The sequence below is a fragment of the Phyllostomus hastatus genome, unplaced genomic scaffold, assembly GCF_019186645.2.
Source record: "Phyllostomus hastatus isolate PE091 unplaced genomic scaffold, TTU_PhHast_1.1 phas_contig_86, whole genome shotgun sequence".
Lineage (NCBI taxonomy): Eukaryota > Metazoa > Chordata > Mammalia > Chiroptera > Phyllostomidae > Phyllostomus > Phyllostomus hastatus.
This window is the reverse complement of record NW_025333977.1, coordinates 74265977-74536531: the sequence shown is the minus strand read 5'-3', so window position 1 is coordinate 74536531 and position 270555 is coordinate 74265977. Positions and strand designations below refer to the sequence as shown.

Genomic DNA, 270555 nt, shown 5'->3' with positions numbered 1-270555 from the left:
TATATTTTAGTTTTAATTTTGATGTGGTTGTGTGAAGAGGCAAGCCATCTCTGCCTATGTCACCATCTTGAAGAGAAGTCGCTTCTTAAATTTTCATCCTCAAATTATCTTTCCAGGAAACTGCTTGGTCATTATTGAATTAATTCCTATATTTATTTGTTGTTCATCAACTCCAAAAATCATCTATATATAAAGTTTCAAATTGTGTCCTTATTTTATAGATTGATGTCCTAATTTTAGTTCAAGGAGATTTTGAGTCAATATCCAAGATGACAGACAGTTAGTGGGAGAGTCAAGATAAGAATTCAGGATTCCTGATCTTGACCCAGTGGCTTTTCTTCTCTATTACATTTTCTCTGAGAATGACATGAAAGTGAATTTCTTAGTTTTGTTCCAAACAAGGTATCTCTAATAATCCATTCAACAAAGATAAATTGGGATACTGCTTTGTCTTATATGTTCTCCTTAGAGCTCAAAGACAAGAAAACTTAGTTTTAATCACAAGGACAAATAAAATATAGTTATGACAATAAGGAATTCACAATCATCTAGAATATATATGATAAGTATCACATATACCATCTATAACATATGATATATATAACAATAGCTGAAGAAATATAATGATAGTGGCATAGATTGTTTATAAAACTGACTCAGGAAATAAAAATACCCACTCTGTTTATACCAGTTAAGGAAAGTTTTAAAAGAAGAAGACTCTCAAACCAAGTCTTGAACCAGGATTTTACCAGGAGTTTGCACAAGATGCAGACTTTTCATTTCAGAAACTAGTTACTAGAGTTTATTATTCCTGCAGTTGGAAAATAGCTGTGGAGTAGATAGCTAAGGTATATAGAAAAGATCAATTTTCAGAGGCTTATATATAGTAAGAAATTAAGAACAATCTAACAATAGCCAGAGGGGAGGGGTAGGGGACAATGGAGGGAAGGGCTTTCAGGAACTACTATGAAGGACACATGTACAAAACCAAGGGGGAGGGACGAAGCAAGGGAGGGAGGTGGGTTTGGCTGGGGTGGGGGGGAGAGGTGGGGGAAAATGCAGACAACTGTAATTGAATGACAATAAAATAATTTTAAAAAGAAGTCAAGAATTTATCTTATAGAGGTTGAAGAACCATTTTCTTTGTTAAACCACTGAATCTGTAAAATTGCTTCCTCTCTTTTTGTATTTTCTACCTTTGTAATTGTAAAAAATTGTCTTTTACATCATTTAGCAAACTTGGAGACTAAAGATACATATAAGCAAGTTTCTGTGTCTATTTATAAAAATAATATCAAAGATTAGTATGCACAGATTCTGCTTCAAATGCGAGAATTTGTGTATGTAGAATAATTTTCAAGCAGTGCTTTATAAATTCAACACATGCTATTAATCAGGGTTCCTCTGCAAATCTGAGCCCTCTAAAAGATTGTGGTTTAGGGAGAAAAAAAACAACACATGTGGTATTATTTTTTATACATTAAATGAAGCCAATACATATAAATCAATTTGTTCCCTGGCTCATGATGAAAACAATTTCTCAAAACTTTTAATCAAATTAATCATCATGAACAATGGTCATTTTATTTTTCTATCTTAAAGACTAAATTATCCTTTTAACTTAAAAGCATGTTGTGATTAGTGCCCAAGGCTAGTACTATTTAGAACAGCAAATTTCTGTACATATTTCATTTTGTTCAAAGTTAGGTTTTTAAATAAAAATTCTCAGTAGATGGTCTTATGAAAATTAACTTCTGTTAAATGGCAATTGCAAATGATGAAATCCTAGATGTAAATATAATTATATTAAGTATACAGAATCACCAACTATTAATTACTTTCAAGATTTTGAGTTGACCTATTAAAACTTAATTCTAGTCCTTGTGAAAGAATGATTCATGCATTGTTTAAAAATCTAGATAATGGACTCTTTATATTTGTAAGAGGTAGTATACAGAGTTGGTTGGATTTCACTACAATACTTACTATATACGTGACTTATTTTATACTGCTTCATTTTTTAAATTCATAAAATAATGAGAAAAATAGGGCCTATCTCTCCAGTTGTTGTGAGTATGAAAGACTTTATATTATAAAGTCTTAGAATACTGCCATAAAATAAATGTGAGTTAGTATTATTAGTCACATCTAAAAATCAAATTAGCTTTTGAAAGGGTACAGTACACTTCTTACAAGTGTACTGTATTCCAAAAGTATTTATTACATGTATTTACAATTATGTTCATCATAATCTACTAACAAGTATTAATCACTTATATAATTTAAATTTATAACTAGCAACTCTACAGTGGAAAAGTATTATCTTCACAATTAAAATTAAACCTGTTGTATTATGAAAGCTATAATCTACTATGTCATCAAATGAAGCAAAAGGTCTCTCTCTGATAGGTGATACTCCCCCCCCCACCAGAAATATGTACATATTTCATATATGCTAGTGATGGTCAACATTATGAAGGAAAGTTATTTCAAGAAATATTTTTATAATATGTATTATAGAAAATTTAATAATGACTATTTATCAGGGGCTAGGTTCAAGTAGTAATGAAAATTATCTCCTTTTTCTCCTCCTCCTCCCATCCTTCTCCTTTTTCTTCTATATTATGTTCACCAGCAGCAGCAACAGCATCTTGCCCTAACTCACTGTGAAGTTTGAATTTTCTAATCCCCTGAAAACAATACAATAAGCTGAATTTTTTAATTTGTCCCTACTCTACTATTTTAGAATCTTTGCAGTAGTGTTGACTGATTTATTTGACTTTCATGTAGGATGACAATTAATGAACCCAAACTGTTAATTTAGAATAGGTCCCACATAGGTGTAGGAGGACAGGCTATGTAACCTTTTGAGATAAATCTATGTCATGAAATTTCATGAGTATTTCACTTATGCAACACTGACCAGAGAGTCTCCTAGTCTTGATTTGATCAAGATAGGCTCTCAAAAAACTGTTTTAATATGTTAATTTAAGAAAATGTTATGATTGAGGGTTTGGGTTTTTTGTTTGTTTTTGTTTTGTTTAATATCTAGCCATTGTAATGGTTTGGGAGTTGATCATCATACATGTGCACTGTGACTTATTTAAGAAGATACTACTTTTATAAAAAACAAGCAAAATGCAAACAACTTAAATGTCCAACAAATTTAGATCCAATTAAAAAAACTTTAAAAGAAAATTTAGAAGACTATTTACAACCTAGAGAATTGAAAAGAAATTCCCAAATCAAGAAAAATATATAGATATTATAAAAATGTTTTATGCAAAAAATAATATTGACATACAAATACCAGTTTAAATTACAAGGTAGATGGCAGTAAAAAAATAATAACTGTAATGCATAAAGAAATTTCACAAAACAGTTATAAAAAGCTTAAGAACATGAAAGACACAGATGAAAATGATACAAGCATACAAGAAACAGAAGAACAAATCCAAGTGGCTGATGAACATATGAAAATGTGCTGCATCTTCATCAATGTTAGGAAAATATGAACTAACTGAAAAGGATAACACTAATGCTAAAGGGAATCAGAATGAAAAATGGTAATCTGATACATTGCTGCAGCAGTTTTGGAAAATAGTCCTGCAACATCTGCTAAAATTCAAATGTACGTGCCTTCATCCCAATAATCCAATTCCTGGTGTTTTTCTCATAGAAATAAAAGTACCTGTAGGTAAAGGTAGACACAAAGGGGAGTTTGTCACCATGCAGTTTAATGAGATATAAATTATACACATACATACTAGCACTGGCATGAACCATGGTGTGTTGGTAAACTGGTTCTCTGAAAAAAAAAAAAAACAGATTTGCGGCATTTGCTATATTTCATATTCCCACTATAGCTAATTTCAACCCATCACCATGATTCACTGCGTGCAGAATTGGAAAGAGATTGGCTCTTATGAGCCAACACAAGTTGGCTCCAATCCACCACTGGGCATCCTAAGCAATGAACTTTACTTCATACATGTTATGGAATATTATATAGCTGTTAAGCAGTATGTATTAAAGCTATCCCAACTGCATTAAAGAGATTTCTACAATATGCTTTTAACTGAGATAAGAAGGACATAGAGAAGTATATGTAGTGGACAGCCTTATTTGTATAAAAGACATATAGGCTGCATTGTTCCCTCTTTGGCCCCTTCCCCACAGGCAGCACAGCAGCACAGCAAGGAGGTTTGCCCTGCCTAGGTGACTACCAAAGACCCCGCCCCCTTACAACTTATCAGGGGCCCTAAGCAAAGAAATAGGGCCAAAATGAAAGAACAGAGCAAAACCTCAGAAGGAAAGCTAAGCCAGAAGGATATAGTCAACCTATCTGATCGAGAATTTAAAGCCCTGGTAATCAAAATGCTCACAGAACAGACTGAGATTGCTTGGGAAATGAGAGAACAAATGAAAGATACCCAAAATGAAATAAAGCAAAATATTCAGGGAACCAACAGTAATAGGAAGGAAACCAGGACTCAAAGCAATGATTTGGAACAAAAGGAAGAAATAAACATCCGACCAGATCAAAACAAAAAAACCAGAATCCAAAAAAAATGAAGAGAGGCTGAAGAATCTCTGGAACAACCTGGAATGTTCCAATATCCAAATTATAGGGGTTCCAGAAGGAGAAGAACAACAGCAAGAAATTGAAAACTTATTTGAACAAATAATGAAGGAAAACTTCCCCAATCTGGTGAAGGAAATAGACTTCCAGAAAGTCCAGGAAGCCCAGAGAGTCCCAAAGAAGTTGGACCCAAGGAGGAACTCACCAAGGCACATCATCATTAAATTACCCAAGATTAAAGATAAAGAGAGAATCCTAAAAACAGCAAAAGAAAAGGAGACAGTTACCTACAAAGGAGTTCCTATAATACTATCAGCTGATTTCTCAAAAGAAACCTTCCAGGAAAGAAGGGGCTGGAAAGAAGTATTTGAAGTCAGGAAAGGCAAGGACCTACATTCCAGATTACTCTATCAAACAAAGCTATCATTGAGAATGGAAGGGCAGATAAAGTGCTTCCCAGATAAGGTCAAGTTAAAGGAGTTCATCATCGCCAAGCCATTATTATATGTTAAAGGGACTTATCTAAGAAAAGGAAGATCAAATATAAACAGTAAAATGACAACAAACTCACAACTATTAAAAAAAAAAAGACATACAAAGGCCAAACTCTGTGTATGTACATGCACATGGATTTAAACTTGACTATATGAGTGCAGATAAAGGCACATACAGGCACACACAGCACCAACAACAGATACCTGAAAAAGTCAGGGGTGGAGGTCAGGGGAGGTGATACTAGTGTGGAGGAAAGAATGCTGCCACCTTGCATAAAGCAAACTTTACGCAAACATATTAATGAAAAACAGGGAACTCAGTGTGAAAGAATTTTGATCTAAAATAGAACTGGAAGATATAAAATGGAAAATCTCACATGTGTGCCCTCAGGAAAACAAAACTTAAAGCCTAAGAGATTGGTTTCCCACAAATGTCTGAAATATTCCATAAATGACTGATAATATTGGAATTTCTTAAATGATATGGAATTGGTGAGGGTGCCTCCTGTCAGCCTTGGGAAGGCTAGCTTCTGTTTTCCAGAGGCATGAACAAACACTAATCCAGGTTAGCTGGTCTCACAGAAGAAGCTGGATTGAGCTTTATTTGTCTGTCTGACTAGTTTTATCTGCTCAGGGATTTTTCAAAGCTGGTCACCATTTGTCATTTACTTTAACAGATTCTAACTAAACTTGCTCTTCTCTACATTCCTTGTCCATGAATGCAGCCTATTCTAACCCCCCAACAGACTTGCCTGTAACTTGCTACAGCTTTCGTGTCCAGAATAAACTTAGCTTTTTGAGTTTGCCTCAGTTTATCTCTTTATTTAGTTTGACAGCAGCAATAAAGTTCCTAAAGAACTTTGTAATACAAACTGAAGAGAATCAGTCTGGAGGAAGACTTGGAGCTGTATCAGCACTATTCTCTGAGCACTGATTGGCAAAGGATTTTACCAGGTCCTTTGAAAGAAGGAACAAGAGACAAATATAAAAACTTATTCTATATCTTTTATACTTGAATCTTAGGAAATTATCCTTTTATTTTTGTAGACCTAAAACAATTTGAATGTTGGTAATTGCACATGGTTCAACATAAAATTTAATAATATATATGTTTAGCAAATGGTAATCTCATTAAACTTTCTTAAATGGAAGAAGCTTTGCTGTGTTTGATGAGCATATGATACAGTGTGCAGATGATGTTTTGTTGAGTTGTGCACTTGAAACTTGTATGGTTTTGTGAAGCAATGTCACCCCAATAAATTCAATTAAAAAATTCTAGTTCTGGTTGGTGTGGTTCAGTTGATTGGAGCATCACCCCACACACTGAGAAGCCATGGGTTCAATTCCAGGTCAAGACACATGTAGGTTGTGGGTTCGATTCCCAGTCGGAGCACCTATAAGATGCAACCAATTGATGTTTCTCTCTCACATCAATATCCTCCCCTCTCAATAAATATATATTTTTGAAAATTTCTAAATATTCTAAATTTCAAAGCACAGAAATGTTGAGAGGAATTAAAAATCAATAAGCAGGATGGATAGATAGATAGGAAAGGCGTAGAGAGGTAAACATAAAAACCTAAAGAAGAGATTTCTGTTAAGTTGTGCTAAGCATTAATCTCTTTCAAACATTCCTACCCAAACCAGAAAATAAGTAAAACCGTTTCCACAGAATCATTACCTGGTTCTAAATTACAGTTATCTTGCTCAAAGAAATTCAAGATGTCAGTCCACAGGTAGTATTTTTGTGACTTTGCTTATGGGAAAGGTAGAAGAGGAGATGGCTCTCTAGATCCATGCTTTGATCTGTGCGCATATGTACAAAAGATGTTTATCCTTTGCTATGGCAACACACTCAACAAACTTCTAAAGAAAATGAGTGTATGATGCCACTGAAGGGGTAACAGCTACTTTACCCTAAGTGCTGATACTTTGATAACGCTTCATGGTGTGACAGAAGTCTCCTCCACTTTGTTCAGGCCAGTGCTTGTCTGCCTTCTCAGAGCTTTTCTTGAACAACCTTGAATGCCGTGTGCTTTCCCTCTTCTGTCCCTGCATCAGTAAATTCCAATTTTTTTTTGTTTTCCTCTCACAATTAAATGACCTATATCAGCTTTTGTGCAAGTATATGCAGCAGTTTCCAAAGTCTTCCCATTTGTCTTTTCCGTACACTAATATTGTGTCTTCTCACCTGTGTTCCAACTTCCTCTCCATTCCTGCCTGTCTCTAGAGAGGCAATCACCAAAGAAATAATGAGGCCTCAAACTGCCATGGCTCATAATTTCTCTTTATGTGATGAGTGTGGGCAGCTACACACAACCCTGTGTGGCTGTGTGCACATCCTTTATTACGCCTGTGTATCACACACAGTGGTGTTCCAGAGAAGTCTTCTCCAGTGGTCTGTTTCACCATGAAGCCTTCACAAAACAGGGATTAAGAGATGGAAAGAATGGGATCAGGCAGTACAAGAAGTTCAGAAAGGAAAGACATTTCTACCCCATGGAATGAAATGAGGATGGTGTTTAAGGAACTGGGACCAGAAAAACTGGTCAAGGAATTTTCCTCCAGGCTGTCCCAAACCAGGACCGAGGAATAGATAGGGTCTTTGGTTCTGCTTCTTCTTGAGCAACTTGTTCCAGAGGAAATAGGTGAAAGCTCCCCTGAGAGTAATCTAACTGATAGATTTCTACGAACTTCTCTTACCTGTGCTATTATTTAAGTCCTTTATGATGTATCTTGGTGTGCCTTTTACATTTGGTATGTACTTTCAAACATTGCTGCTCCCTGATTCTCTTCTTCTGAAACTCATATTAGACATATGATAGAGTTTTTCATTCTATCCTCCCTACCCCTTCTTATATTTCCCATCTCCTTGTATCTTTGCAGTTTGGTCTGAATCATCCTCAATGTTATATTGGCAGTTCAGTAATTCTCTTCAGCTATTCTAACCTGTGCTTAAATCTGTTAAGTGATAATAATAACAATAATTTCAATAGTTTGGTTTAATTCTTGTTTTCTAGGTAACCGTTTTTCAAGTATTCCCATTCTCATTTTGTGAGTTTCAGTCCTTCCTCTGTCTCTTGGAAAAATTTAAACAGTTATTTTAAACTTCCTTGCAGGTTTCTCTCTGTCTCATTTGTGGACTCGTGGGATCATACTTCTTCATATGTTTTCTAATTATTACTTTGTGTTCATCTTCAGAATTATGTTCTCTCAGATACTTTTGCATGGCTTTTAAAGGGCCCCTGATGGGAGGACCTCAGAGCTACATCTGCCAGGGGATTACAGAGATCACAGTAACAAACAAGATTTTAAATTAGGTTAGGCCTAACACTGGTGTGCAACATAGGTTCTCAGTTATAATTGCCCTTGAATGACTCCACACTTTGGGACAGAGAGAGACCTTTGGTCCAGGCGACAACTCTCCTGTCCTCATTCATAGTTAGAAAAAGCTATTACCAGTTCTCACCTTCCTCTATACAGAAAGCTTCATTCTCTTGTCCTGCCATACCCCAGCCCAGGGACTAGAAGCCAAGTCCCCAGGCTGCTGGAGAAACCACTTGCAATATGATTTCTGAGAAGATGGAAATGCAACATGTCTTCTTTTCTGTGCCCCTCTCCACTTCTGCCGAGAGTCAAAGATCTAGCAGGAAGTCATGTGGAGGTTGCCCTGGCTCAAGGACCAGTGGAAATAAGGCAAGATCTGTGTCTTAGAGAAACTGGGACAGGTTATCTGGAACTCAGACTTGGGAAAATACAACACAGGGCCTCGGAGCCTCTGTAATTCAGAGTGGGATGCAGAATGGCAGCCTGTTGAACTTCTCATCTGAAATTACTCTTCTTCCCCCTCCCCCACCTCGACTTTGCCCCAGAGCTGGAGCACGCTCACCACTGAGTGTAGGCTGATAGCTTGTGATTGTGGGTAAAAATGGACGAAGAGGTAAGGAGCCAAGCAAGTCTTCCAATGCTGACTGTCTTTGGGTTAGTACATGAGTTATTTTTTTCTATGCCAGGAATAGGAGGAAGTACCATGAGTGCTTGTGTAATATTTTTCATATATTTCTGCCATAATATTCTATAAACTGCAACTTTACCATTTATTGTATTTTGAAAAATGAGAACTATAGTGTCAGACTTTAGGAATGAGAGAAAGAGACCAGAACCAATATAAAAGAGACCTCAGTGAAAGAGGAATATTTCTTTTTCATATCCTATGAATCTTATAAACTTTTAAAAATAAAAATAAAGCCTTATTATTGAATTATTTTTGAGAGGAAGGGCTCAGTTCTCAATACTATGAGGATTATAGTATTAAAATTATATCCAGAGTAACTGCTTAAGGAATATGTTCTCTTTGGAATAATAAAATATTTGGAACTAGATAGATATAGTAGTTATGCAACACTGTGAATGTACCAAATAAATTTTTACCTAAATAAAAAAGTGTATCAGAAAATGTTTTCCATGTGTACATTTTTCACTTGATGTCCTCAATTATTTCCTGTAGCTCAACTGTATTCAATGTCAATGGTTACATGCTCAACAACAAAAAATATGAAATGGAATATACTGCCCTCATATTGAACTCCACATCTGCCAATATGCTTTTCCCAAGAGATTTTCACTGGGATTTTTGTCAGTGTTAATAGATGCATTTAATCTTCTCCAGTCCTAGTTTTCATATTGACTAACCATGACTCTGTTCATTGTTGAGTCATAGAACTTAAGCACCTGTTTTCCCAAGACTTAGACCACAGAACACATAGGTATAAGGAAAGGGATAGGCAACAATAAGCATTAGGTAAAGGAAAAGAAGCAGAAGAATTTTGTTAAGCATTCCCAATCTAAAATAGGCAGATCATTAGGCAAATAGAGCAATGATTTTTAACCAGTGTGTCACAAGATTTTTTTCAAACATGCAATACCTGACTCTTTAGTCAGGGGTACTGTCCTTTTCCCTTAGATTGTCAAATAAAAAAATGACAACAGCCAATACAACAATAGCAGGCTGGTGTGAATGAAGCAATATTATACCTAGTTTTTTGTGTATCAGATCAGCAAAAAATATATTTTTTGGTGTGTCTCAGAATTTTAATAATTAGTTTATGTGTGTCATGAAATAAGCAGGGTTGAAAATTGCTAGAATAGGTTATGCCTTCCAGATTGAGAGGAGAGAGAGAGAGAGAGCCATACGAATAAGGCCACTGGGATGGAAATACTGGAAATCCAGTGCAATAGTGCTCAGGAAATGCAGGAAAGCACAGGGAAAGCTGCTGTGAAGTAAAATCAGAACCAGCTTCAATTACCCTTAAGACTATCTCTCGATACTTCTGCTTCCATGTTGAAATCGATTTTGTGTACCTGTGAAGAAACAATGCTTCCCTACAAACTTGAACTGGTAAATGCTTTTCTTGATCTTTCCAGAATAATCATTAAGGCAGGGAAGTGAAATAGTGTGATTGGCCTAGTCCTGACCATGTCTCCACCCTACCATGAGTGCAGGATCTGTGCTTCCACAAGGTTGTAATGAGAGACAAGCAATTCCCCAAGGGAAGATTCCTCACTGGTACTGCTCAGAATACACACCCAGAGTCCCCTGTAGAAATAAACGAGTAAGGTGCTCCTCTGGTGCATTAAGCACTTTACAACTGCATCAGACACTGTCTCATACGTTGCACACCTTATGTCAGTTAGTCCTCACAACCACCCTAAGTTGTGGTCACTGAAACTCAAGTTCAGAGAGGTTGGGACTCGTCCAAATCTAGCATATTTAGCAAGGCCTGAAGGAGAATTTGAATTCATCTGTGATTCCAAAGTTTATACTTTTGGGGTGGGAGAATGACAGCTTCTTTGCTAATTCAGGTCCTAGAATTTCTCATTTTTGTGCCTCCAAACATTTACTATTTTTCAAAGGGACATGCTGGATGCAACACCAACTACACATCCTTCTAAAGTTCGAGCAGCAGAACTACCAGATGGTATAGGTCCTAGAACTCTGTGACATTCTTCTTCCTTCCACCCCCTCTGGAAATTAAAAATATAGAGCAAACTTCCCTCAATGAAACAGATCTGAAAAGAGGAAACACAAGTCTCCTCTTGTGCAAGTGCCTGGCTCAGCCCAGAGTTGCCTAGGCTCTGGGACTCCTGTCTCTGCGATGTCCCCCTCTCCTTTTCCTGTATTTGATAACCTGGTAACCAAGAACAGTAATCACCTGAGCCATTTTCTTGGTGTCTGGGATGTTTTATTTCACTTTCAGGGGAGAAAAGAGGTAACTCTGAAATGAAAGAGAATAGAAGTGGAGGCTGGAAACATCAAAGACCAATCTCATCCACTTCATGATTCTGCCTAAGGCTAACTGTTTAAATTATGACCTTTGAATGGTTATAATTTATTTCTACATCCTCATACATTTATTTTGGTATGCCCATGCCTGGCCTGAATGCTGAGCCTACTCAAACAGAGTATATAAATAGACAAATAAAAGTTTTAAGTAAAGGTTTTTGCTCATTTATTTATTTACTTATTTACATATCATAAAAATATTTACATATTTTTATGTAAAATATTTACATATTTTTATGATTCAAACCTGCCTGAGGTATAAGGGAGCAAGTCACTCCTAGGGATCAATTAATACTGCCTTCAAGAAATTTATATAGTAAATTTTAGAAGTAAAGGAAAAAAAACAAAGAAGATTAGTGAATAATATAAGACAATATATGATAAGTAATAAATGGCCTGGTATAGCAATGGACTAATTCAGAAAAATAGAGATTCTTATTTATTATTTGTTATAGATCATAAAAGAGCTTGGTCAGGTCAATAAAACTTAGTGCCTTTTTATAGCTTTAAGTTACAGATTCAAATTTTAAGAATAATATTTACTACTTAAAAATATACTACCAACAGCTGACAGTGGGAATATACTAGTAATCTAATCTGTAATGTAAATGATGGGCTAAATATAATATTTACCATAAGACCATACATTTTCACTCTTTTTAAAAATGAAAACTATCAAACTAAACACAATATTCACTAAATCAAATATTCTTTCTTTAAATATTCCTTATAAAAGACTTACAGTATAATAAATGATTGAAGTTTCTGTTAATATCTTTCTCAATAATGTTTTTATTTTTCCGTAAAGGTTTCTAAGTTCTAAACTGTAAAAAAAATTAAGCCATCTATTAATTGAAATCATTGTTCTATTCACTTCACCCTGAAATTCCACTGTATAACTAAATCTTACTTGGGACCAGTAAGCAGCCAACTTATTTCCAGAAAACCTGTCATCAAAAACCCTTGAAGTTTTACTGAGCTGTTAGCTTGGAGAACTTCAATGGAGGGAAAAAGTCAAATAACTATCTATTTCACAGACTAATTCTAAAGTAAAAAGACACACGTTTGAATTTTCTTCTCTCTGATCTTTTTCTTCATGTCTCTGTATTAGTAGTCAAAGTAATAATGGTTAACATTTCATGAGGGCTTACTGTATACTATCAACATTATCTCCTTTAATCCTGTAATAGCTCCTGTGAGTTGGATGCTATTATCTTCAGCCTCCTGTTATGGATAAAGAAATGCAGGTACAGAGAGGCTAAATATGTTGCTTAGAGGCTCTCATCTGATAGGTGGAAGAGCCAGGGTTTAAACCCATGAAGCCTGACTCCAGACCCCGATCTTTAAATATTAGATGATATCACAGATATGAAAGATGAAGAGAGATACATGGAATTGCTTTAAAAAATAGTTGAACAGTATTTCTTTTCGTCTGCTACTTTATTTTTTAGATAACTCTGTAAACATAGAATAACAACATTTGTATATCTTAGCACTATTTCTAGTAATATCTTTGTAATTGTTTAGCCAACAGGAAAAATACATATTAATTTAGAATTCGGTTTTCAGCTTGCCTACATTGTCTCTCACTTCTCTGCAGTTCAATAACATGAATTTTAGTGAAGGGGAAGGCTGAGTGCTCCCTGTAGAGAAGAGCATGAAAGGTGAGTGGGGGAGGAAGGGAAAGGCAAAAAAGCCATTGTAGTCTGAGTTTCGGGGACAATTTAGCTTTTGTTTTGATTTTAAGTTTAGAGAGAGGGAGAAGAGAGACAAAGGAGGATTTTTAAGACATTAGGATAGAGGCAGAGAATTCTAGGTTGTTTTGGTCTGTGATATAAAAAAAATCCCAAAAAATACCTCAACTCTATTTTATTATATTTTGATGGACTTTATTAGACATTTGACTTGCCTTTCTTTCTCTCTCCCTCTCTATCTCTCTGTCGCTATCTCTTTCTTGCTAACACTGGACTAATGCTGGTATTTCTTCTGAATACATTACCAAGCAGAAGACCAACATCTTTATCTGTGCTACTCTTACAAACTTCCTTAGTTAAGTATAGAATTCTACATCACTCTTTTGTGGGGGTTGCGGGTAGGGGGTGGGTGGAATTTATCTCTCTTAAACAAAGAAGAAAAAACTGTATTACTTTATTTAACTGTTTGAGTGGTGCCTTTAACCTACATTCCCAGCAAACACCCTAACTTCAATTTTTCCTTCTTTGCTAACTCCCTATTATCTTTGATAAGTCTCTTAACAGCACACAGTACCTCAGTCTTCTTATTTGTAAAGTAATGCTTTTTTCCTTTAGTTCGAAAGAAATTACTAATGTGAACAAAGCCGTCTATTGAAATAAAGATTATTACAAATCTACGCAGTATTAAGTTCTTGGGCAAATCACATGTAAGTCATAGTCTGTTTAATAATGTCCCTTTTAATTTCTGCCACAACAACCCATTTTTTAGGTGCAGCTCCTTTATCTCCACCTGTCCTTAACAATTTTGATTCCCCTACCAAGGGTGTCAAACTCATTTTCACTGGGGGCCACATCAGCCTCTTGGTTACCTTCAGAGGGCCGAATGTAACTTTAGGACTGTGTAAATGTAACTATTCCTTAACAGTTAAGTGAGAGCTCAGTGCTGCCACTGGTTAGAAACAAGGTTCTAGGTGGGATAAAACAAGGTGGAGGGCCTAATTCGGCCTGGGCCTTGTGTTCACCACCTGTGCCCCGAGCCTCTATTTTCCTCCATTTTCCCTTAAGATATCAGGCCTCTCCTGCAATCTCTGAGTTCTTTACCTATCAACAACTCCATATCTGATTATCTAAATGACTCTCAGTTCACCCTCAATTTTCTTACATTCTCTTTCTTCCACTGCCTTCACTCAAAAAAAAACCTCGCATTATTGCTAAAACCTGCCTTCTGTGCTACTATACTCTAGGCACAGAGCACCTGCGTAGAAAACTTCCCAACCAAGCAGGTTGTGACCATTTCTAGTACACAGTGTTAAATCTCACCTGGCTCCTCTACACCAGCAGTTACCGTGTTTGTCTTTGGTTAGTTCCTTCCTCCACTTCCATTAATGATTATTCCAGATCTCAATCTCTTAAATTCCCTGGTCCACTCCCTCCACAATCTTTCTCAGCAGGAGACCTTGTCCCCAGTTGCACCTCAGATATGATCTATCTCTACTTCAAGGCTCTAAATCTACAAATCTGTCTATAAACAAATCCAAGCTCACTTTTCCCCCAGTATCTAAGAATTCCATGGCTTCTTACCTGTTTTAAACAAGTCTGTGCCCTCATGGTTCCTCTGGAAACTTGTGCAGTTAAAGATTATTTTACCTCTTACCTCTATTTTCAACCTCTCTAAACTTGCTCTTATCTGTGAGATTGTAAATATGCTCAGGTATTCCCCATTATAAACAAACTTCCCTTTAATGAAATATTTCCTTCTTGGAACCATCTAATCTTTCTCAGTCCTTTCTCATCCAAACTTCTCAAAAGATTAATTCATATTTCTATCGCCACTTTGTCATCCATGCACTCATTCCAAATCTATAGAAACAAGAATTTTTTTTTATCACAACCCTGGATGATCCTTCACCTCAAAGGGCCCATTAACTTGTTTACTGCTTTGGATTTTACAGCCCTTAGTAATCATGGGCCATGTGGTAACAAGCCACCTGTGTTAGCCCTTGGCTACAAGCCACCTGTGTGAGTGCATGACACTTGCCTGTCTGTAACAAGGTGCCCTTTCGAGTGCGGAGTTCCACTGTCACACTGCTGTCCAAGACACTGTTTCTGTCCATGCAGTCCCTTAATAAACTCTTCACATAATTCTGGAGTTGCCGGCCTCTTTTATACGTCTCCCAGTCACAGGAAATTCTCACAATAACCTACTTCTCTAGGATCTTTTATACAACTTTGAGGCTTCACCATCTATCTAGTAACCCACACTATAGATATTTACCCAATTATTTCTTCACCTTATATTCTCCCACTTAATAAATATCCTGCTGATTTTACCACCCAGACCAAATATTTCTTAAATATATCTAATTCTCTTCTTTCCTACCATTACCACGTTATCTTTAAAATGCATTATTTTAGCATCATCCCAACTGGCTCCAAGCTATCCCCCTAAAATTAATTCTCCATATGTCTACACAAGTTTGTAATCTTTCTATATCTCTACAGTTCTTTTTTAAAATTTTTATTTATTTGTTTTTAGAGAGGGAAGGGAGGGAGAAAGAGAGAGAGAGAGAAACATCAGTGTGTGGTTGCTGGGGGTCATGGCCTACAACCCAGGCATGTGTCCTGACTGGGAATCAAACCTGCGACACTTTGGTTCACAGCCCGTGCTCAATCCACTGAGCTATGCCAGCCAGGGCTCTACATTTCTTATAAGAGAAAGGGCCACGATCCCAAACATGACATAGAAGGTTCTCTACAATCTGGTTTCTACCCATCCCTCTAGCCCTCCATTGACAGACACTTTTGTTCTTCTACTTCCTGTTTCAGCAGCATTAGTGGAGTTCCCCAGATACCATCTGTTTGAAGCCTATCTGTCTTTGCTGACTCTATTCCTGGTCTCAAATGCCTACCCTATCTTTACTGACCAATTTTTGCTCATCAGTTAAGACAAAACCTCTAGGAAGATCCCCTTCTCCTCCCCATCATCCAGAATCCAGGTCAGTCTCCTCACAAGTACTCAGTCACTGCACTTCCTTTGTTGTGCCTATCTTCTCACTGGAATAGCCTCTACTTGAGTGAAAGAGTCATACATTTCCACTGCCTAGAATGATGCATAATAATCCCTGAATAAATATTTGAAAAAAAAGAACAAATGAGTAAATATAACTACCAAGAATAATGTCAATATGCCAAATTTAATTGAAAACTCCTCCATGAACATCTGACACTAAACCCAGCTACTTCTCTGTATTTTTGAGAGAGCTGTCACTATTTCCCTTAGTCCTACTAATCAGCATAAAGGTTAATTTTATGTGCAACATTATAAGTTAATGTTGAGCCTTTATGCTTTTCTTCCATGAAAATGTTTAGTCACAATAACTGAAAACATATAATGTGTAAAATTATAAAAATTATTAAATTTCATGATAAAAATTTGTCATAGTGATAAAATTATGTTGTAAGTGAAATAATGAATGATAAAATACACAGACAAGATAAAAGTATTATTTTTAGCTTATTGTAGATTCTTTCTGCACCCAGCTTCTTAAACAGGGTAAAATTTTTATTTTTAATTTTCTTAGTTTCCCTGTTTTATGGTTTAATGGTATATAGACTATTATAATGAAAATAAAGAGAGTTAGAAAAATTGAAAGCAATTTATGAATAATCTCTCCAACATTATATATACAAGGGAAACCCAAGAAAACCAGAATCATCTTCCCGAGGACAGGCCCCTTGTGTACTGGCTTCCCCCTCTAGGTGAGTATTCTAGGAACCTATCTGTATCGGTATACTAGCTGGTATTGTTGTGAAAGGCTGTGTTTGGCCTCAGTGAAATTTTTTTGAAGACTCTTTCAATGTGTTTGCGTATTTCATGATGAGGGATTTACAAGCACACCTGCCCACACCATGCTGAGCGTTCAGCAGTTTTTGACCAAAAGCAGCATGACACCCATACCTGACCCTCCCTATTCACCAGATCTCGTCCCAAGTGACTTTTTTCATTTCCCTGGATGAAGAAAGTCCTCAAAGGGAATATTTTGCCCATGTGGAAGAAGTGAAAGAAAAACAGCAGAAGCACTAAAAAGGCATCAAAATCGACAAGTTTAAAAACTGCTTTGAATGTCCTGATAGGTGTATTGCATCAAATGGAGAGAACTTTGAAGGTGATTGAAGTTTAAACATGTAGGAATCCACAATTTTTATAAATAAATTCCAGATTTTGGGGGTCCCCCCTCATATACATATATACATACATATATATGATATGCAACAGGAAAAATTCTGCTACTAAGATAATATGGGTAGAAACTAGGCAGTTTATTTCAAAGATGAAAAACTTAGTTATCTTTTATCTTATCAAAGACCTCCTTAGCCAAGAAAGCCCCTTTATGAAGCAAATAATGATTGATAGGGGCAGGATCTGAATTTAAAGACAAATTACACAATTTGAGTGGTGTCAAATTATGAGATGTCAAATCAACAAAAGTCTACTTCTTGAATTTAGCAGCTGAAGCAAGATCATCCAAACTTACAATTCCAAGTCCACACACCATAAGAAGGTCTCTAGCAGCACCAGAAAAAGGACACCATTCAATAACCATAGAATCATATTATTTTAAAGAATTAAAATGCTGCATTGTCTATAAAAAATAGAAATTACCTTTTACATTAACATATCTCAAAAAACCTGAAATTTTTAAAAATGTTTTGCTTTAAATGGAAAACAACCTGTAAATTAACATATGTCAAATACAATAAAATGTTTTGAAGTAATGAGGATGAATTAAATTTTATCAAAGCTTCAATCATTAAGCTCAAACTGTTACTATTTGTCAAGAAGTAATCAGTTTCCATGTGGTTTTATAACAACACTTCTGTAACTTGAAAGATTTTAAGAAAAATATTTAAGCACTGGCCACATGGCTCAGTTGGTTGAAATGTTGTCCTGTACACCAAAAATATGGGAGTTCAATCCCTGGTCACAGCACATACCTAGGCTGCAGGTTCGATCCCCAGCCAGGACTTGTACTTGAGGCAACCAATTGATGTTTCTCTCTCATGTTGATGTCTTTCTCTCACATTGATGTTTTTCTCTCTCTCTTTCTCTCTCCCTTCTCCACCCCATCTCTAAAATCAGTAAACCTCAGGCGAGGATTAAAACAAAAGAAATACGTTTAAGTCAAGAGCATTCTAAGACCCAAGGATTACTTTTGTCAATCTAACCAAGTAACATTTTAAACATACTGGATCCTTATTTCAGGAGTGCATATCTTTAAGAAGTCGAGGTATTTTAGTACCTTGAACTTTCAGTGGCATTTGGAAAATCTCCCTCAGAAGGAAGTGGAGTGGTGAATTTTCTATTTTAATGTTCCAAATCCTTTCATGATGTCATGTTAGACAAATCTTCCTGGCAACTGGCTTGCTGGCATCTTGTCACTCACTGCTTTGTTAACATTAAGACTTTAGTGATTAAAGATTTCTCAATACTTACCAAACATTAATTTACCTATATTTGTCTTTCCAATTAAATTCCAATACCTTAGGATGCACATTTTCCTTTTCTGTTCCACAGTGACTTTCTTCTGCTATCAAGGGTTATTAGTGAGGATTTGGTTTTTATTATGAAACAAGTAAGTAGGCAGAGTTACTAGAAGCGATCCCAAAGGTACAATCAAGTCAGATTAATGAACAAGGTTTCCCGGTGGATTTCTGAAACCATGTAAGCAAATTACTGTTTAGTTATGAGATGAATTTTACATTTACTCTAAAAGTTTATCCTGAATATTGATTTCTTTTGAAATTTGTACTTTCTTTCTGCATTTATACCAATTAAGCTAAAAAACAATTGCATCGTTGAGTAATTTAATTAGGATATAATGATATTAAAATGATTAAAAGATGATTTTTAAATAAAAGAGAACCATACTTTTATGATAATTATTTTATAAATTGGAGCAAATTATAATGAACTAATTTTAATTTAAAAACACACACAAATACCAGAGCCATGCCCTTGTGATAATTATTTTAAACTGGAACAAATTGCAATGAATTGATTTTCGTAGTTTTTAATATAACAAATTTTAAAACCAGTATCTTCACTTAGTAATTTTGTAGAATTGAAACTTCTCTGGAAAAGACTGCGATACCTTTAAACTGGGCAAAGGAAAATAAATGTCTCTCAGCAAACACGACTGACCTTATAAGGCTTTGGGAAGTGCGTAGAGGTAAGCTACTTCCTGAAGTGTCATGGCCTCTGAGGATAGGAAAGAGATCTGGTTGCCAAGGGACGCTCTCATTCTCATGGCTGGTCCTGCTGTCTGGAAAAAGAGTCATGCTTCATTTAGTAATTCCAATGTTTCTTCCGCTTCCTGTAAATGACAGGAGCAGGACTGGGGAACACATTCATTCACAAAAAAGGAATAGAAATATGCATCCCGTGGGAAGGTGACATTTATAGAACTGTCTAAAAATATGTATTTGGCTAGGTCAGCTGATCTTTTGTAATATCATTGCAATGACCACTAGGTTTATACATTGGCTTTGGGCATGTGTTCATTTCTGAAGCAGGAGTCATTTTGAAGAACTAATAAAATGAACTTGCCAAAGAGATACATTGTTAATACAGCTAAATCTCTTCATATCTAGTTCAAATCAGCCCCTCCAAGCAGAATTTATAAACACCTGTGAAATTAAAAAAGGTAATAGTCTACTTAGGATTTCTTATCAATGACACTATCCTCATAATATCGTCTTACAAACTATAGTCTTTTTAATTTCATGAGTAATTTTATGATATTAAATAGGTCATAAAAATAACCGAGCAATGGAGAATAGAGACATTGCAGGACAAATCAGGTCACACAGCTCATCAAGCACAGTTGACTAGAAAACTGGTCATTCTTGGCCTCTGCTGATTTGAGGCAGGAATTGGTTTTCATTACAGCTAATAGGGACCACTTGAGAAGAGGCAGAGGACAGCGTGTATGGGACAAGATTACAGACACAGTCTCAGTTTCCAGGCTTTACCAAATTCCCACTACCTCTCACACACCGCGCGATCACAGCCCAAGATTTTCACCTCTTTAAACCTCGGGTTCAAAACCAAGAGTGAGAACTGAATAATTTCTAAGGCTTTTATTCCGGCTCTAAATTCTGTGATTCTGTGATTTGTATTATCTTTAGCTTTCTTTCAATCATAAACAGAGACCATGTTTGGCTTGTGTTTCTATGTTCATTCAAGTCAATATTTCAAATTAAAATTAACCACAGTTTTACTCTCTAAAGTTAATTAGACTTTTTGACTTGCATTTCTTTTTACCCATGACACAAATAGGATGCATCATGCCTTATCCTTCAGAAAAAAAGCAGCCTCTCACTAAAGACAGTAATGGAAAGGACCGAAGTCACACTCTTTCTGAGATGGTGGCCACTGTCTGCACAGGAGGCTGCTTTCTCTCAGGAGGGTAAATCAGGCCATCCTTTAGCCTTCCCCAAGACACCATGCTAAATACATATGTCTATACGGCTTTTTCTTACTAAATAAAGAATTGGTGCAATTTAAGATAATAACTAAACAAAATGAAGAAACTAAAGATTTGTGGTAAGTAGTATATTTTCAGTTTCTAAAGTGAAAACGTGAAAGGTGAGTTCTTCCCAAGGGAGTCCGCTTGTAGGTATCTCCCTCCTGCTTCCCAGTGTACCCTGCTGACCCCTCCACACACACACACACACATATGTATACCCGCCTCATAAAACGAACAGCAATCTTTTGGTGCTTCTTTTCCAAAACTATTCTTTGCTATTATTTCATTCACCTTTTTTTTTTATTCAGGAAACTTCATCACTACTTAGTCCCATGATATATTTTCCCACAGTGCATTTTTTTCTGGTCTAAGTTACACAGTCTAGATTCTTGAAGGAGAAGAATTTTCACCATACAATGAAGAGGCAGGGGCCAACTAACTGTCTAGATGACCCTTTCTCAGGCTGGAGGAGAAAAACAAATCAGCCTACCTCTAAGCCCCATCTTTATCCTAAGTCAGAAAAGTGAGGTCGAGATCAGCTTCGGATCAACACATATTATCCTACCTTTTTGCACTACCCTTGTCATTTGGAGGTGTCTGGTCTACACAGAGGAAGGAGATGCAACATGAAAGTAGGTCAGTGAAGGAAGAGCTCAGTAAAATCCTGCTTTAGAAGTAAAGTGCAGGAGTCAGCTGTGCCGTAGTATAATCAAGAGCCCAGCCCTGACTGCAATGTCAACCACAGAGGGTTGACACAATAGCTAAGGGGTTGCCAGTGGTCACATAGTAAGGGAGAAGAGCTGTACTTAAATTTCATGAGTTCTAGTTTCTGTTTTTTGAATAAGTTTTTTAGGAGTAGAATCTAATTATCTAATTTCCATGGTATTTCTTCCGCCAGTCTATCAATGCAACCCCTAGTTACACTCTGCTTCCAACATTTAGTGGTTCTGCCATTTGGGGATCTAAAAGATTGCTTTACCACATGTAAATATGTGCATTTATGATGCTTACTGAATGGTGTTTGGTTTTGAGAGTGGTATTTTCACACCACACAAACAAATTCTGTACTGATCAAGAAATAAACAGAAGAGCCTGATAGGAATGAAAATGTATTCCTGACTTATATCTGATAAAGACAGATTAAAACCTCTCTTGACCTTGAAACCAAATGAGTTTCTTCACGGGTCTAGGCATTGGAACTTACCTTTGGAGTGAGCTGGGTATGCAAGGCAGTGCATGCTCTGTATCTGCCCCACACTGAGCTACACACAGAGAATTCAAGAGGAAAACTCACACGTGTTTGGCGACCTTTCGCATAGTGACATTGAGCATTAGCAAAGAGAGACATAGATCAATGGAAGTCAGACTCCTACCATCATACACATCATACCAATAAATCCTCTTTCTAAGAAAAGAACAACTGAAGCCAGAGAAACATAAATAGTCTCATTGTAATATTGTCGAAAGAGTTAAAGCTCCTTATTTATAAAAAAAATTAGAACATGGGATGAGAAAGTGGATGGTTTCCCTGACAATGATAATGAGAGTGATAACTTTTAGCAGATTATCCTGAATTTATAATGAACTGAATATTAGTTTTTTAAGTTAGTGATTACTAACCCTGGGCTCTGTCTAATAATTTTAATAGTGCTCATATTTCTTTATTTCTCCAGGGCTTATTCCTTTATTTACTCAGCATGCATAGAATTCTTACTTTGTGACAGATACTAGGGACACAATGGTGCCCCTGAAGAAAGAATGTACTTGAGGAGATGAACAAGTGAGGAAACATCTTCAGTATATGGTGGAAAGTGTTACAGAAGAGGAGAATGATGGGGCAAGTTTCACACAGGTGATTATAGAAATTGAAATTTGAAAGATGAAAAAGAGTTAAACTGGCAGGCAAAGAGAGGAGCAAACATCCTAGGCAGAGACAGAGAGCAACATGTCCAAAGGCACGAGAAAGCCATACCACTTCAGGGAGCTTTGGGTAATCAGTGCAGTTTGCCTGGAATTAAAGCAACCAACTGAAGGGGGATTTCTTTATCTTACTCAGTTAAGATCATGCCCTTCTTTTCTATGACATCACTTCATACTTTTAAATGCAAAAGACTTATTCGACCCTGTTTCCTTCAAAGTCAAGACAATAACAGAAATGAAGCCGTGTTCTTCTTTAATGACTTCTCCATACTTTCACAAAACAAAAAGCACATTCTAGCAACATTGTGATTTATTTCTTTGTAGTCATTTCCTTAATATCTATCTTTCAGGGGAGCTCTTATATTTATACTTTGTTTTGTTTAGAGAGTAAGCCAAATTTTCCTTGTGTTTAAAAAAATTATTTACTGTTGTGTCTATTCCTGGGCATATTTGCAGAAGTTCTTTCTTAAGACCTTTGTTTTTCCACCTACACTTTAAACTCCATCATAAGAGAAATGGTCTCATTTAGGAAAATAGAGGTCATAAATTTACTATGCCTGAGAATTCAGAATACATACAAAAAAGAGGACAGAATTTAATCATGGAGAATTAGACAAGGATTAGCTGATTATGAGCTTTGAACAATAAGGAAGTCATTTGAAGGAAGCAACATGATCATATCTGTGTCTTAAAATTTTTTGTGGGGAATGGACTTGAAAAATATGACATGAGGAAGAATAATCCTTCAATGGCTGTTATATTCATGGGAATAAGCTATTACTAGAAGTTTAACTAGGATGAGGTTAAAAAGAGAGAAGGGGTGGATCTAAGAGATGTTTAAAAGGACAGTTTGACAGGACGAGGTGGAGAAGGTAGGGATAATTAAGGGTAAAGAAGGGCAGAGACCTTTGCTGAGGTTAGAAACGAAGGAGAAAAGGAAATCAATGGGACAGTGAGTGGGGTAAAATACTGAATTTAATTTTGGACTTTTTTAGCGTGAGGCTTCTGTGGGGCAATCAGCTCTTGGAATGTTTTCAAAGCTAGGAAAAGATCCATTGGAGTAGAGCCCATTTTTCAAAAGCTGACAAAATTGCCTCAGAAGTAGGACTGCTATGTAAAGTGCATTTGGTGTGAATGCTCTTTTGTTTTTGTTTTAAAGGACTGTGATTACAAGCCAGTCATGTATATGGTTTCTACAACCTTACAATAATGTAACTTAATTTTTAACCCAAGTTGAAGCAACTGGCATAGATTAAAGACCTATAAAAGATTGGTATGCTTAGGTAGTCAAAAATAACATTTAAAAAGTCTGAAGTCAGAAAATAAAGGAAAATTCTTAACTGAAAGATAGACTATTTTCGTCAAATCTCCTTCATTTCCCTCTCATCTATGAACTCAGCGCCAAGACATTCTTATTCTATCGAAGTCTCATGTAATGTTTTCAATGAAACGCTGTTTCTAGAAGCTTCAGCATATTGTCTACAATGAGATAAAATGTCTTTTAAGATCTATCTTCCTTCTGTAGACTCTTAAATAAGAAAAGTTTAATAATAAAAGAGAAATGCATGCTTAAATATATAAATCCAGAAAATGGCTATCTCTCAAGATTTTATCCGTAGCCAACTTTTGTGGGCTATTGTCAAGAGTTATCTGAGAATTACTCAGAATATTAAATCAAAATTATCTGTATGACTAACAATGGAGTCTTAAAATTCTGCCTTTTTCTTCAACAGGTTAAAAATGAGCTAAGGAATGTGTTCTCCGTCTCTCCCAATTCACACAGGGCAGGTCATCAAGTGCTGTGGGGAAGCTATTCACATCCAGTAAATATTGGATTTCCAAAAGGAATAAAATTCTATATTTCAGTTTTGTTTTGTTTGTTTGCTTGCTTGCTTGTTTGTTTGATTATTTTCAGATCGGGCAATGGATGATATTCCCAGAAGACCTCTGTTTTGGCAGCACAAGTGAGGGATAAATTGAAGGTTATCTAAATGCCCAGCACTCTAAGAAGTGGAAAATAAACACAGGATGGCTATATACAGAATAAAATTCTAGCACAGTTTTATACTTCTAAATAATAATTTTAAGGCTTTAGAAACATTTGCCCTGAAAGACTAGATAGAATTTACTATTATTCCCTAAGTCTGCATTATTGTCTCCTACAGATTTAATTTTTATAGATATGTAATGTATCAGAAATGGGCAGGTAATGAAGTTCTAATTTATAGGTTCAAAGTTAAATAATTATTGGGATATCTCATAATAATCATATGCTAAAGGAGTAAGTTTTAGATTAAAATCTATACCATTCCATAAGGCAAATGGAGTGATATGTTTATTTAATAGGTTTTAATAAAAACATTTATTTTACTAAAAATAACAGTACATTTATGTAGTGGAAATATACAGAAAAAAAGGCAATTAAATAAGAATTGTCTTCTCCCACCCCAAGCATGCACTACCAACCTTCTGCAGCCTCCCCAACCTTTTTCTCTCCCCACTTACCTGTAAGGAACTACTGCTATCAGCTATCAGAGTCTGTTTGCTTTTATTTGTTTATTCGTTTGGTTTTTGTATATTCTACTGGAAAAACTTGTATATTTAGATATATAAGTACATATGTATCAACAAACCTATATACTTCCTTTTAGCACAAGTATGAACACATTGTAGCTTATTATGCAGTTTAATTTTGTTTTCACACACATCTTGATTATTTTATATTAATGAAGAAAGAAGTACTTTTTCTCTTTTATAGTGCAAGCATGGTGTTCCATTGTATGAATGGCTATAGTTTTAGAAATAGCCTTTTCCTAAACCTTCACTAAGTTTGGTTAGAGAACATAGTGGCTTTTGAAGTCTCAAAAGTAGAAAGTCCAGTTACTGTTCAGGTAGGTCTCAATTCCATTTCACTTCTCTGAGTAATGTTATAGGTAAAGGAAGAGTCCTTAACAACCACTCCCACCCCTGTGGATATAGAGGTCTCAGATACTCTGCTCTGACTTAAAGGGTTTTAATGTTAAGAATACATACTCTCAAAACAGATCCTTGACATGTTTAATAGATAGTGGGTGCAATTGTAGATGGGTATTTCCTCCCTTCCTCTTTATACTTTTCATCTGAACCTCCAAAATGTTTTATATCAAACCTACATTAATTGGACAATTAGATGTTATAAACTTTATAATAAAATAAAGAACTTTAAGAGAATTGCAAGGTCAGCAAAAATTCTCGGTCGGAGGAAGATCAGGCATCTGCTTGCTCACAGGAGTCATAGATACCATCAGCAGGCTTCTGCCTGCTGCTTCATAGTTTGGGATTCGTGAGTCAGGAAGTGAATTCTTGAGATAATAATCTGTAGGAATTTCTTGTGTCCTTCTCAGATCCTTTTCTGAAGACCATCAACAGAAATTATTTGTCATAATGAAATTTAGGAAGAGAATTAATCTCAAAAGTTTACTCAGCCCCTAAGCTTGTATGTCATGAATTCATGAAGTCAGCACCTACTGTCAGAGCTCACCAAGCAGTGTGAATACAGTGCAGAGTCCTGCTCTCCTCAGACCCTTCTCAGAAGCCCCATAAGCTGCTCTCCAAAGATTCAGCCTCCGACAGAGCAGTTTGGAATAGAGTCAGTCTATTCCTCTGGTTTAATAAAACCAGGGATCTTTGTAGGGCTGTGTGTTTCTCTGACAATACTTTTTTACTTGTTTTCCTGTTCACTCTCAGAAAGTTAATCAGTTAACAGCATGTTACTGAAATATTAGTAAAACTTAATCATTTTCTCTTTATTCTTATTTTATTAATAAATTCTATTTTGAAGGAGCAAAAGAACTTAATGTGTCTGCAAGCATACTTTGGGAGGAAAGCATATCCCTAACCATCATGGATTCAGTATAGCTTGTGTCTCAAATGTGTTCCCTTCCTAATAACACAGCCTTTCGTATGCTCCATGTTGATCTTGGCTATGAAACAAAATTCAGCCAAGTTTTTATTTCTAAGATTTCTATTGTATGTGAATTCTAGACTCCAATGCTTTCTAACTGGCAGTAAAGTCAAATGAATTCAAAGTCGAAGGCTGTGGCCCTTTCCCAAATATGAATCCTGGATCCATACTTCCTATCCACAGCTCTCCTATGAAGTTCTTCCAATGCCCAGCACTTCATCCAGAATTCTCTGCTGTGCACTACCCCACTCACTTGTCTAAGACTTAGACTGATGTCAATGAACAGATTATGTGCATGGGAGCTCGCTCTGCTCATCAGTCATTATGCATTGGGTAATCTGTGCATGGGGTAGTTTTCTGAGACAGTATCTGTAGTAAAACTAGTTTGTCCAGCTTCCTCTCTGCCTTAACTTTGATTGAAGCTTGATTACTCTGTTCTTAATACCCTGAATTATTTCTGTTTGGAACATCTCATTCCTGAATCCACCTGATTACTTAATTTAGATTTAAGGAAATTCTTCATAACAACTAAATCTTCTTTTTTGGCTATTCTAGCTGAGTATGCCATTCTTGATCCCCTAAGACAGGGTTAGTTGCCTCTACTATTTCTGCCATAATGCCTTCTATTCATGCCAATTGGTGCTTATTACATGATATTGTAATTAACTGTCAAAAATTTTGTCCTATTCACTGTTATATCTCAGTGTCTAGCACACTGCCTGGCATGTAAAAATGTTCCATAAATATTCACCAAATGAGTAAATGAATGAAAGTTGAAGCCAAAGGAGAAAGAAAATCATAGTGAGAGATGTGTGAACAGAGAGGAATAGAGATGTCACATAACCATCACAAATGATTTCTTCAAAAGCATGTCTGCTTTAGAAGTTAGTCTGACCCATAACCATGAGCAAACCTTGTGTAAACCTGCCCATATATGGCCATATGATAAATGGTGATGGAGTGAGATGCATTCTGAAGCAAGAATAGGATAATTTTTTAGGAAAAATGTATTATAAAGAATAGGAGATGGAATATAAATGCACTTTATCATAGATTATTTTAGAAGCATTAACATACCAAATGGCAAAATCACATTTAAAGAATATATATAATCCAATGTGCCTTGATGTGTTTCTTTTTGAAGTATAGCTTTAATGAAAAATTGTCATATAATGTCAACTGGAAAATAATTATGCAAAATATGTTAATGTTTCAAATACCACTACTGCAGCAATACACACACACACACACACACACACACACACACACACACATATATATGTTCAGTGAAGGAAAAGGGAAACATCTCAAAATATTAACAGACTATGTTTGGTGAAAGAATATGGGTAACATTTTTAATACTACTTATTTTCCAAAATTTAATTTAATAAGCATATATTGCCTTAATCATTTCCAAATTTTTTTTTCTTGCAAAAATCAATCTTGTGAACAGAGAATGTAGTTCCCATAGCAACTAGACAGGTTGCACATCTCTTCCCCTGAGTAAACATAACCATTGATTCTTTTCAACAGAATAAGACAGTGAAACTGTACATTAAAAGAATTGTTTATACCAAAACCAAACATATCATTATACCCTTACAATGAGCACTAATTATTATTACAAAAAATTCTAATGTTTTAAGATATTTTCAGGCAAAGACATGTATTTTTCATTTCTCCACAAGTGTCTCCAAGAAGGTGGGGCACCTAACCATGTTCAATGAGTCTTCATCTATTCTTTTCCATCTAAATATGCACAATCATGCACATAAGCCATAAATGCATAACATAAAGAGACATTCTGCTAATGTCACATATGAGTCCAGAGCTTATTTAAAAAAAAAGAGAGTATACAGGTAAGATTTAGCCTAACAAATAAACTATAGAAGTTTTATACCCAATACTCTGAGTAGGTAGGGGTCTGATGGAAAACTGAACACTATCTGTGAGCATTAAAAAATGAAAGTATTTATAAAAACTCTGTATTTATTCTTACATGTTTAAAGTTCAGCCACCTTCAAAGTACTCTCCATTCGATCCAATACTCTTGTCAAAACATTTTTCTGTTGCTCAAAACAGTTTTTGCACTTGCCGATTTTGATGCAAAAACTTTTAGTGCTTCTGTCATTTTTGTTTCACCTCTTCCACACCAGCAAAACTTTTCCCTTTGAGGACTTTTTCAGCTGGAGAAACAAACAAAAAAGTTGCTCAGGATGAGATCCAGTAAATAGGGAGGGTGAGGCATGGGGGTCTTGCTGTTTTTGTCAAAAACTGCTTTACACAGTGTGGTATGGGCAGGTGCACTCATACACATCATGAAATGGTCAAATGCATTGATGAGTCTTCAAAAAAAATTCACTGAAGCTGAATGCCTCTTCTCACAATGATGCCAGCTGGTAAATGAATACAGATGGGTTCCTAGAACACTGAATTAGTGGGGAAGCCTGTACTCCACGGGCCTCACCTTCCAGGAAATAATTCTGTTTTTTTTTTTTTTCACATGCATCCTCTGTATATGGATAGACAGACAGGTAGGTAAGTAAGTAGATGGGTAGATAGATGATACATGGATAGCTAGGCAGGTAGGTAGATAGATATGGATCCTTGCTTTCATGGATTTAAATATATCTTAAAATATATGAAAATAAATATTTCTCTACTTTTATTAAAAATAGAAAGGTCACTGAGATTTTTGGTAGTACCACAACTTTTGCATTGTGCCCATTTTACTTGCATTATAGAAGCTTTAAAATAAAATTGTAACTATTTATATAAAAATAGCTATTGACTCTGATTATAATATCATAACTAAAATCACAGTATCATTTCAGGAAAATGTCAACTGAAAGATAGTCTGACTTACATTAAAATTTTACTCACCATCAAAATTACTAGAACATTCTTCCTTTTAAATAGTTTTTAAATTGTAAATTTCCATTATGACCATTCATTTGCAAAAAAAGTCTGAAATTATAATGGTTTCTCTAATGCTTTCTCTGGCTTCAATAATTAAATTGCAAACCCACAAAAAATGATAGGGTTTTATAAGGGAACATTGTAGAAATTAATGTTTTTAAAATGTACAAAAGCCATAATGTAAGTAGTGCTTCATTTCTGTTTTATACTTTGAGTTTTATTTCTTTCATAAAAATATGCAAATTGGTATTAACTAGCTCCAGGTAAAACACCAGGAAAAATCATAGTCATTACTTTTGATTCATGTTTTATTATTTTATTTAAGTAGGAAAAATGTGTTTTCAATGATTAGCAACCTGTCTTCAGGTTCAATTCTTTATATTCTCAAAGTTTTATCTTTACAACTAATTACTTAAATATTCTTTGCTAGTTTAGTAAGTAATTAGAACAATGAGAAAATTTCAAAATTGTTTATTTTAGCCAGCTTAGATTTTCTGTTTTTTACTGAATATCCATTACTCTGCATTGCTCTACATATGAATAGAAATGAGTGTTTATTAGTTGTCATTAGTTTTCCTACATATGTTTACATAGACATCAATACATAGATGATAAAACTATTATGTGTGTTCAATATGTCAAGTCCTGTGTTCAATACTTCACATAAATTATCTCATTCAATAGCAGGTCTGTGGAGTAAGTATCAATATTATACTGATTTTGCAGATCAAAAAAAAATAACCAAGGATTAAAGAACTAAAACATCTTGACCATAACCATGGCTTACAAGAGTCAAAGTCAAGATTTTGACACAAGCAGAAAACCAATAAAATGTATATCAAATCAATCTAATTTAATAATAAAATTCACATGAGGTCAGATGACATAAGTAAGGAAAAATGTGGCTAATGATTTCAAATCATCTCCATCCTGTTGATATACGAACTACTATATCTTTCCATGTATAGTGCACACTCACATTTTGGTGTGCATAATACATGGGATTGTTATGCCCATGGTATGTAATCATTATATTCCATGTATAATGCTCATCCTTATTTTTCCCTGAAAAATTTGGGAAAAAAGGTATGCATTATAAATGGTAAAGTACAGGGTATATTTTGTAAATTTTGCTTAATCTTAATTTGGAGTCAGTTTTGTTTGTTTTTCTTAATGACCTAATGACAATGATCATGACAGTGAGAATCATGAAGACAAGCCAGACAACAATGCTGTCTCCAGTGATTTCAGATTTCATACTGAGCTACCTGGATTCTAAGAAAAACCAGGTAAATGTGCATATTAAAAACTGCTCAGCAGGTATAGATGTTTATTTATATAGAGATCCATCCATTCTTTTTCCTAATCAGGTGACTTTGGGAGTACTCTCTGAATTTTGGAGGACAAGAAAAAAACAAGAGGGGGACAAGAGAGGGACAAGAGGGGGAGGAAGTAGCAGCATAGGAATGATCCATAGCAATTTCACAAGCTAAAAAAAAAGTTGTTTCACTTGCTGATTCTCAGAAGTCCAGATATTATGTTACCAGATTCTAAGACTAGTTCTAGGACACAGGTAACAACATGATGTAGCCTCAGGTCTTATAATGTTTTCAAGAGTAAGAAGCGGGCAAGAGGCTACTTAAGAGTCCTCAATCTTAGGTAGGCAGCTTGTCTACCAGTAACTTTTGTCACAGACCGTAGCCAGGGGAAACATTTAATTTCCTAAGCCTTTGGGTTGTTTTCCCATGTTACTGAAAGAGTGAAAAGCTGAAAATGTCATGCTTTGGGTTGTTTGTCCAGACTAGGAACTGTGGCATTAAACCCAATCACCTTTTGACTTACCTGCATCATCTCTGACTCCTAGTCCTCTAAATCAGGACTTACTGATCTGTGAATGTCACAACATGACCAGTGAAATACAAAACAGATTGATTGCAGAAAGACTGGAGACTGAGTTCATATTTTCTAGAGGTAGAATATAAAGGAGGAGACCATGAAAGATGCATGATAAAATATTTTTTCTAACATGATTTAAAATGCATATATATTTTACTTTTAACCAACTAGAAAGGAAGTGAAAAGTAGATATAAAGCAACTAGTAAAAAAAGTCACCTCAGAGCAAAAATTAGGAAATAAAATCTTTTTCCACGTTCCATATTTTTTAAATTTTAATTGTTGTTCAAGTAAAATTTTCTGCCTTTCCCCCCCACCCTTCCCTACCACCCCAGCCCTCCCCACCTCCTTCCCCTATTTCCACACTCCCTTGTTATTGTCCATGGGTCCTTTATAATTGTTCTTGTAAACTCTTCACCTTTTCCCCCCATTATCCCCTCCTCCTCCCTACTGGTCACTGTCAGCCTGTTCTCAATTTCAATGTCTTTAGTTATATTTTGCTTCCTTGCTCATTTTGTTGGTTAGGTTCCACTTAAAGGTGAGATCATATGGTATTTGTCTTTCACCGCCTGGCTTATTTCACTTAGCATAATTCTTTCTAGTTCCATCCATGCTGTTGCAAAGGGTAGGAGCTCCTTTTATCTTTCTGCTGCATAGAATTCCATTGTGTAAATGCACCATAGTTTTTTATCCATTCATTTACTGATGGCCACCTAGGTTGTTTCCAGCACTTGGCTATTGTAAATTGTGCTGCAATGAACATTGGGGTGCATAGGTTCTTTTGGACTGGTGTTTCAGGGTTCTTAGGATATAGTCCCAGCAGTAGAATTGCTGGGTCAAAAGGCAGATCCATTTTTAGTTTTCTGAGGAAATTCCATGCTGTTTTCCATAGTGGTTGTACCAGTCTGCAATCCCCCTAACAGTACACTAGGGTTCCCTTTCTCCACAACCTTCTCCAAAACTTGTTTTTTGTTGCTTTGTTTATGATGGCCATTCTGACTGGTGTGAAGTGGTATCCCACTGTGGTTTTAATTTGCATCTCTCTGATAGCTAGCGATACTGAGCATCTTTTCATGTGTCTCTAGACACTCTGTATGTCTTCCTCGGAGAAGTGTCTATTCAAGTCCTTTGCCCATTTTTTAATTGGGTTGCTTGTCTTCTTAGAGTGGAGTCCTGTGAGTTCTTTATGTATTTTGGAGATTAAACCCTTGTCTGTGGTATCATTGGCAAATATGTTTTTCCTCTACAGTTGGTTGGTTCTCTTTTTATTATAATACTGTTTTCTAAGAAAGAAAATATTTTGAGTTCTACATTAGATATGGTTGGTTTACTTTACTTGGAAACTCCAGTTCATATTAAGTTAAAGGATTAACTAATGAAAAATAATTGAATTTACTTAAAATTGAGTTCACTTAATAATTAAGTTCATTTAATTATTTTTCATAAAGTTCTCTTTATGTATTGCTTAGGAAGCTAAGATAATAGAATTTATTCATAATTGTGCTATGCAGTATAGTAGCCATTAGCCACATGTGACATTTAAATTTAAATTTAAATTAATTATAATTATTTTTTTTAATTGTTGAAAAAATGAAAATTAATGAAAAGATGCTTAACATAATTAACCATCAGAAAAATTCAAATCAAAAACATAATGAGATATCGCCCCTCATCTATTAAAATAGCTATTATCAGAAAGACAAGACATATTATAGCAAGTGTCGGCAAGGATATGGAGAAAAGAGAACTATCATGCACTGTTGGTGGTAATTTAAATTGATGAAGCCACTGTGGAAAACATTTTGGAGGTTCCTCAAAAAACTAAAAATAGATGTACCATATTATCCAGCAGTTCCACTTCTGGATATTCATCAAAATAAAAAACAAAACACTGATTGAAAACATATATGTACCCCCATTTTCATCACAGTATTATTACAATAGCCAAAATATAGAAACAGTCTAAATGTACAACAACGAAGGAATAGATTAAAAAATTGTGGTATAGCTCTGGCTGCATGGCTCAGTTGGTTGAAGCGTCATGTGTACCAAAATGTTGTGGGTTCAATTCCCAGTCAGGGTATTCGCTTAGGATGTGGGTTTGTACCAGTTAGTACTTGTATTTTTGTGCCAGCTTGCATATGGAAGGCAACTGATTAATGTTTCTCTCTCTCCCCATCCATACTTCCTCTCTCTCTAAAATCTATAAACATATCTTCAAGTGAAGATTTAAAAAAGAATGTGGTATGTATATATATATATGTATGTATGTATATATATATATATTATATTTATATAATATTATATATTATATATTATAATATATATAACTTTATATATATTATAATATATAAATATTATATATTTATATTATATATATATATATAACACAATAATTGAATATTATTCAACCATAAAGAAGAACAAAATCTTGCCAATTCAACAACATGGATGGACAACACAGGCTTTGTGCTTGGTGAAATAAGTCAGAGGAAAACAAATACCATATGTTCTCTCTTATATGTGGATTCTTTAAAAAATCTATATCTTATATAATAGATTAGTGATTGCCAGACATAGGAGATGGGAGAAATGAGTGAAAGGGATAAAAAAAATAAATTAAGTAAAATTTAAAACGTAGTTCCTCAGTATCATTGACTACATTGCAAGTGTTTAATAGCTACATGTGGTTAGTAACTACCTTATTGGGCTGCCAAGAGAGATCATGTCTATCTTTGCTGAAAGTCCAGTTGGATTGGTATAGTGCATAAAGCAAGGGTTCTAAATTTAGGCACACCTTAGTTAATATCTTCAGGTATAGCACTTACTTGCAAGCTAATTTACATGTATTCAGCCACTATTTTTATTTTTTAAAGAGAGATAATGTTCTCCACTTCTTTTCATTATAGTTCATATACTGGTAAATGTTGTGATTAGGTCCAAAAAGCCCCATTTAGGGGAAGCGGTATTGTTAGTTTGAAGTACTGGGCTCTAGACTCAGAAAAGCCTTGGTTTGAATCCAAGTTCTGGTGCTTACTAGCTGTGTGATTTAGGCAAACTACTTAATTTTCTAAACATCAGCACCTACCTCACCAGGGTGTTGAAAAAATTAAAGAATTAAAGAGAAAATACAAGTACTAAATACTTTGCATAGTGCGCGGTTCCCATTACATATTCAAAACATGTAAGCTAATAACTGTGCTGTAAATGTTATTTACCTATCATACTCAAGACAAATTTGAATGCTACAGAATAATTTTTTAATAAAAAAAAAGTTTTCCATGCATTGGTTGGTTTGTGGCTTTACCACCATGATGTTCACATGTGAAGTTTTATTAAAGATGATATTTAAGCTGTATACAATAAGTCAAAATATAAAAACCATAAAATTCTGCCAAATTCATAAGTAACAATAATAGTAAAAATTGTCACTGCTGTTATTAAGGAGTGAGATATTCTGTTAATTCAATTCAGCTGTTAACTAATATATGCTCTTCTTTGTCGAATATAATTTTATTTATATTTTAGAGAGAGAGAGATAGAGAAAGAGAGAAGACATCAATTTGCTGTTCCACCCATTCATGCATACATTGGTTGATTCTTGCATGTGCCCTGACCTGGGATGGAACCTGCAACTCTTGCCTATCGGGATGATGCTCCAACCAACTGAGCTACCTGGTCAGGGCCTGAATAAGGCCTTTTTCTCAACATTTTACTGATAATCAATGTTTTAAATAATGCTTTTATTTCTTAAATTACCTTTACCTAAGTGAGAAGAAATTAATAAATGTTAATGTTAATGTTAAAATAAACTCAGTAGAGTAAGATTTCTCTACCATGCCTTCACTTTTAAGTGAATAGACTTTTCTCTTGCTATATTGATGCAGACAATGGTCTGTTTCCAAACCACTCATCATCCACATCACATGACATTCACTGCAGGTTTCATGACCACAGGGTTGAATTTTGAAATGGTGCAAGGATGGATTTATTTTACTTTTTGGCACTTCCACACGTGCACATTAAGTTCACTCCACAGAAAGGCCTTCAGTGGCTTTAAATTATGTTTGGAAAAGCCTTTGAAAATGAAAAAAAAAGTTTTCCATGCATTGGTTGGTTTGTGGTTTTACCACCATGATGTTCACATGTGAAGTTTTATTAAAGGTGATATTTAAGCTGTATACAATAGACTCTCATATTGTCATTTTAATCTATAAATCTTTTATACTATACACTTTATGAGCCATAAGGTATATGTATGTACATATATGGCTTGGAGCAATGAACCACAGACAGTCCTTGACTTAGGATAGTTCAATATATTTTGACTTTACGATGGTGCTAAAGCAATACCATTCAGAGGAAACCAGCTAGGCTTAGCTATGATTTTCTGTAGCATAGACTTATGAAATGCATTTTCAACTTAATGATATTTTCAACTTACAATGGTTTTTGGGATATAACCCCATTGTAAGTCAAAAAGCATCTATATATAAATGAAATTAAAGGCTAAAACAGTGACTATATGCTTAGTAGAAAATCTTAATACTTGCATGGTTTATTTTGAAGAAATACTAAAAATGGAGGATAAAAATATGCTTTAAAATACAGAAGGTTCTTGCTAGAAAAATATGTAGAAAGCACTTGCTAGAGTATATATAGACTTATTAAAATTACTATTTAATAAACTTAAGATTTGGTTTTTGCAGAAAACAAAAAATAATAATTGAGGCAAGAAGAGATTAAATGTGGAATCCAACTGGATGATTTTGCCATAGCCCACAGACAGGATGGGGTGGATTTGCCCCAGGAAAGAGCAGTAATGGCATTAAGGATGTTATGGAAAGTGTACTCTGGAGGTAAAGTCCATGACACCTGGCAAACAATTAGATGTAGACAGCAAGAAAAAAGGGAAGCCAAGGAAGTCTGAAAATTTGGGCCTGTGGTATAGGAGATGACAGTAAAACATCAACAGAATTAGAGAACTCAGAAGTGTAAGCATTTGGGGCTGAGTTGATGTGTCAAAATGAAGAGTTTAATTTTTATCATATTTTTAACAAATGCTTATTGATCTTCTATTATGTACCAGAAACCAAGCGAAGTGCTGGAGTCAAAAATGCTGAGCACAGACTGAGTCTACTGAAGAAAACAGCTGAGCTGTTTGACAATACAAACAAATAGAAACTTAAAAATGTAAGAAATGTAACAAGCACTGTGAAGGAGAGATACTGAGTTACACTTGAGTTTACTATAAAAGGAGTGGTTTCTGGGTTTCTAGAGCAAGTTTTCTCCCTCTAAAATGACTCTTCTTCTGATATCTGAAGGACAGGGGGTGGAGGTAAAACAAAAGAGGCCAGCAAAGGGCCTTTTTCTAAAGCTCTGTGTGTGAGTGTTGTAAAAACAACCACCACCACTGCTACAGCTCCTTGTAGAGAGAAGGAAGATGGCATTTGTGAGAAATGGAAAGGTGGCCATGACACTGAAGTAGACAGTGAGAGCGGGGGAGACATGATTTGGATAAGAGCAGTAAGAAAGAGCTAAACCATGCAGATTTTTTTTTCTTAAGAGCAATAGAATAACAGGGAAAATGTTTAAGCACAAAACTACCATAATCAGAGCATGAGGTAGAACTGCAGACTAGTGTGATGGGAGCTAGAAGACAGGGGAGAGGTGAACACGTTTAAGAAATAATCTGGTAGTAAAAGGAGTAGAATTTTATGATGGATTGGAAATTGTGAATTAGGGAAAAGGAAAGGTCAGGGTGACTTCCATATTTTTGTATCATCCAACAAGATGGATAAGATGGGGATTGTGGACAAGGTCCACTCATATAAGAGGAGGAAACTATGAACTGAATTTTGGACATAAGTAATTTAGAGAACCAAGAGAGTTTCCGAATAGATATATCTGTAGCAATTAAAATTGAATAGGTATTCTTGAGGTAGGTGAAAAATGGAGGTAAAGACCTGAAAGTCACTGGCTGGGCAGCAATAGTTGAAGCCATGAGAGTAGATAAAAATCCAAAAATAAAATGAAAAATGAGATGAGGGGGACTGAGGATAGAACTTTAAATATCAACATAACATAAATGAGAAAACACAAGAAAGACATCCCTGGGAAGGTGGCAGGGAAGGAATAATCACAGAGACAGAGTGGAATATGAATAATGAAACACTGCAGAGTTTCATAAAAACATAATTACCTACATTGTTCATGTATAATCTCTGTTACTTGTTTAATGATATAAACAGCATCAAAATGTACCAATAGTGCCTTTGGTTGTCTTCCGGATACTTTTCCCCCACCACTCCAACACACACACACACACACACACACACACACACACACACACACAAGCTATGTTAGGTAAGTGTGTGAGTAAATGGTTATGAAAGTTATTCTTTATATTCCTCAGTAACAGGTCTCAATTTAGACCAACAGATTCTTGGTGTATTCTCTTGTTTGTCTGAACTTAACTTGTTAAGATATTGTGGCGTAAGGCCAGTTTAACTAAACAATGGACGGTATCAGCGTGTAACAACAAAGTCGCAGGCTTACAAGAAAACTATAAAAGGATACTTGCGGTATTGTTCTTGCCCTTGGAATGCTCCTTCCTTCCTTTCCTGTTTTCTTGCTGCCATAGGATGTCAGCTCAGATTTACTGTCATTGTTGTCATTTGGCCAATGAATATCATGAAAATGGTAGGCACTTAACCTTGTGTGACTTCTCTAGCAGGCAGTCTGAAGTCTGACTCCTCTAGGCAGGTTATCAGATTGGCTGAATGTTCTTGGAATACAAATGTGACTATGAGGTTTGTCTTTTATCCCCCCTGAAATTTTACCCTTCAGAATTGTTTTGCATCTCATATAAAAGTTACAGCTTGTAAGAAATACAATCTGCTTTTTCATAGGTTTCAAAAGTAGTCTATAGATTTAGGTAGCATTCTGAAATTTTGTAAGAATTTCCTTAAAAGCAAAGACCTTTTTTTATGGGAAATAAGCCTAAGGCAGGATTTCTGAACTTCACCCTATCACGTTTTGGACCACAGCATTCTTTGTTTGTCCTGCGCATTGTAGAATATTTAGCAGTATCCCTGGTTTCTGTTTTCCAGATGTCAGTGGTACTCTTCCTCCAAGCTGTGATAATCAAAAATATCTCCAGACATTGCCAAAGTTCCCCTGGGGGGCAAAAATCACCCCAAGTTGCAAGCCTATGCACCTCATTGGAACATAAAAATGAATAGCATTTGTATAACATACAGGGGTGGGCAAAAGTAGGTTTACAGTCATGAGTATGTGACACAGAGTTTGTTCTTATTATTTATTAATTATTGTATTATTTTCCACATAAATAACTGTGAACCTGCTTTTGCCCACCCCTGTGTACTGTGAAACATAATTAAATTTTCCTATGTCTTTTTGTCATTATGTGGTATAATCACACCTAAAACTAAGTAGAAACTTTTAAATAGTAAACCATCTATTTCTAGTAATAATTGTCTTAGCTTTTTTGTTTTACTGAAAAATTAGGTAAACACTTTGAGGGTGGGTTATTTTTGGGGGGTAATGTTTTGAATTTTACATACCATTTTCATTCATTCATTCATTCTTTCATTCATTGAATTAGTATTTACCAAACTACCTTCATGCTCCCATTATTGAGTGTTAGGAAAAAAAGAGTAGGATAAGTAAGGTCACTGCTGTTCTCACGGACTTTCATTCAATGAGTAAAAACACAGTACACAAATAAGAGGCTGCTAAGCAGAGAATCAAAACAGTTTAATGTAATTGAGCAGATGTTGGCAAACAACGTTAGCCTGTTTTTGCAAATAAAGTGTTATTGAAACACAGTCACACTCTTTGATTTACATACTTTCTGTGACTATTTTCCTGCTGCAACACCAGTCAATTAGTTGTAACAGAGAAGCTGTGACCAGCAAATCCTAAAATGCTGCAATCTGGACCTTATAGGAAAAAAAATTGTAGACTACTATAATAGAGTAAGATTGGGTGGCCATTTTTGATTGAATAATTAGAGAACAGTTGTGATACTGAGATTTATGATGAATACATATCTGGTCTTTGCCCTATCCTAACACACTTCTCCTAAAACTCTTGGAATTTTCTAGTGATAAGAGCAATAAAATTGTCTTTTGTTATTCATAACAACTCTTTCAATCACTTTTGGAAAGCACCTAAGGATGGGGGCTTATTCCCAAGGGACACAACCAAGTGTTTAGAGGGTTGGAACTTTCACCCACATCTCACACCCCCTCCTTTCTCCTAGACTGGGGGGGGTGGAAATAGTGAGTGACTTAATCTCCAATGGCCAAAGATTTAACCACTCATGTTTATAAGTATTGAAGCCTCTATTAAAAAATCCCAAAGTTATGGAATTCAGAGTGTTACGGGTTTGTGAACAAACTCTGCAGGGGTGGAAGCTCCTGTGCTCAGGACACTTCCAGACCTTTTTCTATGTGTCTCTTCATCTGACTGTTCTTTTGCATTCTTTAATATATTTTGTAGCAATAAAAAGGTAATCTAGTAAGTAAACTGTTTTCCTGAGTTCTGTGAGCTGCAGTACCAAGTTAACCAAACCAGAGGAGGGGGTCGTGGGGACCTCCATTTTCTAGCCACTTAGTCAGAAGCACAGGTAACAACCTAGACTTGTGATTGGTGTCCAAAGCGGGGGAGGGGCAGGGCAGCCTATGGGACTGAGCCTCTAACCCGTGGGGTCTGGTGCTAACTTCAGGTACATAGTGTTAGAACTGAATTGAATTGTAGGACACCCACTTGGTGTCCATCACAGTTGGAGAATTACTTGGTGTGGGGAAAAATGCTTATACACTTGGAATGCAGAAGTATTAAGTGAACAATAGAGGAAAAACAGGAGAGTTTTTACTAAACAACATTCTTCACATATGATATTTAAACTGATAACCGACTAGAATAAATTGGTTTTGAGAAGATGAGGGGGTAAAGTAGCCAAAAGGGGAGGCTGGAGTGATACCCTTAAGGCAAGAGTGGATCTAGTGTGGGTGGGGAATGAGAATAGTCTCAGATGAGATCTGAAACATAATGGGGGCCAGGTGAATGGGGGCCTTGGAGGGAATACCAGGGATGATGGCTTTAACTCCAAATGGGATAGGAAGCTGAGTGAAATGTGAGAGTTTTGTGTCATGCAAGCCAGGTTGCATTTTAACAGGCTACTCTGGTTGTTCTGCTGAGAAAAGCATACAGAAAGACAAGAGAGGTCAATTAGGTGGCTCCTAGCTGAGCCAACTGACACTGGTCTCTTTGGCAGGGTTGTTAATAGTAGAGATGGGGGGAGGGATGAATTCAGGGTAAGTTTTGAAATCTGAATTTACATGATTTGCCAATAATGTGGCTTTTAAGTTGGAGACAAAAACAGCATTAAGACTAATATTTAGAATTTTGTCTTAAATATTTGCGTGAGTTGCAATGCTGTTTACTAATATGGGGACTCAAGGGAGGAAGTGGGTTTGAGAGTCTATAATATCAAAATTTCTGATTTTGGCCTATTAAATATTCCTGTGGAAATTATACACATACACACACATATGTATGTGTGTATACACATACATGAGCCTAGGGTTTCAGGGAGAGGTCGGAGTTGCAGACAGGTGATTAGAACGGATTATGTAGATGGTCTTTAAGGCCAGGAGGGTGGATGAAGTCTTTTAAAGAGATGTCGTAGAGAGAGAAGGACGAGAGGTGAACATATATGGTAGAGCTCTAGTCAGCCCCACACTTAGATCACTACAAGAGGAGTAGCTGGTGAAGTACATGGAAATAAAACTAGCAAAGTTGCTGTCTTGCAATTGTCATATGGTGAACAGAATATTCCATTATTTTGTGATACCAGCTCTTTATGTTTTCACTTTACAAGAAATGGGAAGTTAATGAAATTAGGTAACTAGTTAGGAGAGAGTAATCAGTACAATGAAGACTAAACATAGTTAAATACACAATGCTCACAACTGAGGTGACACCTGTTTTTTGTCTTGTTAGCACCTACACCTCTCCACTCCACTCTCACTCCATGTGACTGGAATAAGGGTCCCTAATCAGCCTTCAATTTTCTGACTCCAGTAACCATTTGGGAGATAGACTAATGATACAAACAAAGATAATCAGAGCCTTCCCTGGGAGTTTCCTCAAAGCTTTGGGAAAGAGAGATTCTTTTCACTTAGAGAAGCAAGAAGTGTTAGAACTGTCAGTGGCGGACTTACTGCCACATGGAGACAGCTTGCTTACAAATGGGACCAACACAGGGGCAACACACAGATGTCTGCATCCCGGGAAACCCAGCTGGGCCTAAGCCAGAGGCACGACCTCTACCTCCTCCTTTCCTCACTATTTGACTTAAACTGGTTTGAGTTGGGTGTTTTACCACTTGACACAAACAATTTCTAGCACAATGCTTCTTCTTGTTTATTTTGTATACCAGTATACCTTCATTTGTACATTAAATAAAATTGAAAATTTATTTATTTATTTATTTATTAAAATTTATTTATTGTTTAATGGTAATATATTGATTTTAAGTTAAGCAATCAGTTCAGCTGTTTAGTAAAGAAAAATTAAAGGATCTTAAAAGCTTTTCTTCCTATTACTACTCAAAAACATTCAGTTATAGAAAAAGAAGTTTCGTCCAAATCAATCTATTCAAAATGTCAGCACTTTGAGAAATGAATAATTAAAGTTTTTCTTTGTTATTTTTTCATTTTAAATTTAAAACCACTTTTCTTCCCCCCTGCCTTTGTTTTCATAGTTTTATGAATAGACAAATAAATCAGGGCAATGTTTTTCTGGTGGTTTCATTTGAACTTTGTCTAGTGTTTAAAGTGTACTACCACATTTACCGTATTTCTTACCCTTGCAGCTCCTTGAGATCCAACTTGATAAATTTGTTGTTATTATAAGTGTTTAGTATAATGCCTTGTATTCTTATATTGCAAATAAACTTTTAAACTATGAAAAATATAAGTTAATGTATTATGTTTATTGATATCATCAGTGTAACCTAATTATTGTTAAACCCAGCTATTCTCTTGAAAATTCTGTTTCTGTAAACTAGTATTGGTATATTTTGTGGGTGGAGATAAATAGAATTATGGCTCCTTCATTGTGTAGAGAATGAGATAGGATTTTCAACTATTCCCCATTTCTCTAGGATCAGAATGAAAAATCTGACTTCTGCATCTGACTGTGAATATTATGGTAATTATTTTGGTGCTTTTTTTTCCCTTCTGAAATTACAGACACTGTTTCCATTTTTTTCTTTTTTTACCAGAGAGAAAGTAATCCACTATTTTCTTTCTTTTTTAAAAAAGATTTTATTTATTTATTTTAGAGAGATGGGGAAGCAAGACAGAAAGAAAGGGAGTGAAATATCAATGTATGGTTGCCTCTAGCATATCCCATACGGGGGATATGGCCTGCAACCCAGGCATGAGCCCTGACTGGGAATCAAACCCACGATGCTTTGGTTTGCAGGCCTGTGCTCAATCCACTGAGCTACGCTAGCCAGGGCAGTAATCCACTATTTTCTAGGACTATCTCATGAACAGAGATAGTGAAATTTTAGAACTCAATGGAGTCTTTATTTGTAAATGCCCTCATCTAGAGCTTATTAATGTTCTGATTCTATCAACTATAGTCTCTGTACTTCTAATGTCTTTACATTAGAAACTATAAATGAATTTGGTTTCTGGTTATGAACAAGGTGGGATCTAATCAAGTCCAAGAACCACCAACCTCTATAGTTAACTTTAGTCACTGTATAGCTTGTTCCCTTCACTGTTATGTCTTTTTTTATGTCATCAGTTATTAGGTCCTATTTTCACTTTTCTGGCCTAATCTAATCCAGCTTTGTTTATTTTCTTTACATGTAAGGTTATTACTTAAATTGACACAGATCTTAAGCAGAGTCCATCACTCTCGATACCCCTCCCTATTTTTGCACTGTTTGGACAAGCTGGCATTTATTAAATATTTATTTTCATACATTGTGCTTTAATGACTGTGATTAACTCCTTTTTGTTTTTAGTATGGGTTTTAGGATACACACATTATTAAGGAATCTTTGGCATAAATCCCACCCATTCCATTTAAGACTTCAAATAGATGTTTTTGTTTCCACGGTGATAAGCTTCCTTGACTAGTTAAGTATTACATGTTAGAAGCTGCCGTGTATGAAAAATACAACCTAAACGATATAGAATAAGAATATTCTCATGAAATCCTGATTCAACACACCTCTTTAACTATGTTGTATAGCAAGTTATTGTAAGTTTTTTTTCTCTTGTACTTATATTTATTATTAAAGCCTACCCTTTTATGATGCCTCATATCAGGTGTCTTGTGTTATGTACATGTTGAATTTAATCAGTAAGAGAAATGATCTGAAGCAGGTTTGAAACCTCTTCCTTTGCTCTTGGTAGGAGGTCCTGTAAGGTATATTTGGAAAACTTTCCTGCATTTGGGCCTGCTGTGTTGTAAATGATCCTGTCTATCTACAGGGTTTGGGTGTGTGTGCATGTGTGTGCATGTTTTAACTGATGGATGGTGAGAAAGCTAATTTACGCAATCAACAAGAGAGGTAAAAAAATAGCTGAGTAGCATTTTGAATGAAACATGCTTGATCTGAAACAAACCAATGAAAAAATAGAACACAACTGATGGTATAGAAGGCTGCTTACCAAACTAACAGTCTGTAAAATAACCAAGACCAGCTACACTCTGTAATGGTAATGATACCATATCTGCAACAGTATTCATAACTGAGCATCAGACTTTTTTACTTTATGTTTTAGAGCAGTTTTAGGTTCACAGCAAAGTTAAGAAAAAGACACAGAGGTTTCCCATATCTCTTGTGTCCCCACATATTCATAGCTTCCCACATTATCAATATCCCTCACCACAGTGGTGCAATTTTTGCATTTGATGAAGCTGCATAGACACAGCATAGTCACCTAAGGTGCATAGTTTATCTTAAGTGAGCATCATATTTTTAGAGATACAAATTGGAGTATGGCCAGAGAAGAAACGCCAAAAGGTGAAGGGGTAGAAACCAAATAACACAAGGACCAGTTTAAGAAACTAAAGTAAGTTATAGTAAAGAACTGAAGGTTCAGGGGATGTATGTTGTCTTATTAATATACTATGAAGACCTTTCAACCAGACTTTGGCTCTGTGTAAGGAGGAGCTTTCTTTTCACAATCAGAAGGGCCTAAGTGGAATCTAATCAACAAAACAAACAGGCTAGCAAAATAGAACCAGAGACACGGAAATAAAGAATAAACTGATAGTGACCAGAGCGGATGGGGAGGGGTATAACAGGGGAAAGAAGGGGAAGAGGCAAGTCAAGGAACAGGTAGGTACAAAGGACCCAGGGACAAAGACAGAGGATGGGGTGAGGGAGGATTGAATGTGGGAGGTGGGGTGGGTAGGGCATGGAGAGTACTTGGGAAAAATGGGGACAACTGTAATTGAACAACAATAAAGAAAAATTGTTTAAAAAGAAGTGCCTAAGTGGGAATGGAATCTCCTCTTTGTAAGTTAATAAAAGGCTATTTCCTCACTTAGTAGGGTTGTATATTTTAGAAGCATTGCATCTTGTTAATCCAGAGATTTCCTTTACCTTAATATATTTTCTCATCTATCAAACTGATTATTATTTAGCCAAATATTTTTAGACATTATGATACAGAAGAAGACAATGAATCTACATGAAAACTAAAAGACCTCTTTATCACATAATATGGCCTCAAGCCCGTCTGTATAAAAATACTTATTCTAACCTCGTTGAATTTATTACCCCTTCTCTATTTTTGTCAAACATATATCAGTACATAAATGTTACTATTTTACTTCTTTTAAAAATCATATTCAACCAGAGTCAAAGTCATTATCCTTCTTTAATGTGTCTAATATTCATCCTTTTAATTTCTTCCCACTGCTAGAGCTACCACATCACCCCAGACCAAACTCTTCAAACCAAACCAGGTCAGCAGCTTTTTAACAAGAGCTTTTGCTACTAGTCTCCTCATTTTTATATTTTGTTAGATATTTCACCATACTAATAATAATGTCTCTCAAATATTGATTTTATTTTACCTTTACCCTGTTTAGTAACTCTTAAATTTCCCTTTCGACTACTGAATTAGCACAAACTCCCAATTATATCATGTACAACTTCTCATAATTTAGTTTTCATTATCTTTAGTATTTTGTCATTTTCAATGTGAACTTTCTGGCATAGGAGCTGATACTTTTCCTTCCTTTGGATATAAACTTCAATATTTATTATGCTTCCTGTGTGCACTCCATTCCTCACCCTTTAACCCTCATCTCTGAATTTATATTCTCTTCATTCATTGAAGGTCTAGCTTACTTCCTCCCTCACTTCTCTTGCCCTAATTAAACACCCATTTCTTTCATATGTTCACCGTAGGCACTGTAATTATGTGTTTATATCAAATACTTGTTAAATAAACCAGCAGCAGCCAATTTACGGTGTGTGAGAAACTCCAGATACATAATGTGGTCTCATTCACTTTCTACCAATAATATGGCTTAATTGAGCATATGCAATCTCAGTTCCACATTGACATTCATTTCTTAACAGCATTAATTAGCCTCTGAAAAAACATGGACAATTCTCTGTCAATATCCACCAATAGGAGGAAAAGTTTCCATCTAGTGCATTGCAGTTAAGAGGCATTAGACAGAGGATATGCCATCCACTAGGAATTGAGAGAAGAATGTTGCTTGCAAGTTGCAATGAGCTATGATAGCATATCAAAATTTGTTATTTTTAGCTCTGCCAAGAAATGTCTAATTTCATGCAAGAATTACCCTGCACTTGACTCAGAGCTAAGACTCTCTGGTTATTTTTTTAAAAATATACAGGGATGCAACAGTAGAATTGTTTGATGTTTTAAAAACCAAGTAAGGACAAATGAGAAAAAGAAGAGATTTATAGGGTTTGAAGAGTTTTTCTTTCTTTCTCTTTCTCAAATTTATTTGTAACTGGGGGAAAAAGACTGTCAAGAGATTTAGCAATTGACAAGTATTGAGGTGGTTATTTTCCCCCAAAATTTTTAAAACATTTTTTGTTTCTTTAGAAAATTGAATAACTTCAGCAGGTGATAGCTAAACAATTCCCTCATTTATTCTTTTATGTACATTAAAAAATCAATGTTCGTAATTTTGATTGCCTTTTCAGAAATCTTCTGGTGACTTGTGAGAGTAAGACGGAAAATGGAAAAGAGGTCATTGAGAGAGTAGGCTTAGGGGGAAGAAGAGAGGAAATCAATTGTATTCATCACCCCAGTCCCTTCCCAGAGGGTGCCTTCCAAAATACCACCTTGTATTTTCAAGTTCATTTTTCTTCATATTTAGATGCAACTGTAACTGGTAAGAAAGCCTTTGATCTATATTTCCTAGGTAAGTATTATTTGCATGAATATTTCTTTTCATTATGATAGAAAATATAAGTAGCACATATCTCCTAACTGAGGTTTCTGACTCTCATCCTCCTGTACTGGTCATGAAATTATATTTAAAAAGTACATCTGCTTTTTAATTAATACAAAAGACAAAATAGCAATATGAACCCTTCTTGATCTTTCCTTTTAATATTGGGAACAGACCCTTTCTTCTAGTGAACAGGCAGAACAAAAAGAAGACATGCAGGGCAGGGGCGGACAGGGGAAGAGTGTGCAGTATAAGTGAACCAAGTGACTTCCAGCCAGGGAGTTGTGTGACGTGGTATATAGTGGGGTGCATGTAGCCAGAAGAATCAACCCAACCCAAGCCTGACCCTTCATAAAACACTACCCAGTGAAGATGCCTATCACCCTGGAATAAATGTAACTATTTGGAAAAAGATGACATATACCTATCATGTGACAAAATTTGTCATAATTTTACAACCAGGCAATTGGGGGTGGCAGGAGGGAAAGAGTGAAAAAGAGAGGGAAGGAGGGAGGAGAGAGAGAGAGAGAAGAGGAGCTTGCCTGCAAAACTTGAATATAGTCTGAATACAATGTGTACAATGTGGATAAACTTAACATTGAAAACCACAGGCAGCAGCTGAGTCCAAGAAACTTGAGATTAAGTAAAGCAGGCTTGGTCACACTGGCCACATAAAGGTGTGTGCATTTGCGTGCATGTGTGCATTTGTGAAAATGATCAGATGGTATCTATCATACCCACGTCTAGCCAGCTGTAATTGAAAACATTGGAAATCTAGTCCATAAATGGCGTAATCTGATAAAATGTCTATTGAGATATGCTGACAATTGGCAGAGACAAGAATTTTGGTGATGGACTTAATACTGTTGATTCTTCTGGGTGACGTATGAGAGAGTTGGGGTTTGATTCCTCCACTTTCTGATTCTTCAGTATGTAACACCCAGTGTTGGGAAAGAATTCGACTAATGAATATATATCCCTTACTCATAAACAAAGATTAAAATGCCATGTAGTAGGGCATGTAGTAGTCCAGAAAGTTGTCCTTGTGTCTCATGTTTCTGTATGCCATTTTATAAGGCCATTTTCTTTTCTGGGTGATTACTCATTCACTTAATGTGAAAGGACACATACAAAATTAATTAGTGGTTATGTACAAGTGGATTAAAAACAAATAACCCTCCTACAATCTGAAGCAACCCATACATTTACAAATAGTAAAATGAATTTAATGTTTTTAATGTTTTATTATTTTATGAAAAATACATTACCACAAACATTTTAAATTTATTTATTGTAAATATGAGAAAATATTTTATTTCCTATTTCACCTTGGTGACTAGAAAAGAAAACTTCCTGTAAAAAATGTAGTATTTAAATATATTTAATGATACATAGACTGTACCTAGAGTATATCTAATGATATAAAATGCCGTACACAACCATGTAAAGTTTTACACAAGCACATGACCATATATAATCTTTTCTTTTGGGCTTTGATTATCAAAACATGGCTTTCCTGGTGGGCTGAAGCATGTTAGCATTCCACGTTAATAAGATAACCCCCATTTCTAGATGTACTATTTCTTCCTACTTGACTCATCTTGAGTCCTGTAGTTGATCATCTGAACTACTTTCTCACCAAAAGCCTTGATTTTTTTAATTCTTGTATTTCTGCAACACCTGCTCAGTAAAACATAAACCTGTGTTGGAACTATAATCTTACTTCCCCAGCACCCTGCTAGAGAAATTTACAAATCATCCCAGCTTGGCATCAACTATCCGATTCATGGTTTCCAAGTTCCACTGTACCCTCAGAATAGATTCTCAGTCTTTCTCTTTCTTATCCTTTTGGCTTCCTTCCACTCAAAACCTTCACTATTCTCAAGTGTCCTTCAATTTGAGGTAACAGTTTGGTCTACTATATCCAGTAGAGGTGGAAGCCATCAGGCATGACCACTCTCGACTTCTTACCTCCTCTAGAAAGCTATTTATAATGAAAGTGTATATAGTTTTATAGATATTATTTATATGTTTCCATGTCTCCCCTTTTTATTCTCAGAGGTCTTTTTCATTCTCATAGGATAAGATGCCCTTTAATCTCTCTTAAAATATATATCTGCATTCATCTACAGATATGTCTGATTTTTTGTCTTCATCCTTATACAGATTTCTTAAAAAAACAATCTCTACTTTTCAATTTATCATCTCTTCTTTGTTTCAACCCATTTTTCAGTTGACATAGTTTCCACTAAGGTCACAAATGACCTCTCAGTTGTTAACTCCAATAAATATTTTTTCTTTTCTTTTCTTTTCCTTTCTTTTCTTTTTTCTTTTCTTTTCTTTTCTTTTCTTTTCTTTTCTTTTCTTTTCATTTGTCTTTGCTCTCTCCCTTCCTTCCTTCCTTCCTTCCTTCCTTCCTTCCTTCCTTCCTTCCTTCCCTCCCTCCCTCCCTCCTTCGCTTCTTTCCTTTCCTTCTCTTTCTTTCTTTCTTTTTTTCTTTCTTTCTTTCTTTCTTTCTTTCTTTCTTTCTTTCTTTCTTTCTTTCTCCTTCCTCCGTCCCTCCCTCCCTCCTTCCCCCCTCTCTCTCTTCCTTTTTCGTTCTTTCTTTCTTTCTTTCCTCTCTCCTTCCCTCCCTCCCAACCCCTTTGTCCCTCCCTCCCTCCCTCCCTCCCTCCCTTCTTCCCTCCCTTCCTTCTGTTCTTCTTTCTTTCTTTTTTCAGTTGGACCCCTCTGCTCTGTTGAGCACTGTTATTTGCTCCATGGAAATGGTGTACCTCCCTGGTTTCCAGTATACCACACTGAACTGATTTCTTTTGTGTTCTACTTTTTTTCTCTGCTTTTCTCTGAAGTTTGATCCTCAGGATTCAGTTCACAATTTTATGCTTTTCTTACCCCATATAATTGTCCTGTATTACTTTATAACTCTGAGGAATTACTCACTTGTCAATGTTGCCAAACTTATGATTGTATATATTCAATCATCTAACTAAAATTTTCTTCTGCTTATTTGATATATTCCTTTTTTATTTTTAAAAACAAAATTAATTCTCCTTTTTCTCATACTGTTGTTTGATATTCTCTATGCTAGTTGTTGAGTCTATCTTTTACCAACTCATTAAAGCTAGGATATTATCATTCTTGACTCCTTCATTTTTTGTACTTTTCATATTCCTGTAATTATCAGTGACTAAATTAAATAATCTAGTTCTCAGCCTCGCTTGCTAACGAGGATTACCTGGGGAACTTTAACACTACCAGCAAGAGCAGAATCTTTGGCAGGGGTGCCTGGAAATTTGTTATTCTATGGGGCAGAGAACTGGAAATCACTTATCCTAATATTTGTCACATATGTCACTTGTGTTTTAATTCCAGTACCACTGTCCCCCTTTTAGGTCCTCATCATCAATGTATTGCATGTACCCTAACTGGCTACCAGCTTTCAGTTTTATGTCTCTTCAATCTATTAACAATCTGGCCATCAGGGTAAACATTTTGAAATATATATGTTACAATATAATCTCCCCTGCTCTCCTAATCTAATCCTATGTACTCTACCCTTGCTTAAAATCCTTCAGTGGTTTCCAAAAAAAAAAAAAAAAAGGAAAAAATAAAAGATTAAATTCAAATACAATTCTTTAATTGGACAGCCGAGGCTTTGTTTTAATTTACTCATCACTTGCCACTTTTGTCCCTTATTTGCTTCTCTGCTTCCTACAAAATGGACCCATTTATTTCTGTGCATACATAGCTGTTTTCATTCTTTTGTGCTTTTACTCATGGGTTGTCCCTCTGACTAGAGTGACTGTTGTGATTAACTATTAATCTGACTTACCTTGTGTCTTGACTTTGTGATCACTTTTTCTAAGCTGGGTTAAGCATCTTGCTCAGTTTGTCATTGTGAACTCTGCTTAAAGAAATTGCTGTTTTTACCACTTGAGTTTATTATGATGTCTTATTATGTCTGCTTTCTCTCTGGAAACAAGATAATCACCTTTGTATTTCCTGGTGTCTAGTGAGAGGTGATCAAATAAAGTTAGATGGCTAATAGATGTTGGGTCCTGAAACAATCAGGAAGTTTCAAATAAAAAGAGATAGTTTTTGTACTTGAGAATGGGAACCTGGAATCCAGTAAAGAAGACTTTCTGTAGATTTAGAGTATATTAGATGTTTACTAACATTATTCATGTTATTTGCTTCAGATTCGTACATTCATTTTGGAAATTCCTGGTCTTAATTTGGCTTCTTCTTTTGGGAAAAAAGAATATACAACTGGTCTATATTAATACTGGTCTAATTAGTAGTTATGTTTCTCACAAAATTACATAATTTTATTCTACTCATTAATCTCCTGTGAATTTGAGTTTATTTTCTATATTTTTAAGGGCCCAATTATCCTGGGCAAATTTGCCAAATTCCATATCTGCTAAACTGAGTGAGTTAGTATCAAGATTCTTGTCAGCTTTAAGAAATTTGGAATTTATATTTTGTTTAATTGTAAAATAAAAATTCAATATCTTATGAATATGCATACATCAAAATGCATAAGGACTATAGATAAATTACCTTGTGACAAATGTTACCAAATTTTACATCTTCACACAAATGTTTGAGAGGACAGAAAATTATTCATAGTTTCCTGAATCAAGCATATTAAGTGAACATGAAAAATGTACTATGAAACATGAAGAATGCAATGGAGGTACAAAGGTATATAAAACAGACAAAGCAGTAGGTTTATTTCAAATTTTGAAGTGTCTATTTTTAACACTTTTTTGTAAATTCTTTCTCTTATTACAAAGAACAACTACCAAATAAATAATTATCTGGGAAAAAATCTCAAGGAAGTGATTTTGAAGATGTTATTTTTTTCAGATATGTAATTGTTTGATATGACCTTTAGGATGAACTGTAATAAGTTACTTACTTAATTTTGCCCATTTTGCACCTTGTGATATTGAATTTTTTAGGATTATTGAGCCCACATGCTGTAATGAAAATTGTATATAATTTACATATGCTTATATATGACAAACTTCAACATATATATGTGTCTGGCAATAGCATATGCCAGTGTTAAGGAACTGATAACGTATATTAACTGGATTATTAACCATAAACTTAATTCTTAGAACAAGATCTTTGTGGTAAAATTTGCTAATTTTTTGCTAAACATCAGTGTACTCCTTTCTCATTAGAAACAAAACCTAAATTTTTAGCTGGTTATATTACTTCCCATAATAGAAAGCACATTGTCGTCCAGACATTTTTACAGCTAAATTTCGCCATGAAACTGAGTCTGGCTTTGAGATATTAAAGAAAAATATTTGTGAGAGTTTTCTGAAAAATGGCTTAAAGAGAATTGACTCAGCTGAAAGTTTAATATAATGTTCCACCTTTCCTCTTCTCATTTAGCCCGAAAAATCAGGGGTGATAGCTGGAGCGCCAATAGCCACATTGGAACATAAGGTAATTCTGAGAGTAGAAATCAAGGTGCTGGTATTATACAGGAATAAGAGAGAAACTTGTGTCCTTGAGAAAATATGCAACCACCATTCCTGCCAACAGTTTCTACTTTCAGACTTTTGCTATGTGTGAGAAAGATAAGGTTCTATCTTGTTTAAGTCATTGTTGTTTTTGTGTTGTTGTTATTGTTAAGCAAGAATTCCACCTGAGCCCAAACTAATACTCAGTGTGTGGTTATATTTGATGGATCTGTAGGTCAATACCATTCACTGCCAGCTATTAGTATGTTGTTAAGGAGAGTTTGAAATTTATTTCTCTTAGCATGGAATGACTTGTTAAATACATATGTGAGTAGGTAATAATGCTCTTATTTCTCTTTAGTCTGAAAATTTGGACAGGAACAGGGACAGCCTTATACTTCCTAGGCAATACCTTTAAACAGTAAATTTATTCATTCAATAAAATATTTTTTGACTAGCTATTATGGATCAAATAAATTATTGGAATGCTTTGCTATTTAATCAACTCATGTTCATTATTACATGAGTCACCTGTAAGTTTGGAGAAAGTAGAAAAAAGAGAAGAAAAATATTTGCCCCAAATAATTATGTTCTTAAAATTTTTTTCCTGTGTTTAAATATAGGATTATGTGAAATATTAATGCTGAAATTACAAGGGTTTGTAGGTACCAATACAAAATTGCCCTGCCACAAAGTCTGCTAGTCTTTTCTGGGAGTCCTGGGGGAAGGATCTCATATGTGCTTAAGATCAGTTTATATATATTAATCACCCACTGGCTGCTATGGTGTTTGCAAAGCTCAGGTAGCTGTCTCACCATTCTGCCTCATGTAAGGATCTTCCAGGGAAACACTCCTCTTCTATAAAAATGCCATATCCAAGTTCACTCTAGGTTACAAATCACCATGCTGCCTGCCAAAGGAGGCTACTTTCACGCTAAACCACACAGTGTTGGAAACTGACTTGTTTAGAAATGAGGAATTTCTCTAGACAACTCTGTCACCTTAATGTAATACTGCTTATGTTCTGAATATCACAAAGTCTCCCATGAAAACATTTGTTCACTCTTTATAGTCCCTTAGTATACATTCATTTATTATGCTCCGCCCCTTGTGTCTCCATTGGAAGTGCATGAGGTATAAAGTTTTATCTCAATAGTTTTTTATTCTCCCATGTGCGTCAACTTACGCTAATAGTTTGCAGGGAGGACTACTGTATTATTAATTCATCAGACATAACCAAATCCTTCTTTGGGTTCAAATGAACACCCTGCTACACCAGAACTTAACTTGGACTCTAGATGGCTTTGATAAAACAGTTAGTTGAGAATGAAGCTGTAATTTCTTGATATTATATTTTATGTGTGTGTAATATCTATGTATTAATCACATCCCAGAGAACTTATAACTTGTATCAATGTGATATGCTTGATACCATAGGCAATGCCATTTTCTCATTGTCATTTCTTTCAGTTGCAAAAATAATGTAAAAGGAATGCTAATGCTATTATATGTATTTTATTTATTTAGATATAAATATGAGTAATGTACTTATTCCCTTAAGCCACTGTTTTCATACATGCTAAAAACTTTCTACATATAGTTTATATACTTTTTGGATTTATTTAAAAGGTGACCCAGTAAGTTTTTTTCTTTTGCAATCTTCCCTTAGTGAATGTAGTTTCTGTTACTATAAGTAAAGGAGAAATGCATGGGTAGAGGAGATATGGAGAGTCCAGTACTTTTATAGATAAACACAATGTGAAAACAAGGGAATGCTCTGTAATTATTGGCACAGAAATAATGGTGAAGAAACAAAATTACTTCCTGAATCATATTTCATCACCTTACTCATTGCAAAGAAATGTTTTGACTATTTTAACCATCTGAATTTAAGGCTTTAAAGTGTTTTGTGAGAACTCAAGATCCTTGACAGTAATAATTACAGTACTAAAATGTTTATTTAGGTAAAAAGTGGTTATAACCATTAAGAAACATTTTATCAGTTTACTCAGAGAATGAATATATATTCATTCATATATTCATATATATGTATCACAAAATATTACAACATCTGAGAAGCCCACCTGTGAAGTTTATTTAAGACTACCAACTGTAGGAATGAAAATTGCAAAGCATGACAATCAGAGCAATTTTTAGTAGTACATGTGGTAGGATTGAAGTTAAATAGAAAAAAAATCGAAGGCATGTTTTTAATCCATAGCGTTGTTGAAAGAAGAGTCCCAGACTAGCTGGATGTGGACCTTTCCAATGGTAGATAGAGCCACAGAAAGAGAGATTATAAATGCTGGGATAAATGGCAGATACAATAAAGTTTGTTAAAATCAAAAGAAAATGGAGACCAGCTTTGAGTCTTCCTTGAGCAGACAAAATCAGCTTAGTCATTAATTTAGTTTAATTACCAATCACTATGAAGACACTGCTTTCTCACCATATAAACTGTTCTGTAATGATATACTGCAATCTCATTCCATGTTTTGGTTTGAGGGCTCCCGATTTGCAAACTGTCTTTTTGTGGTGTGCACAATAAATTTTTACCAATTACTAATTCAATGATTCATTGTTTTTACTGTGGCTATTTCTGAATTTTTGAAAGGTTGCTTTTATGCTGAAGAGCAATCTACGTAAAGGTGACTTGGACAAAATATAAAAGCCGTTTTCTCTTCAGTCGTTTATGCAGAAGCTTCTACTTAATAAAAGGAGTGATGTATATATTAGCGATTCCCATCATCCGTTTCACTGTCCTGGCATTTATGGAGACTGTGTGGCCATTGTAGTCAACTATTTGCTTTCTCATCAGCCTGGTATTCAATCTGCAGTCCCTCCACAACTAACCGTTAAGAGGGAAACACTCAGAAATTTAGGAAGTTTTGTTTGCCAATCAGGTGGGTGACTGTTGCTCTTTCTTTGACAGCCAACAAGAAGCAGTATCTCAGACCTGCTAGGCTGCGGTCCTGGGTAGAATAGTTTGGCAGCCCTAGGGATATGAAATTCTTCAGCCTGGGACACGCCCAGATTAGAGAAGCAACACCCTCTCAGCCACTACTCTGTTGCTATGAAACAAAAGACTAGGAAGGTGAGCAAAAGCAGGAAGTCCCGCCTTTTAGTCCCGGTTGTCTTGGGCTAGCGCTCCGAACTCACGCCCACCCGTCCAGTCCTTATTGGTCAGCTCCCTAGGGCGTTTGAATCTTTCCTTCCATTTCTTTTCCCTTTTCCACTTTCGTTCTCGGGTGATTCCAGTACCCCCATTTCCCTCAGAGTCCCCTTTCATTTGGGCGCTATGACCAGTGGGCCTTCCTTCGGGGCCATTGTGTACTATGGAAGACGTGGACCGGGTGGTAGCGCGCCGAGGACCGACACCTCCCGCCTATTGGCGCCGCCCTCTGTCTGGCAGTGTGAGACTTTACGGGATTGGTCCATTCCCGTACGGCCCCGCCCCTGGCCCTGCCCCGCGCCTGGGTGTCTGTGTGTGTGTAGCTTACGGGGGTGGAGTGTCCAGCGAGTGGTCTCCTCCTCCAGCTAAGTGCTGCTGCGGCGTCCCGCGGCCTCTCCGAGAGTCTGGCGGGAGGGGAGAGCGGGTGTGGATTGGTCTTAACGGTAATTGTTGCGTCTCCCCGTCTCGGTGGTGCGTTGCTCCTTCCTCGGGAGCGTGCGTTTAGGGCGATTGCTCCCTGCCCGGGTTTACCCACGTACTGTGGGCTCGTGCGTGTAGAGTCGGACTCGTGCACACGCGTGTCTCTGGACAGATACGGTGTCGAGAGGCCAAGAGGGAAGTGGGCACCGGGGAGGCTCGACGTTTCTTTCCGGCCAGGGGGCCCAGGGGCAGCCAAGCGCGGGCCACTCAGGAAGAGGGGACAGCCCCAGCTTCCAGCTGTCGTCGCGGCTGCAGTCACAGTTTGAAGAGGGGTATTTAAAGAGAGGAACCGGGCCGGGCCCTGGGAGGAGGAAGAGGGAATAAAGCAAGACGGGCTGCTAGAATCGCAGACAGCCCGGGGAGTGCTTCCACTCGGGAGCCAAACCCAGAGCGCCCCAGACGGATGGGGCTGCGGTTGCTGGAGGCGCGAGGGATAATTTGTCCTTTCTGCGTTCACCTTCCTCCAGCTAAAGTCCGAAAAGTGGCAGGGGAGGGGCTTGAACGTGGAGGGGGGCACAGGCGTCCCGAAACAAAGCTTTGGACCGACCCCCCACAGCCTTGGGTGAGATAAGAGGCTAGGAGTGAAAGAAGTGAACTCGTTTTTCTGTGCCCGCTCATGTCAGTTTCTCACCCTTGCTTTTGAAATGGATTTTTTGTTTGTTTCTTAGTTCATTTAGCTCTTAACTTTGGGATAACTCCTCACTGCTTTGGCTTAAAGAATAGTATGTTCATGTGCCCATACTTGGTGGTTTTAGCGGGGAATATCCCAAGTCCCGAGTCTTTGTTGACAACAGAGGTGCTTCTTACGCTTCTGTAGAAAAATCTTTACGTTTATATAACTTCGTGAAACCCAGCAGAGTGAAAGGGCGGTTTTCCAGTAAGTCTCCCAAAAATGTTTCCAGGGACTTCACTTCTAGTTTTTTGAAATGGAATTAAGGCAGGGAGGGGGAGAACATTATGTTCTTATCTAGTTGGAAGAAACCTATGTAAGTTTCTTCTTGTTGTTTTGACTTGGGTATTAATCAAGCCTTCCCTGCGTCTTTAACTCTTAGTTTTCCAAAAGCAAATCTAAGTCTATTGCAACTTAACCTTTTGTGTGTAGAGATTGAAAGCGCAAATTCACACTCTATTTAAAAGTTGGATCTGGGACCCTGGATTTTGTTCTTACTGAAGAAGGGAGGATGTAGCATGTGCTAGTTAACCAGATCAACTTTCTGTTAGCTAAGTATTTTCATGACCAGCTAACTTTTCTTTTTCAAAAATTTTCCTCTCAAAGAACTAAGATTCCAGATGGCAAATTCTATGAATGGCAGAAATCCTGGTGGCCGAGGAGGAAACCCTCGAAAACCACGCATTTTGGGTATTATTGATGCTATTCAAGATGCCGTTGGACCCCCTAAGCAAGCAGCGGCAGATCGCAGAACTGTGGAGAAAACTTGGAAACTCATGGACAAAGTGGTGAGTTTCTGTCTGGGCCTATACTTGGCCCTGTTCAGCCTGAATGTGGTTTCTCCAGCTTTATTTATACCGCTAATTAATAATTGTTATGGTGACAGTCTTTTGATTTGGATTGACCATGTTTCTTACATCCACTCTGTGTTTTAAAAAGTTGGATTCAGAGCAAAGACTTTTTTCCCTTTTGTCTTCCTCTTTAAGGATCCAAGTTCCTCTACATGACTCAGATATGCAAAGTTTTTACTGTTGGCTGCTCTTTGTTGGTGCATGGCCATAGAATACTTTGGAAGTGTTTGTTCTATCTGACATGAAGTTATGTTGCTATTAGATAACAAAAGAGTGCAAACAAATAATATAAGAAGTCTTTGATGGGCTGCTTATGACAACCACAATGTGTGATGCTGAGAAATTTGCAGGGGAAAAAGCAGATCAGTCCTTACATGAGGAAGCAGTATTTGATAGAGTTTCCATTTTCATCTTTGAGAATTTGTCTTCATTAAGAAACTTTTTTTGTTGTTGTTAATGGGAGAGTTAAAGTTTCTTTCATCTCTTCCATTTTGAAACAGGAAACCTTTTTGATTGCACATTGTTTATCGTGAAAGGAAAATATATGATGGAGGTGTGGGGCTGAGAGTATCAGAAACCTCTGTGGTTTCTGCATGTTGCTTTCAGATGAACTACAATTTCACAAGAAGAAATTAGGCTAGATGTCAGAACTAGAATTAATATTACTTGCTTTTGAAGCAGTAGTGCTGTCCCCTAACATGTTGGTAAATGTTTTAGCACCTTATGGCTTTATTTCATAGATATATAGGGCTAATTATACATTTACTTGAGTCAGGGTTCTTTATATCTTTACGATTGAGGAAATGGAGGTTTAAAAAAAGCATTCTTTTGTAGGGATATACTAAAACCTCCATAAAATCAAGTGGTATCAGTCATCTTTATTTTTGTTTGTAACGGTGTGCAAATACTTGCTTCAAAAAGCCAGTGTTGGCGGTATTAAAAATACAGGAAGATGATAAGATTTACCTTATTTTCATTTATCCTTAGGGAAAGTACAAATGGATAGGTGAATGATGGGCTTGTTATTATTCTGTGTCTGGTGGTGCTAAATGCAGAGCCAGGGTATTTTTGCCAGAAAAGTACCCTTAGTTTTGGGCTTAATTGTGACCTATTTAAGCTTCTGCCAATTTATTCAAATTGTGATATTAAAGTGCTCCAGACAGAATGATGTCATAGTGTCAGCAATGCAACTTGCTGCTTGAGGTCAGATTTTGACTTTAGCATTGGATACTTAAGAATGAGGAGTATGTAGTTGAGAAAATTGCATTTATTTGGCAGACACAATACTAGCTGTCTTTGCTTTTCTCAAGAGTATGCAATTGAAGTCACTCTCAATGCATAAACCATTATTTGGGTGTAAGAGAAGGAATATAAGGTTTTGCTCTAACCTATCTGTTTTTTGAGTGGGGAAGAAATGGGTCAGATTTTCCCAGGAAGCTGCTCCTCCCACTCTACCCCTTTCTTTGAATGGTCAGATTTTGTACAGAACATCAAATGAAAACGATTTATGTAAGGAAGTGGTGAGCTGTACTTAATATAAAGTTGTTATTTGTACACTAAAAATGTGTGCATAATTTTGGTCTGTAACTGGTTATTAACATAAGTTTTATCCACTTTTATTTATTTCACTATGGGTTCTGGTAAAATAGATGGGTCTTTGATAGTTAAGCTTCTGCCATTTTTTATTTTATTAACCCTTTTGTGGATTTGGGTTTAGCCTCTCCATTTGAGAAACTTGACTTACAATGAAATCTATTACCTCAAGTCCACTTAGTGGAATGTGGGTTGGGGTATTGACAAAGGTGTATTGTATGGTTTTACCCTATTTGTCTTCATTATTTGTCAATGATGAAATTGTTGTGTTCACTTATGAATGCATTCGTGGGCTTTGTGGAGGGAAATTCCATAAACCATTATAAAGGAGCTCAGTTTATTTGTTACTTTTTCATCACATAGTAATAAAAGGCATTGATAATTACTAATTAAAATATATTTTATTTAATTGTGTAATATAGAAGCCTTTCCCACATGTATTTATCTTTTCTTCTTTATCAGTGATGAAGGAAGTGGTTCATAATCTCAACATTGTCCTAGTGATTACATCAGGACCTTTATTGTTAGTCCAAAAGTTAATCTCTTGACACATTAACTGTTTTGTAAAACAACTGCAATAGTATGAGTTTAGCTCATGAATAACAGAAAATTGTAATTTCAGGTCTAACTGTTAGTGATGTAAAAGGCAGGGTTAGGTGTTTAGTTAGCGGTTTTTTGTGTTTTTTTTTTATGAAGTCTCTTCAAGGGCAGATCTTAGAAGTGTAAATAAAAAATACGCTTTAAGTTCAGTCTGTCTCACCTACATATGCAGTTAGATAACTTATTTTACAGGGGATATGAAGCAGTCCAGTGAAGCAGTCCAGGGTATAGTTTTACCATACCCTGGCCTATAGAGTTTAAAATGGTCAACTGAGGTTCCAGTTCCAAGTAATTGTTACGTTTTTAGAAGGAAGGCTTTCTATACAAGGTCACTGAGAGTTGGAGGGATTAATTGCTTGGTGTGTTCTTTACAAGATGTAAAATGTAACAAAACTTCAGTTGCATTGAACATAGTAAATTTACTGAGAAAAAGAATACTAGCGTATCCCAAAGCCTCTCGTATTTTCTGGCCTTAGCTGTATGTGTCACTGTAAGTCAGTAGCTGACCCCAAATTCTTTCAAGTCAGTTTATGACTATTTGATACAGTGATAGAACTGTGATCTGGGTTCAAATATCCTGAAATGTGGGTCTCTTCCAAAGTATTATGGAGATGGGGTTTCTTAAACATTTATTGAGGGCCTACTGTGTTTGTATTAAGTACTGAGGATGCAAAGCTAGGTAAGATACAATAACTCTGCCCTTGACCTGTCAAGGAATTCAGAAACTAGCTTCAGAACCAGGCATAAAAATGGATAATTGCCATGTAGTACGGAAAGGGCTGTAATGCAGACTTATACAAAGTACAGTGGGAACAATGTAGAAAACAACCACCTTGTTTTCTGGCCACTGTTGAGACAGTTGTCTGTCTGGATTCTGCTGGACACTGCCTTTAGGAACAGCATTATTGTACTCTTGGATACGCATATGCTGAGGTGAGGGTAAGGAAATGATTGCTAATCAATGTGGTAGGAATGATAATTTATTAATGTGAGGTTCCTGAGCAGGATTTTCACAAGCATGATAGAAAATGGAGGAAACAATTTTCTATCTAATAGATACTAAATGTACTGAGCATATGCGGCTGTCCAGGAAATTAAAAAATAATTAATTGAAGCCTAAGAGCAAAGCACGTTGAGTACCTGCCTACATTTTTGTCTTGCTGTCCTTGTCATTTATTTGAAATTACATTACTGAGTTTTAAAAGCCTTTAAAAAGTTATGCCAAACAGCCTTTTGTGCCTTTTACCCTCAGTACATTTAGTATATTTGTCAAGTTTTGAATATAATTCATGCTCTATCTTTATAACTTCATTGTGACCATAATGTATTTTAAAGTTTGTCAACCAGAGAAGCTTGGATTATATGTAAGTATTTGTTGGGTTTGAGAATATCATCTTTGTTGGTCCCTTGGGACAGGGAATACCATTCATTTAAATAATTCTTCACATGTTTTCTTTTCCTTAGTGAATCTGTTCTGTGTCAGCAGAATTGTGGGCCCTCGTAGGTTCAGACAGATGATAACACATTAAATACCTGGGCAACTTTGTTTAGTACTGAGTTAGTTTTTGAATTTGTGCTTAAATAATTGAAGTGATCCTATAGTTTGCTACTGTCACTTTTATTTTCTTTATTTAGTTTTATTTTTAGAAAATTTTATTGAATTTATTGGGGTAACATTAGTTAATAAAATTACATCGCTTTCATGTGTACAATTTATACTACATCATCTGTATATTATATTGTATATTCACCACCCAAAGTCAAATCTTTGATTAACATTTATGCTGCTTTACCCTCTTCTACATCCCCCAACCCCTTCCCCTCTGGTGATCACCATATTGTTCTCTGTGCCTCCTATGAGTTTTCCCCCTTAATCTTGTCACCTTTTTTAACCCAGCCCCCCCCAAGCCCCCTCTCCTCCAACAGCTGTCAATCTGTTCTGTATTACTATGAGTCTATTTCTATTTTTTGTTTGTTTATTTACTTTCTTTGTTAGATTCCACATAGAAGTAAAATCATATGATATTTATCTTTCTCTGACTGGCTTATTTCATTTAACACAATGCTTTCCAGGTACATCCATGCTGTGTTACTTACTACTTTCAGAAAAAGCTTTTGATAAAATAAAAATAAAAAATTTAAAGCAGTTCTCCCAAGAGTTACTTTGGATTATCCTTGTTATATAGGGCATTTGCATAGCAGACACCTTACACAGTTAGTAGTATTTTAACTGGTATAAAATTGTAATCATCCAGATTTTGAAACAACTTACTTTACATCAGAGTCCCTTTATATACTGCCTATTGATTTTCTCTTTCATTTACCATATCTGAACTGTAGAGAGAGATTCATAATCATACGATCCTGTAAAATGTAGTAAGTGCTGTAGTATTGAGGCAGTGTGCAGTGGAGGCCAAAAGTTGATGTAGAATGCAGCATGGTAGAGGTGCTAACCAACTATTAATTCGTATGTTTTGGGTTCCAATGAGGTAGAGAATATATAGGTTGAAGGGATGATAGGTAAAGGGATATTGTGGAGTGAGAGAAGGTGCGTTAGAGAAAGATGAAGAGGCTTTACCACTCTGTCCAGGAATTTGAGCTTTATTTGCCAGACAAAGAACCATTGCAGTCTTTGAACAGAGAAAAAGTCAAGCTATGGTGTGATAGATTACTCTCTTGAATCTACAGAGAAGGATTAAGATAAAAGAAACTTAAAAGTAGGAATAATAATCAAGAGAAATTAAAACAGACTGGACAAGAAATAATGAAGGGCTAAGCTAGAAAATTGACATTAGAAAAGGCAAGTGCTGGTTCCAAGGGAGGAGGCTTTTTAGAGGTAAAATTCACAGGTCCTGCTGACCCTTTAGACATACAGAATGAAAAAGAAGGTGAAGTGAAAGTGACTCTTGAGGTTTTCAGCCTAGTTGACTCTGAAGGCAGTGATGCCCTTAATGATATAAGGAACATAGGAAGAAAAAGAGGAAGCTTGGGAGTTGGTGCATGATAAGTTTGTTTTTGACCATGTTCAGTTTGACATGCCAGAGTGAAATACAGTTTTTTCTTTATTTTTTATTGTTGATACTATTACAGATATCCCCAATTCCCTCCCCCCTCCTTTGCCCACCTTCCTTCACCAAGTCCCTGGCCCACCTTACTTCTGGCCATCAGAATGAAATGCATTTTTTTAAAGATTTTATTTATTTATTTTTAGAGAGGGAAGGGAGGGAGATAGAGAGAGAGAAACATCAATGTGTGGTTGCTGGGGCTCATGGCCTGCAACCCAGGCATGTACCCTGACTGGGAATCGAACTTGGTGACACTTCGGTTCGCAGCCCGCGCTCAATCCACTGAGCTACACCAGCCAGGGCTCTGAAATGCATTTTGAAGTCAGAAAATTGTGCAGTTTAAGAGAGAAGTTGAAACTAGAGACATGTTTGGTGGATATGCCCATTGAGGTAGCATGTCAGGCTACAGAACTGCAAGAGATTTGCAAGGCAGAGTAGAAGATGAGAGAGCAAAAGTCAGGGATTGGAAGTTTTGGCTGTGTGTAATGTTGTATTTGTAATTAGATGACAGTGAAGGAAAAAGAATCTCTCAAAGAACAGTGATGAAAGAGGGAGGAAAAGAATTAGAGCATTGGATTTCTTGGGTAGAGACAGCTTCAATAAAGAGGTAGTTTCAAATTCGTAGAAAATCAAATTCAAGTGGAGAAAACTAGGTAGGATGAAAATTGAAGAAGTCATTGAATTTCATGAGTAGAGACCACTGTTGGTCTTTCAGAGTAGTTTTACTTTAGGGGATGGGGCCAGATTAAGAAGAATGTGTGGAATGTTTAAAAATTGTTTTAAAATTTTGACAACTAGTGAAGGAAGTAAGTTATGGTATCTTAAAGGTTTGAGCAGAGTATAACTGTGTGTGGGGGGTGCTATTGGAGATGTTAGTGGATTATGGAGAAGGGGTACAGGGAGGGAATGACTTCAGATGTAATAGAAGTAGAAACAATGGATAAATTGGCATCATCGATTATAAGGGCGGGAGGGAAAGGCTAAGAACATGTAAAAGACTACTAAACTTTTGGTAGATCACTAACTTCTGGTTAGACAAAAGGAAAAAAGAAAATAAACAGACCTTTTGAGGGAATTTGTAAATTTTATGTTGGGTTTGCAGGAAGTGGTTTAAGATATAACATTTTTAATGCTTACACCATGTTTTAAAATTGTATGTTATAGAATAAACACTATATATTTTAACCAGTCTTCTAGCAATAACTTGGTAAATAAATAAAACATTAAAATGGAAACCATTTCTCACCTTGTACATTAAGATCATCTTCGAAACATACTGTGACTTAAATGATGCCAGGATGCTATTTTTATCTACTCTGCTTGGTCATATATTTAAGTATTTACATTTTTTTAGATATATTTGTAAGTTGCTGTTTTTTTCCTAGCAATGAGAAAAGCATTTTGAAAATATCTGAATATCTGATTAAATTTTTAGCTCTTCATCAAGTTAATAATAAAATAATTGTTAAGCTCACTCATATTATCTACCAATAGCAATAACAAAAATAATTATTAAATTAAATGTATTACCCATTAAAAATTTTTATGTCAGCATTGTTGGGGAAAAAGCACCAACAGTATAAATTGAGGATGGGTTCGGAAGAACTGACAGGTAGGCTTATTCAAATTCATAAGGGCTTTAATAGGAGAAACTTAGGTACACTGGGGCAGAGCAGCTGCTCCCAATGGTGACCTGAGGAAAGAATCCACACCCTTCCCGGGACAGTCCCTTTTTATAGGGGGTTAGTAGTGAAACCATATAGTGGGTCCTCAAGTGGACCACCAGAAAGAACAATGCATTCCTAAGCTAACAGATAACATCAGGCAGTTATCCTGCTGTATACACTCGCTAGCCTCCTTCCTGGGGGCATGACGTTTATCTTTGGGCACATTCTGATTTTCTGAGTAGTCAGCCAAGCCCGAGGCTGCAGAGAGTTAAGAGTCCAGCATTTCCCAAATGCCTTTCTGTGGGAGCCATATTGTATCTAATGTTAGTTCTCCTACAAGGATGTACTCTGGAGAACTGCCTTGGGCTTATTAGCTTTATTTGCTGCTTTCCTGCACCAGCATTTCCTACTTTTAAAGAGTTTCAGGTAGTATGAAGAACTTCAGGAAGTAAAAGAGCTCTTAATGATCAATAGAATGGTCAATATCTTTGGTCTAATTCTCATACATTTGCAAAACCTGCAGGGATTTTGCCATGTTGTGGTATAATATAAACTGTGTAAGGAGAAGAAATACTAAAGAGTAGTGAGTGTCAACTATGTGTCAGGTTCTGTGCAGAGCACTTTACTTTTCCTCTTCTAAAAATTAGAACATCCTAAGAGGTTTCTAGAAGAAGAAACTGACTCAAGGTTATAAAGCTAGTAAATGGCAGGGCTACCTCTTAGGTTCCATTGATTCTAATGCCTGTGTTCATAGTATGCAGATTCAAGCACACTGTTCCATGGAGTAATGTGATTTGGCCTCTTTCCATGAGTAGTAAGTCAAAAGCATCTTTACCCCCTATATTTGATATGAGAAATTCTTCTCCAAATTTTGCACTCAATTTTTAGACAGGTTTATTCAATCTATTATAGACTTCCTATTCATATTATTAGCCTACTTCTGATAAGTTCTTCCTTTGTTCCTTTCCTTTTACTCCTCCTTCCCTTCATCAAATATTTATTGCACATTTATATACAAGATTGTACATTAGGCGATGGAGATAGACCAGTGAGATAGATATGTTCTCCACCCTTAAGGAAGTTCCATTCTTATTTGGAAGAAAGATTGTGAACAAATGAATACACAGTTGGCATTTTAATTACAACTAGTCAGTTATTCTGTGGTGCTTCCTATATACATCTTCTAAAGACACCTTCCTTGAAAACCACAAAGGAACTGGTAGTTTTCTCCAAATCCTACTATAATTAATAAGTTAGATTCATAACCAATTTTACATGCTATCTTTCTTGTTTTGCCCAACTGATATTCTATGTAGAAAGAGTTTTGTATTATTTTTATACTTTTTACATTTTTATATTTTATATATTTTTGTACTTTTGTACTTAGTGATGATTTGCCAACTTCAAATGGAAGGAACACAAACTACTCATAGATGCATTTTATCATGATGATGTACTTTTATGTGACTGCAGTAAGGAACCTCTTACAACATTGGCATGAGAAGCAGAGACAAGGCATTCCTTTAGGGTTTGGGTATTGTCTTTTAAAATGGGGTATTTTGCTTCGTGGGTACATTTCTTGATTTAATATAAGTAAATGTTCCATGAAGTGAGGTGTGTTTCATAATGAAAGTCTGCTATAGTGTAGATGCAATTCCCCCTTGATGATGAAGTTTCCATTTGCTTCAGTAGACTTTCTTCATATGTTTTAGGGGCTGGTTTGAACCATGTTTGCAAGAAATATGTTAGGTGATCTAATACCTTTTTGTTATGTTTTTGCAGGAAATTTTAATTAAGGCAGAGTCAGGAAATTCTTTAAATGTAAGAGTGTTCCAAGAATAATTGATGGCTTTGAAAATTCTAGTATATTTGTTTATATTTGTGCTTTTGCTTTAGTATGGTTTACTATATGTATATAATGTGTGTGCATATAAATTCATACATTTATTGAAATATATAGTATGTATAGATTAGACATATTTTTATGTGTGTCAAACAGTGCATACATTATAATATAGAGAGCTCTCCTTAAATATCTTTAAATACATTTAAATAAATACACCAGGCAACTATATAATGTAATGGAGAGAGTGCTTGACTCTTAAGTCTAGGCATCTGAGTTCTGAGCAGTAAATTCAGCTGGGTTCTATTTCTGTGTTTTAGTGTTGTCATGTCAAAAGGAGGGAGTGGGTTTTGGTGATCTCCAAGGTCATCTTTAGGTAGCTCTAAAATCCTTTTGAGTCAGTGACTATTATGGAATGTTTAGCCCAATTCCAGTACTATTTTGCTTTTTATTTCAGAATCAAAGAGTAACATTGCTAATGAACCAATCTTTTTTTTAAAGATTTTATTTATTTATTTTTAGAGAGGGAAGGGAGGGAGAAAGAGAGAGAGAGAGAAACATCAATGTGGGGTTGCTGGGGGTCATGGCCTGCAACCCAGGCATGTGCCCTGACTGGGAATCGAACCTGCGACACTTCAGTTCGCAGCCTGGGCTCAATCCACTGAGCTACGCCAGCCAGGGCTGAACCAATCTTTTCATGCACCCGTTGGTGCCCTAAGAAGTTTATTATTATGTTATGTGACTGAAGATTTGTTCTTTGTGTAAGCTTTTCTGGGTTGGGACCAACTTTTTATTCTAGGGAGTGACTTACATATTTCTAGAAGAGGTCTAAGTTGCTGGAATCAGAACTTGAACCTTGTGGTGAGCTTGATTTTTTTCCTTAATATACTGCTTTTTGAAAAGCAATTTTTCTTTCCCTGGCTTTCACAGTTCCTTGAACATTGCAGGCACTTAATAAATATTTATTGAATTGAATCTGACCTGCTTAGAAGTCATAGTCCTGGTGTAGGGTTATTCATTTTCAGCAGGAGCTGTCATAAATCACAGAGTTTAATACTAATGCTCCTGATGAACTGCACACTCAGCGGCATATGGTAGTTCAAATTTGCACTTTCCCAAGTGCAAATTTAGAAAACTGTGATCTAAAAGGGCTTTGGTGAACTGACTAGCCTATTTCAAATCTATTTGTACCTCTCAGCCATGGGTTTCTTGCATCCCCACCTTTTTGAATGATTGCTTTGACTCTGCTCTTCACACACCCTGTACTCTGGTGCCTCTCAAGCCTTTGCACACCCCTTTGTCTGGAATATTCCCTTTACAAATTTAGGTATGCCTTTCTTAACACTTCCGTGTATAAACAGGTAAGCTGCATCATTTCTCCTCTAGTACTTTGTATGTTCCTTTTTTGCAGAACTCATATTCTGCTGTAATCAGAATTCTTTTCTAAACCACTAGTCTTTTTCAGAAAATTGGAGAACAGGCCTGTGATTTATTCCTTTCTGTATTCCCTAGGGTCTGAAACAATGCCTGTCACAAACATTTGTAGAGTTAAAAAGTCAGTCTTGAAGCTCATGTAAATTTGCAAATGGAATAAAATAAAAATGTAAATGAGTTTTACTAGAAATCATCAATTACATGTCTGATTCTAATTAAATTGTGATATAGTTAGAAAGAAGATCAGCCTGAGATTCAGAAGATGTAGGCTCTTGTGTTGGATTAATGACTTTTTAATAGTCCCTTAATCTTTGTAGTTCTTAGTTTCTTTATCTGAAAATGAATGGATTGGACAGGATCTTTACTAAGATCCCTGCAAGCAAGAATTACATTGCTCCTAAGTTAATTATAGAGAACTAGGTCTCTTCTGCCAGACTCTTTGAGGCAGGAAGTATGTTCTAATCATCTATAATTTCCTGGCACAAAGCTTAGTACCTGGTATATAGTATTTATTCAAACAATGTTACTGAATAAAGCGATAAATTCTTACAGAGTGTTATGATTTAAATAAAGCAAATGAGAAAAAGGTCAGGTAGATAATAGTAAATTAACAATATGTAACATTTAAAAGGATGTGTTAAAGAACAGTTATTTGGAATGTTTGAAAAAAGTACCTGAGAGAATTTTATTTTTGAATTATGGTTTTTGTTGGCCATGGGAGAAATTTTTTATTTATCAGTTAAAATATTCAACAGTAGAGGAAATTAATTTGCAACCACCTAGTTCCCCAACTACAAGTTAATAATTTATCAATTATTAATATGTTGTAATATCTGCAATATCTGTAATATCTGTAACATGTTGTACGAAGTTTGATGTTGCTGAAATTAAACTGCTCCTGCTATAGGATGTTGGTAGTAATGTTTTTGAAAATTGTACATAGTCGTTATACTAACGTTCAGTTTTAAGAACTGAAAAACTATATCCTGTTTCAGCCAGGATTTGTTAAATCATTGACAGATTTGTGACACCATTAGGCTTCAGTGGAGAATGAGCATCTCTGATTATATCAAAAAGTCATAAAAATAAGCGTGTATAAAAGTTTCATTGGCCCTTTTAAGTGTACCTTTGTAAAAATTTGGCAGTTTTTGATAAATTATTTGCTGTCTCAACTTTTCTGTTTGTTTAGGAGATCAAAATAATGTTTTTACATTTAAACTATGCCTGTACCTTTTACTGATTTGAATAATTGTGTAGTTTAAACATGAAAATACGGAAGTAATATAATCATACTATTTATGTATAATTTATATATATGTACACCCATATAGTATTCCAGAATCAATCAAGCAAGCCATCTATATTTCTGTTTTACTTCTGTGCAATATACTAGACAGTTGTGTTTTAGGCACTGTATGCAAAAAGGACAAAGACATGAAAATGCCTTCAGTGAACGTGAGAAATGTTTCCCTTAAATTAGGGGCTGATGCTTGATAGTTTGAACAAGATCTTTCATCCCACACAAAAAAAATTGTATGGCTATTTATTAAAGAAAGCAAGTGAGGCTACTTTTTTTTCATTTGTTGTTTCCTTGACTTTTAATTTGTGGTTCTTGAAAGTGTTATTTTTCAACTGCCTTCTATTTGGCCCAGACACTTTTATGAATACCCAGCAGTGGATCCATGCTTTGCAGAACTTGAAATTTGGAGAGATCCTTTTAATAAAAAGGAATACAAATACAAAAGTATAAATACAAAACTGGGTATGAGAGTGAATTTTCATAGAACAATAAAGTTATAATAATTTATATTTTGATTCTCTTCCATTGTCCACATATACTTCTAGTTCTGGGTACCACTGGCCACATTCAAATGACCAGATTTTACCTGGACCTTCCTCTTCCCATGCAGGGCTAGTCAGCACCATGGCTACTTGAAATATTCTAGAAGCCATTCTTTCGCCAAACTGACGACAATAATTTAACTAGTTCCAGAAAGGACTATGTACTTCACATATACCTTTCACTAAAGCTAAAGTAAATGTATCTCAACTCAATTTCTAGTTAGCCAGATTCCAAAAAACCCCAGTGCCACCCAACAGAAAGTGAAATGTGATAGAAGTAAAGTCACTCTAGAAGAAGACAGCCAAGTTAACCACTGTTAACCAATTGTATTTAAGGTATCTTGCTCTTGAAACTTGTACAATAAAAAAAAATAAGGCCTTTAAGAGTCAAGTATCTGAGGGGCCTTCAAGTTTACACTTCACTAGCTTCTCAGTAAATCTGCCTGTGTGTGTACATTTTGCCTCTTGTAAAAGTGTGCACTCCATACTATGTATGGTCTTGTGCCTTTCCAATGATTTTATTAAATAATTACTGGTTTCTTACCCACCCCCACCCCCCTACCCCCATTCAAGGGGTAAGAATGAGATATGTTAATTTTGACCAAATCACATGGACAAGTGGAAGTGAATACAGTAGTTGAATTACTCTGTGTCCTTGCTAGCAGAAGGTATTTTCAGTTCTGCAGGCAGCCCTCAACACCCCAGTGGTTGTGTGGCACCTGAGTGACTGAACCGTTAGGCTGCACCGCAGGTTTGTCAGCATGGGACATAATCTGGGGAGGTGGAAAAGACTCATTCTAACCTGACACCTATTACTACTTAATGACTCATTTATTAAAAATGCACCTCTTTGTTTTATTCTCCTCAGGGTTAGGAACAATATACCAAAACATTAATTAAAATCAATGAAAGTATTTTAGCTGGGAGTTCAATGTAGTAAAATAATGCATAAATATGAAACAATGGTTACCAGTAGAAGAGGCTCATTTCCTCATTTTTATTTAAAAAAGTGATTTAGTGGTATACAATAATTAACACCCTGAAGTTCTAGTAAACTGTGAACAGTAAGACATTGTAAAAGAGAATGAAATCTTAGGGGTTGAAAGTAAAGGTATGATGTCAGAAAAATTGAGCAAAAACAAACTCATGGGCACGGACAATAGAACGGTGGTTACCAGGGGGAAAGACAGGTTGAGGGAGGTAGAAGAGGGTAAAAGGACAATAAATGGTGATGGAAAGAGATGATCTGGGCTGATGAACACATGATATAGCCTATAGATGATGTATTATATAATCATACACCTGAAACGTATATGAATTTTATTAACCAATGTCACCCCAATGAGTTCAATTTAAAAAACTGAATGGGAGGAGAAGAAAATGGGATTTAATTGTATTAAGATAGATGCAGGTGTTTGTCAACTCTTTCTGGATTGTTGTTAATAATTTTAAGATCAAAATTTATATTATGGAAAGTGAGGAAATAAGACATAGATTACCAAGTTTCTCAGTTTTTCCCTGAAAGAATGTATTGTAGTTCATATGAAATGTTTTATTTTTGTCTTTGTTTTTAGGTCAGACTGTGTCAGAATCCCAAACTTCAATTGAAAAACAGCCCACCATATATACTTGATATTTTACCTGATACATATCAGCATTTGCGACTTATATTGAGTAAATATGATGACAACCAGAAACTTGCCCAGCTCAGTGAGAATGAATATTTTAAAATCTACATTGATAGTCTAATGAAAAAGTCAAAACGAGCCATAAGACTCTTTAAAGAAGGCAAGGAAAGGATGTATGAGGAGCAGTCACAGGACAGGTAAGAAAACTTCAGATTTTATGTCTTGGTGTTAATTAAGGTCATCTGTGTTGCTTTTTATTTCATAGGTAGCATGAACATCACCATGCTTGTTTTGGGGGAAATATCATTTCATTTGTGCATGTACTTTTTACATTATTTAAATAAACCTTCTAGTTTTACATAAATTTATGATGATAGTTTGTGAGATAGTGTTCTTATTTTTTAATAGATTTTATATTTTAGAGCATATTTAGATTTACAGAAAAATTATGTGGAAAGTACAGAGTCCCCATATACCCTTTCCTCTCAACATGCAGTCATTCCTATTGTTAGTATCTTGCGTAGTGTGCTACATTTGTGACAGTTGATGAACTTTATTGATGCAGAATTATTAACTAAAGTTCATAGTTTGTATTAGGTTCACTGCTTTAAAAATATCATGGCTCTCTGTGGTTTAGCCTTATTACAAAGTCTATAGTTTAAATCATGTTATGCAACACTTTCAGACCGGCTTCATTCACTTAACAATAGCTTGATAGCTCATTTATTTTTATTCCTGAATAATACTAATTACAAAGGCATACCAGTTGATTCATTTATTTGTTTATGGACATCTTGGTTCCAAGTTTTGGCAATTATTGATAAAACTGCTATAAATATTTATATGCCAGGTTTTAGTGTAGGCATAAACTTTTAGCTCATTTGAGTAAATACCTAGGAGCATGATTGCTTGATCTATGGTAATCCTGTTTAGCTGTGTAAGAAACTCCCTAACTGTCTTCCAAAGTGACTATAACATTTTACATTCCTGCAGGCAATGAATGAAGGTTCCACATTGCTTCATATCCACCAGTATTTGATATTGGCGACACTGTCTTCAAGACAGAGTCTTGACTGAACATATGGGTGTGGTGGATGTGGGTGGGAGATGTATGATAGCATCAGCTCTCATACCTGTCTGTGGAGGGAGAAACTGGGCTGAAGTGGCAGAGACTGGAGTGACATCAAGACTCCTTATTTTTGTAGCTATAATTCTTGACTTAGAAACTCCTCATCAAAGTTTATTGTTTGGCTAATTCAATTTTAAATTTTGTGATCTACCTTAAACCAAATAAAATAATAGTTTTTTATTTCTGGGATATTTTAACTGTATCTAGAATATTCACTGATAGTGATAATTTACTTAACTTTCTAAACTGAAAAACAAATGTGGTATTAATTTAAATATATAATATCTTAACATAAGCTGAATGTCAGTTTAAGATACTTTACCTCTCTGGATTTTAGTTTACTTTTATATATAGAAAAATCTCTAAGGAACCTGTAATGTTCCTTTCAGATTGAAAAAACTAGCCTAATGAAACATAGGTTTTTATAAGAGAAAATTAAGTTATCTAGGTATTCGGACTCGGAAGTTATCCATAAAACAACCTAGAGTGAGTAAACCTATCTAATTTAAATATAGAAAAACTCTCTGCCAAATGTAAAATGTCATGAAGTGTTACTTATTTATAATTTGCTCTGTAGATTAGTGATGAATGCCAACATAATCATAGGAGTTTAACCTGTTATCTAGCTGTGGGTTCATCACTTAATATTCTTGGACCACAATTTACACATCTTGAGGGTGGTGAATCTTCCAATAGCCTTTTAGCTTTAGAGCTCTAAGATTCTTTCTAGGACCACCCAGGTGAATTTGGATTGTCACAAGGAGCTGGAAGAAAGGTGGAGACATAACATAGCGATTGTTTCTTCTTAGAGACCTTTCAGGAATGGCCAAGATTATGGGAAGCCAGATACTTATTTAAAACTGTATTTTCACTTTGTAGTTCTAACACTGATCTAGTAAGACTAAATTGTTTTAGAAACATCATTATAGTCCTTATTCAGATTTAGTAGCCCTGAAATTCTTTCTGGTCCAGCAAGATAATCCATTAACTTTTACATTTTAGGGTACTAAGACAGTGAGAAGGTATCTAATTTCTAGGAATTTGTGTTGATACAATGTTTTAATTGGATGTAGTAATATATGATATGGTAAATTTGTGTCCCACTTTTACGTCTTCGATAGTAACAAGAAACATTTTCTAACTCATTAGATGTCTTGTAACAACCATTTCATGTATACATTTTGATATTTTGGGGGTTTGTGTAGGAGCGTATCATGGGGGACTGTGTAAACTTTGGTTGTGTGTAGATATCTGTAGATGATGAGAGATTGCAAAATGCTAACAGATAACATTGAGACCCCTCTTTAAATTCTGTGTTGTAACTATCACTTTGCTAAATTTGACCCTAAGACAAAGGTTATTAGTTTCTTTGCTGGTATAGCATTCCTGATTGGATTTTACTGTTATATATGTCCCATATTTTGATAGTGCTCTGTGGCCAGCTGTATTTATGCAACACTTACATCTGGTAAATATCCGATCGTAGTTTATAATGTACCATTCTTGGTACACCATAACAAGAACATAGGTTTTTGATTTATCTTTCTTTTGGTAGTAATATGTTTTTACACATTCACTTCCAGGTTCTGCTAGGGTTCCAAATGCAAACTGAGGCTAAAGTGTGTCATTGTATATGGAGCTCTTGGGTATTTTGCTCTATAGAATATAAAAGAAACTTCTTAAAATGTTATCATAGTTGACAGGCAACAGAGTATTCTATTTAGTAGAATGACTTATCTAACATGTATGCCACACTAATTATTGGGAATATTATAAATTCTCCAATCTTTTTTTTAATTCTGCAAATAATATCACTGAGGACATTAGTATTATTGCTAAAAATGAAGGACAGTAATAGTAGAAATAGTAATTTGGAGTTCAGTGACCGCACCAGTATTTTCTCTAGTGATTTGGTACTTTATTAAAGAAAATTGTGCTGGATGAATACATGAATAAAAATGATTATTTTAATGTCCCTGTTGTATCAAAAATAAGCTCTGGATTTGTTTTAAATGTAAGGGGAATCTAGGTATCAGGTATCTAGTATCAATCAGGTATCTAGATTGAACTAGCTCTGTTTAAATTGATGGTCAAAATATGAGTAGCCTGAATTTTTAAAGCAATTTAACATACATGTGATAAAAATAAGAACAAAAAAATAAATATGGCAAATGGCATGAAATGTATTTCCTGTATAGAAGGCAAGAGGTAGAAATTATAGTTAGAAAAATTTATTCACTACTGAAACAAATATTAAGGGCACATAGTACAAGTCTCTTGCTTTGAGAATAGGTGGAATAATGACTTCTGGAAGAGGCAGGCCTTGATTGATTTTTACAGTAAACCTTTTTTTCCTTGTGTAGTTTCATTTTTCTCCATTTTTTGTTTTTGTTTTTCTGTTTTTCTACCAACAGTTGAACCTCACGCTGAGTCACTGTTTCTCCAGCTTGAGTGTCTAAACCATTCTGAGCTGGTATTTCTGGGAAGAGTACAGTGATTTTTGGCACACAAAGTTTTTGTGCATATGTGTGGAGTGGGGGCTGGGGAGCTTGTAGAGAAGGGAGAATTTGTACTCTCAAGTACAGAGAAAAGAAGGAACTTTATATTATATTGCTTAAAGTTTAAATGGAAAAAGCAAAACTGGTGTGAAGGCAGTTAGAGCTGAAAAAAGTTGATACTGGAGGTGCCATTCTTCAGTGAGTTGACTTGCAGTTTCATCAGATGACGATTTTAATAGTAAAATTCACTCTTTTATATAAAAAGTTATCTATTAATCACAGACTGTGCAAGGCCTGGTGTTGGAGATTGTTTTTAAAAACACTCAGAGGGGATGGCCTAATAATATTCAGATTTTCCATATTTTAGAACTGCTTCAGTGAACCAGAGTGCTACAACCCATTTTTTCCCTCCCACACTCTGGTTTGCAACCACTGAAACAAAACCAGAAATCGACTGAGGTGGAAAATAACTCTGTGTTTGATAACCTATCTGTGAAGAAAATAAAGGCTTTTTAAAATATGTGTGTCAGAGAGTAATATATAGATGTTGTGTTATTATTAATGTCATTTCCAAGACCTGGACCATTCCTTATGCACATGTGTTGTAGAAAACAAATCATAGTATGTATAGTTTGTATAATATTCATTCCAGTTAAGATGTTTTTAAAAAAGTATTTTGACATAAAAAAAATTAGTTCTAAAAGATGCTAGCCTTTATTTAAAGTCCTTCAGGAAAAAATATTTTCTTCATTGAAAAAAGAAAAATGTATATAACCTGTTAAAGTTAGAAAAGTGCCTTTCCTCCTAAAGGACCATAGATCACTGTGCTTGCTGTTTATATCTGTCTGGTCCTTTATGACATAGTATACCAAGAACATTTTGGAAGTGATCAATTAAAGATACATGAAAAAGTTGGAAGTTGAATCAAAAACAGCATTAGTTACAACAACAACAATAAAAGCAACAACAAAACACAACGCTGCAAACAAACCTACCTTCTTTTCTCATACCCCTGTATGACAACATTGCTTTGGCCTAAAATAATGTTGCATTAATTTAAATATTTATATTTGCACAAACACAAAACATGTTGATTACATGGTCATTGAAGTAGTTCTGAAATTCCTCATGGATTTTCAGTTTAAGCACATAAAGAGGTTGACCTGTTTGCACAATGTGGGCTTTATGTAACAGTTTTGTTACTAGACCTCACATGTTAATAGCCTTGTTTATAATGTCACTTAGTTCCACATTTTCTCATAAGCAGCTCTGTACATTATGAGAAGGAAATGAAGAAGGAGTGCTGTTGAACCGAGTGCAGGAATCTCACGGTCTGATGCCTTTTCTGCCCCAAGTGGTCTTTGTAACCTTTCTTGGTTTCCTGACTCCAGTCTGTTTTCTCAGCCTTTAAATTATTTTCTGGATGGCCGCAATATTTTTTTGGCTTAGATATTTCAACATCATAAAAGGAAGATGTAGTTTGTTTCAGACTAATGATGCTGTTGCTACATTAGTTTATTAGTTTTTCACATTCAGTAGTGGTTTATGCTAAAACGGTTGTTTATGTTATCATAATAATCATTTGCAGAAGAATTCATCTTAGGGTTATATCTTTCTTTTATAAATAACTTATACACTCTCAAATGCATTCCATTTATTCCATGAACTATTTAATGATATATGAGAAGGAATGGCTTATACTCTTTAAAAAATAATTTTACATTAAAAAATTAACCTAGTCTGATTCTCTTTTTTATTTATAAATGGTGAAAATTGCAGTTCTTTTGCATTCATGAGAAGAGATAAGTGCAAGTAGAAAAACGTGATTTCTAAATAAACCAAAATAGGTTATTAATCTTTTTTGAACTCAAGCATTTGCTGTTTACCTTTTCTCTATATTTGTTTGCATTCTAGGCATTTTTTTCCATTTCAGTGGAAGACTAGACAAATTAAAAGATCAATGTTTGATGTTTTAAAATGATAATATATAACTTGGATTCAGAAGACAAATAGTAGTCTGTCCTTTTACATAGAAGTGTGTCTGCCAGTTAGGACATGGAATTTTCTTTAGAATACTTCCTGAGGTTAACTTATCGTAAATGAATAAAAAGTTTACTAAGTTTTGATAAGATCCCTTTATTCATATTTCCAGCATCTGGGAGATATGAATATACTTTTCTAAAGTTTGGAAATGAAGGAACTTCTTTCTTTAACATACTTATCAAGTAGAGGCCACAAGAAAGTTACTCAGACAGATGTTTTCAAGTTAAACAATGGGAGTCTGTTAGAGTGGGCAGGTGAGAATGTGCAAAATCTTTTGACTGTTAAAGACTTGAAGGTTAGCTGCATGCAGGCTTCTTTGCTAACCAGATACAAAGTAAATTTCATGTTGATTTTCATGTAGGTGAAAAGTGAAAGGGGTTTCCCCAGCAATTTCCTCTTTGGGGTACAATTTCAAAATAAAAAATGCATATTATTCAGATATAACTTTAAACAAAATCTACTGTTTTTAAATAAAACATTTACATTTAATCCATTTATTTGCTATTTTATTTTTTCAGCTCTGTGTTAATACCACTCAGCCTCCTACTGTGTTAAAAATTTTATTGCAATTTGCTTAATTTCCTTCCATGTCAAATTGTACATTATACACACATGATAGTTTGATTTTAAAAGGAGAATATTTGTCTTGCAGTATAGAGTTTATCAAATGTTTATAAGTTCCTGAGAGTGATAAGTGTTGTAATATAAGAGAGTAAGCCAACTCACAAGACTCAAGTGAACTTGGCTTTATGGTTGAATACCTTTTATGTTTTCAGTCTTAAGGAAGCTTATTAAAATTGATGTTTTCCTTTCAGTAACTATCTGGTGACATTCAAATTTGATAATTAAAATCCAGAAGCACTTAAGAAAGAATGTCTGTTTTTAGTTTTGTAATAACAATACTCCCACAAAGAAGGTTGATGAGTGATGTCTTTCAAGTGGCAGATTTGTTACTTAGTTAAAGAAAGCTCCTTTGGCAGTTTCTTGAAAAACTAAATTAAAGCCTGTTTATGAAACAGCCTAGCTGCAGTGATAATCCTATAGCCCGAGGAATGCTTGGCAATCTAGAAATCTAGGCCTAGAAGCATCTTTTTTTTTCTTTCTTTCCTTCCTAGAGATTTAACAAAGAAATGGGGTTTTCAGGGATTCAAACAGATTAGCATCTAGCACTAATTGATTAGGTCATAATGTATTTCTGTCTGACTGTTTTGAAATACTACAATACTTCAGAAATGCTCATTTTTCTAAATGTATTTTTAATTTTAATCTCTGGTATCTTTAAATTCATTGTTAAAGCATGAGTACTTATTTGAGTTTGCTTTTATACACATATTTTGCAGGATTCACATATGAAGTCATTACAGAATTAAAAAATAAAAAGATTGAGGCTGCCTGTCCTGTTTGGTTGAACCACTGAGGAACAGATGATACTGAAAAATAATTTAGATTTATTATTGAAATGTGTCACTTTGAACATCTGATCATGTGATCATCCAATCATAGACGTGTGACTTCATTAATTTTCTAGGGCTGCTGTAACAAATTACCACAAACTGAATAGCTTAAGCAACTGTTTATTGTTGCTTAAGTTGATTCTCTCACAGTTTTGGAGTCCAGAAGTCTGAAATCAAGATGCCAGCTGGGCCATGCTCCCTCTAAACCCTCTAGGGCAGGATGCTTCCATGGCTCTTTCAGCTCCTGATAGCCCCAGGGACCCCTGGGCTTGTGGCCCCATAACTTCAGTCTCTGTCATGACCTGATGTTCTTTCTCTCTGTGCATGTGTCCAGATTTCCCTCATAAGAATACTAGCTTCACTGGGTCAGGGCCTAGCCTAATGACCCTGTCTTAAATTTATTTTTATATTTACTAAGTTTGTATTTCCGAATAAGATCATAAATACAGGTAGGGTAGAAACAGGATTTCAACATCTTTTTCAGGGACAAATTTCAACCTGTAACAGTGACTAAATATGGCAGTGTAACATTTGTACTAAGGAGAGGAAGAAAATTGAAACTCAGCCTGTGTGTTATGACCATGTTAAAACTTTGGTAGAAGATAATACCAAACAAAATTAATTAAAATAATTTTTTGAATGGCCTGTAGCTTAAATATTTTTGTAGTTTTTTTCAGATTTATGATAAAAAGTATGGGGAATAAATTTATTGATTAATTTTTATACATATATTGGAAAGCATGGTGAGTTCAACTTTTATCAATAATAAATTTTTATTTGTATTGACATGAGTAAATTTATAAGTACCTTGTTATAACAAATATTCTCACTGATTTTAATGTATAAAATGTCATTTCTTTAGGAATTATTAATGCTATTAATGTATACATTTAATTAAAAGTTATATTAATAGCCCTGGTTATTTTTAATAGAGAATTCCTGTGTTATTTTATTTTATGATAACCTCTGGAGGATTAATTAAAATATTTAATTATGACTTACATCATCACCATTAATCTCCTTATAAAGTTTTCTGTATTGCAAATAAAAAAAAAGACATCATAGATGTTTTCTGTTTTGATGACATAGAGGAGGATACATTTCACCTTCACTTTGTGTCTCTAATATTAAGATAAAATGTATTTTAAGTATGATTTCATATTAAGATTTTTAGAGAATCAATTCAAGACTTTTAGTTTAAAAAAGAGTAAATAATTGTTTCTAAAAATGGCATGTGGATTGGCTTAAACCAAGGTTCGGCAAACTGCACAGAGCTAGATACTAAATATTTTCGACTTTGCCAGATCATTGCTGGCAGTTGGTCAATTTGCTTCTACAGTAGGAAAGCAGGTATAGACAATAGATAAAAGAATTGGAATGGCTGTGTTTTAATAAAACTTTATTTACAAAAATGAGGTTTGGTCTGTGGGCCAACTCTTGGTTTAAAATGTTAATCTGAATTTGGGGTGCTAAAGTTTTAAGTTTCTTTTATCAACATGGACTCAGGAAGTTGTATCACTTAGGAATGTGTTTTGCTGAAAGTAATGATACCTGACCAACACTATACATATATAGCATACATATACATATACATATGACAGTTGCATTGTGACATTCTTTTGAGTTAATGAAGTACTTGTAATAATCATAACCTGTGTGTCTTTTTCCATACGAACAACTATCAACCTACTTTTGCCCATCCTGTATGTCTCTCACAGTGCTGTCAGGTACCCAAGGTCTTTCTGGCTTTGTAATCTCCTTGCTTAATATTTGGGTTTGTCCTCATTTTAGACACCTGATGGTGTTACTGGACAGGGGACCTAGCCCTGTGTGGGTCTGCCTTGAGCCAGCTGGTATGTGTGGGTTCTTTGACTTCGTGTAGGAAAGATTTCACAACACAGTTCTACATGATTATGAGAGTACGCTTAGTAAAGTGGGGACAGTGAAACAAGGAAAGGTTTAGCATAGACAGGGGTGTCAAACTCATTTCACCAGGGGCCACAAAGGGGGGAATGTAATTTTAGGACTGTATAAATGTAACTGCTCTTTAATGGTTAAGTGAGAGCTCGTCACTGTCGCTGGGTAGAAACAAGGTGCTGGGCCAGATAAAACAAGGTAGAGGGCCGATTCAGCCCATGGGCCTTGTGTTTGCCACCTGTGGCATAGAAGAAGCAACAGGAGGGCTTAGGCAAGGCTGCTTTGGCTTTCTAGAAATGTTATAGGAAAGAAATGAACCTAGGTGGGCCTGCTGTTGGCTCACTGAAAAGTCAGAGAAGAGGGGGCTTTGGGAACAGGTTTAGGGGGAAGCCTGGGATGAGCTGCTGCTGTCCATTGCTCCCCTGGTTGCAAGTCTGGTGGGGTCCTTTAGAGTTAAAGAGATGAGTGCCTGTGGGGGAAAGAAAGGGTGGGGGAGGTGTGAGTGTGCTCCCCAGAGGAAGAATGAGCTCAGTCCTGTGTTTTGAGGGTTTCTATCTCTTTCTTGCTGGTGGGAATCTTAGGAGGTGTCTCAGGGGAGGGTTTCAGCAGAATATTCATCAATTTTCCAGGTGCTCTTTGTAGTCTTTGCTGATTGATTGGTCAGTGCCAGGATAGGGGATCATTGGTTATTACAGTGTGTCCTGGTCTCGCTCCCCTGCCCCGCCTCCCTGTCCCTGGTTTTGCTGCTTTTCTGGGCCTAGAGTTGAAATACAACTGAGGCCCAGATGTTATCTCTAGGGAGATGATCTTTTGTGTCTGGCTGTAAATTGCTCAGCTGGTTTGTTCTGCTGTCTGTCTCAGTTTCCCCATTTCACTTGCCAAGGAGTTTTCCTAGGTTTTTACCATCCTTCCTCAGTAGATGTAGAATTCCTGCTGCAACGCTGTTTTTTAAGGCTGAAAGACTGAGGAAAGAAGGGCAGCACCATATTTGTCTGCACTCTTTTTATCTTTGATTAAAAAGCTGCTCTGGAACCCTTCCACTGACTTGCTTCCTGCAGCCAACTTCTCTTAGGTCTTCTTAGGCCTGAAAAAATGTGACATCTGGAACAATAGTGCAATCTGTTTAATACATTTTTTTCTATTCTTCTTGGCTTTCTAGGAAAAAATATTCAAAAATAAAAGAATGCATAAATATACTAAGACAGTTTTATCCTTTAAAAGAGAAAACTTTTCTTTTTTCTTTGAGTATTACCTCATTCCCTTTTAAACTTTTACTATTATAAACTTATGTTTACACTCAAATAATTAAAAGGAAATTATTAGTAGGTTAGAAAGACTGAAATTTTTATAAGAATTATATCATTATCTTTGTTATCAATGTCTGTAACTCAGAGATGAGTGGTAAATATTCCAATGCCATTTTTTATCTAGAGAAGTGAAATTGAGTGGAGGCTTCATGACTTGTATATACTCACGTGTGGTATATTTCTAAATGATGTCTTGTGACCAGCTGGCGTGTGTGAGCCTGCAGCTCATGGCATCTGAAGATGTCAGCATTGTAAACCCTTTCTTAAGTTTGTCTCAGGAAGACTCATTTGAACAGTTAGCACATTTTATACTTGTGGAAATGAGGCGTTTTTTCATCTTTATCAAACTAGTATTCATATCATGTATGTCAGATGGTTAGTTAATGCAACTTTGTTTTTTTTAAACAAGACAGTTTATATTTATTAAGTTTGGGATTATTTATTTAAAGCTTAATTTCTCAAGCATGCCTTTTTCTATCTTTCTCTGTGTGTGTGAAATGTTGCCTGTGATTTCAAAGCTTTTAGTTTCTCTCGATGAACAGGGATTTTTTAAAAAATTTTTTGTTTCCTTTAAGGAAAGAGAAAAGATTAATTTTTTTCTGAAATACATTAATGAAAATAAAATGTTAGCTTATTTTGCAGATGCTGCAAACACTTCAATTTTTGTTTTAAAGTAGTTTTTATGAGGTATATTCATTTTATGATTGTAACAACATGTGGAACTGTCAAATTTATTCTTTTCCAGAAATTTCAGAAAACTTAAAGTTGACTGAAGCTGTTCATTCTGGTCAGCCAGATCTGTCTTATCTGGTTAAATTATGTTTGATTGGATTCAAGGCTTAAGAAACAGCAAAATCTCCTTATCAAATTTTGCATGTTTTCTATAAAATTCTAATTTAAATTTGTTTTTCCCACAGTTGGATATGTAAAAATTGTTTTTATAAAGCACCTGAAGTCTTGAAGTTGCTACTGTATCACATACTTTTTTCTACCTTATCGATATTTGGTAAACTACAGCCTACAGGCTAGATCCAGCCTGCACTTCTTTTTATAAATAAAATTTCAGTGGCACATGTACATGTCCATTCTGTCTACAATGACAGAACTAAGTAGTTGCCACAGAGACTATATGGTTCACCAAATGGAAAATATTTATCATCTAGGCATTTATTGAAAAAATGTACTAACCCCTGCACTATTGAGTAGTCTACAGCAGTCTTAGAAACTTGGCATTTATAATCTTAAACATTTTCTTTGTATTGATTTTCTTTTCTCCCCTATTTTTGCCAGTGATGCTTTATGAATTACTGACTATTGTGATCTTCTAAGGACAATAAAAAGTGAATGAAAAGTGGCCAATGATTAAAAGCTAAAGCCCACCTAGACCCCCATTTCCTATCTTATGTCAATATTCTGATGTATATGATAATTTTTAAAATGCAATATAAACTCTTTTGTAGGTTTTAATTTTTTTAAATCCTCACACGAGTATATATTTTTTTATTGCTTCTTAGAGAGAAAGAAAGGGAGAGAGAGAAATGTCAGTGTGAGAGAGAAGCATTGATTGGTTGCCTCTCATGGGCTCCTTGACTAGGGATGCAACCCGCAACCTATGCATGTGCCCTGGTCTGGAATCGAACCCACACCCCTTTGATCATGGGATGATGTCTCTAACCAAGTTAGCCACACTGGCCAGGGCTGTATGTTTTTTTTTCTTTTTCTTTGCTTTCTTCCTTTCCTTCTTTTTTTCTCTTTTCTTTTCTTTTTTTATTTATTTTTTTTTAGTACAAGATATGTCCCTAATGTCTTTGGCAGTCATCTGCTCTAATGCTTCCCTACATAGTCCAAGGACCAGATGATATACTCTACTCCTCTAGAATGGTTAAGTCAAGATCCCTAACTTCCTGCAGTACCTTTGTCTTTATCACTTGGGATCTGAGTAGCCACACTTATAAAAAGTACCTTAGCTATTTCTAATAACCTGCCTGCCCTTAGGGTCGCCAAGTTAAATCATATTTTATGTATATAGTTATCAGGGACCATTGAGGTGGCACAGAGATGGAACTAGAACCCTGGATCTGTTCAGAATTCTTTTCACTTTACTGAGTTTCCTACATCATCACTGTAGGGATCTACTCCCTGTTAGTTGTAAGTTATTTTAATGGATCCCCGAGAAAGATTAGTTTCTGTAAAGTGTTTGAAGGAATGTTATTGGAATACCTATTTAGTCGGGGTACTGACTTCTTTTCCCTTAGGTTTTTCAAATAAGAAAAATGATAATAGCTAACACGCAATAGTCATCTGGTGTGAATGCATCAAAATTATGCCTTTTTTTTTTGTCAGATTGGCAAAAATCTAATGTATTTTTTGGTGTGATGCAGAATTTTAGTAATTAGCCTATGTGTGCCATGAGATGAAATATGTTTATAATTTCTGGCCTAACCACTATCTTTAGAATTTATCTTTTCATGCCTGCCTTTTATCCTGCCATTTTCCATTCTTCTTCCGATGTCCCCCTTATTGATGCAGTTCCCTTTTCTCATGGTTGATATCGCTAAAGCTCACACTCTACCCTCATCCCCATCTTATTTGAGCATTTTCTGATCACTCTAGGCAAATGTCTCTTTTTTCCTCTGACTATAGCCTTTATTAAGGCCTTTTATGTGACACTAAACTATATTTTTGAATATTTTTATCTTTTTAAAAATATTGGCAATAAGAAAGGTCATTTTTTCTCCTTTGTATCTCCCACAGTATCTAGAGTAGTATTCCATGGCTGGCAAACGTTTCTAAAAATGTATGAATCTTTCTCCAGAATTGCTATAGGGTTATTTGATAACCCTTGATTATGGTCTACTAGGGCCTGGCAACAGGAGAAAGTGAAAGTGTTACACAGGAAGTGTCCTGTCAAGTGGCCAAACACTACTTTTTATAGTTTGTAGATAAACTTTGAATATCAACAGCTTCAGATTTGGCAATGAGTGCCATTGATTTTTAGAAGGAAAAAAAGTGTCCGTAAACATACGAGTACCATTACTTATTATAGAGTAATCATATTTTAAAACAATTCTTAATTTTGTGTGTATAGAAATTATCCTTAACATCATGACACTTTGAGATAAATCTGGTGAAATTACTATGATTTGGAAGCACTTTCTTTAGTGGAGTGTTAGTTACCCTTATCACCTATAAAATAAATCCCTGAAAAATTCACCATACTGCCTGTTCCCACAAAGTATGCATGGTCATTGGCATATCTCAAAGCTCTCCTACTGACTGATTAGTTCTCCTTCTGAGCTCTTCTGAGTGTTTTCACTTCCTCTCATTCTTATTTTAACATTTCTTCAAAGACCGTTTTTGTTTCTATGCTGTGTTGTATTTATGGCTCTAAATACACAGGACTTTTCAGCAACTGGGGAATCCTCCAAAAAATCTATGCTTTTGACATGAATAGTCCAGTTTCGTTTGGCATATATTATTGACATAAGTGCTTCATCCTTTTTATAGCTTGCCTGTGTAGCAGATGGTTGTTATATCATTTACAACTCTTCAGGGAGTGCATAAATACATGTGCACAAATAAAAAATGGCTTATTATGGCAATCCTCTTGTGTTCTTTTGATGGGGTTCTCCAATACAGATAAGGAGTTTCAAACTTGAAAATTAGTTTTCAGACTTTTAGCTAACATTTTATTTGTATTTGTGTATTTACTTAAATGCTATCTCTTTTCCTTTTTCTTAAAAGGCAAGGTTGGTCAGTTGGGTCTGCTATTCTTGCTATATATGCTGCTTTTTTTTCCTGTTTTTTTTTTTGGTAGGAGCATACCAGCTCTAAGAGACATCTGAGACTTTTTGAATGTGTGGACAGGGCTTTTAAAGAAAGGAATTGCTGTTCTCTTTTATCAACCATGCAGACTTAGACACAGACTTTGCAGGAAAACAGAGGCATGTGTGTTCTCACTGTGTGTTATTGTTGCACCCCCTCACAGAGCTGTTCGGGTTTGTCAGCAGTTTGTTTTGACTCACTGTACCAAGGTGGGCGTGGTTTCTTGTGTTTCTGCAAGTTGACTAGTGTGGGATGTCAGTAATCTGAACTTTACCATTTTGATTGGCCTTGATCCATCCTTTTCCCAGGCCATATTTTAGTCCTAAAACTTGTCCTAAAATATTTACCAAATAGTTTTTTCTTCCTATAACAATAGAAGTCAAAACTGATCCTTAAGGTACACAGGGTGGGGCAAAATTAAGTTTACAGTTGTTTGTATTGAAAATAATACAACAGTTAATAAATGATAATACAAGAATAAACTGTGTTTTGTGTACTCACAACTGTAAACCTATGTTTGCCCACCCCTCTATACTCTGTTTTTGTCTCATGTTGCCTTTGTGATATGTTCATAGTATTTCTTGAAACAATTGGGAACCTCCTTGAATTATTTTTTAATTTATTTTGATAATTGTTTTTACCTAGTGAAATTTAATTTTATTTATTATGGGAAGATTGGAGATTACCCTAAGTTCACATTTCATTTCCTTAGAGTCTGTTTTAGACACAGAGAACCATGATAGATTGTTTTGATCAGGGGTGAGGAAGTCTCTGGTAGCATCTGAAAGAAAGGATGGGGCTTCTGGACTTGATTAAAAGAGTCTTCCAATTTTAGAACCATTAACAAAGAGAAGGTGGAGTAGGCAGATCTGTTTTGACCTGTTCACTGTTTCCTAAGAGAAATGGCACTCCAAGGAGTTGTGCAATATGATGGTCCTAGTGCTTGATTTTGACATGATTTTAAGATTAGGAAGTAAAGCTTTCTATATGAGACAGAAAAGGCAAACAGTGTTTTTTTCTTTTGTCACTCAGGGGGTCACCACATTTAAAAATCAAGTGTAGCTGTCTTATGTTGCTGATGATTTTCCATTATGTGACAACTCTTTATTTACTTTATTTATGTAGGATTAAAATTATATATTTATGTGGGATTAAAGTTAAAACAGCTGTTTATATGAGATTAAAATAACTAGAATTCTTTTAGCATTTTTAGTACTTGACATTTAAGAGACAGATGGCAAGTAAACACAGTGAGAGAAGGACTTTATTTGCTGTATTACAATCTCAAACTACTCTAAAGAATTTTAATTAGATGCTATTTTTGGAAGTTTCCAATTCACTGCAGGTCAGTGAAGCTTGGACAGAGCAGCATGGACTCCAAGTGTTTTACTGTGTCAGTAATCTCTTGCATGTGGTTAAAAGTTCATCGGGGGCTAGAGGTTATATTTTAAAAAGTGTGAAAAATTTTTTGGGTCCCAGTGTGCCATAGAGTAAAACTATTTTTCTACTTAACTTTAAATAGTATTATTTTAAATTTCTAGTGGGAGTTCAGAATCAAGTTGGTTAGTTTACACATTTAAAAATGTCTTTGGTATCTTGTTTTTAGTAAGCTCGTGTTCATTTTTCTTCAAGGTGATTTTGTGATTAATTTCCCACAGCTCTACTGGAGATTTTTTTCACTGTGAGATAGTAGTTGATACATAATTCAAAGTTTAGTTCTTCAGTTTGCACAAAGAATTTTTGTAAAATATGACTTCAAAGTTTTATTTTTCAGATTGAAGGTAGTTTTTAGAACTGTTCATGGTATAGGAAAATAAATTTATATATAAAGCCATCTCATTTCTTTTCATCTGTACAAATAATATGAAGATACTAGAAAAACTTTTGCTTCTCACCATTAAGATGAAAGTAAAGAGCCTTGAAAAATGTTGGGTGCAGGTAGTTCATGGAAGTTAACAAGTAATATGTAGAAGGCAGACGATCCTTCAGCGGCGAAATATTACATGGTTTGTATAATTGACCAGCTCAGGGGACAGTATTCACTCATAGTTTATTTGGTGAATAAAAAAAGATTCACTTGAAAGGTCCTATAGATAAAATTTCCCTCAAGATTACATCATTGATGGAGAATATAGTCTCTTGTGATAAGGTCATAGTAAAGTTAAAATTGCAATGTGACTTTCTTTAATCGGTATAGAGAAGATAACATTAGAATTTTGAAAAAGACATGCACACATTATGCGTATTGTTTTTAATACAAATGAGTTCTGTTTGTTTTCTTCTCATTTTGCATTTGTAATCAATTTATATGGTTAATTTTGTGCTAAAATTTGTTTTAAATACTACATAATGCCAGTATTATGTAGCTCATCCCTCTTCCCCCATTTACCTATATTAATCTTCTGATTTCTCTTTAATTGCTAGAAATATGTTTGTGTTTCCTTTAGCTCTTTTGTTGGTTTAAATAGCATTTAGCATTATTTTATTGGAAAAATCCCAACTGTTGTGTACAGCTATGTAAGAAGCAGTTTCTTGGATTCTGAGTGAAAGCCTTAGAAGGTTACCATCAGGAAGTCTATTGTATTATTGTGTTAACTCTTTCTCCAAATGAAATCAGCAGGGCGAAAGGTGAAGGATCCTGATATTCTTATTTAGGCTAGATTTTCCCTATGTAACCCGTTCTTTTATTATCAGAATTAACTCAGTTCTTAAACATTTTGTTTTCAAATTCTTGAGTTCATTTTGATTGGTAAAGCTTTGAGGTATGTAGAGTGAGGATTTATTTTGCAGTAAGGAAAAGGAAGCAGTAACAAAACAGAAGGGCTATTTAATGGATAATTTAAGAACGTCATTTTGTTCTGGAACTGGTAATCTTAACACCTAGAAAAATAGTAACTTTCAGTTGTATTTTTTTTAAAAAATTAAAGGTTTTACTTAATTTACAAGTTCTAAATCCTTTGAGATACTGGTCTTTAATGATTGTGTAACTATTCCAGAGAAAACGGAATTTTTATTTAAAAATTTATGCTGCTTCAAGATCTTTTAAAAAGACCTATCTTTAAATTATTTATTGCTGATGTCAGTAGATTTAAAAGAGAAGAATATTAGATTTTTGAAATTTTCATTAATAATAAAATTATTTGAATTCTAAAGAAAATGCCTTGGTATATGAATCTTTATTTCAAATAAGAATCAAACTCATACATTTATACTCAGAATACCTCTGGATACTGAAAACACATCTTAATAGCATTCCTTATTTAGAAAATGAAACTGATTTCAAGCAGAACGAAAATATCCTATTGAGTGTCTATAAGCCAAATGACTTGTAAAAAAATAAAAAATCACTATTTTTTATTTTACATTAGAGTTTTTTGTCTTTAGTTTTAACTGGTTATAGAAATTAATAAGTCTGTTTGTCCCAGAGAAAGGTATTTGGTCTGCTTTCACAATTCTGCTTGAAGTAAGACCCTGGCATGCTCTCTAGAACCTTCGTGTGGAAAGAGTTCTAGTTTTTATTTTCTGGTCTTAGAATCTATTCTCATTATATAAGACCATATGGGTGAAATGAATGGAAACTGTGATGGCAATAACCTTGAGAAATAACACGACAAAAAGCACTGTTTATTCATATGAATGGTTTATCTCTTACATTTTTCCATTATCTACCTTTCTAACCCCATCTCAGGACAGTTTCCCTCAGGTCTTTGTGTTTCAGCCACTTAACATTTTTTAGTTTTTCAGGCCTTTAAGACCTCCACATAACTATAGCTTCATCTGCCTGAAAATGTTTTCAGCTAACTCTCACTCATCCTTCAGATCATAGCTTAAATGTCAGTGCCTGAGAGAAGCCTTCCTCGACACATCACTCTGCATTATTCTGCACATTTTCTCTCATGGTACTCCATTCTCTTTATAGAACCTGTCGTAATTTATATAATTTTCTTTCTTTTTTTCACCATTTTTCCCCAGGCCCTACTCCAGTTTTTACACATAGTAGGTACTTAGTAACTGTGAATTAAAGGAAGGAGGAATGAATATCAACTAATCTTCAAGACACACGGTATTTAAGGAGCACCATAAAACTTGTCAGGCATGATTAAACCTATATGTGGACAGGAGCAGTTGTTGGTTTGTTTTGTTTTGTTCACTTTTGTTTTCTTCTTGGGGATGAAAGAAAAAATTTAATAATTATTAAGCCAGAGAAATGCAATTAAATTGGGCTTGTTAATCTTGTATAATATTTCTTTTAATCACTTGTGGATTATATTTTCTTGTGACATTTAACAAAAGATGAAAAAGGCCTTGCAGGCTCATTCATCACTCTTTTGCCTGCTGATCCATAATTAGAGCCACTGTCTAGAGTGTGTTTTAATGTAAACTAAATAGCATGGAAACATCAGGATTCCAAGTGAAACTGCTTTCCTCATATTTAATTATGTGCTGTACTTTGCTGCTTAAAATGTAGCATATTTAAAAGTTTACTGAGACACATGAAATTGGAACCTGATGCATCAATGATATATTTCTTCTCATTATCAATTGAGCTGTTTCTTGGTGGTAACTCTTTTAAGTTCGTGAACATAATATTATGAATATATTTTAGGTGGGGGTCTTTGATACACAACTTTCTTCCTGAAACAGGTGAATAATATCGTAATTACTTTATACGTTCTTGAAATAATTGTCATTCTTTATTTTAATAATTATATCATGCCAGATTATTTTTATAACATTTTTAAATGATTCCTTTTTTCTAGTTGTGTCAACCTGAAACTGTTGTGATTAGCTTTTTGGCTTCACCCTACTTTTCTGATCCATATTCTGTACCTCCATCCATATAACTCAATACACCACACTGCAATATTTCCTCATTTGATTTTCATGAATTGAAATAATTTTTAAAATACCATGTTTCTTTCTTGCTTACTCTTGAAAAACATTTAAACTTCAGCCTCATTTGTCTAATTTCAATTCCTGGATCAAGCCAAGATCTTTTCCACCTTATTGTCTCTTCAAATCTGTTTCCCCTTTCTGAAAAGCTCTTTCCCTTGACACTTCACATTTTAAGCCAAGAACAGAGATTGAAGTGTCCTTATCACCTTCGATGGGTCTTCTATGACCACTAAAATAGCTTGTCCCAATTAGTATTCTCAAAGTTTGCCAATGGTTTCTTTTTCTTTTTATTTATGTAACCTGTTGCTCAAGATACAGTTGAAGTTCTTACACTTGAAGCATTCTTTAAACAATTGAGGGTTGGCACTTCAGTTATTTTAGCTTTTACTATTTGTCAAAATATTCTAGTTGGTAGTGTAGAAACAGTTTTTTTTTGGCTCTTATGTCCTGTATCTAGTTGAGGGATGCTCAAAGTCCCCAAGACTCACAGAAGGGAGCACCTGGGTGCACTTGGGGGTTAGGGAAGACCTCCAATGGAAACTATATATGAGCTGATGCTCAAGGGTTGAGGAGCAGTTTTAAATATAGGTAGGGCGAGGGTGTCATGGAAGACATTTTAAAGGTACCGGACTTTAACTTGCCTAGCTCAGGAGTATGTGAAAGCATGTTGTGTTGGGGTTTTGTGGTTTTGAGTATCTCAGCAGCATGGGAATTTGAAGATTTATGTCCCCTTATTGCACTTCACTTTTTCTCTTCTGCTCTCTGACTTTTCGGCTACGAGCATGGTTATGTTTCTGATGGGGGACATTAGAGAGTGTATATCAAAAAAACAAAAACAAAAAAGGAAGATACTATGATAGTATACCACACCTTTTTTATTTAAATAACGGAGTTTTGCATATTGGGTATTTCATGCGTTAGCTGTTCATTTTGAAATTTTGATACCACTTCACACTGCTCAGAATAGCCATCATAAGCACAGCAACAAACAGCAAGTGCTGGCGAGGTTGTGGAGAAAAGGGAACCCTAGTGCACTGTTGGGCGGATTGCTGACTGGTGCAACCACTGTGGAAAACAGTATGGAATTTCCTCAGAAAACTAAAAATGGAACTGCCTTTTGACCTGGCAGTTCCACTGCTAGGATTATATCCCAAGAACCCTGAAACACCAATCCAAAAGAACCTATGCACCCCAATGTTCATTGCAGCACAATTTTCAACAGCCAAGTGCTGGAAACAACCTAGGTGCCCATCAGTAAATGAATGGATCAAAAAACTGTGGTACCTTTTCACAGTGGAATTCTACGCAGCAGAAAGAAAAAAGGAACTCCTACCCTTTGCAACAGCATGGATGGAATTGGAGAGCATTCTGCTAAGTGAAATAAGCTAGGTGGTGAAAGATGAATACCATATGATCTCACCTTTAAGTGGAACCTAATCAACAAAATGAGCAAGCAAGCAAAATATAACCAAAGACATTGAAATTGAGAACAGGCTGATAGTGACCAGTAGGTAGGGGGAGGGGATAATGGGGGAAAAGGGTAAAGGGTTTACAGGAACAATTATAAAGGACACATGGACAATAACAAGGAGGTGTGGAAACTGAAGAAGAAGGTGGGAAGGGCTGGGGTGGTAGGGAGGGGTGGGGGGAAAGGCAGAAAACTGTACTTGAACAACAATAAAAAATGTTTAAAATTGAAAAAAAAATTTGGTGCTACTCATTCATATTTTCAGCACTTCAGTACTTTTAGCTTTGTACTAGATCATGTGCCTTGTGCAGAGTGGGCACTCTGTTAATACCTGAGAAAATCCACCAATTTTTGAGAACAGAGTTTCACTTTTAAGTTTGGTGTTTTGTTTTCTTCATTGTGCCCTAATTGAAGTTGTACACAGTGTGTTTCACATTAGGCTCGTGAGAGAAGCATTCAATTATATGAAGGTGTGTGTCTTACTTTGATACCCTGAAATGGTTTTGTCTCTGAAAATATATGATCAGATATTTTCCTGTGTTATAACTTCAGCTGTAAAATTTAATCTTAGACTGCAGGGTGGTTGTTGTTGTTTCTAACAAACTTAGAGACAGAGATGGTATTTTAAAAGAAAAATTTATGTAGGTCTCATCTGTCTTCTGTCTCTTACAACAAAATCTGATTGATCTTTCTTGTTATCATATGATGTTTTTCATAAGATTGATTCTGTATCAAGGTTGCAAACACTTCCCCTAACAGAAGAAAAACATTCAGATCTTTGTATTGCTGACTCAGGGGAAAGTGTTACATACAGAGGAAAAGGCTTTGATAGGAAACGTTGCTTCCTGTAGGAAATGAAGTACAGGGATCTAAATGTCTGTTATATCAACAAGGGACAACCTTATTAGGCAATTTTGGAACACCCATTCAATGGCTTTATTAGTACACTTCTGCCATCATGATTCTCAAGGATTGTATGATGATTATACCATAGGCAGCCTTACAAGGTGTTTTATGTTGACAGCAAAGCAATATGGAGGAGGAGTGGAAAGTACAGAGTATAACTCTACATTATTACTCTCTTACTTGTTTCTTAGTGTCTAAAGCAGTAGAATTTAATGTTTGTCTCACTGACAATGGAGTCAAGTCAGATCAACCTGATCATTGGGGTTCTTGGGTTTATAGGTGTGCTGACTAATTATATATAAAATGAGATATTTCTATAAGTTAAAACAGTATTTGAAGATAGCACTTTATATACTGTTATTAGGATTGTATTAAATTTTTAGGAATAATAAATGATATGCATTTCTTATAATGGCTTTCATAGCAGGGATTCCTCCATTTAGAAATGTGAACTAGTGTTTACAAGATTATACTAATATATCTTTAATTTTTTTGTGTGACATGCTACATTAAATAGTAGGAAATTTTAAATTAAAGCAAAAGCTAATTAAGTTGAGGTTTGTCCCAAACATAATTGGGAGACTTGAGATGTGACACAGGGCTAGGAGTTACTGATATCAGGTCTTATTCCAAGAGAAGTTAAACAGAAAAAAGATAGAAAACTTTGGTTTTAGAGGAGTTCTTCTTCCATATCATAAAGATAGCTGCAGTTATGTGTGTACAAGTTGATCCTTTGCCTTCACCGTGAGAAAACAACTGTGTAGATAAACACTGTACATTACATTTATTTCAGCCATGTGATTGATATTGTAATGTTTATTTTGCCATAAACTACAAAACCAGATTGGAAAAATAGCCTGTATTTCCCAAAGTAGTAATATTTCATAAATGTTGCAAAAATGGTATATTTTAAAAAGATTTTATTTATTTATTTTTTAGACAGAAGGGAAGGGAGAGAGAAAGAGAGGGAGAAAAACATCAATGTGTGGTTGCTTCTCGCATGCCCCCACCTGGGACCTGGCCCACAACCCAGGCGTGTGTCCTGACTGGGAATCAAACTGGTGACCATTTGGTTCACAGGCCATTGAGCAGTCTACTGAGCCACACCAGCCAGGACATAAAAATGGTATTTTAAAATATTTTATCATTACATTAGAGGATGTTATAATGTCTCTTTAGAGACTACTACATGGGGATAGAAGATTAAAAAATTGTTTTATTTATTTTCAGGAGGACTGTAACTGAAAAAGAATTATAGCAAGTTTTACATGTTAAATTTTCTGGTGTAGAAATGTGACATTTAAGTTCCCTAGAAGCTTCAGTTCCATTGTGGTTAAAATGTTTTCTCACCTTTTTGTACTACCTCATTACTGCTGATATAGGTGCTATCTTGAAATGTGCCTAGAGAAAGTTGTGTAAAACTTCCTTTGGCCTTTTCTAGACCAAGGGCCAAGCCACCTTAAGCCTGCTTATTATTTAAAAAATGATAAACTAAAAAATCAAGTAGGTTATATTCAGATGTGTAAGTTTATTTATTAAGATACTTCAATTTATATTGTATAAATAATTTTTTGTCTCTTGTAAATTTATCACTCAAAGAAAGGTAGAATGTATTTTGCCCCAGGTCAAGAGTAATAGCATTTAAATTTACTGAGGCATATTTATTTATTTATTTATTTATTTTTTAAAATGTCTTTTTTTTTTAAGATTTTATTTATTTATTTTTAGAGAGGGAAGGGAGGTAGATAGAGGCGCACGTGCGCGCGCACACACACACACACACACACACACACATCAATGTGTGGTTGCTGCGGGTCATGGCCTGCAACCCAGACATGTACCCTGACTGGGAATCGAACCTGCGACACTTTGGTTCGCAGCCCATGCTCAATCCACTGAGCTCCGCCAGCCAGGGCTTTCTTTCTTTCTTTCTTTCTTTCTTTATTTATTTATTATACTATGATTATAAAATGTTTGAGGGTGAAATGGGGAAAATATTCATTTTAGTATTAGTTTATAATTATATTTGGTAGTTTATATAATCCTGCTCTTAATGTTTTTTGGCATCTGTCTTAATATTTTGTTCTTTAAGGAAAGATGGTCTAATTTAGCTTAATTCACTCAGTGAGACTTCATTTAATAGGTAATGAAAATAATTTTGTAGTTTCCATTGTTGTTTGTATTAGTGGTTGCTAAATGTTTCCCACAGCTCATTTTGCTCCTTTTTCATCATGACATCGTCCTTCCTGGTTTTTAGTAAAGAGTACTTCCTGGCCTCACCTGGAGCTGATGTAGCCTTGTGAGTAAGTTCTGACTAATTGGGTCAGAGTAGAAGTGAGGTGTGCAGCTTCTAGATTATGCCCTTAAAGGGAGGCCATATGCCTTTCTTTTCCCCTTTTTCCTGCTCCCCGTCAGCTAGAATGTGAAGGTGGCTATGAGTCATCTTGAGCTAACCAGGTGAAGAGTGATGGTAGAACTTCAAGGGAGAAGAAACCTTGGTCATTGACCAAGTCATAGACGAGAGCTGCTGTACTTTTAGGTGAAAGGGAAACAAACATCAGTGTGAAGCACTGTTATTCTATGTTAGCCAAAACTACAAGCTAAAATCTGCCATGGTGTTGAAAGTGTTTACCATTTCTGCCGCATTGTTTTGTGACTTAAGTTTGAAATTTGCATAAGTGAAGCTGTGGCCATATAAATAAAGCTTTATGAACTATGCCTTGTTTAGGTCAAAGCAAGCACTGAATTCATGCTAGTGAGGCCCTTTAATATTATAGTATTTTTTAAAAGATTTTATTTAATTATAGAGAGGGAAGGGAGAGAGAAAGAGGAGAGAAACATCAATGTGTGGTTGCCTCTCATGTGCCCCCTACTGGGGATCTGGCACACAACCCAGGCATGTGTTCTAACTGGGAATCGAACCAGCAACACTTTGGTTCTCAGGCCAGTGCTCAATCCACAGATCCACACCAGCCAGGGCTAATATTGTAGTATTCTGATTTATATTATATGGTTGTTCTATATTAAAACATCATGTGACTGTCCCTAACTCTGTTGGATTTTATGACCCATCAAGGAGTAAACAGGATGTTATCTGTTAATAATCCAGATATCCTTTATTTGTAATGTTTGTGCCTGATTTACTAGACTTTCCTTAGTTTATCTTTGTCCCCCATGTCTTTTTATTCCCTTTCCATGTTTGGGCAGTGTCTGGGCAAGAAGCTCTGGTGCAGCTCTGCCCGACCAGTTCAACAAGCCGAGGTGCCTGGCATTATTACTGAACACACACACGGGTGAAATTCAGTTACTTGCTTAGAAGATTTGGAGCTTATATTATAATGGATGGAAAAATGCCCTATGCTTTGCAGCCTTTTAGACTAAGTAATACCACTTACAAGAAATTACGAATGTTATAGAAACCAAATTTTGTGTGGGAGATAAGTACAAGGGGAAAAAAAGTTTCATAATGATGAGTGAGAAATTTTCAGAAAGCATTGTTTAGTTTATCATTTTCAATCTAAAAGCCAACTTACATCATCACACAGGGGTTGGGATATAGCTTCACTGAATGATATGGTTTGCTCCCCAAGTCATTTTGGTGTGTTTCATTATATTGAAATACTCTGCTCCTGAGACTCATTGAAAACTGTGTGATGCCCTAAGTGGGCGAGTGGAAAGAAGGGAAGTGTTATATTGCAGGAACAATGTATGTTCCTCTATTTGTGTCCTTTCCAAGCTCTCTGTTTATGTCTGTGCCAAATTTCATCAGATTCTGTATGCGTAGATATAAAGCATGCAAATACCAGGCATCTTGCATTATAGAGAAAACTAGGAAATGGCTACATGTAATCTTCATTGCTTATGATTCACTCACATTGTAAAATTCAGTGTATATGTCAGTGGGCAAAGTATAGGGAACATTGCCTTCCATATTAATATAAAAAACCTTTTAGCACCATATTCTATACATGTACCCTGATCCTTGGACCAGTACTGGAAATCTCTTGTACAACTGTAGCCACTTCTACACTGTTGTTCTCCTAATTACTTTAAAAAAATCTTCCTGTCAGGGCTTCCACAATCTTCCGACTCTTGTAACAAGCACATCCTTGTATTGGGCTGGCCAAAAAGTCTGGTACATTTTTTTCTGTAAAATAAAACACACATTTTTCATTTTCACCAGTTACTTTTGATTGAGATATTTTGAGTATGTTGGCTATCTCCTGCTATTGGTTTTAGTTAGTAGAAGCCAAAGGTGCTCTTAAACATCTTCCAATGCATAAGACAGTCCCACAGCAAAGAATTATTTGGCCAAAATGTCAATAGTATCAAGGAACTTCGCAGTCCACTTCTGAGAGCTTTGATTGGTCACAGCTCCAGTACACCTTCTCCATACAATGTAAAAATTCTTTTTTGTTTCAGCTGTGTTTTTACCTTTCTTGAAGTAATAAAGCATAATGCACTGAAAATATTGCATATTTTCTTCCATGTTCAGTATTTAATTGGCTGTACAAAAATTCACCAACTTTGATAATTTTTTAAAGTGTGTGCTGATATGGCAGCTGTTGAAGTTAAAGATAACAAAGCGCTACTAGAGCCATCATACGGGGAAAAAACTAAACAAGCTTTTTGGCCCACCCAATAGATGTCAATATTAGTCTTTATAGCATCTTCCCACATCTGAAGGGAACTTACTGCGTAGTTTTTTTGTACTCCAGGTGTTACATTCATACTAGGCAAGCATAATTCTCACCTCATTGACTTGACTGTCAGGGACTCTTACCATTATTCTACTCAGCCTTGTATATCTCTGGCCAAATCATGCTACCTTTTGGAATTCTCAATAATCATTCTGCAAGCAAACCCTCCAATCTTTCTACCTCTCATTTCCTTGTACCCATGAAATCTGCTTTGAAACTTCATTGGTATTTTCTGTTATTCATTCTTTAGGCTTCACTCATTTCCATACCCAATTTAGATCCCATTAATCATTAGCCAGACAGATCTCAGTTCAAACTCTAGCTCCCTAAGTTAGTAACTGTAACTTAGATTAATTACCTTTGTGTCTCAACATTCTTACTTGTAAGGAGGGTATTATAATAATATTCATCCAGTGGAGTGGTTGAGTATATGTAGGAAAATATTGGTTATCTGCCTAGTAGAGGTCAATGCAATTAGTTAAAAATTAATGTGAGCTTTTATATTTTGATATTATTTGAGAGAATGATAAAAGATGATGAAAAAGCCAAAGTTGGGGACAAAATAATTAAGGGTTCAGGAATGTAGATTTGATTTTACAAAAGTTGTGGAGAACCACTATAGGTAAAGGGACACCACTTGCAAAATACATGTGAAAGGTTACTCTGATAAAATGTGTGTGATAGTGTTAAAGACTAGAGAACCGGATAGGAAATTGGTTGGATAATATACTGAAGCTATGGTGTTGCCAGGTTACTGTGTCTTATTCAATAATTTATCTCTCTTTAGTGTAGATTATGTTTTAATACTGTATTGTGACATTTTGTACCACATAATTTTAATACTTTTTTATGAATTACTTAACAGAGAACATTTTATGCATATAGTAAATGTAAGTTCATTTTTCTGGTCAAGGACACAATGGGTTTCTTTCGAAGCACCTACTGTCTCGTTGCTTTAGAGTTGTACAATGAACTTGAGTTTCCACAAACAAAATTGGGATTGTTTCATGCTGGAGCCATTTAGAAGCCCAAAGTGCTTGGTTTTAATTTCCAAAAGCAGTTGGATTGGCTGTTTAGATGCTTAATTAAAGCCATCTTCTCAAGAATTTGAATCTCATTAAATTGATTTTATCTAATTTTCATGAATTTATGTTATCAAAATAGTCTCAAAGATGCCATTCAGATTTGAAATGAAATATGAGTGGAAAGATTGTGGCTCACTTGATAATGGGGTGCATTGTTTATCATGCTGGAAAGTGGATACTTCAGATTAGGATGGGGACATAATGCCTCCATAAATTATTGGCTTCACACCTTTCCATCACATATAGTCAATCAAAAGCAGATAAGAATTTCACCTAATGGGAAGGCACTGTCCTCGTTCTTCCTTTCTCACCCTTCTCTGGGTTCAGGGAGATGAGGAGATGGGACTTCAGAGTGGAAGATTGTTTTAAAGACATCGTTTTCCCACCCTGGGCTTGATTGAATCTTGACTAGTGTCTGATAAGACATTAGCTGCAAAGCTGTGAAAGGAAGGGATAATAACGATCAGATGAAGCCCTTCACCCCACTGTTATCTGTCGAGGGCTCCCAGTGTGCCATCCATGTTCCAGGCACCACAGTTTCAATGGTGAGCAAACCACATGTGCCTCCAGTTCCCCTGGAGTGTGTAGTAAGTCTTTTCCCCCCCTTTTTTCTTTTTCTTTTCTAGATTTTATTTTAATCATTGTTCAAGTACAGTTTTCTGTCCTTTACTCCCATCCCAGCCCATCCACCTGTCCCTCTCCACCTCCCTCCCATTCCCCCCCTGCCCCTGGTTTTTGTCCATATGTCCTTTATGTTTGTTCCTGTAAACCCTTCTCATTCTCCTCTGAAAAGTCTTACTCAACGTCATCGATAGGTTCTGCATCTTGAAGTGAGACAATGTAGAAGGAAACCAACTTTACCACAGGCTGCTTGATGTAAACAAGAGTTAAGTTCCTACAGCATTTCATCAACATTATAACAAAACAACACTGAACAAAACAACTAGTCTAGGGTCTGCTACATACGTTCTAGTGGGAGATGCAGACCATGAAATCAACATATACAAGATGCTACTATTTCAATTAGTGATATGTTCTGTGGAGAAGAGTAATCTAGGGTAAGAGGATGGAAAAAAGAGAAGATGCTTTATAGGAATGCTCTAGGTACTATTCTGCTTGCAGCCTGGTGTTATGCACATGGCTCTGTAATTTCTTGACACATTTCCCATGAGTGGAGGTAGTTCTTCCTGTAACTCTAATCCTGAAAGGGTGAAAGTAGAGGACTGAACTTGCCCTTCCAGTGGCTGGCATGAGGTGGAAGGATGTAGGAGGCTGCCCCCTGCCCCCAATGCTCTTGCTGCCTCATCAGGGTTACTCTGTCAGCTGAGCCATCAGCGTGTTCCTTCATTTCTACCACAAGGACTTCCACAGTTGGTGTCCAGTCCTCTTTTTACTTGTTATTACCTTTTACCAGTTGTGAGGAGGAATGTGCTAGGTGATGCTGGGAAAGGGTGCAAAGAAAGAATAAAGGGGTCCAGAGGGGAGAGGGTGGAATTCGCTAAAGACAGCCTTTGTCTACTTCACAGGTACCCTGAGCCAAGACTGTGTTTGTGGTGTTAGCCCTTAATGTGACAGAAATATTTGACATTTGGTTTAGGTTCTATGTACATGCTTTTTTAACTAAAGTAATCTTGCTTGGACAGTACAAGACCAGTCTGTAGTCCATTTTACATGAGTAAGCAGGGTTGGTGTTTGACATTTGAATTCGAAACTGTGGTAACAGTCACCACAATAGTACCCTTTACAAGGCTCCTTATGCATGAACTTGCCCTTTAAAGAAAGAAGATTGCGCTTTCTCCCATTTATCCCTGAAGAGTGAATAGGGCTGCAGAGGGAGTTCTTGGGGATTTGACAACCTGTAAATCTGGAGTTTGGGAAATTCTGAAGCTATAGGAAGATAATATCAGTAGGCTTGAGTTTAAGATTCCCAATTAACTTGCTGCCCCTAAGGAGAACTGATGTTGGGGAGAAGAGTTGTGAAAGAGGGAGGGTTTTAGAGAACCCCTGAGGAATGGGGAAAAAGAAAGCACCTTACTTGGATTTGAAAAAAAGGATAGGGGGTAGGTTGAAAGTCATCTATTTAGAATCCTTAGTAAAGCCAGATTGGGGTGGGGGGTGGGAGGTGTCATTGTGGGAGAGTAATGGAGAAATGATAAGAATGGGAACTCTAATGAGCCCTGTAATGTGCTTTTTTACTCTGGGAGAGGAAGAATTTCTAGGTGCAGAGTTTAGGGGACCTTGGCAAGTTAGAGCTCAGCACAAGAGATCCATTGCAACTTGAAACAAAAGGGTAATTGTGACTAAGATAGAGAAGCATCCTCCTTTTCAAAGGTCAAGATTGCTGAGGTGCAGGGCTCAGTCCATGTTCCTCAGGAGGAAGAGTAACCCAGTAGGAAAGGCAGTAGTAGCTTGATCAAAAAGTACAGGTGAACTTGGAATACATTGATTTGGAAGTAGGATATATAAGCTAATTAAGTAACGTGAAACTCTTATATGTTTCTTAAAATTACTTTAAACTCAAGATTTTCTTGTAATTAAAAATAGTTTGTGGATCTGACAATGTCTATGTTGAACTGCTACAGACTGGAAGGGGGTCTGGAATAGCTAGAGAAATGCAATATTTAGTGTTTAAATCTGGAGGGGAGTGGTCAGTCCTTGCCCTTTCCCCTTATAGTGGTGTGGATGGGAGGTCTTTAAGAGAAGCAGAGATACAAGCAGGCCAGTGAGCCTTCTGTTGTCCTGTGTGGTTTTGTTTGTCAGTGACACTGATCATAGCCAGAAGCAGCTGTTTCAGTGAAGTTCAGACTTGCCATCTATTTTCAGTAGAAGCAGGAAGAATGTCAGAGGTGATGTTTGAATTTTAGGGCCTTCTATAAGGGTGTAAGACAAAGCTGTTTAGACCTTCTGTCCTCTGCCATTTCATTTATCAAACTCAAGTACAGCTTTTTAATTTCAACACACTTAACTTCTGGGGATGAATAGGGCATTGAACGAGTTCTATAAACAAGTACGTTTCTGAGCCATAAACAGGAACACAGCAGCACAAAGATAGCATGTCAACAAGACAAGGGATGTGATGAGGGGAACAAGGCTGAGAGCTTTCTCTGCTCCATTCTGGGGAAGCAACACTGTTAACTTTGATTTAAGGAGCAGTGAGGTTATAAATCAGAAAATGCTGATGTGCCTAACTGCCATTATTCAGTTCTCTAGACAGCTTGTGAGTGATACGTGAATAATATTATATGTCGATTAAACACATGTTGCTTTTTATAGAAACCAGAAGCTGGAAACGCAAAAGAAATTGGATAGAATTGTTTAGGTACTAAGAATGGTGGAGGAGACTTTGAAGAAAATTTTAAATCCTGACACTTGGGAAGTTTACTTCCCATCCATATCTGAAAGGGTCCTATTATCATCTCTTCACTGTATGTTAGATTTTAATTGGTTTCTTCACTCTGGCTCTGAGTGTGCCTGGAGACACTTAAGCACTCCCCTGCCTCTCTAACCCTGTGCCCCACGTCCTGTGTAAGTGGGAGCATTATTTTAGTTCACTCTAAAGGGAGGAGACTCCATTCACTGTACCTAGGATACGAAGTACCAGTTTGTTCCAGAATTAACCAGCCATGGAAAGATTTAAAATCTTTTCCTGTTAGCATGCTCATCCTAAGAATAGGACCTGAACTATTGGAGTTAGGAATTGGCAGACCTGAGAACTGTTAAGGCGTTTTATTTCTTTCACATTTGCCAGTTTTTCCTGAGTAGCTTCCCATTTGTGTTTAGAGACATGTGACATGTTATTCTGTTCAGAAGTATAATTTGATAAGTAGATTAAACACTGTCATTATAGGTGTGTGTTTGCATGCATATGCACCATATGTATTCATATTTAAGTGCATATGAATAAAAATCATAAAAGTTGTAATTATAATTTATAGTAGCAAATGACAGAGAATCAAAGAAATTATATATCTACACAATAGAACATTTTTGTTTGTAAAAGTAATGAGTTGTATCTATATGTGCTGATATGGAACAATTTTCAAGGTTTTGCACAAACAGAAAGTACAGCTGAATGCAGATAAGTGTGTTCAGTATAGTAACATGCTGTGAGTAGGGATATATACAGACATGTGTGTTAATATCTATGCGTGTTTATATTTGGACCATGAGAAGAGGTGAGGAGGATGGAATCATGACTTTGGAAATGAGAAGCTCTGTTTCTTCCTCTGAGATAGGGGGAAAGAAGTTGGGCAAAGATAACAAGAAATATTGAAATGATGAAAAATTAGTTGAGGAAAAAAGGAAGGGAATTCAATGAGCACAAATCCTGTATATATTTTTTAAATGTACACTTCAATACCTGGGGATCTTGAGAAGGCAGGGTCATTGGTTGAATGATTGCAGTTCCTTCTCATATGCTCGGGGAAGGGGGCGTGGAGAGTGCAAATTCAGAGTTGGCACTAGCATTCTTTAGTGCCCCTGACCTTTGTAATCAGGTTCTTTTTCTACCTGCCCTGCATAAATATTTCCCTCCCTCCCTTCTTTCCTTCTTTTCCTCCTTTCCTCCCTCCTTTCTTTCCTCCCCTTCTTTAGTCTTGTCACCCTTCCTCCCCTCTTTTTGTGTTCATTTCCCTAACCTCCTCTATTTCTTTCTTTTTGCAGTAACACTTACATGAATCTATACTCTTATTGTGAACTTTTAACATCCTGTCTGTAGACTGTTTTTTGTGATAGGATACTACCTATTGGTAGAACTAGAAAGGACTTAGTAGAAGTGAGATCATTTGCTTTGGCACTTGACTTTTAGGAAGGTGAATGTATAAACCTTTTAACTATTTGGCATTGAAATATTGATGGATCTCTTAGGCAGATGTTTACTAGTTGAATAGGTTTATGTGTCTCTGATATTTAAGAGACTTGAATTGTTGAATAATGTTAGGCATCTAAATTATTTTGTTTGGATGTGAGGGACAGAATGAATACCTTGATCAGTGTTCTGAATTCTGTAAAATTAGGAAAATAGAAACAATGGAATATATAGTTATTATTTGGCATTTGTATAAAAATTTAAATGCTGGGGATCATAGCATCTTATAGTACCTCAAAACCATCACTTTATGTCCTACCTTTAAGGACATAGGTAAATATTTTTTTTAAACCAGATCATGTGAGCCTTCATTAAAATGTTAAATTAGTTTTTTAAAAAATTAAAATTTCACTTTCTCTAGTCAAGAACAAAATGGAGTAGAGAGTAACAAAGATGGAAAACAGACTTTCTAAAGCTTTTTAGCCAAATGAATGTTTTTTCCAAGTTATCAGTTGATTTCTTTTTTTTTAAATAGATGGTTTAAGATTTGTTTTAAAGATTTTATTTATTTATTTTTAGAGAGGGAAGGGAGGGAGAAAGAGAGAGAGAGAGAGAAACATCAATGTGTGGTTGCTGGGGGCCTTGGCCTGCAACCCAGGCATGTGCCCTGACTGGGAATCGAACCTGGGAATTTTTGGTTCGCAGCCCATGCTCAATCCACTGAGCTACGCCAGCCAGGGCAGTTGATTTCTTTACAGTGGAACAAAGTCTAGTATCTGTATGTATTCTCTTGATTTTATGGTATAGAATTCTTAAAAATTATCCTAACAAATTTTCTCCTGTAAACTCTTTGACGTTTTACGTTTTTAATCTTGTATGTGTATGAAATTCATAAAACTTTAAATTATGGTGACTGGTTTAAAACAAATGAGCTGATATTTCTAAGGGTGAATAGTTTATTTTCTTTAGTTACTATAAGAACAAAAAAAGGGGATTGGGTGGGGGAAGAGAACTGCTAATTGTCAAGCATGAGCTATGATATCTTAGCCATTTATTTATATATAATTAATTTTTCCCTAAAACCACATTAAATTAGAACCGAATTAAATGTACCCAATCTTATTCCTATTTTAAATTCTGTTAGCTGCTTCTTTCTGAACTCTATTATAATTAGGATGAAAAGATTTCATATAGAAAGATAATATTTTCATTTTAGAATTTTTAATATAATAGCAAATCAATATATCAGCAGAATTTTGAAATTGTTTAATATTCAATATGTCGAGTGAGTAAAACTGAAAGGAAATGTGGCATCCATTTAGAGAATTTTGTGTGAAGTTCTGATGTTAGTGTATTTCTAGAAATGAGACTTGAAACTTTTCAGGAGTGAAGAAATGAAGACACAAGAAATGTGACCAAAAAAAAAATACAAGAAAACAAAACTAAAACAACAACAACAACAAAACTATAGTATTGATTACTTTTGACCATAAGTTAAGTTGTAGAACCATTCAGTTTCTAAATTTGAATATAGACTAAGTTGCATTACCTACTTTCACCTCATTTTATATTTTTATGAAATCTTTTACTTTGACTTTCAGAGAAACTCTGTGTTCCAACTTAAATATTTATATTTATACATTTCAAGTGGTTTGCAGAGCTGTATGTAGCTGATATCTGAGTCTAGGCTTAGTCATGTTATATCCAACATTTTACGAAGTATGTGTGAAGCATAATGGAATTTTTGTCTTCGTGTAAGTAGGATTTCTGTTTTGTAGATTGACAGGTGCACTTGTGAAGTTAAGTCAGAGAGAACTGAGTTGAAATAGCTGTTTTTTCCACTTTCCTTTTGCTCACAGACATAGCCAGTTTCTCAGGATTTTTTTTTTTCCAAGTTAGTGGCATGGGGCAAATTGTCACTTCATTTTTTTCTATACTCTATATTTCATAAACTGCTAAAGTACTTGAAGTGATAGACCAGCTTAAAATAGCTGTATACTCTATTTTTGTAGTTGTTTCAATGAAACTAATCTTCACATTACCATTTTCTTAATTTCTGTAGGCTTTCCATATTTTATTGGTTGAAAAATTCTTAAAATTTCTGTTATTTTCGAATTATTTGAGCAGTATTTGCATTTCACTTTCTTTGGGCAAGAATAAAATGGAGTATAGAGTAACAAATATGGAAAACAAACTTTCTAGAACCTTTAAAAATTTTTTAAATTCAGTGATAATGTATAGTTATATTTATGGTGTATCATCAAAAGTAATCATAATCACACTTTTTTTTGGCTTTTAACCTAATTTTGAGATTTAGTTTTTTTGCCTTAAAAATGTCAGTATTGTTTGTTTTTCAGCATTTTTATTGATGTGAAAAAACTGTGCAGTCATTGTGTTTGACTTTGAAATTGCTTTCTTTTGGTAGGGAGCACTATTAACATGAAACCTACTTTATTACCTTTTTAATGTCTTTCCAGCTTCTGTAATTGCCTTCCTATTAGCAGTACAAGAATGGAATCTCAGTACATGTTGATTTTCAATGATGATGAAGCATTAAAATTAATTACTTATTTACTAAATTGAATTATTACGGAATAAAGGGTTTTGTGTTTCTCTAGAAGCTGATTTTTATAAGATTATGTTCATAAATACATTTGATTAGTACCAATTTATTAGTTTTCATTCTTTGGAATAATTATTGTCAGAAATTTTTTTAGGACAAGTTTTCACTAATTTTGATGAAATTTTTGGTAATTTTTTTTAATGCCACTTTAGTAGTACTGTGATGTATTTAAATGAAAGCAAATGGATTTCTGGAAACCAGAACATTTAAACAAGAGATATAATTAAACCTTTTGAAATAATAATTTTATTTTCAAAAGTGTATTTTTTATTCCTGGAAACAAATTTTGGCATAATGGCTGAAAATGATAAATTGATAGACATCAGACAATACAAATTAGATTTTATGGACTGTGACAAGGAACCTTGTTTATGTATATCTATATAGTACTTTTGACACTTAAAGTGCTTATAAGATGGCAGCTTCTTTTTCACATCAACCTGAAAATTTGCATTAGTCACTTTTCTGCCTACCTTTATTGCCCATCTGGTGGTGTACACAGCTCTTTAATTTTTCCTAAACAATGCCTTCTGTTATTTCCTGGCTATAGACTACGGTATATTCCAGTTTTCAGAACTTGCTCTGAGATTATCTTTGATCTTGTTATTTAACTCAGTGGCTTATCTTCTGCTGTTTCTCTCACTGGTTTTTGAAATATTCACTTCTCTGCTTTTCAGTAACATTATCTGTCTCAATTCATTTCTCACCTCTAAACTATTCCTTCTGCATTCCTCTGGTCTGGTTCTCTTCCTCCTAAATGACAGTATTCCTCATGGCTTAGTCTTTGACACAGTCTCACCTTTTCTTAGTGACTTCATTTAACTGCCAGTACCATTGTCATGTTTATGCTTCTTGTGTTTCTAATTATTTCTGTTCAACTTAGCTCTAGTTCCACATTGTCTATGAACATGTATGCTGGGAATGTTACAGAACAAACAAGGGGGGGGCCTGGGACGATACTATTACTGAAAGAAGCCCCCAGCTCTGTTATGTCCGCCACCAGAGGAAAGACGTCTCTCAATGCCAGAGATTCGTGAAAAGGAAAGGAAATGTTTATTTAATGCTATACAAACTTCAAGTAGTGACCTAATGTCTTTATCAAAAAATCCTAAAGTCTCTTAAAACACCCACAAACAAGACACAGTCCTCCCTTCCCCCTTTGCCCAGTCTGGGGTACCGTATCTCAGGAAAGGAAATAGAAGTCCATGGCTCAGGCAGTCCTCTGGTTATTCCCAGTTAGTACTCCGTCGTGACTGGGAGACCTCCCTGGGTTCCTGGCACCCTCAGCTGAGTCGCCAGGATCTCTGCTAAAACCAGGTGGTGGTCCCCCTTCTACAGCTGCAGGGGTCCCCACTCTGGCAAAGACACGTGGTCATCTCTCCCAGGGCCACGGGAGTCCCCACTCAGCCAAAACCGTGTGCTTCTTCCTTTAGTGGCTGCCATGTCTGGGTTTAAATCCCTGCGCCAATCTTCCTCTGCAGCCCCATTTCCGACTCCTCCTACACTCAGCCACACTTGCCCTCAATCTGCTGTCTTCTCCAGCTTTTCTGGTCGCCATTATGGGTCTGAGTATGTGTGACCCCATGTCATGGAGCCAGTCTTCTCCAAGCTCCCACGCAGGCGCTGTAACTCAGGGGAACTGCCCCCCAGTCACATCTTGGGGAGGGGGAGGTCTCTTTCCATCCCCCTGGCCTTGAGAATGGCCAGAGCTATTTAGCATATCTAAGTGACCAGGCAAAGGCTATAGGTATGTTAAATGACCATGCCATGGATTGGCTGCAAAGCTGTCCTGCATGTTCTTGCTCTGTGTGCCCCTTCCCCCAACTCACACCTGTGGGGGGAAGGGGTGAAGACATCTTAAAATCTCCTGGACACCTTGAGTTCTGGACCCCATTTCAAATGCTTATTTGGGGTCCCCCCTCTTGGCTGCACCCTGTAACAGGAACTCAACATTATTTCAGATTAATGCATCTGAACTCTTCTTCTTACTCCCAACATCCTTGCTTCTACTAATGTCAGTAGGCTTCAAATCATGTGTGGCTGCTCATTCCTTCCCCATTTCCCCTCTTCATTTAGTTCTAAATTCTGTTCAATCTCCTCCCCCTTAAAAATAATCTGTCCTGCTGCTTCTTGTTCTCTGTTCTTGCAACTATGCTTTTTAGCCTTCCCTTACTCATGGCTAGATTACTGTTAACAGCTGGCCTTCCAGTATCTTGCTCCTCTATTGTGCTAAAGCTAGGGAAGTCTTCCTTAACACTTGTGTCTCCATTGTGGACATTTGCCTCTGTTTCAGAATATTAAAAGTATTTATAATCTGGTTTACTTTACATATCCCATCTCATTTGTTACTCTAGACTTGTTTCCATTTCTCTTTTATTTTCTCTTAATCTTACACACATATCATGGTAATTTTTGTCTCTATGCCTTTGGTTATAATTTATCCTCCCACCTATCTGAAATCTCTTCGTTTTACCCATCCAGGTCCTGTCCTAGCTATTCCATGAGTCTTTTGGCCTTGCTGATTCTCCTTTTCCTAAACCTGTTTTAGCTCTTCTGAGCTGGATACCAATGTATGCAAAAGTATACTTTGTTTTACATTTTACAATTGTGGTAGACTTGTCATTTCAATTGAAATTTAGATTCCTTTGGTAGAGATCATTTACTTTTTGATATTCGATTTGATAGTGCTGGACCCGTATTTTGATGCTCAATAAACTTGATAGTTGATTAAATCAAATAAGGAGGTGATAATTCAACTTTTAAATACATACTTTGTTTCTTAAAAGCACTTGGCTTGAGATTAGGTGACAGCACATGTATATATACAACATGTAAGTAGAATTCATCATTTATTCCTGTGGGTACTTCTAAAAGATACTTTTCACTTCTCTTTTTTTATAGACTTTGTGGAGTGCTTCTATTTCTTAACAATGTACTTTTAGCATAGGGAATAATGAATAGTATTTGCAAGGGTTTATTAGTATATTTGTGACTTTATGTATATTCAAGAGAATTAATATAGCAAAATTAAGGTTTTGAAGAAAAGAGAAGCTTAAGTACTAAATATGAAGATTGGGCAAAACTGCTTAGTGGTTATCTAAATGGTTTAAATGATATGAATTAACAGGTTTATTTCAATTGGCTTCGAGGCAGTCAGTTTGCTCTTCTTAATTTTGTAGTTTAGCAAAGTGGAAAACAATATTAAATCAGATGATGCAATGCAGTTTTTGTATGTTTCAATGGGAGTGGTAAAAAATGTTATGGATAATCCATTGTAATGTAAAGCTGTTAACAGTCTTTCTTCCTGTAGTTTTTGCTTATCATCTTTGAATCTCTCCTTTTACTACTACACTCAAAGAGAACAAAGAAAAGTTTTTCACACATTCAAGAAACATATAGGTACTTGTAGATCCATAAGACATTCTTTCTCTCTAGATTTAAAGTTGTCCATCCTGAAGGAGTTCTCAGATTAAGGGAATAATGTAGGTTTACAAAAGACATTAGGAGTTTGCAGAGGAAGAATGCTGGGAAATGCTTTGAAAGAAGTATAAAACAGAACTTTTGAAGATGGATTTCTTATTATCATGCTGGCCCCTTTATGGAGAGTTTTGTGGACAGTGTTTGATTCCATTTTCAGAAACAAATAGGCTATCTGTGGGCAGAGGGTGGGAGGTAGAGAGACTGTCCTGTACAAGATACAGGGTAGCAGATACAAGGGAGATAGTGGAGGGTGTGGAGAGTAGAAAATACAGATCTGGAGATGGGTGACACCAGATCTTGAATCTTAGACTAAGGAATATGTCTCAGATTCTTTAGGATGTGAGGAATAGTAATAACAGAACAGTGACACTACCAGTTGTGAATTTATGAAGATTTGACACCACTGGGCAGGAGAAACTGGAGTTTGATAAAATTGGTAATCAGGACACTTCTATACAGACTATTGTGATAGTATAAGTAAGAAGTAGTTGAAGCCTGAAATTAAGATAGTGGCAGTGAAAATGGGAAAGAATGAATGGGCACAAGAGTGATTTTGGATGAATCAGCAAAACTTGATGCTATATCCCTTTATGCTTCTATGAGAAGATTTAGTAATTTCTTAAGCATATACTACACATTAATACTATTTTCCTCAAATATGGTCAATGGTGGGAGTACTTAATTTGAATATTTTAATTGTAGCATCAAAGTCTGTTTATTGTCACAGCAAATAACTTAGATGAGATTTGTAACAGAATTAAGTCAAGTTCAATATAGTATTTTGCTTAAAATAAAACAAAATGAAAGCAACAGTTATTTAGCTTCAGAGATGCTGATTGGTTTAGATATACTGACAAATCTTCATATCTGACTTCTATTTTGTAAGTTTTATTTTTCATCAAATTATACTTTTATTATTATTGTTGAGGAACATATAAAAATAAAGCATATAAGAGCTTTGATTGGAAGAATTTAATTCTGTCCAAAATTCTATTCAAATTTTGAGCCTCACACCTTGAATTTTCAAATTTTGCAGCATGAATGTTTGGGCATAAAAACCAGATGATTTTTTTTCTGTTTTCATTTGAAAGAATTAAAAAAATCAAAACTGCTTAATTGAATTATATTTTAAGCCAAAAACTGCTTTTAAATTTTAGTATCATCAACCAACTTTTCCTGCCCTAAAATATTTCCTCATTGAAGAGTCTAATAGGCTTTGCAAGCAGCATATAAGACAGATTTTCTTCCCTGAAATTCTGCCATTGATGAAGAGTAGAAAAGCAGATTTCCCATGAGGGAAGAAAAATAGCCACAGTTTTCTAAGAGGAATTGAGTGTGATACTCAGTTTGGAGTTCTAACTGATGGGGTGGGTGTGTGTGTGTGTGTGTGTGTGTGTGTGTGTGTGTGTGTGTGTAGCCTACCAGTTATCTCCTAAGTTTGGTTTTGTGTGCATAGCTGCTTACTTGTGCCTTGAATGTGAGTCTTTCTCCTCAAAACTATATGTTCTCTAATATTTCTGTGATAAATTTTAAAAGCGATGTTGTTTTTGGTTCTTGGGGGCATAGCCTAATAGACCTTGGAAGACAAATATGTAACCAATTTGGACTTACATTTTCATAGTAAAAAATGCTAATGTTTAGGAGGAGAAATGATGGCTTTTTATAGCTTTATTCAGAAAATCTCTGCATAAAAATAATGTAAATATAAAGTGATTAAGGAGTACCCACTTTGCATTTAGTAACAATTTAAAATAATAACTGTTGTCTGCAAAGTGGGTTTTCTTTTATTCTCATATCTGTTATTACTAATTCCTAAAAAATATTTTCTTTTATGAAACAAACTAACGGAGTTAAGCCCCAAGATACCTATGCTGGAGATTTTGTTTGATCTACTTAATTTAACTTCCTCCTGTTTTGTTTGTAATTGTCACTTAGAAAGTATGTGCACTTATATACTGAAATATTCTCTAGACTTTCTTCTTAGTCATTTTTCCACTCTTCTTCCAGAGAAGATGGCCTGTCATTTTCTTTCTATGTTAGCTGAGCTAGCTAAATTTTACCCATTTAAAAATGTTTTTGTTAGGTTAGTTTTAATAGTATTTGAAATATCATTTTTTAGTTCATATACTACTTTATTCTTTGCTTTATCTTTTAAAATGCATTTTGGCATTTAATTCTCTCAACAGACATACATGGGATTGATGATTTTGTTTACATTTTATAGATGAGAAAATTGATAGACTGTCAATTTTTCTTTTGTCTTTTTCTTTTTCAAATTAAAGACAGTTTATTTAGAAGGTTACAGAGGCAGAAGGGCCCCTTACAGCTTAAGAGAGAGAAAGGCAAAGGTGATGAACACCTGCGGGTCGGAAGAGGGTGGAAGGCCAAGGCGCTGAAGGCCAAGGTGCTGGTGCAGAGCGTGTGTGATGATAGACCATCTGTTTAAGCAACCTGCCTAAGATGACTAAACTGAAATAAGAAATTAGGGTTCTGAAATTAACATTGATTTATTTAAAACAATAGTCAAGGAGAAGCTTAGCAGTTACCCTACATAAATTTTTATAGAAATAGGAAGAACAGAGGATATGAATCTGAAATCTTTGACAGGTCTCAAATCTTAAACATAACCTACAGTGTCCTCCTGAGTCTGTCCCTTGTTATCCCTCCAGATTCATCTCAAATCCAATTTCCCACATTTCTTTGCTGCATCCACAGACCCTTTTTTTTTAAGTCCCTTGGAATTGCTGTTCCCTTTTACCAAAGAACTTTTGCCCATGTTTATTTTGCCTGTGGCTCCTCTATCTTTTCAGTATCGGTAATTCCTGCTTATTCCTCAGATCTCACCTTCCTTAGGAAAGATGTTCCAGATTTCACCAGGTGAAATTCCTTTGAGCAGCCCAAGAAACAGTTGCAGTGTTACTTTTATTTTCATCATAGGTTGATTTCTGCCTTTGTCACACAGACCTGTAAATTCTGCGAGATGACTGTGATATGCTTGGGTCCGCTTTTATTCACTGTTGTATTGTGCGTGACTAGCACAGACATTGAGACATACTGGGTACTCAGTAAACATATATTACATGAGTGGATGGGTTCATGAAACTATCTTTGCTGAAATTTCCCCCAGAGTCTCTTAACATTAATAATCAGCCAGTCATCTTTGTCAGCTTCTGCATTTACCTATTGTCTGTTTTTACTCCGTGTGCCACTTGCAGGAAAGTAATAATGCAGAAATGACTGGTAGGCTGAAATCATTGGAGCTTAAGTAAAACAACAAACAAGTTTAAGAAGCAGCAATGGAAGAAAGGGAGGGAAACCAAGTAGGAAAAAAAGGAAGTGATTTTCACAGGATTACAAATTTCAAAACTGGATGGAATATTGGAATTTATCTAGGCAAATCTTTAAAAAAAAATTTAACCTTCACCCAGTCTCCCTCAGTGTTAGCATCTTGCATAACTGCAGCACTGTATCAATAGCAGAAAATTGACATTGGCATCGTTCACAGAGTTCATTCAGATTTCTCCAGTTATGTGCATGTACTCTTTTGAGAGAGAGAGGGAGATTTTTAATGAAAAAATACAAGTTTATATACTTGCTTCAGTTATTTGTTCAAGGTCACCCACCAATCCATGAGACAAAGTAATTGATTGTTAAATTCGATGTTACTCTCAGTCCACTGGCCATAAATTACAGAATTCTGCAAGTATCAGGACTGTTCATTAGCATTAGTGCTAGCATTTGGTTAATCTTCTTACACTGAGAGATTAACTATGCCTCTTAACCAGCTATGTTCATACAGACTCAGAACATTTAGTTTTATCAACTTGGATCTATGTCAAATATTGGAATTAAATATCTGCTTTTGATTTTGCCCAGCAGGAGACCTCTAATATTCAGGGAAGGCCTAATTAAGGTTTCCTAAAACTATTCTTTAATCACTTGGATTAGAATAAAAAATAAATGTTTTTAATCACTTACTTATCTGCTGATGCTTTTCTTCTTGTAACTAATTGCTTCAATAATAAAATGTAGTAGTCGAGTCTGTAAAATGTCTGTAAAAGTCGAGTCTTAGTGGATTTTAAACATGTGGCACCTGAACTATATATGGTATAGAATATTATATATGGTATATATACTTAATGCATTGAGCAATATTTTAATCGTAAGCCTATGAATTACTAAAGTATGAACCTATAAACCCTAAAGTATGAATTACTTTGAGGATTAAAATTGATCAGTGGGCAACCTTAATACTTCACAGAAATAGCAGGCCTTTATTCCTAATAAGAAACATAAAGAAATTACTATAAATTAATATTTCATTTAGTTTTGGAATCTGATAAAAAGTTAACTTCTTGTTTGAAAGCAATTCTATTAAAAGCCTGTATGAAAAAAAAAGCCTTTCTGTATTTTCTGATTGTAGAAAAAAATGGTTTATAACTATGAATTACTTTCTCAAACTACACAGTACCTTTGATTGGGGGAGTTTTCTAGAATTTGACATGACTCACACACACAATTATGAGAGTAGAACTAAAGTTTTACTAGGAATGGGTGGTGGTTTCTCCCCTAAGTTCAAGTTATACTTATGAAGTAGCTTTTAATTTTTTTTGTAATTTCATTTATTAGGATAAGCTATGGAATATGGGTTGTCTTTTAAAATGTGTAATTCTTATGGATTTAAGATAATATTAAATGACTTTAACTAAATCTCATTCACAGAAAAATTCTGGATATTTTAATTTTTTATGAGAAAAAACTTTTTAAATAAGGTTTTGGGCCAAGAACTTTTTATTTTAGTATTATAATAGAGAGTGGTATAATGGTGTAGATTATAATTAGAATGTAAATTATATCACAATGTCATTGAATAAAAATGAGGGAAACATATTTCCTAATAGAAAATGTCTTTGGTTTGGCACTTTTACCAGGCAGTCATCGATTTTGAATGGGCAGAAATCCACAGAAAAACCAGTTTCACTTAATTTGTAGAGCTCCTGGCTAGGCTTAAAGCATGTTTCTGGGTGTATGCTTTTTGTACTTGATGAAGTGTTAGCTTATTTCTTCTTTTTGAAGTCAGTGGAGAATTTTAAAGTTTTGTTTTTTTTCCTAATGTCTACAAAAGTGTTTATTTAGGAATTTAAAACTTGTTATTTTTGCTATGCTAGCTTATACTTCTTAGTTATTAGGGAGTTCTGGTTCACTATTTTTAAATATCCCAGTTTTATTTTTTACTTAATCTCTCCATTTCAGAAGCATGATAGTGGGACATTAAAACCACATGTGTCATTTACCATTTATTGCTTTATTGTTTTGCTACATACCATTAAACAGTGTATGTGACCTTTGCCCCATCTGAGCACTCATCTGTTTGAGAAAGCAGTTAACCAACTAGGATTTGCAAAGGAAAACAAAAAGAACAGTGTTTGGCAGTTGCTGAATCTGCCTGGGATTTGTACACATGCCTATCTCCCAGTCATTGATTTTATGACTCAAATAACTATAAAAAAGAATGAATATAAAGAAGACCTTTTATTAGATACATTGGCATTAAAAAAAACAAGATGGTGTTGAGATTATTTTCTTGTTGTTGCCTGTACTTTTTTTATAGAGACAATTTAGTTCCACAGCAAAATTGAGGGGAAGGTACACTCTGCCCTCATGCATAGATAGCCACCCCTATTATTAACATTACCCACCAGAATGGCACATTTGTTATAATTGATGAACCTACATTGGCACATCATAATCACCCAGAGTCATAGTTTATACTGTGGTTCATTCTTGTTTACACTCTGGATTTGGACAAAGGTATGACGTGTGTGCATCATTGTGGTATCATGCAGGGTATTTCACTGTTCTAAAAACCTGTGCTTGTTTTGTTCATTCCCTACCCCTCATCCCCTAGCAACCATTGGTCTTTTTACTGTCTCTGTAGTTTTTTGCCTTAGATTATTCTTTGCTTGTTATTCTTGGCAGATTATGGGTATGCTTCTCAATAAGAAAAAGCCTGAAGTCACTCTTGGCAAGCTTGGGAGTGGCTTTGTGACAGAAACATCGTACTGTGCTGGTTGTCTGCTTTCCTGCTAACCTTCACCAGCTTTTAGGCTTTCCTATAGAAGTCAAATGATTCCTGACACAAATTTCAAGTAATGATACTTCATTCATGTCATTCAATTAAACTGATTAATAATAATCTCCTATAATTAAACTCAGATGTTGGGTATATTTGTTTCCTGAGCTCTTCATGGATGGAATATGTGTTACTTATATACTAAAAAAAAAAGCTATTTCTGATGTTACTATAACAAAATAGAGTATAATGAGAAGAGTTATTCTTAAAAATTTTGTTTCATGTGTGTATTTGTCTGTTTTTATCTGACTGTTCATTCATTTGTTTAGCTAAGTATGTTTCTGTACATTCAGTGTTATGTCACTGTTGCCTACAAGTGTACAGGGTAGCCAGCTAGCCGAACTTGATAAATACCCTGTGAATGCATGAATGAATGAATGCATCAGTCTCCTTATGTGGTGGGTTATTTTATGTTTTCATTTAAGCCACCAGCATCTGATCTTATCAATTAAAAACTGCAATTAAGTTAGCTAAAAATTACTTAGTTTTAGGAATTTTTCATAATTTACTTTCCATGCTTCCAGTCTTTGGATATAAATTAGTATTGGATTTGTCTTAAAATGACCTTTTAAATTGTCACATGAAAGCATTTGAACCAATAGTTACTAGTTTCTATAAATGGAATAAAAACAACCAAATAAACAACAACAATAAATAACTGTTGGGAATATTGTCAGTAAATAATATTTACTAATGTTATTCTCATCTTTAAAGTATTTTAGACTGAATGTATATTATTGTTGGTGGCTCAAAGAGTAAGAAATAAGTTCAGATTCTGTTATCTATGTTAACTAAGAACAGTTGTGACACATTTAATATGTATAAACCATGTAGGGGAGAACAAAAGAAGTAGAAATTATGAGTCCTGCCTTCAAGAAATTTAAGAGTATAGTTGGATAAATACAGTCCAATGACATAAGAAAGTCTATGACAGGGGTGTCAAACTCATTTTCACCAGGGCCACATCAGCCTTGCAGTTGCCTTCAAAGGGCCGAATGTAATTTTAGGACTGTATAAATGTAACTACTCCTGAACAGTTAAGGGGGAGAGCTCAGCGAGGCCCGCTGGGTAGCAACAAGGTGCTAGGCCAGGTAAAACTATTTGGAGGGCTGGATTTGTCCCGTGGGCCTTGTGTTTGCCATCTGTGGTCTATGATATATCAGGAAACTGATAATAAGTTTATATTATGAAAACACAGTGCATGTCCTAATGGGATCTCTGTTGAACAAGTGATTACTTGAACAGCTTACCACAAAAACAAACTCCAAATGAATGCACCTGCAGATCCTTAGGAAAACAAATATTAGTAAGGATTATGGGACAAGGATTGGGTGTGATATAAGGCTGAGGAAGAGAGAATAAAAGTAATAATTTAGCTTGGTCTTGTATAGTTTTAATGTTAAGCTAAGGATGCTTAAAATAAAGTTTATTTTTATGGTTCTTAAATTTTTAACAAAAATACTACTTTAGATGAAAAATTAAATAATTTTTGTAGAAGGATGGGGAATTATTTTTTTTCTTCTTCTATTTATATGGACAGTTCTTTTCCTATTGATTTTAGAAGGCTCAATAGAATAAAGATGTTAGTACCAAAGGCTCTATAGCCAAGCTAGCCAAACAGACAATGGATCAACAATATCTTTTGGGAAAAGTTCTGTAAACAAAGGTTCCTTCTTGGTGACTTGGTTTCTGATTTTATTACCTAAAGCAGTGACACATTTATTTCATACACAGTAATAGTATAATGAATGAGTACTGACTAAAGAATCTTAGGATTCCAGACCTGGTTCTGTTTCCAACTAGATGTGTGATGTCAAGCAAGTTTTCTGGATCTTTTACTTTATGAATTCATGGAGTTGCTCTACATGACCTCTAAAGTCCTTTCAAGGTCTATTGATATATTAGACTTGACTTCAAAAGCAGTAATTTTGAATAATCTTTGAGCATAATCTTAAGAAGGATTGCAGTTGATTATTTTTCTTTAAAGCAAATAAGGTTTTTTGTTTTGGTTGTTAATTCTTATGCTTGATGAAATATATATATAAAAAGAAGCCATGTTTTTCCTTCATTGTTTGTGTTTCTCTGAACATTGTGATGTTATTTCACAAATAAAACTATCAAACTATTAAAATGCTAACAGGACACATACCAAATTCTCAGGGTTCTTTGCAAAATTATGTGACTAGTTAGTTTAGTGATCGAATTACTGATAATGAAAACTAGAATCTCTAGGAGAGTAGTCTTCTGCACAACTTTATCTAGTAATATTTATTTCAGTGCAGTTTAGATGCTTCAATAGAAATTTACTTAGAAGAGTTAAAGTTTCCCTTTAAATAATGATATTCTATTAGATATATGTGATGAAATGTTCTAAGTACTAATTGATGTAAATATTTAGTTCAGTATTTTTGTTAATGAAAACCAAGTAATTTCCATCGTTAGTGAATAAGCCTATAAAAAACTCTTTATTTGTATCTTTGAACAGCTCAATAACAGTAGCTTACTAAATTATGTGATTCTATTTTTAGGTTTGTAAATGAAAATGCATTTCTTAATTTTTAAAAAAAATTTGTAAGCAGCTGTGAATACTTGAATTGGCTTCATTTGTTTCTTTCATTCTGGTAAATTATGATTTAATTATTAAAAATTTCTCTATTTTTTATCTATATTTTAACAGTTTTCAGATGTTTCATTTTGCTGTCTTTTTTTGCTCTTTTTAGAAACTTTCTACCCATTAATTTTTTAACTGAAAAATAAAAATAACCTGGTGTAACCCATGCTATTTCCTGTGGCATATCTATTTTCTTTGAGTTGCTTTTCAGCTAGCTCTTTGCAAAGCTTAGTGAGGGATTAATGCTCATCATATTGTGGTGACCTTTAAGAAGAATATCTTGTTGCTGATAACAGATAGGGATCTCATACTTACTATCTCTGTCTTTTTTGAGAAGTTTTAATGAGTCAGTTTATTAGACCATGTAAATAAAATAATGAGTTTGACTTTAAAATTTTATTTATTAGTTTGTTATTGAGTGACTGAATATTCCTAGCATCCTGGTTTTTCCATTCATAAAATGGATGCATTTGTACTCACAAAAGAGATGCTCTCAGATTAATAATCTTGGGTTTTGAAACCCCTCCAGTGTAAGTATTCTAAAATTTCAATGTACTATTTTTGCCCTAAAGACTTGTTGGAAATAAATTTTATTCAGAAAGATATAAAATTAAGTTGTTGTGACCCCTTTCTGATTTGTATACAATCTGCCTTTTTCCTCCAACTTGCCCTGTTCACTTTTATTTTCAAATTTTTCATCGAATTTATTGGGGTGGCTTTGATTAATAAAATTACATAGGTTACAGGTGTGCAGTTCTGTAACACATCATCTGTATGTTGTGTGTTCACCACTCCTAGTTAAGTCTCCTTCCCTCACCATTTATCACCCTTTACCCTCTTGTACCTCCCCCCACCCCCTTTCCCTCTGGTAATCATCACACACATTCTACTTTTGCTCTGGAGTGAAGTTTGGTGAATAGTTCAAAATATAGGCAACTTCACCTGGAGGACTGTGTTCATTGTCCTAAAATTTCCTTTGTGTGGTAAAGATTGGCTGTGTTTGTTGAGATCTTTCCAGGTATAAGGTAACTAGCAGAGGATATATATAAAAGTTATTTATTCATTCACTCAACACATGCTAGTGAGAATTAAAAATCTCTTTGAATTTCTGAATTTTTAAAACCAGAATGAATTTTGTTCACTATGTTCTTCGTTTAGCAAACATCTATCCTATTCAGTCCCTGCTGTGTGCAGATCACTGTATGCAATGTAGTGACTAACATGACCCTATCCTTAATACTCTTTTTTTATTGATTTTTTCTTTTCTTTCCCTCCCTCTTTCCCTTCCTTTCATTCTTTTGTTGTTTTTTTAAAAAGAATCACAACAGAGGAGACAGATCAATGAATTTAATTCAAGGGAAGAAAAAATGTAAATGCTACATTTTTGATACTGGCAAAGTAGTACGGGGCTCCAGAGAGTAGAGGGATTAATTGCACCTTCTGGGACTGGAGGTAGCTTCACTAAGGGATGAACACAATTTGGTTAAGCACCCATGCAAGAGAAGGGTCTTTCAGTCTGAAGCGATAGCATGAGTGAAAATAGGGGGATCTGAACGTATTTGACATTTCAGAGAATTCCATATAAAAAGTACAAGAAGTTGGGTCAGGTGTTGTAAGGAGACATGTAATGAAAAAGGTGGCTGGGTGGGATTGTCAGTTCAGGCTCAAGAGAATGACTGACATGTTCAGAAATGTGGATTTTGCTCTGGCTGGTGTGGCTCAGTGGGTTGAGTGCTGGCCTGCAAACCAGGGGTTGCTGGTTTGATTCCCAGTCAGGGCACATGCCTGGGCTGCAGGCCAGGTCCTCAGTTGGGGGTGAGCAAGAGGCAACCACACACTGGTGTTTCTGTCCCACTCTTGCTCCTTTCCTCTCCCTCTCTCTAAAAATAATAAATTAAATCTTGAAAAAAAGGAAATGTGGATTTTTATAAAAGTAAGGCTGCCATTGACATTTGTTTCAGGAGGCAAATGATCTGACCTGTGTTTTAGAGAGATAATCATGGACAAAGTATGGAAATGTATCAGAGAAGATAGACTAGAGGCAGGGAAACCAGTAGATGCCCATGACTATCTTTTGGACGAGAGATGGTGAAGGTCTGACCTAAGGAATAGTTATTGTGGTGGATGTGGAAGTTATTGTGTATTGAGGAAGAGGAGCTGATAACTATAATGTTGGAACTGTAAATGCTGGTTATTTCTTTTAGATACTGGTAGTGAATGGTATTAGAGATGGAATGGTCTCCCACTTTGCAGTGAGGATAGAGGAACAGCAATTCCACTATAGGGAATGTCTTAAGTGGATTCAAGGATCCTTAAAGAGGAGACAAAAATGAAAGAAAATAGAAACAAAGCAATAGATTTAACAGAAGGTGGGAGAAGATGAGCTTGAAGGATGTCCGCTAGAAATATAATGGAAAGCACATGAAATTTTAAGTTATCTAGTAGCTATATTAAAAAGTAAAAGAAACAGATGAAATTAATTTTAATATGTTTTGTTTAATCTAAAGTGACAAGTATCATTTCAATATGTAATCAATATAACACATTTTTAATATTTTTCTTTTTTAATACCAAGTCTTGGAAATCTAGTGTGCGTTTGCCCTTACTGCGGATCTCAATGTATACTAACCACGTTCGAAGTGCTAGGGAGCAGATGTGCCTAGTGGCTGCCTGTGAAGGACAGTGCAGGTTTAGGAGGTCTTTTTTTTTTAACTGTCTACAATTTATACATATTAAAATTGTTGGAGTTAGGGAGTTTAAGTGTGCAATCAGAGTGCTATGTGAGAGGTGGTAATTTTATGGAATAAAGTTATATGTAGATTAAGAGAAAAATGCACGGGCTGTCATGTGAATAGAAGAAACTTCCTCTCAGCATTACCTTAAAATGCATTCCTGTAAAGCAATATCTTGGTATTTCTAATAACTGTTCCTAGTTTCAAATATTTTTGGGCCAGAAATACATTTTTGTGGGGAAAGTATAACTTTAAAAAAAAAGGTAACGTAAGAAAAAAATGTAGCCATTCAAGGGGTATAACATAATAAATTTAAGTTGATTCTATCATCCTAAAGAATATATACACCAGCCCTGGCTGGTGTCACTCAGTGGACTGAGCTCCAGCATGCAAACTGAAAGGTCGCTGGTTTGAGTCCCAGTCAGGGCACATGCCTGGGTTGTGGAGCCAGGTTCCTGGTTGGATGCCTACAAGAAGCAACCAATCAATCTATCTCATGCACATGATGTTTCCCTCTCTTCCTCCCTCCCTTCCCCTCTCTAAAAGTCAATAAATAATATCTTTAAAAAAGACTATATATCCAGCTTTATTAACTTTGTCATTGCAGTCAGCTTTTAGATTATTTGAATTGAATTTTTCACTAAGAATGCATTGCTTTCTCCTCCCCACCCCCCAGCCCATTGGAATAGAACAAATTCAAACTAGCAAGTGGGAGAATTTTAGGAGAGTGCTGAAAGGGGTGCAGGTTGAGCCATAACTCCTCTGTGCCCCACTCCAACTGGAGGAAGGTGGAAAGCGTGAATGGAGTGCTTTAAGATTCGCTCCTTTTTACTGAACTTTGAGAGTGCTGAGGAGGTAGTTCACTTCATGAAAATAAACTGCATGTCTTTATGGTACCCTTGATACTTTGAAAGGAACTGTACTTAATAGCAGATGGCAGTTATGGTGGGAATTGGAGACATACAGACTGCCATGCAAAGGCAATTCAGGAAGGGGCTTGAAAAATAAATCTCAGGCCTCATAAATTCAGTCTCTCCTCTCTAAAACTGAGACTAAAGAAATAAAGAGAGGTTCTATAATTATTCTATAAATTGTGTATTCCAAATTTCTTGAGTAATTATCACAACTAAAAATTATACATTACAGTAATTACAACTAGCAAATTACCTGGAATTGCTTGCTCAGTGAATATTTTTCAGTAACCAAAATTTGGACATAAAGTGATTATGCATGAGAACTATTTATAATGGAGTGCTTGTTAGCATCAGCTGGTGTGAAAACTTTGCTGATTTCTCTAATTTAATTTTCATCAACACTACAGGTTTAAATTGTTACTTGCCTCCCTGTCTAAGCCAAACAGTAGTCCTCGTCTTAAACTAAAGCAGCTAAACTGGTGAAAGGGAATAATACATTAAAATATCTACGTATATTTATAAAATCCAAGAAAATATTAACTTCTTCATTCATGTTAATGATGGGGATGGGCATGTTAATCATGGGCATGATAACTCCATTAAATTTTTTTCCATCATTAAATGAAAATTTCATTGTCTTCTAAGTGCAGTTAATTTAATAGTAGAGTCCACTGATCCTATAAAATGTCTGAGCTGCTTCTATAATAGTTTCCATAAGTACAGATTGAAGGCATAGCTAGATGGAACCAGCTAAACATCTTCCTGTTCCCTTCTTCTGACCTTCCTTGTCAAAATGTGGGGGCAAATGGACGATTTTATGACCTGACTCTTAGGAGTCAACCATTGTTTTCATCTTTTTGGTTCTGGCTGTGAGTCTCTTGGAAGCCCTTTGGGATCTGTGAGTCTCAGTGTCTGGGACTTTGATTTGGTATTTGGCTCCAATGCATTAGTGAATTTTCACTGAAGTTTTTAGTTAGCAACTTTGGTGAGCACTGATTTCAAACCTCTTCTAGCTTATAGACACCTTTAAGAATCTGGTAGGGATCTATGGATTCTTTTCCCCAGAAAGATGTATGAAAATGAACAGTTTTGCATAAGGCCAGGGAGGAATTAGTGAGACAGAAGCAAACTGGGCACTGGTCCAGCTGGAGAGGACTGGAAGTGAGAAGGGGCACTGGCGCCTGAAACAGCTGCCTGTTTGGGTAACGAAAATCCTATGTGAAGGTTCCAGTGCGGAATGAGGCTAAAGGCAGGGGCCAAATAATGAAAGGAGGGCAGGGTTCTGATATCCAGTATGATGTGGGTGTGTGTTTCTCCATGAGGTATTTTAAAACTATGTCACATTACTGGCTTCTTTACAGGATTACCTTGAAAATTATTAATATGATTCAGTTTATTAGCTCTGGTGAATTGATATGTTTGCTATCTTTGATTCAAATATGTATATTTTCCTTAATGTATTTGAAGAAAGCTGTTTCTATTCCCTCTTACAGCCCAGGCACCTCCAAATATCCCTGGGGTCTCTAAGGATTCTGTTCTAAGTTGTGGTTCAGTGTCTTGCTGATAGAGATGGGGTCATGAGATTGTCCTCATTTCTGAAGCATGTTTTTGAGGAAATCCTATTATTATTAATTCCTATACTTAAGAGTTTTAACAAACTTGTTTTTGTTGTTAGCAGTAGGTTAGTTTAGAGTCCTGTCTTGCCTCTGCTAACACAACAGTCACAACAACAACAACAACAAATTGCAAAGGCGCCTTCATGATGGGCAGCTGGCAAGGCCCAGCCTGTTTGGGAAGTCCCCTAGCTGCTGGCTGCACCACAAGGAGTGAAGGAAGGAGCCCATTTCATGTAAATGAATTCAGTGATGTGGTGAAGCACAACAGAGTTCTTTATAAAATGAAAATTTCATTTGTACAGACCTGTGTTAATTCTTAACGCTTCCTTAGAGGCTCAATGAATAATTTGACTAGCAATTTGTTAGAGGATTACTAATTTTAGCCTTTGAATTCATCATCTTTTAAGTAGCTAAACATATTTTAAATAGTCTATAATACATTAAAATTATTAAACATAATAATATACTTTCTCATTAAAAGTGTTGTATTTTCCCACTTTTATAAGTGTGGTATTTAGTAGAGGGATTATGTATCATTTTAGTTTCGTATACCTGGGTTATGCAAGATATTAAGTTACTGACCATTTATGTATTAATGATGACTGCTGCTGCTTTTAATGTTATTTTTCTAGGTGCTTTAAAGATTATTTTTATTAATAAGTCATTATTTCAGTGCCAGAGAGGGTAAATTATAAAATTTGGCTTCCAGCCTGCTCAAATCATGAGTATTAACTTTTTTAAAGCGAAAACTTACTAGTCAAACATTCAAGAAGTGTGTTTTAAAACTTTTCCCAGAATTTTTTTTGTTGTACATGCCAGGGTAGCATTTTCTTTCTCTCTCTATCTCTGTCTCTTTCTTCAAGTGGTCGAATAAACCAGATGGGCCAGCATTCATTTTTTAATAAAGTGTACATTAAACTTTCACAATTTATTTTTATATTTATTTACTAAATCTGATTTGTGCAGTGGTTTGTTAAAACCTAAATTGTATGTCTACTTTTTTTTTACTTTTGTCAATGTACTATAATTGTCACTTCCCAAAAAAAACAGATCATTCCAGAGATTTATTCCAGAATTATCAGGAACTGTTCTTGGCTCACAGTTTTGGATTAGATTTTGTGGTTTTATATATATTTTGTTTTCCTAGAAATTTGCACATAATTGCAAGTTTTTGTTAACAAACCTGCTATAGCCAGATAAGAGTTTGCCACTTAAAGAATTCTGAAGTTATTTTTTCTGTACATTAAATGTCTTTTTTAAAAAGATTTTAGTTATGCCTGGCTGGCGTAGCTCAGTGGATTGAGCGCGGGCTGCGAACCAAAGTGTCGCAGGTTTGATTCCCAGCCAGGGTACATGTCTGGGTTGCAGGCCATAACCTCCAGCAACCGCACATTGATGTTTCTCTCTCTCTATCTCCCTCCCTTTCCTCTCTAAAAATAAATAGAAATAAAATCTTAAAAAATATATTAAAAAGATTTTATTTATTTATTTTTAGAGAGAGGGGAAGGGAAGGAGAAAGAGAGGGAGGGAAGTATCAGTGTGAGAGAGAAACATCTACCTGTTGCCTCTTGCATGTCCCCAGCTGGGGGCCTTGCCTAAAACCCAGGCTTGTGGCCTGGGAATTGAACCAGGAACCTTTGGTTTGCAGGATGATGCCCAACCTACTGAGCCACACCAGTCATGGCTAAGTGTGTGAATCTTTACAGTGATTTCCAGTCATGACCATCCACTAGAATCATCTGGAGAGCTTTCACAGCAACACCGTGCCCTGATACCCTCTAAGGCTCTGATTGGTATGTGCCAATGTGGGCCCTGACAATGATAAGTTCAGTAGGCTTCTCTAGTGATTCTGATATGCAACCCCCTTGGGAACCACTGAATGTTAGAAGGCTCCTGGAGGTCCTCCTACTCATGATTTTCAGTGTTGGCTGTACATTGGAATCACTCAGGGAGTTAATTAAGCAACTCTTGGTGTCTGGGTCCTACCCCCAAAAGTTTTGATTTAATTGTTCTAGGATATTGCCTGCACATGTGGATTTTATAAAACAGCCAGGTGAATGTATACAGTGGCAAAGTTGAGAACCACTGGTCAGCAGCTTCTTTTTTTTTCAGGTGAGGAATCCGAGGCTCAGACTAGGGAGATTTAGTGACTTGTCCAAGATCCACAGAACAGAACCAGAAATCTGATTTTAGGACTTGTAGTAAAATGTGTTTACCAGGGCATCACATATTTTTATGGAAGTGTAGGTTTTGGCATGTCAGAAGTACCGACAAAGTTATGTTCTTTGGCTGCTTAGTTCAGAAAATGACAAATATTTTCTCTATTTTAATACTGGACATGTGAAAGTTAGCCAAGATTTAATCATTTTCACAGTTACAAAATAGGAAGAATTAGGAGCTAGGAATTAGATACATTTAAGTATTCTAGAACTTGCACACATTAATCTGGAAGTAAATTACTCAAAGAAAATAGTCCATCTGAAATATATTATACCAGGTTAACCCCAGGCTTTTATTTCTATAGTAGAAATTAGAAGTGCTTGTGTTTATAAATGGGTCATTCTCTAGGAGAAGGTTGCACAGATCTATATGTTTGGAGTTATAGCTACAATGTACATTATAAAGTATAATTTATCAGTAATGTTAACAGCAAAGGTAGAAGTTAGAGCAGTAGTTTAGAAATATAATTTTTAGAGTGGCGGGGAGGAAAATATTACAGAAATATAGGCTAACTATATGTTCTTATATAATTGGGGAACAAATGTGTGTTTGATACTCTTAGGGCAGGGGAAGGGTGTTATCCTGCAGCCCATATCTAATTACTTCCCCAAACACAAATGAGCCTTTTTGTAGGTGCAGCTCCAGCCCCCTCCAGTCCTCTAACACCTGCTTCTTGATTTACTTATTACACTTATCTTTCTCTAGCCTTTAGCTTAGCATCTTCGTGCATATAGTGTGTGTTTAAGAAGTATTTGTTGAATAACTTAAGTAGACTGCAAACTCTTAAGGTGGTGTTTTGCAAAATATGACCTGCATACTAGCAGAATCAGCAGCAGGAACTCCTGGGAAGCTTACGAAAAGGCAAATTCAGTCCCCATTTACTGAATCAGAATCTCTGGAGATGGAGCTCAATCATCATTGCTTTAGGAGCCTCCAGATTTTATGATGCTCACTGTTGCAGGTGAGGAATACCATACCTTTTTTGTGTTCTCTGAAGGACCTAGAATAAAGAGTAAGATGGTGGCATTTACAAAGTGAACCTAGATGCCAGATACTATGCTGGGTGCTTTACAGACTTTATCACTTAGCTAAGCAAAAGCTTAACTTTTGCTGTGTAATGAACCAAGTGACTTAAGAGAACAGTAATTATTTTTCATGAGTCTTTGGGTTGGCAGAGTGGTTCCTGGGCTCTGAGCTGCCCAGCTATGGCTCAACAGTCTACAATGGCCTCCCTTTGTATGCCTGTGACCTTGGCTGGATGGCTGTAGTTCTTCCCATGTGTCTTTCATCCCCAAGGAGGATAGTCTGGGCATGTTCATATGATTGCGTAATGGTTCCCAGGAGCAAGAGAAGGGACCCACCAATGCACTAGAGTTGGAGAAGCCTCTGCTTCTGTTGCAGTTACTAATGGCCCATTGGTCTACGCAAGTCGCATGACCAAGTCTTGATGAAAGGAGTGGGGCCAGAGATCCCACCCATTAAGGGAGCAGTCATATTGTAAAGGTCACAAGCGCATAGGGAGGAAGGAAGTTGTAGCTGCTTTGTAATTTATTCAGTAAATATTCATCAATGACAAAACTTGTTTATTCGTCACAGAATATTAATGGGCTAAAGGTATAAGATATCCTTTGAACACAAAAAGGACATTTAAAGAGAATTCCTTTTGTAATAATCTAACATCTTGCTCTTTTTATCATGGAACTGTTTTATTCCTGCCTTCTGCAGAAAGCAGGCCTTTGGGGACTTTTTTAATTTGTGGATCTGTAACAAAAAATGGGTACAGTAAGCCCTGGCTGGCATAGCTCAGTGGATTGAGTGCGGGCTGCAAATCAAAGTGTCGCAGGTTCGATTCCCAGTCAGGGTACATGCCTGGGTTGCAGGCCATGACCCCCAGCAACTGCACATTGATGTTTCTCTCTCTCTCTCTCTCTCTCTCTCTCTCTCTCTCTCTCTCTCTCTCTCTCTCTCTCCCTTCCCTCTCTAAAAATAAATAAATAAAATCTTAAAAAAATGGGTACAGTAAATGGCAAGTTAAAATTTTGAACTATTTTAACATAGCATATTTTTTCTCTTAAAAATATAATTATAAAAATGTTTACTTTGGAGTCTTGGTTGGGGTCTTCCTTAGAGTAGGTTTATCAGTCATAACATTAGCTTTAAGACCGTATACAACCAGTTCCAAGGTGGGTGTGGGAAGGGTTGATAAGTGTAGACAGCAATTCAAAGTATGTCCTAAAATACTGGTTTTTAGGAGAACATTCTTTCATCGTGTATCCACCTCAGACCTCAAACCTGAATCTTCAAAAACGTATTTTATTCTCATCTAGATTATATATACTTACTATAAAATTTGGAAACATATGAGTATAAAGGAAACAATAAGGTGAAAAAATCACATGTACATAACCTTACCACCCAGAGATAAAAGGACACAAATGCTGTTTCTGAATCAAATATTGCAGTGCCTTTTTTCTTATATGCGTATTTTAATTGTGAATGGGAGTTACGAGCTACTAAAACTTCATGGTGCAACTCTTGCCTCATCTATTTAACAAATGTTTACTAATTATGCCTATTATGTGTAGTTAATAAAGATGTAAAGACTTCCAAAAGGTAGATTTTTCATGATTAAATGCTCTTTTATAACTTACTTCTACATTAAACTCTTTGTGTTGTCCTACCCTTTATTTTGTTAATTTGTTTATCCTGTTAATTCCTTCTTAATGTTTTTTCTTTCATTTTCTCAGTTGAAGAGACTGTTTTCTTATTTATCATATGTTCTTTTCTCTTACTGTTATCTTTTCTACATTTTTATTTTTATTACTCTGGTCATTTTTATATTTTTCATTCTTCATGTAGACACATTGTTTATTAGATCTTGAGAGATTAGCAACAAATTATCATCCTGGAGGTCTCGTTTTATCTTTCACCATTTCTTCTTTTTAAAAGTACTGGTATTTCTTTAGGAAAGAAATGAGTCCTTCCTTGCTGCTGAGCCCTACCTCACTACTTGATGATCTTTGAGGAGTGCAGCTTAATTTTTGGCTTTATCTGTGATGCCTGGCCATCTCCAAACAAACAAAAAAAACCCATCAAGGCCTCTCTGAATTCCTGACCTCCTCACACAGGCACATTCACCAACAGGTTTTGAGACCTAAGCTGCAACTTCATTTGAAACCTTGTATGTTTGCATATTAACTTGTAACACTCAAAATAAGCAGTAAAGGGAGGGAAAAGGTAGTTCCTGGGTTTTAAAAGAGGAAGTTTCTTTCCCCACCCCAATCTCAATCTCTAATATCTGGTTCTGACAAGAGAGGAAAGGAGAAAAAAAAAAGACTTAAATCCCCTTTCAGTCTGCTCTTGCCCTCAACCATTTGATTTCTGGTAATATTTTAATTTTTACTATGGTCTGTAGGGTCAGATGTTTTGGTTAATGACTTGTCATAACCTGAAGATTGTTCCGAATGCCTTGCAGTTTTCAGAGTGGTCATGTTACCAAACAGCAAGTGAGGTCCTGCTGCCCACTGCCACCCTTTAGGCAAAATTCTGGAGGCCAAGGTTTTTGGTAAAGGAAAGAAGTCTTTATTCAAAAGCCTCACATTTTGGAATGACAGCTTTCCACATGCATTAGTCATTTAAACCTATCAATTAAAAAATGGCTAAAATCCTGAACTCTTTAGTTAAAGCTTTAATCACTTAAGCTTTTCTTTTTTTTTTTAATTTTATTTATTTATTTCTTAGGGAAGGGAGGAAGATAGAGAGAGAGAGAGAGAGAGAAACATCAATGTGCGGTTGCTGGGGGTTATGGCCTGCAACCCAGGCACGTACCCTGGCTGGGAATCAAACCTGCGACACTTTGGTTCACAGCCCGCGCTCAATCCACTGAGCTACGCCAGCCAGGGCTAAGCTTTTCAATCAAGGCTAAACTCTTTAATAACACCTGAGTCTATCATTCTCCCTGTTGGTTTTTCATTATCTTATTTCTATAGGGCTAATTTACAAACTAAAGTGTAACATATAAGTTACACAATTCTGGAGGAATGGCAGGCTTCTGGCTCATACTAGAACACCCAAAGAAGAATAACCCTGCCACCCTTTGCCAGCCCTGCCCGATCCTAGGCTCTGCCCGATCCTAGGCTCTGCCCGATCCTAGGCTCTGCCCTGAGTTCCTTCCCATCCAAAATACTGTCTCTTGATGATCAGCTGCAACATGATCATCAGCTGCAAATGATCATCAAGAGATCCTCAAGGAAGAAGCCAGAGAGCCAGCCTCTGCCCTCCTTTTATTTTAAACATTCTGGCCCATAATTTCGTGCATTCTGGAGGCATTCAGCTTCTCAGCCAATCCCGTTCCTAGGCTATTTACCATTATCTTGGGCAGCCTCCTCTGATGACCCCTCTCTGCATCTCCCCAGTGATCCCATCAGCCCCCTGTATCAGTTATAGTATAATATGCCAACATTTCAAATCCCTGGATAGGGTTAAATTTGATCATCTGCTAATGAAACTTTGGAGGAAAGAAATTACTGAACCTCCTGTGTTTCTGTCTTATTTTAGAGACAACAACAAACAGACACGTTTAATTCATCTTCTGATGGCATTTTATTTTTTTATATATATTTTTTAAATATTTTATTTATTTTATTTATTTATTAGAGAGGGGAAGCGAAGGAGGAAGAGAGAGAAACATCAATGTGTGGTTGCTTCTCCTGTGGCCCCCACTGGGGACCTGGCCTGCAACCCAGGAATGTGCCCTGACTGGGAATCGAACCTGCATCACTTCCGCTCGCAGCTCGAGCTCAATCCACTGAGCTTCGCCAGCCAGGGCTATTTTTATGTTTTAATTTAACTTTTGAATAGGAAATCAGTTTACATGGGCAGAGTTTAAGTGGTGCTATGTGGTATCTGTATTTTTAAAATTCCACTTTAAAACATTTTAACACATGTGTACCACTCACGAGTTTTCTCCTCGAACACCTCAATCCACAAGCAAAAATGAAGTATAAACAGTTTCTGCTATCAGAAGAGTCTCACAAACAATGGGAAGACAAAGAAACAATTCCCAAATGAAAGGAAAGGAGGAAGCCTCAGAAAGAATGCTAAATGAAATAGAGGCAACTCAACTATCAGATACTGAGTTCAAAACAATGATTGTCAGGAAGCTCAATAAGCTCACAATGAGCTACCAGAAACTACAGGGAAGCTACAATGAGCTCACTGCAAACGATATCAACATGAAAAAGGAAATAGAAACTATCAACAAGGGCCAAGAGGAAATGAAGAACAGTTTCTGCTATCGGTGGCCAGAGACTGGATAATTGATGACAATAATGAAGGCTCTCTGGAACCAGAGACAAATCTGTCCAGCCCTTCCCTTGGGGGTGCAAGGAGAGCACCTCGTAAAGATCCACCCAAAAGGTTGTCAGGTGATATGAAGCAGCATGAACCTACGTGTATTTCAGCGAGTGGAAAGAAAAAATTTCCTACGAGAGCCTGCAGAGTTTGTGCCGTCCATGGAAAAAGGAGCGAATCTAGATACTTATGTAAATTTTGTTTGGTCTCTCTTCATAGAGGAAAATGTTTTACGCAGTACCATACATTAAAAAAGTACTAGGAACTTTAATTCTTTAATTAGTTGTTTAATTGTTTTTGTAAATAAAAATGTTATAATTATTGAAAAACAACACCTAAAGTGCGTTAAGATCTGTAGTTATGATGATTTAAATAACATGCAGTTTGCCCAGAAATGTGTGGACCCTGGCGTATGTCTTAGAGATTTCTATGCGGTATGAAATGTGTTAATTAGTGCTTTCATTCTGCTTTTGTTTAGCATAACAAGTTTAGTGTAGCATTTAAAAATATTTAAAATAATTTTCTGAGATTTCTTTGTATATTAGCTTGTCTCTCACAAAAAGATAAATGTGTATCTGCATCTGGTGATGGGTGTCACCTTCAAATTTAGAATGACCAAAATGGGGTGTTCTGCATTGCTCTGCAGCTGGCACCTGAGCTGCAGCCCAGTAATTAACCCTGGCCTTGTTTTTGTCTTTGTAATGGGTATGTTGTGGGAGGCCCAGTTATACTCAGTAAAGAATTGCAGATCAGCAAGCATATTAGTATTTAAGCAAAGTTTGTTAGTGATATGTTCTCAAGGAAGAGAACAGGCTGGACCCAGCCCAGGTGGTTGAGAAAGGCCCAGGCCCTTGGTCTCTTAGTCCTGAGGACTTAAATAATTTGTGAGGGAATTACAAATTGGTTTGGTCAGAGGAGGTAGTGTGGACTTCTCCAAGGGAGGGTGTGACCTCCTAAGCATAAGTATGGGTGGAAGGTCTGTTAACTCAGATTTTTATCTTGCTCCAGGCCACCTCTGGTTACCCTGCAAACAGGCGCAGGCAGTTAATCAAACTTATTTATGAGCCTCTTTTGCAAATAGTATGGACCCCCTCCACCCCTCCTCCTCCTCTTAAACTTACACCTAACAGTTATAGGTGGTGAGAGCTTCCACTTTCCATTCTTGTTCCTCCTGCTTCCATGTGTAGAATGAGGGAATGCCTGAGGAAGAGGACTTCATACCCAAGAAAATCAAGTTGTCCTGATAACTGAATTTATAAATTACAAACCTAAGTTAGGCCTAATTTCACCTATGTTGATTTACATGTTTACATCAAAAATTTTTTGAAAGTATTCTGGGGGAAAACTGAGTTTTATGGAAATCTAGAATTTATTTATTTATTTATTTATTTATTAGATTTTATTTATTTATTTTTAGGGAGGGAAACGGGGGGGGGGGAAGAGAGAGAGAGAGGGAGAGAGACATCAATATGCGGTTGCTGGGGGTTATGGCCTGCAACCCAGGAATGTACCCTACCTGGGAATCGAACCTGGGACACTTTGGTTCCCAGCCCACGCTCAATCCACTGAGCTACGCCAGCCAGGGAAATCCAGAATTTATTATGAAAGGTTGGTAGTTAGCATTTTTAATGGAAGATGAATTAAAAAAAACAGAATTATGATGTACACAACTGCAGGCTGAAAAAAATGGTGAAACATCTTTCCAATATTAGCCTCAATTCATGGGCTTCGGCAGTTTCACATTTAGCTTTAGGGGTGTTAAAAGATAACCTGAGGCATATTAAAATTCTTTTAATTTTATTTGAGCAAAAATTAATTAGAATCTGGCAGCATTCAATCTAGCGGAAAGAAAGGAGGCCCAAGGAGTTGTACACATGGAAAGACTTTTATAGGGAGAAGGGTGTGGGAACAGGAAGTTATTCTAGGCAATCACATGGGTTGGTTATTGCAAGGTTACTTCCCTAAAAGGGGGTAGCAGGGGCTTATGAGGCAGATTAGCTAACTGGTGCTCATCAGATGATGTCTGATTCACTGGTTTAAGATTTCATTTCTGGGGGAGCCAAAACTGTAATGGAATTGAGTCTGTCTGATGATGTGAGGCTTAGTATGTGATTCCATTTTGAACTTGATTTCTTACCCAAGTGACTATGCTTGGACTGAACAGTCTCTTGAGTTCATAAGCTTGTAGTTCAGGGAGTGAGTGAAGAAAAGAGTGTAAGTCTTTTCCTCTGTCTTCACCCAGAGGAGAAGGGATACATACATACATATTTTACACACACACTGAACATGTATCTGACCATATGTTTATGATTATCTGTATCCATTAGTAGGTAATGCATCCTTATATTAAATATTACTTAAAATACTTAAGTAAATATTACTTAAAATAAGTGAATAAAATGAAACCATGTGGTATATACTTTTGAGTCTGGTTTATTTTGCTCAACATTGTGATTGTGACTGTCATCCTATTGCTGTGTCATGGGGTATGTCTTGTGCTTTAGTTGAATATGAGAGATATATATCTTAATATATTTATATAGTATCTGTTATTTACTTTTTTTGTCATTTAAACATGAGTTATGTCTGATTAATTGGCTAGCCCACAAGAAAGTATTGCCTAATTCTATTGGGGACAAAATATATGTGTGGTTTCAGTAGAAGTAAGAGTTTGAAGACTTATTTCAAGCCCCTACTGGTCTGTTATATTGGGTCCATCACAGCCTTTTTGAGTTTGAGATTCCACTTCTATAAATAAGAAGATAGACATAATTATGATTTCTAAGGTGCCTTCATCTCTTTACCTCTGTGATTATTTGGAAGTGTCCTAGAGGAATGTTACCTAGAAGAATGTCCTAGAAGAAGTATGCTTTAGTGATATGTGCTGACAAAACTACCTAGTAAAGTTAATATTTGATTATATTATTTTCACATTAATTAAACAGTATTGGGATATGCAGAAATCTATTTGGGTTTTTCAGTTAGCAGGCATGACTTAGTGATAGGCTAATTTACATAAGACTTATGTTAAAATAGTGGTTTTTCTTCCTTTCATGATAGTAGTTGTCAAGAAGTTTAACAGAGAATATTTGAAATTAACTTACAGCACTTAATTTTGCTATCCAAACAACTTGATAACCTGGAATTTTATGTCCAAAGAAATCTTTGTATTTTGTGTTAAACTTTCAGTTGCATTAAATGGATTAAATGAGAACTGTTGTCTTCCATCTTATTTTTAGTGTTGGCTGACTATATTTTAAAAGTCATTCTTTTTCTTCATGGCCTTTTCCCATGTATAGTCTGTAATTGCAAATCAGTTTCACAGTTGGGAAAAATGAGGTCATATTTCTTTTTTTAAAATTTATTTATTTATTTATCTTTAGAGAGGAAGGGAAGGAGAGAGGGAGAGAAATATCAATCTGTGGTTGCCTCTTGTGTGTCCCCTGCTAGGAACTGGCCTACAACCCAGGCATGTGCCCTGACTGGGAATCGAACTGCAATTCTTTGCTTCGTATGCCCGCGCTCAATCCACTGAGCTACATCAGCCAGGGCTGAGGTCATATTTCATAGGTTAATAATAACTAATTATTAACAGACTAATGTAATTCATTTTTTTGTGAGACATTTCTTTGACACTTTATATTTCCTTTCTCTTTCAAAGCTTGTATTGGTTCATAGAACACCTTCCTCCATCAGTCCTCTAATATTGAAAAGGCTTGCTTTTCTGCATCACCATTTTTCAGAGCCCTTTAATTCATTTTATCCTTGATTTATTGCTCTAAGTCACCTCTAAGTGTTCGGTATGCTTATACGCTCTGCCAGGAGAGTCTCTCTCTGCCTTTCACTTTCCTCCTCTCAGTTGCCAGAATGGAGCAGCATCACCCTCAGGATTCTGCAGCTGCTCCTTTCAAGCTTTGACACTCCCTGGCCTCCTGCCAGTCTGTGGTGTTACATTCATCATTCCACCATGGGCTGTGCCAAGGTCTTTCTCTCTTTGATTGGAGGTTCTCATGATAAAATTAGTTAGCTGGGCTTGATTGACATTTTCCAAGGATAGTTACGCTGGTGGATAAGTGGGGAGGCCCTGATTGCTCTTTAATTATTGTTACAAGGAGATATATAGTAGTGAGAAAAATCAGTTTTACGTGGGAAAAGCACTTTTGTGGCATTTCAAGAAGATTTTTTTTTATTTCTCATCTGGCAGGCCTTACTCTCCCCCACCATCCTAGCCAGCCCCTTTGCTGTTCTTAAAGATAGAATCACACATAATAGATGGATTGTTTACCTGCATTACAAATCTCAAGGATATTGGTGATTGAAGGAGATTATTGAATGGAAAATTAATTTGTTCCTTTCTCAAATTAGGCATAGGTGAGCTACAGTTACAGTGAACTAGTGCTGTGTATGCCAGTCTTCTATTTCCTATAGTAGGAAGAAGCAAGCCCTCTCCCTGACCTCTGGCAATGTGTTAACCATTCAGAAGAAATGAGTTTTTCTCCCAGGATAGAGATGTAGGGGTGAACTGGGGTGTGGTGATGAGGTTATTATCAGTCTGATGTTGATATTTATAAATGTGAAAAGTACCTAGGCCTGGGCCATCAACGACTAGGGGTGAGTCCTTAGGGTTATTGAGCAAGAGGTATGACAAATGAAAGCCTCATGAGTAGTTGCCCCTGAGGTCTGTCCTGAAAGAAAGGCTAAATCCCTCTGGTCTGAAACAGTGATGTTCCAGCTCTGTGCTGATGTTAGCTGACTACTAGTATGATGAGGAGGTCTGGGCAACAGAGTTCAGTCTTTCACAAATCTTTAAATAGGACCTTAGATCTTGGGACTGCTTTACATGCAGTTTTACCTAGAGGCAGAACAATGAAAAATGAAACATCTTTTGAGGTTCCTGCTACACTCATGCTTTTCAGCAGTTAAACATACATACAAACCACTTAAATAAGAATCCACATTAAAGTACAGAATAATTGATTAGTTCTGGGGCAGGGCCTGAGATTTGCATTTTTAACAAGCTGTGAAGTGAGGTTTATGCTGCTGGTCCAAGGATAGAATTTTGAGTATAATTTTTAGACATTTGTTTTTGTTCTTGCCTTAGAACTTGAATGCCACATTGAAATTGAAGGCCCACAGAATAAATATTATTACTCATTCTTATTCATGTTTAGTCTTCTTTTCTTTATACTTGACTATGAAAATGCTATTTACAATGAAAAGGGTATAGTGTAGTATATATATAGTAGTATATAATAATAGGTGAATTATAGGAAGAACCATAATAAATAATAGATATTAATAGAATTCAAATTAGGTCCACCAACCAACATACTAGAAATTCTTTCTGATCAGAAACCAAATGCTCTGATATATGCATTGCTATTTGTAGACATCTCATGCAGTACCATATTCACATGTGCGTTATACCAAACAGATGTCTGAAAAACAGATTTTTGTGGCAGATTTTAACACAGGAAATACATCAGGTGCCATAAAACTTAATGGAAAAATGTATTTCTTAACCCCAGTCCATTTTCAAAGAACAGGTTGCAGTGCATTCAGTGGAATCAAATGGGTCTTATTCTTGAGAGCTTCAGCAGAGCCTCCTGTCTATTGTATTATCTACAAGGCTGTCATCTGGTGGCATGGTGGTTGATTGGTTATTGATAATGTGGTGTTTGGGATTGGCATATTGAATATTCTATTTTAAATCATGGAAAAATGATACATTTCTTCATTACACTAAATACTTATCTGGTGAATCATTTCTGGAAGTGAGGGAATTGCTTTGGTATTTTGAAATGGAAACACATCCTTTTAGATGCATATCAGCAATGTCATCTCTGAGTCTGTTTCAAATGGTAATACATCAGGGCCTGAGACTCTGCCAAAGAAGAACATCTGCGACTAAGACGTAGGCTTGTGGTGCATTCTTCTCTGTGTGCTATTACTTTCTTCTGCTCATTTTCTCAGTTTGTTAAATTTAGATTATATTCCATGAAAGGCATAGGGAAGGAACCCTCAAAATTCAATTATTATCTTATAACAGAGAAAACTTCAACCAAATCTTTTGAATTTGGATCAAGATTTAAGAATTCCTAGTTATTAAATTATACCTTGTGAGACATTTTATTGAAAGTGTTCAAACTACCTCTAGATGCAGTCCTGCCTGGTGGAATCGTGTTTAGATATGTAGACATCTTCTCTCCTCGAGCAGCCTGGTAGATGGGGTTGGCCTGTGCTGGTAACATGGGCAGGCCTGCTGCATAGGGAGCAAGTTTAAAATCTATAGTGTGGTCTTGCTACCCTGTAGGACTCATCCCCAGATACAAATCATTTCTGACCCTGCAATCTGTCATGTTGCGAGAATGATCTACACCCACATGGCTTTTCTTAACAGTCCTGCTACTTTTGATCTGGTATGTCCTGTCCTTCCACTGCCTGTCTTAACTCTTTTTAAGAGGTCCAGATTGAAGCACTTTCTCCCTTTAATCCCTGTGTTCCTGAAGTGTGTTGAATGTTCCTCAGTTATACAGGGTGGGGCAGAAGTAGGTTTACTGTTGTAAGTTGCTCGAAACACAGAGGTTATTCTTGTATTTCCATACAAATACCTATAAACCTACTTTAGCCCACCTTGTACAGTGATACTGTTGTTATTGTGTACTTTTATATGTAATTACTCACTTAGATTATAAACTCCCAGAGGGCAGGGGCATAACTGGTTTTCATCTTATTAACACCATTGCCTAGGATAGTGACTGATCAGAGCCTCAAAAAATAGTTGTTGAGTAAATATACTTTATTAAAGTCACTGGAATATCACACACATAGATCGCAATTGCTGTGCATATAAATTTATTCTGAAAAACAGAGCTGACATTTGTGCAAACAAGCTAGACTTTTAGAGAAGCAGAGAGCTGTATCATAAGGTGATATATCACAAATGGAAATGATTAACTAGTGTTCCTTTTACAGCCTGATCTTTGTGGATTATTGTAGCTTTTCATTCCCTCTCAATACTTAATTCCTTAAATACTTGACTAAACAGGACATAGTTAAGCCAGAAATAAATTTCTGTAAGTTATTATATGATCCTTCTTCTAATGTTTGACTGAATATCAAAAACAGCTTCTTCTTTTTACATATTTGGATTTTCTTATTTCTGTTAACTTTTAAATGATAGGTATCTTCAGGAGAGGAAGAGTGATTGATTTTTGTGCTTAGTATATAAATTAAATCCTGGAAGTCTTGGGTATAGCAATACATGTATTGAATAACCATTTCACTTAAAAGCATTTGCATGGGTAGATAGATATAATGACCTCTTCAGCAGTATTTTAAAATGCTCGAGATTGTTATAGTAATGATTTAGGTATAAGTGGAAGCTAAAAGAATTATGATTGCATATACTTTAGAATTGATAATGAGTAAGGATTATTAATAGTGTTTGACTTTTAAACAGAGGCCCCAGTGAGTAGAAGTGACAAGCCAACATTTAGGATGATTTCTTATTTAGACATACATTAAATCTAGTTATGTTAAATAATTTTCAGAACACATGTAATTTAAATGGCAGTTCAATTAAAAGATTACTATAAAGTCTCTAAACACTCCAGGTTTTTGCTTACATTTTCCATACACATGATATTAAGGAGATTCTCTACCTTTGACTGAGCATTTAAGACTTGTGGAAATTAAGTCTGTCATCAGTAGAAATCAGTGGGTCTGTCTAATGGCATTTTCACAGTGCAGTTTGTTGTTTGGCCATCTAAATAAATGTGTTTTGGGAATTCACTGTAGTAGTCAGCTACATTCCAATTAGTATAGTTCAGATTTCTTGTAAAAAACTCTTGTTGGTTGAAAGCAGCTTCTACATTATGTGGTGTTGGCCAGGTTCAGGTTCAGCTGGAGGGTCCAGTGGCCCCACTCACATGCCCAGCATTTGTTGTCGTCTTAACCCTTCACTGGGGCCTTTCTTGCATGACTGTTTGGGTTTCCTTAGTGCATGGTAATTAAATTTCAGGGGTGTTTTCCATGATGTAAAAAGACAGAAACTGCAGATCTCATATAAGGCCTAGCCTCAAAATCTACAGAGCATCATTTCTACCACATTCTGTTGATCAAAGCAAGGCGCAGCCTAGCCCAGGTACGAGTGGAAAGGAAATGGACTCTACTCCATGGTGAGAAGAGGGGGGAAAGTTTTTTGGCTATCTATAACCCCCCACAAATCCTCTGAGATAAGTACTGTTATAATTCATTTTTTCGAAAGGAGAGGAGGAAACGGAGGCTTAGTGAGGCTACCTTAATACCCAAGATTATTCAGTTACTAAATGGTTTAAGCTCCAATTTAGGTAAATTTGACTCTAGAACTGGGGCTTTTGGCCATCATAATACTCTGCCTGCAGGGTTTAGGCCGATAGGATCCATTTGTCTTTTTCAAAGCCAAGATGGGAGGGTGATTTTACTGATGTGGGTGTTACTCCATTTGCAATCATACTGAAATAGCCCAGGAATTCGATTCATATTATTGATTAGACATTATGTAGTAAACATAACAGTCTCCCTAAATTTGGACAATTTCTAAACTCTTGGTTTTGATGAAAATTAAAATTCTTATACTTAATATTATTCTATGCCTACTACATATATTAACACATTTCCTTAACAAGAACAAATAAATAAAGCCAACTTTTTAAAATATAAATTTCCCAATGGGAATACTCTGTTCTAGTAGTCCACATTTTTCATGTGGTTTCAATATTACAATGTTTACTATTCATTAACATGAAACACAGAACTTTTCAATTGCCTTTTTTAAATTATTTCTGCTGCTTTGGTTTTTTTTTGTTTTGTTTTGAGAGCCATTGTTATTCAAGGATTTTACTTTGTTGAACAAAGAAAAAAGGAAATCTCAGATTCCTATTATAAAGAACAAAATAAAAATCAAAACTTTCAAATAATACTAATGAGTTTTTATTCTGACATACATTGATGAATGTCTGCAAACTGAAAATGTTATATAGCATGTTTTACTTATGTGTTAGTTGCAGGATGGGAAATGGATTCAGAGTTTTTACCTAAAGCATGTGGACTTATTAGTGCCAGAGCTATCTATCTAATCATCTTCTACTGGCTGGAATAGAAGTGACCATAACACCACACAGTGACACAGGGCCTCAGAACTTAGGTATGCAATCACCTCATTTCGTAGAGGAAAAACTTTAGATAAGAGAAGCTTTCAGCTCATTTTTATATTATCGAATAATGAGACAGGCAGACTTTGGTTTAGAACCCTATGCTCTAGTGACGTGTGTTCTTCCCTCTATCACAGAACTTCTGTCCTAAGCCTTACTGTTGGGAATGTAGGAACTGCTTTTCTAGAAGGTACTGTAACCACAGTTAAACTACAGAATAAGTTACATCCAGTTTAAGTTTTGCCAGCTTAAGAAAATCTTAGAGCTATTTTTTAAAAATATATTCATTGCTGTTGCAATATCCAGAAAGTTTAAGATTTTACAGTGGTCTTAAGAAAATTTTGCTACTAGGAACTGGTAAATTATTATAGCCATGATTTTCTATGATTGCTTTGCCTTTTTGTTTTCCATTTTGAAAGAAAAAAAATCCCAATATAGTCTTACTGCTTAAAAAATAACATTTTTTTGTGGGGCCGTAGACATCTAAATTATTACTTTCTCTTGAACCATATCGTGTATGCATATATCTGTATCTGGTAAGCTGAAGAACTGTGTGGGTAATTGAATCCTCTGGTCATATGTGATTATCAATTTATTTTATGCTGTTGTATGATAAAGAATATATGTATTGTGCTCATTTATATATGTAACCATCAGGGGTTTTCTTCTAAAAATAATTTAACTTGAGGCAAATTTCTTAGGGGACTATTATAAAAGCAGGAGATAAAGTCTTTAATTAGAATTAGACCCCACATTTTATTCGAGCAGTTCCTGGACTGTTCGACCTTTGTATTCCCTGCTTTATATTCTAAAGATGTGAAATTATAATTGAGTCCTTTTAGGGAAGGATACCAGTCCTTTAGAAAAATACTAGTACTCCATTGGTGAATGTGCTATGGCGGAAGAGCTAACCGCTTTCAGAAAATTGGGATTAGTGGTCAAGTCAATGGTTTGGGTGAGGCACCAGAGACGCCTGCTCTACTGGAAAGCCAAAGCACCCTGGTGTCAGTGGGGCCTGACAGAGGGTTGGGGTGGTGGTTTCTGGAAACCTTTTCAGTGTCCCACAGACACACATTATATATAGGCTTGCCTACTGGGAAGATCAGTATAATGGCTTTTCATGATGTTTTTGTTTCTTGTTGAAAATAGGAAAATTCAAAGAAAAAAGTGAAGAGAAAAATTATTTATAAACTAGTAATAGATACTACTACCGTTTGTATTTTTGTCTGTATAGCCTATATATTTTTTCTTCTTATCTATAATTTGGTATTAAGTTTTTTTTTTCTATTTACAGAACTAAGAGGATACTGGCATACTATTTGTTATCCTCCTTTTCTCACTTCACACTTTCACGGTGCCTCATGTGCATGCACACACGCACATGCAAAACATTATGATGTATTCATATCAGAGTATACCAAAAATGAATGAGAATTGCTTGGCAAAATTGTGCTTCCTTTTATTTTTACATTTGCTCCAATAATATAAATAAAGATGATTTTAACTCCAGGGAAATGGATGGACTGGATCTGATGATTTTAGTTTTCTTTTGTTAGTAACATACAACATGAGCACCAGAGACATGAGCCACCTCTTTCCTTGTCCTGTGGTTCATTTGTCTTTTACTTCCTCTCCTCCAAGAGAGCAGGGTTGAAGTGGGACAAAGGTATCAATAAGGAAAATTTCCAAAGCCACAAGGAGGAAGTAGCTCTCAGGGAACAGATAGTGTGATGGAAAACTATGTTATGCTTCCTCGAGAACTATGACAAGTTTGTTCAGTTTACTTGAGTTTCTGGAAACTGCTCGTGGGGACCATAGCATTAATTTCCTTTAGCTTGCTGGTACTATATTTTGCCATTCATAAAGAAAATTTACAAAATGATAGGGAAAGAAAAGAAAAGATCTTAGCATTCATATGACATTTTCTTTTTGTAATTTGGAGTCAAATCCCAGATTTTTAATTCTCTTATTTATATAGCTTTTATTAAAGGAAATCCTTTCTTATTTATAGTTCTTTAAATATTTTCATTGTTCTTCAAATTAACATTTGTTGGCTATTATCTGTGAGGAGCTGTTGGAGGTAAAATAAGACTTCTCCTCCAGCAGAGACTTTTGCTTCGACAGAAGTTTAATGCAATATGTGTATAAGAGAACTGTGGTGCTCTTCAGAGAAACCTTTGTGCTGTGGCCGGAGTGATGTAGCATGTAAGAAAGAGCCTGATAGGTGACATCTCTGGGAGGGGAATGGAAAAGATACCGCAGGAGTACCTTGACATAAAACTGGTGCAAATGAAAGTTAAATAGGTGGAGGCGCAGAACTTTGTATCAGAGCGATGCAGAGACTGATTAACCCAAAGTGTGGATCAGGAAAAGCAGACCATTCATACAGCTTGAGGGGCGCACAGAGAAATGGTATGAGAAGTGGTGGAAAGGTAGGTTGGTCCCACAGAAAGTAGAAATCATTGAAGAAAATATTTTAGGAGAATTTTTAAATATATTCCATTGAGTAACAACAAACAAACAAAAGCCATCTTTGAAGTGTGAAATATGATAAAAAAATTAAATGATGGCCTACTGGGGCTTGCAAAGAGGAAAAGTGAATCTAGTTTTTAAAATATTGTTGTTTCCGAGTCAAGTTTATTTTGTTTGTTGGTGAGACATTTCTTTTATCAAATTACACTAGGTCATAAGACTATAGTTTGAACTTCTAATGTTTCAAAAGAACATGAAAACAAAGTTCGACTATATTCTGGTTACTTCTATATGAATTTCATAGCAATGGTGACTTTCTACTTAGTTCTCAGAACTGTTACTATAAAAAGAAATGTAGAGATGAGTTTTTTCTCTTTTTCAAATAGTAGACTAATCTGCATTTTAAAAATTTAGCTTACAAAGGGATACCTGTTACAGATTTTTTAAAGACAAAAGAATTTTCTTGTTTGAAGTAGATATTGTTAACCTTTTAAACCAGATGAAAGTACAAGCAGTCATAGCATAATAAATTTTCCATATAAAACTGTTGAAATTATCAAAGGGATGTTGTTAATCCTGCTTTGGCATTGCCATAAAGTTAAAATAACTGGCATTTTAAAACCTATCTGGGAAGGTTTATTGAGTATGTTGAGGTAAGATTTACTGTATATAGTCCTTTCCTTCATGCAAACTACTGTCACAATCACAGATTTTAAAATTCACATGGCCCCATTCAGCCATGTCTAATTTCTAGCCTAATTTACCTTCACTCTGCCTATGGGAATGCAGGGCCACATTCTGGTCAGAACTGCGTCACTCCAGAAATTGTATACTGCTCTTACAGATTACCACGTTTGTTCTGGTTCTGTCTCAGCTCTGTTCTCACAATTATCTATACCTTGGGAGATCACTAAGCCCTTTATATTTATTAAGAGTAGGATTGTGTCATCTTCATCTTTGTGTCATCAGTGCATAGATCATGCCTGGTATATAATAGACAATCAAGATTTGCAGAATAATTGACTAAATGGGTGAATCAGATACCTGTCCATTATGGAATTATGAAAGGCCACCATAGCAACTGATGATGTTAATAAGGGGAGGGTGATAATTTTGCCTTATTAAGATAGCTTTCAGTTTAATGGACAATAGTATTATATGAGAAAAAGAAGGAAGATTACTATGATAAATATTTATACTTTTAAACAGAAGTGGTAGGTAAAATTAATAATGGTAAGTTATTTGTTGAGTGTTTAAGAGTAAATGTGTTAGACTTTACCTGACACATGTGAGAATGTCTTCTCACAACCATTCTGTGAGACAAGCATTTTTATTTCAAACTTTTAGAGATAAGGAAAGTGATTCAGGGAGAGAGGTTAAGTAGCTTATTCAAGCCTACCAGCAGAGTAATGATATGAACCAAACACTATCAGACTTCAGGGCCAAACTCCTTAATTTAGGATAGTTGATAAATTAGAGTAGAATATCTCGAGTATCTCCTGAGAACTTGTCAAAGGATACTGTAATTGAACATTATAGGTATGTTTTGTGATTGAGCTATGTTTAAGAAAGGCATTTATAAATTGTTGTAGAAAGAAGTATCTTCTTTTGACGGATAGCCTCTTGCTCTTCATAGACCTTTGGTGGCAGCATGTTCTAGAGTATCTAACTACTGAAGGGTTAGGGAACAGCTTTCCCACCCACAACTTCAGGCTTCTCCTTCCTAGTCACGTCAGTGGTGCATTATGTTTTCCTTAACAAAGGAAAAACACCTTCATTGGTTATCTGTTTCAGTGAAGTTTTTTGACTGACATATTTTGCTAAATTCCTTTTTAAGAAAGCCATTTAATTTCTATGAGGTAACATGGAGCAATGTGGAAAATTGTCCTACTGCCTGCATCTTAGGTTAGATCTTTTCTGCATACACACGTGACTTCTTTTATGACTTGGTGTAGACTCTGAGTCTTTGTTGATATTTGGACTTTTAAGATGTGCTTCATATTTCCTTAAGAGGTATTGAGAACTTAAAAGCATTTAGGCAGGGGAATGGGTAAGATCCACCTTTATTTAAGACTTTGAGAATCCATCTTAATAATAGTCTCTTCCCAAGAGGGAGAAATGAAAGACAAGGCTTTTATCAACCTAGTCTCCTCAAATTCTTAGGAACTATAAGATTCCCAAGGCCAAAAACAGTGTGAAGTAACTCCGTGTACCTATCTTGGAGGCCACTACATCAGAAATTCAGCGAATGGAAATTGTTCTTTGGCTGAATGTCTAATTTTGAGTGCCACTGTTTGTATTCTTTATATCTTGCCTTTCTTTATATGTTGAATTTGTTTCACTTTGTAAAGATGAAGAAGAATACATTCTAACTTTTAAATGTGAGAATTGAATTATAAATATTTTTAATTAAAAAATGATCTCCCTTTTTTTCTCCCCAGGGTAGTTAGTATATCTCACAAACTTTGGACCTCACTGATACAAAGTGTCATTAAAAGTTTTTCACTAATTCAGCATGTAAAGCTTTTTATTTTGCTTTGATTTATTACACAAAGCTGGATGTTTTTTTTTGAGTGGAGAAAATGCAAAAATTACGTTCAATTTAATTAGATTGCATTTTTGTGCCCCCCTCATGTTTTAGTGGAAGCTACTAATCGAATGTTGATTTATTTCTTATTTTTCAGACTTAATTTATCACATCGAAATTTCTGTAGTTGTTGCATTGCCCCACTATATTGTATCATAATAATCTATTCATGCCTTTTTGTTCCACACTATGTGATGGATTTATTAAGAGTAGGATTGTGTCATTCTACATCAAAACTCGTGCACCTCCAGTCTTCCTGTGATGTTGGCTGTAGCCACTTTAAGCTTCAAAGCCTTATTTATGAACAGTGAAGCTCTGTCATCTCAGTAGTCATGCTAATTCACTCTGGTTCAACTGTATATACTGTGCAGTAATGTAACTTGACTTTTGTTAAAATTGATTCATACTGTTTTAAAGAAATACAGTGTTAGGTGATTGAAGCAAGAATGAGATACTTTGCTCTTTAGGTGATACTCTTGACCTTGCTTATACATCACTCATACTCTTTTTGTTTTTTTTAAGTAACTAGCTTTCCCTCTCTTCTTCCTCCTCTCTATTTTTACTCCTTTTTTCTTCCTTTCCTCTAATTCAGGTAGAAATGTAATATTAACATCTCTAACAATTTACCAAGTATTTAAATCTAGAAGCTATTTTTGATTACCTAGTATATCAAAATATTTTTATTTCATAATTATTTCTTATAAACAAAATCTCACACAACAAATTTTAAAAAAGGGCTAGCTTGTGGTGGTTAATGGGAAATATGAGTTAGTAATTAGTCACAATAAAGAGCTCTTATACTGGAAATGAAAGAGTATTGCACAATTCCTTGTAAAATTAATTAAATTTATAATTATAAAATTATTGAGTCTTTGTAGACAAAATTTTATTCTTTTCATTGTTTTGGGGTAGGGAGCTTTAGTGATGGAAACATTCTTAATTAGTAAGCATTAAATCTTTATTAAGCAGTCATTATTACTGGTTTTATGATGAGAGTTAATCAAGGGAGAATTAGCCACGTGTGGAAAAGTTTTATAATAGGAAAAAGCATTTCAGTTACATAGAAGATGCACAGTTGTTGTCCTTCTTTCCACTGGTTTGAGATGACAGTATTCTTGGAATTTACCTTCAAAATGAGAGGTTATTTTTTTTTAAATGGGTACCTAAGGGTGCAGAGAAGCGTGGGGAATTAAAGAAAGCACATAATGTATAACAGAATATAGTAAACAAATAAACAAAAAGAAACCCACAGTTACATAAAATAGAAAACCTATTTGTCTGATAATAAATTTAAATGACATTAGGTAGTAGAATTATCCATCAGGTTTTTTTTTCATATCCTGGTGTTGATTGCAAGCTATAAATCAGTCTTTGAAATAATGGACTTCCAAAATGACCATTTACATGTGTATGGTATGTGTGTGTGTTTAAAAATTAGATATAAAAGAAATGTAGTCTGATATATGTGAAAAATAAGGTAACAAACTTTGCATTCACATATTGTATGTTTTTTTAAAGATATATTTTTTAAAGATTTTATTTATTTATTTTTAGAGGGGAAGGGAGGGAGAAAGAGAGAGAGAGAGAAACATCAATGTGCAGTTGCTGGGGGCTTTGGCCTGCAACCCAGACATGTGCCCTGACTGGGAGTCAAACCTGTGACCCTTTGATTCACAGGCCAGCACTCAATCCACAGAGCCACACCAGCCAGGGCACAATGTTCACTTTCATTGCCTTCATATGCAAAAAGTAAAACGTGATGAATAAATCACTTGCAAGAATAAGGAAATTGAACTATACACATATTTTATAATTAAACAATGATTAGATATATAGGTACTAGTGATTACTAGAGTTTCTGGATTGTATAAAGACACAATGTTACTATTTTTGTTTGTTTGTTTTAAAGTTTAGTGTCTACGTAGCCAGTAGATCAAATATCCAAAATGGGTAATTATTGGTATTGTGCTTCAGAGTTTAGATCTTAACAAATAAAAATGGAAAACATTTGGATATGATTAAAGAACAAAGACACAGGGGGACAGAAATCAATCAATTCAGAAAATATGGAACAGTTGGTTCACCCTAATTATAGCCATCTTTATTTTTCTTTTTTTCTTCAATATGTATCAATTAGAAGTTCAGTAGAAAATTAACCCTTGGCCTAATTATAAAAATAAATTTGGTGCAGATTTTCTAAAGTGACTTTATTCTTTTCCTTAAACTCACATTTCAAAAGTCAGTTACAATTTATGTTGGTCACAATTCTTTTCTTTAATACAGTTCAGCGGTTTACTTTTCACTTCCTAAGACTTGAATTTCTTATATCTCCTATCATCTAAATGAGGATGTGTTGACATAAATGAGAAGATGAATGATTCAACTAATTAGAGAAGTTTTATATTTAAGTAGTCTGAGTTGGATGGAAGTGTGGCTGAATCTAAGCAAATGACGGAACATATGCGTAATGATAATGATTTTGCAGATTGTTTATTGCTGCCAGTTAAGCACAAAAACAAGGCCTGAGTTCTGACCCTTCTTTTTCATAAATCTCATAGATATAAAGATTACGGAAATTGAGATGTATTTGGTTTTCTAATAGAGATGAATTTATTGAGATGCAGTTTACTTTGTCCTTGATTGCTGCTTTTCAGTCTTTTTCCACTTGTTATAACTAGTATATTCATTTATTCTCTATTCATACTATATAAGAAGTTATATGGGCTTTTTTGGTACATGTTTTAGAAAGAATAAAATCCATTGACTTTATTGACAGATGTATATTATATGATCTGTTCGGTACCTAACATGGGTTTGGTTTTTTTTGGCCTGTTATTTGATAATCATTAAACATAGGTACAAGAGTAACAATGAGGAAAAAGAACCAAAACTGTCAATGTCAGAGTCATGTTGAAACATTGTAGGGTTTTACATACAGTCCAAATTTGATGGCTTTCTCTATTAATTTTCCTCTATATTTACATTCAGTCCTAAAGTAATGATTACAAACCCCACCCCTACCCCTCAGATGCCTCAACTTGCATTTCCCTTAATTCCAAACCATTTTTTTCACACTGTCAAAACATTTTATTTCTCAAACAGATTTGATCATGTCCTTAGTCTAATTCATTTTGGCTCCCTCTTCATTCCTTACAGCAGGAGCTCTCAACAATGGGAGTACATTAGAATTGCTCAAGAAGCTTCTAAAATATACACGTACCTGAAACCCATCGGCAGCAGCTCTGATTTTTTCATACGAGTAGAAAGTGTATTTGCAATTTTTTTTCATTATTTTAGATGCCCTATATGTCATGTTCCAACCAAACAAACTTTCTTATCCCATCTCATGCCATTTCTTCCAGCCATCTTCAGTTCTTCTCTAGCCATGCTGAATTTAGGTATTCTACAAATAGTTTTATTCCATACCTCTATGCTTTTGTACATGTTGTCCCTAATCTCCAAAGTATCTTCTTTTCTTTCTGCTCTCTCCTTCTAATCTAAGTCTCAGATCTGTCAAACAATTTCTTATCTTCCTGGATTCTCCTCTAATGACAAATCCTTCCTTACGTGTTGAAATAGCTACTCTATATTTTGTATTTAGCATTTATATTTGATTAGTTTTTAACTGTCTTATCCCTCCCATTAAATTCATGTAATTAATCTTGTTCCTGTTTATATTAAATTGGATTAATGATAAGTGAAAGGCTTGTTAGGAATTTAAATATACAACTTTTTATGAACATTATTTTTAGGGTCATAATGAGGCATTCATAATGAATCACCAATACCTAGGCTAATACTGTACATAATTTTATTTTTATAATATATGGTACCTTTAAAACATATTTATTTATTTTTCTTCTCTTTACTCCCTGTGTCCACAGGCGAAATCTCACAAAACTGTCCCTTATCTTCAGTCACATGCTGGCAGAAATCAAAGCAATCTTTCCCAACGGGCAATTTCAGGGAGATAACTTTCGTATTACAAAAGCAGATGCTGCTGAATTCTGGAGGAAGTTTTTTGGAGACAAGTAAGTAAAAAATCATTTTATAGTTTGGATCCATGTTTGCAGAATTACCTAGTCCTGTTTCCACTTCCATATGGTAGATTTTACTTAGGAGTTTGGAAATTTACTTGAGTATTTTTGATAAGTGCTTTGATTGCTAATTTTTTCTGGTTAGCTACCAAAAGTATACCTTCATAACCGAATAGTTTTATGTGATTACAGAGTAAATATCAGTTATACAGCATTTATTTATTTAATGATTATTCATTGAGTTAATTCATTCTAAGAAGCAGGATTATGTAAGATAGAGTTTCTATTACATGAGATGCTTATAACTTTTTATAATGCGGTAAGCATATAAGATGTGTACAAAATAAGAGTCAAAAAGAGATAGATACTTTAAAGGTGGCATAAATAAGTTGCTCAGAGGGGAACAGTTGCTTCATGATTTCAGGTATCAGGGACTGCTTTCTGAAGGAGGTGGTGCATAAGATTGTTAAGGTCTGAAAGTAGAGTGGGAGGAGGCCTTAGAATCCCGATTCAGGCTTTGTTTGTATCATTACACAGCAAGCACTGTGTAAGCAAGATACAGAAATGAGGATAATATTAACACAAAGTTGCATTATATCACAAAACAGCTGGGTAAAGATTTTTTTTAGGTACTTTCTACCCAGACTCAAGTGAACTTGCAAAATAAAAGAAGGTGAATATTTGAAGCCAGCATAATTTAAAACTTATAAAACTTTAAAAAAATGGTGGGAATCCCTCAGTAAGATGATCAAGAACTGAGCATCAGGAGGCTCATGGTTTCTTCAGTAACATTTTAAGGGTCTCTTTGATGAGGGTGTACATCAGAATGTCCTTAAATGTAGGCAGAACTCCAGCTGAGTGTTGAGGAGGAAGAGAGATTGCTTACGCATGGATTATGGTTCCCATCCTGTAGTTTAAAGTCTGTCTGTCTCGCTCTTTAAATACATACATACATACATATATGTTGGTATACACTTTTGGTGGTCTTAATTCTCAGATGCTGATGAATTGACTGTAACTTTTTTTTCTTTCTTTAGGAAGTATTATGTTTAGTTAAGAGTTAACACCATGATTAGAATATGCTTACATAGCATTACACACATAATGTTTTGGATTTGAAAATGTTAAAGTCTTTTTCCTACTTAAATACAAGTATTTCTGCATTACTTTTAGGCACTAAAGGAGGAAATGCCATTATTGCCACTAATAAGGACATTCTGTATACCAGAAATTTAGCTATTTACAATGCTCTGGTAACTAATCAGAAATGAGAAATTTAAATTAAAAAGGTTCATCCTCATCTGAATTAGAATAACAGCCAAAAGTGTATTAATTAAAATTTTGTGAATAGTAAAAAGGAGAAAGTCATTGCTGAGTTCTGGGAGAAAAAGCTGAGGATTTCTTGAAGTTACAGCTCATGCATTAACACTGTGAACCTGATGCAAACAGTTAGTAACCTTTAAAATAAACTTTATCGTGAAATTTTAAGAAAATGTATAGGACAAATTGTTTGTGGTATTTCTTTTTGAAAACTGAAATCTTCAGTGAGTCATGAGATTGTTTGCTTTTCAAAAGGTCAATAAAAAATGGAGTGATTGCTCACACTTTTTTCAAGAGAGGAGTTTGTTTTGCTGGCACCTTAAGCTACAGAGAATTATGCACTTGAGACATTTTTACTTCCCTTTATTTATAGTCATAGACATCAAGGAGCTGAAATTTCTGTTCAACTGCTACATGAGTGAAATCACTACTAAATCAAACAGGATTCTTGAAATACCTATGACTCTCTCTGCCTCCCAAAGCCTCGTACTTATGTCTGCTGTCTTCACTTACTTAAAAAAGCTACTTAATTTTTCTTTAACATTTTTACTTTTGGGATGAGAGCCAAATTTAAAGCTCCTTCTGGAACTCAGACATATTTCTGTAGTCATCAAAATTAATGATTCTTTTAAGAGATCATTGGAGCAACCACCTTTATATTCTCTCTGAATTTTCAGCTTATTGTTCCTCAGTATTTCATTGAATGAGTGAACAAATGTATGAATGATAGAGTCTTTCAAAAGGTTGAACTCTTTTATTTTCTTTATGCTCTAATACTAGTTTGTATTTTCACATAACTTAGTTCTTATATGGGAGCATTCCTGTCATTTACCTAGCTACTCATTGAGGTCATGTGAGAGGTTTTTTTGTTTGTTTGTTTTTTTAAGATTATATTTATTTATTTTTAGACAAAGGGAAAGGGAGGGAGAAATAGAGGGAGAGAAACATCAATGTGTGGTTGCCTCTTGCACACCCCCTACTGGGGACCTGGCCTGCAAGGTATGTGCTCTGACTGGGAATCGAACCAGTGACCCTTTGGTTTGAGTGCCACACTGGCACTCAATCCCCTTAGCCACACCAACCAGGGAGAGTGCTTTTATTTTACCTAACCAATGCCTTTGAACATAAAGCAGTATTTTTTGCTATAAACAGGACCATTGAGAGGTTAGTTCTAAAATCAGCCAAACGGATTAAAACTTTTACACAGCAGCTTTTAGCTTAAGAAGTATTGTGGCTTTTCCCCCCCCACCCCAAAAGGAACTCTCAGTAAAAACAAAATATTAAGATTGAATTAAAATTGGGAAAAAGCTATTTTTAAAGGACATTGTAAAAAATTTAAAGGCAACTTTAGGATTCAGACCTTATAAACACAAGCAGAAGGCATAAAGTCTCTAGGTGTCATATGCCTAATTGCTTAATTTTTCTGCTTCTCAGTCCCTTGTGAAGTCACAGCAGGGCCACGGCTCTGAGCAGGGCCCAAGCTCAGCTGTGCAGGGAGGGCCTGCTTGGAGTCCCGAGGGGATGAGTAACACATCTGTGTCAGGCTCAGCTGGTTGGGAAGTTCTGTGTTTGTTAGATTTTTATGCAAATTCACTGTTTTAATAGTTGAGTCCTGCTTTTGCTTTCTTAGTCTGTTGACTAGGAGATAGTAAAAATATGTAAGAAAAGAGAAGTGACATTATTGAATAAATATGTCTAAGTAAATTCTGAAAATGAAACCAATACCAAACTGAATATTGGCACCATGGGTTATTAATTTGTAATCTAGAGACTATAAGCATGAGGCTCAAAAAAACATGTTACTTGCTGTTAAAGACACATTAATGTATCAGACTGTGGTTGATAGTCATTTTTCTAAGCAGGTCAGGTAGCAGTTACTGGACTACTTGTGCTTAAGTACTTCTTGACATTGAGGAGATTTAGATAATGCATTTCCAACCAAGTAATAATTCAGTAAAAACCTTGGATTCGAACCCCTGAATCCTCTTAGGTGTCCTCTTTTCCTCATCTTTGCTTCAAGTTCTTCACTTTCAGATTCAAATTCTTTCTTGAGTTTCTGATCTGTCTGCCTACCTTCAGTAACAACCTACTCAGTTGTTTTTCTTAGTGAGACCAGTGAACTCTCTAAAAAATAGAACTAAGCCTTCTAATTTTTTTTCTGAGGTGCTTCTATGAATTTTTATTGATTGTGGGTTGAAGTCTAAAGTCCCATCAACATGATAGGCTTTAGGAACTATTTTTTCCAGCTTCATCTTTTTGTACTCAGCTCATCCTCAAAGAAACAAAATGCTCTACTTATGTCCTGATGTGCTCCCCCTAACCCCCTCACCTGAATCCTCTGTGTGAGAAGCCCGTTTTCCATTCCCTACCTGGTGTTACCACTTTGGAAGCTTTCTTGACTACCCTAAGCTAAGACGGACACCCCTGCTCTCATCTGTCATACTAGATTGCAGGGAACTGCTGACATGTTCACATTTCCCAACAGACTAGGAGGGTTCCTTGAAGGCAGGGACCATGCCTTCCTGATTTTTATTTCTCAGAGCCAGGAACACTTCCTGGTATGAGTAGGCACTAATACATGGGAGCAGACTATATGAATAACTGAATGGGTTGAGTTCTGCTCAAAATTTTCAATGAGTTTATTATCTACAAATTTATTAATTTATTTTATTATCATTTGCTATTGTTCTGTTCCCTGGAATGTCTCTTTTCCTCTTCTTTCTTTTTTTATTATTCCACAATTTTGATATCCTTCTACAAATCTAGTTCAGAAATTCCCCTTTCTTGCTTGTTCTCAGTAACGTACACCCTCCTACACATTCAACTTTATTTACTCCATGCTTTGAATTCTTGTTGTGTTTCAAACACATTTAATATTATTGAATGTTTGTTTACTAGATAGATCTTTTCACTTGGCTATGAAGCTCATTTTTGATTTTTTTATCCAAAAATTAGTGAAACATATATTTATTAGAGTTATATATTGAACTCTGTGGTCATTGCTTTCATACAAGCTAACCCCATTTTCAACATAATGTTTAATCATTCCTTAAATGGTCATTAAATGGTCATTTTGTGGTCATTTATACACAGCAGTAATTGTTGGTTGAGTTCATGGCATATTCTGGCATTTAAGATCTGTCTTCCTTTACTTATTCCTGTTCTCCAGTGAAGTGGATTATTTGTCTCTTTCCTGTCTATGTCTTTGCTCATCTCACTCCTTCCACTTGAAGGTTTTTACAGTGTCTGGCATCAGAGTTATTACTAATCTTTAAAAATTATTTTTATTTAAATCATTTTTATTTTTCAGTCACTATTACTCATCTCTCAGTGTTCATCTCACTATAGATTCTCTACCTATTGTTATTACTAAATCTCTTCTTAAACTTCTCTAAGCTCTTGCTTAGCCCCTGACATTACTTATTTTCATTGTTTCATTAAGATTATTTGTCTAGTAACCTTATTTCCCATTAGACTACATGCACCATGAAATCAGGCTTATTTATTCATCTTTGCATTTCCTGAAGTAGCTCAACACAATGTCTCATATTTTGACTTTGGGGAAGTGTTATTCATTTTATTCAAATGAGGTGAGGTGTGGAGGAGTATGTGTGAGCATGTGCACGTGTGAGTTAAGAGAGAAACAGACCTTGTTTGCTTGATTGACTGGGCGGCAGCAGGCCTGGAGGCCATCTGTGTGTGGGTTCTGACTGCAACGTTTACCAGCGTTGTGACTTTGGGCAAGCCACTTGGTTTCTCCATGCATCTGTTTATTCACCTATAAAATGTGGGTTGATAATAACAATAATAGCTACTTATCTAGTGTTACTGTGAAGGTTAAAAGAGCAAAAGTCTACCTACAAAGCACGTAGAACAGTGTCTGGCACAAAGTTAGTACTTTATGTTGTGGAATAATGAACCAATTTAAACCTTTAGTCTTGCTCAAAATGATTGTATTTATTAATACAATAACTAAAAGTTATAATAAAGCTAAAGTAAAATAAAAGCTAAAATAAAAGTTTTCTAAAATTGTATGTAGCCCTATATAAAAGTAGGGGAGAACCTAAGAAACTGTCCTGCTTACCCTGGGAAAAAAATCATCTATTTAAAGCTCAGTTCATTACCTCTACCTTTGATTTCCTGGGGAAGTGGTATGGACCTCCTTTGGTTTCCTGTATTTTCCTTTCACTTTTAATAAGAGGCAAAGGACAATGGTTACTTTACCTTTCCAGGGAGTGAGGTACTTGTTTTTCTAGCATATTAACTACATCAGTTTTCCCTCTACTTAAAGAAGAGACAAATTAGTCATACTTTAATTAAAGGAAGGGTTGCACAACTGAAATTAAAGATTTTTACAAGGAAACTGTGCTTCAGGATTTCTGTAGAGAAAGAAAAACACTAAAATAGAACTTGAGGAATGCATTTCAATATTTCTATTTAGTTAAATATTATTGCCTGTTTTTTAAATCAAATTTTCTTTATATTAATAAGAAAAATAAAGTTATAAGTTATTTTAACAAGATCCTAGATATAAAAAGCAAATAAGATGCCAAAATATAATTTTCTGTCTTTTAAGCAGTATGTATATAATTTGATAGACAGTATATTAAAAATGATAAATGCTTAAAATCACTTTTGTCCCTTTAGAAAAGTGCCTAAAGAATGTCACTGATAGTAATGCACTTACTCACTAGAGTGGTCAGAGGACCACTCAGGTTCCATGCAGGGGCTGGTAGTGTGTATGGGCAACATATATGTTCATACAGAGTCTAGCAGTCTGTGCAGGGCGAATGTGGTCATTGGGACTGAATTGTTATGGCGTCTGCTATGTATTTTTTCATTAATAGACTTTCTATTCTTCCTTATTCTGAATGTTGACTATCAGCAGGAAATGACAACTGTTTTTGCACTGTAGCTTTGTTTTGCTGTGTTATATTGCAATCTTTTGTAGTTTCTCTCAATAAAAGGAATTTTAGGAGATCTACTTATGCATAATAGTATGTATGCACTTTATTCTGTGAAGGTTTTAAAAGTGTTATGAGAAGTTGTATATTTCTTTGCCTCAAATTATGTACCTATCAGACTTTGCCCATTACTTTTTACCTTTAATTGCTCTGTGTGGAGAGATTTATGAGGATTTATTGTTATTATTGACATTTTTATTTGTTGGTAAAACAGTCTGGGCTCTTAATGCTAAAGGGAAGATCATTTTAAAACCTTACTTAAACCCTTCTGTGGCAGGATTTGCTAATTTTAGGGTATATAATTTCCTAAATTTGTTTAATCTGACTTCAGCAGATCAAAGGTATCTTGCTGTCATCCATAAGATACTGTATCTCATGTGTATTGTGAACCTACCAAGTATCACAGAACTTTCAGAGAAAATATTCTGAAGAACAGTTATATATTAGAAAGAAAATAACAATATATATTGTTTTAAGAATAAAATCTTTCTGTTGTTATGCTCATGGCTATTAAGCGGGAAAATTAAAAAATGAAATTTTGACATGTTTTTATGTATTGTACTTGCAGTTTCTCTGCCCATCCCTTTCCACCAATAGACTGTATATTTCAAAGCTGGGAAATAAATGGAATTACATGCAAAGTAATTTCATGGCTACAGTAAATTTACTGTTTATTACATTCAAAGTTAGGTTGTGAGACTAGAAGTTAGAAAGTATCAAATCTATCACATGAGGTTATTGAGAAAATCAGTAATAATGTTAAAGAAGCAATTTCCTTGTTTTTGCAATCGTCTGAAAATGTTTGACAACAATACAGGCTCAATGCTATGAACTGTTTTACAAAGAAAAAAATCTATCACAAATACCCAGCATCTGTGTCTTTCTGTATGAGCCAGGCATTTTCACTCATGAGGAAGAATAGTTAGACCTAATTATGTGTATCCTTGCTGACCATGGCTATCATCCTGTCCATGGTGAGTTAGTTCTAAGGACTATCTGACCAAAGGGGTTTGATATCCTCTTTCTGTGGGTTACTGGAAAACAACTGTTTTTCTCTTAGTGATGGAAGAACAAGAGCAGTAATAGCCTGTTAAAAATCTGTTTTCATGTCCTTTAACAAAGAGTCACTACAAAAAAAGCCTGGATTTAAGGAAATACTAAATGTAAAATATCAACAGACTTAGGAATCACAGAACTAATATTTTTGTTTGTACAATAAAAGCAAAAAACAAATATCTTATGCATTTTCTATTTTCTTATGAACAAAGGTAGCCTTCACTTTAAGGGTACCGACACTGAACCATGTCTTTGTTGATCAACATGAATTTTCTGACAACACTCAGATGAGAAATTAAAAATAGAAATGGGCTTATAGAGATAGAACGTGTTTTCATTTTGTTTCAAGTCATGATGACATTTTGTGTCCCTGAGCTTGAATGGATTTTAGGCAGCCACCATCACCACCACAGCGACAAAACCAGTGACCAAAAACACAGGCTGATTGCCTTATTTGTTATGATAGGTACTTTGTCCTTTCTTACATTTCCTTTCTTTCTTTTTAATCTTAGATATTTTTAAGTTTATTATAATATAGAAAAGTACACAAATCATAAATGTAGGGTGAGGAGTTTTCACAAAGTAAACACATTAATATAAATGCACCCATATAGGGTAATAATGTATTACCTGCAGTTCAGAATCCACCTTCCCCCAGACCTTCAGTTCTTCCTATGTGGTCACTACCTGCCCACGGTCTCCTACCTTCTGTCATCATAGAATTGTGGTGTTAAAGTCATGTAATTATACTCTTTCAAAAATATCTGGCTTCTTTCACTCTCCATTATGTTTTTGGAATTCACCTATGTTCTTGCACAGTGCAGTGCTGTGTTCATTCTCCTTGCTTCACTGAATGGCTATTCCATTTTACCTATTCGTGACGGACATTGGGTTCATCCTCCATCAGGTTATTGTCAGTAGTGCTGCTATGGCTATTTATTTTTGAACATTAAAAATATGTATCTATTTCTGTTGGATGTATATCTAGGAGTATAATTGCTTTCTCCTAGTGTATACGTAGTTTTTGCTTTTGTAGCTTTTTTGTAGCTTTTTTTAGGTTTTTTAGACCACCAGAGTTTTCCAAAGTAATTTACCAATCTAATCACATGTGCCTAAATATTTCTGTTATTCCATAGCCTCACCAACACTTCATGATATCATCATTCATCCCTCTCTCCCCCTCCACCCTCTTCCCATAAGCCATCTGGTGGGATAGAGTGGAATCTTACTGTGATTTAATTTACACTTCCCTGATGACCAGTGAAGCTGAGAACACCTTTGTATGTTTGTTGAACATTTTGATTTTGTGCTTTTGTGTGTATATAGAAATTATTTGTCCAGTGTTTGAGTAATCATTATTGAGATGTTTTTATACATTGTAGATAGGAGTCTTTTGTTGATCTTACGCATGTAAATAGCTTCTCTCTGTATGGAGCTTTCTCTTTCACTTTGTTCATCATCTCTTTTTGTGAATATAGGTTTTTAATTTATCTTTTCCTTTATTTTTTTTAGCATTTTGGATCCTGTTTAAACTGTTTGCCTGCTCCAAAGTAATGCAAATGTGCTCCATGTTTCTTCTAAAAAACTTTGTTTTATCTTTCATAATTAGGTCCAAGATTCATCTAAATTGATTTTTCTGTGGTATTATATAAGGGTCAAGTTTCATTTTCTTTCACACATGTATCCATTTGACCCACAAACATGCATGGGAAACAGTGTCTGTTACTCACTGCTGTTTACCTGTGATCGATGTTGTACATCCAGTGTCCAGACATGGTTCCATTTGTTTCTAAATTTTCTGGTTTTGTCTGTCTATATTTCTGTCCTTGTGCCAGTACCATACTGTTTTTATTTATTTTATTTTTACTATGTTGTGGAATTCATTGGTTAATCAAATTACAGGTTTCAGGTGTACAATTCTGTAATACATCATCTGTATATTGTATTGTGCATTCACACTCAAGACAAGTCTACTTCCATCAGCATTTATTCTCTGTTTACCCTTTTCTGTCTTCCCCTTGCCCCCATCCTCCCCTCTGGGCGCCATCATACCATTGTATGTCTGTGAGGTTTTTTTGTTTGTTTTGCTTTTTTGCTTAATCCCTTCACCTTTTTTGCCCAGCCATGCCTGTTCTCTATCCACAATTAAGCTTGTCAGTGTTGTTTTTATTTATGATTAGCTTGATTGTTCTTGGCTTTTGACATTTTCCTATAAAGTTTAAAAACAGCTTTTCAATTTCAAATAGAAAAATATCTTCTAGAATTGTTATTGGGATTATATTAAACCTAGGAATCATTTTGGTGAGAATTTACATCTTATTGAATCTGCTCATTTGTTATATGAGTAAAAATAAAACCTTTAGCCTGTTTTGAACTTGAGGTTTCATGAAAATGTTTTGCCTTTTTGGGGGGGGGTCATTCTCCTAACATTTTTTTGTCTTTCTTTTCTTATACTTTGTCCTAAAAGTGCAGAATTTGCCCTGGACAGTGTGGCTCAATTGGTTGGAGCATCATCCTCTACCTGAAAGGTTGCAGGTTTGGTTCCCCGGTCAGGGCACGTACAGGGGGCAACCAACTGATGTTTCTCTTTCACGTTGATGTTTTTCTGTCTCTCCCTTCTTCTCTAAAAGCAATGAAAAAATGTCCTCAGTGAGGATTCAAACAAACAAACAAAAAATAAAACTGCACAACTTTCAAATAAGAGTTAAATTATTTTATGTATTGTATCTCTGGCTGTGTATGTGTCCGTGTTTGTGTTGTGGCTTTCATGATCTGTTATTAGCTTTATTCCTATTTATATGAAATTTTTAGATGCTATTGTAAAAGCAAGTTTTTTTAAAAAAATATTTTCTTTCCATTTGCCTTTTTAAAAAAGATTTTATTTATTTATTTTTAGAGAGGGAAGGGAGGGAGAAAGAGAGAGAGAGAGAGAGAGAAAGAAAGAAAGAAAGACAGAAACATCAATGTGCGAATGTGCAGTTGGTGGGGGCCGTGGCCTACAACCCAGGCATGTGCCCTGACTGGGAATTGAACCTGTGATGCTTTGGTTCACAGCCCGTGCTCAATCCACTGAGCTACACCAGCCAGGGCAAAAAAGCAAGTCTTTTAAGCCTTATTTTCTAATTATGTTTTATTTATGTGTAGAAATACAATTGATATTTATATATTGTTTTTGTATTCAGCAAGCGTATTGAAATATCTTATTACTTCTTAAAGTTTAATCTGAAAATTCTTTTGCATTTCCTATACAAAAAACCATATCATAGGTAAATACTCTTCTTATTTTTTAAGCTGTTCTGCCTGTGTTTCCATAATATATTTTAAAATGGTTTTAGTATATTTTTTGTTCCTGTAAGCTATCAGAGCCTATTAGAAATATAGAAAAACATAAAATAATCACTTATAATCCTACCCTTGTGCAGTTATCATCAATTAAAATCTGTGTTGATCTCTATAGGCATTCTAGATAGTTTGTAGCATTGGATCATAAAGAACATACAATTTTTTAAATGCTGCTCCCTTTAATAATAGGCTATAGACATACTTTTCTTAGGGGAAATCCCTAGAAATTGGCTTTCTGGGTCAAACTTGCTGCCAAATTGCCGTCTGGACATGCTGTGTAAATTCTTATTCACTCACACCAGAACTATACTAAGGTTACTGTTTCCAAACACCCTGGCCTGCATTGAGATTCACACCTTATATATATGATTTTTTTAATGCACATTAAAAATAAAACCTATAGCTTTTTTTGAACTTGTGGTTTCATGAAAATGTTTTGCCTTTTTGGGGGTATCAGTCTTTTGGGGGTTTTGTCTTCCATTCCTTATACTTTTGTCTTAAAACTGCAGTATTTTCAAATGAGAAGATCTAATACCCTGCTCCGCTTTTACGGAGGAGGTAAGCCTGAAAGGTTGAGCGATTTCTCAGTTGCCGGCCTCCTGACACCTTTGCAGTTTTGTTTCTGTGTATTGGTTTGACCCTATTTTCTCTGAAATGACACTTTATTTTCAAGACTTTATAATTGTTTTGTTTTTGTGATAGATCAGAACCCATTATCTAATAACAGAATTATAAATATGGCCTTATATTTATCAAGTTCATGTCTCTCCTGACATTCTATGAACCCACTACCCTTTTCCTTAAGTTATCAAGGGTCTCTGTGTAGCAGGTGAATGGTAGCACACATTTCTAGGCTCTTTCTCTGTGAAAGACTCTCATGGCTTCCCTACATACACTGTAATTTGAAAACACAAATTTTCGTCGCATGCCTCATTTGTCTTGGGCAAAGATGAATAAAATATAATTGTTGATTTCATGGATCTCCATCCCATGGGGTACCCATGGCATATGCATGTTTTTCTCTGATAACCTTAGTTCATGGCACGCCATCATTTATTTAGAAGTCTTTCCACTTGTAAGTAGTAAAAGGACAGATTAAAGTATTTCCAGATTGGTGAGCTCTTAAATCTTAGATGGCCCTTTTATGTTCTTTGTTCTTTTTCTTTCTCTTCCTCTTTCCTTTTGCCAGACCTTACCCAGCACACTGATGTTTCTATATATTTGTAAGACAGTTTGCCAACATTTTCTCTCACTTTCTTCATCTCTAGAGAGAGGGGTAGTAGAAACCAACACTCTGTCTTGCTACAGTTTAGTTTAAAGATGTGAAACTCCTTTCACATCTTCCTTTCTCCTTCCCCGGAACTCACCTCAGGACTGAATGTGGTAGAAACTTGAAATCCTCTTTGGTAACTCTAGATTCATAGTGTAACCATTTGAAAACAATTTTTTAAAAGCTACCATTATAGTCTCTTTCTGTTTTTCACTCATGTGTCCCCTTCCCCACCGTCCCCTTCACCTCTCCCCATGGTGGTGTTTAGCTCAGCCAATCAAAGGAAGGAAGGGTATCTGTTGTACAAACTTTTGTGTTATAGTAAGTTAGCCAATACTGCCATTCTTAATTCCTTGTACTACTCTTCATTAAGGTTCCAGCAAATGTTTGTTTGAATGTTAGGTTTATCACAAGTGGACTAGGAGTAAGTCTCATGTATACGAGTACTGCGGGAATATAGCTGGCCCCTTTGTAAATTGTTGTTCCTCAGTGCTATGTTAGACTGCAGTGTTAGAAATGTGTACATTTAAAAAAATAATTTGCTGTGAGAAATTATTGGATATTCAAAAGAATTGTGATCTGTGTCTACCTTAAATATGGGGATGAGGATCTTTTTTTATGGAAATAGATATTAAAGATTTCTATTTGATCAGTTTTTATACTTTTTATACTTTACCCACAAGACAACTTTTAAAGCATTTACACATAAAAGATAAAACATACCATTCTTAAATCAGTAGTTCTTTAATTTTTTTTTTTTACTCTGACTATCATGGTTCATGTCCCTTTTTATGTGTTGAATATTTGGAACTTTAATTTGGGAAAGAAAAATGTGCTTCTTAATCATCACTTCCATAGTGACTGTAATGAAGCTAGACAAAATGCATATTTACACTTCACTATCAATCAGTAGTCTTCTATTATTATCAAAAGTTTTCCTTGTTCTTTTAAAACAACAACATTTTGGTTACCTTAATCAGAGCCTGATGTGTCTTACTTCTAAATGGCATCTGATGTGGTGTCTCTCTTCGGTTTTCTGTGGTTTCCTGTTTTTTTCATACATAGAGAAAAGCCTTTTGATGTAGTTAGCCTCATACTTTTTCTTTTAATGGACTATTAGATCCAAACTCCCTTGTAACTGCAGCATAGTGTTGTAAGCCTGGTTCACCATTCATTTATCGATCTTGCCACAGAGCACTCCTTTGGAATTCCTCTAGCACTTAAATATTCTGCCTCTATATTCCTTAGCATTAGAATCTTATTTATACCCTGAAAATGTGTGCTCTCAAGGACAGAGATGCTATTTTGTATTTCCATAGTAAGATTTCTTCACAGAAACATGCCTTGCCTTAGTAATTAATAGGTACAATAGATCAGTGACTCCCACATGTTGTTCCCAGACCGGCAGCATCAGCATCTCTTGGAAACTTGTTAGAACTGTAAATTCTCAGGCCCCACCAGTCATCCTGAATCAGAATACCTTGAGTTGAGAATCGGCAATTTTTGTATTAACAATCCTTTCAGTGATTCTGGTGTGTGCTCAAGTTTGACGGCACAGCAGTGGATGCTTATTGAATGAATATGAAAGTTGTGCTTTTGCGTGACACTTCACTGGAGGATTGGGATAAGATGGGACCAAGTTAGTCTGTTCTGCTTGAGTCTTTTTTTCTGAAGAGACACTGGTGAAGAAAAGCCCAAGATTTAAATATATCCAATCTTATAAGAAGGTATGTATAAGAGTTATGCATAACTCTTGTACACATAGCTGTCACATTGTGAAAACTGCAGCTTTAAAATGTTAAAAATGTAAGTAATTTATTTCTTCCACCTATTCAGGAGCATCCATTTAACATTCCACAGGAGGAAACTTAACTGTGGAAGAAATAATCAGCGTTACTTGTTTTCATAGTGGGGAGGAGGTGGGTGAATGTTGGAAACTGATCAGGTAGGGCACAGGTTGGGAACCTTTTCCCTGATACCGTTCTGTGCTATTCTAAATTTTTGAACCATGTACATGCATTACCTAATAAAATTTTGATACATGATATCTAATACAAATAAATTAGTGTTTAAAAATAAAATTCCATGTGATAGACATTGTGTGGTTGGTAAAAATATATTAAGATTCCCCTTTGCATTATATAAAAGGTTAGGTCACATGTGAGTTTCATCTCTGTGGAAAATACATTGGGGTGGCGGCTGAAATGTCTTAATGACTTTCAACCTATGTAAGATGGTAGATGAATGGCACAATGAACAAAGGGTTCTATTATGTGAACCCATTGTCTTGTAATTATTTTAAGGCAATAAATAGAGGGGGGATTTAATTTGATTCTAAGTTAAATAATCTTGTATATACAAAGAGGTCAGACATACAGGACTTGGACCTAATACCTTCTTTCACATGTATTTTTAGAAATATCTTGATAGTCAAGTGCTGTTTGAGAGAAAAATTGATTTAGATTTTTGTCATATTCTTAGCAAATGGAAAATAATCCAGTTAGCAAAACCCATTACATGTGTTCTAGATTATGAACAATATTCTCAACTATTTGTCTTTCAGTACAAATGCAATTATGTTAATGTTATGATTGAATTTTGCTGTTTCAATGGAAGGTATGTCTTAAATGACACTTGATTCAATTACTCCTTTTTTTTTCCTTGCACAGAACTATCGTGCCATGGAAAGTATTTAGACAGTGCCTTCACGAGGTCCATCAGATTAGCTCTGGCCTGGAAGCAATGGCTCTAAAATCAACGATTGATTTAACTTGTAATGATTATATTTCAGTTTTTGAATTTGACATTTTTACCAGGCTATTTCAGGTAAGTTTCCATTCACTTAATCCTCCCCTTTCGTGTGTGTGCAGTGCGCACTTCCATTTTTGTGTATGAGTTTCTATCATTCACACGCATGCACAGGCACAAACACACAAACATGTTGGAAATAGTCTCATTTTTGGTAGTGTATAATTTTAAAGCCAGTCACTAAGGTAAGTTTTTAGCCAGTGCTGTAAGTGTAGAATTCTTTTTGATTATCAGGTGCCGTGAGCCTACTGGTTGCTTATTAGTGTTGAAAAGATTCATGCAAAGGAACTTTGTTTTAAATTCCTTATTTAGTTTTTCACTTTACTTTCTTAGTCTTTTTTTTTTTTGCCCAATATTTGATATAGCGCAGCTTTTACATTTGGGCATTTGCTGGGGCTGTATCCCAGCTTCTCTCCTTTGCCTCCACATTCATTAGGTGAGAAGGTAATCAGTCGACTTGGAAATAGGTAGCACATTTATCCTGTTCTGTACAGATCACTCTGGGTGTACTGTTTTACCACTTGATTTGCTCCTTCAGTCAAGTATTATAAACATCTTTCCATGTCAAAAGTATTTTTCAATATACCTTTTAATTTTCAGTTGCTATGTAATATTCCATCAATATATTAGGTTATTTAACAAATTTCTGTTTTGGAAAATTAAGACTTTTTTTTTCTGTTTTCTCCCTAATGTATATGATTTTGAGGTTAACCTTCTGGTGTAGTTTATTGTTTTTCTTTTTTTTTAAGCCAGTCCTTTATAATTGTCTTTACATAGCTATTCAGAGAAGCAGCTTGTCACATGATGAAAGCTGAATGCTATCATTTTACTCTTTCGTGTGTCTTAATGGACTTACCCTAAACATAAAGACCTGAAATTTTATTCAAATAGTCATGTAATGAAAGTGTCCCTCCTAAAATCTTTACAATAAATTATATAGTAAGTAAGGAAAATAGAAATCTGGCTTGTTTATATTCTGATGCATTTTTTACTATTTTAGTCTGTAGTAAGATTTATTCTGTTTAAAACATGCTTTCAACAAATGTTAAGAGTATAATACTGGTTTTCATGTTTGCCATGATGTAAGTATTTTACTTCTGTGGTTTGTGACTCTGTACTAGCCTGTAAAGATTGGGTGACTGATTTATGTAAGAAAACAAGGTTGTGTGGGATTAACTTTTAATTTATGAAAGAACCTGTTAACAGAAGGCAAATGAACTCTTGTCAACAATACTCATAGAATATATTTTACTTTATTACAACTTTAAAGTCATAATTTTGCCTGAACAAAGTAGGATAAGATATTAGATAAATGACTATAAAAAGTGTCCTTCTGCTTATTTTCAATTTAGAGCAGTTTCATGATTTTTCCCTTGGTATGTATAGCTTCTCAGCTTATATAACTTTAAGATAAATTTTAGAAAAGGGTTGTATTAACTGATAATTGATCATTTTATAATGGAACTTCTCCTTTCTTTAAAGGTTTCTGATAATTTCCCAAACCCCTTATTTAACATGGTACAAAGATATTATAAGCAGTAGGGGCTTTACTTCTGCCACTTGTGAAGGAAGAGAACAAGGGTTATTTTCATAAACCTAACTCTTCATTCTAGAAGTATTGTGGGTATTTTTGGGGGGGGGGTGCCTGGATGATTTTTAGTGTGGTTGTTAAATGCTAGAATACCTTAGTTATAAAAAGTATGAGGGCAACTTAATGTTGGTTAAACACTTACCCCAACTGTTATTTAGTATGTGCATATATTTTCTTAAAAGCTGTTTCACTTTAAAATAGCCCAAATTATTTTAATATGCTGTTATGTACATCTTGTTTATTCTCATTGGGATGGGAGAGGAAAACAACCTTTTGAAGCAGAGCTACTGTAAAAAGTTCTAGATAACAAAACCAAACTCTTCTTTGTGGACCAAAGAATGCCTAGTTTCTTTTAAAACACACAATTGCAGAAGGAGCTAAAGAACTCTTATTAGCCTTCTCTGTATTTCTGAGATTATTCACTTCTTTTGGTTTCATTATTCAAATGAGTAATCATACATGTACTTTAAAATGATAAAATTGCTTCTCTGAATAGAAAAGTGAAATAGAATTGTATTAATGTTTACTGATCTTTTCCTTTTTACACAAATTTAAAAATTGAGTAATAGTTTTAAGTCATAATTATGTATTCTGTGTGAAAATGTAGCTTTGTGCACACTGTAACTGCATGAACACACATCCTCCTGCAGCTGCGATACTGGGAGTTAATTGGCAATGAATTCCTCTAGCTCTAAATTGTTAAATATGGGATGTTTAGCAGAGTGGGATCTGAAAGTGGGCAGAGTACTCTCTCAGACTGGGGTCTAACATTGATAACTAGCATATGGTTTGAAGAAGGAGTCAGCAGAGGCTAGGAGATGAAAATGCCTAGGACATGAAAGAAGTGAGAAACTGGATACTAGTTACTAGTTACCCTTTCTTGTTCATCTCTTCCCTCATTGTCTTATTTTGCCAAAACTTGAGCAAATGCTGGGGAGTCACTGGAAAGAACTTGCAATGGCTACTTCCCATATTTCTTCCTCTTTATTCTGCCTTTATTCTCCTCTCCAGGTAGTTCAGAGACCTGGGATTGGCAGGTATTAATGTCCTGGGATGGAAAAACAGGGGTTTTGCTTCTCTCTTCCCTCTCCCTGGGGCTGCTGTTCCCCCTTTTCCTTACTTTTTCCCACAACTAGAGAAGACTGGGTTGTTGAGAAATGGAGCAATACATTTGAGGGATGGCAGGGTAAGGGATGAGTGATTTGGAAGGTATAGATAGCATCAGTGGGACGGTGAGAAAAATAAGAGGAAGAAAGTCACTCACTGTAGCAAGTAAGAAAAAGTATCTAGGCAGACCACCTGAGGCCCCTCTTCCAGCATAAGTTGTAACTTTGTAAATGGCTATTTTTGAAAATAATAGAATTTGGGAGAATGGAGGGGCTAATCTCCTTAATTTGCTTCCTTAATTTATTATTAGTCATTAAAAATTTCCAAGTAATTTTGTTTTAATGTTTGTGAAAAGATTTTCTTTAATCTCTAAAACGAATTGCAGAAATAATTCTTACTTTCTAAAGCACTCTGTTTTGCCCTCTTTAAACCATTAGTTGGCAAAATACTTAAAAAAGCAACAGCACAACTACCACGTGTTTCTGGCTGTGGTTTGCATTCACAAGAAAAACATACACAGACTCTTTCTATTACATAAATATTTTTGCAGTTAGAAGCTGGTCTTCTGGATTATGTACTAAGAATTATGCAGTAGTTGGCTCAAAACTCAAACTTCATTTTTTTTCACTTGTATTTGATCTGTGCATTGGCTCTCCATAAAGTTTAGCATTTTTTAAAAAATGGCTCTTCCTTTAATTTGTATGGACTTTAATGGAAGTGACCCAAATATTTTATATTCTTTCCATCCTTGCCATTTGTAGATAGGGAAGCAGAACAAATTAAAGAAAACACAACTCAGTGCTTGTAATAGTAGAGGTTTTTTTCTGTTTTTTTTTTTAAACATATACTGCTATTCTTCAAAGTGTTGTTCATGCAATTTTCAGTCATGCCTTAAAAAAATTAAAAATATTTTGTTCAAGTACGTAGACAAGACTTTCATAATAGTGTTCTATAGAGCTCCTTTTTGCCCAATTAGATATTTCAGCTTGATGGGGAAATGTCTTAATGCCTTGAAGATAGTATTTGTCAGAAAAGGTTAAAAAAACTCTTCATTACTTAATCATTCTTGCCCTTGTTATCCTCATCTCAAGGGATATAATATTTGATGAATTCTGCCTTATAAATTTGAAACACTTAACGATAATGAGGAACAAGTGTCAAAACAAACAAAAGCAAAAGCTCTCTACCAGTGTCATTTCTAGGATGACTATTTCTACAACTTTCACTTGGCAACATAAACTACCTTTTTTTTTCTTTCATGAGAAGATTTGAATTAATAATCTGGCACATCAGATACAGTATGCTGCCAATTCCCTGGGTGGGAGAAATGTAGTTTCAGCCTTAAAAATACAGCAGAGATGATTCATTTACACCCTCAAGCAAAGTTGTGTGTTAATGATTGCCTTTTTTCTCTTGCCATGGTAACTAACTGGAGGGACAACTAATCACATTAAAGAGAGAATGATACAAACCTTGTGTGAGTGTTTGTATTATTTCTGGGAAAGATTTTTACATAACTCAGTAAATTATAAACCTCTTCTAATTTCATAATTGTGCAAGGATATACCAAATGTGAGTACAAGGATGTGTTACCACAGGAAGAACACTGGAGTAGGAGTCAATGCCGTTAGACAAGTCGCTAATGAGGGGAGCTATTCAATCAGGATCCCTGTGTGATCACTGGGTTTCTGACACTGTGCATCAGTGCTGGTATCTCTTTGGTGAGCAAGATGAGCTTGTTCCTTGCCCTTGTGTAGGTTATGGTTAATGTGTAAAACAACTTACATTCTCTGATACAATTTCTAGTTCTGTAAAATGAAATGTCCATAGGTATAGTAGCGAACAAAACAGACACATGGGGAGATAAGTAATGTTATCAGAGGTAACAATTTTAAAAGGGAGGTCTAGTAAGGCTTTATCGAGGAAGTGACATTTGGAGAAAGGAATCCTGGATATTTAGAGAAAGAATTCAGGTAGAGGATTCAGCAAATGCAAAGGTTGTGTGGTAAGAGAGCACAATTGTGTTCAAGCCAACAGCAAGGAGGCCAGTGTGCCTGGAGTACAGCGTGCCTGGAGTACAGCAGAAAGTGGGGGATATCATAGCAGGTGACATCATAGCAGGTGGGGAAGAGAGGGAACTGGAATCAACCCTATAAGGTCCTTCTAGGCCACTTATGGGGACTTTTGCTTTTATTCAAAGTTAGAGGGTTTTGAACAGAAGAGTGATGTGATTTAAGTTTTAAAATAATCACAAGTGCTGTACTGGGTATATTTTTAAGTAAGAAATTATGTGGTTTTTCTTTTTGTACTATGTTTTCTATTCCTAAGAAAAGTTTTCTACTTAATTATATTTTTCCAAAAAGAGAATATGTGTCTGTATGTTTACTATTAGATAATAAAAGTTGACCTAAACCACTTAAGCTTGTATTCACATTAAAAATATCCAAGAGAATTTCAGTAAGTGTAGTAAATGATGGATTGGTATGTAATTGACGGTTGATATTATCTGGATAATATGTGTTATTTATATTTTTTAGCCTTGGAGCTCTATTTTGCGGAATTGGAACTTCTTAGCTGTAACACATCCGGGTTACATGGCCTTTCTCACCTATGATGAAGTGAAAGCACGACTGCAGAAATACAGCACCAAACCGGGCAGGTAAGGCTTTTTGATAGTCCCATTCTGTGATGTAATGATGACCTAGAGTCCTTTCTGATAATTTTCTAAGTAGATCAGTAAAACCCGTGGGGTGGAGGGATGGCAGTGCTAATAACACCACAACAGGGCTTCTTTAGTGAATCCTTCAAACGATACCTTGTGCTTCTTCTGAAACTTAGTGCTCATAAAATGAAAGAAAATACTGTGTAATTTGATGAACTTAGAGATTTATTAGATCTCAGAGTTCTGATTTTCAAATTGGAGTGGAATATTAGCTTATTGACTATTTTCATGATACCCATGTTTGTGTATAAAATTGTATCTATCAACAGTTGAATCCCAAAAGCAAATTAAGCAAACAAGAACAGAGACAGAATCATGGATATGGAGAACTTTTTGATAGTTGCCAGGTGGGAGGGGGCATGGGGGAATGGATGAAGAGGTGAGGAAATTAAGAAGTACCAATAGGTAGTTACAGAATAGCCATGGGGATGTAAAGTACAGTGTAGGAAATGGAGTAGCCAAAGAATATATACATGACCCATGGACATGAACAATGGTGTGGGGATTGCCTGAGGGAGAGGGAGGTGCTGGATGGAAGGGGGCAAAGAGGGAAAATTGGAACAACTGTAATAGCATAATCAATAAAATAGAATTTTAAAATTGTATGTGTATATTTGAGTATTAGTTCCATGTTTGTTTTTAATTTATTTTTCAAGACATTCAGTTTGGCTCTGTGATAAAACATGAGTACATATAAAGACATATAAATACATAAACATATGTAATCCAGTATTATAATCCAAGCCAATTTTATGTCCTTGAGAACTTCCATTATACCCCATGCTTCTCTACAGCCTCAGAATTTATTTTACTTTCCAGATGATAAACTGAGATTCACAGAGGATTGGTCGGTTCTTTTGACTTTGCCCAAGAAATCACACCTTATTAATGGCAAATCTGGGATCAGAAAATGTCTCATTCCTGGTTAATGCGTTTTCCCCACATCTTAACTGGAAATGCATTAGGTACATACTAGCCATTGGTGCTGTGGCAAGTGAAGTGCTGGGTATGGTAGTAATGACAGTGGAGACCCGTCCTTACAGCCTCTCATTTTCAGTGTCCATGAGTGTCCTTATTTTCATATAGGGGTCATTTCATTTTAGGAAGGAATTTGGTTGCTTTTTTTAAGTCTATCTTTTTCTTCTAATATCATTTTTATTGATTTGTAGCGCAAATGGTGCTTGCGTATCTTTTAATAGTCTTTTCAAGTATAGGCTAGTATTGTTGATGCCTTTCTTCTTTGCTATAATGAAGATTTCCCCCTTTTTATATTTAATAATTTGTATGGTATATAAAAAGAAAGCACTGGGTGCAGAAAATGGTCTAACCGATGCTGAAGTCTTCTGTTCAGATTAAGGAGAATTGGTTCTTTTTATGACCATGGCAGTTGGTCACGTATTTTGCACGTTGACAATGACTTTAACAAGTCATTGTGATTCATCCAAGGATCTCCCAAGCCAGGATTTCCCATATTCTTGACTGTCTAGATTGGCATCAAAGTGTTTTTTTTGTTCATGGAGTATGATTTGAAAGATGTGATATGGGTAGAATCCTGCAATCTTACCAATTTAACAGAGAAGTTATTTGGGAAATTATCTTGTTTGATTCTCTGAATATAATAAGGAAACTGAGTCCCTTTTATGGTCTCTTGTTTAAAGATCTGGAGATAGTGGTTGCTTCAGCAGCACATATACTGAAATTGGAATGATACGAAGAAGATTACTATGGCCCCTGCACAAGGATGACATGCAAATTCATGAATCATTCCATAAAAAAAAAAGATCTGGAGATGGCCCTGGCTGGTGTGGCTCAGTTAATTTGAGTGCAGGCCTGCAAACCAAAGGGTCACTAGCATATGCCTGATTTGTGGGCCAGGTCCCCAGTAGAGGGTACTCAGGAGGCAACCGTACATTGATGTTTGTCTCCCTTTCTTCCTCCTTTCCCCTTTCCCTAAAAATAAATAGATAAAATCTTTAAAAAATACTATTTAAGAAAATAAAGATCTGGAGATAGTTAATGACCGTTGGAAGCAAAAGCTGGGTCTCATCACTATTGGAATAGTTTTCTTAATAAAAAGATACTGCTCTTTGGAAAGATGGCTTCCTTTTCTTCCCAACTTGCTTTGTAATGATTTATTCTACTAAGTTTTGGGTAGTTAAAGATGAGACATTTAGTTTGTGGTAAATTATATAATATGTAAAATATGATAGAAATTGAAAATGTGGTTAGAAAAACTTAATGAATAAATCAAATAATTTTGATAAATATTTGCTTTATAGAATATATCTGTTTAAGTGGTCCTTTGTCTTGGAAAATGTTCCAACTCTGGTTTCATGGTAAAGAAAATAGCTGGGCCTTTTCTAAGGACAATTGGGTTCTTCAGGTTGTATTGAATGTGGTATACAACTGGCAGTCATCAGTCTGTGTGGAATTTTTTAATATATATATATTTTAAAGATTTTATTTATTTATTTTTAGAGAAAAGGGTTTGGGGGAGAGAAACATCAATGTGTGGCTGCCTCTCATATGCCTCCAGCTGGTGATGTGGCCAGCCAGCTAGGCATATGCTCTGACTGGGAATCGAACTTGTGACCCTCTGGTTTGCAGACTCATGCTCAATCCACTGCGCTACAACAGCCAGTCTGTGTGGGATTTTTTATATGCCTAAGGATGCTAATAAATGATAGGTTGATATTCTGTTTTCAGGCTGTTTAGGAGAATGTTTATAAACTTTTCTGAGAACTTCTTTTGAAAAGTTCTATAACCAAAGTAAGGTTCTTAGTATTCATAGGTCAGCTTTTTAAAAAATACTTGAAAAAAATAATATTTTTAAATAATAATACAAGTTACTAACAACCAAAACTGCATAATTTTTAAATTATGTATAAAATATTGAATTCCACAGTAGAAACTTGATCAATTGCTGTCTAATATGGACAAATTAAAATTTTACTTATTTATTTTATTACCCAAAAATGATTTATGTCATAGCTATTTCCTACCACCAGCACTTTTATACAGAGTATTCCCTACTGGTAATGGCAATAAATCACTTGATAGTTTACAACTTAAATTATTTTCTCATATAACTGTGGAGATATATAAATGAAATAGTCATTGCTTCTGTTACATTTCAATAAATGGAGAAGTACAACAGTGTTAAAATAATTGAAAAGAAATTTATATCAGGAATTCTAAATGATTCTGTTTATTTTTTTGCTTAAAAACTTAACAAATTATATAGTATTTATATACATTTTGAATGTGATTCAACATATTTTTTTTCATGTTTTACAGCTACATTTTCCGGTTAAGCTGCACCAGATTGGGACAGTGGGCCATTGGCTATGTGACAGGGGATGGCAATATCTTGCAGACCATACCTCATAACAAGCCCTTATTTCAAGCCCTGATTGATGGCAGCAGGGAAGGATTGTGAGTATGAGAAATGGGTGTCAGGGTGTATTCACAGATGAGAAAAACACAGACTGCTCTGTGATGGAAAGAATGGGTAGTGAGGCTGTGACGTGGTTATTTTTTACTTCAAGAGTAGAAGTAGATGCTCCTTTGTTTTTATTGTTTCTCTCTTAAAATAGTCATTTTAAGGTAACTTAATTATTTGAATTTAACTATATATTCTAGCAAATAAATTCCAAACTGAAATGACAATGAATTTATATCTTTTATAGAAAGGAAGTTGCAACTTAAAAGCTGCTTTAAAATAGATGTAAAACTGTACATACATACACACACAGGGGTGGGCAAAGGTAGGTTTATAGTTGTGAGTATGCCGAATAGCTGGTTCTTGTATTATCTACTAATTATTGTATTATTTTCCATATGAATAACTGTAAACCTTCTTTTGCCCACTCACAAAGTGTAGGCAACCTGGTAAGTCCCTTCGTAGTAAACATATCTGTCATTCGTTTAGTCCTATGCCATTCCATCCTTTGGTTATATTTTCAGTGTCACCTCATTCCACTGACTTTATGGCCCTTTGCCTTGCTGAGTAGCACAGAGACATATGTGATTCAGGTTGCTGCAGCATGGATTGTGATAGAAACCTAGCAGGAGATTCACCTGAGTCAGCAGAGAGCAAATGATTTACGTTTTATCTTCTGAAAATAATTTCAGAAAAAGAAAATAAATAAGTGATGGGATTATGTGAAGAAAAAGAATACATTTTTGAAAGTCTTGAGCTTTCTAGAAATAGTTATATAAGAATTGTATGACAAACTGTGGTACTAAGTGTGTTCTCTCTTTTTCTTTTAATTATCATAAATTTGCTCTTCTCAGTTGTCTATACTTTACCTCTAGTGCAGCAGAGATTCCTGTGTGTACCTTTGATGCACTATGATTGCAGGATTTTTGTTTTTAAGAAAATTTGCTTTGAAATTTTAATTTATAAGTAGATGTCGTGAGCGGGAATTCTGTCAGTTGATATAGCTTATTTATATTGTTACAATGCCTTCCATCTAGTATTTTTCAAAAGTCAGTGAAAAATAACAAGTTATCTTTTGTAATCAGCAGTCTAGCCTCTGAACGCCTATGAAAATTAACTTAATATTTACACAAACACTTGTACACACACATTTTCAGGGGAGTCAAATTTTTACTTTAGGGATAGATTACATTAAAAATAGATCAGATGGAAATTTTAATATGATTTTAAAATAGATAAGATTTTTAGATGAGATTAAAATAGATATTATATTAATTAAATCATATTTTGTTTTAAGATCAGTAAAATTAGGGAGGGATACATCTATCTAGACCAGCTGTCCTCAGGGTCAGCCTTTCTAATAGTTAATCCAGTATTGTGTGACACAGGTGATACATTTATTTTGATAACCATCCAGGATTCTTCCTTTCTTCACTGCCCTTACAAGGGGCTCGTCAGTGCCATCCTGTTTAATGAGGACAATAATCATTGATTTGCCCTTTATACATTAAATAAAAAGAGCCTTTTAACCTGTTCTTAACAACCTTATTGTCATAGTTGTAATCTTTTATTTCTGACTTTTTCCTAGAATTTCTGCATGTTTTTGAAGTGTGATATCAAAATGTTATATAATTATTTTTTAAATTGTCCACTTTAGTGTATAAAAAGAAAGTTACTAAAACAACTTTTGCTTATCACTCCTCATTTAGTATTTGTAGACTTTTATTTCACCTCTATAATGACACTCTACATTTGTATCACATTCAGATATAGTTAACTTCTTTTCCTAAATCTTAAGAAATTTATCTGACTGATTTGTTCCTTACCATTTGTGAACTGTCTGTTATCTAAGTTCATTTTCCTCTCTCTTTTTCTGGGTACATTTCAACACTAACATATTTATAGATTCTTCATTTAAGGATAAATAGTCTTTGTTACTTCAGAGAGTAGTTTTAGTATGGTTTGCCCTTTAAAATATTCACCATTGTAATAGTATAGTTTTAGTTTTCATTTAGGCCATCTAGAACAAAAACATACTGAACAAAATTAACCAATACTTAATAAACTGACAAAATCCAGCAATAATACTGCCATTTGAAAAAATCTAAAATAGGCCCTGGCTGGTGTGGCTGTGTAGATTGAGCACTGGACTGTGAAGCAAAGGGTCTCCAGTTCGATTCCCAGGCAGGGCACATGCCTGGGTTGCAGGCCAAGTCTTTGGTAGGGGGTGCATTAGAGGCAACCACACATTGATTTTTCTCTCCCTCTCTTTTTACTTCCCTTCCCCTCTCTCTAAAAATGAATAAATAAAATCTTTAAAAAAACTAAAATAGGTACTTACCAACACAATAAACTTTATTCTAGTCAATTTCTTAGTAAAAACGGTTTTAACATAGCAAGATGGCATTATTACTATAACTTTTATTTCTTATTTCAATTCTCTCTAATAATGGAACTTTATAAATCACTGCTTGTAGCTTGATTTGAAGTAAGTGAAACACAGGGTCGTAACACTTTCTAATTTCTTTAAGTGTGTGTATGTGCACATGTGCATATGTGTTGGGTGAGAGGAAGGTGAGATGGAGACAAAGAGGACGGGAGACTAGAGAAATGGAAACACTGTACACGTGTTTGAGTGACTTCTCGCGGGGAAAGCCATGGGCTTTAATTCCAGTTTTCTCTCCTTGTGTGGTTAAGCATGATGTGAAATGATGCATTTAAATTAACTGTGCTTTGGATGAAAGATGCAGTACTTGCAAAGATACGTATATTCAAAGTACATTGGAATGGAACATGAGGGACCAGTAAAACAAATGTTTAACTTACCTAACAGACACATAGTAAGGGTATTTATTTGAAAACCATTGCTTAGTGGCTAAGTCCATATTCCTTATGTATTTCTTACATGAAAATGATTTCTAGATTTTAAATGTTTTAAAAAATAACTACAGGGTCCAGTACAAATACTGCCCCTTTTTAATTACAAAATCATAAGCATGTAATTCTGTAACATAACAATATCACATTCAAGCACACCATATGACATTTTAGGTGAAATGTTCAAATTAAAACTATAAATTATTACACCCATATTATCACTGTACCAACCACACTCAAGAAGGTGTTACTTCTGCCAGACCCTGTATTATGGAAATAATGATAGAATAGGTTCTTGATATAAGTTACATATAAAAGGAAATGTCCAAATGTATGATTGAATACAAAAGAATGATTAAATAACTTATTTGCAATTAAAGCATCTTTGTTTATAGTAGTAAAGTTTCTGTTTATAATCCAGCTACCTTTATCCTGATGGGAGAAGTTATAATCCTGATTTAACTGGATTATGTGAACCTACACCCCATGATCATATAAAAGTTACACAGGTAAGGACTGTTGGTGCAAATGTGTTTATAATTTATAAATACCTATCATACCTCTTACATAAATAAGATTCTCTACTTGTGCTAGAACCAAAATCATGTACACATACTTAATGCAATAGATAACCCAAGGAATGCTAAAAGTGTTTTAAAGAAAAACACATTACTTTTTCCATTTTTTAAATAAAAAGTTCTGCTGTTAATAGTCTTCCTTTCAATATAATTTTGTTATTTATTTGAGGAGATAGCTAAACCCATAGGCAGATAGGTAAATAAGGCAGAACTGTAGTCTTAGGAAACTCTATAGCAGATTAGGATAATTATGGGCACTAGCTTTTAGAGTTGAATGAATAAGTAAAGCCAATGAAGTTAATAATTATATTCTTATAAGTCCACTGCTGGCAGCCTCATAGATTATGAGTGGGGGTATAACTTGGTAAAGGCTTTCTGGAGAGTGACATTCAGTAATTATCAAAATCTAAATAAAAATATCTTTGACTCTACATTCCATATATTTGTAAGTTGCATATACACACTGATCTGTATACCAGTGTTCACTTTAGCATGTTTCATAAAAATGAAACATTATAAAATACTGAAATATTCTATCATAGGTTAAAAAACATATATTACTCATACTATATTATACCATAAAGTCATTAGTAAGATGGTAGTAGTAACTCTACATTCTCACATGGGCCTCTCTGCATTTTATGTAAAAATGTTCTGTTTAGGAAAAGTTCAGTGACATAACACTTTATTTTGTAAAATTACATTAAGTTCAGTTTAAAGAAATTAACAAATATGAACATAAGAATGTATTTAAAAAAATGAAAATTAAGAAACACCAAACTGGTACCAGTGTTTTAACTGAGGAGGCACAAATGTTTGGGGAGTCAGGGAGAGGAGGAAAGGATCTTTTTACATATAATCTAGTTTTAAAATGTCTTATAACATGTATTTTGTGCTTTGTATAATAAGTAAAAATCTTATAAGAAACAGAAATTATATGTTTGAGGGAAGACAATAGATAATTTTTTATTTTGTTTCTGATTCTTCAGGTTTTAGTCCCAGTGGTCTTGATATTATATGAAACATATTTGCTGACATATGTACAGCTTTGTGGGCAGCTTTTAAAATTTAATATATGATTTCCATTTTTAAATTATGTAGTAATTTTGTATTATATAATATTTAAATATAAAATATTTTACATTTTATAAAATTCCTCTTTATAAAACTATTGTTTAAAAATACATACCCAGGAATATTATTCTCTTAAACGTCTTGTAAATATTTGACTAGCTTGCCCCTTATATTGCATTAAATTCTCCATCTAGGTTCTTAGCTATGGTAATTTTTTTTATAATTGTACATTGGTCAAAACCAATTTGGATGTCAAAAAACCCTTGGATGTCAAAACCAACATAAATACTTAGGTATTTTAGGGACTTCAGTGATTTATGATTTATATTGGGTTATTTTAGATTTATCATTTTCTACCCTGATCCATTCTCCCTTTTATTTTTCCTTAATTTTAAAAATAAATTACTTTTGTGATCACACATACATTTATTATTATGGGCACAACTCACATAGTAATGTATATGTCTATGTATATAAATCTATGCATGTATATATTTTTTTCTCACCAATATTTATATAAGATTTTTTAGTAGGTTCAGCATTAAATATTGTTATTTACTTATCTTAGTACCAAGTACACAGGCACTTTCTAGATTACAACATCACCTTATTTAAACAAATTTTATTTCTGTAATATTTGTATCTCTATTAAACATTTTTTGTTTTTTCTTTACATTCATCAATATATTTATATCTCTTTCGTAAGAGTTCTTTTCAATACTTGAACACTGAAGGTTTTACTGTGCCAAAATGTTCTAAACTAGTAAATCAAGAGAAAGAGTTTTTATAAAACAATTTTTGGTTGTTGAAGTGATTAAGATTAGGAAAAGATCATGCAATTTAGGATTAGAGATTTACTATAGATTTGAGAAAAATTTAAACGAATTGACCCTCAAGTATTTTTTTTAAGTTCAGTATATCTTGTCATGTTTTGGAAATGAGATGACAATAAATGTGGGCCTCCGCACCTGACATGAAGGAAGGGCTTCTTAAATGCTGCTTTTCTTCCATTCTGGGATTTCTGTAGATATCTAAGAAATATAGTTTAATACAGCCAGAATCACGTATATTCATATATATCTGTGTTTTGACAATAAAATTAGGTGAGTATGTGGCATTTACAAAGAAAATGAAGTTAACCCTGGCTGACTTAGCTCAGTGGATTGAGCGCGGGCTGCGAACCAAAGTGTCGCAGGTTCAATTCCCAGCCAGGGTACATGCTTGGGTTCCAGGCCATAACCCCCAGCAACCGCACATTGATGTTTCTCTCTCGCACGCACTCCCTCCCTCCCTTTCCTCTCTAAAAGTGAATAAATAAAAAAAAATCTTAAGAAAATGAAGTTAATTATATTGATTTTTAAAACCGTTAAGTATTGTCTTTTGAATCACTGTGGCTGTCTAAGCAAGTCCCTACAAAATATTAAATATTTCAAAGATGTAGAAAATAGCATATATAATTCTTAATGGAAGCTCAAATATTTTTGAAAATTATTTTGTAAACCAAACAATTATTACCAATTTATAACATGTCTCAAATGGCACCGTGACCCTGACACGATCAAGTGTGAGGATGTGCTGTGAGTCATTGTATTTGAGAAAATTCAACATTAACTGCTCAGGCAACAGACACATTAACATTGCTTTTTTCCTCTTCCCAAATTCCAGGAACAATATGAATTATATTGTGAAATGGGCTCCACTTTTCAGCTCTGTAAAATTTGCGCTGAGAACGACAAAGACGTCAAGATTGAGCCATGTGGCCATCTGATGTGCACCTCGTGTCTGACAGCATGGCAGGTACAGTCAAGGGTTAATCAGCCACGCCAATGTCTCTCTAGTATTTCCTGTCAGCATTTATCTTTTCAGTTCTCTTCACCCAATCATTCAGGAAATAATACTGGTATGTGCTTTGTTTGAATAGTTCTTAACAAAAACTCATGTTTGAGTTTCTTTTAGTTATTTGATTTTTTGTTGAATTAAAAGTTTTATTTTTTATTTTTATTTTATATCCATCACCATTTATTCCCCCTATACCCTTTTCTGCCTGCCCCACTCGCCTTCCCCCACAGTCCCTGCCCCTGAGTCCTTTCTTTTCCTTTTTGTTCATTCCCTCCACCTGCACCCCACCACACCCCCAGAGCTGTCAGCCCCCTTTCTATGTGTCTTTCTCTGTTTTGCCTGTTAGTTTATAATTTGATTTTTTGCTGCACTTTATGTTTTGTTTCTTTTCCATCTATAACTTTATATTAGTCATGAGTAGTTCTACTTCTATAAAAGTATTTGTTTCAGAAAGTCACTTATCCATGTTACACAATTTACTGCAGATCAGATTCTACTTTCCATAGGTCAGATTGTGAAGCAGAGTAAACCCCAGTAGATAAATAATGTGTTAGTGTGTCAGCCACCTCTCTTCCCCTGAGAAGGTGCAGCTCCCATCTCACACACGTCTGCGGGCACTCTGTAAGGCTAGAATGGGAGAATTACGCAGGAAATGTCTCCCAAATGTTTATGGTTCCCACAGAAACCAGCAGTAAATTTTTCAATTTGCAGAAGCAGAATCAAAGATAAACTGCCTTCCCCTCTCTAGGCAAATGTTCAGTAAATGTAAACTGAGTTGATATTTTTAATAAGACCTAGAGAATAACTGGTTTCCCCAAGGATTTTCTTGTATTTCTTTAACTGTAATAAAGGGTGAGATTTAAAAATAGATCTTTGGACAGAATTTCGAATTTTGAGTGGGTGGAGGATTCCCAAAATATTTTCATCAAACCATTTTTAACTGCTGTTTAACACAGCCAATATTGAAGTGAATATTGTTGATGGGGTTTAGAAAACAAATAGTTAAATTTCAATCCTTTTTAAAAAATTGCAGCTGAGTATATAATCAACATCCCCACCCTGGTCCTGAGCCCTCTCAGCCCTTGGTGGTCTCTCCAGCGCAGACCTCTGCCTGGCCTGAGGAAGGGCAGCCCTAGAGCGTCTGTCTGGGAAGGGAATGCAGACTAGAGGAGCGTTGATGCCGGCTGAGCTCATTACTCAGGAATGAAATAGAATGATTTTCACCTGTTCACAATCTTATGCAAAGGGACCTCTTCATCCTTTAGGGATATTTAAAAAATGGGTGAAAAAAAGAGGAAGAACTAGGAAATGAATTACAGTTCAGCTAAGTTTTCAAAGCTATCCCTGAACTCCTGATATCCCTGTTTACTCAGTTAAAATCGTTCAACATCCCTATACTTCTCTCTTTCAATACACCTTGGAGTTATATTTTACTTCAGTTTTTCCTTGATATCCTTGCCCTAATTTCCCTTTATTCTTTCCTGATGTTGGTGGAGCATAGGAGAAATTGGAGGAAGGGGGATGTTTAGTATGTCATCAGAAAGTTCACTCTCATTTTCTGGGCACTTGATTGCTATTTAAGTGTTAGCAATAATAGTTTGCAGACTTAGAAATGTTGTTTTTATAAATGACTTTCAAAAATTTAGCTAAGCTGGTAGAAGGCAAAACTGTTTGCAAATGGGTTTCCAATGCTGCGCTGACTGGGATGGGACTACTTTACGATGCTGTGCTTTACTGGGTACCTGTTGAGTATTTCAGTGTAAGTATTAAACTGACAGAGGTTAATCATGCATGTCACTCCTTTGGATTGACTTATGCCTTCAGTGTGGTAGTATGGTTCTCACAGGTACAAATAGTAAAAATTTGCATTCCTCCCTGAAGAAAACTAGAATTTGAGGCTGGTACAAACTCCCAGTACTCTCTGCCTCCCTGGATGGCCTGTGCATTTCAGCCTCCTCTCTTGCAGCCCTGCCTAGGGGCACAGACAAACACATATTGTGGGACTTGGCATCTTTAACTTGATACTTGTGTTTGGAAGTTAAGTGGATTGAAAAAGTCAGAAGCTCCCATTAGTTTGGCAGACACCTTTGATTAATAAGATTATTGTTTAAAGTGTTGTACAAAAGTGTTTACCTGTGGCCTACTGTGAATAAAAGAGCACAACTGGGCATAACCCCCCCCCCCAATTTTTTTATTTTACTTTCTGTATACTTCCTGAAAGATACACCTTTTAAAATTTCAGGGTCAATGCTATATACAGTTTATTAAAGTTTGTGAACTATTTGCAATAGGAATGTTATATGCAAAAGACATGGGAATTTCCCAGCTGTCACTGGTGTTTTTATTATTCTTTGTGCTTTACATTGGTGCAGCTTTTCTGTATGTGCGTTCTCCAAGCGGTGCAGTTTCTCTTGATAGTAGCTGATCAATTCCTTGATTCACTTCATGCTTTTCAAATTGATCACATGGCCTTCTATGAAGATATGTCCAATCATGGTTGTATATTGTTAACACTTGCTTTTTCTGTTTTACTCTGAAGTACCTCTCATTTCTCAGTTTTATTTTTAGAAATTGGGGAAGTGCATAAATTGCCAAGCACTGAAAACAATCTGAGTAGAATTTTAGGAGAAGCCATATAGGAAAGCAGTAACAGAAGAGTAGTTTGCTAAGTAAAGTAGTAACAAAAGATGACAAATTTATAAGTACTCAGAGGTTGAAATAATAATCAAAAGAAATCACACTCATGGCACCAGTGATTAAAGTTATTAATATCTTAATCTGATCATAGGATTTTTCATATAGAGTAATGAAAAATATGCTAAGGAATTATTTCAGCATTATTTTTAATTCTTCCCACACAAGACAATTCATTATTAATAAGTAGTTTTCTTATATATGCTCCTGTAAGCTCTTCATTGTATTTGTATTGTAAACGTTTGTATATTTACCTTTTTCTCCTCTAAAGCGTGCATTGCTTTACCTATTTTAGAATTCCTGTCACTGAGCAAGCATGCTACCTACCTATGCATTAGTAATTATGACTGAATGCTATAGATTATTTAAATGGAAGAAAAGAAGAAGACTAAGATTACATTAAAGGACATTGATACTGTAGATCAGTTGCACAGAGCCCTTATAATGTTTTAGTTCTGTCCATTTCTCTTCTGAGAAGATTCTGTGATCTTACTAAAGAACTTTTTCATGCTCAAAATCTGAGAATGAATCCTAAGAATTTTAACCATCAGATCAATTTTTTCCATTCGGTAGTTGGGTGATTCCCTTCAACTTTTCACAGTTTGATTTCTTCCACTTATTTTTGAGCCCATGTTATTTTACTTTTATTGCCTGCAATATGCAGAGGCAATAAAGTTGAGTTTCTTTCTTTTTTAAAGATTTTATTTATTTTTAGGAAGGTGGGAAAGGACAGAGAAAGAGAGGGAGAGAAACATTAGTGTATGAGAGAAACAATGATCAATTACTTCTTACTTGCACCCCAGTTGGGGACCAGGCATGCAACCCAGGCATGTGCCCTGACCAACCCACAACCTTTCTCTTTGTGGGACAATGCTCAACCAACTGAGACATGTTGGTCAGGGCAAGACTGAGTTTCTTTTTAGTGCTTTTTTACAGCAAGAAACATGGCATCGTGATCCCTTATTCAAGTTTTCTCTACCCTGAAGAAGGCTGTTCTTAGGCCACGGTTTGAAAGAATTCCAAAGTGATATTCCATACATAGTCTCTGTTATCTCAATGGGATCTTAGTCGTCAAAGAAAGCTTCAACTTTTGAACATTTCTGCTTTTAGGTGATCTGAATGTTTCTACATTTGCATATAGATTTGACACCATGGTGCTTCCTGCTAACCCGCAGAACTGTTTTGGCAGCTTTCATATTGTTGTATGAGCCAGCAGTGTTTGACAATCATTTAAAAATGTGATCATAAATGCCCCCATTACTGAATAAAAAAGTCTTATATAGTTAATACAGGTGACTGACATTACATACTCTAAAATCTTTACATTGTAGCCTTAATTGATGGTGAATAAGAGAAAAAAATTATTGAACATCTTCATAGTTCTGCAATATACTGTCAAACATTGTATCTAAACCTATAGATATAATGGGAAATATATGAGTATTAAGTCTGTGGATATGAGTGCATGTAGTTAAAATGTCTTCTTTGCAACTTTCTCCATATTTAAAATGGTACAGGTTTACAGTCCATATTTTTTTACTTTTAAACCAAGTGTTTTTGTTTTATATGCATATTTGTTTTTTCTTTGGAGAAAAAGTGAAGTTTTTAAACTTAATTATGCACAGGAATAATTTATTTTGCTTTTCCTAACTGGTTTGGTAGAAGCAGACAGGGATTTATTTCATCTGTCATTCTCCACTATTGCAAATCCATTCATTCATTTACTAATTTATTTACTTAGGAAACATTCCTTAAACAGCTGCTATGCCTTGAGTTCTGTACCACCTCTGAGCTAAGAACACTAAGAAACAGCCCCTACCCTCAAGAAGTTAAAATTAAATCTGTAAGTTTTATATAAAGGAGCATGGTATTAATAATTGATTAAAATGAACATCCTGTTATCTTTCAAATTTAATTATGGATAAGATGTATTTTTTGTTACTTTCTCTTACTTTGGTTGAGCATGCTGATAGGGAAAGGATTTTAAAGGCTGTACATCTGCCAAGAAGCTCTTATAAATCAGTCAGGGTACAATTGGAAATATTAAACCCTGACCATAAAATATTATGCCTGTGCGAACATCTAGCAAGTCGTTCTTTGCCAACTTTTCTTCTAGTTGATGCCCTACTTTGTTTTAATTGAAATTCACTGGAGACTTAAATTTTAGGTAATTAACAGAAACCGTAAGAAATGCACAGTAGTAGTGTCAGTTGTTACAGGCTGCAAGCGGTTACTCTTTAATTGCTGTCATAATGGTCCATTAGTCATGCCTCTGAAGAAGCGTCAGATACTTTTTGCCCCTTCTGAAACATTTGTTATTTAATAAATTGAATAAGCACGCCAGAGTTTGCAAAGAATACTAAATAAGTCGAATCGTCACTTCTCTAGAGGCATTCTTTGAAACAGGATCATGCTGGGTGTGGTGTTTCTGTTCTAACTTTGGCAATAAAACTTGGAGGGCTTCTTTCACTTCCACACTATTCCATGGATATTAACAAAATATGTTTTCTTCATCTTGAATTCCTCCATATCTTCCTTTTTTTATAGTAGCATATTATGCATCTGTGATATTGCACAGTTACCACATAAAGTATAAAGTAAGGAATTGTTTCCATTCTATTTTCCCCCCCAGGAATTTAGAAAATAGCTTTCTGAGCTAATGATTGGCACAAACTCAAAACCATGTTCCTCAAATATATCTTTCAAAATAAAAATGGAAACACATGTATTGACATTTGCAGCCTTGTTTTGGATTACTACTAAGGATTTCAGTTAAAAGTACAATTATTTTTTTCCTGTGATTATTTCTTTTGCATACTTTTTCAAAATAATTTAAAAGAAAGAGGAGTGTTCAGAATAATATTCACAAAAAATCAATAGATGAAAATCAGTAAGCTCTGATTTTACTATGACATGTGATTAAAGAGATTTATGGATGCCCTATATTTAGTGAGTATTGTCAGAGAAAAAAAATATGTAGTTCTCTAAGACAGGTGAGAAGCCAGTACGATCACATTTAAGGCACTAAGAAATAATCTTTTACTGCTTCTTCCTTCAAAAGCAACCAATTTCTAGCCTCAGTGAAATTGTGTAACTGTAGTACTATAAATATTTGCCTTTAAGAATGTTACAGATTGGTATTTATGTCTTTGATTACATGTTGTACCTTTGTGTATGGTAAAAGGTCGGAGCTCCTCTTTCACTTTGGGAGTAATGCAGGAAGGGGCTACTTGAGCTGTGCAAAACTGTTGTTATAATGATGTGATGAACTAAAGTTCTTAATTCTACAGATGACAGGAATGAAAAGGGTGAGATAGATATGAAAAAGTAAAATCTGGTAGACGACATGTTTGTCTCTGAATCTAGTGACTACATTAACTAGATGCTCACTGCAGGTACTGACACTTTGGAAACATTTTCAGTTGGCTCTAACAAAAGCCTTTAATAGGTGTACTGAAAGTTGGCTCCATTAAATAAAATGTCTTCAGGATGGAAGCTTTCATGAACCTTATGCATTAAAGCTTTAAAATGGATTTTAGAAACAAATATTGAAAAGAAAAGTGATTATTATATTAAAAATACCACAAGGAATAGTGTAATTAGAAGGACACATTTTGCATCTTCATATTAAAAGTTGAGACTTTCCAGTTAAAGCAAATAGAATATTTATTGATTATAGTAACTTCTTTAATTGAAACTTGCAGCTTGTACAAAATAATTTAAATTTTTGTTGTATAATATAGTGATAGTACAGTGATGAAAGGTTATAATCTTAAAACAGACTTCTAGGCTGTGATTTCTTATTCAGTCTTGTTTAGCTGTGTGACCGCCCTCAAATTATGTAAACTTTCAATTTTCTTTCAATAAACCTTCAATTAAAACTTTCAATTTTGGTAAAATATGAATAATACCTGTACCTATCCCATAGGATTACATGGGTTAATATATGGCTAATGCTTACAAAAGTGCCTGGAATTTTAGCTATTACTGTTCCTAGTATAGTAACTGATAGTATCACTTTAGGAAGATATTTCATATTTCTGATTATTTTAAATTTATATTCACTGATAATTGTGCAGTGTTTAAACTCATTTCATTATAAGATGGAATTCTTATGGATCTACAGATTTTTTTTCAGATGCTAAGATATGTTTTCTTGCTTATCTTGCTATATTTGTTCTTGAGAATATTTTTATAGTAGTTATACCACCTGGAATTTACATAGCACTTTGGAAAGCTTTTTCTCCCCCTCATAGGCAATTTTATTTCTATATGCTGTGTAGCTGTGAGCAAACCATTTCTCTTAACCTATTCCTTCATCTTTTTAAAAAATCTATTTTATTGATTATGCTACTACAGTTGTCCCATTTCCCTCCCCTTTTCTCCCCTCCACCCTGCGCACCCCCTCCCACCCTCATTCCCCTCTTTAGTTCATGTCCATGGGTCACATATATAAGTTCTTTGCCTTCTACATTTCCTATACCATTCTTACCCTCACCCTGTCTATCTTCTACCATATGCTACTTATTTTGTATACCTTTTCCCCTCTCTCCCCACCCACTCTCCCGCTGATAACCCTCCATGTGATCTCCAATTCTGTGATTCTGTTCCTGTTCTAGTTGTTTTCTTAGTTTGTTTTTGTTTTAGGTTTGGTTGTTAATAACTGTGGGTTTGTTGTCATTTTCAAGTTTATATTTGTGATCTTCCTTTTTTTAGATAAGTCCCTTTAACATTTCATATAATAAGGGCTTGGTGATGATGAATTCCTTTAATATGACCTTATCTGAGAAGCACTTTATCCGCCCCTCCATTCTAAATGAAAGCTTTGCTGGATAGAGCAATCTTGGATGTAGGTCCTTGCCTTTCATAACTTGGAATACTTCTTTCCAGCCCCTTCTTGCCTGTAAGATTTCTTCTGGGAAATCAGCTGACAGTCGTATGGGCACTCCTTTGTAGGTAACTTTCTCCTTTTCCCCTGACGCTTTTAAGATTCTCTCCTTATCCTTAATCTTGCTAATGTAATTATGATGTGCCTTGGTGTGTTCCTCCTTGAGTCCAACTTCTTTGGGACTCTCTGAGCTTCCTGGACTTCCTAGAAATCTATTTCCTTTGCCAGATTGGGGAAGGAAGTTCTCCTTCATTATTCGTTCAAATAAGTTTTCCATTTCTTGCTCTTCCTCTTCTCCTTTTGGTACCCCTATGATTTAGATGTTGGAATGTCTAAAGATGTCTTGGAGCTTCCTAAGCCTCTCCTCATTTTTTTGAATTCTTGTTTCTTCATTCTGTTCTGGTTGGATGTTTATTTCTTCCTTCTGGTCCACACCATTGATTTGAGTCCTGGTTTCCTTCTTGTCACTGTTGGTTCCCTGTAGATTATTTTTTTTATTTCACACAATTCAACCTTCATTGCTGCCTGGGTCTTTTTTATGCTGTTGAATTACCCAGTGAGTTCCTGGAACATCCTGATTACCAGTGTTTTGAACTGTGCATCTGATAGGTTGGCTCTGTCTTCCTCATTGCTTATTTGTATTTTTTTCTAGAGCTTTGATCTGTTCTTTCTCTCTCTTTTTTTAAGATTTTATTTGTTTATTTTTAGAGAGGGAAGGGAGGGGGAGAGAATGAGAGAGAGAGACAGAGAGAGAGACGGAGAGAGAGAGACACATCAATGTGCGGTTGCTGGGGTCCATGGCCTGCAACCCAGGCATGTGCCCTGATGGGGAATCGAACCTGTGACACTTTGGCTCACAGCCCACGCTCAGTCCACTGAGCTACGCCACCCAGGGCTAATCTGTTCTTTCATTTGGGCTATTTTTTTTTCTCTTGGTGCGCCTGTTGTGTAGTAAGGGGTGGATCCTTAGGTATTCACCAGATTGGGGCAACCCACACATCGTTGCATTGTGATGCTGTATGGCGGGGAGAGTTCTGAAAGAGAACAATGCTGCTTGCTCTGCTCTCTGCCAGTTTCCGGTCACTTCCCCCGCTTCCCACAAGCAAGCTGGGCCCTTCTGGTGCTGACTCCTGGGTGGGTGGGTTTGTATACATTCTAGGACCCTGTGGATCTCTCCAATGAACTCTCCTGTGAGGCTGGGAGTTTCTCTCCCTGCCGCCTCAACTCCCACAGGTGTTTTCGGTCAGGGTTTTAAGGCTTTATTTCCCTCACACTGGCACCCTGGGTTGTGTGGTCTGTCATGTCCCCTAGTTGTTCCTCCTAGTTTATCTGCACATGAATGTGGGACTGCCTGGTCTGCCAGCTGCCACCCTGGTCCTCCAGCCACTTCCTTGGATGCCCGTCTCCACCCCTCCTGCTGATCTGGATGAATGTTTCTTCTTTAACTCCTTGGTTGTCAGACTTCCATACAGTTTGATTTTCTGTCATTTCTGGTTGTTTTTTGTTTTTAAATTTGTTGTTGTCCTTCTTTTAGTTGTGCGAGGAGGCACAGTGTGTCTGCCTATACCTCCATCTTGGCCAGAAGTCTCTGGAAAGCTTTGACTGAATTTGTCTTGCTTTATATTTAAGATGCCTTTTGAAACATACATTCTTCTCAGACCCTGCAAATAAGATGAAATAGCTTCTTCAGTGTCACAACTGGTGGGTGTAATAATCCAGCCCAGTTGTCCTGATTCAGAATGTCCGTGCTCCTTTTCTGGTACACTGTTTTCATGGGTCTCCCAGATTAAAACTAGAAGCTGTAAGCCTAGATTCACCAGTCTTTTTCCTTCCCCATCATAAAAGCACCAAAACCAAAGATCTCTCCCACACTGGGTTATTTGATCTAAGGTTACTATTAATGATCCTCATTCATTCTTTCATTTATTCTCTTTACAAGAAGTTACTTAGTTTCTGTGGGAATTATTATGCTCTGAGAATGCTTTCTATGGACCCAATTTACTCTCAGTGTATGTATGTATCTATGTACATGCCTATTTATTTATTTATTTCTAATTGTTCCAGTTTTAGAAAAAAGATTTATGGTAACTTTAAATCTGCATGAAATATAGCAAGGTAAGGTAAATTAGATGGATACAGAAAACATCTGCACAGTAGAGATATAAAATGCACTCTACAATGATACTCTTGAAGTCCTGTGTATCCCCTCAGGCCTTCTGTGTATATTGTATATGTGTGAAGGCATGAAGTATTTGACCATAAATTGAAGTTTGTCCTCAAATAATCATCCTGAAAGCAAATACATTTTTTGGAAATTTTTTCTAATTTTCTGTCATAGTTGATTTGTTCTCAGGTTACCTAAATATAATATTTAATACCATTAACTTACACAGTGATTTTCAACCTTTTTTTAATCTCATGACACACAAACTAATTACTAAAATTTTTCAGCACACCTCTTGCGGCACCCCTGTGTACCATGGCAAACTAGTTGAAAATTGCTGAATTATAGTATTAAGGGCTGGCATAAGTCTGAATTATTTTATTATGAACATATTACATAGTTAAGTTTCAGGTAAGCATAGTACCTACTAATAACTTCTGTATCTTTAGTTTTGGGAGTATTTCTTATTTGAGGAAGTGAAATCTACTTATTCAGTTAGAATGGTGGAGTCCCAAGTACTTCCTCTTAGCATTCTCAGAATGTTAATATGTTGGAGACTAGAAAAGGAGATATTTATTGGTCTTTCTTTTTCATTAACATATGCTTCTTGATTTTGCATTAAATATATGTTGACAGAAACATTATTTTAATTATTGAGGCTCAATGCTGATGAGTTATAAGGCATTCTTCATGTATTGTCAGTCAACCATCTAATAGAAACCAGGGCAGAGTACCAAGGTGGCATTTGAGAATTTATGGTTGAACTTAATTTGCATATGATAGTAGTCAGTTTACGGAGAAAGAATAATAGGTGAAATCATATTACAGTAAATACCATTAAGAAGACACATTCAGTGTGATCTGTGTTTGCAAGTCAAAAAGGATGTTACTGTAGCTGTTTTTTTAATCCAGTGAGTAATATAAACTCTCAACAAAGATAACACTGACAGAAGATATCTTTTGTGATATATACTCATAAGACTGCTACTCTGACACACATCACTAATTCGTATAGCATTTCAGAGAGGAGAGATGGAGTAGAACCTAAATTGGATTTTGTGATAGACTGTTTCCAGTCTTTTTCTTATACCGTCAGGATGCTATTATTGCCTTTTACCTCCTTCCCTTTCCAAACTTAATCCTTTTAGTTACCTTTTGTTAGGAAATATATGTCAGAAACTAAGACCCCTTAACAAGAAAAAAATGCAAATTGACCCTGGAGGTTCTGAGAAAAGCATCTGTAGTCAAATAGAGTAGCTCACACATTCTAGGCAGTGCACTCAAAAACAGTACAGCTATAGTGTTTTAGATTGAGTGGACTCAGTTTTAGTTATAATTGTATTGTAACTATATCTTAAGAGATTTTGTATTTCTGAGGTATATATACTAAAACATTTACAGATGAGTTTATGTAATGTGTAGGGTGTGCTTCAGATAGTCCAGCAATGGAGGTAGCAAGTAAATGTATAGATTTAATAGGATTGGGTATGAATTGATAATGGTTGAAGTTGGGTAAAGGTACATGCAAATTTATTAGTTTGGCTAAAAAGTCTGTTATGTGTTTTCTGTACAATGGCTCTAATAGTGCTTAATTATCTTTACCTTTATCAAAACAGTTTGGTTAGATTGTATTGTGGCAGCTCACATATGAGCATGTATTTAAAAAATCAAAATAAGTGAATTTTTGTGTAGCCATTTTAATATTGAAGCTGAAGGAAGATACACAACATTTTTGGCATATTATGCTTTATTATTTCAAAAAAGGTAAAAAGCAACAAATACAAAAACAAAAGAAAAGATTTGTGCAGTGTATGGAGAAAGTTCTGTGACTGATTGATTGTGTCAAAAGTGGTTTGTGAAGTTTCTTGGTACTACTGACATTTTGGCCAAATAATCCTTTGCTGTGGAGCTCTCATGAACTGGAAGATATTTAGCAGCACCCCTTGCTTCTGCCCACTGGAAGCTAACAGCACGAAATAGATGGCATACTCAAAATATGCAAATCAATAAGTTAATGGTGAAAATGAAAAATGTGTCCTTTATATTATGGAAAAAAATGTAACAGACTTTTTGGCCAACCCAGTATTACACTTTCTGCTGTTGTGTGTTTAAAATTTTCTGTAATAGTTGTTTTTTTCTTTTAATGTATGAATGATATAGGCCCCAGAGCATTGCTTTCCATCCTTCGTATAGTAAAGACACTGGGAACATCAGCTCTTTCACATCTTGCTCTTATATATGACAACTATCTTTTTGAAATTATGCAGATCAGGAAGAAAATTCCACAAGAGGCACACAATATGGATCCCTTTTGACTTTCACAATAAGGGGATTTCACCCAGATGGCAACATATATTGAATATGCACTTAAGTTTAGTGTTCTTGCTATCAAAAGATAGGAGAAAGACTTAGTTCTGTGTTAGAAAATATCAATTAAGTAGAAGAATTAAGTTTCAATTTTATTATCTGTAAAATATGGACCAAATAATTAAGTTGCCTCCAAGTCCACCACACCTGAACATGTGTGGCAATAAACAGAAAAGGATTTTGTAGTAGCATGTCTGTATTTTGTTTCACCACTTTAGTTCAATTATTTTACCATTCCAAGATTCTTGCCCAAATTATTTAACAGTAAATAAATAAGGAATGTTGCAATTTCCTTTCATTAACCAATTCAAACAGTTTTCTTTTTATTTTAACAACATCGGTGGCAATGTGGATGTTCACCTTGTTAATCTGAGTTACATATGGGAAAAATAATTTGCCTACTATGGAATCCGCCTCAGAGGGGCTGTTCAGTAACTGTCCCATGAGAGGAGAGGGAGAATGTCATTCAACTGCTGGTCAGAGTACCCCTGCAGGACTGGTAGCCTCCAGTTTCCCATCATTCCAAGGGGGTGGGGCAGTCTTGAGTTAAGTACTGAATGGTTTCTTTAAAGATGTTACTTCTGTTTGCATCCCTTGTCTCACCTTTAAAATGGTTCTAATTCATTCCATTTCTACCTTTAAATGATCTTATGATTTTTGCTGTTTTTTTAAATTACACACTACTAAAGTCAGGGCATAATGCAGAAACAAAAATGTAGTGGTGGATATCATACACCATCTGTCTTTTGTAAGGCAGCATTATCAATAGGGCAAGAAACAGTCTTGTCCTATTTTCCTGCCAATTATGAATTCTTAGGGCAGTTATATTTGAGAAATAGAATTGGGAAACTTTGAGTAAAATCTTTAATAATTACTGTAAATAAATTTCTGAGGTAAAAGTATTTGCACAAATCTTTTTGTAGTATGAAAAGAGACGAAGGGTGACACTAACCATCTCACATAGTAGTATATCCCTCGTGGGCTGTGTCAGGATGTCAGGCTATTGGGGCAGATGATGGCTTCTGAATATGGAGTTTCTTTATGTTTTCCTACTTTCAAATCAAGATTTTAAAAGACTGAAACAATTAAAATGGCAATATTTAGTCATAGTTCTATCTATGCACAGGAACTTTTCCAGAGTGGATTTTAAAATGGATTGTTACCATTATTTTATTTATAATAAATTGTTTTCAAAATGCTCTTTTTATTTTTTTTTAAGATTTTATTTATTTTTAGGGAGGGAAGGCAGGGAGAGAGAGAGAGGAGAGAGAGAGAGAGAGGGAGAGAGAGAGAGAGAGAGAGAGAGAGAGACATCAATGTGCGGTTGCTGGGGGTTATGGCCTGCACCCCAGGAATGTACCCTGGCTGGGAATCGAACCTGTGACACTTTGGTTCCCAGCCCGCGCTCATCAAAATGCTCTTTTTATAAAATGTGTAGTTAGTACCGGCACCTTTTGGTAAACAGGGACATGATTCAATTTCCAGTTTTATGCAGGACTGAAGTTGTGATGCATTAATATTATAAGTGAACATTCAGGAAAATTATGTTAGGCTCCCTTGCTTTGGCCAAACTTTTTTTAAAGGAAATTAAAAAAAATGAAATTTGATGTACTGGACATTTATCACATAGTTTGGCTTTCTGTTCTACTCTGCTGTCTCTTCAAGACAGGCCTTTTCCCACTGACTAGCCTAAAAACTCTTTTTTGCAACTTCTTTTTAGAGTTACAAAACTTTGGCTCCTCCCAATATTGTTTTATTTGAACAAAGACCAATCAGCACATTTTTTTTGTATTTGTTCAGGAGTCAGATGGCCAGGGCTGCCCCTTCTGTCGCTGTGAAATAAAAGGAACAGAGCCCATAATTGTGGACCCCTTTGATCCAAGAGACGAAGGCTCCAGGTGCTGTAGCATCATTGATCCTTTTGGAATGCCGATGTTGGACTTGGATGATGATGACGACCGAGAGGAGTCCTTGATGATGAATCGGTTGGCAAATGTTCGAAAGGTAAAACTAGAAAACATGGGTTCAATTAGGGTGGCATGTGGACATTAAAAAGAAATGGTGCTGGCACAAATGGGGTATGATGAAGTGTGTTTTGGAAAGAAAGATTCAGGCATCAAAAGAAGGAAAGGTAGAAGTGATGTGGACAAAATGATGAATTCATACACTGTGAAAGAACTGTGGACCCAGAGTACACTCTCACTAGTTTTAGACTTCAAAGTGGGAGGTGATGAGAGCTTACATATGGAAGTATATGTTATCTAAGACTGGCAATAGGAGATTTGTGAAGAAAAATTTAAGGAAGAAAGTACTAAAATTGGAAATGATGAAACTGATCAAAAATAGTCTTTGTTGACGTCTAAAAGAAGTATCTGATAGAGTTATTTTCTTCCCAGAAAGCCAGCCTTCTATTTGGCTACTAAGAGGTCACACATGATTTACCTTTGTTCATTTACCATAGTCTATGGTTTGTTTATCAGTATTGCCAAGTCAGAAAATTGATTTTGTCAGTTCACTGAGAATGGATGCTACTGCCCAGTTGGAGTTTATGTAACCAAGCTCACAAGAGACTAGTCAATAAATCAGAATGGGAACTGAGTAATTTGCAAACCAAACATACAGTGATCAAGAGAACTGCACTCTAGATATCAAGCTATTCTCTGTACAGTAAGATACATGAAATTCAGATTATACTCAGAACCTTTATGCTCTCAATAGCAAAATGACAATGAGAAGTGTGAAAGGGCCTGTGAATACTGTGTGAAGGTGACCCCCTTCCTCCTGACTCATGGCAGGCATGGCTAATAAGTCATGGCCCTCATCCCCACCAAGCTCAGACTTTGCGTACACAGCCCCATAGAACCTCCACTGCAATTCATCAAGATTTGGCAGGTAACATGAAACCTATTTGCCATCTAGGTGGAGTGATGATAATGTGTAAGAGCATCAGATTGTATTTGGTGTATAAATTTATGACTCTGGTAGGGAAACACTTGGTGCAGAGAACGTACTTAACTATTCAAATATAAATTTAAAATAATTAAAAGGAAATAAAATATAAAAATCTTATTCCTCAGACACATTTGACATATTTTAAATGCTCAATAGCCACTTGTATTGTGGCTACCATATTAAACTCTACAGATATAGAACATTTTTCTATAGGTGTCGAAATATGTAATGAAGATATATGTAATAGAAGTATCTATTATCCTATTATCCTGTAGATAGTTTTATAGGACAGAGATTCATTAGATCACTCCTGCACTTCAGGCTCTTATTGGAAGATGCTGAGTCTTGGTACAAAAGATCATTCATTTAAACTTAATAACCTAATGATCTTTGCTTTATCTGGATATATGACTATGATCTAGCACTGGAATCAGCAAATTGTGGTCTTTTTTTTTTGTTTATTTTTCTGTGAGCTAAGAATGCTTGTACATTTTAAATGGTTACATATTTAAATGATTTTGTAAGTGCCTACATATTTCATTGATTTTGTGTGTTGGCTTGCAAAGCCTAAAATATTTACTATGTGGCCATTGCAAAGAAGACTGCAGTCCCTGGGTCTAAAGCACTATAAGCAAGTAGAGAATGGTATTGAATGCATAGGTAACAGGGAATGAGGGAAAAGTGTTTGAAAAGCATACAACAGTTCAAGTAGTTTAAGTGACTTAGATGATAATTTTTCTAGCTAGCAAAAAGGCATTTCAATATTCTTTACCAAATGGAATTTCTTCTTTCAGTGATTCATGTCAGGGGAGGGGAGTGGGGCATGAAGAATAATTCTTTCAAGAATTTTGTATACTTTGCTGCTTGGAGGGAAGCAGCATTTGCCCTGTGTGATTTTGGAAAAAGTTACAGTCTCGAACTGTCTTCCACTGAATGAAGTAGAAGCTTGAGCTTTGTTCAGCAGTGGCTCTGGTAAGTGGAAGGAATGACTGGTAGCATGAAATGAGCAGAACACTGGAAGGTGACACCAGTGGTTTGCCCTGATCTTGTTGCCGCTTTCAAGGCTGCACATGTTTTGTTCCACCTGGCACACTGGTGAGCTTTCTGTCAAGGGAGCTGAGGGATTTTTATATTAATCTTCTCTCTAGTCTATGGGAAAAGGAGGATGGTGCTTTCAGACGTTATTGTCCAAGAGCCCCACTTCAGTGGCATATTTGGCAGTCAATAGTACCATTTAATAAAGCTTTCACTGCAGTCAGTGTTACTTCTGTACATTCCTATGGCAGTTAGATATTGGAAAAATGTAAAGAACTTGGAATTATTTGTTCTTAAGTTGAGGAATCATTTGAATGAAATGTCTTTATATGCACTGATCTGCCTCTAGTCAATTAAACAAATTGTAATATTTTATAATATTTCACAAATCACTGTCACTTAAATGTCAGTAAAATCTAAATTTTAATGTAGATATAAACATCAGTTCTTTCTGAATAACTAGCAAAAATATTGCTGTGACATTATGTTCTTAGAACACTCAATATGTACTTCTACTTCAGTAGTTATACTAGATTATTAGAGGACTGTCTTCTCTATTAGACTATTAATTCTTAAGCCTAGGGTCAGCTTCTTGTCTACCTTTGTGTTCCTGGCACCTAAACACACTCAGTGTTATCTATTAAGTGAAATAATGAATGCACATGCATGCTTACATGGTCTTTTGGGACAGTGACCCAATGTTATGCTTCTTTTTGTCTTCCAATCTGAAGACTAAATATATATGTACAATACATCAAATTATAGCTTTTATTAGTTCTGTCTTGTAGCTGAGTTTATAAACAACTATCACATGGTCATTTTGACATAATAGCTCCTCTGGAATTTTCCTCCTCTAGGGTTCTTTTTTTAAAAAAATTGATTTGAGAGGGAGAGAGAGAGAAACATGTTCCACTGTGTTCATTAGTTGACTCTTGTATGTGCCTTGATGGGAACTCAAAACCCACAACCTTGGTGTAATGGGACGACACTCTAACCAACTGAGCTACTTGGCCAGGGTACCTCCTTTATGTTTTTTAAATCATTCTTTTTGCCTCATTCATTTAATTTTTTTATTTTTCACCCTTTTTAATCGTATTTTTTCTTTTGCCATTTAGTCTTCTTATACCCTCCTACCCTACCCCATAATCACCACACTGTTGTCCATGTCCATGAGTCCTTTTTCCTTTTTGCTCAATCCTTCCACACCCTACTTTCCTTCCCTTAGCTGTCTGTCATCCTGTTATACCTGAATCTGTCTCTCTTATGCTTGTTTAGTTTAATTTATTTATTCATTTTAAAATCATTTCATTTTCTCAACTCCAAGAGTGACTATCAGTCCTTGTCCAGCAGAATGATTTCAATTTTTTATCTGCTTTTTAAAATACTCATCTTTCTCTACTTTTATGAACAGGTTGATGACTATATCGTGGAATCTTTCTACCTAGCTTAAGCATATTTTCTTCTTTAAATTAGTAATGCTACCATCATGTCATACATGACTGAGTTTTTTATATATTCCTGTTACCATGGTGACATCCCACAGCTGGAGTTTATAAATAGCGTACTAAACATTAAACTTTGTTATTATAAGTAAGGTATATATAATAATGCTAATTTACAGAAGCAAATAGAACCTGCAAATCTATAATATATACTTGTCACCTTTCTTGATATAGACTATTTTATGATTTTACCTAGAAGATGTTTTAGATTTTCCTTAAAACTGCCCCATTGCCTATGTTCTTGATCTGTCAGAATTTCTAGGATGATTGGATCTGATATGAGCCCTCAAAGGAATTCCAGGGTATGATTGGTAAGATCACATCCTTCTCTCTGACTTCAATGAGATCAGAGCTTAGAAAAGGTGTCTGTTGCTAGTCAGAATTTTGTTTCATTTTGCCAAAGGTGTAAAGAGGCATCTTAATAGTTCCTTAACAGTCATGTTGATAGAATGTATTATTCACCAAGTACATAAAATTACAAGCAAAAAAAATAAAGATTTGCATACAAAATAAGTATGTTGACAGACTGGCCTGATATATGAACCCAGATTAATTCCTTTAGTCTTAACATTTAAAAAAAATTTTAAAGAGTACATAAATTGTAAATGAATTGCCATATAAGAACAAAAACTGGTATGGCAATAGGTCAAGGGAATTTTTTTTTTAAGATTTTGTTTATTTATTTATTTATTTTTAGAGAGAGGGAAGGGAGGGGGGAGAGAGAGAGAGAGAGAGAGAGAGAGAGAGAGAGAGAGAGAGAGAGAGAGAGAGAGAGAGAGAGAGAGAAACATCAATGTGCGGTTGCTGGGGGTTATGGCCTGCAACCCAGGAATTTACCCTGGCTGGGAATCGAACCTGGGACACTTTGGTTCCCAGCCCACGCTCAATCCACTGAGCTACGCCAGCCAGGGCTGGGAATTTTTTAATATACATTCTTCTGATGTTATTGTCACCAAGTAAAATACATATTACTTTTTAAAAACAAACCATATAATTCTTGCTTTTCCTAAAAATAGTAAAAAAAAGGATCCATAGTATTTCTAATCTTGAGGAAAGAGTTTATGTGTACAGATCAGTGTCTTTGAAGTGTTTTTAGAAGAGTATTGCCTTTTTAATACTACTCAGATTCCAACCACAGGGTGGTTGACTCAAGCCTATGATGGAGCAGTAATGACAAAAATTATAGAAACAGTGAAATATAGAAATAACAATAAATGTTCACAATGTAATTCTTCTCCACTGTAGGCAGTTATGTCTGCTAAAGGTGTTCATAAATATGTGGGGACATTTTTAATTTTCAGCTGATGGGTGGAGGAAACCACTGGCATTTAGTGGGCAGGGCCGGAGATTGGAAACGCCCTACAACCCAGGGCACTGCCACCAGAGAGAATCATTCTGACCACCTGCCAGTAGTCCTCACTTCTCGCACTGTGAACACAGATAAAGTCAGGGATGACAGTAAGCAATCCTGAGTCACAGGTCCATGTTTGCCATTGACTGTATCAGGTTTACTTATGTTCCTAAAGCTCTCTGTGCAAAATAGTAGCATTTTCTTTATAAGTATGTGGTTAACCAAGCAAAACACTGCCTTATGCTATATAATATAGGGGACCTTGAGGATACTGTTATGTACTTTGCAAAAAATGGCTTGAATATGTAATAGTTTAGTAGAAGCCAGCACTTGAAATCTCATAGTTGGTTGGCCATCTGTGGTGGACTGCAAGCCCCTGGAGAGCAGAGGCTGCGCCTTGCTCTTTTCATTGTCAGAGGCTTGCACAGTATGATGCATCCTATGTCACTGAGAAAGTTTTTTTTTTTTTTATGAACAGTGGTGATGCTCTTCCTAACTGTACTTCCTTAAAGCTATGATCCCTAGTATCCATCATCCTGGGTTCATGTTCTAGTTTTGCTGGTTAATTTCAGTGTGCCTTGCATTGGTTATTCAACCCCCTGTGCCTCAGTGACTTGTCTGTGAAACCTTGCTTCTCAGGGCTGAGATTTAATGAGTTCATATATGTAAAGCCATTGGAACAGTGCTGGTACATAGTAATTGTTGTTATTAACATTCATTTTTTATATAGTGTTACTTAAGACTCCTGAAATATTGCTGTACTTCTGAGAATTAAATATCAGTATTTTTGAGATGTTTATGGACATTTCTTTTTCTTTTAAGTACTGTTACCTGTCACTCTTTAACAAGAATTAGACACCAAAACTATATTAGCTTGGCAAGCAATTGGCTGTGTTTTCTAATGTATCGTTATCTATTCATAGTTACGACTTCATTGCATAGCCTCATTAAAGTAATGTACTCAAAAGCCATCTTTTATATTTAAAAGTCAGAGAAAATGCTCATTTAAATGAGCTCACACATCTTATTTTCTGCATATGTAAATTGAAATGGTTAAGTGTCCTCTAAAGTAATAACTAAATAGTACTTGCTTATTCTAAACCAGCTGTACTTGATATTTTGGAACAATAGAGATTTCACATGAGAGCATTTTTCAGCAACTGAAGTTTATTCCTTTAATTCTCAAAATGTTCTTGTTTTTCAGCCATTTTATGGAAATAATTCTGAATTATATGTCACTCTTACCTGACTTTTCAAAATTGGTTATGCAGCTGAGTGAATCAAAGGGCATAAGAAGCCACTACAATCAACATGACATTCTTCTTGAAGCTTACATTTTGCTACAAGATTTAAGGGGAGGTTGTATGAAGAGAGGGGAACCACTGATTTAAATTAAAATCACATATATTTGGATCAGGATGCAAAATTGATAGAAATGGTTAAAGTAAAATATGAAACTTCAAAGAATTATTAGTGTTATGGAGACTAGTAACTAACCTGGAGATTATGTCCTTCTCATAAAAGGTCCTTCAAGGAGAAGCAGCATAGCTCTGTGTAGCTAAGTGTTCTGACACATTAACAGAGCTGTGCCCTTGGGGTTATTCCACTTGTGAGACTGCAACTTATTTAAAGTAGACACTTGGCAATCTTATTGACCCCTTCTCCGTCAAACCTCAAGGAAAAGTCAGCTCTTAATCCAGTTGATATTTCTCCAAGTGTATTTCAGTTTTCCTGTTCATTGATTCTAATTTGTGGTATCTAAAAAAATTTAGAGGTTACTAGTGCAACATGAATGATAATTTATAATAGTAAGCCTCACTTGACACACAAACACATATCCATGTTCTTAATAAAAGTAGAAAGATGCCTGTATTTCCTTCCTACAGGGAGAAGTGCAGCAGAATTCTCCTCTCCCCCAACTTAGAGGACCTTCTGTTGCTGGTGGTTCTTTTGCTTTGTTTTGTTCTGTGTTGTTTTTATACTTTAAGAATTTCAGAGCACTTTTAGAGCTTTTAGAGCAGGAAAATTATGGGAACACACAGAGATTTCTTATCCATCTCCTGTCCCAATGCATACAGAGCCTGCCCCGTTATCAACATCCCCCACCAAAGCAGTACATTAGTTATAATTGATGAACTTATTTTGGCACCTCATTAATGTCCAAAGTTCATAGCTTACGTTAGGGTTCACTTTTGGTGGTGTTCATTCTCTGAGTTTGGACAAATGTTTAGTGATGAATATACATTGTAGTGTCAGGTGGGATATTTTCACTGCTCTAAAAATCTGTGTTCTGCCTGTTCATCTCCCCCACCCCAGTCCCAGCAAACCTCGTCTTATTAATGTCTCCCTAGTTTACCAGAATGTCATATAGTTGGAATTGTACAGTATGTAGCTTTCTCAGATTGGCTTGTTTTACTGAGGAATATGCATTTAAGATTCCTCTATGTATTTTCATGGCTTAATGTGAGTCATTTCATTTTAGTGTTAAATAGTTTCCCATTGCTTGGATGTAGCACACTTTATTTATCCACTTATTACTGAAGGACATCTGGGTTGCTACCAAATTTTGGCAACTAGGAATAAAGCACTGATAAACCTGTGTGCAGTATTTTTGTGTGGATATAAGTTTTAAACGTCTTTGGGTAAATACAAAGGAGTATTACGTGGTAAGGGTATGTTTAGTTTGTAAGAAACCACCAGCTGTCTACTAAAGTATCTGTACTATAATGCATTTCCACTACAAGTGAATAAGTGTTTCTGTTGCTCCACATCCTTGTCAGTATTTGGATTTTGGCCAAAAAGGTGAACTGTGATATCACATTGTTTCAATTTATATTTCCCTCTTGGCATATGATCAGCAGCATCCTTTCATATTTTTATTTGCCATCTCTTTATCGTCAATGAGGTTTCTATTAAGGTCTTTGTCCCATTTTCAATTAATTTTTAGTTCTCTTCTTGTTGAGTTTTAAGAGTTTTTTGTATATTTTGGATAAAAGTCCTTTATCAGATGTGTCTTTTCCAAATTTTTTTTCTAATATGTGGCTTGTCTCTTTTATTCTCTTAATAGTGTCTTTTGACAGCATATGTTTTTAAAACAATTTTTAAAGATTTTATTTTTCTTCCTCCCTTAGGGGAGGGAGGAAGAAAGAGAGGGAGAGAAACATCAATGTGTGTTTGCCTCTCGAGCACCCGCTACTGGGGAACTGGCCCACAACCCAGGCATGTGCCCTGGCTGGGAATAGAACTGGCAACCCTTTGATTTGCAGGCCAGCACTCAACCCACTGAGCCACAACAGCCAGGGCCCAAACAGTCTTGATTACTGTAGATTTGTGGTAAGTCTTGAAGTCAGGTAGTGTCAGTCCTTCAGTTTTGTTCTCCTTCAATATCCTATTAGCTATTCTGGGTCTTTTGTCTCTAGAAACTTTAGAATCAGTTTGACGATATCCACAAAATTACTTACTGGGATTTTGACTGGGATTTCAGTGAATCTATAGATCAAGTTGAGAGAACTTTTCTTTTTCACTTCGAGGTTCTCTCTAAATTCCTATAAATTGAGGGTTCTGGAAATATGACTGCAGATAAGAAGGAATGACTGTATTCTCATATTGCATTCCTCATATGAGCTTTTGTTTGTTATCTCAAATGGAACAATGGTACAGGTACTCCAGAATATATGAACATAAATCATTTATACTTATCCTATAAAATTCATTACATGTGGATCTCTGTGTGTGTGTGTGTAAATGTTCCTGTAGTGAATGCCTTCTAAATAATATTCTGTGTAGGCTATTTTTTAAAGATTTTAGGTCTGTTATGTTCACAAATTAATATAGGAAAAGAACAACAAAGATAATAGTAGAAAAAATACACTTAGAATATTACATTTTTTGATAAAATTCCTTAATTTTCATGCATTTATAGAGCAGTGTTGACCCTCTAACAGCCCTTCTCATCATTCTTATAATGCACATCTCTCTCTTGCTCAGATATGAGAATTCATTAAGTGAAACTCTTGTTAGAAATATTATAATATTGACTTTGGTTATCTCCAGGATTGTCAGAAATCTCATCTTTTTACTAATTGGAGAGTTTCCTCTTGTCCTGTTTTCATTAATAGCCTGGCTGGTTTGAGGTTTCTTACCAAATGTTTTCCCATTTTCATAATAATGGATCTTATTAAAGCTTTTATAAAATCAGTCCTTAAAAGGTATGGATAAATGAAGAGTGACTAAACTAGAATGAATCCCTGATTATTATTGGTAATTGCTGAGTATGCCAAGACAGGCTTTTGACTACTTTACTTTTTGGACCTTTTCTTTCAGAATTTTCTGTTAAAATTACAAATTTGGATCCCTCTATTCATCTTGGTAGTCATTAGTGTCCTATTCTAAATGCGAAATAATTATGTAAATTTTTCAGAGAAATGAAGAATAGTATTTATGCATTTCAGGAAGCAAAGGCCTGGGGATACTTGGTATGTAGACAGAAAGGAATCAAATGTAGTCTTTAAAATGTCTAGAGCACCAGGATTCCAATTTGTTAAAGACATATTCATCAGCTACCAGTACCAAGGAACTTATGAGAAATTATTAGAAAAGTATGCTGGTGTGCTGATAATACAGGTGTCTGGCTTTTGCATTTTGATAGGATTTGAATTGAAAAAAAGCCAATTTAAAGTTCTGAAAGCAAGTATAATACTGGAGAAAAGTGAATATTACCTAAAATCAGGGTAAAGGATTAGAATTATACAAATCAGCTATTCTGTGACTTGAAAGCAAGGTTCCATTCTTTGCAACTCTTGCAGTTACCTTTACATATAAATGAATTTTAATATTGTGCAATAAATTATGTCCACATCCTATTTCCTATATTTTACTAGTTAACTTTTGTATAGCTTTTTATTTTGTTATCCTAACTTAATAAAGTAGATAGATAGAAAAGAATAACAAAGAAAGGAATTCATTTAAGGCAGTGGCAAAAAGGACTGGATCCTTTTAAGAATCCCTTGATTAAAGACTTTATTATAATAATTAAATTTTACTTATTCATTAGCAGATTGAAACCAGAAGAACAGAAGTAAAAGCTCTACCATAAAATAATTAGAAAATAAATTAAACTGAGGAAAACATATTTGTGGCAATTATAACAGAGAGAGGTTCACTATCCTAATATATAAAGAGCTCATTCATGTCAATGAGAGGTAAATAAAATAATATGATAGATAGTGGGAAAAAGAACATAAAATGCTAGTAAATGAGAGGAAATACATGTGGCAAATAAAAATTGTAATGTTTTCTAATTATTTGTTAAATTCAAATTTAACCATCACTGTGGGCCATTAAAATATCAACCAAGTATCAAGTAAACAAATTTAAAACTAAATGTACCCTATATGCTTCTGAGGATTGTGCAGTAGTAACAATCACTGGTAAATAAATTGGCTTTACTGTCAGAATATCAAAAGGGTCTTATGAATATTCCTAATCTTTTACCTAGTTATGAGTTTATTTTCCAATGCTCAAAATTTTCTAGGATTTTTTCTTTTAAAAAATGAAATGTATATGATCAAAGATTTCTTTATGTTACCACTTTGTAATTAAGAAAAATTGAAAACAGCATTAGTGTTCATAGCAATGGTATAGTTATGTAAATATTGATATATTCATATAATTCACCCTGTAAAGTTATATTTATGAAGAATGTTCAGATTCTGTTGGTATAATGTTAACCAATGTACAGTAGAATTAAAAACATATATGTGCTTAGGAACCATCACCAATGGGGTGTACATGTTTTCAAAACATGTATATATTTTTCTGTAATTCCAAAATTTTATGCAGTGAAATTATGTTCATAATAATGAGGAGCAAAAAATGAAATGGAAACACAATTGAAAAGATAGGAGTGCCCAAACCAGTAAAACGTATTTATTATGGTAAAAAGTTTGACAACATACATCCCCCTAAACTCATGAATCTACTCTTACCCTTAAACTACTCCTACTATTAGTTGTTATTTCTATATTTAAGACAGCCATTAGATTAGTAGGCAAAAATAAAAATATTAAATTCAATTTTAGACTTTTGTGGTGATGGCCAGTGTTAATAGCAAATAATCAGCATTTCTGTTTGACTATTGAATGTATTATAAGAATTTAGCCTAGAAATATCTGTATAGGTATTTGATTTTTATCACTATTGCTTTGTTTATGCTTGATAGTGAAAAAACTTGTGGAAGACAAAAAAAAGGAGGAGGGTGAGAACATTTTGTTTAAAGATAACTTTAATAGAGTTCTGATAGCGAGAATGAGCAAGCTTTGACTAGAGATAAATAGATCGTACATGCCACTCCTATTGAGAGTCAATTTCAAGTAGTCAATATTCCTAACTATATCATCCAAATAAAAATTAAATGTTTTATAGAAGCTTTTATTTTATCATACTTTATTTAATTTTATTAACCCATAAAGCCTCCAGAAAATGGATTAACCTTATCTATAATCTATAGGGAACAATAGCAACAGGTGGTGATTTGTATAGGACTACATAGCATTTTAAAGTTCTGGCCAAAAATAGTAAATATGTGTATGTGAATTAATCATGTGGTTTTCTCTAAAAAAAGAAAAACCTAAATCTTTATAATCAGTTGGCCTGAAAACTTTATTTTGACAGACACACTTGAAATTCACATTCCAATCAAGTAAATCTCTATTAACAAAATACTTACCTGTTATTTCTCAAGACTTAAATGCTTTCTTATTCTTCTATTCAAGATATTTTATGTGCATGTCTTAAATATGTATTTTTATACAGAATAGAAGTGGCAGTGATTATGTGGGTTACTGGACAAATCAGTAAGTGGTGATTAAGTTAGCACAGTTCAGACTTAGAATGTAAGCCTGAAGATTGGTTCCAGTATTGTTTGTTGTTGTTTTCACCGAACAAACTCCCTATATGACGTGCCAGAAGTAGAGAAAAGTAAATGACCCAAGTGACTTTGGGATGAATATTGGATCTATGGAAGAAGGCAGAGTGAAGGGCTGAGGGGAGTGTCTATTGAATCCATGTAGAAATAGTATAAATCAGTAGACTAAAGATGACTGGACATATCCCTTCATCACATCTTGGCTTTAGAGACATTCGTTGTACCCAGTGACACCCTATAATGGGGATATTCTGATGTCTAGAAGTTAAAGTCCTTTAAAAGACCATTAAATATTCAAATATTAGATAAAGACAGAGGTGTAGTTTAAAGAAGAAATAACTTGGATCTATATTAAATCAGTCTATTTTGTTTTAATTTCTTTTCAGAAGGGAAAAATGGCTAAATGTTTCTCCTCTTCTATAAGTTGAACTGATAAGTTTTTTTATTTATCTTTATTATATTTCTTCCATTATCATGTAGTCCCCTTATAGCCCCCTACCCGCAGCAATCACCACACTATTGTCCATGTCCATGAGTCCTTTTTCCTTTGTCTCAATCCCTCTGCCACCTAACCTCCCCATCTGAGCTGTCATCCTGCTCTCTATCTATGAGTCCATCCCCATTTTCCTTGTTCAGTTTGTTCCACATATGAGTGAAATCATATGGTATTTGTCTTTCTCTGACTGGTATATTTCACTTAGCATAATTTTCTCCAGGTCCATTCATATGGGATTGCAAAGGGTAAAATTTTCTCCTTTCTTACGGCCAAGTAGTATTCCATTGTGTAAATGTCCCATAGCTGTTTTATCCACTCATCTACTGATGGGCACTTGGACTGCTTCCATATCTTGGCGATTGAAAATAATGCTGCGATGAGCATAGTAGTGCTTATGTTCTTTCAGATTAGTGTTTTGGGTTTCTTTGGGCATATTCCCAGAAGTAGGACAGCTGGGTCAAAAGGCAGATCCATTTTTAATTTCTTGAGGTGTTTCCACACTGCTTTCCACAGTGGCTGCACCAGTTTGCATTCCTATGAACAATGCACAGGGGTTCCCCTTTCTCCACATCCCCACCAGCACTTTGCTGATTTATTGATGATAACCATTCTGACTGGTGTGAAATGATATCTCATTGTGGTTTTAATTTGCATTTCTCTGTTGATCAGTGATGTTGAGCATCTTTTCATATGTCTTGTTGGCCATCTGTATGTACTCTTTGGAGAAGTGTCTATTTAGGTCTTTTGCCCATTCTTTAATTGGGTTGTTTGGTTTTTTGGTGTTGAGTTTTGTAAGTACTATATAAATTTTGGATACTAACCCCTTGCCAGATGCATCAGCAAATATGTTCTCCCATTCTGTGGGTTGTCTTTTTATTTTGATGATGATTTCTTTTGCTGTGCAGAAACGTTTTAGTTTGATGTAGGCCCACTTGTTTATTTTTTTCTTTTGTTTCCCTTGCCTGGGAAGATATATCCAATAAAATATTGCTACAAGCATTGTCCAAAATTTTGTTGCCTATGTTTTCTTCTAAGATTTTTATGGTTTGGGGTCTAATATTTAAGTCTTTGATCCATTTTTGAATTTATTCTTATGTGTGGTATAAGAAGATGGTTTGGTTTTATTTTTCTGTACTTATCTCTCTGATTTTCCCAACACCGGTTTTGAATAACTACCTTTAACCCATTGTATGTGCTTGCTTCCTCTGTTGAATATTAATTGACTATAAAGCTGTGAGTTTATTCCTAGACTCTCTATTCTGTTTCATTAATCTATGTGTCTGTTTTTATGCTAGTACCATGCTGATTTGATTACTATGCCTTTATAATATTGTTTGCTATTAGGTAGTGTGATTCCTCCAACTTTATACTTCTTTCTCAGGATCACTGTTGCTATGTGGGGACTTTTGTGGTTCCATATAAATTTTTGAAATATTTGTTCTAGCTCTATGAATTACGTCTTTGGAATCTTGATAGGAATTGCATTGAATCTATAGATTGCTTTGGGTAGTATGGACATTTTAATTAATTTAATTCTTCCTATCCATGAACACGGTTTGTGCTTCAACTTATTTTTATCTTCTTCATTCTTCAGTGTCTTACAGTTTTCCAAGTACAGGTCTTTTACGTACTTGTCTAGGTTTATTCTCAGGTATTTTATTCTTTCTGTACAAATTGTGAATAGGATTGTTTTCTTAATCTCCTTTTCTGTTAGTTTGTTATTGGCATACAAAAGAGCAACTGATTTCTAGATACAGAAAGTTAATATAAATTTGTATCCTGCTACTTTGCTGAATTTATTTATCAGTTCTAGTAGTTTCTTGGTGGAATCTCTATGTACAGTATCATGTCATCTGCAAATAATGACAGTCTTACTTCTTTCTTTACAATGTGGATGCCTTTTATATTTTCTCCTTATATGATTGATATGGCTAGAACTTCCAGTACTATGTTAAATAGGAGAGGTGAAAGCAGACATCCCTGCCTTGCTCCCAATCCTAAGGGGAACACGTGTAGTTTTTGCACATAGAGTATGATGCTGGCAGTGGGTTTGTCATATATGGCCTTTTTTGTGTTTAGGTATGTTCCCTCTATTCCCACTTTGCTAACAGTTTTTATCATAAATGGATGCTGGATTTTATCAAATTTTTTTCTGTATCTATTGATCTGATCATGTGGTTTTCAACCTTCATTTTTTTTAATGTGGTGAATCACATATATTGATTTACAAATGTTGTACAACTTGCATTCCCAGAATAAATCCCACTTGATCATGGTGTATTATCTCTTTGATGCATCACTGTATTCTGTTTGCTAATATTCTGTTGAGGATTTTAGTGTCTATGCTCATCAGGGATATTGGTCTTGATTCTCTTTCTTTGTAGTGTCTCTATCTGTTTTTTGAATTGGGATAATGCTGGCCCATTAAACGAGTTTGGGAGCCTTCTCTCCTCTTGAATTTTAAGAACTAGTTTGAGAAGAGGCGTTAGTTCTTCTCAGAATGTTTGGTAAAATTCACCTGTGAAGCTATCCAGTTCAGGGCTTTTGTTGGGAGCCTCTTGATAACTGCTTCAATTTCACTAGATCTAATCTGTCCATTCAGATTATCTGATTCTTCCTGATTCAGTTTTGGAAGAATGTATGTTTCTAGGAATCTATGCATTGTGTCCAGGTTGTTGCCATATAGTTATTCATAATATTTCCTCCTTAAAAAAGATTTTATTTATTTATTTTTAGAGAGAGGAGGGAGGGAGAAAGAGAGGGAGAAAAACATCAATGTGTGGTTGCTTGTCATGTGCTTCCCCAACTGGGGACCTGGCCTGAAACCCAGTCATGTGCCCTGACTGAGAATCGAACCGGCGACCATTTGGTTCTAAGGCCACACTCAATCCACTGGGCCGTACCAGCCAGGGCAGTTATTCATAATATTTTCTTACAGTCCTTTGTATTTCTTTAGTGTCAGTTGTTATTTTTCCTCTTTCACTTGATTTTATTTATTTGGGTCCTCTCTCTTTTCTTGATGAGTCTGGTTAAAGGTTTGTCCGTCTTTTTCAAATTTTTAAATAACTAGCTCTTGGATTCATTGTTTTTTTTTTGTATCTTTTTTAGATTCTATATTTCACTTACTCCTGTTCTGATCTTTATTATTTTCTTCCTTCTACTCACTTTGGGCTTTGTTCATTGTTTTATTTCAAGTTCCTTTAAGTGTAAAGTTAGATCGTTCATTTGATTTTTTTCTTGTTTTTGAGATAGGCCTATAATGCTATGAATTTCCCTCTTAGGGTTGCTTTCCCCGTGTCTCACAGATTTTGGATTGTTGTGTCCTCATTTTCATTTGTTTCAAGGTATGTTTTGATTTTTTTCCTTGATCTCATTAACTAATAAATTTGATGTCATTAATTTTTAAGTCACATCTAGAAATTTAGTTATAAGCTAAAGTGTAAAACATTGCATTGGGCTTTTTTCCTCCTTAGATTTTCAAGTAGGAAGGAAATAAAAATGCTAATTATTCAAATAAATTAAAAATGACCTTTATATGACCATTTAATAAAAAATGTTTACAAATGTCCATAGTTATCATTGAATATAACCAGCAATAAAATTTAATGCAAATATTCAGTGTTCTAATTGCAGAATTGTTCATAGAGATAGCAAAATGTTGGACCAAACAAAACTAACATGTTATCATCTATAGGGCATTGTTAAATCATCTATACTTATATGGGAACTTTATTATAATTTAAGAGAACTTGGAAAAATAAATAAGTTATGGTGAATTTAATCTACATTATTAATAAAGATAAAATGTTTTTGTTCCTTTATATACAAATATATCCTCCATAAAATTCTTCTACCTAAGCCAACTTATAGATAGTATAATGCTTCAAAATGAATTAGTTCTTCAGAAGAACAGTCTATAATCACCTTGAGAATACAGTTTGAATTGTGCTAAACAAGGGCTGCTTCCAATTATATTCACAAAACTGTGAGACAGTGTGCTTGTTGGGAAATATGTGGAAATTCAAGGTTATTGCTGCATCACACGCATCAGTTTGGATATCTGTCTTGATGACTTTCACTGTACCCTTTCAAAGTCTGATAATTCACCCATTTTAAATAAAATCCACCCCATTATTTATATGTACTAGGAATTTGGTAACTGCTTAAATACTATCAATTAAAGTGGAAGTCAAGTTCTGATGGCAGTGGGCTGTTGGCTCTGTCAGAGGTCCCCTTCCTGTTACAGGTAATGAGGGAAGCAGGAAGATAGTTTTGGAATAAAAGTGCTTGGAGAATAGGTCTTGTTCAGCAGTCCTTGCAGTGTGTGCACCTAGAACCAAAAAAGTTCTCTGCAAGTACCTAAATTAATGAAGTGCTATACTGTGTGTGTGTGTGTGTGTGTGTGTGTGTGTGTGTGTGTGTGTGTGTATTTTGCTTGGGGTAGAAATAAACTACTTGGGGTAGAAATTATGTGAATAGCTTTACTTCTTGAGTCTTTTTTAAAGAATAATAAGCAGATTAACAAAGTATTTTTATCAGTTAAATTTTGCTAGCTCTCAGGGAATGTAATTTACCCTGAAGAGAATGGTGGAGAATTAGATGCCCTGTGACATTTCCTGATTTGAATTGCTGGGATACTGTGGTGCAAACCTATAGCTTTACATCAGGAATTCTTTTTCTTTTCGCAATGATCATTTTTGGATAGATTGCATTCCATAAGGTTAAAATCATGACCATGTAAGGAAGCCCCCATAACTTTATGGGGGGGGATTGCTATTTTGTTAAGAGTCACTAACTGCATTAAAATCAGTTTATTACTATAGAGTTTCTACTTTTTCTCTTTCAACTTAGTAACAACTGAAAATATTTTGTCTTACCACAGGTAAGAGATATAAAAAGCATTATGAAATTACTACAGAGAAAAAGTTCTTAAAATTGTCAGAAAGTTATATCTGAATATACTGACCTATTTTAAATTAGTTGATCAGTTGAGAGACAAACACCTGAAAGTTTAGCAATGTCATGACAATATTTCAGCATATCTGAGGTATGGTCTAAAAGCTTCTGTTTAGCCACTTAAATTTATTTCAGAAAGGACTCATGGACAACAATGTAGTGATTGTGTGTGTTTGTGTGGGGAGTATAAAGGGGATAAATGGTAATGGAAAAATACAATTTAAAAAAACCTTTACAAGGGGAGCATAACTCCCTACTCTTTAAGTGTGGGCTGTGCATAAAGACTTCCTTGCAAAGAGTACAGTAGGGAAAGGGGAAAAAAAAGAAGGTAACTTTACAATTTATAGTGAAGAAAAGAAACCGCGACAGTTACTATATAGCCAGGTAATCAAGGTCAACATCAACAGTAAATCATATTGATAGTGTGGACCCATGACATTAAGTGGTTAAAATGTTCCTTTACCTCTGTCATCTTCCTTCTAAAAATCAACAACCCCTGTCTAAACATGAGGAAAAAATCAGATGAAATCCAATGTCAGTTAATTAGAAAAAAATGTTTAAGTGTAACTGAGTGTCAGTGGGAACACAGATCTGTTGTCCCATCTCAGTTAGATAAAGACAGAGTGGCTAAATCTTTCTCACCATCGTTAGAGTTGGAATTCTGTTCTCAGTTGTTGACATTGACTACTCTTATAAAGGTGAGAAATGGCTTGAAAACAAACTTAAAACTCTTCAGAAGTACTAATGCTGGGAAACAGGAATATCCAGTCATGCTAGATTGATGAAGTGGGTGTAAAAATTATGCCTCAATCTCCTAAAAGCTAGTAACGGCCTAGAAAAGGAAACTGCCTAATATTTCAGAATAGAATGTTAATGAAATAGAGAGGCTACTTGATTAATTAGTATGTCTTTTATACCAAGAAGCAATCAGGTTAGTTCACAATTAAAAAAATACAAAACCTTATAAAGTGGAAGCATTATAGACAAGGTCTGTCCAGAAGGTATCCAGCCATGTAGTAAAGTAGAGACATTTATTGAGGAAGATACAAGATATAAAAATCATTGTATACAGGACAATGACACCTCAGTCCTCTTCAAAGTAGGTATCTTAGGACTTCACACAATTCTCCCAGTCTCCATTAGCTAGCTGACCTGTCGTACTCTCCTGAATCTCATTGATGGTCTGAAATCTCTTCCCTTTTAAGCTGATTTTAGTTTTGTAAAAAGGTAGAGTTTCAGGGCACCAAATCTGGACTATAGTGGGGCTGAGTCACCTGGGTGATTTGATGTTTTGCCAAAAACTGCACAAGATGTGATACGTGAATGGGTGCATTATCGTGACGAGGCTGCCAATCACCAGTTGCCCCCAGCTGCAGCCTTCTAAATCATCCAAATAGAAATAGTCTCCACAGAAGAATGTTCAAGATTAATGCAAAATTTGATGCAGATTCATTGCTCTGTTCACTCAGTCATTTTGAAAATGACAGCCACACAGTGCACATGTACCCTCAGCAGTGTCTACTGCTGCCACTGACTAGTACAATGAAGTTGTCATTGTTCACACATGTGCGTTTCAGTCTCCTTGGCTGCCAGGTTACCTCAGTGTCACGCAGACCATCTTGTTATATGAACAATGGCTAGACTTTTTTCGGACAGATCATATAATACGTAGAAGTAGAAGTACCGTATTTTTGCCATGTATAATGCACACTTTTGCCCAAATTTTTGAGGGAAGAATATAAGGATGCCTTTATACATAGGTATAATGATTACATCCCATGGGTATAATAATGAGTTTAATGATCCCATGTGTAATGCACATGAAAACATGGGTGTGCAGCGTATATGGGAGTGCATTATACATGACAAAATACAATATTTGTTATTGGCTTTTTGATGCTATCTACCAGGCAAAGTGGGAAACTTGTAGTAGCATAGAAATATATCAGTTTTTTAGCAGAAGCATAGACATTTCTAGATTTAGTTCATTGATTTAAAGTAAAAACCATTTAACAGAGAATTGTTTTTCTACATGAAGTTTTGGGAAGAAAGTGTTCGGGCTCAAACCAGTTTACTCTAAATAAACATTTTTTTAACCTTACCTCATTTAATTGGTTTGTAGAAAACTAGACTGTACACTGGATGCACACATATTTTATATGGAGCAAAATGGTTTCTTACTTCTAGACTGTGCTATAAATCAAAGAGGGAAGAACAGGTAACCAAGAACAATGTGTATTGCTGCACTGAGTGTTTTTGGTTTCCTGATGAAGTAAGTGAAGACAGGTTTCTGGAACAGTGTCTGCACTTGGTGGTTTTTACACTACACTTTTGCTGTTCTTTTCTCTAAGGCCCTTTCTGCAGTATGTAGGAGAAAATTATCCATTTATTTTTTACATAATACTACCTTTCAGGGACAATGTGAGCTCTTCCCATTTATTAGTCGGATTTAACTAAGTAAGTTTATTTCAACAGATGCTCAATGGCAGACACTTTCTCAAAACCAAATGTCTTCTTATGAAAGGCATTCACTTAAAACATTTTTTACAAAGCATCTTTATCTTTTTTTATTCTAGTGCACTGACAGACAGAATTCACCAGTCACCTCACCAGGGTCATCTCCCCTTGCACAGAGAAGAAAGCCACAAGCGGACCCTCTCCAGATCCCACACTTAAGCCTGCCTCCCGTGCCTCCTCGCCTGGATCTGATTCAGAAAGGCATAGTTCGGTCTCCGTGTGGCAGCCCCACTGGGTCACCAAAGGTGAATTGACTTACTAGAAACAGATAGTGATTTTATATGACAGCATTGATTGCTCAGGTTCTTTTAAATTTCACTTGTCAAATTTCTTGTGCTCTTAATAGTTACTGAGCAACTTTGATGGCTTTCTCATTCTGTTTATGGTGAGCCCCCTGTTATATTCCTTGCTTCTTATTATAAAAGTTCCATAATTTCAAAGACAGCACATGTCTGTAATGGCCCCCAATTTGCTAAAATAAATAGTAGAATAAGTACAGTTATTCTGTAAAATGGATTTAAAGGTCATTATATGTATTAGAGTACATTTATGTGATGATGTTTTACAGTCATTTTTATAGTGTCATGACAAGAAAAATGTGAGAGGAGTATATTTGCATAAGGGCTTAAGGTGTAATAAATTATCACCCATGTTTCAAGGTGACTCAGAAGAGGGAATTATATGTACTTTTTATACCTAAAGTAATGAATTATAAAGAATTATAATATTTGGAGAGTAATTACATTACTGTTTTATTATTAAAGACATAATTCTAACTCAGTAAATCTAAGCTCACAGTTTTAGTTCTATGTAGATTTTTTTTTCAAATTTGATAAGGGCATATTTTGCTTTATTAAATATAAGATTTAAAAATTAATTCCATTTGGCAATATGCTTTACAGTCTAAAATTACTTGGAAGTGCAATATTTTATTAGTATTTGTTTCTCCATTACAGTTAACTTGGTTTTAGGATCATAATAAGACTTCTTAGGGTGTTATTTAGGCAGACTTATGTAAACACAACACATTCCTTTTCTCTCTAATATCAAAAGTACAAATTATTCATCAGGTGAACCAAGTATATAAAAGTAAAAGCTATGCAAGTTACATAGATTCAACTCAAGAGCATATATGTGCCTTCGTATTTCCATAAAAGAATCACTGATTTGTTGTTGTATTCTTTTTTTTTTCCATTACAAGGGTCCCTAAAATTGAAGTGAGGTCTATAAACAATGCTATTCTATTATTTGTGAATTTTCAGGATTCTGGCAGTAACTGATAAAACAAAGAATCAGAACAGATTTGGCCCTTATCATTTGTTTTATATTGCAGTGGTTTTTCCACAAAAATGGCAAAACCAAAAGTCTTTCAGAGATTACAAATAAAGTTGCTTTTAAAAAAGTAAAAGGACAACTTTTTTTCTTCTGTCTCTCCTAATTCATAGAAATGTGTGAATAATTAATGACTCACTATTTTAATGTAAACCATTAAAAATCATCATGTAATTTTGGCATTCTGTTATTTCTTATATAGTCTTTATAATTTTAATATTTCAGCTTATATATTTATTTCTACAAAAATTTCTAATGAAATATATTTATATGAGTCTTCCATTAACTTAAAATTTTCACTAACTGGTAATAAACAGAAACTTCAAGATGACATAGGAATCTAAGAACGCTCCATTATGGCTTAGAAAACAAAAGCAGTAATATACTAGTCTAGAAGTCGTTTCAGTGCCTGGTACAGTGTTGATTTTTTTCTCTGTGTCTCCTTAGTCTTCTCCTTGCATGGTGAGAAAACAAGATAAACCACTCCCAGCACTCCCTCCTCCCTTAAGAGATCCTCCGCCCCCTCCACCTGAGCGACCACCCCCAATCCCACCTGACAATAGACTGAGTCGTCACTTGCACCCTGTGGAGAGTGTGCCTTCCAGAGACCAGCCAATGCCTCTTGAAGCCTGGTGTCCTCGGGATATATTTGGGACTAATCAGTCAGTAGGATGTCGACTCCTAGGGGATGGCTCTCCAAAGCCTGGAATCACAGCGAGTTCAAATGTAAATGGAAGGCACAGTAGGATGGGCTCAGACCCAGTGCTAATGAGGAAACACAGACGTGAGGATTTGCCTTTAGAAGGAGCCAAGGTAAGAAATACACAAATCTGCTTAAACTCTTCTGATAGGAGGAAGTATAAAAGATTGGGCAGTGTTTGTTTTTTTGTTTTTTGTTTTTTGTTTTTTTTGCTTAGTGTGATACTTCCCTGCAGGTCTTTGATTAACTCCAAGTTGTAAATAATCAGCTCATTAAAACTTGAACTTAAAAAACATCAAGAAAAAGGTTCTAAGTAATTATTTCATTTTAATAGGAAGACACTAGACAATTTGCTGGAGATTTATTTCACTTCCCTTATTTCCATCTGCCAAATTTTTTTCCTGTTAGTAACTAATTGTTGGGGGAATTAGCACTTTTTTTAAAACTCTCCTAGTGCTATCTGAATTGAAAAATAATGTTGTATAACTATAGCATATCATAAATCAGCATTGGAATTGTTGTCTAGGACAATACATCTATGCAACCAGGTGAAATGACACTTCTCACAAATGTAAAAACACCAAGTCCGGTTCACTGTTAGAAAGCAAGTGGTTTCTCCATAAAACTGGGAGAGACTCATGTATGTTGAGTTCTTGACGATATCACTACCATCATCTCTATGTCCAGGAAAGAATGTAAGCATGTAGAAAACCAGTGAGGCAACAGCAGAAATCATTGAGTTTAGAATTGTTAGCAGGCCCTTGACAGAATTGCTCAGATTCTCACTTTTGCTTCCATGATATTTTATGTTCTGAGATCAGACAGATCCTTGCCATCTTCCCTCAGCTGAAGGAGGCTTGCCTCTTTTGAAGTCTCTAATATTAAAGTGAAGACACCTTTATTGATTTTAAATTGTTAATTTAAGGGAAGTAACTTATTCCTCCAAAGTAATGGCTCAGAGCCGATTAATTCACCCTAAAATCAAGAAACAAAGAAGTATGAAATGTGACATGTACTCAACTCCTGTGTGTGTGTGTGTTTATGTGCACATGTGTGAAGGTAAAGTGATAATGAAAACTTTGTGTAATAATAGATGGCCTCTATATTATTCTAGGGGAGCAGGATAGGAGAGTCTAACTGTCCTGTGTGGTGGTCAACGCAAGGGTGTGAGTGGTGGCAGTCTGCCCTGACTCAGTCTCTCCCCTGTTATACATGTGCAGGGCTCCCAGTTTCCTCCAGCGCTGTCTAAACAGGATGCTATTGAAAGGGAGAGAACTTACAGAAGTATCTTTACAAGGCTTTCTGAAAATGGAGAAATTACTGTCCTCCAAAGAATATTTCCACAACCTAGAAGCCTTATGGGAGGGACCTGCCATTCTTTTTTTAATCTTTTTTCCTTTAGTCTGTATTATTTTTCATTCCTACATGAGCACACTTGTCCTGAGATGAGTGTTGAAATGATCTCTGACGTGAATTGTCAGAGATCATTGAGAGCACTGAGTTATATATTAGCACCATATAACAATTTATTTCCTGAATGCACTTCAGAAATACTTAAAATATAATAATTATTCCAGCCAATTCACAGGAGACTTCTTGTCCCAAACTTCTTTTAAATACTACGTTAGACAGTTTTAGCAGTAACATAAACCTGTTTTTAAGCTCTAGAATGCTAACTGTTAATTTTTGTATTGAAGGTTACATTTTTGTGTCCAGTATAACAACTGTTATTTAGGCTTGTTTTCATTAGAGGTAATGCTTCAAATTAAGTATTATTTTCCCATTTGAAGATAAGAAAACTTGGATTAGTTCTGAACGTTTAAAATTAAAATTAAATGCACATATGGAATGCCATAAGGCGAATCCATAAAACTAAACACCCTGTAAATGGAGTGACAACCTACTCCTGTCATCATGTGTCTTCTCTCAGTGTGGCTATTTCCGTCACTCCTTAGAACCATTCACCCTTTTTATTTGCATCTTCACTACAGAAATGGTAAGGGAAGCAAGAATAAATTAAGTTCTAATTACTCCATTTGCTAGTTGTAGAGAGTTCTGAGGGGGAAAGCCCTATAATTCATAAAGTGAAGTATAAGAATTTTCTGTGACTTTTATTTACTCCCTGTTCTCTTCTCCTTGCCACTTACCAAAATCAAATAGCTAACATAATACTTATTAACACAAATCTGCAAGCTCAGAGTTGTTGACATTATTTATCTTGTTTTATTTTCTTGGTAAGAGATTTCTGTCCTGTTTCCATTCCCTGAAATTCTCCTATTCTAGTCACATTACTCCATTCCTCAAATATTTTGTTGACTAGATATTTATTTATTTCTGTTGGTTGGAGTTTGTTTTGTGTGTGTTAATTATCTGTGGTAAAAATATTTGCACTAAAATGTTTTAAAATGCCTTTGGAAACTTGAAGTTTATCTCCTTATTTCTAGGTACTAACGTTGTGTCTGACTGTCTTTGTTCACTCCCCTGGAAAGACCGTAGGACCACTGCTCTTTCTTAGTGATGATAAAAACTACTGCTAACTTATGTCACTTCACGTGGCATCACTCCGAGATGACACTGTGTGTAATAACCTGTTGAGGATGTTCCTAGATAAATACATCGAGTGATCTCACTTTTTGAAATTGAGGCTTTTGCTCTTTTGGTGGTGAGGCTCGTGTGAATATGAATGACCTTAAAGCCTATCTGTAATCTCAAAGGCTGTCTTTCAGAAGATGAGTCCTCCATATATGTTTGTTTCATTTCCAGTCTGACATTATTGAAGGACAAACTATAGCAACACTTTAGGGGCAGAGTTTGTGTTCGATTGCATGTGTGGGATAAGGAAAATGGGGTGTGTTAGGGATTCTGTGCAAATAAAAATGTTTTTCTTAATTGTGGCAAGATTCACAAGAGTATTTGTTTTCCCTATTATCTCAAGGGTCCCAAAATCTTTAACACTTAGTTGTTAGATAATACCTGAATCATAAGGAAACACTTCAAACTACAAGATTAAGATTCAGTGCTCTCTTGAAGGATGTAGAAAAATATTAATCTAGCATACGAGTAACCTAGAATTTACAATAAATCATGTGATAACTGAGATTATACTTTCATATGTTGAAATGTCCCCTAATGTATTTTTATTCCTTTAACCTATCATGCCTGTATGAGCACTTAGGACATTCAAGACACTTTGGGAATACAAAATGAATGAAGCTTCATACAGTGAGGGTGGGACAGGTATACCATTGACTCAGAGATGAGGCGCAGGAATAGCACCCAGAAAATAAAAACTGGGTTTGCCAAGAAGAAAAAAAAAACATGCTAATTGAGATGCAGGATAAAAGAAACAATAAAAAAAGCTTCATGCAAAAGGGTCACTGGCTGTAGACATCATTGTTGTAAACATTATCTGGTATAGACTGGCAAGTGTTTTTGTACACATGGCAAGAGGGAACACAATGGAGGTGGAAGAACATGCATAGAGTAGGAAGTCAACTTTGGACAGAATATAGGGTATAAAGACAGGGCAGAATGTAGGGCAAAAAGTGGTTTTAAGTTTAATGAAATGGATTCAGGTGGGATCATAGAATTCAGAATGAAATTATGTTAAGTCTTGTTATCCCACCACTATCGGGTAATATAAATAAGCACTTTAGATGAACAGAAATATGAACATCATCATAGTACCTATATATTTACATCCTTTACTGTTTGCATATATATGTAACCTCTATCAAATATGAAAAAAAATTATAAAGAATTACTTGTTTGGTATTAGCCATATTGTATACAAGGTCAGCCATTAAAGAAATTGTGTACATTTGCTGAGAGAATGTCAGTAAACTAAAGAGTTTCTTCCACCTCTACCAAAGGAAAGTCATTTCATTGGGTTATGCCTCCATTAATAAGGTCATCGAAGCCAATCCTCAATTTTCATTTCAGCCATGCTGTGTGTAAAACACTGAAGGAATGGCATACAAATCGGAGGGACTTTGTGCTGAGACTCAGTGTGGCATGAATGCTGTTCCACAGATCATAGCTACACATAACATAAGCAAAATATCAGCACATGCCAAGAATGAAATGAATGGTTCAGAGAAAACTCACTGGCATTTCAGAGGCAGGAGAAATCCTTGAGTTACTGTGTGGTAATAACAATGTGTCAAAAACAGTCAAAGTGCTGTTTGCATTTGAAAGTATATTAATATATTGTTTCACAAAATGAGGGCAAGTCACTTAACTTTCTTAGGTTATGGATCCCCTAGAATAAGCTGCATTATTAACTATGCTTTATGATTTTACTGATGACAGACACCATTGCCTGTGTGACTTGTTGAAATTTAATGATAATACCCACAATGTCATGTACACTTCATTATTAATATATTTATTCCTTCATTTACCAAATGTACAAATGAAAGCATTTTTAATATCAGTAATTGTTTGAGTATGTTGGTGTTTCTTTTCATATATGTTCACAATGTCCTGATTATAAAATTATGGTCAGTTTATTGTTAGATTAGAGCCAATGTAACAAATTACTGTTTCCATATTTCCCTTTTATAGCTGCTGAAGATTTATTAGTTATCAGCAGTACATTAGATACTTTCCCTTAATAAAACAAATTATTGAAAATAAAATTCATAACACATTTTCTAGAGTGAAATTTTAAATATATTTGTGAGAGAAACATCAAGGAGAGTTGATTGCAAAAATTTTACATTGTACCCATTCTGGTAACATGCACAGGACTTCAATTAAGAATGGCTTTAAATGTCCATTATCACAATGAACATTTGTGGTTTCATACATGTATTTGTGAGTTAAATGCATTTTTTTTATATTAAAGGTTTTTACTGAACTTTATAACAATTAATATGTATTGGGAACTTTTCTCTGTAGCAAAGTTCAAAAACTGCCTTGTTTTGTTATTTGGCTTATAATCAGAAGCCTACAATAAAATTATTTTATTTAAAGATATATATATATATATATATATATATATATATAAATAATATTTTGAATCTAATGGGGGAGATAGAAAAGTGGAATTGTAGTACAGAGCCTAAATGTTATACAATTTAGATTATGTCACTTTGAAATGCAAAAATTGATATATTTCAAATGTATTCCTTAAACATGTTCCTTTTCATATTTTAAGTTGATAGAGGAGTATATGTATGGCTTTTTCAATTTTGTATTGTAAAGCTGCAGCAGCACTCTAGAAATATGAAGGGGGGAGTGAGAAATTGGTAGGTCATTGATTGATTGGGTTACCTAGGACTGTTCAAGTTATATTACATCCCTTTTGCCCTATCATCTACCTATACCTTTTAAGTATTAATAAGAGTTTGGGAAGGAGCCCAGTGATAAAACACTAAAGATTGCTTAACTGTGTTAAAATATGTTTAATATTTTGTTGTGAATATGTCTTTACAAAATTATTCTCCCTCTTCTTCTTCATGTTGCTTTAATTTCATGTTTTTGGATTAGTAAAGAGCAGTCCCTGTAATGTAACTGAGCAAGCAGCCCGGAAATCAAAATTTCCAAATTCTGAGTAATTAAACAGTGACTCTATATGTTACCTATGTAACAATTTTGGTTTGTGTCATATACACAGAAAACTGTGTATAAAATTGCCTGCACTTTGAAAGCCAGAGTAGGTCTCTAGTTATCGGCAGTGCTGAAGTTTGAAAGAACACAGGCATTTCTGATAGTACTCATGTACTGTGTTGCCAAGAATAAAAATGTTGTTAACCCCTGAGAGATACAATTTAGAACACTTATTTGGGAGGAACTGAAGTAAGAATCGCATCAGTGCTGCTTTTTTATTTTCTGAATCTTTCCAGAGAATTCTAACATTTCAATAAAAACCGATCATGTTTGGGGAATTTTAACTCTTTCTTTACCTAGCTATCCAAATCTAATTCATAGAAATTACAGTATTGCTCCTCAATATGTTTAAGAATCATGTTGCATTGCATTTCTTTCATGTAACTTGGTACTACTTTGGGTGCTGGTGAATTATCACTGTGGTGCTCTTAACTCTTACATGAATTATATGACATTGCACTTGTTTAAACAAACTGAAATTATATGTTCTTTTCAAAATTATAGATTTTCTAATGCTGCTATTGTTTTAAGATCTTCCAGAAGTTAAATTCTAAACTAACCCTTTGATTTCCTTTCAGGTCTTTTCCAATGGTCACCTGGGAAGTGAAGAATATGATGTTCCTCCTCGGCTTTCTCCTCCTCCTCCAGCTGCCACCCTTCTCCCTAGCATCAAGTGAGTGTTACCGAATATGGACGTCATTTGCCTACGGATAAAGATGTCGTGCATAGTGGTTTTGATGTTCTCAGAAGTATAGGGTGTGTTCAAGTGCATCAGTGGAGATGATCCAGCTGTATTTATAAACTGGAGTACCAGAAATCAAGATCGTTCCTGGTTCTTTGCTGGTAACCACAGCATTCATGAGACCCAACCCAACTCTGTGTGATTACACAGAGAGTAGCAGGGAGAGAAAGTGTTGTCTTCCCTGCATCCAAGAAAAGCATAGGGTAGCACACAGCACAGCAAGCTCTCCCTTCCAGGTTAGCTCTTTCCTCAGAGATATCACTTTTTTTCCCAGCTATCAATTGTGACATCGTAAAATAATCTTTAGTTCCTCCAATTTTCTCGTTTCTCAAATCCATTGATCCATTAAGTCCTGTTGATTGTTCTTTTCCAAGTTTTTTGTATTCAACTAATCTTCCCCGTTGCCTTTGCTTTACCTCGTAGCTGGAAAACTGAACAAGCCTTACACCTATCATATGATATGATCTCAGAATTAATATTATTAGACTTTAAAACTAGAAAAGTGAGTTAACCCAGGTGTCTCATTTGATAAACGGGAACACAGGTGCACAATGGACAGTATATACACACACACTCCAAATCAAACTATGAAGAAACCAAGTCTCCTGATTCCCATTTGCCTACTCTTTATGTTAAGTCAGGCTGCCTGCCTTTCCTCCAATATATTTTGTTCTCACAGCTGATTTAATTTAAATTCTGCTTTCCCCAGATCACTTTCCTGTTCAAAACCCAGCATTGTTCTTTCTTTCCTTCTAAATTATTCCATGCTCTTCTGCTAGCGGTAAGATCCCTAGAATTATACCCAGCCACAATATTATTCAGTAATTCCTAATGTGTGCCTCTAATTTTCTCTTGATTTTTTTCTAGCTTTGTGAGTTTTTCATTCTGTTCTATCCTATGCATCACTTTTTCAGAATCTTTATTCTAAAAGTCATGTCTCAGGCTCTATTTCTTTATGAGAACTTTAGTGACTTCTTTAGGCATCATGCTAGTAGTAAAACTGATTCTCATTCTTCTTGCTGCAGTTTATTTCCTACACATTTAGTTATATACTCTGCTTTACTGTTTTCTAATTTTTAAGTGTTGTTCCACAGTTAAAAGATTGTAAGTTTCTGAGGGCAAAACCCTATTCTTGTATTCTCTGATTCTCCTGTAACACCTAACTATTTTCGCTGTACAGTCAGTGCTGAGACTACCTGGTGGTGTGGCTGATTGACTTCCTCTGCTAAGATTCTCATTTCTAAATGAAACTTTTAGAGTATCTTCATTCCTTCCTCTGATGGTCACTGAACTCCACTGTACAGATGAATGCGAAAGAAGGATGAGCTAGATAGCAACTCCCCCTAAAATTTGCAATCTACTTTATAGTGAAGTTAGCATACATGAAACCACTAGAGAACAATATGCACTGAATTGTATGACTCTTAACGTTTTACTTTGGAGGACTGGCTGTTGTAGACTTTGTAAGGCAAGGATGTTTTATAAAAGAAAGGATGGAAATTTCCTGAATCATGGAGGGTAGGTATAATAGGAAATGGGGGAGCACATGAGAAAAAGCAAGAGTGTGAAATTTGGCATCGTTTAGGGGACAGGGGAAAACTAAGCTAGTAGAACCATTCTCCAGTGGCAACTTTTCTTGGAACTGTCAGGTCTGTAGTAGACATACAGGCTGGAAGCACATACATGCATTCTGTGTAGTAGGCTCTAAATCAGTGACAGCATGTGGCATTCTAGCCTCAAATGAACTCTGCACATATGTATATGTACTAAAACATCTAAGCTCAATTACCTTGAGAATTCAGAGAAAACCAGAAAAATGAAGAAAATGAAACTTGTTATTAAAGGTTAAATGGTCACATTCTATTTATTAAATTCATATTGGCAAGTGGGACAAGAGGCAGAGGTTGCAGTTTGCTTCATTTGCATTTAATAGTAAGTGCCTATTTCTTTATAAAGAGTAAGAATAATAAATTCATAGTAAAATATATCTTTTGACTTTTTAAAATACTTCAGTTTATATGTGCATGTAGATATACTTTCTCCCTTTTTTGTCTTGATTTTTCCAACAGAATCAATGCTTTTGCTTTGCTGAACCAGAGAAATATTTTAGCAATGCATGCTTAATAGCAAATTAGTTTTGCATTTAACATGCTGCAAATTAACCATAGCTAATAATACAAGTGTTGGCTTTTACTAGCACATTTATCTCTCTGATTTATTTCTTATTTTTACTATTAGGTAGCAGTTGTTTATTGTAGAAAATAAGGAGAGTATTATTATATTAAAAAAAGAAAAAAATTAAATACTTAAATGCAAGTATATACATTTCCCAAATATCAATACTCAGTTTTAACATTTTGTCTTTTTTTTCTTTTAAGACTTTTTAAAATATGATTTAGATTATTTTATAGAGATAAGTTCATGCCCTCCTTTGTCGCTTAATAATTAAATAAGCATTTTTCTTAACCCTTTATGTACTTTATTATAAAACCAGCATAGAATTCTGAATGAACATTAAATAAAATCAGACCTGGTCCCAGACCTGACACCAACATTAAGGATTTGTCTGTCTCTGAACAAGGTAACTTCTCTGGGCCTCACTTTCTCCATTTGCTAAATGAAAGGATCCATCTATTTAAATAATCTCCAAAATGGTTTTGAACTTCTGCTTTTTAGGTTCTATGCAATTTTTTTAAGAGTGAGAGGGGAAGAGAGGGAGAAGGAAGGAGAGAGAAACACCAATCAGTTGCCCCTTGTATATGCCCCAACCCAGGCATGTGCCCTGAGAGAATAAGGATTGCAGAAAGGCAGATTGAGTCAACAGCTCTATGTATAAGAAGATGAGTAGCCAAATGCAATCAGGGACTAGATTACCATTTTATTAAGAGGGAGTAGATGCCCTTGGTACTTGGAACTCAAATTTAATTTCCTTAAGAAGTTCTCGTTTTCTTCTGCCATGTGTATCTCTCACCAACTTGCTTGAGTAGAATTTTTAAAAAGATACATTTATTTATTTTTAGAGAGAGGGGAAGAAAGGAGAAAGAAAGGGAGAGAAACATCACTGTCTGGTTGCTTCTCACACGCCCCCTCCGGGGGACCTGGCCTCCAACCCAGGCAAGTGCCCTGACTGGGAATCGAACCAGTGACCCTTTAGTTCACAGGCTGGCAGTCAATTCACTGAACCACACAGCTAGGGCTGTAACTCTTATTGTGTAGTATATTTTGAGACCTAGAAGAAGCTGTACTTTTTTCTTGTTTTCAGTCATAAAAGCTGAAACTTTACTAGTGTGTATAAGTTTACATATTTTTTCTTAAATGGTTTTTCTAAGTTGCTTCTATTAATATTGACATTTAGCTATAAATTTTTAAATAAAATCTTGAAATTTAGTTAATTAGTTTTTTGGTTGTGGGAGAATAAAAAAATCTTTGTGGATTATTTTTATCTTGTGGTAAAGATTTTTCTAAATTATTTTCAATCATGAAATAATTTGTTTTTTCAAAATTAAACAATATAACCTAAAACAGTTAAAAATATTTAGTTTACTTCACACAAGATCAGATGTTGGAAAATGAGCAAAAGAATTATTGTAAGTAATAATGTAATAGTACTTCCAGCTAAGATAATGTTCTGGAATACTGCGGAAGTTGTTGTTTTTTTTTTTTAAGAATATATTTCTTATGCCTTGCCCTTTAGAAATGGACCTTTTGTGCTTTTTGATATATTAAACTTTCAAATACATACAAACCAATATTATGTGGTTCATATTTTTGTAAAAAGGCTTTTTTTTGTTGGAGGTGGTAGTGTTGACTATTGTCATGTATTTTTCTAGACATATAAGGTTGCTAATATTTTAGGCTCAGTAAATTAGGGAATCAAATTTTGCCTCTCCCACTTTCATTCAGTTGCATGTACTGACTGAAGATTTAGTGTGAACAAGATAAAAATGCCGTTCTCCTTGGAATTGGTGCTCTAGTTAGGGAGAACAGAAAGGAAACCAGTAACTACAGCATATTGTCAGGTAGTGGTGAATGCTAGAAGAAAAAGTAAAGCAGGGAGGGGGTTAATGGTGATGGGTTTATACTTTAAATGAGTTCATCAGGAAAAGTAGTCTTCTAACAGAAAACTGAAAAGTCAAGGAAAGGGTCCCGAGGTTATCTAAGTGACAAGCATGAATAGAACTCAAGTTCAAAACAGTGGGACAAGTGGGTCCCCTTGCCATATTTGAAGAAGAGCAAGAAGGGCAGTGTGGCTGGAGTTGAGTAAGGTATGCAGGAAATAAATCATGTCTTTAAGGCCATGCTAAGAATTTTGGTTTGGTTAGTTTTAGGAGCCATTTGTAATTTTGATCAGCTTTTGACATGGCACTAGTTTGTGTTTTTAAAGAGGTTCACTAGCTGCTCTGTGGAGAATTGTCTTTAGGAAAGCAGAAGTGGATGCAGGGGGACCGATGGAAACTCGCAGTTGACTGATATGCTAGATTATTAAGCGATGGTACAGCCAGAGCTTTGACTAGAATGATGCTGATGGAGTTAGATGGTCAGTTTTGGGTTGCATTTTGACTCCAAAATACCTGATAATAAGTTGGAGGTCTGTTAGTGAGGTATGGTAGTCAGTGATGACACTCACATAGCTTTTTGGCTAAAAAAGCTGGGTGACACAGGTGGTGCCATTTACCAAAGTGAGGGGGATCAGAGAAGGAGCATGTTGGGGAAGGGGGCAGAGGTGGTGAAATCATGGCTAACGGATCTGTTGAGTTCTGGATGCCTATTGCACAAGACATCTCTAGACAGACATGTTGAGGGGATAGTTGGCCATGCCATCTGAGCTGAAACTTTGTATTGCATTGGTACCAATATTTCAGTTGTTACATGCCATCAAGTCAGCTCCAACTGTGGCCACCCTATGAATGAGAAAACAGTCTCATCTTAAGAGTTTTCAAGGTAAGAAAAGTAGAGAGAAATAAAGATTGAGAAAGAAATTGCATCAGTGGTTTACTCTTGTCTTCCACATAGTGAGTGCAACCCACACATGCTCAAGTTCATGGTGTAGCATATCACCGAATGCCTATGGCATGTAAACACCCTCCAGAGAAAAATTTCAGTGGATGCTATCTAAAGCTGATAAATTCATTTCTTCCCAGTGCCAAATTTAGTAAGTTGGTTACATTTTTAGATATAGGAAAGGTAAAATTCTTTGAGATTTTTAACAATGAAGGAACTCATATATTTAAAGTATTACCTTCGAGATAACTATATACCATTTACCCCTGAAATGTTGATATTGTAGAAAACATATTTAGGACATTTCTGTGTAGAAAAATTTTAGTAAATATTATATGCTATTTGTTATTATCATAATTTCCCTTTATATATCAAATTGCTGGGGAAAAGAAACTATAAATGCAGATATGTGAATGCAGCCTCAACTACTGCCACCTTCTAGTGAGAGTTATCTAAGAGAGTATTGGAAGTGTGTATGTGCCTGGGAGTGTGGTTATTTGAAATAGTGGCCAAAAGCCAGGTGTGCGGAGAGGACCCACAGCAAGGTGGCAGACCAGGCAGGCAAGGCAGTGTTGGCTGACCAGGAAACTAAAGACTCAAAACCTCTAGCTGTAAACTACTGTGGGGGTCACAAAGGCAGGATAAACTCCCAGTCTCAAAGGAGAGTTCATTGGGAAGTGGGGCTAGAGCAGAGCAAGTGGCATTGTTCCTATCTGACTCCTCCCACACACACAGCACCACAGCGTAGCAAAGAGGGTTGCCCTGCCCTGACAAAAAGGCTCTGCCCCTTATCACATAACAGGTGTGCAGAGACAAAGAAATATGTCCCAAATGAAAGAACACATTAAATCTCCAGGAAAAGAACTAAGCAATGAGGAGTTAGACAACCTATCAGATGCAGAGTTCAAAACACTGGTAAACAGGATGCTCACTGAATTGACTGAGTTCAGTTGCAAAATGAAGGAAGAAATGAAGGCTACACAAAGTGAAATAAAGCAAAATATACAGGGAACCAACAATGAAGGGAAGGAAACTGGGACTCAAATCAGTAATTTGGAACAAAAGGAAAAAATAAACATCCAATGGAACAGAATATAGAAACAAGAAATAAAAAAAATGAGGAGAATCTGAGGAACCTCTGGGACAACTTTAAATGCTCCAACATCTGAATGCCCCAACATCCATAGGGATTCCAGAAGGAGAAGAAAAGCAACAAGAAATCGAAAACTTAATTGAACAAATAATGAAGGAAAATTTCCTCTAACTGGCGAAGGAAATAGACTTCCAGGAAGTCTAGGAAGCCCAGAGAGTCCCAAAGAAATTGGACCCAAGGAGGAACACACCAAGCCACCATCATTAAGTTACCCAAGATTAAAGATAAGAAGAGAACCTTAAAAGCAGCAAGGGGAAAGGAAAGAGTTACCTACAAAGGAGTGCCCATAAGATTGTCAGCTGATTTCTCAAAAGAAAACTTAGAAGCAAGAAAGGGCTGGAAAGAAGTATTCGAAGTCATGAAAGGCAAGGACCTCCATCCAAGATTACTCTATCCAGCAAAGCTGTTATTTAGAATGGAAGGGCAGATGAAGTGTTTCCCAGATAAGGTCAAGTTACAGGATCACCAAGCCATTATGATATGAACTGTTATAGAGATTTATCTAAGAAATAGATAAAAAGCTATGAACAGTAAAATAACGATGAACTCATAACTATCAACAACTGAAACTAAAAAACAAAAACTAAGCAAACAACTAGAACAGGAATAGAGAACCAGAGAAATTGAGATCACATGGAGGGTTTTCAGTGGGGTGGGTGAGGGGAAGAATGAGGTAGGGGTACAGGGAATAAGAAGCATAATTGGTAGCCATAAAGTAGACAGGGGGAGGTTAAGAATGGTATAGGAAATAGAGAAGCCAAAGAACTTATATGTACAACCAGTGGACATAAACTAGGGGCGAGGGGGAATACTGGAGGGTGGGGCCTGCAGGGCAGAGCGGGAATAAAGGGGCCAAAAAAACTAGGACAACTGTAATAGCATAATCAATAAAATAGAATTAAAACATAGTGGCCAAAATGGTCCATAAATAGGTATAAAACTGTTAAAGCTAGATCAATTTGACTGAAAAGATGGGCAAATTCATTGTAGAGAGTAAAGTTTTTGTTTTGCTTTGCTTTAACTGCAGAGTAAATGACAGAAAAAAGTACTAAGCCACAGAAGCTATTAAAAGAAATAACACATTGTGATTTTTGCAAACTTAAGGGTAATGAGCCTGGTATACATTTTTGTATTGTATATGGTGCACACAGGGCTCCGTTTCTTACACTTACTGTCAAAAGAGCAGGGAAACTGCTCTTTCCTGCTATTTTTCACCTGAGGAATTGTGTGGTGAAATGTATGCTACAGTTTTTCATTGATCCTGTTCATATTCAGTATGAAATTAGTGTCACCGATTTAAATATAACATAGTAGAAAACTTTTTTAGTGAAAGGTAAAGTTGTATAAAGAATTACTCTATTTTATTAGCCCTAGTGAATCCTAGTGAATAAACACCGTTGCTTTTTTATTTGTCTTTGAACCAGCTTTCATTCTATTACCTTAAAGTCCTTTTAAGACTTGCTAAAATGATACAGTATTTTTGTTTATTATTTTCCCTTGGGTGGATGGAAAGGCACACTTTTATCAAAGATGGCAGTTTCCTATAAATAACAATTGACATGATATGTAGGGGGTGGTGTGAAGGGGTCCTTCTTTTCATTTGTTCATTAAGATCACTATGGCTTTCTTTCATTTATGTATCATGGAGAAATGTTTGTGCCTTTTGTTTGAACCCATTGATTTGATTCAGACCTAACTTATAAATCAATGTCATTATGCCAGAAAAAATATAAGTGTTATTTAAATCTCCTGCAAGGCAGCTTGACTATCCTAACATAGGTTTTGTAGTGTTTTGTGGGGGAATTGCTGGAACCTACTTGTTGGCACATTGATAAAGAGAATTGAGGGCTTTAAGTGCATCATTTTAAACTAGCCTCAACAAAAAGAGCAAGTGTGTAGAAAGGGTAAAAAATAAATATGGGCATTGTTTTTTTTTAAATTTTAGTATTATACTTTTTAAATTTGGGATCGTAACCCCCCTTCTCTTCTGTTACAGGAAGATGACTTTTGGAGGATGGCCATAATCTGGGTGGGGGAATGCCAGTAATCCCACTAACCTTTCATTTTCTCTGACTAAAAGCGGTAATAGGAACTGATGTGAACATTAACCCCAGTGGTCTGACAGGTTTGTTACTTGTAATTTATGACCACAAAAGATTAGGTAGCCTTAGACAGACATGTGAGCCATTGGATTCTATTTGCATATGCAATCTAACATACATTCCTCATACTGTTCCTTTTTTTGTCCCACAGAGTCATAATCTACCATATATTCTCCTCACCCCCAAAAAACATATCAGTCCTTTGATAGAAAATGTGTAGGGCTGGAAAGCAATTTTATTTTCCTACTAAGAGCATTTTCACATATTCTACCATATTCAAATATTTCTTATGTTTCTGTTAATGTTTCTCCATAGGCTCAAATAGAATTAAATAAGGTTTTGAAGGCCACTAAGAATATTAAGCCAATTTGTTTGTGAACGATGCTTATGGGCAGTACATTTTCATGGGCAATATTTTAAATGAGTTAAAATAAAACTTTCATTTAAAAAATTCCAATTAAAGTATAATTTATGTACAGTAAAACTTACCCAGTTTAATGTACAATTTAACAAATGCTAGTCGTGTAACCAACACTACAATCAAGATACAGAACAATTTATCACTGAAAAACAAAAAATCCCCATGCCTTATTTGAATGTATTCTCTCACCCTAACCCCTTGGAAATTACTGATCTGATTTATGTCCATGTAGTTTTGCTTTTTCCAGCCCATATAAATAGAATCATACAGTATGTATCCTTTTGAGTCTACATACTGTAACTTCTTTCTAATTAGCATAATACATTTGAGAATTATCCATATTGTCAAGTGTTTTCAATAGTTTGTCCCTTTTATTCACAGGGTAAGTATTTCATTGTAAAACACCTCCATTGGGGAGCATTTGGGGTGTTTCCACATTTTGGTTATTGCAAATAATGCCACTTTAAATATCTCGAAGTCTTTATTGTTCAACAAGAATTGGAAAGAGTCGCAAGAAATATACAAGTTTCTTTGACATTTATCTTGATTGCCAGCACAGACCCTTAAAAGTGTTAGAAGGAATACTGGCCCTAATTAAGTTAATTTGAAAATGTAACTTGAAATTTACCCAATTTATAACCAAATCAGTGAAAATGCTTACAAATGAAACATTAAACCTAATAATATATCACATTAATTTTCCTTAATGTCATGAAAGAACCCTCAAAATCAGTGTGTATATTACAGACCTCACTCTGATAATTGGAGAAATGACTTCTGTGCTGCGCATGTGCCATCATTTCAAATACAGATGCATTTTGTGTGACCACTTCTCTGGACTGTGATTTCTCTGAGTTAGGTATTTTCTCTGTTAGGACTGGGATAGTTACAAGATTCGGTTTTCATAAACATTCTTTAAAAACTTGCCTGCAGATGTTCCTAAATAAAGATTTTTACATATTGGACTAATTTAGGGATTAAGAATTTCTCAAATGAAGGCAAGAAAAGAACTTAGTAGTGTGGTAATTAAAATCTGTTTACACAGGTAAAGCCAATGGGATATGTAGAAGGTCACCCCTCTGATTATACAGGGTGGGACAAAAGTAGGTCTACAGTTCATGTGAAAGTAATACATTGATAAATAATAATACAAAAATAAACTGTTTGCATACTTACAACTGCGAATCTATTTTTGCCCCACCCTCTCTGCCTGACACGAGGAACATGGAATGCTGTACAGGAATGTACCTGTGAGCCTTCAGTTCCAAAATGTACAAATCACTGATGAAAAACAGTGTTAGATTACATATTCTTGGTTTGTTTCAAATGTGCACCTGCAGAACATGCATGCATCACTCACTGACACCTCAAATAACAGTGAATTTTACAAGAGGAGCAGTTTGCGGTGAGGATGGCTGTACAATTTTGAGAGCATCTGTCCTTGTGTATTACTAGTGTATTAATTCAGGGGTGACAGCCACAGTGGAGAACACTCCATGAATGAATGATGATAATATGAAGAAAATGAAGTAGAAGATGTAAGTAGTAGGGTAGTTTACCTGGCAACTTTAACTTGGAACCAGCCAAATGTAATTTGTGGGGTTTCTTTTTTTTTTTTTTTAATTTTTCTGGTATCCTAAAATTTCCCATAAACTAAATCAGCGACTGAAAATTTTCCTATGTCACAAAGTTAGATATTTTCTCTACTGCCAAAAGTAAATATACATGGTTGCTAAGAAAATTCTTAATTATTTTACTACTTATTTAGTTGCCATTTAAATTGAACCTGCACCTAGAATGAGTTTGTGCAAGGGGAAAAATCCCACATATAATTACATATATTGTAATTGTCTGCAAGAATTGAAATTTCTCTTTTGGTATTTTGCATAAAACTTCTTTATCTTAATTGTACCCTCCTTTTTCATTTTTGGAAAATAAGGCTCTATTTTTTAGAGCAGTTTTAGATTCAGGAAAAACTTAAGGAGAAGGTACAGAGATTTCCTGTACACACTCCTTACCCGTCATGTACCTCACCTCCCCTACTTTGTTTTTAATTTCCTTCAGAAATGTTTTCTCCATGGGTTTGCCCCAGAGAAAGAGTAGAGGGGAATTATCCAGTTGAAATTCTTTATCACTGAAGAGGAAATATAGAGTCAGCCACAACAGATGTGATTTCAAAAATTGTCTGTTCATGTCTTATATGCTGTGCATCTTTACAAACTTGAATCTTTGAAAATAACCTGCAACAGGCAGATAGTAGAATGCTCCTAATGCTGATATGGTTGTTGGCTATTTGGTCAGTTGGTGCTTTTCTTTTAAAGAGTATGTATTTGATTTGCATAGGAAAAAAGTTTCACTATGAATGAAAGTATATTAGGGCATAAAAAAGGTGTATAAATTTCTCATTTCATTTGCTAAAAGAACCCATGCTGGTCCTTGAGTTAGCCAAATTGATATATGCATGTTCACATTTATTAAGAGTTTGTGGAAAGGTAATGTTTGAAATCCCTTCTCTAATCAAGTCATCATTTTGTTGTCCATATGCTCACTGGCTCCATTTGGAATGTACATCTTACATCTTGCAGGGCTATACCATGGGAGGAGTAATCCTTAGCTATTAGTAAGATTAGTAACTGGTACTCTGGCCACTTACAGTGGACTTTGTCACTGTATCATCTCTTCGCTTTCATCCTACCATGAACTGTCATTTGATTTCCAAGGTCACTCAAGCAAACAAGAATTAAAACTTGTTATTAAAAAAGTCTCCAAAGATAGGTAAAAAATAACACTTTTGAAAAATCTTAGAAAAAATTTTTCTTTCATCTCTGAACTTCTAGATAATTCAATTATATTATTGAAACTTAAAAACCTTCAGGTTTTTCAAAATGTCTTCTTGTAATGGGCACAACGAAAGCCTTTAAAATTGTTTTCACTCTAACTAGTGAGAAGATACCAAAATGAAACTTATTTCAGGATTGCTTGATGGCTAATATACCAAAGGCCTCTTGCTCCCTCTACAGAAGGTGCTTCAAAATTGCAGTCCCAATTTTTTTTTCAGTTCCATTTTTTTAATTGTTGTTGAGGTACAGTTGTCTCTATTTCCTCCCAACCCCAGCCATCCCCACCTCCCACCCTCAATCGTACCCCCTTTTGGCTTTGTACATGTGTCCTTTATACATGTTTCTGACAACCCTTCCCCCTGCTCCCCCCATTATCCTCTCCCCTCTGGCTATTGTGAGTTCTTTATTTCCATGTCTCTGGTTCTATTTTTCTCACTTGTTTGTTTTGTTCACTAGGTTCCAGTTAAAGGTGAGATCATATGGTATTTGTCTTTCACCACCTGGCTTACTTCATTTAGCATAATGCTCTCCAGTTTCATCCATGCTATTGCAAAGGGTAGGAGGTCCTTCTTTCTTTCTGCTGTGTAGTATTCCATTGTATAAATGTACCACAGTTTTTTGATCCATTCATTTACTGATGGACACTTAGGTTGCTTCCAGCACTTGGCTATTGTAAATTGTGCTGCTATGAACATTAGGATGTTATGAACATCCTATTAAGGTGTTTCAGGGTTCTTAGGATATAATCCTAGCAGTGGAATTGCTGGGTCAAAAGGTGGTTCCACTTTTAGTTTTCTGAGGAAATTCCATATTGTTTTCCACAGTGGCTGCACCAGTCTGCATTCCCACCAACAGTGCACTAGGGTTCCCTTTTCTTAACATCACCAGCACTTATTGTTAGTTGATTTGTTTATGATAGCCATTCTGACCAGTGTGAGGTGATACTTCATTGTGGTTTTAATTTGCATCTCTCTGATAGCTAGTGATCCTGAGCATCCTTTCATATGTCTCTGGGCCCTCTGTATGTCCTCTTTGGAGAAAGCCCTAGAGGAGAACATAGGCAGGAAAATCTCAGATATTCCATGCAGCAATATTTTCACTGATATGTCCCCTAGAGCAAGGGACATAAAGGAAAGAATAAACAAATAGGATTTCATCAAAACAAAAAGCTTCTGCACAGCTAAAGAAAACATCAGCGAAATGAAAAGGGAACCAACTGTATGGGAAAATATATTTGCTAAAGATACCTGGGACAAGGGTTTGATATCCAAAGTATATAAAGAACGCACACAACTCCACTCCAGGAAGACTAACAGTCCTATTCAAAAATGGGCAAAGGACTTGAAGAGATACTTCTCCAAGGAGGACATACAGAAGACCCAAATTTTTAAGTTTTGTTTTACAGTTCCAATTATTTCCCCCTTGTCCTTCTCCACTCAACCCACCCCCATTTCCATAGTCCCCACCCCGTTATCCATGTCCATGGGTCCTTCATACATGTTCCTTGATGCATCCCTTCACCTTCTATCCAACAGTAGCTTCTTCCCTCCTCCCTTCTTACCACTGTCAGTCTGTTCCAGACATGAAATAAGCCAGTCAGTGAAAGACAAATACCATATCATCTCACTTATAAAAGGAATTTAGTGAACAAAATGAACTAATGAGCAAAATAGAACCAGAGGGATAGAATCACAAAATTTGTTTTAGAAAACAATCAAATAGATTTGTTAAGAGATCCATGGTGATTAATAAAAAGCTCTGGACCCATGCGTATCTCTAATGTCTTATAAACTGGCTGGCTGTCCTAAAGTTGGTCAGGATAGGTTTGTGCATTTCTAATTTGGCATTTTCCTCTTGCATCAGCAACGGTTAAACTCCAGTAACAACTGTGAAAAACAGTAGGTTTTTCTTTGCTTGGCTTTGTTTTATTTGATCTCATGGATGAATAAAATGCTTGAACAATTTTTCTGATACTAAGTGATCACTTTCTCATTTTCATTCTTTTTTATTTTGCCTGGGAATGTAAGCCAGAAAAACAGTGTACTGTACCTCACCAGCTTAATTAGTTCTCTCATTATCTACTTCTAATTGTTTCAGTCACTTTTAGTTCTTAGTTGGTTTGGGGAAAAAAGTAACAATTTGAATTGTGACTTCTCAGAAGGAAGAATTGTTTTTAATTAAAGTGGATTTTGTTTGACCATAGGTAATATTCACAAGAGACAGAAAACTTGTCCTTTCTATAAGAACTTCATTAATATATAAAACTACCATACATAATATATATAACTACTACATATGTATGTATATATGATCTTAATTTACCCATTTCAATTGGAATGAAATGTTAATATTTTAGTAGCTTTGGTTTTAATAATTTTATGCATCTTCTTTTACAACTCCAAGACCATTTTATTTGACAAGTTATCAGTTTTCCTTAGTGTGCCATTTAAAGTTATAACAATTCTTCTATCTGTAAAGTCTTAACGAAAGATTGAAAAATCCATTTCATTTGTATTTAGCATAAGAACAGACCTTCTGATGTTATCCTGACCTTGTAATTGAAAAATGCATATACATGACAGAGTAGCTTCTTTAATTTGAATATATCACATCAGACTTACATGTTGTAAATTATTATGCTTATACTATACTGGATTTCTTTTTTGTTTGTTTTCTGCCCTCTGGTAGGTGTACTGGTCCATTAGCAAATTCTCTTTCAGAGAAAACGAGAGACCCAGTAGAGGAAGATGACGATGAATATAAGATCCCTTCATCCCATCCTGTTCCCCTGACTTCTCAACCATCTCATTGTCATAATGTAAAACCTCCTCTTAGGTAAGCATGTGGGCAGCTTCTTCATCATCTCACATCTGCGTAAACAGTATCATTTGTGGTATTTGTTTTTTTAGCAATTACATTATATCTATTTATTTAAAATCCTTAATTTCTTGCTCAAAGCCTCTTCTTTCTATGTACTGTTTTCTGCATTACTTTCAGAGAAAACTGAAAGATACAGGTTTGTCAGGAAACCATTTGACTTAATTAGTTAACCAGTAAGTCTAATGGGACACTTCGTTGCCTCTCTCTACCAAAACAAACTATATTCTGATAAAACTTTGTAGGTTACCTATAGTAATGATTAATTCATGAATTTTCAATAAGCTATTTTCAGTCCATTTTATAAGTTTTAAGTATCTATCTCATGAAGAAAAAAATTAGTGCTTAGAAACTAGTGTATTATTGCTAATCTTCCTTAGAATTTTTCTTCATGATGTAAAGATTTGTATAATTTATATTCATTTCCCATTTTAACATGCTACCTCCTTCTATTCATATCTTGAAGAAAAATTTAAAAACCCTAAAATTGGGTTTCTTAACTGTTTTTATCAGGTACTATATATTTTATTTTTGCTTAGATCAAATAAGAATGTGAGGAATAGTGGGTTTTGGAGGGGGGCGGGTTTTCACTTGTTTATCCTAGTTCAAATGGAGATATCCTTGATCTTAGTAGTTGTAGCTCCATTGAGGTATATGAATTATTAAAAATGAGTGGTGTGTATTGAAATATTAGTTTGTCTTTAGGTAGAAGGAGGATTCTACATTTATGTAATTGAATTAGTAACCATAATATAATAAGGTTATTCTTTTTATCTTTTTAAAAGACTGACATATATGAGATACTCAGTAAGTGAAATCTCAGTTTCAAAATTTATTTTTTTAAGCTCCAGTTTTCATTGTATAATAACATCCCTGAAGCTATGCTAGGAAAATAGAGCAGGGTTCAACTACTGCTGGTGGCCCAGCCTTCTGCCCTCCAGTAGCTCTTGATTGAGAAATAGGAGAGTGGTTGGACACTCAGTCATCTGTGTCATCTTAGTATGCCATTTCCTTTTTAGGTCAAGTCAGTCAGCAGAAGGCATTTTAGTTTATGTATGGACTGTCCCTTTTTCAGATGAAAAGTCTAAAACTCTTTTAATGCCTTTCTTTGACTATCGTACTGAGGTAGAAAACACAACATTTGAGGAGCAAGTGTTCATTTTAACCAGAGATCTGTCTTAATGAATGATCCTTGTTAGAATTATCAACACTCTGCAAAAATTATTAACATTCTGAAGTCTAGGGCTTCATAGTTCCAAGCAAGAACCAAAGTACTTCTTACTAATTGGTGTTTAAGACATTTGTTGCTAAAATAGTATCTGTGCAGAGACAAAAAAAATTAACCGAGAGGCAATTTGTTATATCAGAAGAACCAAATGTCTGCTGCTCTCATTAGAGAAAAAAGTTATTCCTTTACATCAAATATAAATTGTTAAAATTTTCAGTTCCTTTGACTCTTACCAATGTATAATAATTTTTAAAAACTGAAATAAGACGTGCTTTTTCTGTCTACATAGTGTCTCATTATTTTTCATTGCTGGAGAAGTGAGGGGTATAATTTTAATACTTTAAATTTTAATTGTCACATCATATTGGATGAGCTCTTTGGTGGCAGGCCTCCTAAAACCAGAAAATAAATTTGAATTATGACCGTCATTACCATCTTTGTACTGTTATAGAGAAGTAATAAATGTTGATAATCCCTAAACTTAATTGGAGTGCATTTTATGTCTAATTTGTTTCTGAAAGCTGACGAATGAAGTATCTTCTTATATGCTCTGCAGGGCACACTGTAAGCTGAACAGCTCTTTCCCCTCTGTCCCTGCCCTCCCCTATGGAGCAGCAGAAGTAAATATGTGAAACAGGTTAAATGGTAGATGAATAATTCAATTCAGTTTTAGTAAAAATCCATCATTATTATGAAAATTCAACTATAGTTATCAACATGATAACTATTTTTTAAATCAGCCATCTCTGGCCCCTTGAAGAGAGGTGGCCACCAGAGAGAATGAAAATGAATTTCAGATGAAGCACTCTTCAATAACTATTCAAATATCCACCATCTCCTCTAATAGATATATACTTCTACTTTGCCCGAGAATTCAGAGTAAATTAGAGAAAAGTAAATTATAAACCCCGTTTTCAATATAGCTTTCTATGAGCAGAATAACTCGGTGAGCAGAGAGTTCATTGTCACACAGCTGTATTCTGAAGACAAAATGCACTCTGCATTTTCCCTTCCTGCTGCTGTCTTCCCATGCCCCGGTTTTATCCAGTGTTCACAGTATGATTTCGACAACAAAAGTACTTTTTAGTGACTATTATCCTTTATAGACATCTAGATCAAAATATTTGTTGTATATCCAAAACTTCTGTGAAAGTCATTTTGGTACTTTTGTTAGAAGCGCCAGCATTTTGTTCACCACAGCGGTGAGATTATACTATAGACTCTGGGTCTTTGAAAACGCCAATCAGAACTGTAATAGAACTGCTGGTTGTTAGATAATTCTCCATCTTTGGGCTCTAGTTTATTATAAGGTAAACTTAAATTACAGAAATAAAAATATAATGTTAAATACCATTAAAATATAATGAAATCACTGGGATTGCTAATATATCTTTTGCTTTATTATATTTTTTCTTTAAGTATGTCACAGTTATTAGTGAACTCTTTCAAAACTTTATGTTATGTTCAAAGACTTTTAGAGTAGCAACAATTTTTGTGACCATTGTAATTCTTGGTTTAACTTAAAAAAGAAAGATTATTTGTCTTCAGTGGGATACTTCTGCTTTGTAAAAATATGTGGGTAGGAGTATCTAGATAATATTATTTGCACTTTTCCCAGAAAACCAAATGAATTATTATTTGTTTTCACACTTTATTATATGAGCTGGGTTGCTAGATCCCATCACCCTCCCAAATGACTTTCAAAAGGAAAGTGACCTTATGATTTCTATCCTCTGCTCTCTGCTTCAGGTCTTATGATAATGGCCATTGTATATTGAATGGAACACATGGAACACCTTCAGAGATGAAGAAATCAAACATCCCTGAGTTAGGCATATATTTAAAGGGTATGTATTGCACATACTCTCTTTGCATTCTACATCTTAATGGTCGGAATTTAAAGGCAAAATTCCATACCACTGTTGAACTGAAAATACATTAAGATTTTGTGTTATCCTCTAGGAGATGTTTTTGATTCAGCCTCTGATCCAGTGCCATTACCACCTGCCAGGCCTCCAACTCGGGACAATCCAAAGCATGGTTCTTCACTCAACAGGACGCCCTCTGATTATGATCTTCTCATCCCTCCATTAGGTTGAAACTTTAAAAAAAATTTCAAATAAGCCACCCTGCCTCTTCTTTCACTTAATATCTGAGTTATCAGAAATCAGCATTCAGTATAATACAGACTCACTAGGTTATGAATTTGTCTGATTTAGAGATGATCCTTCAGGTAATGGTGGCTGCCAAGTTCATGTGACCATTATTCTGTGTAAATCTTCAATTTTCAGTTTGTGTGCCATGGGACACTGGTGTGCCACAATTGTAAAACATGCAGTCCCTGACTGTTTAGTCAGGAGCACTGAGCTCTTTGCCTTAGATTGTCAAATAAAAAATGGCAACAGCCAACACAACAGTAGCCATCCAGTGAATGAATCAAAATTATACCTATTTATTTTTTGTCAGATGGGCAAAAATATATTTTTTGGTGTTCCACAGGATTTTAGTAGTTGATTTATGTGTACTATGAAATAAAAAAGATTGAAAATCGCTAGTTTAGATGTCTGAAGCAATGTTGTAAATAGCTGGCCATCAGTCAGAATTTTACCAACTTATGTACTAAATGTAGTCTACAAAAAACCTATGTGGGAGCCTTGTTCAGGCACTCGTGTTCTAGTAAAGCTGAAGCGTTCATCTGAGATTTCCTTTAAGTACAGTTCTTAACGAATATGTATTGTTTCTTTCAGCATTTAATGACCCACTTTCACTTAGCTAGTTACATTATGGAAAATTATATATTTTATTATAGGGAGCTAAGAATAAATTCTGTCTTATAATCATTGAAAAGAATTACCAAAAACACATGCAACGAATTTAAATTTCTTTGTTTCAGATGTTAAGATGGAGAAGTATACTATTGTATGTTTGCTGTGTGTACATGTATGAAGGTACACACAGGTGTGTATATATGTTAAACTTAGGTATCTGTATTTATTTCATTAATTCTGTGTGAGAAGCTTCTTACCCTATTTTTGGAGGAAGACAATTAGAGAACCTTTACACACATTAATGCTTCACAGTAGCAAATCACCATGATATAAAATAATGTATGATGAAAGTCCACTTATAAACTTAGCTGAATTATTAGAATACTAGAAATGTGAAAGGAACCTTTTGATTTTTTTCCTCAAACACCATCAACCAGTGTTTCCACTTAAATATTGCAGTATATTTTGCTCTCCTATTCTTTTTGTTTTACACTTGACACCTTTCCTGTGTTCCTTCTGTTGTTCAATGCTTTATTCTCACCTACATGAATTATAAGAGCCTCCTAACTTCCTTCTTTGCCTAGTGTTTTTCTCCCTTCTTCCTATACTTTGGTTTTGAACCTTCTACCCGAGTCCTTAGGACCTAGATAAGCACTGTCCAATAGAATTCTGTGTGGTGATGTAGGAGTCTGTATATTCACATGAGCGATGGTGAAACTGAGAGGACAGCAATACGTGTTACCCATTTGGGGATGATATCTGATCATCTTCTGGACAGTATTCTCCCACATGGCAAGCATAATGTTCTTACTCATTTCTGTATTTCATATCACAGAATATGTTTAATTGATGATTATGAAATAGAATAAAACACATTTTCAAAGCAGAAAAAAAACCTACATAACTACATGTGATGGTGACTATCATACTGGACAGGACAGATAAATGTTCCAACCTGTCTCTTTAACGCCACCTTCCTCATGTGTATCTGAAGCTTTATTCATACAGTTTACTCTGTCTAGAGGACACCATCCTAACGTTTCATGAGTAAAGAGTTTTGAGCCACTGATACTCCAGACCTTCTTGTTTTTGGTAACACCTTGCTGAATGTCACTTTCTTAATTTCTCTCCCCTCCTAAAATGAATATATCTGTCTGTGGGACCTATGTGACTTGCATCCTGAATCATTTGTGAACTTTGCTGAGATTTCCATGTGGAATCTAAGCTCCTTGGGTCAGGGCCTTATGATTTTGATCTTCACAGTACCAATGTGCCTAGCATGGTACCTGACATTTAGGCGCTGAAAAAGGATTTAAATGAATAAGAGAAGTTAGCATATAGCTGAAGGTCGGAATGAAAACAGAAATACTACTCATACCTTCAAATATTTTAAGTTAGAAAAATATTTCTGATCATTAGAGAAAATATTTTCAGTGTTTTTTACAAGGCAACCTGGATGGATGGTAAAACTTTAAGTATACGTTTGTGTTTGTCAGCAAATTAATATACATGTGAATTTTTATTTCTAGAACATGTGGGTGTTTATTTTACACTGTTTCATTCACAAAGATTGCTTACAAAAATACATAACACTGCAACTGTCTTTTTTTAAAGAATCAATGTAAGGGAACATATGAGTAGAAAAGTGTATGTGGCAGGAGAAAATAGACAAACGCATGCGGCAATGTTCTGTAGTTAGTAAAGCTGGGAAACAGCAAATGTACGTAACCAGCTTTGGGACCACAAAAGGTAGCTCTATATTTAGCTGTTCCTCTTTAGAGCTATCTTGTAAGTAGATAAGTACCATATTCTTCTACTCTAGGTGCATTTTCTACATAGTTTGACAATATATGGAATATTAGCTTCAATATTAAAATCCAGTGGAATAAACTTTAAAAGATAATCTATTCTGTGACACTAAATTTTTGTCATAGTATGATTTTCTAATAGTATGATTTTCTAATTAGAGGCTGTTGCACAAAGAATTCCGTTTGGAATGTGTGACATAATTTTTAGTTCAAAATTCTAGTGTCTTAATATTATAAAGTTTACAGATGAATATTCACCTGTTTTATAACATGCAGTACTCCGTTTTAATAGAAAGGCCTGAGGGATAGAAAAATTTGCACACACATGTGTGTTTGTGTGTCTGGTTTGCTGTTCTCCAAACTCCCACAAAATAATTAACTCCCATTACTGAAGCTGGTGAACAGCTGGATAGACACTGCAGGTGAAGTTCTTCACAAGCAGTAAGAGAAAATCAATCATTATTTTGGCCTGATGCTGTGTTGCAACTAATGAAGTTCTGCTGTTGATACTGACCTTTCTTTAAATGCAGGTGAAGATGCTTTTGCTGCCGTGCCCCCATCCCTTCCACCTCCCCCACCTCCTGCAAGGCACAGTCTCATCGAACATTCGAAACCTCCTGGCTCCAGCAGCCGACCGTCCTCAGGACAGGACCTCTTCCTTCTTCCTTCAGGTAGGAGGAAAAAACCAAGGAAAGCTTTCCACTTAAAGCAAAAGTATTTCTTAGATCATACTGTCAAATATGTAATTCATTGGTTTCTGTCTCCCTGGCAGAAAAAAACTCTGAGTGAGGAAAATAGCAGTTGGGTAGATCTGTTTGTCAATTGGTTGGTTCATTTGTAAAAGGATTACAAAAATGGAGAGAGAAATAGGGAATAACAGAATTTAGCAATGGTGCCCTGGAGATCACCGATCTCCAAGTAGCAGCACCCTGTGGTCCAGAAGGCATTCCTGAGACCCAGGAGGGCTCTGTAGCTGGGCATTCACCACAGAGTGACCAGAGACAAAGTTTAAATGCCGTCTCCAATTCTAAGTACTATAATTTTTTTCTAGTAAGTTTTAAAAGTTTTACCACGTATATCTTGGGCATAATTTTGTTCAAAAATATATTTTGGTAAATTACATTATAATATTTTGGTAAATTACATTGTTATAACATTGGTAAGGTTTTCTGGAATACCTTTATTCTGTTACATTTTTTTAATGTCTCAGTGTATCTACTCAAATTTTTGTTTTCAAGGAAAAATTGATACATACCTTTTTAAAACTCAAGTACACAGTAGAAATAAAATAAAGGAACTTAAACCATCTACTCCATGAGTCAGAATTCTCAGGAAAAAATACTCAGTTATGTATTAAATTAACCATTGCAAGCTGTCCTGCTGGTGCTACTGGGATCTGGGCTCCGAAAGAGGGCCTCCTCGATTTGAGTTGGTTAACAATAGGATAAATATCTTTTCTTAACAACTGCTTTTACATTTCTGTATGAGATAAATCATGGAAAAGCCTTAAAAGAGTGCAGTTTGTCCTTTCGCCACTGTAAGACTTCGGAGTCTTAACCATTATCATTCACCTTTAGCCTTCATTTTTCTGTCCTTTCCCACTTCATTTCGTAATTCAGAAAGTTTGAGCTTTGTGTATAAGACACAGATCAGACATGAACCTTGGAATGTATAGCTTCAGTTTTTAAGAAATACTATTGAGTTTAATCTTTCATCAGTAAAATGAACTGTTTTCTGTGTCACTTGTCCTGTTGACATGCCCTTGGCCCCTAAAGTACAGGGACCCACAAGATGCTCATCAGCGAGCTGGGGCCATGCCCTTCTAAAACCCAAGCATACAGCATTGGGAGCTTAGTCGCTTAAATTTTTATACAGCTGCACATAAGCATTATAATTTGCTTTACACTTATACTTTTTCTAATCTTTGCTTTATACATGGACTTTAATTCATATTTTTAAAAATAAATCACTCTAAATCTTAGTTAACCTTTCCCAAGGCTAAATTCTGGATAGTTTCTGGCCAGATTCCTACAATGTACCATTCTCCTTTTTTATATGTGATTTAAGCCCCATCAAATGAATCTTCAATGAAGTGCCTTCTTTTAAAATTAGGTCAAGCTTTCCAGGAGCTAGACAAAAACATTTTACACACATACATACTTTTCCCTATTTTTATTAATAGAATCGATTATAAAATATTTGGTATCTTTATCATGATTTTATTGTTCATTGTGCTTTATGTAAAAGTATTCATCAATATGCTCTCAAGATTACTAAAAAAATTGGTACTTCAAGGTGAAAATACCCCCTTTTATTAAATAAAAGTTGTATAAATTGTTTTGTAGTACTTTGTATACAGGTTTGATTGCTTTGACTTTGCCTGGCTACAAGGGGCACAGCAGCAATGGCCCTTAACCCACGGGAGGAGCCCACAGGGGATCAGAGCAGTGTCGTTTGAACCTGCTGACTCTCCCTTGACCTCCTTTTGTACATGGGAGTATTCCAATTGCACTCACAATAGTGTTGACATTCCTTAATAATAAATACTTTTAAGAAAAAAAATGGCAACATCTCTTCTCCTTTTCCAGTCTTGTATATCATTAACAAGACATTTCTAGTCTGTTGTCAGATCCTTTGAGATCCATTCAGAACACTGTTTTTATTCCATTTTATACTGTATACATTAGCTGTCCTTTTAAAAAGAAATATTTTAATTATTTTTACCTAATCATATCATAGAATATGAAGGTTTCTTCTAGCTCATAAATAAGCATTTCACTATTATTTTGCCAAGTATTTAATACATTATAATGTATAAAGAACTATAATAGAAGATTCACAACAGTGGTTCTTCACCCTAAGAATTGGACTTCATGGAAGAATGCTAAAGGAATGTTTAACTCAACATTGTGGAACCATAAGAGATTTTTTTTAAAGGTTAATGCTAAATTTAAAGAGACTGTAGGAGCATCTTACAGCTATTTTTTTAATTATTATTTAACATGTAAAATTTTAGTCCAGTGTAATGATAAATCTTTTCTGGCCACTATCGGTAAGACTTAGTTGAGGAAATCACTATCCCCAATTAAAGACAAAGGTTGGATTTTCTCTCGATGTTGTATGAAATACCTAATCACACCTGCCTCTCTTTGTCACAGTGCTCAGTGTCCTGCACACTTGTCAGGTCCACCTTTCCAGCCCCCTGGCCCAGCGACTGCTCTGTAGTAATAATTTCAAACTGCAGTCCTATGTTTCTGCAAAGGAGCCTCAGGACTCCAGTAGGATCAAAGTAGGGAAGTGAAGCAGGGACATAGCTCTCTTGCTCCTTATATCTATTTTCTGTTTTAGCCTTGCCTGTAAGATTTTTTTTGGCAGAATAGTAATGCCCTGCTGTACATGAGCCGTCTACTTGGACAGGACAGTCATATCCTAATAAAACCAGGAGAGTCCTCAAACAAAGCTTTATACTTCCAGTCTCCAAGCCCAGGTATACAGTTAGCATATATGTGCTTTTATGTGAATTACAAAAAGGCACTTCTTTTGTGCTGGCGTATTGAAATAGGCACCCCTCCCTCCCCTTTGTGCCAGGAACAGTGCTCTGAGAACAAAACCAAGGTTGTATTTATGTATGTGCATTCCCATAATTTCATGTCTTTGTGCAGTGCACAAAATACAGTGTCTGTGGTGCCATTATTGAAGCTTCCTTCACTGTTTTTTAAACCTGGAATCCCTTTTGTAGTCCATATCCAATTTTAAGTCATAATTCAAATATAAATGCTAGCAAAATTGACTTGATTTAGAGATAAATGAAAGTTTTCCACTTGGATCCAGAAATGCAATTGCCTAAGTAAAATACAGAGAAAATTTGGATCATTTGTAAGAGTATTGAAAAGTATTTATGGATACTTGATGACTGTGGCCTTTATAAAGCACCAGCATGATGTGGCTACCAAAAGGGAGCTTGTGCTGTGTGGAGGCTGCACTCACAGAGTTCCAGTCAGAGCGGGAGTGAGGTGAGGTCCTCCCAGTGCTCAGGGGCACGGAGACCACTTGTTCAGCTGTTGAAAGATTGATGGGCTAGAGCTAAAACTGTGGCCCTCAGACCAATAGCATCAGCATCACCTGGGCATGTCCTTAAAATTCGAATTCAGTCCTGGCCAGGTGGTTCAGTTAGTTGGAGTGTCTTTTGTACAATGAGAGGTTATGGGTTCTATCCCCGCTCTCCCCAGTCAGGGTGCATATGGTAGGCAACTGATTGATGTTTCTCTCTCACATCAATGTTTCTTCTCTCTTTCTCTACCCCTTACTCTCTCTCTCTAAAAAATCAATAAAGATATCCTCAGGTGAGGATTAAAAAATAATAATTAAAAATGCAAATTCATAGGACCCAATTGGGGTTTCCTAAATGAGTAAGACCCAGTAGTCTGTTTTCATAAGTCAGGTGTATCAAACTCATTTTCACTGGGGGCCACATCAGCCTCGCAGTTGTCTTCAAAGGGCCGAATGTAATTTTAGGACTATAAATGTAACTATTCCTTAACAGTTAAGTGAGAGCTCAGTGCTGCCACCAGCTAGAAACAAGGTGGAGGGCTGTATTCGGCCCGCAGGCCTTGTGTTTGCCACCTGTGTCATAAGTCTTCCCAGTGATTTTGATGCATGCTTAGTTTTAAGAATCGCCGGGTGGAAATACACCTAAGAAGTGTGCAGCCTGGATGGTAAAGGGAACTCAAACCATACCATTTAAACTATAGTAGGTTAAAGGAACTCAGGATGTTTAACTCAGAAAAGAGACAGCCTTGGATATTTATTAGAACTATCTTAAATTACAGTATTTGTGGGAAAAAAAGGATTAGATTCCTTCCAGGTCTTTAGCCCATTTTTAAATCATTTATTTTTGTGTTAAGTTATATGAGTTCCTTATATGTTTTAGCTCTTAACCAATGTATTTTTGATGAATATTGAATACGTATTGCTATTCATTTAGTTGTCTTTTCATTTTGTTGATGGTTTCCTTTCCCGTGCAGACACTTTTCAGTTTGATATATGCCTATTTGTTTATTTTTTCTTTTGTTTCCCTTGCCTGAGGAGACATATCCAAAAAAATATTGCTAAGAGCAATGTCAGAGTTTATTGCTTATGTTTTCTTCTAGGAGTTTTATGCTTTTGGGTCTTACGTTTGAAGCTTTTATCCATTTTGAGTTTATTTGTATATACATATGGTGTTCATTTGTTTGCATGTATCTGTCCATTTTTCCCAATGCTATTTATTGAATGGACTGTCTTTACCCCATTGTATATATTTTATATTTGCCTCCTTTGTCATAGATTATTTGACTATAAAGGCATGGGTTTATTTCTGGGCTTTTTATTCTGGTTCATTGATCTATGACTGTTTTCATGCCAGTACCATGCTGTTTTGATTATATAGCTTTGTGGTACATAGACTGATATCAGGTAGCATAATACCTTCAACTTTGTTCTCTTTCTCAGGATTGCTTTGGCTATTCAGGATCTCTTGTAGGCCCATATAAATTTTAGGATTGTTGTTTTTCTAGTTCGGTGAAAAGTGCCATTGGTATTTTCATAGCAGTTGTATTGATTCTAAAGATTGCTTTGGATAGTAGTATGGACATTTGAATGATGTTCTTCCTATCCATGAGGATAGTATATACTTCCATTATTTGTATTTTCTTCAACTTCATTCTTGATTACCTTATACTATTCTGAAAACAGGTCTTTTACCCCCTCAGCTAAATTTATTCTTAGGTATCTCATGCATTTTGATGTAATTGTAAGTAGGATTGTTTTCTTTATTTTTTTGTTTTTAAGATTTTACTTATTTATGTTTAGAGGGGAAGGGAAGGAGAAAGAAAGAGAAACACCAGTGTGTGGTTGCCTCTTGAGCGCCCCCGACTGGGGACCTGACCCACAACCCAGGCATGTGCCTTGACTGGGAACAGAAGCAGTGACTTCTTGGTTCACAGGCCCACACTCAATCCACTGATAGGATTGTTTTCTTAATTTCTGTTTCTGATAGTTTTTTATTGGTGTATGAAAATGCAACCAATTTCTAAATATTAATTTTGAGTCCACTCTTTTACTAAATTTATTCTTATAATTTTTGGTGGAATCTGTAGGGTACTCTGTGTAGAGTATCATGTCATCTGCAAATAATGACAGTTTTACTTCTTTCCAAACTGGGTGCCTTGTTTCTTTCTTTCTCCTTTCATTCTTTCTTTTGTCTGATTGCTATGGCTAGGACATCCAGTAAAAGTGGGCATTTTTGTCTTGTTCCTAATCTTGGAGAGAAAGCTTTATGCTTCTCACCATTGAGTATGATGTTAGGTGTGTGTTTATCACATCTAGCCATACATGGAAGCGTCTTCTCTCTATCCCCTCTTTGCTGAGAGTCTTTTGTCATGAAAGAATGTTGGATTTTCTCAAGTGCTGGATTTTCTCCGTGTATCAATATGTTCTTATAAATTCTAGCCTTCCTTTTGTTTTGTGGTGGATCATATTAATTGACTGGTAGATATGAACCACCTTGAATCCCAGGAATAAACCCCACTTGATCACAATGTATAATTTGTTTTCACTACCTTGTCTTCCAGATTGCAGATTTTATCCTATACTTCATCTAGTCTGTTGTTGATTCCATCTGGTGTACATTTCATTTCAGTTATTGTATTCTCCATTTCTGACTCATTCTTTTTTTTGTTTTCTATCCCATTTTTACCTTTCCTACCTCATTGTTGAAGTTCTCACTGAGCTCATCTATCCTTTGCCTATGTTAATTGACCACCCTTAAAACCAGTGTTTTGAGCTTTATGTCTGGCGTATTGCTTGTCTCCATTTAGTTCTTTTCTATAGTTTTGTCCTATTCTTTTATTTAACACATGTTTTGTTGTGTCCTCATTTTAGCTAACTCCATGTATTTGTTACTATGTATTAGGTAGATCTGCTTCATCTCCTAGTCTTTGCATCCTGGCTTTATTTAGCTATCTTGTGGAACCCAGTGATGCAATCTCCCTGGTCACTTCAGCTGGGCAGTGCTTCAGAGATGTCCCTTATGAGGGTTGTGTGTGCCTTCCTATTGTAGTTGAGCCTTGATTCCTGTGTTCATATCAGTGGGTCAATTTGACCTTCTGGCTGAGGGGTTCTAAGGACTGGCTGTGACTATAGTGGATGAGCTGTTGTACAGGGGTCAACCCCACAAGCAGGAATCACATTGGTAGGGCTCTAGTGCCAGCCAAATCTATTCTTCAGGTTTGTAACTTGTGAAGCTAGTTAGGTGGGGCTCTGGTGGGTGATAACTGGCCACCAGGTGTGTTTGTTCTAGAGTCTCCTAAAAGGGCTACAGTGTAGATCAGATTCATCTACTGCTTGTCCCCAGCTTGGAGGGTGTCTAGTAGGAGCCACAAAGTAATGTGTGTTGGTTTCTGCTTGTGCTGGGCTGAGAGGTTCCTGAGTGAGACTCTTTTTATGAACCAAGGCTGGCAGCCACCAGTGTTGGGCTTGGAGCCCTTTGGTGGGTGCCATGGTGTGAGTTGAGGCCAGCTGCCACTAGTGCCATGTTTGTGGCCATTTAGTTGAGGCTACTTTCCAAGCCAAGACTAGATGCTTCTTATGCTAGGCTTCGGGTTACCTGTTGGGAGTTACATTGCCAATTCAGGTGGGTCATGCCAATCTTGAGGTAGTTTAGCAAGAGGTACTGGACACACCAAAGCCAGATACTTACTGCTCATTTGCATTTTGTGGGCCTTTGATAAATTTTAGGAAATTCTGAAGCGTGAGCCGAGGCAGACTACTTGTGTGAGGAGCCAGTGGAAGAGATTCAGCCAGGTATGCTAGTAAGATGAGGAAGAGTGTCAGGGAATCACTAAGGTGAGGCAAATAGTGTTAGCCAGGTTAGTAAAGATCTCAGATTTGGCACCCACCTTGACTAGGACAGTGGGGTATGGGGAGCGCTCAACAAAATACAGTGGCACCTACCAGTACTTCCGTTACTGGAGAGAGCTGTCCTGAACCCTGCTCTTCCAGCCCTGGCCCTGAGGCTGGAATTTAGTTTCTCCTCGTATGTCCCAGACATTTTTTTTGAGCTGCTGCCTCTAGAGCACTGGAGCCCAGAGTGAGTGAGTTTGTGCCTAAGCCCTTTAAGACCTACAGCATGTAGTTCTTCAGCCTCCCTCTTTCTCACATTCAATCCCTGCTGGTCTTTACAGCCAGATGTTACTTGGACTCCTCTTTCTGGCACTGGAGCACTGGTTTAGGGAGCTTGTTGTGGGGTGGGACCCCTTGCTCTCCCAAGACACTGCTGCAGCTGAGATATCCCTCCTAGTTCTTCACTGCCACACTGTGAGTGTGGGATCTGCCTGTTCTGCATCTCCATCCCTCCTCCCAGTTTCCACATGGCTTCTTTGTATCTTTACTTATAGGACATCAACTGGATTTTAGGTGGTTTACAGTGGTGGTGGTTGTATAATTTAGTTATAAATTTGATGTGGTTATGGGAGGAGCCAAGTACAGTGTTTACCTACTCTGCCATCTTTACCAGAAGTCTTTCCCACTTCTTTGTATTGGCCAACTTCTCCTTCTAGTGTTTCCTTAGTATTTTATAATCTTTAAAATAATTACTAATTTTAAATTTAGCATTATATACTATAAATCACAGGCAGTCGTACTTTGCTTTCTATAATCAATTAATCCCATGATGTTTATTCATTCATTTCTCAAACATGTATTACTATTTAATGGTACATTGGCTATGCTATTTTCAATTTGTATGTTTTAATACTAGGTATGGATATAAAATTTTACTGTAATTAGTATTTGAAGAGTTATTTTTAACAACTTTATTGCTTTTCAAATTTTTCTTATCAGGAGACAGTTAATTATTGTACTCTCTGTAGTAATTGTGTTGTAAAGCTCTTCCCATTGAAGCATGAATGCTTCCACCTGCACAAGCTTGCTATAAAAGCCCAGTTTACCCCATACCTGACAAGTAGCAAACTCAGCATGACAGAGCATGGTAGTGGTTCCGAACTGACCTATAAATATTTTTATACTTTATGATAATATTTTTAGTGTATCTAGTGACTTTTTAAGTGAGGTAGTTCAATAGAATAATATCATACAACTGTACATTTTGTGTTTTATTTATGGCTCTGCAGTGTATCCAGAATCTAATGGTTGGCCTTAAATAGATTATTAGAAATAGCATATGTATATCTGGCAAACCTGTAAATTACCCCTAAGGAAATTTTAAAAGTATATGTATTGTAAAAGATAGTCTTTCCTCTAACTTGTTATATCATTGATGTTTTAGATTGCAGAGGAACTGAAAGTAAACTTTATTGAATATATCTAAATCCTTGGGAAATTTCTAAATTTATGCAGAAATTACCATATTTGGTTCCTTTGGTTACTCTTCCTAATCAAAGATTAACAGTTGCATGGAATTTGATTTATGTTCCTAAAATGTTTCAGCAAAATTAATGACGCTGAACCACCAACTCTTCAAATATTGAATGCTCAAAATCTAAGATTCATTTTAATCTTGAAATTAATGAAAGCAAGCTCAATAGCCTTGCTTAGGTCAAAAAGTCTCCAGCAAATCTGGGGATAATTATTGTACTCAAATAGGGGCAAAAATAATCAATGACTTCAATTCTTGCCTTACATTATCTAGTGAAAAATTGGTATAAATTAGCATGTATTACCTTCTTAAGTAATCAAACTCTTACATATCCTGAATGAAAAACTCAAATGGAAGTTAAAACAATGAGATATAATTAGGTCTGTAGTATTTACATTTTTAGCCTTATGTGAGGAATTCAGATTTCATGGATTTGTCATTGAAATTCATAGGTTTGTTTTGAATTCATGGAAAATCAATCTGTCAGCATTTACTTTTTGTAGTTAAAAGTAAATATTTATGAAATCCAGACCACTTGCTTGGCAGCATTCTTGGTATTATGTTTGTGTTAGGAGATTAAATTCAAACAGTGTGAATAAGATGAGGTCTCTAACCTCAAAAGAACTTACTGCACTGTTGGAGCACCTGCCAGATAAAAAAGTAAGTAATATGAGAGAGGAAACCAGAGGAGCCTGAGACGGATGGAAGTGGTGGCAAAAAATCATCAGTGAACCAAATATTGTAGAGGTAACTCTCATCCACTCAGAAGAGGAATCAGTTCTGTGGATTAAACCCATGCACTACTCATTTTAAACCAGTTAAGTTTATGGTCCTAAGAGTTTGATATAGTAGCATTGACAAAATCTCTTTATCTGACTTTAGTTCCAGTTAATAAATATCATTAGAAGTAGTAAAATAAAATTTAATTTCTCTATAATTTATATTTTTTACTATTTCAGATGTTCCCTCTCTCACTGACAAAGTAGTAAAGACAAAAAATTTTTCCTCTATGTTTAAAACTTACTAATAATACAACTTTTAACAATCGATTTTACTATTCAGTGAGCCAGTTACAACAAACAATTCTTAACACATTTTATGCAGGAAACATATTTATATGTTTTATATTGACTGGTAGTAGAGTGCACGATAAAAACTACCCGCAAACAATGTGTTAACATAGGATATGCAATCTAGTGTTACTTTATAAAGCACTTTGTATGTACAGGAGATTTCACACACACAAATTCATCTATCCTCAGAAATCACAAATGTATACTCCACTTGACAGACTGCCTGCTACTACTTAGAGAGAGACTAACTTATTTCAAATATTCTTATAGACAAAAAATCAACACCCCTTTTTTTTCTTTCTTTACTTTTACAACAGTTTCTATTTATTGTACAAGAAATATTGGGACAGAAAATAAAAATTAGGAGTTTTATCAACAATTTTGAATAAGATCTGAAAATATAAATATAAAATTTGTATGAATGTATTATCTAAGAATAAATGGGAAGAATATAATTGAGCAAGTGATAGAAAGAAAATATGCTGGTAGATTAAAAGTTGTTAATATCAGTTATGAAATTAGTTTTCTAAATTATTTTCTAAAAGTAAGATCTTTATAGAGAATTTCTAGAATTTTTCCTTTAGTCAACCAGCAGAGAAAGGCATTCTAATTTGAAAATTATCTTTATTTTTAAGATCCCTTTTTTGATCCAGCAAGTGGCCAAGTTCCTTTGCCTCCCGCGAGGAGGTTGCCAGGGGAAAGTGTCAAGTCCAATAGAACATCACAGGAGTATGACCAGCTTCCTTCATCTGCAGGTGAGTTGGCTAGTATTAGTAATAGTAATACCTTCCATTTATAAAGTGCTTTTTGGAGTACCTTTTTATTCATTATGTAATTTAATGAGCACTGGCAGCCTAAGAAAGGATTTTTATCACCTTTTCAACTTGCTTATAAAGCTTGTATTATAAGAGGAATGCCTATAAAATTACCTCATGGGAAAGAAAAATTCTATCTTTAATATTATCTTTGATCAGTCAGTAAAGCATGTTCTCTAATGCAAAATCTATTCATTCTCTATCCTTTTTTTTTTTTTTTTTTTGCCCTACCAGATACTGGAAAAGAGAAAAGTCTGTATAGACATTGTAATGTCTCATTCTCTTATTTCTCCATTAAAGGAAGAAATCGCTTTAGAATTAATATTAGCACCAAATTATTAGTTTTATAGCTTATTTAGGGCCACCATGCACTGATTCATTGCCAGCCAGTAACTAGAAGGATATACCCTTAGTATATACCATTTTAGTAAATACAAGCCATACTTGTAACCCATATTTTGAGCAATATGACAATATTTTTGTCTCATAATTACAAACATCAGAAATTTTTCCTATTAGATTTTTATCCTTTTTCAAGGTTTTTGTTATACAATTCAAACCTCAGTTTACAGAAGATTTGTTATTAGTGATAGCCGTATATTTTCTAAGTTTTGAATCAAATTAAGTAATAGCTGATTTTGAGAATTAACAACACAGTAATTCTTATATATTTTATAACATGCTTGGGAGATGTTGAAATCCTTCTGTAGCTTTGTAAGTTTTAACACTTTGTATAAAACTCAGGAGAACAGAAAATTTTATTAACCTTTGCAAATTTTGGTCAGTGCTCTTACCAATTCTGATCTTTCCAAGATTTCAGATACAGCCATGGGTAACCATCAAAACACTGTAGTTTCAGTCAAAAGAGTGGACTTCCAGATTGATGAAAAAGTGTGAGTGTCAAAAAGAGGGCAAGACAATGGCTGACAGCCTCTGGGAAAAAGAAGGAAGCAAATCCCTTAAGAAAATAATGTTAAAATATAACTTTGAGGAGAGCACCATTACTGATTTAAAATAACACATTCAGTTCCTCCAACTCTGGATTAAAAGAAATATATACGCAAGTTATGGGAAGAGTTGGGACCAAAATGCTCTGTTTTCATAGCTTCTTTACAGTTTGTTCTATAGTATGTGGGTGTTATCGAGCCCAGAGGAACATCGTTCACATGTATGATTTCAACTCATGGGAACTCTGATTAGCATTGCTCTAGAAATTGTATGGATAAACCTTGAGTCACAAACCTTGTAGAAATATCCCCAAATAGGCATTTACCAGAAGCCTGAACTGGCTTGTACCTGAGTGATAAAATAGTCCTGATTATTATTCAGAGAGCTTCAGCTAGCTGTAACATCAAATATTTTAATACACTCCCTATAGTCTCTTTACAAACAAGGTCAAACCACAGAAAATAAGCCACTTTTTCCAACAAGATATTTGCTCACATGCAGCCCAGAGGGCTACCATGCTGTCACTTGTTAATTGTACTCCAGCAGAGGGCTTGGGCTTGCCTTCTGGATTAGGTGTTTCCATCAGGAATTTGAGACCGGATGCTCTGTTTCTTTAGGACTTCAGTAACTTTTATTTTTCAATAATGTGCTTTTATTAAGGCTCTTTAGAATGACTGTTCAGGATTCTGATATAGTTGCTGTGTGTTATAATTTAATTTTCTCTTGTCTTTGTGGTGATCTAAATGACTGATAGTGACTTATTGTAAGATTTCTATGCAAAGTCTGTTTCTAAAGAATTGTAAAGTAAAATTTTATGTAAAACTATGTTCCTTATCCAGTTATTTAAAATGGATGTATGCATGTATATGCATATCTACACGTACAAAGAACCTTCCAAATATTTACGAAAATTATAAAAATTGGGGGGGGGGAGGATTAAAATATTTTTTAAAGATTTTATTTATTTTTAGAGAGAGGGGAAGGGAAGGAGAGGGAGAGAAACATCAACGTGTGATTGCCTCTTGCACTCCCCCCACTGGGGATCTGGCCTGCAACCCAGGCATGTGCCTTGACTGGGAATTGAACTGGTGATCCTTTGGTTTGAAGGTGGACAGTCAATCTACTGAGCCACACCAGGGCTAAAGTATTTCAAATGTAACAATTGATAGTTAGTGGTAGTTAATCAGTAATCAGTGGATTTAACCAGCCTGCATATGGGGCAAACTTTTTTTTTTGCTTATAATCTGCTTATTTCTTCACATGGTTATGTTATTCATATGTTCATGCCTATTATTAGCTATGTTTGAGTGTTTACACATTTTACACTTTGCTTTTCTTTGTTATACTTAGCTATAGTTTGAATATCATTCTTTAAAAACTCAGGGAATCCAACTTATAGTAGAACAACAAAGTCATAATGATGATGTGCTTTTGCTGACAGTGCAGCATTAGCTCTTAAGAGTTTTCATATTGTTAGTATGTAGAAGGCAGTTCAAGGCAACACTTGAAAATAATGCAGTAATTTCAGCACATAACTTTTATGAAGTATATTTGTAACTGCTAAAAGACCTTATTGCCAAATACACAGACAAAATTAAGGAGGTTTCATTATGAAGGCAATTAACTCCAATACTGCTTTTCCTTACTAGCTTAAAGGAAACGTAATGAGAATTGAATAAATTTTATATTAAGACCAAATATTCTATACTTATTTCCATTAAGATCTCATTTGGAATGGTTGGGATTGTGTTGTGATGTTTTAAGATAAATTATGTATGTAAGAGTTTTGTGTGTTTCAACAGGAAAATTGCAGTGTTATAGTTTCCATAGTTGGTCTACCTGATTTTTTTTCTTACCACAGAATCTGAAGTCTTTCTTCTTATAAATCTTATAGGAATGCTCTTTAATAACCATTAAAATATTGTATGTTATAGCCATAACCTTAACCATCATAATTATCTACCACAGTATATGTGAAGATTTTTTATTTATTTGTAATTTAGTGAAAACTATGTATTAAATCATCTCCATCTAAAATTAGTGTATGTTTAGTGGCAGCAATTCAATTTCATGGTGTAATTGAATTCCAGAATTAATTGATACAACTTAGAATAACACAGCCTTAGTAATGATATATTGGGTTGGCCAAAAAGTTTGTTTAGATTTTTCCATATGATGGCTCTAGTAGTGCTTAGTTATCTTTAACTTCACTGAAAACCATTTTGTTAGATTGTATTGTGACAACTGTCATATCACCATGCAGTTTTTAAAAAACTTAATATTGAAGATGGAAGAAAATGTGCAACATTTTCCATGTATAATGCTTTATCATTTCAAGAAAGGTAAAAATACAACTGAAACACAAAGATTTGTGCAGTGTATGGAGAAGGTGCTGTGACTGATCAAATGTGTCAGAAGTGGTTTGCGAAGTTTCTTGGTACTAGGGACATTTTGGCCAAATAATTCTTTGCTGTGGGGCTGTCTTATGTATTGGAAGACGTTTAGCAGCACCCCTGGCCTCTACCCACTAGAAGCCAATAGTGGGAGATAGCTGACATATTCAAACTATCCAAATTAATCAAGTTTTTGGTTAAAATGAAAAATGTGTCTTTTATTTTATGGACATTTTGGCCAACTCAATATTTCAGATTTCTTTTATGCCTTAATTAAATTTCTATTATTTTTGTCATTTAATTCTCAGATATAGTTGAGAATATCTTTAGTCTAAAAGTCTTGATGTCCATCCCAAGTGTTGTCACAGAACTATTAAGTTTAGAGTTTATGTCTCAGATTGTATAAAATAATGATATTTAAAATTTGTTAATCACATACTATGAGCCAAATGTTATGCTAAGTATTTTAAATGCAAACATGTAGATTATATATGAGAGAAACAATATATAACATAATTTATGTAGCTATGTATCATATTTCATATCATATATTATTAGGTTAAGTAGTTTATATTAATATAATTTTAAAATATAAGTAAATGTAAATTTACCATATAATATAGCTTAAGACATAATTTTATTCCTCACAGCCAATCTTTTTTTTTTTTTTTAAGATTTTATTTATTTTTAGAGAGGGAAGGGAGGGAGATAGAGAGAGAGAGAGAGAGAAACATCAATGTGCAGTTGCTGGGGGTTATAGCCTGCAACCCAGGCATGTACCCTGGCTGGGAATCAAACCTGCGATATTTTGGTTCACAGCCCGCACTCAAACCACTGAGCTACGCCAGCCAGGGTTCACAGCCAATCTTAAATAAGTACTTTAATGCCAACTTATGGAAGAAAGTACAATACAACAAAGTTTAGTGATTTAACCAAAGTCTTCACAGCTAGTATCAATTTGGTAGGGTTTGAATCAGTTCTTTTATCAGTAACCTACGCACTGATTTATTTATGTTTGTTTTTAGCAAAGTTAATGTAGTCATTGCACCAGTAGCGAAGCCAAAATTAAATTTAAAAAATCGCACATGCAGATAAACTTAATGAGAACCTCAACAAGGTGACAGAACAATAAAGAACCAGTCATAATGAAGAATGCAATAACTGAAATGAAGATTAAATGAGGTAGGGGATGAAAGCCATGTAGAAGACAAGCTAGTGAAAAACACCCAGTCAGAACAGCAAAGAGAAAAAAGAGGCCTGGCTGGTATGGCTCAGTGGGTTGGGCAATGTCTCACACACTGAAAGGTCCACAGTTTGATTCCTGGTCAGGACACATGCCTGGGGTTTGAGGACCAGGCCCCCCGTTAAGGAGTACAGAGGCAATTGATAGATGTTTCTCTTGCACATCAACATTTCTCTGCCTTTCTTGCTACCTTCCCTCTCTTTAAAAATAAACAAAATCTTTTCTTTAAAGTAAGACTTTTAAAAAGTAAGCCATTTAAGGGATTTCTGGGACAAGCTTAAGCATACCAACATTCATACTATAGGGGTACCAGAAGGAGGGAGAGAGAGACAGAGAGTGAGTGTGCACACAGGCAAAGGATTGACAATCTGTTTGAAGACATAATGCCCCCAAATTTCCCTAAGCTAGTGAAAGTAATAGACATACAAATTCATGAAGTGCAGAGAATCCCTCAAAGAGGACCACAACAAGATACATCATAATTAAAATGCCAAAAATTAAAGACAAAAAAACTTTTTTTAAGTATCCAAATGCTTATACTTTTTATTTTTAGAATATTAGAATGTAACTTTTATATTTTTTATTGCTGTTCAATTACAGTTGTCTCCATTTTTCCCCCATTACTCTCCCTGCATTCCACCTTGAACACTCCCAACTTCATCGGATCCCAGAAGCTATGCAGGGTTGGGCCTGGTTAGTACTTGCATAGAAAACAATCTTAAAAGTAGCAAGAGAAAAGCAGTTATGTACAAGGAACTCCCAAAAGATTAAAAGCTGATTTGTCAACAGCAATTTCTCAGGCCAGAAGAAAGTGGCATGAAATATTCAAAATATGAAAGAGCAAAGGCCGACAACAAAGATTATTCTACCCAGCAAGGCTGTAACTGAGAATAGATGGGGACATTCTTTCCCAGACAAGAAAATGCTGAAGGAATTTATCATCACTAAACTATTATTATAAGAAATGTTAATGTGAATTATTTAAGTAGAAAATTACATATAAAACATAGCAAAGAAAAAACTCCCTGAAAAATCTCCACCTAGTAATTTCTAAACTGGAAAAACAGTAGATCTACCAACTATACAGCTAGTATAAATGTTAAAGGACAAAAGTAGAAATATTATGTGCAAACAAATTAAGGGATACGCACAAATATATGCATAAAAGAAGTAAAAAATAGTGACAAAACATAAGTATGTATGGATGAATAAAAATGATAGTGATTTTAGAATGTATTCAAACTTAAGCAACCATCAACTTCAAATGTATTGCTATAAACACAGCTTGTTATAGATGAAGCACATAGTAACCATAAACCAAAAATCTATGAGATAAACAAGAAATAAAAAGAACCAAACACAACACTATAGAAATTAGGCAGCAATGTAAAAGACTGAAAAGCAAATAAGAAATGAACAGAGAACACTACAAAAACAGAAAACAAAAAACTAGCACTAACTCCTTAACTATTAATTATTTTAAATGTAAATGAACTAAACGCTTCAATCAAAAGACACAGGGTGGGTGAATGGATATAAGACCTGTATGTTATGCTGCCTGCAAGGGACCCACTTCAGATCAAAAGACACACTGACTGGAAGTAAGGGGATGGAACAAGATACTTCATGCAACTGGGAATAAAAACTTGGGGTAGCAATACATCTATCAGACAAACTTTAAAACAAAGGCTGTAACAAGAGACAGGAAGGGCATTCCTTAATGATATAGGGAACAATTCAACAAGAAGTTATAACTCTTGTGAATATCTACACATATCATATGGTTGCAACTAATAAAGTAAATATAAAGAACATAAATGTAGCCCTGGCTGGCATGGCTCAGTGTATTGAGTGCTGGCCTGCAAATCAAAGTGTTGCTGGTTTGATTCCCAGTCAGGGCACATGCCTGGGTTGCAGGCCTGGTCCCCAGTTGGAGACATGTGAGATGCAACCACACATTGATGTTTCTCTCCCTCTCTTTCTCTCTCCCTTCCCCTCTCTCTAAAAATAAATAAATAAAATATTAAAAAATACTCTGATATCTATTTTAAAAAAAGAACATAAACGTAGAGATTAGCAGTACTATAGCAATAGTAGGGAACTTGAACATCACCCTGACATCAGTGGATTATCCAGACAGAAATGGTGGGCTTAAATGAGACATCATACCAAAGGACCTAAAGGATATTTTTAGGACACTTCATCCAAAAACATAAGAAGATACATTCTTTTCAATGCACATAAAACATTGTTCAGGATAGACCCATGTTAGGCCACAAAACAAGTTCCAATAAATTGCAAAAGACTAAAGTCCAATGAAGCATCTTCTATTGTAGTGATACAAAACTAGGAATCAATTGAAAACTGGAGAAACACACAAGCATGTGGAGGATAAATAATATGCTACTAAACAATGAATGGGTTAACAATGAGATTGAGCAAGAAATCAAGAGACTCCTGGAGACAAATGAAAATGAAAACTCAATGGCCCAAAATGTATGAAACACAGCTTCACAGCAGTTCTAAGGGGGAACTAATAGCAGTACAGGCCTACTTCAAGAAACATGAAAAAACCTCAAACCATTTAACCTTGTACCTAAAGAAAGGAGGAAAAGAAGAACAAGGCCCAAAGTGAGTAGAATGAAGAAAATAATATCAGAGCAGAAATAAACTAAATGGTCTTTTAAAAAACATACAAATATCCATAAAACCAAGAGCTGGTTCTTTGAAAACATAAGCCATATTGATAAACCATTAATCAGACTCATCAAGGAAAAAAAAAAAAGAGACAACCCAAATAGATAAAGTTAGAAATTAAAGGGGTAATAACAGACACCACAGAAATACAAAGGATTATAAGAAAGTAATACAGAAAATTATATTCAATAAAATTGGACACCTGGAAAAAATAGATAAATTCCAGAAACAAAATCTTCTAACGCCAAATTAGGGAAAACAGAAAATCCAAACAGACTGGTACTACTAACAAAATCAAAGCAGTAATCAAAAAAACTCCCAGCAAACACCGTGGACCAGCTGGCTTCACTGATGAATTTTATCAGGTTTTCAAAACATGGGCAGAGGACCTGAATAGACAGTTCTCCAAGGAGGACATACAGATAGGCAACAGACAAATGAAATGCTCACCATTACTAATCATTGGGGAAATGTCCATTATGACTGCAATGAAATATCATCTCATGCCTGTCAGAATGGCTATCACCAATAAATCAACAACCAAGTGTTGGTGAGGGTGTGGGGAAAAAAGGGAACCCTTGTGCACTTTTTTTTGTCAGGATTGTAAATTGGTCCATTCTCTATAGAAAATCCTAAGGAGCTTCCTCAGAAAATTTAAAATGGAACCAACACATGACCCAGTATTTCTACTTCTGAGTACTTGTCTGAAGAAATCGAAATGCTAGTTCAAAAAGACTTGCACCCCTATGATCATTGCAGGGTTATTTACAGTAGTCAAGATATGAAGGAGCCCATTGACAGAAGAATAGGTAAGATGTGGATGTATACACAATGGGATATGACTCAACCATAAAAGTGAATGAAATCTTGCCATTTGCAATAACATGGGTGGACCTAGTGTTATTATGCTAGGTGAAATATGTCATACAGAGAAAGACAAATGCCATATGATTTCACTTAATATGTGGAACCTAAAAACCAAAATAAAGGAACAAATGAAAGAGAAACAAATTCCCAGATACAGAGAACAAACATATGGTTTGCATATGAGGGGGCAGGGATACAGGCAAAGGGATTCAGAAGTGCAACTTGCCATAGAGATGTCAAGTACAGCTTAGGAAACAGACTATGGTGTTGGCTGGGTACTAGACATACCAGGGCGATCAGTTCATAAGTTACACAAATGTCTAGCCACTATGTTTTACACCTGAAACTAATACAATATTGTTTGTCAGCTGTGATTGAAAAATAAAAAATAATTGTGCGTGCATACAACAACTGTTAAAGAGAGTTTGGAGATGCCCAGTGTGAAAATCCAATAAAGATAGTAGTGAAGGAATAGCATCAATGACAAAGAGATGGAAGAGGGTATTAGAATTGTAAAATTGTATTAGGGATTCTGATCATTTTTCACCCGACCTTACGAAGCTAAGCATTGTGTGCTTTCTATGCTTCGTGTATCTGCAAAACCAGTGTTTCCCCATCTTAGATCTCTGAGCAGCTCAGACCTGTAAATAGCAAAGGAAATCTGAAGCTTTTTTTCCTGCACTTCTCTGTCCAATTTTCCCAGCACCATTTAATGAATAAACTGTCTTTAGTCCATTGTATGTGCTTGCTTCCTCTGTCAAACAAATTGGCTGTAAAGGTGTAGGTTTATTCCTGGGCTCTCTGTTTTGTTGTCTATGTGTCTGTTTTTATGCCAGTACCAAGCTGTTTTGATTACTATGGCCTTGTAGCATATTTTGCTATCAGGCAGCATGATTCTTCCAGCTTTGTTATTTTTTTCTCAAAATTGCTGTTGCTAAGGTTCCATATAAATTTTTGAAATATTTGTTCTAGTTCTGTGAAATACGTCATTGGAATCTTAATATGAATTGTGTTGAATCTACAGATTGCTTTGGGTAATATGGACACTTTTTATGCAAGAAAACTGACATTACATGGGTTTTCTGTCTAAAAATATATAACTTTGGTGTTGTAGTTATTGTTAAGTATATAACTTTGGTGTTGTAGTTATTGTTAAGTAAGACAATATAACAGAAAGTAAGAAAATGTAGTCATTAACATTGACGGTTACTTATTAGACACATCTTTCCAAATATGGACTAAAAAAAACTCACCAAAGTTTAGATAATGAAGGAAAACATAAGGGCCTCTCATGGTAAAATAGTTTGTAGCCACTGAGGTAGAGGTACCATCCTCTCCTTTGGATGCAGACACACAGCGGTGTCTCTCACCTTTTCTTTTTTAAATAACCTAAAGGCCTTTTTAGGCCTTTTTTTCCCCTATTCAATCCTGCCCCCCCTCCACAACACTGGAAGTTTATTACCACAGATTTGTGACATATTTCTGTGCACTGTGGCTCTTTGGAGGGCCACAAACCCTTACAGGATCTAAGATCATTCTTTGTCCCTCGAGGATCAATTTTTGGCCTGTTGGGGTTGATAGTGTCACATTTAAAATGCACTATGTACAGCAGTCACTCAAGGGATTATTCTAATTGTGCTGTTGTCAGGCTAATTCCCATGCCATCCAGCCATCCCGGACTTCTTTTTATGTCTCTTTGCTCTTTAATAGGCTCAGAAAATGGAAATTAAATCAAGATTTCCCCCTAAGTCAGTGCTTCTCAAATCTTTCTCCACACCTAAATGGTTAACTCTGAACAACATGGCAACTAAGGCTGTAACTAAAAGTGGATGATCACGTGTAGGAAATTGCTTCAGAGTCTCATTTATCTCAAAAAATGTGCAAATTGTGCATTTTATTCCTTGATATATCTGTATTCAGTTCAGTATTAAAAAATACTAACAATCTCTCATCCTTGAGTAAAACTGGTGCTCTAGGAAAAAGTACTATTTATATCCATACATCCTTGCACTTACTTCACTATCGTTGCCATTACTCACAGGAGTTGAAAAATACCTTGAGCATGGACAACAGCACTAGAATAAACACATGCCGTTCCAATACCTGTTTTTAAGGGTGACGTTTATTCAGGTACAAAAGTTCCCATAGAGTTGGTAAAAATCCATAGGCATGTACTCCCAAACTACAATAGAATACCTTGGGAACTGTGAGATAATTTTATCTTGTTTCATCACTTCCCTCTATTTTTTTTTAAATTACTTATTTATTTTTAGAGAGGGAAGGGAGGGAGATAGAGAGAAACATCAATATGCGGTTGCTGGGGGTCATGGCCTGCAACCCAGGTATGTACCCTGACTGGGAATCAAACCTGCGACACTGCTTCCCTCTATTACCCACACATATAAAGTGACTAGGGAGTTGGAGTCTCCCACTATTAGACATTGTGGGGGGAAAAAACAAGTAGGGGCAGTGAAGGCTGTTTATAAGCTTTGGGAAGATATGTGTCAAAAGAGGGATTAGTTTTAAGAGATTTGTTCTAATGACCAGCATGGAAATGGTCTACCTCTTTTTTATTTTTTACAACAGCTTACACTTTTCAGGTTGTAACAGATCTTGTTAAGATCTTGCCCAAAAGCTTTCTGTAAAATTATGCACTCAACAAATTCTGTTTTTGTTCTGTCCACACCTCACTGACATTCCTCTTAAAATACAGTAATTGCTGCTTTCAGTATAGCATTGATCGTTATAAATGTGAACTCATTGTCCTATCTTTTTAATGGTCTCCTCAGCATATACACTAAACATTACATTAATTCACATACTACCTGACTGAGAAGGGATAAATAACAAATCTAAAAATGGAGACTCAAGGGTGGATTTGGAGAGTGAGAATTATAAAATTGCTTAAATCAAAGTCCCTCAAAAGCATCTGACCAAAACAGTCAAACAAAAAATTAAGATAATCAAAATTAAATAAATGTTCAGTGATAAGTAGAAATTTATATGCAGCAGGTCGCAAAATGTTGCAACATAGATTCCATTTCACTTCTGTATGTAGGCCCTAATACGCGACACAGTTCAACCTCTGAGCACTTGTAGGGTTCTGAAGAGACGTCAGCACTGTTCAGTGGAAATACATTTTTAGTTAAGGCAATGAGGACTAGGTTTAAATGAGTTCTGGATTTAAAAGGGAAATCCATCTATTGAAAAAAAAGTTTGCTTTAGGAAGGTTTTATTTTTATTAAAATGCCTTTAAAATCTATCCTGATTCCCTTCAGAGGTTGTTTGAATCATTTTCTCTATTTGATGTTGCAAATATATTTTGTGTACCAAGAAAATGCCAATTCCAGAATGAGAGATACTTTCACTACTCTAACTAGAAATTTGATTTAATCGTCATGAGTATTTTTCCCTGCTAATTTAGGTTTTCTAGATTCTGTTTACCATTTATTTTTAAGCAAATAGCTTTCTCTTAAATAAAATTAGTCATCTAAATTCCACTACATTCGGCCAGTATTCTTTATAGAAGCTTCACAGAGCCGATGGGTTCTTGGAGTTTCTAATAGGTGCCATCTTCTTTAGGGCCATCCATCAAGATCAGAGACATTGTACACAGGTTTGTTAAATGCAAAGTTCTAAATCTTAATACCTCAGGCCCAGCCACCCTGTCTCTGGCCCATCCACGGTGGCAGTGCACACACAGCCTGCTGTTCTGCGCACAGAGGCTCGACATTCAGGTGCCCTTCTCTGTAGTTTGGATGGAAACAAAACAACAATATTAGAAAAAAACTTTAGAAAATTACCAGTAGAAAAGAAGGAATTTAGAGTTGATTTTTCTAGGACTTTTCTCAGTTAATCACTACAGACAAGATTTCAGTGTATGAATTCTGTGGTCATTGATTAAAGGAAGGCTTGCTAGAATTTCTAATAGTTTTTTGGAAATGATTAGAAGCAAAATATAATTTATTGTTCATCTCTGCATGACATAATGGAAAAACTTAATAGAAAAATAAATGGAACCTCAAAACAGTAAAAAATGCAGTTTAGCAGACCACAATAATTTGAGATGTTTAGTTACAACAAGAAACAATATGGACTTAGCAAGAAACAAAATTAATGTGTTTTTATATTTATAAGTTTTATCTACTAATTTTTTTCAAACTGAGTATTATCCTGTAAGAAAGAGGAAATTAAAAATAAGACTATAATCCAATCTAGTGTGGAACCAGATATTTTCATCCCGTATGCTTTTATTTTGTGAATGTTATAGATAGTACCAGAATTGTGACTAGGATGATTTTTTCACAAGTTATCTTCTCATAGAAAAATATCATACTTAGAAAAATATGAAGGTATCATACTTAGAAAAATATGAAATAAAGTATTAGGTAATTTTTATGATTTAGATTTTATACTATTGAAAATATCCATTTGCAGAACCCCCCGAAGCCATGGGGGAATTGGCCAGACAGCAGAGAGCAGGAGGGCCAGGATGGGGACCACAGGCCGGGGGTGTGTGGTTCTAGGCTCACCTTCCTCACTCACTTACCTATGTCCTTGGATTTATCATTTGGCATTTGTATGTGGTCTATGAAGAAAATTAAATAAAGGTTGATGTCTATGTAGTGTTAATCCATATTGTATTTCATGGCATAAATTTGACAATTTCTATTTTAATCTTTTTAAAAATCTAGGCTTCTGAATTAAAGTACCAAACACAGATATATGGAATTCCATGGAAAAAGTGCCCTCTTAAGTTGTTAGCCAATGCCCTATGATATCTGTATGGGGTAGTGGTGTGTAATTAATGTCCTTTTCTCTTAATAAAGTTACTTGCCACTCATGGACACCAATGTCACTTGGTTTAACTTTGAGAAACTGATCTGGAACCCAGTTGCCCCTGCTGATGTTTCAGGGGGCTTAGCTTTTTCTCAAGCAAAACTTCCTGTGTTAGAAACTGTATAAAGTATTTGAGCAAAGTGTTTCTGTTCAACCTATTGACAAACAGTAGACAAAGCATCTACATTTCTTATTTCCCTCCCTGGGATCAGTAACGCATCACTTTAGAGTATTATTAAGTTGAAAAATCAGGCAGAGACCATACAAAGCATGTTTCTCAGAGCGGCTCTGCTGGGACGTGGGTAGGATGGAGGACCTGGTAGGAGTGTTCTGTGAGGAGTGTCTGTGAGTTTGTAGCCGAGTCTCATCTACTAGAAACTTGCCAAGATACCTCCTCCACCACAGTGAAGACAGATAAGCTGTATTGCCAAAGTGAAAACTGTCTTTTTCAGACAGTGTTTTTTTTCTTCTGTATCTCTTATTTCATAAGTCTTGAAAAATAAGATGTGGAAAGTGGAAATAAATGAGTGTTGATTCCTCAGTTAAATTTTTAGCACATTCTACCTCAGTTTTCTAATGTTCAGAATGGGGATCATATAACCTATCCTACAGTGGTGTATAAAAATGAAAAAAACAAACATTTATTTATAGAGGTAATGAAAGATAGGTTTTCATATAAAACAAGGTGATCATACTAATGTTGTTATGTCTCTTATCTCATCATTTAAATGGTATTTCTCTTTAAAATCTACACAGATGGTTCACAAGCACCAGCCAGACCTCCTAAACCACGACCCCGCAGGACTGCACCAGAAATTCACCACAGAAAACCCCATGGGCCTGAAGCAGCATTGGAAAATGTTGATGCAAAAATTGCAAAACTAATGGGAGAGGGGTATGCATTTGAAGAGGTGAAGAGAGCCTTAGAGATAGCCCAGAATAATGTCGAAGTGGCCCGTAGCATTCTCCGAGAATTTGCCTTCCCCCCTCCAGTCTGCCCACGCCTGAATCTATAGCAGCCGGGACTGTCGACACCCAAATGGAAAGCAAGCGGTGCATATTCCAGGAGTGTGGAAAGCAGAGAAGTGCGGTGTAATTTAAGAAGGAAGGTGTCTTGTCCTCACTTGGCGTTTTGAGAGAGGCTGGAAAGGGCTGCTTCTCAGAAGACGGCTGTGTGCTCAGGACATTGACGGCTGCGGCTTCCTTGTTTTTGCTAGCCATACTTTTAAATCAGGGTTGAACTGACAAAAATAATTTAAAGACGTTTACTTCCCTTGAACTTCAAATCTGTGAAATGCTTTTCCTCGTTTACAAGTTGGCGAAGTTGCAGTTTGTTTTTAGTTTTGTTTTGTTGATACTTGTACTGTGTTCTTGACGGACCCTTTGAGAGTGGTCAGGTCTGCTGTAACACTTCCCGCCACTCCCGTGCCGTCCACGTGTGGCACAGCTCAGTCTCATACTCCCGTTGGTCTCTCCCATCACGCCTCCACCCCCACCGATCTCATCTCTCCCATTTACAAGATGCTTTAAAGGTTCTGATTTTCAACGTATCAAATTAATGCAAAAAAAAAGTGTGTGGCCTTCACTACTGAGTCTTTTTTTTTTGGAAATCATCGCTGTTGAGAGATGGGGAAAATCTGAATGTATAAAACATTTTATTTTTTTCAGTAAGCTGCCTTTTCTAAGGTGTTTTCATATCATACAGAGGAGCTTCCCTTTGTAGTGTAATTTCTGGGATCTGTAATCTTCCACACTCTCATCTTTGTCACCCTGGGGGTGTCACAACTGTAAACACCTAAACGTTCAGAAAGCAACCGCTGCAGATGCGGGGAACTGCACTTGCACATGACGATGCTGCATGGAAGTTCCATAATGCGGCCCCTAGTACATGTGCCCGCGTTACTCTGAGGCATGCTGAACGAGGGGGCTGTCTCCCTGAAACATATTAATAATTTTCAGATAAAATTGTGTGGTCGTACCTCTCCCAAGTAGAACAGAGTTCGTTTCCTATTTGAGTGATTACACTCTGGTACCTACCAGATTTAGGAACCAGGTCATTTTGCAGTGGAAACATTAAACCTTTGATGCACTGTTAAGTGCTAATGCTACTGTGGCAATGTTTGTTTTTGTTTTTGTTTTTTTTTTCAAAATCCTTAGTAATTTTCTTTCTGTCATCAAATTACAGTTCATCATATGTAATTTGTAGATTCATTCATTGCTTCACATAGCTCCATCCAGTCAGGTGAAAGAAATTTTATAATGTTGCCTTATTTGGAAAATGGAGGTTCGTTCTTCAGAAACCGTGTTAATACTTTTAATAACTACAAATATTCATTGTGCACCTATGATGTGCTTGGCACTGTTTTTAAAGCACAAACTTACAGGCTGATTTTAGTATAATGATTTGTTTTATCTGTGCATTTGATCATAAAAGTCTCTTGGATGGAAAAAGCCTGGAAGGTTTCCACCAAGTCTTCAGAATTTTCAGGCAATCTGCTTTTTTTTTCTTTCCTAATGAAAAGTTAGTGGAGAAATAAGACAAAACCTGGTCTGTGCAAACCAGCAGAACCCATGGAAGGTGTTCTAAGTGCCACCTGACTGCAGGACTGGGCATGTCTCTCCCGCTCCTTAACTTCACACACCGTGTGATGTAGGAAGGCACATGTGATGGTGAACCTCTCTTCAGGACTTGAAAGGATGTGACCAGTCATCTGCAGATCCTATGGACTCGTGTAGTCCCGAGTCGACCTGGGGGGAGAACTAACACATTCCTTTGCAAAGTAACACCTGCCTTACCTGACTATTTCGCTGTCATGATATGAGGTACTTGAGTCACAGGCCTGGATAGTTTGTGCTCATGTTTTAATTTCTTCAGGTAATGCTGAGTTGATTAATGTCCCTGGAAGGGAATTCTTAACTTGCCTTAGCTGTTCTTCCTATGAGTTAGGTATATGACTACAGTTTTTCTACACTTTTTAAAATTATATTGGCCAGTTCTCCATTGCTTTGTGAACTCCATGTTATGTCATTGTGGTTTCTCAGTTGTTTGATCAGTTTCTGATGTCACATTGGGATAGCACTGTATATTTTGGCTTGTTTATGACTTGCTGATTGTAGGTCTAAAATCTGAAGGTTGCGACTTCATTGTGATGACATTGTTATGACAGACTTAATAGATTAGGGAAGGATGCGCAATACACATGTCAGAACATAGTACATTCTTATTCAAACAATTGTGGAATAATCAGAAAATTTCAAGTGCGAATTAGAAAAAAAAGAAGTGACTGATGGTAATAATACTAAATTTAGACCTGAAAAAAATTTTAAATCTATTTTGCAAAGAAAACTTACTAGCCTCCACCAAAATCTCTGCATCTTGTATGCAATAGCAACCATTGGTTTTATCATTAAAAAGAATGGATGAAAACTTATACAGCATGGAATGGAAAAGGGGAAAATACATCAAACGCTCTCATAAAAAACCCACTGCTACTTATTACCTGTGGCTTATCAAACTCCAAGAAAAATGTTTGAGAAAATAATTAAATGCAAATATCTGTATTTATAAAAATAACTGCCCATTAATGGTTGGTAATGATCCCAACTTGATTTCACTGTGATCCAAAAAAGTTAGACATTCCTCCCATTTCTTAAGACCTGATAGTATGTTTTTTTAGCCTCTATGCTATTTTTTAGCCCTAATAATTAACACAACATTAGCTCTCCTTTCCCCCATCCCCCAATGTGTCCTGGGAGTAAAATAATTTATCCTCAATGATAGTGAAGTAAAGTATTCTCCATAAACTCATTTCTTCTCAGTGTCTGTAATATCCTGGCCAATTTTTTTGGAATTGAATCAGAGCAGTGCTTATGGTGAACTTGAACTTCCTTCCACAAAGATGACCTTTAAGCCCTTCTGTAACCATTTCTCCTTGCTCACATTGCAAATAGTCTTAATAGACCCCAACTGCAACTTCAAAGGGCCCATCTGTAAACATTTCACACAAGAACACTTGCAAAGATTTCTTTATAATGTGAATTTTCCCTTTTTTTAACCCCAGAAGTATTTCCTACAGTTTGGACATTGTTTCCTCTCGGATTTTCAACTTGAAGCTTTAATTTGCACTGAATTATCTAACCTGGTTGAAATTTTAATTTTTTTCTCTTAAGCTGACAGATTTGGAAGCAAATTACAGTATGTTTTCAACAATACAGGTACTGCCTGTTAACCTGGAATTTTAGTGCTTCTAGGAAAAGTTTCCAGAAAAAGACAGAAATAGAGTGAATGGTTTTCTTCCCAATTACTATTTTATTTTTTAAATGCCTTTTAAAAATTTGTCTAATGTGACAAAATAGTTATGTGTTCAATTAATTTATATTTTATCCTTTTTTCAATTCTGGTTATTATGTAAACTCAAGTACTTTATCTGTTCTTTTAAGGTATTTTATAAAATGAATGTTAACTAAATACTGAGTTGGTATTTTTTTTTCAAATGAACACAGACATTTCTTTCAGAGCATTTTATGTCGTATTTTTTCTTCTTCATGTTAAGCAAAAGACATTTAAAAGCTAACTGGACAAAGTAATGCAGAGTAACTATCCCATATCATTTTAAGATATTTGCATAGATAAGCCACTCCATGTCTTAGAACTGAAAGTCAAAGTTATATTAAGCTTCTGGGTAAA

General features: G+C 35.5%; 1 protein-coding gene and 1 non-coding gene across 12 annotated transcripts; both read left to right on the top strand.

Annotated features, from left to right (window-relative positions):
* The first annotated feature begins 55788 nt into the window (after positions 1-55788).
* Positions 55789-270336, top strand: CBLB (Cbl proto-oncogene B). Of its 11 annotated transcripts, none has more exons than XM_045851235.1 (20): positions 55789-55920; positions 57234-57415; positions 71097-71347; positions 149004-149150; positions 163778-163934; positions 169152-169273; positions 172634-172771; positions 176077-176164; positions 178973-179104; positions 193060-193263; positions 208802-208864; positions 213053-213238; positions 214773-215138; positions 221217-221311; positions 235586-235732; positions 238752-238849; positions 238965-239096; positions 242109-242249; positions 252702-252821; positions 266625-270336. In XM_045851235.1, exons 2-20 carry the CDS (start codon positions 57248-57250, stop codon positions 266882-266884), a joined length of 3015 nt encoding a protein of 1004 aa, XP_045707191.1. In that variant the 5' UTR covers positions 55789-55920; positions 57234-57247; the 3' UTR covers positions 266885-270336. The 11 variants fall into 11 exon arrangements, with proteins under 11 accessions (XP_045707191.1, XP_045707192.1, XP_045707198.1 ...); XM_045851236.1 differs by having other exon boundaries at positions 55805-55948; XM_045851242.1 differs by lacking the exon at positions 55789-55920 and adding an exon at positions 56047-56229.
* On the top strand, positions 171010-171112 carry LOC123827585. The gene has a single exon (XR_006787249.1). It is a non-coding gene; the product is annotated as a U6 spliceosomal RNA (small nuclear RNA).
* Positions 270337-270555: the final 219 nt, after the last annotated feature.

What these genes read in the sequence shown, in the direction of transcription:
- CBLB (XM_045851235.1), top strand. Translation starts at nt 57,248, where the DNA reads ATGGCAAATTCTATGAATGGCAGAAATCCTGGTGGCCGAGGAGGAAAC. An exon ending in GCCCCACTGGGTCACCAAAG is followed by an intron (nt 213,239 to 214,772) that starts GTGAATTGACTT and finishes GTGTCTCCTTAG; the next exon opens with TCTTCTCCTTGCATGGTGAG. An exon ending in CCAGCTTCCTTCATCTGCAG is followed by an intron (nt 252,822 to 266,624) that starts GTGAGTTGGCTA and finishes AAATCTACACAG; the next exon opens with ATGGTTCACAAGCACCAGCC.